The sequence below is a fragment of the Schistocerca serialis genome, chromosome 7 (genome assembly GCF_023864345.2).
Source record: "Schistocerca serialis cubense isolate TAMUIC-IGC-003099 chromosome 7, iqSchSeri2.2, whole genome shotgun sequence".
NCBI classification, from domain to species: Eukaryota; Metazoa; Arthropoda; class Insecta; order Orthoptera; family Acrididae; genus Schistocerca; species Schistocerca serialis.
The window spans coordinates 550,112,997-550,401,354 of NC_064644.1; the positions used below are offsets into that span (position 1 = coordinate 550,112,997).

Sequence of the window (288,358 nt, forward strand, 5' to 3'; positions counted from 1 at the left end):
GGACGTCAGATCCGGTGAATGTGCGGGCCATTGTATGGTGCTTCGACGACTACCGAGCGAGGTGGCGCAGTGGTTAGCACACTGGACTCGCATTCGGGAGGACGACGGTTCAATCCCGTCTCCGGCCATCCTGATTTAGGTTTTCCGTAATTTCCCTAAATCGCTTCAGGCAAATGCCGGGATGGTTCCTTTGAAAGGGCACGGCCGATTTCCTCCCCCATCCTTCCCTCACCAGAGCTTGCGCTCCGTCTCTAATGACCTCGTTGTCGACGGGACGTTAATCACTAATCTCCTCCTCCTCCTTCGACGACCAATCCACCTACCATGAAATATGCCATTCAATACCGCTTCAACCGCACGCGGGCTATGTGCCGGACATCCATTATATTGGAAGTACATCGCCATTCTGTCATGCAGTGAAACATCTTGTTGTACCATCGGTAGAACATTACGTAGGAAATGAGCATACACTGCACCATTTAGATTGCCATCGATAAAATGGGGACCAATTATCCTTCCTCCCATAATGCCGCACCATACAGTAACCCGCCAAGGTCGCTGATGTTCCACTTGTCGCAGCCATCGTGGATTTTTCGTTGCCCAATAGTGCATATTATGCCGGTTTACGTTACCGCTGTTGGTGAATGACGCTTCCTCGCTAAATAGAACGCGTACAAAAAATCTGTCATCGTCCCGTAATTTCTCTTGTGCCCAGTGGCAGAACTGTACACGACGTTCAAAGTCGTCGTCATGCAATTCCTGGTGTGGCTGAACACTTCCTGTTTCCTTCAATAACGTAACTATCCGGCGAACGGTCCGGATACTTGGATGATGTCGTCCAGGATACCGAGCAGCATACATAGCACCAGCCCGTTGGGCATTTTGATCACAATAGCCACACATCAACACGATATCGACCTTTTCCGCAATTGGTAAACGGTCTATTTTAACACGGGTAATGCATCACGAAGCAAATACCGTTCGTACTGGCGGAATGTTGCGTGATACCACCTACTTATACGTTTGTGATTATTACAGCGCCATCTATCACAAAGTGAAAACAGTTCAAATGTTCAAATGTGTGTGAAATCTTATGGGACTTAACTGCTAAGGTCATCAGTCCCTAAGGTTACACACTACTTAACCTAAATTACCCTAAGGACAAACACACACACACCCATGCCCGAGAGAGGACTCCAACCTCCGCCGGGACCAGCCGCACAGTCCATGACTGCAGCGCCCCCTAGACCGCTCGGCTAATCCCGCGCGGCGCGAAAACAGTGGTCCAACTAAAACATTCATATTTCTTTAGTACTACACGAATATGTAATAAAAATGGGGGTTCCTATTTTAAAAAACACAGTTGATATCCGTATGACCTATGGCAGCGCCATCTAGCGGGCCAACCATAGCGCCATCTGGTTTCCCCCTTCAAGCTAGACGAGTTTCGGTCTTTGTAGTTTTTTCGTTTGATGCTTCTTTCGTGAGGTATTTGGCCCGGTCACTATCAATGGACCACCCTGTATAAATGAAAATGGCAGAGGTGGGTGATGTAAGTTTAACCACAAAGGATACCTCATCCTTAAATAAAAGCATAAAAACGCCATCAAATACATCAAATTGGAAGCACAATATAAAAAAAGTAGGAGGAATAAAGGAAAATCTTATGTTTCTACAGCTGGGAAAGGGGTGCCTCAAAAATCTGTGTCAAAAATGGTACATATAAGTACATTGTGTATCACTATGATGTACAAAATTGTATAGTCTGACCGTTGGTTTGGGCAAAAACCAGATAACTACACAGTGATACTTTACACAACTATCTCGCTTTGACAGGATAGTTTAGAACAGCAGAGAATAAGTTTATTGTTTCATGGCATAACTTTCTACCTTGGGACCATTTTGGATTAGCCAGACAAAAAGAAGAGTAATGGTTGTCATGACTACCTGTGAATGGAAGTGTGTAATACCTGAAGCCTGTTTAAATACGCATTTCGTTACAAAGGAAATGAACCAAATGGTTTTGTTGCTATCACTGTTCTTCAAGTAATTATAAAGTCTGACCCTAACTTGAAAATTATTAGTTACGTGGTTGACTATAGATGCATATGATTCTTTTGCATTTTTTTCTTCGTCTTGGTCATAATATCCAACCTACAATATGTTATTCTGTGTTAAAAACAAAAGATAAAATCAACCTCAGGTTAACATGCCTGTATCTGGGCAACGCCTGTATAATCTCCTCAGCCTGTTGCAAGTGTCTGTCATAGTGAGAACAGCGTTTTTTGTAGGTGCGAGTGCATTCCGTAGGAGCTAAGTGAATTTGCTGGTGGGAACACTGTTGGTGCTCGTGTGGTGGTCTCTGTCATAAAAAACTTCTTCCTCCATTGGCCAGGATAATGAGGGTCTTGTTGGTTATGTGTAGATACCTTGATGTTCAATACCGACCATTTTGTGTGAACTTACCTTCTGACTGTTCAGTTTCTTTTTCTTTCCATTGTTGTTTCTTGTCCTGCATAGACCCAGTTTTTTTAGTTTGGAAGTTAATTAAATAAAGACATTGTATTATTTCAGTGTTTCTGATAATAAATTCTGTTAATACTTTCCGTTATTTTTGCCACTGTAACACAACATTAGTGTTTTTTCAAACAGAGAGTCATTCCACTATGTAATTTTACAGGATATGCAACGTTTTACACGGAAAGCTACGTAAAAATTAAGATAATTTCCTGAACATTGCAAAATATGGCAAATACACGTTGCTGTTCTGTAATGCACACTGTATCACTTGATCATACATAACAAAATGTATAAGTAAGCAGTACCAAAGGAAAACAGAAATTATTTTTACTTCCTGAAATATTGTGAAATTGTGATGTATAACCTTTTTTGAGGGAGGTGTTTAATTGAGTTATATTAGCGAGGAAATTAATGACAAGGAATGGTATAAATATATTAATATGTTCTGAACTGACACTGTTACGTAATTTTATGGTTATACGATGATTTCCATACTTCCCATCATCTTACAGATTAAACAATATGTAAATAACGGATTTTCATTAAATAATATGCTCTAGATGTACATACTCAGAAATTGCTTTCACACATTAAAGCCTGTGTTTGTTACTAGGAGACTTTTGCAAAGACCACTTTCTTTCCCTCTGTTAGAGCGCTTCTTATGTCCTCCTGAATAGTGTGTTACTTTACTTCTACGATGGCGGAATTCTTTCAAATTGCAGTAGAACACTGTTACGTCATAGTGCCCTTTGTGTGTTTTTAAAATATGATTTGATTGATTTATCAATATTTAATGACACACATATAGAGAAAGATGTAATCGACACCTTTTGAAACTATAAGATTATTTGATATTGAGTATTTGTGTATTGCTCTAGCCTTAAAGATGTAAATGAACATGAAATGTATAAGCTCTGAGATCATCCTAAGGACATTATAAATTATTGTTACGCATTTCATAGTATTTTCCAAAAAAATGAAATTAAATGAGCATATGGCATCATTGGCCGGGAGGCCCCATCCGGGGAAGTTCGGACGCCAAGTGCGAGTCTTATTTCACTCGACGCCATACTGGGCGACTTGCGCGCCCGTGATGAGGATAAAATGATGATGAGGACAACACAATACCCAGTCCCCGAGCGGAGAAAATCTTCAACCCGGCCAGGAATGTAGCCTGGGCCCATTTGCGTGGGAGGTGAGCACATTACCACTCAGCTAAGCAGAAAGACAGTATTTTGCAAAAGAATTGAGGCATCCATTATACCTGATAATGGCCACTGCATTTACTGTCAAGTAATATACTTTGAGGGACAACATAGTCGTGTGTGCCTGTAACTTTCCTCGATATTTTTTTCCTTAGCGTTATTTCGTATTCCTCCACGCTTATGGGGGAGGGGGGGGGGCTGTCAGATGATACAATTTGCCGCCCTTCTGCCACATGATAGTAAATATTCTAAAAAATATTATAAGACTGTACATGGCCATAGAAAAATAAATGGTTGGCACAACAAAAAGACAGTAGGACAGTTGCATAAATTAGAATATAAAAGGCTGAGTTACTGATCAATTAAAATATATCTACAGATGAGTGGAAAATGAATGTTTCACACAATATAAAAGACGGATGGCCAGGTAAGTTAAAGATAATAGCCTGACGTGTTGCTTGATCAAAATAGATACACAGAGGAGTTGAAGTTATAAGTGGATGTAGACGATCATGGAGAGGACTATTAGGGGATTATAGCATTTGGGGTAGTGTGTTGGCGGGAATTTGCGTGGCGGCTGTTCAGAGGAGTGATTTTGGAGAGTGAAGAGGGATGCAGTTCTGAATCAAGCTGTAGGATGTAAATGGAGGGGAGTAGTGAGGGAGGGAGCCTTGACACGTGGAGGACTAGTGTGTTCTCCTAGATCAGGTGGGAATAGTATGAACCAGAGTGAATTTCATGATTGGGTAAACGGAGGTGACTAAAGTTTATTTTAAAGAGGACTTAGAGCGTGCGGAGGTGTAGTGCGGGGGAATCTGGTGGCAGAGGCGCAGCGAATCAGAAAGCAGGGGGAGAACCAATGGGTGGTCAGGGTCGTGCTTGCAGGTTATATAGAATACTCGGAGATGGTCAAGATGGAATTGGTAGAGGATTCGGTTAGGCGGGGTAAGTGGATCTAAAAAGGCTAGGTGGACTGCATGGCGTTCGAGGATCTCAGCGCGTGATAAAAGAGGGAGGAGCAGAAATCTGTGCCACATTTGCATAGCAGAGGATGGGTCGGATCCGAGATTTATAGGTGTAGAGGGGACTGATGACCTCAGATGTTGAGTCTCATAGTGATTGGAGCCATTTGAACCATTTTGAATTTATAGGTGTAGAGGATTGTGGAAGGGTGCAATCCCCGTTTTCAGCTGGTTAGAAGTGGTACTCTATTGCGAGCTTTCTGTTGAGTGCTTAGTAGATGACGCTATCATCTTAGTCAATGATCAAGCGTTAGTCTGAGGCATTTTAGTGTGTCAGTTGAGTGGATACGTTGCTTGTAAATGATAAGATAAAAGTTGTGGGGTAGAAGCTGCAGGTGCATCAGCCTATAATTATTGACTGCGTTTTGGCAGGATTGATTTTGAGGAGCCATTGGTTGCACAAGGAGGTGAACTGATTGGGATGGAGAGGGAAGGATCGTTGGGATTTCTGATGGTAGATAAGAGGGCGAGGAAGATGGTGTCATTGACATACTGGAGGAGATGAATACGAGAGATGGTTTCGACATATGGGCAGTATAGAGGGGCTACAGGAGAGGAGAGAGAATAGGTCCTTGGCACACATCTGTTGTGGGGTGCTGTTGTTGATGGTGACTGTTGTAACCGCGACGGGAATGGTGGCGGGGTTGATGTGAAGGAAAGCTCTGCGGCACCCACGGAGCGGCCCGCGCACAACAACACAAACGGGAAAGGACGGACACGAACAACGAAGGACAACCGTGCGAGACCTTATGGACAACAACACGCAAGAAGCAACGGAGTCACAAGAAAACCCCACGAATCAACCACGTCCACTCGTAGACGGAACAAAGCCACGTAAACAAACTGTCTGTAGGCGAGATCTTGCTAGACGCACACAAAGGTCAGACTGACTGGCTGAGCAAGAGGCAGGTGCTTAAATGTATGATCGGGTACATCGCTATTGGCCTCTGGGACCACGTGTTCCACCGTCGCGCCCTCACATTATACGTGGGCCAGGCAGGAGGCGCGCGCCGCCACCTCTTACGGTTCGACGGTGCAGGGACCTATAGTGGTCTTCGACGTCCATGCCATCTGGCGCGGATTCAAACCGAGTGACATAACACGGCTAATGAAAGAGAAAGCATGCAATTAGGTGGACACAATTTATGGGAAGTGCACGGGTCGAGAGTATAAAGAGAAGGCCAGAATGCCATCATGGTCATAGACTTTTTTGAGATCAAGGAAGACAAAAATGGCGGATTTGCGCTTGTGATTTGGTGGTGTAGGGGATGAATAAAGGCCCATACACACTCTACCAATGGAGGCAAACGAATGGCAGCCAACCACTTCGTTTTCCAAGATTTGCTTTGTGTGTATGGGCGACAAATCGGAGCCAACAAAGCGACTGGCTTCGGTTGGGGTCCAGTCTGATATTGGTAACATAAAAGCAGTTGCTTGGTGTTGGGAGCCCCCCTCCTAGTGAGGACACCGAGTTGAATGTTCGTTGGACGAGAGGCGATTTGCTGTTCCTCCAGAACAGGTGTGTATCTGAGTTTTTCAGACAACCACAAGTCGCACTTAGTATGCTTTATTAACGGGTTTCACTCTTTAATTTAACGCAAGCATCATCAGAAACGTGGGAATTTACAGTTTAAAATGTTCAACTGTGTGTGAGTTTCTAAGGGACCAAACTGCTTAGGTCATCGGTCCCTAGATTTACACACTACTTAAACTAACTTATGCTAAGAACAACACACACACCCATGCCCGAGAGAGGACTCGAACCTCCGGCGGGAGGGGCAACGCAATCCGTGACATGGCGTCTCTAACCGCGTGGCCACTCCGCGCGGCACAGTTTAAAGTACAGTAGTTGGTTGTTCAATTAAAGAGCAAAGCCGGTCAATAAAACGTACTGAGTGCGACTTGTGTCTGTCCTGAAAAACTTAATTTAAACACTGTTTCCCCTGACCGTGATGCCTGGCCACTCGAAGTGTGCGCATATATTATTTTCAGAAATACTGGAGTATGGAGTGGAATATGGAGAGAGCATTAAAGTTGATAGCGTTTTATAGTGACAGAGAATGTTTATGGACAGCTATGAACTGCGATTATGAAAACAAACTGAAGAGATTGGATGCTTGGAGGGAAATAAATGAGCCATTACAAGGATATGTGCGCGATGTGAAAGAGGAAAGGCAGTCTTTATTGAACGACAAAGAGGAACAAACAATACTGGGAGTGACCATTAATCTTTCTGCCGCAAGTACAGCTCTAAGAAAAGTGGTGTCATCTTTTCTTGTAAATTTTAGGGCCTATACAATTCAATAACAACTCTAAATCTGTAGCTTTGATTCGGAAAAATATGAAACACCCCATGTTACAATTTAACTTTATGGTGGACGTTAATTTTGTCTCACCATACTGGTCCTACTTTCCAAAAGAGTGGTCTTCCAGTGGCGTCTTTTCTCCTTCCGCTTTTTCTGGTGGTCAGCTTCTTACAGTAAAATAAATGCTACACATGCGATGACTGCTAAATCCTTCTTCTTGTCTCATAGCATCTCTCATTGAAATTGTAATTAAAACGCTACTTTATAATAATAACCAGCCGGGAGCAACGTCTACAAGTTATCAGAGTCAATTACGATTTGACATGGACGAGTCCCTCGGCCACAATCACTCCATTTGGTGAGCATGAGAAGCTGAATGGTAATACACTGGTGACCAGCGTTCGGCGGAATCCAGTGTCTGTCGCTGGATATGTGAAAATCGCACCCGGTGAAAATCGCACCCAGTCAGAAATCTGTGATATTCCCACCCAATTTTGTTGGAAGCCTGCTCAAGGGCAGAGCCTACATGCGGCTCCGGGCGTTGTCATCCACCGGAAACGACCCCCGTGCGCCGCGGCGTACCTGCACTCGGGAAGTCCTCGTCCACTCAAGTGACTGACCGCTGGGCTGGCCACTGTCAGTGTGATCCAACTTTAGGAGCGTTCAGCTCGGTCGCCTTGTGTCTCTGTGTGCTTATACGTTCGACGTGGAACTTTCAACAACCTCCCACGGTAAACCATTTGCCCACTATGATGGTCACTCATTCATCTTAAAGAGAACCAAAGCAAATGGGACTGTGATACGGCATTGTTCGAAACATAGAACAACACAATGCCGAGGAATGCTTAAGACCAAACTCTGTATCGTGCTTAGTTCAAACGAGCATCAATGTGGGGCACCGGATGACGCTCCCTTAGAAGTAAAAAGGACGTCGAATCAGGCGAAGAAGAGATCACGAGAGGAAGAGACTTCGATTTCTGAAGTATCTACATCTACATCTACATCATATCCGCAAGCAACCTGACGGTGTGTGGCGGAGGGTACCTTGAGTACCTCTATCGGTTCTCCCTTGTATTCCAGTCTCGTATTGTTCGTGGAAAGAAGGATTGTCGGTATGCCTCTGTGTGGGCTCTAAGCTCTCTGATTTTATCCTCATGGACTCTTCGCGAGTTATACGTAGGAGGGAGCAATATACGGCTTGACTCCTCGGTGAAGGTATGTTCTCGAAACTTAAACAAAAGCCCGTACCGAGCTACTGAGCGTCTCTCCTGCAGAGTCTTCCACTGGAGTTTATCTATCATCTCCGTAACGCTTTCGCGATTACTAGATGATCCTGTAACGAAGCGCGCTTCTCTCCGTTGGATCTTCTGTATCTCTTCTATCAACCCTATCTGGTACGGATCCCACACTGGTGAGCAGTATTCAAGCAGTGGGCGAACAAGCGTACTGTAACCTACTTCCTTTGTTTTCGGATTGCATTTCCTTAGGACTCTTCCAATGAATCTCAGTCTGGCATCTGCTTTACCAACGATCAACTTTATATGATCATTCCATTTTAAATCACTCCTAATGTGTACTCCCAGATAATTTATGGAATTAACTGCTTCCGGTTGCTGACCTGCTATTTTGTAGCTAAATGATAAGGGATCTATCTTTCTATGTATTCGCAGCACATTACACTTGTCTACATTGAGATTCAATTGCCATTCCCTGCACCATGCGTCAATTCGCTGCAGATCCTCCTGCATTTCAGTACAATTTTCCATTGTTACAACCTCTCGATATACCACAGCGTCATCCGCAAAAAGCCTCAGTGAATTTCCGATGTCATCCACAAGGTCATTTATGTATATTGTGAATAGCAACGGTCCTGCGACACTCCCCTGCGGCACACCTGAAATCACTCTTACTTCGGAAGACTTCTCTCCATTGAGAGTAGAGAGAAGAGTCAGGCGACTTGCACAATCGAGGATACAGTTTTGTTACCGAAATGCCAGAACAGCAAACAACGAAGTGGACATTATACATGCATCAAGCCAAATCACACGGCAATCAGAAACAGCCAGAAACACGACAAGAAGTTGATCTTCAAACAGAGTTACTAACCATGAACGACGGCAGCAGTTTTTTCGTAAGTGATGACAGCTTTGGAGATAGAATCATAGTTTTTAGCGGAAAAGGAATAAGAGAGACTCTAAAGTCTAAACAAGACTTTTTTTTGTGGATGGCACCTTCACATGCTGTTGGAAGCAGTTTTCACAAATACACTCTGGAAATGGAAAAAAAGAACACATTGACACCGGTGTGTCAGACCCACCATACTTGCTCCGGACACTGCGAGAGGGCTGTACAAGCAATGATCACACGCACGGCACAGCGGACACACCAGGAACCGCGGTGTTGGCCGTCGAATGGCGCTACCTGCGCAGCATTTGTGCACCGCCGCCGTCAGTGTCAGCCAGTTTGCCGTGGCATACGGAGCTCCATCGCAGTCTTTAACACAGGTAGCATGCCGCGACAGCGTGGACGTGAACCGTATGTGCAGTTGACGGACTTTGAGCGAGGGTGTATAGTGGGCATGCGGGAGGCCGGGTGGACGTACCGCCGAATTGCTCAACACGTGGGGCGTGAGGTCTCCACAGTACATCGATGTTGTCGCCAGTGGTCGGCGGAAGGTGCACGTGCCCGTCGACCTAGGACCGGACCGCAGCGACGCACGGATGCACGCCAAGACCGTAGGATCCTACGCAGTGCCGTAGGGGACCGCACCGCCACTTCCCAGCAAATTAGGGACACTGTTGCTCCTGGGATATCGGCGAGGACCATTCGCAACCGTCTCCATGAAGCTGGGCTACGGTCCCGCACACCGTTAGGCCGTCTTCCGCTCACGCTCCAACATCGTGCAGCCCGCCTCCAGTGGTGTCGCGACAGGCGTGAATGGAGGGACGAATGGAGACGTGTCGTCTTCAGCGATGAGAGTCGCTTCTGCCTTGGTGCCAATGATGGTCGTATGCGTGTTTGGCGCCGTGCAGGTGAGCGCCACAATCAGGACTGCATACGACCGAGGCACACAGGGCCAACACCCGGCATCATGGTGTGAGGAGTGATCTCCTACACTGGCCGTACACCACTGGTGATCGTCGAGGGGACACTGAATAGTGCACGGTACATCCAAACCGTCATCGAACCCATCGTTCTACCATTCCTAGACCGGCAAGGGAACTTGCTGTTTCAACAGGACAATGCACGTCCGCATGTATCCTGTGCCACCCAACGTGCTCTAGAAGGTGTAAGTCAACTACCCTGGCCAGCAAGATCTCCGGATCTGTCCCACATTGAGCATGTTTGGGACTGGATGAAGCGTCGTCTCACGCGGTCTGCACGTCCAGCACGAACGCTGGTCCAACTGAGGCGCCAGGTGGAAATGGCATGGCAAGCCGTTCCACAGGACTACATCCAGCATCTCTACGATCGTCTCCATGGGAGAATAGCAGCCTGCATTGCTGCGAAAGGTGGATATACACTGTACTAGTGCCGACATTGTGCATGCTCTGTTGCCTGTGTCTATGTGCCTGTGGTTCTGTCAGTGTGATCATGTGATGTATCTGACCCCAGGAATGTGTCAATAAAGTTTCCCCTTCCTGGGACAATGAATTCACGGTGTTCTTATTTCAATTTCCAGGAGTGTACGTACTATTCATGCAGACTTCGGAAGTTCAGAGTACGAAACAAACATCTATGCGGTGGCTTTTGCATTCTTACCAAACAAAAGAAAAGAAACATATATCCGTCTTTTCCGCAGTGTTGTGGATAATGTATCAGAATGGATACCTCATAATGTCTTTGTTGATTTGGATCTGCTGCGATTTCTGCGCTAAAAGTTGTGATCAAGTCGGTTGAAGTGCATGGCTGCCATTTCCATATATAGAAATCTCTCGGCAGGAAAGTGCAAGACTTGGGACTTACTTGCGAATACAGAGATAACGAGGAAGTAAGGCTGCAAATTCGCATGTGTGCTGGTCTGGCGTTCCTTCGACCTGAAGATGGCTGCAGGCTCGTGATACATTCACAAGCGCCGGATATCGCCGAAGTTGCTCAATTTTTCGGTTATTTTGTAGATAGATGGTTGGAAAATGACGAAAACCCGATCAATGTTTGGAACTGGTACAGATGGCGACATCGTACGACCAAAGCTGTAGAAGGTTGGCACAACAACCTTCTCGGAAAACAGAACCCTAAAATGAAAGACGTGAGCGAGTGTATGGAGACAGAAGCAGGGAACTCGGCATGAGCATTAATGAGGTCCGAATTAAGTATGAAACGCAAACGAAAGAAAACAACTTATACGAAACTTGATGAAATGCTCGAAAAAATAGTAGAAAAGTATGAAGAGGATGGTGACATCAGGGCTTGCGCCCAAGAATTTGAATGAAGCCATATGTTAGTGTTGGACGATATGTATGAAAAGAATGTACAAATTGTAAATACTCATAGTAACTAACAAATTTAAATACAAAATATAAAATTTAAAAAATTAAACCCAAAAATAAAAAATATAAAAAATACAAAGTAACTGATTTTAAAAGGCCTAAATGACAGTTTGCTCTTGCCATTTACCCAGTCCAAAGCCTGGATAAAGTGTGATGGTAGTCTGTTTATTACGAAAACTCCATATTATCACTTCCAACAAGAAATTATGTTTGATGTACGGAGTACCATGATTGACCATTTGACATTTTTTTTAATTTTCTCTCTGACGCAATCGCAAAATTTTCACATATGGCCTTTATCGGCCATTGTTGTCCATCTCCAGAAACAATGTAAAACATGTATATAAAATTACAAACATATAATTTAAAAATCGTATCTCTTCTACTTCCCAACAGCATACTTTAAAATAAACATAAAATAATGTGTGGCCTACAACTACGAATGGTATATTATGTATATGTAACGTAAAATACATAACATGCATTGTCACATAATGTGCGAAGATCAAGACACCCTGTACAAGGGCTGCACGGATGTAGCGCTAGGTGTGAGGTGAGAAGCCATGTAGAGCTAATTTCACCTACATTCATCCCTAATCCTGGGCTTTCAGTTAGTATGACAACGTGTCTTAGATACATTACTTGTACCATATGCCGTGGACCATATTTTATTTTTTGTTTATTTTAAAGTATTATTTGTGAAGGAGAAGTGGTTAGATCTTTAAATCCTGTGTTTGTAAATTGGTTTTTCTGTTTTCGATTACAGTCTCGGAAGTTATAGTACTAAGTAAAAATCATCTAACAGAAATATGATCACTTTTATAATAAGTAATATGGCATTACGAATCTTATTCGATCATCAGTAGTCGTCTTCGCCTGTACACCACGGAAAAGTACGTTTACACGGTCTGTAAAATGGTTCAAATGGCTCTGAGCACTATGGGACTTAACATCTGAGGTCATCAGTCCCCTAGAACTTAGAACTACTTAAACCTAACTAACCTAAGGACATCACACACATCCATGCCCGAGACAGGATTGGAATCTGCGACCGTGGCGGTCGTGTGGTTCCAAACTGTAGCGCCTAGAACCGCTCGGCCACCACAGCAGGCCACGGACTGTAAAACTTGGCTACTGCTGACAATATAGGCCAGCAGTGCTCTCTGGCAATATCGCGGCCACACGAATTACAGCCACATGTACGACAACATTGTCGGCCACTGTTGCCTGGCAATGTTTGCCGGCCACTGTTGCCCGGGAATGTTTGCGCCCAAACTGTTCCGGTCTAAATGTGTTTCCATGAGCCACGCTATGGCCGCGTAATGAACAAAAGCAAGATAGAGGATTTGAGTGGGGCTCTCCTACATTTGCATTCTACAAGGAAAAAAATTAGCAAGAACAAAAGAAATAGGGCATCGTGGATGCGTTCTTTTTTAAAGCAGGTAAACTGCTTCTGGAAACTTTAGCTTGTTAACTGATACTGGGAACACACCTTCCCAGAATGCTGAAACCCGTTTTAGAATACATCGTTTAAAAGTAATTCGTCCAAGAATTGGTAAAACCAATACCACTATTATCTGATATATATGAGTTGCAACCGGTCAGCTTTCGTTTAGTGGGGATTGATACAGAGATTTGATATTCCTCTTTCAAGAGCAACAAAAAATACATTTTTAAAAGTTTACACCAGAGCTGCTAGTTATTTAGTGTTGGCTGACAAGTTTCGGGCTTTGTCTATTTTCATATGACACGTGATGCAGAGAATAAATTTTGTAATGAGTCGATGCCTCGAATGTGGATAAGAAATGAAGCCTATCAGTGATAGTATGGTTCACATGGTAACTATTTACGTATTTTGTATTTAGAATGTGTTTGCATTAAAATATGTCACAATTGTAGTTACACCTTACTGTACTATGTTAACATATCAGCATAATATATATTTTCCTTCATTACCCAGCATGATGTGATTCACTTGACAAAGATATTTTATATACAATGGAGACGTTCCTCAATGAACTACACTGTGCGTCACGCTGGCTTATTTATCGTAAATATTATCACAATTTTGACAGATGTTGACACAACGAATTTTATTATGTTTTATATATTTTTGATGTATTCAGTTTACTTCGCGATTGTGTTAAGCTTAATGACTATATCCAGTGTAATTCAGTGTTCCATCACATAACAGTTGTACAATGAATATTTCGTTTCCTTTCAGCACTATTTGAAAGCACACATGTTGTTTAATTTGTATTTCAACGAAATCTACATACAATAATATTCTGCTGTTATAATTCTCACTGTATAGATTACGATTCATATACTGATTAAGGTACTCTTGAACGTTTCTATGAATCGTTTGCAGTCGCGTATTTGATGATTAATGCATGGAGGAGTACCTTTCATGTGCTGATTAAGGCGCTATGGAAATTTTCTATTATTTTTCTGCTGCTCGATTCTGTTTGTTGATTTAACATTTGTTCTGGGAGCTTAGGTGTGTGAGTGTATATTAGTACAGGTATTTCTTCTAGCATGTCCATCAATTGGCCTTTGAAAACCTGTAAAGTAGTGAACTTTCTCATGCTATTTACAATGGAGTGTGTTATTCTCTGAGGTACTTGCTGAAAAGGTTATTTTCGCTTCTGATTATGTATCCTATATATCTAGTATTAAAGGGACCTGGAGTTCAACGAACTGCATATCTACGCCTCGCTTTCATCGCATGTTACTCTTGATGTACAATGCGAAGTAAGTTGCGGTTTTGTACCAACACTGAATGATATTAACTAAAACTGTACAAGGTAAGCTATTTCATTATTTTTTACAGTTTAAGAAATATGACATTCTGTGTAACAGACAGTTCACTATGGAGGGATTTGTGAACATAGTTCAAATCGTTGTTAAGATGTATGTACCTAATGTCCTGAAAATGTAGTTTCGAGAAAATGGGAAAAGATTGTTCTCAGTGTTTTTGACTCGCCGTATGCCTATTTCAGAACATTCCAGCAAGATTGTTGTTTCTTCATGCTCTGTAGACTTTTTCAGGAATCTTTTCGTTACTCTGGACCTTTAGGGCTGACTTTTGCAACCGTTTCAGCTACAACTACTTGCTGACAATTCTTGGCATTCAACACAGCTATCATATTATTTTCTGGCTGGATGCATAATTTGTCTTGCTAATTACACCATCACTGAAACAGATGACAGCATTCATTACAATCGAAGAAACACTATTTTTGGTTCTCTTTGCCACACGCAGCTGTTGAAACTCTCATTAGGGTTTGGTGTATGGCCATGTAGACATCTGCTAAGTAATTTTGTATCTGCAAGTTCCCTGTATATTGGCTTCGTTGTTTCCATGACTGTAGCAGACAAGAAATGTTTATGGTGATATTCCTTGATTGTCACATGAGAGTGGCTGGTTCACAGACATTTGTTGAAAGAGCGTTTAAGATCAAGTCAACAATTGAAAAGTAGCTAAAAATTAAGGGAGAATTTTATCTTTCAGATGGTGACAAAAATATGTTTTCGAAAATTTCAGTCATTTCACGTCCAGATCCCCTTAAACGTCCGTCTGCCCAACGTAGGCTTTATTACATCCGTTGCATTCCTTTTTTTATCTACCAGAATAGTTATATCGTCATGGTTTTGCTACTTTATAAATGATGTTGGTGTCGTGTGCGTTTCTGTTAAAATTGCGATAATGCCTGCAATAAATAAGCAGCGTAATCCAATGAGAACAAATTCTCCACCGTATATAAAATATCCTTGTCATGTGGGTCACATCATGCTGAGTAATGACGGTACTACAGTTAAATATATTGCACATAATTAACATAATACGGTACAGTAAGGTGTAAATACAATTGTGACATCTTCGAACACAGATCTGAGATACATTCATGTGTGGTGGTATAAATAGAACTGTCCAAACCAAACACATCATACATACAAAATACATAGACAGTTTCCGTATGAACCATATTATTTATGATACCTTTATTATCTATTATCAGCGCATCCAATCGTAACAGATTTTGTTCTGTGTAAGAAGTGGCTTGTAAAAATGGACGAAGTCCTAAACTAGTCAACCAACATTAAATAATGAATTATCAACTTTGCTGTAAATGTTTAAAAATGTCTTTCCTTCCACATTTTTCAGTTGCCAGGCGCGACGCACTGAAAAATTTTATATCTTTTAAGTTCATTTCTCATCCATATGGTTCTTGGTACAAGGCATATGCAATGCTTTGGTGGAAGGGCTCAAAGAATTTATTAATGTAGTAGACCAAAGTCAACCAGAGTTTTAGGGTGTGCAAATTAATGTATACAACCATCGCAATAAAATAATAACAGTTGGCAAATTGATGCCCATTTAAAACGTGTGATGTAGCTTCAAAAACGTTCAGGCGTCTTAATAACCGATGTAGAATAAAATTTCCCTTCAGTACTACAGATCTTATAAAACGATAGCAGTGAGAACGTCCTTTTCCAGAATTCGTTCTTTGTATACATTACTTTCTGTTTCTTTCGCTCTAGTTGTAGATGTATTTATCACGTTCATGGATTTCTCGTTGGTTGTCTCTCTTGCCCAACTTTACATACCTGTAGTTGCTTCTGTATTCTTGGAGCAGTGGTTCGTGTAATTCGTTAGACGAACCTAATCTCCAAGAACGAAATAATGCTGTTTGACGTGACTTTACACAGCAGTACCGTCAGCTGAGGAAGAAGAATCGAGGCTTAGAGTGAAAGGCAAATACATACAGACAAGAACTGAGACGAATATGGCCCGGGCATTGACGCCTTGCAGCAATGTTGCTGGCAACACTATTGCGGCCGCACATTGCCGTAAAATAAGGCCTTCGGCTCTCCCACCTGGCCGGCCGGAGTGGCCGAGAGGTTCTAGGCGCTACAGTCTGGCACCGCGCGACCGTTACGGTCGCAGGTTCGAATCCTGCCTCGGGCATGGATGTGTGTGATGTCCTTAGGTTATTTAGGTTTAACTAGTTCTAGAGGACTGATGACCTCAGCAGTTAAGTCCCATAGTGCTCAGAGCCATTTGAGCCATCTCCTACCTACCGAGCGGCGATTCTACCTGCCGGATGCAGATCGGATGGAGAGATTACAGGACCTTACAGCGATCTTTTCTGGGTTCGAATTTCACTGGGTGCGAATTTCAGGACACCCTGTCGCTCCTTGGCCTTGGTTGGCGTAAAGTGTACGCGCCTTAAGGCGCAGGAGTTGGTCATCGGAGGAGGAGTTGGGACGGAAGCCAGCCTGATGGACTGGAATGGATAATTGTTGATGTAGGTGTGTATGGTTACGTCAGGATAGGATGAACTCTAAAGCCTTGCTAAACATGAAGGTGAGGCTGATGGGAAGGTAGCAGGAGGTGTCAGGGGCAGGTTTATTAGATTTGAGGAAGAGAAGGCTTCAAGAGATTTTCCATAGTTCAGTATGGAAACCCGTGTGTGGGATTACGTTGCAAAGGGTGGCTAGGGTTTCCAGGAAGGAGGGGAGGGCATTCTTTCAGGTGTGTGTAGGTTATGCAGTCGCGACCGGGATCAGTGTTGCGTTTGTTATGGAGTATCTGTTGTATGCCTTGTGTTGTTGTTGGAGTACTGAATTCTGTCTGTGGAATGTTGCCAAGGTACTACATGTTAGGAGCGAGAGGTGAGATGGTAGTATTGGCTCATGGACTGTCGGGAATAAGGAGTAATCCAAGTGGGTGGGTATCGTCAGGGATGGTGAAGGTGACAGAGAGCTGGGATGCAAAGTGGCTGCCTTTGCTTAGGCTGTCGGTTAAGGTGTCATTATCGCCTATGAGTGGGTAGGAGTCTGCTTAAAAGTCAGCATACATTTTCGTACAACCATACCAACAAGTACTGCATGACATCTCTTATAGCAACTTTGTTCAAATACAAGAGATTGTGTGATAGTAGGATTTAACGCTATTTCTTTGTCTCTTTCTCTTCTTTCAGGCTGCAACTTGTTGTCGTGCGTCGTTCATAATTTCTCGTGTATCTCTTGAACTCGCGTCAAGGGAGTCAAACGTCAAGTGATTGATGGAGTAGGTTCGATATTATTTAGAGGACAGCGGTGTACCGGGAAATTTCGAGCTCCTTCGAACGCGACTACCGCTACCCCAGCTCTACCAAGAGGTACTTCATTTATCAGTCTCGCCGAGAAAAGTGAGATTCACAGCAGACAGCTTTGTGGTGTTGATACAGGCGCAGTAGACCTTAGATCTCTACTTCCGCTCCTGCCTACCATGATCTGGCAAAGTTGTTGTGAGAGCTGTCCACCCAGTTACTTTACTGTCATGGTCCTTATGTCGCTATTACTGTATCAATTAGCCATGCACGCGCGTGCCCCCCACCCCCTTCCCCCCCCCCCCCCCCCCACACACACACGTATCGTCGCGAGAGCAGCCGAAATACCGGAGATCCCACGTGTCTTGATAGTAGCTGAAAGTTTGTGAGCTTCCTTCTTAATTACTACTCACGTTTCAGTTATTGGTTTTACTTATGACTATTGATGATCGGATGAGTGCAGTCTGCTAAGGACACTATATTGAGATATCACTATTACTTTATTACAGAATTCGTTGAAACCCGTTATTGAATTATAGTGAAAAAAGTATGCCACGGTATCTGGATAAAACTTATAGTGTCATGAATACTTCAATCTTAAACGGCATTCACTACGTGCAAATTGCTTCTCACTCTCTACACTGCCTTATAAAAAGAATTAAGTACCCAGAGTCCATGGTCAGACATCAATGCAGCATCGTACATGTACACACCATCAACGCATACGTAAATGATTATTAGAGATATCTTATTATGGATTCTTCCATTACTTCCATACTTAAACTTCAATAACAAACACTTTGTTTTTGTTCTTCTGGTGTTGGTTTATTTCAAACTAGTTTTTGGCTTATTAGGCCATCTTTAGGAAACAACTGACTTGCGTCTGGAAGGAACACTGGTTCTTAGGTAACCAAACATTATAGACAAAGATAGAATCACCTGCATGGAGTGTTATGTATCAAACTTGTTATTTAACTTTGAAATTACACTTTAAACAATGTACAGCGTTAAGCACATATTTATATGCCGGGTGGTTATAACTAAACGTTTCCTATTTAACACGTTATAATACGGAAACCAATTATCGTGCGAGTACCAAACTTGGTAGCATTAATGTCAGGGACGTGGGGAAGAGAAATAATGCGGAACCAGTGCAACTGAAACACTTTTAATGTCCTACTACGTACCATCATACCATTACATACCGGTAGCATTACTGCTACAAAAGGTTCTTAATATGGCGCCCATCAGTGTCCAGAAGAATCTGAAAGCGCAGGATTGCATTCTGCACAGCAGAACGAAGCATGTTCGTAGGTATGCTGGCTACCTCTCTTGATACACTGCGCTTCACATCAGCTCATGTGTGAATGTTCCTCTGGTAAATTCTGTCCTTCAGGAATCTCCACAAGCAGAAATCACAGGGAGTGAGATCAGTTGATCGTGCTGGCCAAACATTTGGAAACGATTGGATGAAAATCGATCGTTTCCAAATGTGTTTCGGAGAAGCAGCTGAACTTCACGAGAGATGTGCGGTGGAGCCCCATGTTGCATGGAAAACTGTTGTTCAGTGCGTCTCTCTCCTGCGGGTTGGTATGACATGCTGGCGAAGGGTATCACAGTAACGCTGGCCAGTCACACTGCACGTCTTTGGTCCTTGAGCGCTAACCTGTTCAAAAAATGCACTGCTCCTTTTGTCGAAGCTCTTGTTGACATGTCAATAAGTGCACTGCGACTGGTCAGTTCTGTGAGACTATGAATCACAATGACTGATCACGGCACCTGGTGGCCATAGTTGGAACTGAATGGTGGCGCTGTGACGCATGATAATCAAGCACCCCATACTCTGCACATTAATGCTACCAAGTTTGGTACTCGTACAGTAATTAGTTTCCATGTTATAACGTGTTAAGTAGGGAAAGTTTAAATAATTATTGCATCAGCCCGGTTCCCAGAACTCCTGAAGATAGACGTTGACTGTGAATATTGTATCACAGACACAGTCCCTTTGACTGTTCAGACATATTACTAAGCCTGCCCAAAGATGCAAACAACCATGCATCAGCAGCGCCTATTAGACGGAGGGGGTCCGACAGCCGGTCAGTTCCAGACATTCCACCAGGAAGGAGGCACATGGCTCGTGTTGTCAGCAGTTCAACCATGTCTAAACGGTGAATACCGTCATTCGATCGCGTCCGCATTGTCACTTCGTGCCAGGAAGGGCTCTAAACAAGAGATGTGTCCAGGCGGCTGGGAGTGAACCAAAGCGATGTTGTTCGAACGTGGAGGAGGTACAGAGAGACAGGAACTATTGATGGAATGCCTCCCTCACCCCTCCCAAGGGCTTTTACTGCAGTGGATGACCGCTACCTAAGGATTATGGCTCGGAGAAACCCTCACAGCAACGCCACCATGCTTTTTGCGCAGCCACAGGACGGCGTGTTACTACTCAAACTGTGCGCAATAGGCTGCACGATGCACAATTTCACTCCCTACGTCCATGGCGAGGTCCATCTTTGCAACCACAGCACCGCGCAGCCCGGTACAGATGGGTCCAGCAACATGCCGAATGGACTGCTCAAGATTGGCATCACGTTCTCTTCACCGATGAGTGTCGCATACGCCTTCAACCAGTCGTCAACGTGTTTGTAGGCAATCCGGTCAGGCTGAACGCCTTAGACACACTGTCCAGTGAGTCCGGAAAGGTGGAGGTTCACTGCTGTTTTGGCGTGGCATTATGTGGGGTCGACGTATGCCGCTGGTGGTCGTGGAAGGCGCCATAACGGCTGTGCGATACGTGAATGCCATATCCGACCGATAGTGCAACCATATCGGCAGCATATTGGCGAGGCATTCGTCCTCATGGACGACAATTCGCGGCCCCATCGTGCACATCTAGTAAATGACTTCCTTCAGGATAACGACATCGCTCGACTAGAGTGGCCATCATGTTCTCCCAACATGAATCCTATCGAACATGCTTGGAATATGAAAAGGGCTGTTTATGGACGACGTGACCCACCAACCACTATGAGGGATCTCTGCCGAATCGCCGTTGAGGTGTGGGACAATCTGGAACAACAGTGTCTTGATGATCTTGTGGATAGTATGCCACGACGAATACAGGCATGCATCAATGGAAGAGGACGTGCTGCTGGGTATTAGAGGTACTGGTATGTACTGTAATGTGGAGCACCACCTATGAAGGTCTCGCTGTATGGTGGTACAACATGCAATGTGTGGTTTTCATGAGGAATAAAATGGACGGAAAAGATGTTTATGTTGATCTGTATTCCAATTTTCTGTACTGGTTCCGGAACTTTCGGAACCGAGGTGATGCAAAGCCTTTTTTATGTGTGTGTAATTATTTATTACGCTTAACATTGTCCATTGTGTTAAGTGTGTGGTGTCACCGCCAGACACCACACTTGCTAGGTGGTAGCCTTTAAATCGGCCGCGGTCCGCTAGTATACGTCGGACCCGCGTGTCGCCACTGTCAGTGATTGCAGACCGAGCGCCGCCACACGGCAGGTCTAGAGAGACGTCCTAGCACTCGCCCCGGTTGTGCAGACGACTTTGCTAGCGATGCTATACTGACAACTACGCTCTCATTTGCCGACACAATAGTTAGCATAGCCTTCAGCTACGTCATTTGCTACGAACTAGCAAGGTGCCATTACCAGTTTATATTGAGATTGTTATTGATGTATCAACAAGAGCGATGTTCTCCAATTATGGATTAAAGTTAAGTATTACATCAACTATGTACTTTATTTGCTACTATAAATTCCCTTAACTGTTCCAGACCTCACGCCAGTCTGCGTGAGCTTAAACGCGTGCATTTCGGCCTCCTCTAGCAACACGGTGTTGGCTCTTCTGCCAATACACCAAAGTGTATTTATTTTTATTTGGTATGGTATCAAGGATGCATTATTTAGATTGAACAGCATTGGTGTTAATGGTAATACAATATTCATAAAGACAGATAAAAGAAATTACGTTCATTCCTGATTAGGAAACTATTAGATTAAGTCGAGCCGGCCGCTGTGGTCGAGCGGTTCTAGGCGCTTCAGTGCGGAACCACATGGCTGCTACGGTCACAGGTTCGAATCCTGCCTTGGGCATGGATGTATGTGATGTCCTTAGGTTAGTTAGGTTTAAGTAGTTCTAAGTCTAGGAGACTGACGTTAAGTCCTATAGTGCTTAGAGCTATTTGAAGCATTTTTTAGATTAAGTCGATAAGACAATAATATCTATGTGAATAGAATAAATCTGGACAAAACTTGGATGAATTACACATAAACAGAGTTATGATTCTCTTTGTTGGAACGGGCACTAGTGTGTGCTAATGTTGTTCGTTTTAAGTGTTGTGACCAGACCGGGTACGATGTATAAGGGGACCGAACAATACCACATATTCAGTGGTCACTCTGAAGGACAATAAGATGTTGTGTACTCATATGAGACAACATCATCAGCACATGACAGTTGGCAATGGGCCTCGTTGTGGGTCTCCTCATGGGCAGCTGGCCAGATCGTGCAAAATCCAAATTTATGGGGCATTCAGATATGACGGTGATTCGATGTTGGACTACATGGGAATGTCAGGGCAAGCACACTCGTCATCTAGTTTCTGGTCGACCACATGTGACCATCAGAAGGGAGGATCGCCGTATTGTGCACCAAGAACATTGTAACTCTTCCACATCTGCACCTGCCATGAGAGAATAATTAATGGGCTCCCTGCAGCATGCTGTCATCCACACTCCATTGGCGACAGACAGGTAGCAACTGGGCTGGGGAATTACTGCCCCATGCATGGACTGGCTTTAACATCACAACACAGATGACTGCATTCAGTGTGGTGCCGTGACCGAGAAGCATGGGACACTGATGAATGGCATCGCAATGTGTTCAGCGACGAGTCGCGATTCTTCTGTACCGCAGACGACCACCGTCGGCGTCTACGGCGGTGGCCTGGGAAGAGGTCTCATTCTTCTAATGTCTGGACAGGTGCAGCAGTCTTACTGTGAGAAGCCAACGAGTATGGCTTCAGGTCGCAACTGGTATTGATAGTGGGAATTCTGACGACATAATGATACATCATCGACATGGTGCGCCCTTTCATGTTACCTCTCGTGTGACGATATCATCGTGGTATTTTCCAGTAACACAATATCTTGCACACATGGTATGTTTTGTCTGCATGATGTCGATGTACTCCGGTGGACGATAATATCCTGAGTTCTGTCCCGTATAGAACATGACCAGCTTGGACGCCAACTCAGTGCTAGTGCCCGTTTCCAGGATATCAAGGACCAGATACAGCAGCTGTGACCAACTGTGCCTCTGGAGAAGCTGCAATGGCTTTACGGTATCCTTACCGAACGAATCAGTGCATGCACCTTCATCAGAGAAGGTGCAATGTCACACTGGTAAGGAAGCTCATATTGCTAAGTTCTTCGTTAATTTGACTCAGTTTTGTAATCACTGAAGTAACATCACATACCCTCTCAACACGTGAAGTTTTACTCTTACCATTCTTTTTTATCCAGACAGTGCGTGTTACTAAACGGCTACCCAGGTTCATAGCTTATGGTCCACAGTCCAACTTGCAGGTACCTATCTGACGGCTCAAGAGGCAACAAAAATATTCAGGATGTCATATAATTATATTAAAAATAATTTCAAAATTTAAAATGCTGTCACAATCAACTTATTAAGAGATAAAAACTTACGTTATAAGTTTAATACATTAAGACAAGTATTGTCGACAGAAACTGTGTGTACGTCTTAAGGCAGCATAACTCGCGGCGCGCAAATTACCCAGACTATATTCATCCAGTATTTAAGAATGAGACCCGTTAGCAACTTACATCAAAATTTACACGTAATTTTAAAACTTTGCGAAACTTCTTCTCCCTGACACGCCTAAAGTCAAATATTCAACACACTGACTCGTTCTGGTTCAAATGGTTCTGAGCACTATGGGACTCAACTGCTGTGGTTATCAGTCCCCTCGAACTTAGAATTACTTAAACCTAACTGACCTAAGGACATCACACACATCCATGCCCGAGGCAGGATTCGAACCTGCGACCGTAGCAGTCACACGGTTCCGGACTGCGCGCCTAGAACCGCGAGACCACCGCGGCCGGCTGACTCGTTCTCTATCAGACGTTTGAAGCTGTTTTGCGCATGAAATTTCGAGTTTTTAAAGAATCGGTAGGTTTACTGGTTATTACTACATTTGACCTGACGTGCGACCTTAAAATTCTGGACCAACTCGGTTACCATAGTCGGCCGGAGTGGCCGAGCGGTTCTAGGCGCTACAGTCTGGAGCCGCGCGACCGCTATGGTCGCAGGTTCGAATCCTGTCTCGGGCATGGATGTGTGGTGATGTCCTTAGGTTAGTTAGGTTTAAGTGGTTCTAAGTTCTAGGCGACTGATGACCTCAGAAGTTAAGTCCCATAGTGCTAAAGCCATTTTTTTCGGTTACCATATGCCTGTATCTTCCGACCGACTTTTTGCGATCACACGCAAAATGGGCAGATGCACCGGGCGCAATATTTTTAGAAGCGCAAAAAACTATAATATACAGTTTTTATCGTAAAATAAAATATGAGATTTTACAGTCAGAAGGTAGTGGGCGTCATAATTCACGCCCTACATAAATGTTTTCCAAGAGTTACTATTTTATAGATTCGGTCGTGAGAGTGGAGATCGGCGTCACTCTCGAAAATGCGAGTCGTGAGGCCTCAGATTGTTTGTAGTGGCCTGCTCTCTCCTGCTTCACGACTCCCTTTTGTGTTTCTATTCGCAAATGGAAGTTCTCCCTCGTAGCCTACATCAGGACTGAAAACACATCAGGAGAAGTAGCCTTCAGGTGCAGCGCGCAGGTAAATAATACTTTTAGAGTGATGCATGGGAAAGTTAGTTTATTGACAAACTTGTCTTTGAATTGTGGGAACAGCACCTTTTTAACGCCAGCGCTAGGCAATGCCTCAAGTAATTCGATATTTACGTGTTAAAGGTTCGGAAGTCACAGTGGAGGTATCCTTTATGGACGTCACTGTTATATGGAAATATCAGCTAATGAGATTACAGAAGAAATTTGTGACAATTTAATTGGAAGTGGTCTAAAGCAAGACTACTGTTATGACAAGGGCATGATAATGCTGCCACCACGGCTACCCAAATTAGTGGTTTTCAGAGAAATATTTTCAATACACTGAAGCGCGAAAGAAACTGGTAGACGCATGCGTATTCAAATACAGAGATATGTAAACAGGTAGAATACGGCGCTGCGGTCGGCAGCGCGTATGTAAGACAACAAGTGTCAGGCGCAGTTGTTAGATCGGTTACTGCTGCTAGAATGGCAGGTTATAAAGATTTAAGTGAGTTTGAACGTGATGTTATAGTCGGCGCGCGAGCGATAGGACACAGCATCTCCGAGGTAGCGATGAAGTGGGGATTTTCCCGTACGACCATTGCACGGGAGTACCGTGAATATCAGGAATCTAATAAAACGTCAAATCCCCGACATAACGGCGACCGGAAAAAGATCCTGCAAGAACGGGACCAACGACGACTTAAGAGAATCTTTTAACGAGACGGAAGTGCAACCCTTCCGCAAATTTCTGCAGATTTCAATGCTAGGTCATCACAAAGTGTCAGCGTGCGAACCATTCAACGAAACATCATCGTATGGGCTTTCGGAGCTGAAGACCCACTGGTGTACCTTTGATAACTGCACGACACAAAGCTTTACGCGTCGTCTGGGCCCGTCATCATCGACATTGGACTGTTGATGAATGGAAATATGTTGCTTGGTCAGTCGAGTCTCGTTTCAAATTGTATCGAGCGGATGAACGTCTACGGGTATGGAGACAACCTCATGAATCTAGACTGTTCAAGCTGGTGGAGGCTCTGTAATTATGTAGTGCGTGTGCAGTTGGAGTGATATGGGACCCTGATACGTCTAGATGCGACTCTGACAGGTGACACGTGCGTAACCGTCCTGTCTGATCACCTGCATTCATTCAAGTCCATTGTGCCTTTCGACGGACTTGGGCAATTCCAGCAACACAACACGACATCTCACATATCAATAATTGCTACAGAGTGGCTCCAGGAACACTCTTGTGAGTTTAAACACTTCCACTGGCCACCAAACTCTCCAGACATGAACATTATTGAGCACATCTGGGATGCCTTGCAACGAGCTGTCCAGAAGAGACATACATCCCCTCGTACTCTTACGGATGCATGGACAGCCCTGCAGGATTCATGGTTTCAGTTCCCTCCAGTACTATTACAGACAGTACTATTACAGACAGTACTTTTCGTGACAGTATACTGACATAGCGTAGTGTGGTAGCACTGTTACACACTGCCAGATATACTAACCCACATACACAAATCGAAAACATCACGGACCAAACAATCGCGTTAAGTTCTGAGACTTCTTGAATTTTGCTCTCCCATTGGGTTTTTCTTCCACCATACCATGAGAATCATGAAATCCTCCACATCCTCTCCTGAGAATAAGTACGCTTATGACTGGTAAATAGCTGTTTCTTGCACATCCTTGATCAAAGCAACTGAAAATCCGCAAAAGTCCATGAAATATGATATGCAAGTGATAAATAGTTATAGATTAGATCGACTCAGATGGGTAAACATCGATCGACACATCACTTCAGTTTTGAATTGTATGCTGTTACGTGTATCCGACACACAACTTGTAATAACGCATACTCAAACTAGCTCGTCTTCACGGTCCTTGTGCTTTAACCCTATTACAATAAAATCATCTTACGTCTTAAGACAGCATGTATCAACCATACTCTCTTGGAAGGAATGCTCGTATTACTGCAGGAAAGTCTGAAAATCCGAACCGTGGAATGTAAATAATAAATAATTATGGATTGGATCCTTCATGATGGGTATTTTTCTGATTGCAGAACATTGCAGGTTCGAGTCGCCAATGTAATTAATTTTTATTGAACTGAATTGAGATGGATGGAAATATTTAAAAATCAGTGAATATATTTAAACTATGATAAGGCGGCATTGGACATATACTTTGAGAATTTCGTCGCCGTAAGAAGGAGGTTCGTGGTCCACGTTATTTCTGAGCTAAAATGAGATAAGTACTGAAAATACAGTTTACATATAATGTTGAAATTTTAGGATCATAGATTAAACAAATAATGAAATCACAATAGCGTTAATCATAACTATAATTACCGAAGTGCACTATGCTACTTACATTGGGAATACAATATTAATCACTAGTAATATGTTGATTATCCGCACGTCGGTATCTCGTCCATGCGCAGTGGAAATTTCCTTATATAATTACTAGTATGCGCGAGTATCCGCCCTGCAGTACGCAGTGACTTTTTATAAAATTAAAGAGTTTAAATTAGAGCGGCCAGTCTAATGCGCGAGGCTCTGCCTCGATTCCATTCCAGAACAGGTAACAGAAGAAGTCATTAACAAAAGACTAGACATCCTTCCTGTGTCTCACCAGCGATCACATGCGACCGCGCACACGATAACTTGCATTGCCTTTTATGCTTTATTAAACAGGGTTCTATGGCTAAAAATGTGCCTTTAAAAGCCCTATCTCCCAGCGGAAGGGGGGCGATACCGACACAGAAAGTACCTTAACTGAGTTTTGTGTCTGTTTAGAAAAGAATAATGTCAGCAGCACTCTACTTCCACAGCACTCCATGTGAGTTGACATGAGAGAAGTAAAGTTCTTAGATACCACGGCTGAGCATCACAGTTGGATCATGAAAATAGCAACAAAAAGTTGGTCATGTAAGCAATAAGAGTGTATACACACTTATTCATTTACATATAGAATATGAAAAAATATGGAAGAAATCGGAAAATATGGAATGAATGTTTAAAAAAAATGGAGAATATGAAAAAATGAAAAACGGTAAAAAAGTAAAAAAAATATGGATACGACATCAGCATAGAAGATATCTTTATTTGTACATAGAAGTAGTCGAAATTTTGAGACGTTAGCATTAGATCAGAGTTTCTGGAGATCTCCTGGATAATTTCTTAGAAAGCTACAAGTTTTTATCAAGGAATAGAACTGTTGGGATCAAAGTACCGTCTGCTCCTAAAATGACTGAGACCCCTGTGCTGTAGTTGAGAGAGCTCACATCCCCTTGAAAAAATATGTATGGAGCTTCTTATTTTACAGAGGGACGAAGAGACATGACGTCACACATACACTTGGATATAAAAACGAGTTATACAGATGGAGCAATCAAAATACGTGGCAGAGGGGCGGTGTAGGTGCTTAATGTAACAACCAGATGTAGGAGAGGACCTGACACCTCATATGCTTTGATTGTGGAAAGCTGGTGCATTCTAGAAATACATGGTGACGGATGGATTGTCATAGTCCTACTACTTCAGTGTCGATGAGGAAAGGGTAGCGTTATTTGTGTGGATTCCAAATGCTCTGTATTCTCTCCAAATACACGTGAGTTGCAAGTCATATGTACCTGGAATCGTAAAAACTTGGATGTAATATTAAGTAGCATGATTCCACAAATGGAAAGCGATAAACACGGATCACGTATTGATACTACCACAGATAAAATCACGAAGAGTTTGCTGATGTCAGGTAGCATAATTTTATTTATTTGGCGTAGACTTTCACTTAATACTATGGCACGGCGTTTGTCTAATTTTTTAAACAGCTTATCTTACTTTTAACCATTTGTTCGATTGTTCTCCCTCGCAGTATCAGTTGTGGGAAATACACAGTTAACTGTTTTAGAGAATAGTTAACGAGCACTGGAGAGAGAAGTCTGGATATACTGTCAGTTCTATTGATGTCCATATCTGATAGCTAAGTGTGCGTTAGATTATGCCCGTCACTGCTGAATTTACGACGTCTCTAGATAGCTCTATCTCAGGACCATACTGTATTTTTATCCGTCAGCCAACGAGCGCCTGTCATTGCCCTATGGCTTTAATGTTTAACATTATTACTATTATTATTATTACTATTATTATTATCATCATTATTATTCTTTTTGAAAAAAAAAACAAATACACTCTTGCTGTAATGTGAAACTGGGCGATGTAAAAAATATTGAACAGAAGCACGCGTGTTGGGGGATTGAACAACATTTTGCATACAAAAAACGAATCACATCCACCCTACCCATGGCTCTGGGTACCCTCATTACAGCACAGACATCAACTAGTGTAATTACTTCCACACATTGACTATATGACTGAAGGTACTGTCATCTTGGGTCTTTTCTCAGAAATTTTAACTACCGATACGAGTAATCTAAACTGTGTTTGGTAGGTTGGGGTCTAATGCAAAATATTGTCTAATTGTAATTTTAATTATTTAATCTGGAAATTGATTACGGAAACTCATACAAAATAAAGTATTCTAGGTCATTTCCTACTTCAGAGAGTATATAAAAGCAAGATTGAGGTCTAATTCTGGATTGTGCGTATTATTTTTTTTCAAAATTACTTGTCTTAGTCTTACTGAAAACGACATCAGAGTCATCATACATTATTACGACTTTCCATGTTAGGGTAAAATTATCACAGTCTTGTACACGGTTGTCACGTTGAGTTGTGCTGTTCACTTGGAAGTGGCATCTTGCATTTTTACTATAGACATCGGGAATGCTACTTTAATAAATATACATCGCTAAGTATGTGTTTCTGGCGTGGTGAGTAACGCTATGCATACAAACCGATCATATGCTAGTTGCTTGTCCTTGTTGGACCCACAATCTACCCCGTGGCCCCAGGGTATCCGTGTCGCAGCAAGCACAAAATAGCGTAACTGGATTGCAATCCCAGTCACATTTAGGTGGTATGACCAGAAGATCATATGACTGGAATTGTTGTCCATGACATTTTATCAAAGGTTTTGGCTACTAGTACGAATAACCTGTTATATCCTAGCCAGTAATGCCACCCGAGCCCGCTGCCAAAAGGTTGGCAGCATCAAAGTCCGGACGCCGTCCGCATAAGCAGCGCCAGCGAGACAGGAAATCGCCGCAAGTCTGCGCGCGCCACCGCTGGTTTCTGGTTTCTTAAGCGCTGGAGTCGCGAGCGCTAGGACAGTTCTGTATTCGCCGCTCAGTTGTATACTCGCCACCGAATTGTGTACTAGCTAGTCAGTTGTGTGTTCATCGCAGCAGAGTTGTTGTTTGTCGTCAGCCGACGCTGACCTAGCCGCTCCGACTCGAACTAGACAGGTTTCTGTAGACACGGAGTTCACTATTGTGTTTCTGTATCTTCGTTAATAAAGATAAGTACCGACTTTTATTTAATCAGAGTGTTTGGGTTTTCATCTTTCTTTTTCACTGTTCCAGCGGACCGGTCGGCCCGCTATTAAAAGTGTGGCGGTGACTTCGTAAGCCGTTTCTACCGCGAATTGTTTGTCGCTACAAACGCCGCCACAAAATAACCATCATCAGTAAAAGGCATCTGCTGTTGACAGGCGCTATGATATCATATTGCTATGGTCAACTGCATTCCAGTGTTTGTCCTTCACATTTACAAATAGTAATACCTACTGATGTGGGATATAAACCAGCAACTCAGAACTAAAGCGAGTACTGTTGACCTGTGTGGAAGTGTAGAGATTCCAGGTTATGAGAAGCGATAGAGGGTTACATGAAATACCAAATGGGGATACAAACATTAGTATTATGGAATACTATGTTGCTCTACTGGATGATTGTCTATTCGCCATCAGAAAATTACATTTCTGAATTAGTATGGGATGTATATGCATTACAAGAATGCAGAACATTTGCCAATGGCAGCAGGGAATGACTGAGTATTTGTCTAATCAGTTCGTCAACCGCCCTACTGGGGGATGGTACTTTATGTACAGTGAAGACCGAAAGAAACTGGTACAGCTGCCTAATCTCGTATAGGGCCACCGCGCGCACGCAAAAGTGCCGCAAAACAACGTGGCATGGACTCGACTGATGTCTGAAGTAGTGCTGGAGGAAACTGACACCATGAGTCCTGCAGGGCTGTCCATAAATACGTAAGAGTACGAGGAAGCGGAGATCTCTTCTGAACAGCACGTTGCAAGGCGCCACAGATACGCTCAATAATGTTCATATCTGGGGGGTTTAGTGGCTAGCGGAAGTGTTTAAACTCACAAGAGTTCCTGGAGACGCTCTGTAGCAATACTGGACGTGAGGGGTGCCGCATTGTCCGTCTGGAATTGACCAAGTACTTAGGAATGCACAATGGACACGAATGGATGCAGGTGATTACACAGGATGCTTACCTACGTGTCACCTGTCAGAGACCCTCCAACAGCTTTAACAGCCCTCTGCTGACATGCAGGGTTAAAGGATTCATGAGATTGTCTCTATACCCGTGTTCGTCCATCCGCTCGATACAATTTGAAACGAGACCTGTCCGACTAGGCAACATGTTTCCAGTCCTGAAGAGTCCAATGTCGGTGTTGACGGGACCAAGCGAGGTGTAAAGTTTTGTGTCTTGTAGTCAGCAACTGTAAACGAGTGGACCTTCGGCTCCGAAAGCCCATATCGGTGATGTTCCGTTGAATGGTTCGTACCCTGACACTTGTTGATGTCCCAGCAATGAAATATTCATCAATTTGCGGAAGGGTTGCACTTCTGTCACGTTGAATGATTCCCTTCAGTTGTCGTTGGTCCATTTCTTGCAGGACTTTTCCGGCTGCAGCTATGTAGGAAATATGATGTTTTACCGTATTCCGTATATTCACGGTAAACTCGTTGAGCTGGTGCGCTGCTGGCGCCAGTCTCCATCGATTGTAGTTCCGATCGTTGTGAGTCATTTTCGATGCCTGCTTGCCTTCTTCGCATCTTTGGCGGATGGCATTTTAACTGCGGTGCGCGCGCTCTGCAACGTTTTGCGTTCAAGTATAAGCTGTGTGAGCGACAGTGACGTGTTGCGCTGGCGAGTGGTCGAGTCGGCACGACGCAGGAGCGTGGTCAGCTACTGCGGTGTGTTGAGCCGTTTGAGTGCAGATCCGCTGCCGACGGTGATTGTGATTTCCTTGAGATCTGGAGGACAGAATTCCTTCGCGTCTGTTATATGTTACTCAAAGTGAATGAACTGGAGTCGTCGAATTGTTCCTTGGTTGGTTCTGTTCATGTTGATTGAATACCAGAATACACTGAAAACTCCAGAATGAGATTTTCACTCTGCAGCGGAGTGTGCGCTGATATGAAACTTCCTGGCAGATTAAAACTGTGTGCCGGACCAAGACTCGAACTCGGGAGCTTTGCCTTTCGCGAGCAAGTGCTCTACCAACTGAGCTACCCAAGCACGACTCACGCCCCGTCCTCACAGCTTTACTTCTACCAGTACCTCGTTTCCTACCTTCCAAACTTTACAGAAGCTCTCCTGCGAACCTTACACAACTAGCACTCCCGAAAGAAAGGATATTGCGGAGACATGGCTTAGCCACAGGCTGGGGGATGTTTCCAGAATGAGATTTTCACTCTGCAGCTGAGTGTGCGCTGATATGAAACTTCCTGACAGATTAAAACTGTGTGCCGGACCGAGACTCGAACCTTCCAAACGAGGTACTGGTAGAAGTAAAGCTGCGAGGACAGGGCGTGAGTCGTGCTTGGGTAGCTCAGTTGGTAGAGCACTTGCCGGCGAAAGGCAAAGGTCCCGAGTTCGAGTCTCGGTCCGGCACACAGTTTTAATCTGCCAGGAACACTGAAAACTATCTTGATTGTTTCAGTTACTTGTCACTGTATTTGATCTGGCCGCCTGACATGTTGACGGTATTTAAGGGAGCGCTAGCTACGCACAACAAATAGACATGAATCCGTTCTTAATGCGTAGCTAGAGGTCATGCCAACTGGTACGTAAGTCTGTGCCTGACGTTCAAGAGCAGGCCGAAATAATTTTCCCTATTTCCTTTTTCTGTGTTATTATTTTATCTGTTTGTTCTGGAGAATTGGCTAATCAAATTTTAAGAGCCGTTACTGGGCAAGTGGTCACGTAGGTTAGTTCTGCTTGAGTTCATTTGTGCTGTGTATAATTAAAGGCTTACTTATAAGCAGTTGGGCAGATATGTTTTGTGTATCAGATGCGCCAGAATGTCGTCCCCCGCTGCTGTGTTTGTATTTCAGATAATTGGCAGCGGTCGACGGGAGCAAACTCCGATCGGGGTATCACTATCGAAGAGGAGAATGTAAGGGCCTGGATCGGTGTCTATGGTTACGTTGTTAGTGTCCTGCAATTCCATCTTTCCGGTGGAGTGTTGTGGTTTTCTGGAAGCTTAATTGTAGCTCAAAGTTGAGTATAGTTCTACTTTACCTTCTGGTCCGTGAATCTCCTGTATCTGGTTGAACCTATCGGTCTGCTCGCGTCCATCACTAATTTTCAACGTAAAATTGAAACGGCTTCATTTTAAACCTGTTTAATATGTTATTATTATGTTCTGGGGATGAAGTGTATGTGAACATCGTACCTGTAAGTAATACTAAATAGAAGCTTAGTTGAGTGTATTAATCTGATAATACCTTTAATTTGTCACAATTGATTAAGATCAGTCCATGGAAAACGTCTTAGTTGTTGGAAGCAGTTTTAGAATTTGATATGAATTGTGTGAAAAACCAGTTTCTATGTAAGTCATGAAACATTCAGTTATGTCAGTTAAATTTGATTAATGGTGGTTTTATGAACATTGTTTAATTAGTGAAAATTGGTTGAGTAAATTTTGAAAGATCTGTGTCTATCGGACTTAAATGCATTAGTACTTTGATCTGAGTCCTGCTGCTGGTTCTGTAGGGCAGGTGCCTTTTATTATAATTGTTGTTGCTGTTGATTTCATTAACAGCATGTGTTTGAAATAAAGAAGTGTATGACAACTACAAACTGGTTACGTGTTTAATTTCGAAGTGTCGAAAGGAATAACACATCACTCGTGAAATGGTTGTACAGGAAAATCCCCACTTCACCGCTACTTCGGAGATGCTATGTCCCATCGCTTGTGCGGCGACTATAACACCATCTTCAGACTCAATCAAATCTTGATAACCTGCCATTGTTGCAGCACTAAACGATCGAACAACTGTGACTCATGGTCTTATATAGGCGTAGCCGACCACAGCGCAGTATTCTGCCTGTTTATACATCTCTGTATTTGAATATGCGTGCCTATACCAGTTTGTTTGGCGCTTCAGTGTAGGTATGGTTCGTGCACACACGGAAAAGGTCGGAGGATGGCGGCATCATAATTGGGCAAATGAACATTTATGCCTAACGTCGGAAGATATAAAGAACCGGAAGATTTCCATCAGGGAAGCTGCTAAAAAGTGAATCCAGACAACATTTTAATATCATTTTTTCATTGGAGACATTGTAATTATCTTTGAAACGTACGTCTGGTATCTAGATACCTATGCTAGGCGGTACCCACTTTCTAAGATGATAGGCAATATAAGGTAAGTTCCACTTCCATCAAGATTTGATAGCAGGTACCTATTGCCACTGACAGAAGTGAGTGTTACGTGTGTTGCAGGAATGGCACAGTACATCGCAACACCCTTAAACTCAAAGTATAAGTAGTTTTTACTAAAACTTCTGAGGGAAAAAATGTATTTTCTGCGAGTGAAGAGAGGGTAATTGTTTCTCATTTCATAAGCTTATCACAAATGGTTTTCCCCACATCGTTCTTTGAATTACACTTTTTGAAATAAAAAATAGTTGGTTATCTTGCATGGTTCGTAAATAATTTCTTCCGCTACTTGTGATTAACAATTAGACACCTTTGTTACCTACAGGATTTGAAAAGTTTGAAAATTTACAGATGTGGGTTTTTTGTATATTGTAACTGATGCAACGTAGTCGTTCAGTGGTGTGTGTTCTATTAATGGTTCAATTGTCTTCTGGTGATTCAGTAAGAGCTGAGTTTGTGCCACAGATTTTTTCCATTCATTTCAGGCTCAAATGAGTAGCGGCACAGCCTCACCCAACATGTGAGGTGAGCCTGTCCCACCAAAAAAGATCCCATCAACAGATAAAAGCCTCGTGGACCCACGTTTTACAAGAGGATATGGTGGAGCAACGTTGCAACAAAATGTGAAAGCCGTACAATCATCCGTTGGGAGTCTGTGTAGGGAAAACCATAAATTTAAGGCACATTCTCACCCCATTTGACGATATATTTGGGAATATGTTGCAGTTCCACCATACTACGCTAATGTAGATATAATGCCAGAAAAATACCGATGATTGCCCATCATGATCAATCTAATCTAAATTTGTCACTTACATCCCACGTTGTAGGAAATTATTGGAATTTTCAAGTGCATTTTTCGATGTGTGTTACGAAAAAATACGTCGCCTTACGTGCTTTGCTCGACAGTCTGAGTCTCTTATGGGGTTGCATTAACAGATGTGGTATACAGACAGCTCCTCTTGGCAGCGTCTGGCACTGAAGTTGACTTCTACACTCCTGGAAATTGAAATAAGAACACCGTGAATTCATTGTCCCAGGAAGGTGAAACTTTATTGACACATTCCTGGGGTCAGATGCATCACATGATCACATTGACAGAACCACAGGCACATAGACACAGGCAACAGAGCATGCACAATGTCGGCACTAGTACAGTGTATATCCACCTTTCGCAGCAATGCAGGCTGCTATTCTCCCATGGAGACGATCGTAGAGATGCTGGATGTAGTCCTGTGGAACGGCTTGCCATACCATTTCCACCTGGCGCCTCAGTTGGACCAGCGTTCGTGCTGGACGTGCAGACCGCGTGAGACGACGCTTCATCCAGTCCCAAACATGCTCAATGGGGGACAGATCCGGAGATCTTGCTGGCCAGGGTAGTTGACTTACACCTTCTAGAGCACGTTGGGTGGCACGGGATACATGCGGACGTGCATTGTCCTGTTGGAACAGCAAGTTCCCTTGCCGGTCTAGGAATGGTAGAACGATGGGTTCGATGACGGTTTGGATGTACCGTGCACTATTCAGTGTCCCCTCGACGATCACCAGTGGTGTACGGCCAGTGTAGGAGATCGCTCCCCACACCATGATGCCGGGTGTTGGCCCTGTGTGCCTCGGTCGTATGCAGTCCTGATAGTGGCACTCACCTGCACGGCGCCAAACACGCATACGAACATCATTGGCACCAAGGCAGAAGCGACTCTCATCGCTGAAGACGACACGTCTCCATTCGTCCCTCCATTCACGCCTGTCGCGACACCACTGGAGGCGGGCTGCACGATGTTGGGGCGTGAGCGGAAGACGGCCTAACGGTGTGCGGGACCGTAGCCCAGCTTCATGGAGACGGTTGCGAATGGTCCTCGCCGATACCCCAGGAGCAACAGTGTCCCTAATTTGCTGGGAAGTGGCGGTGCGGTCCCCTACGGCACTGCGTAGGATCCTACGGTCTTGGCGTGCATCCGTGCGTCGCTGCGGTCCGGTCCCAGGTCGACGGGCACGTGCACCTTCCGCCGACCACTGGCGACAACATCGATGTACTGTGGAGACCTCACGCCCCACGTGTTGAGCAATTCGGCGGTACGTCCACCCGGCCTCCCGCATGCCCACTATACGCCCTCACTCAAAGTCCGTCAACTGCACATACGTTTCACGTCCACGCTGTCGCGGCATGCTACCAGTGTTAAAGACCGCGATGGAGCTCCGTATGCCACGGCAAACTGGCTGACACTGACGGCGGCGGTGCACAAATGCTGCGCAGCTAGCGCCATTCGACGGCCAACACCGCGGTTCCTGGTGTGTCCGCTGTGCCGTGCGTGTGATCATTGCTTGTGCAGCCCTCTCGCAGTGTCCGGAGCAAGTATGGTGGGTCTGACACAGCGGTGTCAATGTGTTCTTTTTTCCATTTCCAGGAGTGTATATTAGCCGATTTGTGGTATTTAATTTTGGTTTGAAATCTTGGTCAATGTGTGCTTGTAAGTTGGTCACTTGATGATGTCTCTCCCTAAAATTTAAAGCACACATAATCAGTAAGCCCACGGCAGAGAGCACTGTGTATGTTGAAAAAAAAACAGACTGAGATTTTTTTGTAGAGGTGTGAAACTAGTGTAGTGTTTAAATATGCAGATGGCTGAACGAGTGTCAGACAGATGCTCGCGCGCACAAGTAGCAGGTTATTGGGTTATTTAAAGTTGGTCCAAACTTTAAGTCACTCTATGCTTATAAGTTGATCACATAATCATGATGTCTCACCATAAATTGTTTTAGAATGGATACATATTCTACAAATCCGAGGCAGACGTTACCTTGGCCATCCGCACAAAAATAGATGAAGGATAAAAACGATTATCTGTATGCTTCTGTACGAGCTGCTAAATTTTCTCTTTTGTTGCACAAAATGTGTGTTGTCTGGAAATGTTAGTTCCCAATAGTGTTTTCAGTAAAAGAGCACTGTCCAGTTTCAGCTCACGTAATACTAACATGTTAATCGAATCCACCGGCGAGAAGTCCAGCATTATCCCTTTGGTTGTGGAAATATCTTCTGCTAAGCTTGTAACGATTCTGCTTCAGCATTCCTGCAAGCCACAAAAGAATGACTGCCACGAAGTGTGGCCATCAGCCTCATAAACCACGCAGACGGACCAAAACCTTTTTATTTCAGTCTTTCTTTTTGTTCTTCACAGGAAACCATGTGTGGACCTGTCTTGTAATACATCATCATAGTTTACTACTGCATGTGTGAACAAAACGCATACTTAATAATTCCATCACAGTGATCATTCTGTGAACACGACAAATTTTGGAAATTGAGAAGAAATGGTGTGTCATGTATGTTCAGGCAGCGTTTTTACGGCAGGTATTATGCCTGTGTTGTTAGCAAGTTGAATCCCATTGGTGGTAGGTTAATTGTAATTGCGGGTGCGTATTTGGAGAATCATCTACACTACTGGCCATGAAAATTGCTATACCACGAAGATGACGTGCTACAGACGCGAAATTTAACCGACAGGAAGAAGATGCTGTGATATACAAAAGATTAGCTTTTCAGAGCATTCACACAAGGTTGGCGCCGGTGGCGACATCTACGACGTGCTGACACGAGGAAAGTTTCCAACCGATTTCTCACACACAAAAAGCAGTTGACCGGCGTTGCCTGGTGAAATGTTGTTGTGATGCCTCGTGTAAGGAGGAGAAATGCGTACCATCACGTTTCCGAAGGTCGGATTGTAGCCTATCGCGATTGCGGTTTATCGCTTCGCAACATTGCTGCTCGCGTTGGTCGAGATCCAATGACTCTTAGCAGAATATGGAATCGGTGGGTTCAGGAGGGTAATACGGAACGCCGTGCTGGATCCCAACGGCCTCGTATCACTAGCAGTCGAGATGACAGGCCTGTTATCCGCATGGTTGTAACGGATCGTGCAGCCACGTCTCGATCCCTGAGTCAACAGGTAGGGACGTCTGCAAGACAACAACCATCTGCACGAACAGTTCGACGACGTTTGCAGCAGCATGGACTATCAGCTCGGAGACCATGGCTACGGTTACCCTTGATGCTGCATCACAGACAGGAGCGCCTGCGATGGTGTACTCAACGACGAACCTCGGTGCACGAATGGCAAAACGTCGTTTTTTCGGATGAATCTAGGTTCTGTTTACAGCATCATGATGGTCGCATCCGTGTTTGGCGACATCGCGGTGAATGCACATTGGAAGCATGTATTCGTCATCGCCATACTGGCGTATCAGCCGGCGTGCTGGTATGGGGTGCCATTGGCTACACGTCTCGGTCACCTCTTGTTCGCGTTGACGGCACTTTGAACAGTGGACGTTAGATTTAAGATGTGTTACGACCGTGGCTCTACCCTTCATTCGATCCCTGCGAAACCCAAATTTCAGCAGGATAATGCACGACCGAAACTTACAAGTCCTGTACGGGTCTTTCTGGATACAGAAAATATTCGACTGCTGCCCTGGCCAGCACATTCTCCAGATCTCTCACTAATTGAAAACGTCTGGTCAATGGTGGCCGAGCAACTGGATCGTCACAATACGCCAGTCACTACTCTTGATGAACTGTGGTATCGTGTTGAAGCTGCATGGAGAGCTGTACCAGTAGACGCTATCCAAGCTCTGCTTGACTCAATGCCCAGGCGTATCAAGGCCGTTATTACGGACAGAGGTGTTTGTTCTGGGTACTGATTTCTCATGATCTATGCACCCAAACTGCGTAAAAATGTAATCACATGTCAGTTCTAGTATAATATATTTGTTCAATGAATACCCGTTTATCATGTGCATTTCTTCTTGGCGTAGCAGTTTTAATGGCCATTAGCGTAAATAGTTATTAATATTGGTCGGAAGAGACCTTCATCCTGTCCTTGCAGAAGGTACTTTACCACATGTATTTTCTTGTTAAATAATGCGTTGCAGGAAATTCTCGTATTTTGTTATAGTAGTAAGCCACTGTGATTGTGTATAGCGATTTGTTGTGGAAGGATATGTACGGATATTTTCCTAGTTATTTACGAGTGTGATAGTACCATCGCAAACTAATGATATAGCAGAATTTATTTTTATAGAAATATCGTGCTGTCGCAGGAAGTAATCGCCAGCTTCCCACCATGAAAGCATACACATGTATGTGAGATCACTCATTATTATTGTACAGATAAGTTTTTCGGAGCATCAATTTCGTTAAGTGCTGCAGCGTGCTATCTGTCTCACATGTGTGTTTAGAATTCTATGCATCGATCGAAATTACATTAATACCGAAGGACATACTTGGATTGTATTGTAGTTTCTGCAGTAAATATATGGGTATTATACGAGCGAGTAATGTCACATATAGTGACAATACTGCAGGGTTTGTTTTTTAGGCATCGTAATTCTAATTGTCTTTATTCTAACTGAGACATCTGTCTGGATGGTCCATGCATAGGCGTTAGTTTTGAAAGCAGGGCGATTGGGGAGCTTGATTATGATTGGTCTATGGGAAAACTGCGAAGAGTAGGGAGTGGTTGGCATTTATCCTCAATGCAGCCCACATGTTTTCTCTGTCGCGTCGGGGCCTGTTGGCAGGGTAGGATGCCTCAGTCGAGTCCGAGACAATGACGTGTAAAGTATTGTAAATTGCTGGGCTCCGCCAGAGCAGTGTTTGCAGACGTATCTATACTCCACATGTCAACATTGGAGGTGTGGTCTACTCTAACATGCACCAGGCTGTCCTTCCGTTGCTTACCTTGAATGACCCGCAGTGATGGAGATACTGGTCAGCTCTCTAAGTTCGTATTTTGTAGCGTTTTGCTAATTTTAATACACATATAACGTAGCTTTGGTCGAGTCTTGGAAATGCACATGCTATCGCACACATGTCATGTAGGGTGGAGGCGACTTAACAAGAATTTATCTCTCGTTCTGTGATATTTATTATACGTACTGTATCTTTGGTTGAAAATCAGTAGCTACTGAAGTGCACACACACACACACACACACACACACACACACACACACACACATACACACACGAGCACACACACACACACACACACACACACACACACACACACACACACACACACACGAAAAGTTGAGATGGCTTAGTAATGATAAATACTTCAGGTAATTTTAGGCACATGCTGCATTGTGATTGGCTGAGAGTATCATGACGTCGACATTACGTGAAGTGACATGCGACGTCGAGGTGACGTTGAGAGAGTTGGCGTAAACACGTGTAACTCAAAAATTGGGTAAAATTTTGGAAAATATGGATAAATACGTAAAACCGCAAAAAATATGGAAAAATATGGAAAATTGAGGAAAATATGGAAAAACGAGAGTACTTACTTATTTGCCAAAGTGTGGTCTCTGTCGGTGCTTCGAATGACGAAAATCGTGTAATATTAAACTTAGTTTGTTATTAATAAAGACCTATACGCAAGGTGTCATGTGATGTGACTTTACGTAATTACAGTAACATTAATTTTTTATTAACAAATAGAGACGCATTGACCTTCTTCATATGCTGCACAACTTCAGAATGAAGCTACTCACTGAAATGATCCAGTTATAAAAATGAGGATGGGTAGGGGCCTGAATATGATTGGTCGACATGTGAGTGGGTAGCGAGGGGCTGGAGGTACACGTTCCTGTGGATGACTAATGAACTGCCGGTATACCCTCTGGGGGAGAGCAGTGGAGGGTGATGTCAAATATAACCAGCACAAATGTAAAGCGGAAGTCCTTATCAGTGACATCGAGGTAAGATCGCTATCTGTCCATATATGCCCAATGATAACCGCGCGGATTGCCTGTCCCCCTTGTGGTCTTGAACCCGCCCTGCTATCTAGCTCCTGGACACACGCATGTAATGCGGAACTGATTACTGCTTGCCACGAGAGCCTGTCCCACCAGTATAAAAGGAGGTGTGACATTTCTGTTGTCAGCAGAGAAGCAGTAACTACAGAATGCATCAGCGAGGTCGGTGATTTCGAATGCGGACAAGTAACTGGATGTCACCTGAATAACAAATCCATCCACATTTCAACCCTCTCCTAGGTCGACCGTTGGTAATGTGATTGTGAAGTCGAAATGCACAGCTGAACCAAGACCAGAGAGACTTCATGTATTGACGATCTGGCACTGTCGAACATTGCGGAGGCTGGTTCTAAAAAAAATCGCATGAAGTCATCGGAAAGAACCACTCGTGAGTTCAGAGCGGCCGCCAGAAATGTTCCAGGCACAATGAGTCTGTTTAGGAGTTGAAAAGAATGTGGTACAGTGGTTGAGCAGCTTCTCATAAACCACACAGTTCTGTAGTAAATGCTAAGAGCGACTCCACTGGGCGGTAGATGACTTGAAATGAGCGATGAATCACACTGTTCCCTGTGGCCATCCGATGGAAGGGTTTAGGTTTAGCGAATGCCTGGAGAATGTTACCTACAATCACGTGCAGTTCAAAATGGCTCTGAGCACTATGGGACTTAACTGCTGTGGTCATCAGTCCCCTAGAACTTAGAACTACTTAAACCTAACTAACCTAAGGACATCACAAACACCCATGCCCGAGGCAGGATTCGAGCCTGCGACCGCAGCGGTCACGCGGTTCCAGGCTGTAGCGCCTAGAACCGCTCGGCCACTCCGGCCGGCAATCACGTGCAGTGCCAACAGTGAAGTACGAGGAGGTGATGTTTGCGGTATGAGGGTTCCGCTTAAGAAAATGCGGAATTGTATCAGCATGAAATGCACCGTGTCATAAAGCAGCATCTGTGAGGCAATGTTTCTGGGTAATAATTCCTGAAGTGGAATGGGCTGCCAACAGTCTCGCCCTGAGCCCATGGAACAAATTTGGGATGAGTTGCAACGTAGACTCCATCACAAAGATCACTACCTTCTCTGGTTTAGGTTCTTGAGGAAGAGTAGGCTACATTCCTGCACGCACATTCAGTCACCTCATCGAAAGTGTCCCCAGCAGAATTAAAGACGTCATAAAGGGGAACGGTGGACGGACCCCATATTGATGTCCACTAACAGGTGACCATATACTGGGTGATCAAAAAGTCAGTATAAATTTGAAAACTGAATAAATCACGGAATAATGTAGATAGAGAGGTACAAATTGACACACATGCTTGGAATGACATGGGGTTTTATTAGAAGCAAAAAAATACAAAAGTTCAAAAAATGTCCGACAGATGGCGCTTCATCTGATCAGAATAGCAATAATTAGCATAACAAAGTAGGACAAAGCAAAGATGATCTTCTTTACAGGAAATGCTCAATATGTCCACCATCATTCCTCAACAATAGCTGTAGTCGAGGAATAACGTTGTGAACAGCACTGTAAATCATGGCCGGAGTTATGGTGAGACATTGGCGTCGGATGTTGTCTTTCAGCATCCATAGAGATGTCGTTCGATTACGGTACACTTGCGACTTTAGGTAACCCCAAAGCCATAATCGCACGGACTGAGGTCTGGGGACCTGGGAGGCTAAGCATGACGAAAGTGGCGGCTGAGCACACGATCATCACCAAACGACGCGCGCAAGAGATCTTTCACGCGTCTAGCAATATGGGGTGGAGCGCCATTTTGCATAAACATCGTACGTACCAGCAGGTGTTTATCAGACAGGCTGGGGATGATGCGATTCTGTAACTTATCGGCGTACCTCTCACCCGTCACGGTAGCAGTTACAAAACCAGAATCACGCATTTCCACGAAAACAAAGGCCCCATAACGGTAGATGTGGTAAACCCAACCAATACCGTGACTTTCTCGTCGTGCAATGGAGTTTCCACGACAGTTATGGGACTTAACTTCTGAGGTCATCAGTCCCCGAGAACTTAGAAGTACTTAAACCTAACTAACCTAAGTACATCACACACATCCATGCCCGAGGCAGGATTCGAACCTGCGACCGTAGCGGTCTCGCGGTTCCAGAATGTAGCGCCTAGAACCGCTCGGCCACTCCAGCCGGCAAATTCTGCAGTTGTTGGCGTTGACAGACCCTCGGAGCGTGAAATGAACTTCGTCGGTCCACAACAAGTTACTCAACCAATCGTCATCTTCCGCCATCTTTTAAAACGCCCACACCGCAAATGACCTCCGCTTCACTAAATCACTTTTATACACGATTGTCATGCGCAGTCACTGACGTTTTACTTTCCAGCGCCATCTGTCGGACATTTTGTGAACTTTTTTTTTTGGTTCTAATAAAATACCATGTCATTCCAAACATGTGTGTCAATTTTTACCTCTCTATCTACATTATTCCGTGGTTTATTAAGTTTTCAAATTTATACTGACTTTTTGATCACCTGGTATTTTTTATCAGATAGAGCAATACTTGGTTTTGAAAAGTCAGTATAAACAGCAGCTCCTCTGCACTACTGCGATACGTTAGTGTTTGCAGTAACCGGAGCCTACCTCCCCGGTACTGTGCCCTGCCCAACGCTGGATGGAGCACATGAATTGTTCCTGAAAGACCCTGAATTTTGCTACAGAACTGCTTGAACTGCAGACGCAATACTGCAAAGAGCATCCTCGTGTGTTTGACACTGGTGAACCGTTAGCAGCAATAGAGAAACTTATGTACTTCGTAAGAGAATATGAGCTATGAGAAAAATATGAGCAGCGTTACTTGTACTCTCTGTTACGGCGTAAAGCCAAGCGGCGGCACGCCATTCGGGAACGACAGGGATGAGAAGGCCGTGAGAAGCAGTCAGCCAGTCGCATGCCGACCGGACATCCCTCCAGGACGACAACGCGACAGCAGTGGTCTCTATGTGAAGAGGACATAAGCGCCGCGACCAACTAGTGACGGCCCAGTTCAATAGCAGCTTCAAGTTTAGCGGCTTCAATAGCAGCTTCAACGCTAGACACTCTCTACGCAGCACAGACTTGGGGTCGTCTATACTGAAGAAGATTGATTATTTCGTTTGTCGCCCTTTGCTTGCGACACATCTGTGCAACAGCCACAGTATTGTATCTTTTCTTATTATAATGATACTCATTAATACGACTTGTTTGATTATTTGTCTAGCGAACCGAGTATGAAGGCTTGCTAGACACTACACTATACACAAAATCCGTGAGCTGTGGTGGATTTAAGCTCATGCACAGTGAAACTGTTTGAATTGTTAGTTTGTGGGAAGGGAATGTTACAAGCTGGAGCAATACACATCAAACATTTATTTCACACATTTTGAGTACAGCAAACATCAAATATCAAGAATTTCCGAAAGGAATTTCATTGAATCTATACACAGAGAGGAAACAGGACAATTTTCATTATGATTAAATAAGAAATCATTTTGAAAGTTAAAGTATGTAACACCGACGAGATTCTGATCTTAACAAGCAATTCTTTTCTTTGCCAATTATACAACACTATTTCTGCATTAAACTGACAGAAGATATTCTCACGTCGTCCAGTTTTATTGAGCAACAATCAACGTTCCCGAGAAGAAAGATAATACCTTTAACTTACGATAGAATATGGATGCAAATGTAACGAACTATGAAAATACTAAATAAACATTAGGACGAGTAGGGAAAATGTAACACATTGCGCTCTCTTATATAGTGAGTTACAGATGGTTACATTTGTAACATATATTTACTGAAACACCAACTTTGTGACACATTGATTTACATGCAGGTGAATAATATTTTGTTTTTCGATACATACTACAACACAGATTGGGTCTGCTACTGGATTTGTAACTATGAAAGTGAAACAACTCCTGCTTCTCGTCACATATTTATTCAATAAAAGACTCACGGAATAGGTTTCGGTAGGGAGCTGTACGAACAGTGATCTTTCTATTTGCACTGTTTGACGCACGGAATGACGGTAGGAGAGCAACTTCTCTTGAATTTCGCTTGTATTCCGATATAATGATATTGGGCAAAAGGAAGATGAATGTCTGTCCTCATCACAACTTCAAAAAATTACTTTTTTCTGTTTAAAACATGTGCGTTAAATGTGAGCAAAATACTAATGTCGAGTGGTCGAATAATTTATATATTTATCGTGATAAAAAGGAAGATAAAAGTTTCAAGTAATAACAAAGAGCCATAAGGCATCATATTATTTAAGAATGAAACGCAAAGTGACCATTTTGTATTAAATCCAAGAAGCGGACAGCTCAGAATTCTGAACAGCGTCATAACAACAAAAAAGATCCGTCTGCGTTTGATAAACTGATAACCTCCGTTACACACGAAACTGCTTGAACGTTCACAACAGTATGGGCCAAACAGAGCTTTGTCAGCGCCACTGCGGTTTAAAACTGAAGATAGGCAACGCGTAGGCAGAACAGGTAATGAGCGGATTTCGAATGATAGCAGGCGTTTATCAGAATAGAGTAGCTTTCACTAAATTATGCTGTAATCTTGAGGAAAAAAGTAGCTGACTTTTGGAAAGCGTAAGACAGGTTTACGTATTTAATACAATGCCCAAGCTAACTAAGTTTAACCCTTTTCATTTCTTTAGCGGAATATGTACTTGATTTGAAATTCCTCGTTCACATATGGGAAATTGAAATGATGGCAGAGTTTAGCTGCTAGTCACGATTAGAGCGTCAACGGCGAAGTAAGAGAGAACCTTTTTGTGGCGCTACTCCAGACAATTTGATGTCTTTAAGTAGTTCTGACGGAGAAATGCGTGGGTAATGTTGTTAATTGGGTACTACTTTTCTTGAAAAATGTATGGGAACTGAACACGAACTGTCTTTTCACAGGCAGTTTAATAATTGCTCGTAATCAACAGCAGTAAACGCAGCCTCACTGGAACGGAGGTAGTTTGAGGTCACAACGATACTTCTGGCGTATAACACTTTGCCGATTTAAATAAACATAAAAATCTTCTGAGCTATTAGACCGCGTAATTTTCCACGCTTACTTTTTCTGCGAGTCAATGAAACGATCCCACTGACGCGATATTCTTCAGGAATCTTCATCCTTATGAGGGGCTCCTGAAGAGGAACCCAACAATGTGACTGAAACGTTGAGTTGCTGACGATTGTTTCTTATCGAGATTTATAGAAATCATCGCAGATTTAAATGTTGTCGATTCAACTAAATGCGTAAACTGGAACCGTCACGTAGAAAAAGGCGAAAGCGAATTAAAAGCAATGTTTGCTTGGCAGAACCCTTGGAAGGTGCCATAAATCTGTTGATGAGACAACCCGCACTTCACTTGTCCGTCTTCTTCTGGAACACTGCCGCGTGGTATGGGTTTCTGTATGGTAAGACTGACGAAGGACGCTCAAAAAGTTCATCAAAGACTGGCATCTCGTTTTGCATTATCATGAAATTGGGGAGAGAGTGTCACGTATTCCATAAGCGAGTTCGGGTAGCAATAGCTAAAACAAAGGCGACATCTTTTCGCGGATTTCGACCACCAACTCCCTCCTGCGATGCAAAAATGACTATTGTATAAAATGATAGGTTGAGATGTTCATTTTTCTCAGGTGCTGTTCAAGAGTGGAATGTTATAATCATGTATATATTAACGTAGATCCTTCTTTAACTCGGATGTAGTGCACAACCAATGGCTGCAGATATTTGGTAGATTAGTTACACTCTAGGACAGAAAAAATGACGCGCCTCCAAAGAATTATCCGAATGGGATGAAAATCGATAGATGTGTGTACATGTACAGACAAATAAATGGTTACAATTTCAAAAATATTGGATGATTTATTCAAGAATTAGAGCTTCATAAATTGTGTAAGTAGGTAAGGCATTGGTCCACCTCTGGCACTTACACAAACAGTTATTCAGCAGACTTATCCAGCTTTGTCAATAAGACTTGTTGGATGTCCTCCGGAGGTATACTGTGCGACATTCTGTCCAACTGGCATGTTGGATCGTCAAAATCCCGAGTTGGTTGGAAGGTCCTGCCGTAATGCACCATACGTTCTCAACTGATGAAAGATCCAGCGATCGTGCTGGCCAGGGTAGGGTCTGTAAAGCACGAAGAAATGCAGTATAAACACTCGCCGTGCTTGACCAAGGATAATCTTGCTCAGAAGTAAGCCGGGCATGGCTTACCATGAAGGGCAACAAAACGGAACGTAGAATACCGTCGACGTACGGCTGTGCTGTGAGAATACCGCGGATGACAGCCCACGGGGTCCTGCTATGTAGAGGCATTGCACCCCTGATCATCACTTCTGGTTGTCAGGCATTATGGCGGGCAACAGTCAGGTTGGTGTTCCACTGCTCTTCGGCGTTAACTGGAGTAGACACGTCGTCGGCGTGAAACATCGTTAACTGGAGTAGAATTGTCTTCAGTTCTGCTTCGAAGTGAGGCTCGATGGTCAGCGAAGACGTTTCTGGAGACGCACTGGACAGGAGTGGGATACCAACATGACTGTTGGCCACCATACGGCTCGACTAGGAATTATGGTCTGGGGTGCGATTTCTTTTCGTAGCAGCTCCCCTTTGGTTGTCATCCGTTGCGCCCTAACAGCACAGTGGTACGTCGACGATATTCTACGCTACGTTCTCCTTCACGGCAAGCCATCCTGGACTTACATTTCAGCAAGATAATGCCCGCCCGAACGCGGCGATAGTTTCTTCGTGCTTGACCCTGCCTTGGCCAGCAAGGTCGCCGGAAGTGTCCCCAATTGAGAACTCCTGGAGCGTTATAGGCAGGACTCACCAACCAGCTCGGGATTTTGACGATCCAAAGCTCCGATTGGACAGAACTTGGCACGATATCGCTCAGGAGGACGTCCAACATCCCTGTCAATCAATGCCAAGCCCAATAACTGCTTGAGTAAGTGCCAGGACTGACTTTCTCAATTTGTGAAACCCTCTCTCTTCAATAAATCATCCAACTTTTTTCTGAAATTGTAATCTTTTGTTTGTCTGTTCAGCTACTTCGCATCTACCGATTTCCATCCCATTTGGATAATTCCTTCGTGGTGGGTCTTTTGTTTTTTTTTAGAGTGTCTAACAATGTCTAGTCGGCGCAATGAAGAATCTAATGTACACTTATTCAGTCCTCAAGCTGTTGCTTAGAGAGGAACAGTAATAATACAGAGCACAAGAGCTCTTACGGTAAGTACTTTTTTTACGTATCAATTTGTGGTGTGATAAATACATGATTCGAAGCAGTCGTTTGCTCCATCTCATACAGAATTTTGGGAGTGCAGTGTTCCTGGCTGCCGCTTGTCTCGACTTCCGCGGAAGACCAGCCGAGGCGTCTACAGGCGCCTGCTGTATTCCGCAGTAACTGCGAGCAGATAACAGGCGGCAGCCCGTCCCCGGAAAGGTGCAGACTGCTCGACGATTAGATGTCGTCCAGGTCCCACTCGTCCTGCTGCAGCTTGTCCATCAGCTGCTCAACCCTGTCGTAGACGAGGTACGGAACGTCCTTGGCCAGCAGAAAGTCCAGGTGGTTGAAAGACAGCAGCGGCACCAGCTCGCTGAATACCACGTTGGGCAGCTTCAGTGAGAATTCTTCAACGTCCTGCAACGGTAAACAGTATCGTGGTGAGACGGAATATTTTTTGCGTGTTTATTTATTTATCTATTTCTGTCATATTTGTGCCTTGTCTTAATTTTGTAAATGTTATGTACATAAATGTTGTACAAACACAACTGGCCATTAAAATTGCTACACCACGAAGATGACGTGCTACAGACGCGAAATTTAACCGAAAGGAAGAAGATGCTCTGATACGCAAATGATTAGCTTTTAAGAGCATTCACACAAGGTTGGCGCCGGTGGCGACACCTACAACGTGCTGACATGAGGAAAGTTTCCAACCGATTTCTCATACACAAACAGCAGTTGACCGGCGTTGCCTGATGAAACGTTGTTGTGATGCCTCGTGTGAGGTGGAGAAATGCGTACCATCACGTTTCCGACTTTGATAAAGGTCGGATTGTAGCCTATCGCGATTGCGGTTTATCATATCGCGACATTGCTGCTCGCGTTGGTCGAGATTCAATGACTGTTAGCAGAATATGGAATCGGTGGGTTCAGGAGGGTAATACGGAACGCCGTATTGGATCCAAACGGCCTCGTATCACTAGCAGTCGAGATGACAGGCATCTTATCAGCCTGGTTGTAACGGATCGTGCAGCCACGTCTCTATCCCTGAGTCAACAGATGGGGACGTTTGCAAGACAACAACCACTTGCATGAACAGTTCGACGACGTTTGCAGCAGCATGGACTATCAGCTCGGAGACCACGGCCGCGGTTACCCTTGACGCTGCATCACCGACAGGAGCGCCTGCGACGGTGTACTCAACACCGAACCTGGGTGCACGAATTGCAAAACGTCATTTTTTCGGGCGAATCCAGGTTCTGTTTACAGCATCAGGATGGTCGCATCCGTGCTTGGCGACATCCCGTTGATCGCACATTGGAAGCGTGTATTCGTCATCGCCATACTCACGTATCACCCGGCGTGATGGTACGGGGTGCCATTGGTTACACGTCTCGGTCACCTCTTGTTCTTATTGACGGCACTTTGAACAGTGGACGTTACATTTCAGATGTGTTACGACCCGTGGCTGTACTCTTCATTCGATCCTTGCGAAACCCTACATTTCAGCAGGATAATGCACGACCGCATGTTGCAGGTCCTGTTCGGGCGTTTCTGGATAAAGAAAATGTTCGACTGCTGCCCTGGCCAGCACATTCTCCAGATCTCTCACCAACTAAAAACTTCTGGTCACTGGTGGCCGAGCAACTGGCTCCTCACAATGCGCCACAGTCACTACTCTTGATGAACTGTGGTACAGTGTTGAAGCTGCATGGGCGTACGTGTACACGCCATCCAAGCTCTGTTTGACTCAATGCCCAGGCGTATCAAGGCCGTTATTACGGCCATAGGTGGTTGTCCTGGGTACTGATTTCTCAGGATTCATGCACCCAAAGTGCGTGAAAATGTAATCACAAGTCAGTTCTAGTATAATATATTTGTCCAATGAACACCCGTTTATCATCTGCATTTCTTCTTGGTGTAGCAATTATAATGGCCAGTAGTGTACATGTGTTCCGTAATTTAAGTACTGTGCCGAGAAAAATAAATATCAGTGTAAAATCAGAGGAACAGGAAGATGTAGAAAGTTCTGTGCTTGTGCACAACTTGAACACCTGGAACAGCTGAAATCACAGCTGGAGAAATATCCGGTTCCGCTCGATCTTTCGATCGCCCCGCGATCTAGCGACTTCTGTTAATATTCGGTTGGTGCACAACTTCGTAGAAGGTTTAATAAACACAACAGATACACATAACAGAGATTTTAGCTGCCAATAATACATTCTCCTTTACTGTTACAACAATCTGCCAACACCGGGGTAACTTTTCGATTCTGTGACTTCAGGAATTACGTGCTTTTTAGGCGAATAACTCTTCAAGTGATGGGCGAAGCGCATTTGATTCCGGAAAGGAAGGTCCTTGAAGATTGTTTGATAGAGAGGAAAATAGATGAAAATCTGAGGGCGCAAGATCGTGAATAATGTTGAAAGGGTAGAGTACTACCCGATATAGAAAAGATTTGCCTCACTGGGTTCACTAATGTCTGTTGTATAACAACATATTTCGTTGTTATTGTCAGAACAGCGGTTTTAAGGTAACACTATTTCATTCAATACACTGAAACCGGATACTAATGTAGGAAAGAAGGACAATTTTTATATTTAATTATTCATATGTGGACTTCCTTCAAAAATAGATCACTATATCGAGTTTTGTGATGTTTGAGAAATGAGTGAATGGTTTGTTGTGCGCTAACGACAGATAGTGGATGTAGAATCTGTAATTATCTTTGAGACAGTCCTCTGGTCGCCTTTGGCGGAATCAAAGAAAGAAAGTATTCCAGAGCACTGGAGTGCCTCGAGTGTGGCTGACGGTAACAGGACCCCTCCCCCCCCCCCTCCCCCCCACTTCTGAGGAAGCGTGGGATGGCCTGGTGAACGGCCATGATCCGACACTCTGTCGCTGGTTCCTGAAGTTGAAACACCTATTTTCTGTGTGCTCCATAAAACAAAGGGATATGGGAAATGTATGTATGTGGAATATTTAAGAGAAGCTAGAAATAATGATTTCCCTTTTCAGAATATCGACGAGAACAAAACTTTTTGGTGGGAGATTCATGTAAAGGTAGGCAAGTAAAACTCATGGGTAACTTAGGATTCTCTGGTAGTGACCAACGGTCACAATGAAACCACGTGTGGTAATTTTAAGCTGAAATACTTGCGAGTGGTAATTTTTAGCTGAGATACTTTGCGTGTGTAAATTTGAGCTGAGAATGTTTAATAATTGCGTGAGCAGAATTTGAATTAGGAACAAACACTTCCACATGGTGCGTACTGATTTCGTCTCAATCTGACCAAGAAACAATGGAAAACACAAGTGCTTGTGCAAACTTTCAGTTGAGGATCCGTGTGTGAGGTAATTAAAAATCATGATACCAAAGTTACCGTTAATAATTACATTCGTGTGAAGCAAGTTAGACATTTTGATACTCTGAGAGAGATAAAGGTGAGTTAGCCATCTGCCCAGCAACACAATGAGGGTTACATTGCAGTGGAAGATGAGCATAAATCCTCCAGAGTATGTGGTAGGTCCGTAGGAAAGGTTATTCGAGAAATTTAATCCGAAAGTCTGTGACTTGGTAATGTGGGTTGAAATTTTTTTGTGGGGAAGATTTCATATGTACTGGCTATGGTCGGCTGTTCTGTTTTATTTTACATCTTTTATCTGTATAATTTGAATGTGTCGTCTTAGTTACAAGTACTGAACCATAAAGCAAGAATTTTCTTTTAATATCCTGATCGCTAGTAAATTCTGAAGGTTACTAATAAATGAGGTTAGGAGAGTGAGACAGAGACAGAAGTAGTGGGTATCGGTACCAATCCAGAAAGTGCACTATAGTAATCAGGAAAAACATTAAGGACCATACGATATTCAAATATGTATGTAATATCATGCCCAAAGGGCAGAGAATTCCTTGTTTTTTTATGTTTAAATGTACTGGGGGAAATTTTGTATCATTGCGGTGGCAGAATCACAGAAAAAAAGAGGAGATATGAAACAAAATGGTGATCATGATCTTTCAGTAGAGGGTAGCCATTTTGTTCAGGCATTTTTGCCATAAGCTATTACTAGAATAGCCAAGCTCTGATTAAAATGAATGCAATAGAATGGCAATGTGGTCATGCCAAGGTGGAGTGAGTCCATTGGAAACGTTTACAGACAGAGCCACATTAAAATTTATTAGTCAGATGCGTTTAATTCCTCTGCGTTGAGATAATTACACTACTGCCCATTAAAATTGCTACACCACGAAGATGACGTGCTACAGACACGAAATTTAACCGACAGAAAGAAGATGCTGTGATATGCAATTGATTAGCTTCTCAGAGCATTCACACAAGGTTGGCGTCGGTGGCGACACCTACAACGTGCTGACATGAGGAAAGTTTCCGACCGATTTCTCATACAAAAACAGCATTTGACCGGCGTTGCCTGGTGAAACGTTGTTGTGATGCCTCGTGTAAGGCGGAGAAATGCGTGCCAACACGAATCCGACTTTGATAAAGGTCGGATTGTAGCCTATCGCGATTGCGGTTTATCATATCGCGACATTGCTGCTCACGTTGGTCGAGAACCAACGACTATTAGCAGAATATGGAATCGGTGGGTTCGGGAGGGTAATACGGAACGGAACGCCGTGTTCGATCCCAACGGCCTCGTATCACTAGCAGTCGAGATATCAGGCATCTTATCCGCATGGCTGTAACGGATCGTGCAGCCACGCTGCATCACAGACAGGAGCACCTGGGTGCACGAATGGCAAAACGTAATTTTTTCGGATGAATCCAGGTTCTGTTTACAGCATCATGATGGTCGCATTCGTGTTTGGCGACATCACGGTGTACGCACATTGGAAGCGTGTATTGCCGGCCGGAGTGGCCGAGCGGTTAAAGGCGCTACAGTTTGGAACCGCACGACCGCTACGGTCGCAGGTTTGAATCCTGCCTCGGGCATGGATGTGTGTGATGTCCTTAGGTTAGTTAGGTTTAAGTAGTTCTAAGTTCTAGGGGACTTATGACCACAGCAGTTGAGTCCCATAGTGCTCAGAGCCATTTGAATCATTTTTGAAGCGTGTATTCGTCATCGCCATACTGGCTTATCCCCCGGCATGGTGGTATGGGGTTGTAGTGGCGTGGCAAGACAGCCAAGCCACTCGGAGGTAGCCGAAAGGCACGCGTTAAGCTCACGCAGATTGGCGTGAGGTCTGGAACAAGGTAAAGTAATATCCTATGAAGAAAAGAACGTAGTTCTTGGAATACTTAACTTTAATCCACAATTGGAGAACATCGCTCTTGTTAGACATTATTACACTGAATATAAACTGGTAATGGCGCCTTGCTAGGTCGTAGCAAATGACGTAGCTGAAGGCTAAGCTAACTATCGTCTCGGCAAATGAGAGCGTATTGGTCAGTGTAGCTTCGTTAGCAAAGTCGGCTGTACAACTGGGGCGAGTGCTAGTAAGTCTCTCTAGACCTGCCGTGTGATGGCGCTCGGTCTGCAATCACTGACAGTGGCGACACGCGGGTCCGACGTATACTAACGGACCGCGGCCGATTTAAAAGCTACCACCAAGCAAGTGTGGTGTCTGGCGGTGACACTACAGGGGTGCCATTGGTTACACGTCTCGGTCAACTCTTGTACGCATTGACGGCACTTTGAACAGTGGACGTTACATTTCAGATGTGTTACGACCCGTGGCTGTACCCTTCATTCGATCCCTGCGAAACCCTACATTTCAGCAGAATAATGCACGATCGCATGTTGCAGGTCCTGTACGGGCGTTTCTGGATACAGAAAATGTTCGACTGCTGCCCTGGCCAACACATTCTCCAGATCTCTCACCAATTGAAAACGTCTGGTCAATGGTGGCCGAGCAACTGGCTCGTCTCAATACGCCAGTCACTACTCTTGATGAACTGTGGTATGGTGGTGAAGCTACGTGGGCAGGTGTACCTGTACACCCCATCCAAGCTCTGTTTGACTCAATGCCCAGGCGTATCAAGACCGTCATTACGGCCAGAGGTGGTCGTTCTAGGTACTGATTTCTCAGGATCTATGCACCCAAAGTGCGTGAAAATGTAAGCACAAGTAAGTTCTAGTATAATATATTTGCCCAATGAATACCCGTTTGTCATCTGGATTTCTTCTTGGTGTAGCAATTTTAATGGCCAGTAGTGTAAAAAGGAAAAATTATAGCAAAACAGTTGGGTGATAGGGCTTTGCTATCAATGTACAGTAGCATTGGCTGTGATAACTCATATCAGTTCCGATGGACAAATGCTACAAGCACTCGCTTGGTAGTTGCTGGCAAGAAATATCAGCCGTGATGGTTACACATCGGGGAAGCAATTCAAAATACGCCACTACGTCACTGTTCCACCAGAAGCATAATATTATCTTTTGTGGACGTGCACAGGTCTTTCCATGGGGAGTTGCTGCTTTGTTTGGGCTCAGCCATTCCTTTCTTTTCCTTATGTTAGCATAAAGACACCATTTTTCGTCACCAGCAACGATACAGGATAGGAATGGTCGGTGTTGTTCAAGAGTTCATTGATGACGTACAGGCAAAGATGCACCTATGGGCATTTGCTGATTTTTGTGATTTTGCATTTTATCCATTGCGTGCATACGCTGCACGCTGGTGGAATGATCACACTTCATCACATGTGCCAGTTATCGAGTACAATGACGTCGATCAATGTGGATTAATGTGTTTAAGTGATTTCTTCAAACCCCGAACGTCTTCCTGAACGTAGAGTGTCACTTATGTCAAAACGATCCTCCTTAAAACGTGAAAACCATTTTCTTGCTGTGATGTGTGGAATGGTATTATCCCCATAACGGCGTAAATGTTTCTGGTTGCCTCCGCTGCTGTCTTCCCTCTTTTGAATACAAACAGCAGAATATGTCGGAAATGTTCCGATTTCTCCATTTGGCACTCGATTTTCTAGCGTCCACACCTCCACTTACTATCTACAAACGACAAAACGCCAATATCTAAACTCAGGTAGCAACAGTGAGCTACACATAAAAATGACTATCGATAAACAAACCCGTAGCAGCAGGAATACCAACTTGACGAACAAAAGCGCTACGATCTTATGCACCAACCAATACAATCTCCACAATGTTATTAACATACTACAGATTTTGATAATAAAATAACTGCGAAATACGAACTGCAAAATCTTCTACGGTACAGGTCATATGTAAAAACAGCAAGTAATGAATAAATAAACCATCGTAATCAAGAACAGTCTAATTCAAGAGCTTTCCCTTGTGCTCCCATCTAGTGACATCTGTCGGTACTATCTCCATGACGTGCTTTCATGACTGTAATTCCGGTATAACGTTAGAGATCAGAGCAGGAGATTTTTTGAAATGGAACGTTTAACTGGGGCAATTGTCCCCAGTACCAACAGATCACCATCGTTGGTACAGCTCTCTACATATCGTATTTTTCTTTGTTGTGAGAAGCCCAGCAACATGAGGTATTAACTACTGGCTGAAATACAAGTAAAGTTTTTAAATAGCATATTAGTTGCCATCTTAATCTCTTCCACCACACCCACACATGCATTACGATGCAAAAGGTACTCATTAACCAACACCTGAGCTTATTGCTAAGATTTTACCTTTGACAAAAATTATAATGGCTGCACCAGCAGCTACTGCAAGCAAACCGTGTTACTTGAACAACGACATAACATTCGTGCTTTTCAAGGTGTGTGCTCATGTGTTGAGAAGAGACTTGCACCACCATTAATGCCTTTTCTTGCATGTGAGGTAGACGCAGGCACGTGGCCGCTAGACGCAAAACACACAACTGTAATGCAACTTACGGGCACTTTCCAAGTCAATAAACAGTGGTACACTAATATACCACGAAATTTTTTTAAAATTCGTTTCTATCGTCTCATATACTCTGAATCAGACTTTCAGTTCGTCTCAGGCCCTGTACCCTATGGTAATTAACACTAGTCCTGAAATAGGCTCCACATTCTCACGAGGATGAGGTCAGACTATTCTACAGTTAATAGCGAAAACTGACACAGATGAAGATATTTGAGAATAGAAGCAAAAACGTCCTCCTGAACGAGGACATATTACATATGTCACTATGATATATTATTCAATTTAGTATAGATGTACGCTGTAAGACAAGAAAAAAAAAAAAAAACCGACGCACCATGAAGGGCTCAACCGAATGGAACGGAAATCGGTACATGTGATGTACATGCACTGAAATGATTACAATTTCAGAAAAAATGTATGTTTTATTGAAGAGAAAGAACTTAACAAATTGAGCAAGTCAGTAATACGTTGGTCCACTTCCGGCCATTATGCAGGCAGTTATTCGGCCTGTTTTTGATTGATAGAGTTGTTGGATGTCCTCTTAAGATACATCATGCCAAATACTGTCCGATCGGATCATCAGGCCATCAAAATCCCGAGATGGTTGGAGCGATCTGCCCATAATGGTCCAAACTTTCTCAATTAGGGAGAGATGTGGTGACCATACCGGCCAAGGTAGGGTTTGGCAAGCGCGAAGACAAGCAGTGGAAACTTCTGCCGTGCGCAAGCAGGCATTATCTTGTTGAAATATAAGTTCAGGGTAGCTTTACCATGAAGGACAACAAAACGGGACTTAGAATATCGTCGACGTACCGTTGTAAGGGTACCGCGTATGACAACCAAAGGCGTTCTTCTGTGAAATCTTCTGTGAAATAAACTGCCACCTCAGACCCTCATTCCTGGTTGTCAAGCCGCACAGCGGGCGAGAGTCAAGTTGGTATCCCACTGCTGACGTGTCCAGACATGTCTTCGCTAGTCATCAGGTCTCAGTTAGGAGCGGGAGTCATCACTGAAGACAACTACTCCAGTCAATGAGGTCTCAAGCCAAATGTGCCTGACATCACTGCAACCGGCCTTGATGGTGTACAGAGGTCAATGGTAGTCGGGACAAGTGGCGCCCCTGTCTGTGAGCCGCCTATTAATGGTCCCTGTGGTCACTGAACACCAGAAGCACATCGGGTCGATGATAATGATGAACTCGGGCCTCTCTGAATTGCTCGCTCCTCATGCCCTGTCCCCTATGTAGGTCGTCCACTTCCTTTTAGACGATGTGTTTGGCCATGGTTCAAATGGTTCAAATGGCTCTGAGCACTATGGGACTTAACACCTGAGGTCATCAGTCCCCTAGAACTTAGAACTACTTAAACCTAACTAACCTAAGGACATCACACACATCCATGCCCGAGGCAGAATTCGAACCTGCGACCGTTGCAGTCGCGCGGTTCCGGACTGAAGCGCCTAGAACCGTTGGCCATGATTCACCCATTCATTCGTCGAATTGTGGCATCGTTCCTATTCAAATGTCGAGCAATTCTCCTATTAGTCGATCCGGCTTGTTTGAGCCCAACAACACGTCCTCTCACAAACGCTGACATCTGCTTATATTGTTGACGCACCTGTCTGCGAGGGATAGTTGGTGTCAACTGAGTACACGGAATGAAATTCACAAAGATATTATGCCCTGGTATCGACATGTCCCCTATTTACTATCTTTGTCAGCTGCGCGGTGAAATTGCGCTGCAGAGTCACACATTCATGCTTCGGCCGCCAAAGTTTACAATTTTGCATTCCCCGTCGATACCTGAATGTATATTAATTTGCATAACTCCTTCGTGGTGCGATGGTTTGTTTTTGTCTTAGAGTGACCTGAAATGTACACTTTTCGATCAAGTCCCCATCTCATTGGCCTCTAACAAGTTGTCGTTGCGCGTTACAGTTTGCCAATACACGGTCACGGTCTCAAATGAGGAGCTCCGTAAGCCTGCAGTCGTGCCAGCAGCTTAGGTAATTCTCGACGTTAGCTCTCACCTTATTCGAGCGTAATAAATGAATACCATTCTCAAAATCCTCCATGTGGTTTCTAGTTTGCCCTGTTAGAGCTGAACCACGAATTATTCGCTCTCTATCATGTATATTAGAGGAAACTTTCCTACCATTTTCTCGAGCAAGCTATAGCTTTTTCTCTGGATCCCTACTCTCTGTGGTTGGCATTAATGACACATTTTTTAAACCAACACCCCGTCATTTGGTTCTTTTAGTGTTTATTTAAGTATAACACAAGTTTCTGCATTAATGCGACCTTCAAGTATTTGATTTTATGTCTTTAACATACATTGCAGGACACTTAACATGCTGTCGAGCTTAGAGTTGGCCGTAAATTAAGAAAAATATTGGCTCCCCCACGAAATACCAGATGTAACATCACTATACTGCAACAGATTAGAAAAATAATAGTGGGAGCACGTCATATTTAGTAAAAAAGGCTTACTTTGGTAAATAAAAGATGATATGTCCTTAAAACGTAATAATAGTGCAAGCAAAGATTTTGATTTCACTCTCATTACAAGGGCATGTGCTCTTCTTTTATTTACCAACGTAAGTCTGTTTTTATTAAATGTGATGTGCTCCCACGATTATTTAGTGATCTGTTACAAGATGGCGAGTTTACATCTTTAATTTTGTGCGGAGCCAATATTTTTCATAATTTATGGCCAACTTTGAGCTTGATAACATGTTAAGGGGGTAGGACGTCAAATGGGCCGACATGGAGCAGGAGAGGCACGACAGGACGTTTTAGTTTCCACTGCTTGTAGTTTTGCAAATAAAGTCATAAAAATTTGTTAGCATGACCAGGAAGGATTCAGGGTTCACACTCACAGCAGCGAAAGTTCAAAAACATAAGTATTGTTTTTCCACTTACTAATGGCTGCATTTGCTGCTACAGCTACGCTTTTCTTCATAAGTACGAGAGATTCTTCGATGAATTTTGCGCAGCATACAAACCATGCTTACAGGTGTATAAAACTCTTGAATTTATTTAATTTATGAAAAAATAAATGAGCTCTTACATTTAAAACTTCATGTTTAGAAGAAACTCAAATTTTATAGTTAATTATCTCAATTTTTACCATAGTTTTTAATAAATGTGGAAAATTCTACAGTTTCATACACCTGTACGTATGGCTTGTATGCTGTGCAAAATTCATCGAATAATCTCCCTTACTTTTATGAAGAAGGGTGTATCTATAGCAACAAATGCAGCCAATAGTAAGTGAAAAAAATGATGAAATTTCACATTTAAAAACATTATTTTTTTATGAAATGAGATTTTCACTCTGCAGCGGAGTGTGCGCTGATATGAAACTTCCTGGCAGATTAAAACTGTGTGCCCGACCGAGACTCGAACTCGGGACCTTTGCCTTTCGCGGGCAAGTCCTCTACCATCTGGAAGGTAGGAGACGAGGTACTGGCAGAAGTAAAGCTGCGAGTACCGGGCGTGAGTCGTGCTTCGGTAGCTCAGATGGTAGAGCACTTGCCCGCGAAAGGCAAAGGTCCCGAGTTCGAGTCTCGGTCGGGCACACAGTTTTAATCTGCCAGGAAGTTTCATTATTTTTTTATGTTTTTGAACTTCAACCGCTATGAGTGTGAACCCTGAATCCATCCTGGTCATGTTGACAAAGTTTTATGAATTTATTTGTAAAAACATGTAGACAGTGGAGACTAAAATATCCTGTGGTGTCTCTGTTGTTCCAAGTCGACTCGCTGGACGTGCTACGCATGTTAAAGACATAAAATCGTATACTTGAAAAGGCATAAAAGGTCGAAACCTGGGTTGTACTTAGATAAGCAATAAAAGTCAAATGGCAGTGCGTTCCTTTAAAAATTATTGTACGTCTGTTTCTCAGCAACTAGCAGAGTTTGTTGTTACATGCGCATCCCTATTACTGAAGAAGCTGTTGAGCATGTTGTGATTTGCCGCGCGGGTTAGCGGCTCGGTCAGGGGCGCCTTGCTCCCCCGTCGGAGGTTCGAGTCCTCCCTCGGGCATGTATGTGTGTGTGTGTGTGTTGTCCTCAGCGTAAGATAGTTTATGTTAGATTAAGTAGTGTGTAAACTTAGGGACCGATGAACTCAGCAGGTGGGTCCCATAGGAATCTACCACCACCATGTTGCGATTTAGATTTCTGTTGCTTGCGCTGCCCAAAACTTGGAAAAACAAAGCACGAGTAGAAAAGATTTGTTCTAAATGGTCGTTTCTTTCTAGTATTTCCCGCTCTTTTACGTCCTTATCCGTACATTTCCTGTACAAATCAGTTTCTGTAAGATACTGCGTTTTCTTCAACGTATTTGCTTACTCTGGTAAAACAAGCAGCGGCCCACAGCCCACAAAACAAACTTGTATACAGCCGTGTGCTTTTCGATAGCTTCATTCTGATGATAAGGCGAGTTTTTTGTCACACTCCGAACTTTGCTGAACCGTACCTGATCGTCCCAGACAGCGTTATCTGGCAGAAACTGAAGCACATGGCAGTTGTCCACCCCATGGAGCTGCACAACTGTCAGGGAACGTAACTAGCGGACTGGCCATCCTTCTGCCGGACACTGAGCCCTGTGTGTTTCCTCAAATGCTGAACTACAGCTTCTAAACTTCTCTGTATTACCACAGAAAGAGAAAATAAGTCGTTTCATACGGCAGGTGACAATTGTTGAACTATATGAAATAAAATCGTCATAGTTTTGCGTTAGGACGTTCAAACTGCACGGTTGCCCGCGGGGCATGCTGGGAATTAGTATGGTTTGGTTTAGCGACGAAGCCCACTTTCATTTCGATTGGTTCGTCAATAAGCAAAATCGGCGCATTTGGGGGACTGAGAATCCGCATTTAGCTATCGCGAAGTCTCTTCACCCCCAGCGGGTGACTGTATGGTGTGCAATTTCCAGTCACGGAATAATCGGTGCGGTATTTCTTGATGGCACAGTGACTACCGAACGGTACGTGAGGCTTTTGAAACATGATTTCATCCCCATTATCCAAAGTACCCTGACTTCGACAAGATGTGGTTCATGCAGGATGGAGCTCCACCCCTTCGAAGCAGGAGGGTGTCTGATGTCCTGCAGGGGTACTTCGGGGACCGCATTCTGGCTCTGAGGTACCCCGAGACCATCGGCATGGGCCTCGATTGGCCGCCTATTCTCCGGGTTTGAACATATGCTACTCATTTTTGTGGAGCTATGTTAAAGACAAGGTCTATAGCAATAGCCCCAAAACCTTTACTGGGCTTGAAACAGCCATTCAGAAGATCATCGACAGCATCGACACTTGCGCGGGTCATGCAGAATTTCGCTATTCGTCTGCGCCACGTCATCGCCAAAGATGGTAGGCAAATCGAACATGTCATAAAGTAAATCTGAATATCTATAGTGACGTTTACATGTTGAATAAAGTGCGTACACGCCGTATTTTGTAACTAATTTACGTTTTTTTATGTAGTTCAATAATTGTCGCCCTGTACATGACTGAGAAGTCACTGTTAGCCAATGCTAGATTTGTATCGGTACATGGTGAAATAGCTGTAGTGTACCGTGGCCGTGCGGTTAAAGGCGATGCAGTCTGGCACCGCAAGACCGCTGCGGTCGCAGGTTCGAATCCTGCCTCGGGCATGGATGTTTGTGATGTCCTTAGGTTAGTTAGGTTTAACTATTTCTAAGTTCTAGGGGACTAATGACCTCAGCAGTTGAGTCCCATAGTGCTCAGAACCATTTGAACCATTTTGTAGTGTACCACATTCTTTAACACTATAAGCCGTGGAAGATCAAGATCGTAGTGCTTGGATTAAAAAACGATCTATACGTCGAAGAATCAATGACGGAAATGAAATGAAGGTTCAAGAATGGGATTAAAATTCATAGTGGAAGAATATCATTAATAAGATTCACTGATAACATTGCTTTCCTAAGTAATGGTGAGGTAGAATGACAGGAGCTGTTGAATCGAAAAACATTCTAATGAGTACAGAATATGAATCGAGAGTAAATGGTTCAAATGGCTCTAAGTACTATGGGACTTAACATCAGTCCCCTAGACTTAGAACTACTTAAACCTAATTAACCTAAGGACAGCACAGACATCCATGACTGAAGGAGGATTCGAACCTGCGACCGTAGCAGCGCGGTTCCGGACGGAAGCGCCTAGAACCACCCGGCCACAGCGGTCGGCAAATCGAGAGTAAACCGAAGTAAGACGAAAGTAAGACGGAGAAGCAGAGAACTAGGGAGGAGAAAAAGAGACCCAAGAAACGACAAAAGAAAAATGCTGCAAACAGTCCACCATGTTCATCAGATGCAGGAAGCTGCAACACTGAAGACTTTGTAGAAGATACTGAAAATAGCTTTGACGAATGGGATGAAGATGAATGTGTGGGGTGTGGTGAAATCTATTACGACTGGATTCAGTGTATTTCCTGTTCACGATGGTCACATGAATATTGTTCATCATTTGCTAATGAGTGTAATAGTTGTGGTAGGAGAAAAATATCCTAAAGTTTGCACAAAATCTACAAATCAATGACAATCCAGTGATCGCTTACTATTTACAAAAAACTGATAAAATTGTTTTGGTCTGAAGTGTCTCACTGTATTCATTACTACATACTCCAATAAAAATATGTGATTTCCATTCAATTATTTAAGTGGTCCATCTCTACCACTACACTGGTCCATCTCATCCATACACCTTCGGGTGAGATGGACCGCTGATGTATATTTTTATTTCGTTGTGTGACTTGCACTTTGAGTGGGAGGGCCTCAATAATGTACTGTATGTAAGTTTATATGACAATCTATAGGAAAATGCCAGAAGTAAAAAAAAAAAAAAAATTAAAAACCGATGAGTTTCACTCTAAAGAAAAAAAGTGGTCCAACTCTCCCTGAGTTACCCTATCTAGTGCACAACTGGAACCTCGTTCCAAGAGTGTAACAACGCCAGTGTCCGTGGGCTACGGCTGCTGGCCAGTCATCACGTTTTACAATGAAATGAATACCCTTAGCGCCGGCCGGTGTGGCCGTGCGGTTAAAGGCGCTTCAGTCTGGAACCTCGTGACCGCTACGGTGGCAGGTTCCAATCCTGCTTCGGGCATGGATGTGTGTGATGTCCTTAGGTTAGTTAGGTTTAAGTAGTTCTAAGTTCTAGGGGACTGATGACCACAGAAGTTAAGTCCCATAGTGCTCAGAGCGATTTGAACCAATACCCTTAGCTGCATACAGGCGTTGATGTAAGTCAACGGGGACAGTTGAAAATGTGTGCCCCGACCGGGACTCGAACCCGAGATCTCCTGCTTACATGGCAAACGTTCTATCCATCTTTTTTTAAAATATTTTTAATCTCATTTTGTTCGTTTTCGTTCGTTTCATCTGCTCGGTGCGGACGTCGCAAGACATCCGTTTCAGTTCTTTGTTGATCCATTAACTCAGTTTTTTTTTATTACAGAGGGCAGCTAACCCTCTGACCGAACATGCTGAGTTACCGTACCGGCGATCCATCTGAGCCACCGAGGACACAGAGGATAGTGCGACTGCAAGGATTTATCTCTGGCATGCCTCCCGTAAGACCCACATTCACAACTTATTGTCCCGCACTATGGGACTTAACATCTGAGGTCATCAGTCCCCTAGAACGTAGAACTACTTAAACCTAACTAACGTAAGTACATCACACACATCCATGCCCGAGGCAGGATTCGAACCTGCGACCGTAGCGGTCGCGCGGTTCCAGACTGAAGCGCCTAGAACCGCTCGCCCACACCGGCCGGCTATAAACAGTAGTGTTAACTCTTCTCAGTGCGTAACCGATAGCGCCGAAGGCCACTCAGCAGGAAGGGTGGACACAGAGGGCTCACAAGAATTTCAGCTACATTACCGATACTAAGAAATTCTGTGACTGCTGAAAATATACTGCACAAGTCAGCACAGCTGCAGTGAGACACAAACATACCTGCCAAATAGATCTCTCGATTGACTTGTGAATACACATTTTATTAACAGTGTAAACGAATATCTTACGATAATGGCAACAAGTACTGCCGCACAGGGTAGCCGCGGTCAGGCCGTCTTGTCACGGTCCGCGAGCCTCCCCCCCCCCCCCCCCCCCCCCTCATGTCGAGGTTTGAGTCCTCCCTCGGGCATGGTGTGTGTGTGTGTCGTCCTTAGCGTAAGCTAGTTTAAGTTAGATTAAGTAGTGTGTAAGCTTAGGGACCGATGACCTCAGCAGTTTGGTCCCATAGGACCTTACCACAAACTTCTGAAAATTTTTGCAACAAGTATTCTTCCTCAAGAAGTGAAAATGCAGAGGGAGAGCAGCACTGCTTTAACGTGGACTGAATGAACATCGAGCAAGTAATAGAAACGGAAGAATTATTCTTGACAGGGAAGTCCATTGTGTGGGTCTTTATCACTCTCTCGACATCGTGGTACTGAAGACAAATCTTCGTGAAACTGCGGAAGTTTCGATGTCATGAAAATGGCGAAGAAGGAAATTATTAGAGCCTCAATAAATTAACACAGAACAGATGCAACAGGTTACTTAGCCTATAGCGCCAGTGGTGTTGTCAACTTTTCATGGTACAAGGGCTATCGGGAGACTATTGATTCTAGCTGAAAATCAAAATACAGCAAATGCCCAACATATCGCAGATTCGGACATAAAGGATTTAAAATAGAAACTTTGTTCTAGCCTTAAAACGCAACAGTATTAATTCAGCCGCTGGATTAGGACGTCATTTGAAAATTCAAGGCTCTTTATTGCCGTGAATTGTTCATTTCTAGATCGGCTTGAAACATAAACTTCACTTAGAAAATTTCATTGAAATTATACTCTCAAACACGAGGTGAGTGGAAAAACAAAACCTAAAAACATATCAGAGATCATGGTACCGTGAAATTAAAAATAACCACTGGAAAGTTTACGTTTGAGAACATCGGGAACTTCTCATAAACCTCGTGCACTACAACACAATCTGGCATAACCAATTCCAACAGAGCAGTAGTGTTAAATTAAATATGAGCGTAGAACTACATAAACACGAATCATATAAGCAATAGAATATAACTGGTAAGAACAAAGTTACGACCTACAGAATACCATAGAAACAGACAGTTTGTAACGTGGAACATCGCTGATTCAACTGCCAATACAGCTGTCAAATGACGCCATTATGAAACAAACTTTCAGAATTACTGGGGATATAAGACGAACACGAACAAAAGCAAAATCAGGATAATGGAAGGCAGTCGAATCAAATCAGGTGATGCTGAGGGAATTAGATTAGCAAATGAGACACTTAAAGTAATAGATGAGTTTTGCTATTTGGATAGCAAAATAACTGAGGATGGTCGAAGTAGACAGGATATAAAATGTAGACTAGCGGTGGCAAGGAAAGCGCTTCTCATGAAGAGCAATTTGTTAACATCGAATATAGACTTAAGTATCAGGAAATACTTTATGAAAGTACTTGTATGGAGTGTAGCCATGTATGGATGTGAAACATGGACGATAAATAATTTAGACAAGAAGAGAACAGAAGCTTTTGAAATGTGGTGCTACAGAAGAATGCTGAAGATTAGCATATAACTAATGACGAGGTACTTAATAGAATTGGGGAGAAGAAGAATTTGTGGCACAGCTGACTAGAAGAAGGAATCGGTTGGTAGGGCACGTTCTGAGGCATCAAGGGATCACCAATTTAGCCCTGGAGGGAAGCATGTAAGGTAAAAATCGTGGAGCGAGACCAAGAGATGAATACACTAAGCAGACTCCGAAGGATGTAGGTTGCAGTAGTTACATGGAGATGAACAGACTTGCAGAGGATTGAGCAGCATCGAGAGCTGCATAAAACCAGCTTCAGAAATAACTGCTCCAGCTAAGGTTTAAGATCTACTACAGCTCCACTAACATCAAAAGAGCAAACTTACACAGTAGGGACAGCGATATCAAGACAAACTGATGTACATAGCGAAGCATAATACTGTTCCACAAAATTTTAAATTATCTAATTAAAAATCTGAAATGTTGTACCAAACTATGTATTTCCGCAGATGACCTAAAATGGCAATCACGCCAAAAAAAGTCTATTATAATAAAAATAACACATCAAAAAAAAGTTTGCATCACCCCAGTTCCCAGAACTCTTGAAGATAGACGTTGACTATGGATATTGTATCACAGACAGAGACCCTTTGACTGTTCAGAGACGTCACTAAACCCGCCCAGAGATGTAAACAACCATGCATGAGCAGCGCCTATTACATCTACATCTACATTTATACTCCGCAAGCCACCCAACTGTGTGTGGCGGAGGGCGCTTTACGTGCCACTGTCATTACCTCCCTTTTCTGTTCCAGTCGCGTATGGTTCGCGGGAAGAACGACCGTCTGAAAGCCTCCGTGCGCGCTCGAATCTCTCTAATTTTACATCCGTGATCTCTTCGGGAGGTATAAGTAGGGGGAAGCAATATATTCGATACCGCATCCAGAAACGCACCCTCTCGAAACCTGGCGAGCAAGCTACACCGCGATGCAGAGCGCCTCTCTTGCAGAGTCTGCCACTTGAGTTTGCTAAACATCTCCGTAACGCTATCACGGTTACCAAATAACCCTGTGACGAAACGCGCCGCTCTTCTTTGGATCTTATCTATCTCCTCCGTCAACCCGATCTGATACGGATCTGACACTGATGAGCAATACTCAAGTACAGATCAAACGAGTGTTTTGTAAGCCACCTCCTTTGTTGATGGACTACATTTTCTAAAGACTCTCCCAATGAATCTCAACCTGGTACCCGCCTTACCAACAATTAACTTTATATGATCGTTCCACTTCAAATCGTTCCGCACGCATACTCCCAGATATTTTACAGAAGTAACTGCTACCAGTGTTTGTTCCACTATCATATAATCATACAATAAAGGATCCATCTTTCTATGTATTCGCAATACATTACATTTGTCTATGTTAAGGGTCAGTTGCCACTCCCTGCACCAAGTGCCTATCCGCTGCAGATCTTCCTGCATTTCGCTTTAATTTTCTAATGCTGCTTCTCTGTATACTACAGCATCATCCGCGAAAAGCCGCATGGAACTTCCGACACTATCTACTAGGTCATTTATATATATTGTGAAAAGCAATGGTCCCATAACACTCCCCTGTGGCACGCCAGAGGTTACTTTAACGTCTGTAGACGCCTCTCCATTGATAACAACAACATGCTGTGTTCTGTTTGCTAAAAACTCTTCTGATATTCCGTGGGATCTTACTTTATTTATCAGGCGACAGTGCGGAACTGTATCGAACGCCTTCCGGAAGTCAAGGAAAATAGCATCTACCTGGGAGCCTGTATCTAATATTTTCTGGGTCTCATGAACAAATAAAGCGAGTTGGGTCTCACACGATCGCTGTTTCCGGAATCAATCTTGATTCCTACAGAGTAGATTCTGGGTTTCCAAAAACGACATGATACTCGAGCAAAAAACATGTTCTAAAATTCTACAACAGATCGACGTCAGAAATATAGGTCTATAGTTTTGCGCATCTGCTCGACGACCCTTCTTGAAGACTGGTACTACCTGTGCTCTTTTCCAATCATTTGGAACCTTCAGTTCCTCTAGAGACTTGCGGTACACGGCTGTTAGAAGGGTAGCAAGTTCTTTCGCGTACTCTGTGTAGAATCGAACTGGTATCCCGTCAGGTCCAGTGGACTTTCCTCTGTTGAGTGATTCCAGTTGCTTTTCTATTCCTTGGACACTTATTTCGATGTCAGCCATTTTTTCGTTTGTGCGAGGATTTAGAGAAGGAACTGCAGTGCGGTCTTCCTCTGTGAAACAGCTTTGGAAAAAGGTGTTTAGTATTTCAGCTTTACGCGTGTCATCCTCTGTTTCAATGCCATCATCATCCCGGAGTGTCTGGATATGCTGTTTCGAGCCACTTACTGATTTAACGTAAGACCAGAACTTCCTAGGATTTTCTGTCAAGTCGGTACATAGAATTTTACTTTCGAATTCACTGAACGCTTCACGCATAGCCCTCCTTACGCTAACTTTGACATCGTTTAGCTTCTGTTTGTATGAGAGGTTTTGGCTGCGTTTAAACTTGGAGTGAAGCTGTCTTTGCTTTCGCAGTAGTTTCCTAACTTTGTTGTTGAACCACGGTGGGTTTTTCCTGTCCCTCACAGTTTTACTCGGCACATACCTGTCTAAAGCGCCTTTTACGATTGCCTTGAACTTTTTCCATAAACACTCAACATTGTCAGTGTCGGAACAGAATTTTCGTTTTGATCTGTTTAGGTAGTATGAAATCTGCCTTCTAATACTCTAGCTAAACAGATAAACCTTCCTCCCTTTTTTATATTCCTATTAACTTCCATATTCAGGGATGCTGCAACGGCCTTATGATTACTGATTCCCTGTTCTGCACTTACAGAGTCGAAAAGTTCGGGTCTGTTTGTTATCAGTAGGTCCAAGATGTTATCTCCACGAGTCGGTTCTCTGTTTAATTGCTCGAGGTAATTTTCGGATAGTGCACTCAGTATAATGTCACTCGATGCTCTGTCTCTACCACCCGTCCTAAACATCTGAGTGTCCCAGTCTATATCTGGTAAATTGAAATCTCCACCTAAGACTATAATATGCTGAGAAAATTTATGTAAAATGTATTCCAAATTTTCGCTCAGTTGTTCTGCCACTAATGCTGCTGAGTCGGGAGGTCGGTAAAAGGAGCCAATTATTAACCTAGCTCGGTTGTTGAGTGTAACCTCCACCCATAATAATTCACAGGAACTATCCACTTCTACTTCACTACAGGATAAACTACTACTAACAGCGACAAACACGCCACCACCGGTTGCATGCAATCTATCCTTTCTAAACACCGTCTGTGCCTTTGTAAAAATTTCGGCAGAATTTATCTCTGGCTTCAGCCAGCTTTCTGTACCAGTAACGATTTCAACTTCGGTGCTTTCTATCAGCGCTCGAAGTTCCGGTACCTTACTAATGCAGCTTCGACAGTTTAAAATTACAATACCAATTGCTGCTTGGTCCCCGCATGTCCTGACTTTGCCCCGCACCCTTGGAGGCTGTTGCCCTTTCTGTACTTGCCCGAGGCCATCTAACCTAAAAAACCGCCCAGTCCACGCCACACAACCCCTGCTACCCGTATAGCCGCTTGCTGCGTGTAGTGGACTCCTTACCTATCCAGCGGAACCCGGAACCCCACCACCCTATGGCGCAAGTCGAGGAATCTGCAGCCCACACGGTCGCAGAACCGTCGCAGCCTCTGATTCAGACCCTCCACTCGGCTCTGTACCAAAGGTCCGCAGTCAGTCCTGTCGACGATGCTGCAGATGGTGAGCTCTGCTTTCATCCCGCTAGCGAGACTGGCAGTCTTCACCATATCAGATAGCCGCCGGAAGCCAGAGAGGATTTCCTCCGATCCATAGCGACACACATCATTGGTGCCGACATGAGCGACCACCTGCAGATGGGTGCACCCTGTACCCTTCATGGCATCCGGAAGGACCCTTTCCACATCTGGAATGACACCCCCCGGTATGCACACGGAGTGCACATTCGTTTTCTTCCCCTCTCTTGCTGCCATATCCCTAAGGGGCCCCATTACGCGCCTGACGTTGGAGCTCCCAACTACCAGTAAGCCCACCCTCTGCGACCTCCCGGATCTTGCAGACAGAGGGGCAACCTCTGGAACAGGACAAGCAACCATGTACGCCCGAAGATCAGTATCAGCCTGAGACAGAGCCTGAAACTGGAGAGGTCTTCCGTTCAGCCCTCCGGAATGTCTTTCGCCCCCTGCCACACCTCGAGACGACCTCCCACTCTACCACCAGGTAGACGGAGGGAATCAGTTCCAGTCATTCCATCAGGAAGGAGTACTCGGCTCGTCTTGTCTATAGTTCAATCATGCCTACACGGTCAATACCGCGGTTCGATCGCATCCGCATTGTTACTTTGTGCCAGGAAGGGTTCTCAACAAGGTCCAGGCGTCTCGGAGTGAACCAAAGTGATGTTGTTCGGACATGGAGGAGATACAGAGAGACAGGAACTGTCGATGACAGGCCTCGCTCAGGTTGCCCAACGGCTACTACTGCAGTGGATGACCGCTACCTACGGATTATGGCTTGGAGGAACCCTGCCAGCAACGCCACCATGTTGAATAATGCTTTTCGTACAGCCACAGGACATCGTACTACGACTCAAACTGTGCGCAGTAGGCTGCATGATGCGCAACTTCACTCCCGGCGTCCATCGTGAGGTCCATCTTTGCAACCACGTCATCATGCAGCGCAGTACAGATGAGCTCAACAATATGCGGAATGGACCGCTCAGGATTGGCATCACGTTTTATTCACCGATGCGTGTCGCATATGCCTTCAACCAGACAGTCATCGGAGACGTGTTTGGAAGCAACCCGGTCAGGTTGAACGCCGTAGGCACACTATCCGGCGAGTGTAGCAATGTGGAAGTTCCCTGCTGATTTGGGATGGCATTATGTGGGGCTCACGCAGGCCGCTGGTGGTCATGGAAGGCGCCGCAACGGCTGTACAATACGTGAATGCCATCCTTCGACCGATAGTGCAACGATATCGGCAGCGTATTGGCGAGGCATTCGTTTTCATGGACGACAATTCGCGCCCCCAACGTGCACATCTTGTGAATGATTTCCTTCAGGATAACGCCATCGCTTGACTAGAGTGGCAAGCATATTCTCCAGACATGAACCCTATCGAATATGCCTGGGATGAACTGAAAAGGGCTGTTTGCGGACAACGTCAGCCACCAACCACTCTGAGGGATGTACTCCTAATTGCTGTTGAGGAGTGGGACAATCTGGACCAACAGTGCCTTGATGAACTTGTGGATAGTATGCTTCGACGAATACAGGCATGCATCAGTGCAAGAGGGCGTGCTACTGTGTATTTAGAGGTACCAGTGTGTACAGCAATCTGGACCACCAGCTCTGAAGGTCTCACTGTATGGTGGTACGACATGTAATGTGTGGTTTTCACGAGCAATAAAAGGGTCGGAAATGATGTTTACGTTGAACACTATTCCAATTTTCTGTACAGGTTCCGGAACTCTCGGAACCGAGGCGATGCAAATTTTTTTTTTATGTGTGTGTAGTCGGACACAGCAGCAACTTGGTCTCATAACATAATATATAATTTTATTCTTTTGGTCCATAGTACTGAGCTACTACCCCCTCGCAAAACCTGGAAAGCAAAGAGCTTGCAGTAGAAGAGACCTGTTTCACCGAATCGAGGATAAAGCATTACTCGTAGCTCTTTAGGCATGCATTTTCGAGCCCAAGCTTACTGAGACCTTTTTGCTTCTAGTATAATGTATTTTCAACTGTATACGTTAACCCCGTTAATTATGATCCATGCTGTATACCGCAGTGCAGTACAGCATTATATTTGAAAGTACTGCAGTGTTATTATTTGCTCGCCGTTTGAATGTAGTCCATCTAACCGCTGCATTCGGTAAATTTTTTAACTGCTTTACTTTTTTCTTTACATTTAAGTACTGAGCTGTGTGTAATACAGTATAGCATTGCATTATGCGCTTATCCAAACTTTCTCTGCGTTATTTATCAGTCCACTGCACTCTCTCGATACAGTGTGGGTCGCTGCAATGCAAACGCATCCCCCGACACTCGCATTGTATAGCCTAGAACTTGTACTGTGTGAAAGAAAAAAAAAAAAGAAAAACGCGTTGTCTCGCTAGAAGTACAGTACTTGATGACTGGCATTAACGGACAGAATTTTCCTGGTACTTCACAGAAATTCTGTGCGCACACATCCTTGTTTATACTACAATGCAGGAAATACCGCGAAATGTAAGTGCTATACATGTACATCCTCTACATCTAAATGTGTACGCTGTAGCGTGCTGGAAGAGCGTTCCTCTGAGGAAAACCCGAACTGGAAGGCGAGCCTCATCGGATTCTCTGCAGACGCCAACTCTCGCCGAGAACGAGAAACTCTTTCGCCAGCCATTGTCTATAGGATGCGTGCGAACAGGAGCCTGGGTACGTATTACAGAGTCACTCGCTTTGTTTACTGTGGGAATACGTTCCCAACTGCGAGCCGGAGACAAGAGAACAGCAGACTCCCGCGTCGCGTGATGGCACATTTACATTCATTTAGTTCACGTTAAGTCAGAATAGGACGCATTCTTCAGGATCAGTTTTGTGCGATAATGTATAGCGCATCCTCTCGAGCTGTTTAAGCGTGAGGTGCCGTTAATGAAGGGAAAAACTATTCCAATTGGCATTAACGGGTGCTCTTCAATCTTTGGCCAAAAAATCAAAAACAACAGTGGCGCGTTTTTAGGAAAAAATTGTTTCTACTCCTTTAATTTTGAGAAACAACAAAGACTTATTGAAAACTTTTCTTTGTGTTCCTTCAGCGTCGAGATTTAGACTCATATTTGGAGTCGTACTGTGGTAGATAACACTAATCCATATAATAATAAAAAAACGAACACCTGGAAAATGAACTGAGATATTGGTTAAAGCACTGGACTCACATCCAGGAGAGGGTACAAATGTCTGCACGCCCTTCTGCGTCTTCCGGAAATCTAGGCAAAGTGAGTGGCATCGGTGGCTTTCGAGAGGACACAGCCACTTCCTTCTCCATCCTCGTCCAATCCGAGTTTTTGCTCTGTTGCCAATGACGCCTTAGTGAACAGGACGTTAAAACCTGATACATTCTTCATTCTTACCCGAAGTTTATTGCAAACGCAGCGAAAATCAAATCTGAGAAAAGACAGAGGTTGCGCAATAGGTATGACATTGTTTCGCCCTCAGGGAAAGGGGGCTTTCAACTCCCTGTTAACTATTATAATTTAAGTTCCCTGATGCTTTTCTAAATAATTTCATGCAAGAATGGGGATATTTCTTTTTACTAAGCTACGGTCAATTTTCTGCCAGAATCTCCATTACAATCTGCTCTATAAAGATAGAATTGGAAGAAAAATTCGGTCCTCAGTATCTTTATATCTTTCAGATGTCAGCAGTGCAACTGGCAACTTATTTTGAAGCGAAGTATAAATAATTTTTTTTAGTTTTTGTGTCGTAATTGGAAATCATTTTTGCAGAAACTGGAATAGTATGAAAGAATCATAACAAACTAACAAAAAGTACTCTGCATAATATAGGCCGCTAACTCAGCGAGGTGGTTGTGCCGAATGATCATGGTGGAAGGAAATTTCAGGAATGTATGTGAAGCGTTTCACAGTAGCGAAGATCAACAAGTGCTCGTGACTTACTTTAGAGATCATGTTTACTGGACACATTTCATTTTTTTGGTCCCTACTACTACCTCCATTGTTATCAACTCATTTTCGACCTTGTCTCTACAAGACATGTGAAAAGTCCTTATGTTCACCTTCAAAGTCCCTAAGCTCGCAACAAATTCTAGACTGAAAAAAAAGCTAATCACCTATTGGGTAGTAACATTCCCCCGTTATTAACAATTTTTACACTGAACGGCCACTGTTCTCAAACAAAATATCCACAGTCTTATTTGGAAAGGTTACCCGAGGGCCCCTGGTTTCGGTCGTCGCATGGAGGCCCAATCGGAGCACTTCGTGTTGATTGCCATCTATACACGATTGTTGATAGAGTAAGCGTTTCCTCAACTTAGGCCATGTTTCTTCTAGTATTGCAACAACTTTAGTTTAATTTACGTTCTTGTCTACAAATAAGTACCTCATTTGCAAATGATTGTCTCATAATGCACATTCCCGAATGTACTGACTTCCGTGCTAAATTTAGAGACAACAGCACATCGGTACGAGGAGCGTCAAGCAATAAACACACCAGTATTTCCCCCGTCACTTACCCTCTCCAGACAGCGACCCCCGTTACTTACCCTGTCCAGACAGCGACTAAAATACTTTCCTTCTGCGCCTAGTTTCGTCTCTGAGGCAGGCCCTTATTGGCCAACTTTCGGTATACAATAAAAATTATATGGTCTGGCAACTTTTTCTTTTTATATTTCTTTTTTTTTAATTTTCTTTCTTGGATAAAAAGTCACTACGTCTTACAGAGGGATTAGAAATCCATCCCCTCATTTTGGAAAAAAAGAGTCAAAAGCTCCTATGCACAGGGACACGTCCCAAAGTTTAGCAACTATGACCAACCTCTCAAAATATGGAAGTAGAAGAGATTTGTTTCACAATATCGAAAATGAAGAAGTGCCCATAGCTGTTAAGATACGCATTTTAGAGCTCATGTTTGCTAGATTTCCTTGATCAAAGTGATTGTTCCTGTCATATCCCTGAATAACTACCATTACTCCTGGGACATCCTGTATATGCTGATGAGGGAAAACAATACAACTGCCCACCTGGCGGCCTTGGAGGCTCGTGACACGATAAGGAAAGTATATAAGCGGAGAAGAGATGAATGGGGAAGCATTCTAATGACAATGCACACCTAATCACAGAACGTGCCAGTTTCAGGCTTATCCTGTCTGTACAGCACGATTGGCGGCGCTCTGTAGCAGATTGGATGACAGAGAGAGTACAGTACTGGTGCAGGTGCAAGTGTTTTGGAGCCCACCATTTTGTGCATATTGTGGAACATGGGGCTCCACAGTAGATGATACCTACTTGTTGTCATGTTCAGCAATGACATTGTCAATTTGGACTGCAGTGGGCACACACTATTGAAACTGCATGTTAGAATTTTATGTGTTATACTTATACTTACTTCTGTAATTGTATCTAGATGACAGACTAAAATAAATTAACAAGTAAATAAATAAATAACAATTAGAGGGCATGGGATCATAGACACTGGATCGTTGATCAATCGAAATGTGTCACAAGAGCAGAATCATGATACAGTGGTTTGAGGAGCATGATAGTGAACTCATCATGATGTCTCAGCCATTAAAGTCACCAGATTTGTATCCAATGGATCATATCTAGGACACTATTGGCGCCAGAGGTACACCCACAAACCACCAGCATATAATTTGTGGGATTTACATTACCCATGCACAGGCATCTGCTGCCACATGCCTTTGGAAAGATGCTAAGGTCTTGTGTTGACTCCATGCCACACACAATTTCTGCTGTGTTGCATTTCAAAGGTTGGTCAACTCTCTATTAAGCAACTTGTCATAATATTTTGCTTCATATAGGAATTCATTTGCTTAGTCTGCTATGTCTAATCTAGTGAGGGAATGTGACACTAGTTCAACATAATTTGTTGAATGAATAGAGGCATTAAGCTCAAAATCCTGTTGGAGGAAACTAGGTACAAGTCCCCTCCCTTCCCTTGATTTTTACACTCTTAATGACAAAATAAACACAATGCTCCAATGCTTCCACATGATACAAATATGTGCTTAAGAGAAGACCAGAGGAAGGCAACTCAAATTACCTCCATGCTGACTTAATTCAGGGAGCAAAATCGAGATTTCTGCATATTTCCCTGTGCTCATTATCAAGCTACGAGACACTGCATCACATACTTGCTTTCATAAAACATACCCATTCATAACCTTAATACAGTATGAAAATATAAGTGGTGTAAGACATAAATTGCTCTGAAGTAATGGTAGTACATTACAACTACATATAATTATTCTACTTACTAATAAAAATTTCTCATTCTGTCTCTCCTTGTTTTCCACAACATACTGCTTAGGAATGTCATTCCACTGGGTTGGATTCTACTGTCCTCTCTTCTTGTCACTGTCCAGGTCTCCATCAGTGCTAGTCCCAAGACCAGGATGTCATCTTGGCAGTGGTGAGAGTGACAACCACATTAAGAAACCTGCGTGTCTTTCACTCTCAATGGTAGCTCCTGTAAGAGCCCCTTGCCAGAGATGCTGGTCTTAGGTCAATGATTTTGAAATAAGAAGAGGATACAAAAGTCTCAGTTATTGAAAAAGGGGAACTATTTACATACCCTATTACCAGCAATATCTGTACTCCAGAGGGGTAGGTAGTAACCTACATACAGGATAGTACACCAAAACCAGCTTCAGGCATACCATGCAGGCAACACACAGTTCTTTGGATGCCACGAGAACTATGAGATGTGTGTAACTAGTCACCAACTCATTAAAGGTGGGCATTGTTAATATGATGACCTTGACAGGGAAGGCAGAAGAGCTGATAGACATCATGAAGAAGGAGACTGTAGAAATGTTGGGGCTTTGTTAAGTCAGGTGGAAGAGAAACGAGAAAAATGAGAAAGTTGGAGTGGTAGATAAAAGAGCAAAATGGAATGGAAAAAATAGTAAAACCAACCCTAGAAGAATATGTGGAAGCAGTAGAATACACAGGTGACTGGATGATGAAGATATGGCTGAGAACAACTGACAGTATGAAGGACTTCATCCAAGTATGTGCACCACAGACAGAAAATAAAGAGGAGAACATCAAAATCCTAGAAAAAACGGAGAATGAAATTATGGATATGGAAGTGATGGTGAAGGGTAACTTAAATGCACAGGTGCGAAATGAAAGACTGGGATCGCAAAAGGTACTGTATCCATACAGAGACGGGGAAAAAATGAGGAAGGGGAGAAACACCTGATTCGTATGAAAAGATATGGTTTGATTGTGGGTGACACGAGGTTCAGGAAGAAAATTAGCCAAAAGATAACAAGATATGATTGGCGAGAGACAAGAATAAAGGTAGTCATTGACTAATTTCTGGTGGAAAAGAAAGACTGTAGACAGTTAATAGATGTAACTATGCTCGCAGGAAAAACTTTTGGTGGAGACTATTGAGGAGTAGTAGTAGTAGTAGTAGTAGTAGTAGTAGTGAAGATGAATGTGGGTAAAATGAAAGGAATGAAGCCAGAAATGGAGAAGGAAATAAAAGTGTAGAAGCTAAAAGATAGGAAGGTACAAGAAAAGTTTAGTGTGTTACTTAAGCTTAAAATTCCAAGCTTGAATGTGGAAGTGTGCATGAGGAATGGGGTAATTCAAAGAAGTATTTATAAGCTCAGCAGAAAATGCCTGTGAAAGGGCAAATGACAAGAACACACTATGGTGGAATGAGCAAGTGAAGGAAGCAGTGAAAGAAAAGAAGAGAGCATGGAAAGAATGGAACAGAGACAAAAAGGAAGAAAGTAAAAGGCTATACCAGGACAGCAAAAAAAAAAAAAAAAAAAAAGTGAGAAAGTGGTATTGGATGGAAAGAGAAAAAGTTGGGAGGAATTCATCCAAGACTTGGAAAAGGATGTTAATGGATATAAGTGGATGCAGTAGGGAATTACAAGGAGTAAGAGGAAGCAGTAACATAAAGCTGGTGAAAGGGGAAATTGGAGAGCAGTTAGAAGAGATAAGGAAAATGTGGGAAAAGTATTGAATGAAACAACAATTTTACTGTTACCAGTAACTGTTTATATAATAAATAGTTTATGTATTATGTTTATATAATAAAGATGACTGGTAACAGTAAACTTGTTGTTTTTTTTTTGACATCAGTGACTGTCATGGTAAAGGTTTAATGGAAAGTGTAGTTTGACAAAGTACTAAATGTGAAAAACAGCAATGAAAAGGGAACAAAAGTACTGCAGGGGTAACCAGATGTGGAAGAAGTTAAAGATATTACTATGTCAGATGTGGAACTAGCAGTTAGAAGAATGAAAACAGGAAGGCAGCTGGGATAGATGGAACATGCGTGGAGATGATAATGGCAGCTGAACCTATTGTATAGTTTTCTAAGTTGCATATGGACTCAGAAATCTTTGCACAAAGAATGGCAAAAGGGAATAATAGCTCCAGTATTGAAGAAGGGAAAGAGAAAATGTATAGCTCTTGAGGTGTCAGTCATTTTCAAGTAGCAAAAATTATAAAGAAGAAACTGAAGAAAAGTTTGGTGGAAAAAGCACAAAGTCAGCTAGAAGAGTATGGATTTCAACATGGCACATCAACAGTGTACCCAATCTTTAATATGAGGCTGTTGAGAGAAGGGCACCGGGAGCGCGGGAAAGATCTGGAGATGACGTATATTGACTTAGTGAAGAAGTATATGGGGGAAAATTTGGAGAGAAAAGGATCTGGAAGATAAACAATTAAAATTCTTCAAAGAATGCATGACGAAAACTTCAGCTATGTTCAGAGCCAAGCAAGAAGGACAAATTAGCTTACGTGTGTTATGGGGCTGAGACAAGGAAGTGTAGTGTCACAACTGTTATCTGAACTGGTGATAAATGAAATGAAGAAAGACACATAAGAAGCACAGTAATGCATTTTGCCAGTGTGTGAGGGGCTTAGTGTGGGGAAGGGAGGTGCCAATCAAATGTGAAGCTGTTGAATTTGCTTCATAATTTGTTAGTTTTAAAATCAAAAGGCTTGAAGTGACTGCAGCGAATGCTTGCAATTTTTGATCACAGAAATTTCTGACACTCACAGTCAGTTTACATCTGATTAATGATGGAATTAGGTGTTGATTACATAAGGAAATATTTGCTGGGTTTGAGCAAAGAACTATAAATCTTTGAAAATTCAAACACTTCCTAATCATAAATCCAGGTTAATTTTCTAATTTTAGAAAACCATAGCTGCCTCATCTCAAAAAGCACAAATCAAAATGCCAGCAGTCATCAGTGTGGTTATTAAATCATTCAGTAGAAGATTGTGGGAAATATAGTTTGGTTCTCTTATAAAATGGGGTCAAAATGGAAATTTGAAACAGTTAGTATCTTACACATAAAAACCGCTAGTTCACCTCTGAAATATAATATAGAAAATATGGAAAGTCATCCAGGTCACAGAAGGAATATTCTATCAACCAGCTTTCTTTTAATATACTGAGCTATATTTTATATTTACTGAAAGAACTGGCAAATTTTTGTGTATAAACTATAAATTGTCTTACAGTACCTGATCAGATGTGGTTCTAGTGCCAGTAGCATGTGACACTTCAGTGTCGATAAGACTGCATATGAGCCTGAATTTCTCTAATTTGCTGTCATCGTCATTAAATTGTGAAATGTATGTGGGGGAACCAACATGTCGCCTCACTCTTTGTGGAATGCACACTCTCAAAATATTAACTAAATCTTTGTGATGTACAACACTTGTACAACATCTGCTGCTGGAATTTGATGAGGATTCCCCTGATGCTCTAACACTTACTAAATGAACTTATGACAAATTGTGTTACTCATTTTTGGAACTGCTCTCTCACCTACCTGACTTACACCTGATAAGATTCTGGAATTGACAACCTATACTCAGATCAACAACACTCCCTTGTGATACCATCAAAATTTATTTGTATCCAGTGATTTCGGCACCTCATAAATAAAATCTTGATTTTTTTGTATTAATAAGTCCTACTTCCAATCTCAAAGCTGGCCTGTAATTCTATAAATTTATTGTTCATTAGGTGACAGTTCAGAACTATATTGCATGCCCTCCAGAAGCAAAAAAATACAGCGTCAATTGAAATGGGGCTTGTAAGCTACTTCTTTTATGGGTGAATTATATTTCCCTTGAAGTCTACAAATGAATTTCAGCCTGGAAATTGTTTCTCCCACAACTAGTGTCCTTCCACTTTAGGTTGCTCCATTGGTCTTTATGGACACTTCTAGATATTATAGAATTGTCACTGTTTCCAGAGAATTATTACCAACAGTGTAGAAAAAAGATGGCTATTTCCATCTGTTTATGGAGAATGGTAGCTTTATTTAGGTTTAGTGTCGATTGGCAATTTGTGTACCAAGTGTTGATCCTCTACAAGTCATCCGGTATTCTGCTACAATTTTCTGGCACTGCTACTTTGCATGTGATGTACAGCACAAGTATCTGCAAACAACCTCACAGAACTGCTAAAGTTATCTACCAGACCATTTGTACATATTATATACAGTAATTGATCAACAACACTCCCTTGTGATACCATCAAAATTTATTTGTATCCAGTGATTTCGGCACCTCATAAATAAAATCTTGATTTTTTTGTACTAATAAGTCCTACTTCCAATCTCAAAGCTAGCCTGTAATTCTATAAACTTATTGTTCATTAGGTGACAGTTCAGAACTATATTGCATGCCCTCCAGAAGCAAAAGAATACAGCGTCAATCTGAGTCCTGTTATCTACTGGCCCCTATCAGAGCAACCCAAATTTAAAAACATGACTTTTTCTGGAAGCCATTTTTATTTCACAGATGACAATTTTGTTGTCAAAAAAGTCACTAATATCTTACAAAGTTGCTGGTTTTTAATTTTAACATCTGTAGTCATTGACACTACACAAGCCTTGTCATCACTAATTCTCTCACCTGTGATAGCTGATTTGAAAAATTCTCGTCTGTCAGCTAGAAATTTTCAATAGCTCTCTGAAGAGTTAATTCTCTAATTGCTTAAAATAATTTTTAGAAAACACATTTAGAACAGTTCCACACAAATCTGTGTCCCTAGTGACTATTTTAATCTTGCATTCTACAATTGTATTAAATTGCAGCAGGAGAATATTTATTCTGTTATGGGCTTGGGAGAATTTGTCAGTGTGAACTGCATGCAATTATTTAAAAACTATTATAATGGAGAAAAGTAGAAGAGCCAATTACAACTCTATACAATGCTAATCATGTAGACACCAGTTAAAATATTGAGACAAAAAGTTCACAAGTATAGCTCACATTAGGAAATAGACAATGGCAACTAAATAATGTTTGGCAAACACAATGCACCACACTCAAATACAGCCAACTCTCAATAATTTGACACTCAATAGTTTGAAATTCTTTCCAGTCCCTTGAAAAATACTCAATCAATTGAACGCACATCATCGCACTAAAAGATAAATAAATAAAAAGCACACTGTTATAGTAAAAAATCTATGGATAGCGTGCAAGCACGGACAATTCCCTTTGTATTGAATAGATTTATGAATTAAAACAACTTTTGAACCTGTCCAATGTGTTCAGCACAGACGAAACTGAGCTTTTCTATAAATATTTTCCTGAGCACACCCTAGCATTCAAAGATTAATAGCGTCATGGAGAAATACTGAGCAAGGGCATAATAACTGTCCTTCTAGCCAGCAATATGGGTGGCTCTGAGAAGTTGAAACCACTTGTAGTAGTGAAATATGTAAAATAATGGTATTTATAGGGAATTAAATTGCTTCCCACAACTTACTGCTCAAACATAACTGTTTAATGAAGAAGGGAAAATGAAGAATGTTACTGGTTTTGGGGAACTGACTGTACATAACAATGAGCTACCATTAGATCATGTAAAATTAATTTTTTGTCAACCATCATGATATCAAGATTGCAAAATTTGAGCAGGATATAATACACAGTTTTAAAACTATCTAGTACACAGGAACTGTTTCACTTGTGTTGGATGTGAAAAAGGAACATAGGAGTTTTTGACCACTATATCCATTATTGATAACATCTGGAAAACTGTCAGTTGTCACTCTTCATAATTGCTTCAGGAAGAGTGGGTTTGTAATACAAAGAGAAAACCTGGAAGAGTCATCAGAGTCCTGAGAATTAATGAATTCAGTCCTGTAAGACTTAAGGTGGAAACTTCTACACAGGTGTGCTGAATTAATCTGTGAGGATTTTGTTCATGTTGGTAATGACATTGGTGTCCATGGTGTTCGAACCAGATCTGAAGGGTTGACCTGTCAGCATAAGAATGAGGAGATAATGAAGAACAATTACCAACTCCAGTCACATTGAGTGAGGTAAGGCCATCTGTCCATACCCTCAGAACAGAAATGAGTGACGGGTTCTTTTCGGTTCTTATCATTATCAAAAATTCACTGGACCACACTAGCTGGAAGTCACTCTCTCAAAAGAAAATCCCCAACTATTTTTCAAAATGATATATAATATTTTCATTGGTATGTTTTTCATGTCCACAGCTCATGGTCTTGCGGTAGCGTTCTCGCTTCCTGCGTACGGGTTCCTGGGTTCGATTCCCGGCGGGGTCAGGGATTTTTCCTGCCTCGAGATGGCTGGGTGTCATTGTGTCACCTCCACTAGGACCTTGCCTAGTACAGCGGTGCTGGTCTCCCGCATTGTCCCCTATGCTACTCAGAGTATGGGACCTCATCATCATCATCATCATCATCATCATCATCATGTTTTTCATATACAGGGTGTTAGAAAAAGTTACAGCCAAACTTTCAGGAAACATTCCTCACACACAAATAAAGAAAAGATGTTATGTGGACATGTGTCCGGAAACACTTAATTTCCATGTTATAGCTCATTTTAGTTTCGTCCACCTCCGCTCAATGGAGCACGTTATCATGATTTCATACGGGATACTCTACCTGTGCTGCTAGAACATGTGCCTTTACAAGTACGACACAACATGTGGTTCATGCATGATGGAGCTCCTGCACATTTCAGTCGAAGTGTTCGTACACTTCTCAACAACAGATTCGGTGACCGATGGATTGGTAGAGGCAGACCAATTCCATGGCCTCCACACTCTCCTGACCTCAACCCTCTTGACTTTCATTTATGAGGGCATTTGAAAGCTATTGTCTATGCAATCCTGGTACCAAATATAGAGACTCTTCGTGCTCGTACTGTGGATGGCTGTGATACAATACGCCATTCTCCAGGGATGGATCCGCGCATCAGTGATTCCATGCGACAGAGGGTGGATGCATGTATCCTCGCTAACGGAGGGCATTTTGAACACTTCCTGTAACAAAGTGTTTGAAGTCATGCTGGTACGTTCTGTTGCTGTGTGTTTCCATTCCATGGTTAATGTGATTTGAAGAGAAGTAATAAAATGAGGTCTAACATGGAAAGTAAGCGTTTCCGGACACGTGTCCACATAACATATTTTCTTTCTTTGTGTGTGAGGAATGTTTCCTGAAAGTTTGGCGATACCTTTTTGTAACACCCTGTATACTGCATGTATGTACCACATGTATATTTCTCTGTATTATTTTGCACATTAGTAAATTGAAGATGAATGTACAAATGTATGTTTTTATGTATGTACTACAATTTACTTTCAATCAGTTTCTCATTTATTTGAATTTTTTCCTCTGTCCCCCTCAGTTATTTGAACTCTTATTACTTTGAACTATTGGTAATCTGAACTTTTTCCCTCTCCCCTTGAGTTTCATATTATCAAGAGCTGACTGTATAATCACTAGTGTTAAAAAAAAGAAATGCTAGGTAACATGAATGAAAGCCCCTGACACTTTCAAATAAAAGTTTAGTTCATGCAGAAATGTTGTGATATATTTGTTACTATTACTAATGGGATATACAGGGTGATCCAAAAGTCCGGAAACACCGTCATAAAATTCAAATGGAGTAGCAAAGAAGGAAACAGATTCCCTACACACGAGGAACGGGAAGGGGGAAACTTTATAGGTTATGCTACAAACATGGCGGCCATCTTGAAAGCCACCATCTTGGATTCAACTCCAAAATTTCAAATGGGAATGTGGTCATGTGACATATCAAACAGATAGAGAATTTCACCAGAAAAAGAATGCCATTGTTATTTTAAACATACCTTTATTCATTCTCGGGTTATAGCAAGTTACATATGGCAGCGGTGGGACGCTCAGCAGCATGTGTGTTATGTGCCGAAGAGACATTACGCCAATGTTACACAGTCCCGAGAGACCACCAACAGTCATAGGAATGGCTCGATATGTTGTCCATTATGTTGAACTGTTAATGCTATCCTCCGAATCCAGTCCTGATGAACTTTGACCAACACATCTGGCTGAATTTGACCACACGCATCAACAATACGCTGCTTTAGATGATGCAAATCCCATATTTTCACAGAATAAACCAGTGCTCTGTCATGACCCCAAAGATAAAAAACCAAAGGAGTCAAATCTGGTGAACGTGGTGGCCACTCCACAGCACCCCTAGGATCAATCCACTTTTGAGGGAACTGCACATCCAGGTATGCTCGCATCCATCATGCTGGAAGAATTCCGGAAATGTCCCATCCTCCATTAACAATGAGGGAAACACTTCGTCATCCAATAACCTCAGATAACCGATGGCAGTTAACGTACCATCAATAAAAAAAGGTCCAACGACTTTGGTACCCCACACACCACACCAGACCATCACTTTTTGTGAGTCAACCGTTTTGAAACCATCAATCCAGTGCGGATTTGTGTCGGACCAGTATCTGTTATTCTGCTTGTTCACTTCACCATTGATAAAGAAATCGGCTTCATCAGTGAACAGAACCTGATAGGGGAAACGTGGGTTTATCTGCAGCTGCTGTGTCACCCGTTCTGTGAACTGTCCCCGACGGTCTGGGTCATCCTCGTTCAGGTGTTGGAGCAGCTGAATTTTGTATGGGTACAATTTGTGCTGCGATAAAATTCGCAGTATGGGGAGGTACGGCTAACCCCACATTCTTGTGACAGGCGACGAGCACCCTGTTGTGGACTCTTGCTAAATGATGCCAACATGCTCACTGTTGTTTCTTCATCGGTGGCGGATTTTAGTCTTCCAGCCTTAGGTTTATCTGCGACAGAACCTGTTGCTTGGAATTTGGCCGAAAGCTTGGCAACTGCGCTGTGAGTGATGGGCTGTCTGGTTGGGTGATGACTGTTCAAATCCTTAGCAATAACCCGTGTGCTTCTTTCTCCTGATATCAAGATGATTTCAATATGTTCTTCATGTGTTAAGGACATTTTGTAACCTGTAAATCAGGGAACAGTTAAATACATGTAACATATCAGACATGGGATAGGCACTTTGCACCGTTTCAGACCCCATTTTATGACTTCTCAGTGCGTAATACTCACGCTGCCGAGTGTCCCACTGCTGCCGCAAGTAATTGGCTGTAACCCGAGAATGAATAAAGCTATGTTTAAAATAACAACGGCATTGTTTTTCTGGTGAAATTCTCTGTCTGTCTGATATGTCATATGACCACATTCCCATTTGAAATTTTGGAGTTGAATCCAAGATGGCGGCTTTCAAGATGGCCGTCATGTTGGTGGCATCACCTATAAAGTTTCCCCCTTCCCGTTCCTCATGTGTAGGGACTCTGTTTCCTTGTTTGCTACTCCATTTGGATTTTATCGGGGTGTTTCCGGACTTTTGGACCACCCTGTACAACTATACATTAGCATGGGAAAAATTACATAATTAATATTTAATGCTGGAATTACAGCTAGAATATCTATACCAATAAACAAAGACCTGAAGTATTCCAGTCAGGGAAATGATTAAATTCAGGGATGAAGTGTTCTGTTGAACTGAAAAAAATAGGTTTTAAAGCTAAATAGAGAGAAGAATGTTTGATAGTAGGCTGAAATATAAAGGCAGCATAATTTGAATACAAATTTTAGAAACTGTAAAAGAAAATGACTTGTTTGCTTGAATGAGTTCTGTGATGAAATGTCACTGAAATAAAGCAGCAATAGGCATATATGCAGTACAAACCTGTATGTTGGCAAGCCAATCATTGCTAGCAAAGTGAAGTGAAATGGGTGCACGGATGTTGGAAATGTTGTAAGCTGGTGGCTCAGGAGTTCCATAACGTTCCATATTACCTGTTTTTCCATAATCGTACTTCCGAAACTTGCCTGTAACAACATGGTGCAGTGAACAACTTTTCATTACTGTAAATGAGAGAAATGAAAATGATTTAAACCTACTGCATTTTTACATAAGAATATGACATATTGTAAACTCAGTCATACTTTTTTAGTGACAGAAATAATTATTATTTCTATTTCTTCGTGATCCCTGAGTTACCCTCACATCTTCTGCTGCAATAGCTGATTATTTATGTAAAAATATTATGATGTCTGTAGAATGACATAAGCAATGTTCACTTTGAATATCTGGATATGAAGAGTGGGAGGAGGGTGGTGGCTCTGAAAATGCATGAGAGATTAAAACTGTCTTGAGAACTGTCACCTGAAGTCATAGTTTGCCTTTCAAGGCTAATGCTCCCACCAAGTAAACCACTGCAAAATAATTCTGAACAGGACATAAGCTACTATTACCACTCACATACCTTCCAGACTCATTTGAACTGTTGGTTGTACTACAAGACATCATGTAAATTCTAATAACAGAAGAACTTTCAGGCCATGGAGATGCTATCTTCCGATATATTTTTTCTCCCACAGAAGCTTGTTGGGCATGGTGTGTGTGAGAATATTCAAGTAGATTCAGAAAGAGTAGATGTATCAATAGTTGAAATTTGAGGGGTGCCATTAGACACATTCTAATGGCTCATGTGGTAAGAGTGTTGTTAAGGAAAAGGTTCACACTAGCTGACAATTTTGTACTAATATTTTGATCTGATCACTGCCAAATATGATGAAACTGCATTTCCACCATTAGAATCATTCATTGTCATTCAGAAACATAGAAATTATTATTCATATATAGTAAAGGACCTGCTTTAAAGTTTTTTTGGATAATGATCATGGTCAGACAAATGTGTCATTAATCTATTTATGCCTTGTGACTTGAGCCTTCCATTCTGGGCATTGAAAATTTGATGCTTACCTTTTTGAGATTTTAAGAACTTCTTTGAAGCCACTGATGTTGACTGATTCATGTAAATTTACCGCAAGTAGTTTTTCAATATCTCATATACAATGATCAGCCAGAACATTATGACCACCTACATAATAGCCAGTATGTCCACCTTTGGCACAGATAACAGCCACAACACATCCTGCGATAGAAGCAGTGAGGCCATGGTAGGTCGCTTGAGGGTGTTGGTACCACATCTACACACACAAGTCACCTAATACCCATAAATTCCAGGGAGGGGGGATATGAGCTCTGACACCAAGTTCAATCACATTGCAGTTCTATTTGATCAGGTTCAGATCTAGCCATCTAGACGGCCAGGAAATCAATTGAACTTGCCTCTGTGTTTGTCAAAGTGCTCCATCACTTTCATGGTCTTGTGACATGGTGCATTATCCTGTTGAAAAACGCCAGTGCGGGAAACATGATTGTCATGAAAGAGTGTCTGTGGTCTGCAACCAGTGTGGGATACTCCTTGGCCATCATGGTGCCTTGGACGAGCTCCACTGGACCCATAGATGTCCATGTGACTGTTCTCCAGAGTATAATGGAGCCACTGCCAGCTCGTATCTGTCTGGTAGTACAGGTGTCAGGGAACTGATCCCCTGAAGATGACAGATTTGTGCCTCACATCAGCACGATGAAGAAGGCATTGACATTCATCAGACCATGCAATGCTCTGCCACTGTGCCAATGTCCAGTGCCAATGGTCATGTGCCAATTTATCTCACAGATGCCAATGTTGTGGTGTTAAAATTGATGCATGCATGGGTTGTTGGCTGTGGAGACCATCGTTGGGAGTGTTTGGTGCTCTGTGTATTCACACACACATGTACTCTGCCCAGCAGTAAAGCATGATGTTAGTTCCACCACAGTTCACTGACTGTCCTGTTTTACCAGTCTGACCAACCTACCCTGTCCAACATTTGTAATGAGGGGTGGCCACCCAATTCCGTGACATCTGAATGTGATTCACATTGGTTTCACCACATTCTGAAGACACACACCACAGCACTCCTTGAACATCCGACAAGTCGTGCAGTTTCCAAAATGCTTGTGTTGAGCTTCTGGGCCATCACAATTTGCCCTTGATGAAACTTGGATAGATCGTTCCCCTTCCCCATTCTATACACGGACAGCATGCTCACTGATACTACATGCACCATGTGTATGTGTCTGAATATTAATCATTCCTCACCAGGTGACACTGGATGGGTTTATAGTGACAGCAGGTTTGTGATCATAATGTTCTAGCTGATCAGTAGGTTTCAAGAACATTGAGAGTGTGTCTGATGGTACACCCCATTGTCTTTTTGTGGTATGCTAAACTGAAGTGTTATGTTTAACTTAAGAATGAAAAATACTTGGTGAAATATTTTAAGGAGTATAGGTAACAACTCACTGAATACTTGAAGCACTGAGTCATTGACAGGGACAGAAAGAATGCTGACAAGGTTAATAACTTTTTGATGAATTTTTATTCAGAACAATAAGGTACAGATACACACACATATACCTGTGCAGCTATATTTTACCTGCTTACTACCTTTTGCCAGCACTGAAGCTTGACTGGGGTGAGGGACTGTGTTGGATGGAGTGGGCGAGGGGAGAGAGGTGGTCGGGAGCAGAAGGGAGGTTTTGAGAAGGGTGACTGATGACAAGGATGGAGAGGCAGTATGTTCACAGGATAGGAAAATCATACCAATGAGCTCACTGCAGCAGTTGTTGACATCACACAATAACATGGAAGAGCAGATTGAGTGATGGAGATAGAACAGAGAAAAGAGGTGACTGCTGAGGAAAGTCTAAGGGTAGGATGAGTGGAGATAGCATCATGCGGCTGAGGTGCAGGGGGTGTGAAGCCGGGCCTAGTAGAGATTATTGAATCAAAGGTGTATTGTAAGTCTTATTTCAATGCCCATCAACAACTCAGCAGCTTAGCTGTATATCAACTTCTTTCTTTTATGCTGCACTTTGTTTATGGAGTCTTCTTTTACTTCTTGATAGAACAATTTCATATTTAAGGTTGAGTAACAAGAACACTGTTTTTGTTCTATGTATAATACTTCATTTGTGTTTTTCAACCATGTACTGTGTTTCATATCGCCCATTGCATAAATATGTGATTTACAATTTGCACAACATAAGTTACTAGTGCTCAGTTAAACAGTTGGCAACCATTCTCACAACCTGACTAACTGTGGCACCATAACTGTACAACCTGCAATTTTAATTATTGTGTATAATATTGTCCATTGGCTAAAGTTTAGTTTACAGTGTTAAAAAACATTTTTGTTGCATGACACAAATGAAAGTTGCTCAGATTAATGGTTTCTCAGCCAATGTCAAGACCCCACAAACTTTATTATGAAAAGGATAGGTTACTCCTCATCACATAGTGAAAATGCTGAGTCACAGACAAGAACAACAATAAGACTGTCAAACAAGTAAACTTTTGGTCAAATAGATCTTCATCAGAATTAGAGTGGTCTGGCCTTCATTTTCATTTGTTTCATTTATTTATTGGTCCATTTGATTCATTACATACTTAAACAGTACATTGAATATAGGACAAGTCAAAATTGCAAAAAGAGCAGAAACACACACACACACACACACACACACACACACACACACACACACACACACACACAGAGAGAGAGAGAGAGAGAGAGAGAGAGAGAGAGAGTGAGAGAGAGAGAGAGAGAGCATGACAAAATTATTTACAGATAACAATCATAAATTACAAGTGACAAATATAGCAATTTCAATTTAACCATTATTACATAATCATTGTTTACAAGGCTATTTTTGTAATTTAAAAATTCTTTTACAGAGTAAAAACATTTTTCCGCTAGAAATTACTTAAGATTATGTTAAAAAAATTTTTATGTTGCTGCGATTTTAAATCACTGGGTAGGCTGTTATATAGCTGAACTGTTATATGTGATACACTTTTTTGGTACAGTGCTGTTCTACACTGTGACGTGGATATTATTTGTGTTTCTTGTGTTGTGACTGTGTATATGCTTATTTTGTTGAAGATGTCCAGTTTGGTTTAGAAGATACTCATTTTCGAACAGGATACACTCATATATGGAAAGGCTCGGTAGGCTCCTTATTTTCATCTGGATGAAATGTGGTCTACATGTTTCCAGTTTTCTTAGGTTGCAGATAGCCCTGATTGCTCTTTTCTGCATCCTAAAGATCTTTATGCTGGTGGCTGTATTTCCCCAGGAGATTAGCCCTTATTGAAGTAGCGCATCGAAGTATGCATAATACGCCTGAATAACTGTTGACTTGCTTGCACTTTTATTTAACACACGCAGAGCATAACAAGCTTTTGAAAGTTTTTTCTCAGGTTCTTTTATATGACAGTCCCATTTTAAGTTATCTTGTACCCATAGACCTTAGTGTCAGTAACCGAGTTCAGTAACCTATTTTCAAGGTATGGTACTGTAACAAAGTTTTGCACATGTGGAGAAGAGTGGAGATTCATAAAGACAGTTTTTTCTTTATTTAGTATTATTTTATTTTTTTGAAACCAGCTAGTAATTTGGGACATTACAGTATCTATTGCTACTTCCAATGAGATTTTTTCAGCAGCTATTATTAATATGCTGGTGTCATCAGCAAATAAGATTAGTTTTCCCAATTTAATAAAGTAATTTATATCATCAATATAAAGGAGGAACAGTAGAGGTCCTAGGACAGAACCTTGTGGCACTCCGTACTTTGGCAGCCAGAGACTGCCGTCATGTGTGTATGCTTTTGGATGTTTGTGTGTGTGTGTGTGTGTGTGTGTGTGTGTGTGTGTGTGTGTGTGTGTGTGTAGGTGTATGTTGTCTCTTTCTGGTGAAAGCCTTTTTGGCTGAAAGCTTACTTATTTGACAGTCTTTTTGTTGTGCCTATCTGTGACTCAGCATCTCTGCTATTTGTGACTAGTAATCTATCCGTTTCATAATATTGTCATTACTCCATCCTGGACTTTCCATTATTTGATTTTGCCTCACAAACTTTAGTATTTTAACCATTTAACCTGTAATATTGTGTGGTTTAATTACTTATTATGATTAACATTGTCCATTGTATTTCAATGCCAAGAAACAAGATTGATGCACAACACTCTGTGACAGTGGGTTTTATCTATGCTTGTAATGTTTGTTTACCTAAGAACTAGTGTCTCTTTCAGATGCTAGTCACTGAAGATGGTCCAATAAGCCAAAAACTAATTTGAAGTAAACAAAAATCAGTAGAACAAAATCAATGTACTTGTTATTCAAGCTTAAATATTTACGATTAGGTTAGAACTGATATGTTCTTCACCTGAAACAAAAGTTCCTCCACCTCATTCTATTCAGTTTTCAGTCTCTGCAACATTTTTTTTTCTTTTAAATAGAGAGCTAATTGTTGATTTTGATCAGTTTTAAAGTAAAGATCATAACATCACAGAAATAATTAAATATAGACAAAAGTTAATTTTAGAATATTAAGTAAAGGACAGGGCAGGAAAAGATATTACTGTTCTTTACTGAGAGTGGTATGATTTCACTGGAAAGACCAGTAAAGTTGATTATACACTATTAATATTTAAAGGTAATATCAAAGAAAAAAACTGTGAAGTTGTGTGATTTGTCTAGTAGAAATACAATTAAGCTAACTGGAAATTATACAGAATACCGAAAAGAAATAAGCATTAATAAATAAAGGAAAAATACATTTCTGTTAATAACACAATGCAAAAGATGTGAGAGAGGATTGTACTGCTGACACTGATATAGGTATAGCTTTGCTTAGTGAGCCAACAGCCTTGCCAAAGTGGTAACACTGGTTCCCATCAGATCTCCAAAGTTAAGCACATTGGGCATCGCTAGCACTTGGGTGGCTCACTGTACGGGTCTGCCAAACGCTGTTGGCAAGTGTGGTGCACTCAGTCCTCGTGAGGCCAATTAAGGAGCTACTTGTCTGAGAAGTAGTGGTACTGGTCACTAAAACTGACAATGGCCAGGAGAGCAGTGTGCTAACCACATGCCCCTCTGTATTCGCATCTGGTGATGCCTAAGGGCTGACGACAGAACCATTGTGCCTTTATTGTCTGTTTGGAAGTTTTTTTTTTTTTTTTTTTTATTTTTTTTTTTTTTTTTTTTTTTTTAAAATGAACAGAAGCTTAAAATAAAAGAAAATAGTGGATCACTTTTAATTTTCAGCAACTGGATAAAGGTAAAAAAATCCTGATATCTTTAATGTTTATTAAGAACTGTTCAAGAGCAAATTTTGTGGCTTAATGTTTTAGATTCCCTTGTGTTTATGTGTAGTTTTATCTGAATACGAAATTGATATTTGTACTCAATAATATTCACAGATTGTTTATTACATAGCTAGATGCAATTACTTATTTTTCATCTGTAGGAGTGTAGTACAGAACATTAAGCACACGAGAAATGTTTGTAAATTGACAGTTCTGTTAACATCATACTGCTTGGTCAGGAGTAGCGATAAACATAAACAGATACTAACAAATTGTTGTTTGGAATACAGAGATGATTGAATCAGAATGGTCACGGGTGTACAGTAGATTATGTTATTTTCTGGCTAACTACCATTACCATGAAATTGATTATAACTACTGGAGTTTGTATATAAGCAGCAACATTGTTACTGGTACTTATAGTAAGCAATATGAAGAGGCATTATTGGTAGATTCCTGAATCTGAACTATTTTTAAGTGATGAAATTATGATTACATTAATCTTAGTATGAGTTATAAAAGCTTTACACAGAACTGTTGGTATACTATTTTATCATTAATCTAGCATACATGACTATCTTGATGAGTCAGTCTTCACATGTATCAGTAATCTTGAAATAAAACCAAAAGAATCTGGAATATTTGTTGTAAAATGTATGTAAGCCAGATATATTTTCACATGAGTTTACTGAATGAGCAATGAAGCTGAACAAAAAAGTAATTTTTGTGGTGGTAGGAAGTCAAATTATTTGGGAGTAAAGACTGGAACCTTCACATGCTATCACAATATCTACAAAACTTGTAACTGGATTGACAGTTATTTGGTAAGGAGGCTGCAGCATCTTATTTTGGATGCAGAGTCATCATCAGATATAAAAGTTACATCAAGTATTTCAAATAATGTACTGAGACTCTTATTGTTCATGTTGTACAAGGAATAGTAGGATAAAAACAAGACACTTGGAAAAAAAGTAAGTAAATTGTTTTCAGGTTTTGTATATATGTCTACTGCAGGGATGTGAGCAATGAGGCAAGAGTTTAGGAGCAGAGATGGGGTGGGGATGGACAAGGATATTTTGCAGGTGCTGTTTGTGGTGGAATACTACTGTGGGATGGGTGTAGATGATAGTGGGTAGGATATTCTTCTTCAGGCCATGATGAGAGGTAGTTGAAACTCTAGTAGAGAATGTGTTTCGGTTGCTCCAGTCCTGGGTGCTGCTGCTTCACAAGACGAATGCTCCTCTGTGGCCTGTTAGTTGGCATGTGGGAGGTAGTAAGTGACTGAAGAGACAAGGCATGGTAGAATCGTTTCTGGTCAAGGTTGGGAGGGTAATTTCGGTCTGTGAAGGTCACAGTGAGACCTGTGGCATATTTGAAGAGGACTGATTGTCATCACAGATGTGATGACCACGGGTGGTTGGGTTGTGTGGAAGGGACTCCTTGCAATGGAGTGGGTGCCAGCTGTCAAAGAGAAGATATTGTTGATGGTTGGTAGGTTTGATGCAGTTGGAGGTACTGATGTATTGATGTGGTCAACATCAAGGAAGGTGGCTTGTTGGGTCGAGGAGGATCAGGCGAAGAGAATGACGAAGAAGATGTTGAGTTTCTCGGGAAGTGAAGATAAGGTGTCCTCACCCTCAGTCCAGATCACAAAGATATCAATGAATATGAACCAGCGTGATTATGAATAATTATTCTAGATGGCCTATGAAAAGGCTTGCATAGGGTGCTGCCATGTTGGTCCCCTTTGCTGTACCATGGATTTGTTCGTAGGTGATGCCTTCATAGACAAAGTGATTTTAGGTGAGGATAGTTGGCCATGATGACCAGGAAGGAGATAGTAGGTTTTGAGTCAGTCAGGCTTTGGGGAACGTATTGTTCAATAGTGACAAGGCCATGGGCAAGCACTCCCTCTCCAAATGCACCAAAGGTCTCACTGATGCAATTGCAGATTGAAATTACCCTCCTAATTGTGCCGAGAAACAAATCTCCTGAGTTTACAATAACCATTATGAGAACTGACTTAAATCACACTTAAATCGTTATTTATTGGTAACCAGTTTTGGACTACTTGTCTATTATCAACTCAGCCATAAAAGTATGTCTTGTGTTATACCAATCATGGCTAATTTTCCACATGCATAACACAAGACATACATTTAAGACAGGTTTCATAATGGTTGTCATAATCACAAAAAAATTTGTGGATCTATTCCAGCCCCAGAATGCTGTAGATATGGAAGATCTCCTGTGCCTTGCTCTTCAGTCACCTCCCACCTCCCACCCCCACTCTGTCCACAAGGAGGACTCTCATTATTCTCCATATACTTCCCACAGTGTTATTCTGCTACCCAACAAATCTGCACAACATCCTTGTGCATCCCTACTCCTCCCCTTCTCCCAAGTGTTTGCCTTGTGGCTCATATGCCTGCAATAGACCTAGGTGCAAGACAAGATCTGTCTCACACAACCTAATACCACCTAGTCCAGCTCCGTTAAGGCATCCCCATACCCTTTAGAGGCAGGTGTATCTGTGAAAGCAGCCATGTGATCTACAAACTAAGCTGTAACCCCTGAGTTACTTTCTACATGGGCATGAGAACCAACAAGCTGCCTGTACATATATACACTACTGGCAATTAAAATTGCTACACCAAGAAGAAATGCAGATGATAAATGGGGTTCAAATGGACAAATATATTATACTAGAACTGACATGTGATTACATTTTCACGCAATTTGGGTGCATAGATCCTGAGAAATCAGTATCCAGAACAACCACCTCTGGCCGTAATAACACACTTGATACGCCTGGGCATTGAGTCAACAGAGCTTGGATGGTGTGCACAGGTACAGCTGCCCATGCAGATTCAACACGATACCACAGTTCATCAAGAGTAGCGACTGGCGTATTGTGATGTTCGGCCACCATTGACCAGACGTTTTCAATGTGCTGGCCAGGACAGCAGTCAATCATTTTCTGTATCCAGAAAGGCCCGTACATGACCTGCAACATGTGGTTGTGCATTATCCTGCTGAAATGAAGGGTTTTGTGGGGATCAAATGAAGGGTAGAGCCACAGGTCATAACAGAACTGAAATGTAATGTCCACTGTTCAAAGCGCCATCAATCCGAACAAAAGGTGACCGAGACACGTAACCAATGGCACCCCATACCATCACGCCGGGTGGTATGCCAGTATGGCGATGATGAATACACGCTTCCAATGTGTGTTCATCATGATGCCGCCAAACATGGATGCACCCATCATGATGCGGTAAACAGAACCTGCATTCATCCGGAAAAATGAGGTTTTGCCATTCGTGCACCCAGCTTTGTCGTTGAGTACACCTCTGCAGGCGCTCCTGTCTGTGATGCAGTGTCAAGGGTAACCGCAGACATGGTCTCCGAGCTGATAGTCCATGCTGCTCCAAACGTCATCGAACTGTTCGTGCAGACGGTTGTTGTCTTGCAAATGTCCCCATCTGTTGACTGAGGGATCAAGACGTGGCTGCACGATCCGTTACAGCCATGTGGTTAAGATGGCTGTCATCTCGACTGCTAGTGATACGAGGCCATTGAGATCCAGCACGACATTCCGTATTACCGGCTGTCATCTCGACTGCTAGTGATACAAGGCCATTGGGATCCAGCACGACATTCCGTATTACCCTCTTGAACTCACCAATTCCATATTCTACTAACAGTCATTGGATCTCGACAAATGCAAGCAGCAATGTCGCAATACGATAAACCGCAATCATGATAGGCTACACTCCGACCTTTATCAAAGTCGGAAATGTGACGGTACGCATTTCTCCTCCTTACACGAGGAATCACAACAACGTTTCATGAGGCGACACCGGTCAGCTGCTGTTTGTGTATGAGAAATCGGTTGGAAACTTTCCTCATGTCAGCACATTGTAGATGTTGCCACTGGCACCAACCTTGTGTGAATGCTCTGAAAAGCTAATCATTTGCATACCACAGCATCTTCTTCCTGTCAGTTAAATTTCACGTCTGTAGCACGTCATCTTTGTGGTGTAGCAATTTTAATGGCCAGTAGTGTACAACCACTGCTAAACCGTTGCCAGGAGACAGCTGGACCACCCAACTGCTGAACATACTGGCCAATATGATATGTTCCACTTCAATGACTACTCCACAGTCTGTTCCACCTGAGTCATTCCTATCAACATAAATGTTTCTGAACTGCACAGTCGGGAACTCTCCCTACAAGTTATCCTTCTTTCTCATAACCCCCCTGGCCTCAATCGTCACTAATCCCTATCTCCATCTCTGTCCCTGTTCCCACTCCAGCACTATGTGTGCCTTATATTCTACCAACACCCCTACTAGCCTTTTCCTTTCTCTATATCTCTCCTCTCCTCTTCCTCTCCCCCATCTCAGCCTCCTGACACTGCACCTAGCAGCCTTATCCTGTCCCCAAGGAGCACACTTGTGTGTGTGTGTTTTCTGCACATTTGTGTGTGTGTTTTCTGCTTCTGGAGGAGGACTGTTTTGTCTGAAAGCTAAAAATTTAGCAGTATTTGTATTGTGTCTGTCTGTGACTTATTGCCTCCTCATGCAGTGAGTCACAATTTATCCTTTACATATTGTAGTTATTCCAGCCTGGATTTTCTATTGTTTGATTAAGTAAACTGTTATTTTTATTTATTTCAAGAGTAATACTATAAAATTTAGTACACTTACTCCGCCATGAGACAAGATGGTCAATTTCTTCACAGAAACATGTTTGCAGTTGACTATGGAACTGTGATTGTACACAGATGTGAACCTCTTCATCCAAAGCAAATTGACAGCCATGAATGCTTTTCCTTAGGTACTCCAAAAGTATTAAAATTGCATTGGGAGAGGTTTGGACTGCATGAAGGATGTGCTTCATTGTAAAACTTCTGCAGCTTACTTAAAACTAGCTTGGCAATGTGTGGACAGGCCTACCTGTTTCAGATACACTGCAGAACTTTTGCTGGGAAGCCTTTGCACATCCTGGATACAGTCCTCATATCTCCCCATGTGATTCCTACATTTTGGAGCCCTAAAGAGATCCACATATGGGTACAATCATGGTTCTGTAGGCAAATGCAAACATTTTTCCATCTCACAATGGGAGAAATGTATTAACAGTTATGACAATAACTTTTGAAATAATAAACAGTTTATTTACTTTTTTTCCATGTGTATCGTATTCATTTGAGTGCTGCTTATATATTTATTAATGTACTGAGAATCAGTATTAATAATAATCTCAGATTTTTTGCAGAAATAGTTATTTCTAATCAAATATTGTCTGGGAAAAGCTGCATGGATCTTCAGTCAGATCTTAATAAGATTTCAAAGTGTACAAAGACTGGAAACTTACTTTAGATGTTCAGAAATGAAAAACTGTGTACAGTATCATTGAATTACAATAGTAATCTATCAACTCATACAAATACTATTTGTGTAACTATTTATAAGGATATGATATGTAATGATCACATAGGCTCAGAAGAAATAAGTGGATGGCAGACTTTGCTTCATTGATGGGATACTGAGAAAATGCAATCAGTCTGCAATGAAGACTGCATACAAAATATTTGTGCAACTCATCTGAGAAGTGTGGGGGAATCATACAAACGGTACTAACAGGTTATATTGAAGATATAAAATGAAGGACAGCACACATATGCGCAGGTTTGTTTGACCGATGGGATAGTGTTTTGGAGACACTGAAAACCTGAACTGACAGATACCTGAAGACAGACACCTTCTACCCTGTGGAAGCTTACTCAAAAGATTTCAAGAATGAGGAATGTAGGAATATACTATAATATCCTATGTTTTGCCAGCACATTACAGTGCACACAGGGGCTTTTGAGGAGTAATTTTTACCAAGCAGTCAAATGGAACAGTAATAAACCTTAACAGATTGTAGAGTAGTACTCTCTTCCAATCATTTCTCAGTGGTTTGCAGAATATAGATGTAGCTGTAGATGAGAAGAAATGTAAATCTTCCAATGGAAGAACATGGGTACATATTGCTGAAGACATGGAAATGCCTGGATGAGACCTTTATCCAGTAAGGGATCTCAGTCCCTGTTTCATCCTTGAAGAAGATGATGAATTGAGCGAAATTTTGTAGACAACCATAAGTTGGAAACGAACCATCGGATACCTGTGGTCATAAATTGGCAGCCATCCAGAGAAGATAGTATGGTAATTTGTCTGGTACATACGCATGTTTGGGTGTGTTCAGCAGTGTGGTTTTGACTAACTAAACTGCTGCTGCGCTTGTTAGAATAAAAGTTTAGTCATGCTCTTTGTACAGGGAAAGTGCATGCTAGTTCTAAAACAAAATTGCAGTTAGTTATTTCCAGCATTGTAAAACAAAATTTGATCTTGATAAATTTATGTGTTAAGTTAAGTGAGTTTAATTATTTTAAAAATAGGGTCTCTAAAATCTACTGCAAACCATATGTGTAAGATGTGCTGAAGGAGAAGCTAAATTACTATTCCACACAACATATACAAATGCTCTAACTTTTTTATGCCAGTAAAAATTGTAACAAAATTGAAAAATTAGAAGCAGGCTAACAGTTTAAGGAACAAAAAGAAGGCAGTGCAGAATCATTATTATAGAGACATGCTATTCATAATTCATAATTAGCATCTGAACAAATGCAGGCAGACTTCTCTCACTGACTATTAGAACCTCACCTGAATTGATCTCCTGTGCATAGTGAGCTAGAGTCTTTGTGGAGGAACCTGATGGGCTGTGGCTCAGCAGCACAGGTAGCATGGTCTAAAACAGAAAAAAGTATGCTTTGAATTTGAATGTGAAAAAGACTAGAGGAAGAAATCAAAGGCAGCACATAGCACGGAAATCAAAGGTAGCATATACTACTCTATGCAAATGCTGAAAGAGATATTCGTATGAATTATGTATTGTATGATTTTCACATAGATGCATGATCACGTGAAATAAAAATGTGAATGCAGTGAAAAGTTTGGTGTTGAGTGACCATTAGCTTGTTCACTGATTATGTATTATTCCTATTTCAATTTACACTGCCTTCATGATGAAATTACAGTCTATACTCTTGAAGTTCTTCTTCTTTTTCTTGTACTTTTGTCCAGCATTTGTACAAGTTTGGCATGATTATCAATGGTTTTCACAAGGTTAATTTAAGGGGTGGCTGCCCTACCCTGCTGCCACACTTTTACCCCCCACCCTCAGGACAGGATGTGTGTATAGTGACTCACGTAAGACTCCACATGGCTCACAGTTGTATGACATCCCACAAAAGCCACAAGATGCTAGCACTGCCAGAGGCCTCCACTTTCAGATGCGTGTGCAGCCTCCCCATAGTGCACCCTAGTGGTTGGCCGGCAGCTTAAACAGTCAGGCCTGACCACCCTTGCTCTCAGTATATGTTGACATTCTGCTTATGTGTCTTGGGCTAGTAGTGCAGCCACTCCGTGGCAACTGTTTTTGTGCACCAGTATTCTTGAAGTAATAAAGTGTTGTGTTTTTTTTTGTTGTATGCCTGTTCATGTAGTGAGAACACATTGACCATGAGTAGGGTCATTTTCGCATGTTTTGTTGTGTAGTTGTTTTTTGCATTGGTTGTGACATTTTTCTTGTCATGACATGGAGACTGCTTCAAACATTGGTGCAACAACAGAGGGAACTTCTTACAGTCATGCGACAGGCTGTGCAGGCATTTCTCTCTTCTCCTCTGTATCTGGCTATGTTCCTTCCTCCATTCTTGCTGTTTGATGAGGCACCAGAAAATTGGGAAGTGTACAGATTCTGGCTACAGCAACATTTCACTGCCTTTCACTTTACAGAAGTGGAGGTACGTCATGCACTGTTTTTGTCATGTATTCCTCCTGCCGTGTATCGGGTATCAAGTGTATCAGCAGTTGGCCCTGTTACAGGAAACTTCTTGTTTGCTTTTTGACAATTTTTGCTCGTCATTGTCTTCCTATTATCACCATCACCTGCACGTTGTGGCCACCAGAGTTGAATTCTACCAATGCAAGAATTAGCTCCATCAGTTTTATCGTGCTTTGGCTGTGGCTCTTCATAGCCTAAGTTACAAGTGCCAATCTGGCAGCTTCCATGCAGCATGTTAACAACATACCAGCTGCTGCTCCCTGTTGCCGTCATGTGCATCTTGTTTCTCCCAAAACGATAGATCAGAATGTCCCCAGCATTGGGCCATCTGTCATTAGTGTCAGAACAATGGCGACACTACAGCAGTCTGCCACTCAATGGCACAGAATGCAGTATCAGAGAACATGGGTATGGATATCCAGGAAGTGGCATTGTCAAGGCTAATTCCCAGTCAGAAATCCAACAAATTCTTTGTCAAGGTCTTGGTTGTCTCATGGCATCTGCACCTGCAGGTGGACAAGGGTGCGGCAGTTTCCCTGCCTAATGCCCAAATGCCCAAACATATTCAGATCTTACCTCCCCTGTGCTGTTGCTGGTAATAAGGTACCTATGGGGATCTGGTAAACACCAAATCCCCTTGCTTGGTCAACCCAGAAATGATATTACCTATAGATGAGTAATGCAGCCTAATACTTTTATTGTTGTTCAAGATGTTAGCTCAGTAAACCTTTCTGGGGTTGATGCCTTTCAGGTCTGCAGCTTTTCAGTCACTTCATACAGTTGGTCTTGCTGGTGTCTGCTATCAGTCTTTCGAATCTCCATGCTCTGAATTCCAGGATATTTTTGTGGAAGGCCGAGGGTGCACCACAGACTTTAAAGTCCACAAAACCTTTAAACGGTCCTAGATTTTTTCTTGCTTGCTAGATCCTGATAGCCCTTCACTCCCAGGCCAAGATGGGGCTGGATTGGTTCGGGTCTCTTAGGGTTGTGGTTTCCATTTCCTGTAAATGAAAGGGCCAAGCCTTTTGTTATGATGATGAAATCATCTGGTAGACTGAGAGTTTGCAAAGATTTTCAGGGCACCACGTATTCACAGTCCATGGTTGACACAAACTCATTGCTGTATCTCAAAGAGCTGTTCATACGCTTAACAGGGTGTCAGTTCTTCTCCAAACTTGATCTTCCCGAAGCATATAACCAGTTACCCATAGATGAGGAGTCAAAATGTATCATGTTCCTTAACCTTTAGGCCTGTATCAATAGTGATAGTTAATGATTGGTAAGGCAAGTAGCCCTGCAATTTTTCAAAGCTATCTGGAACTGGTCATGTCTATTATTCTGCACTGTTTCAACTAGCTACATGACATTGTCGTTACTGGTACGGGCAACCATCTGCGGACTATCTGGGCCCTTTTTGAAAAACTTTGGGTATGCATCGAAATCTACAAAAATCTAAGTTTTTCCAACACTCTCTTGACTATTTGGGCCACACCATATCATGGCAGGGTGTCAAACCCTTGGCAAGTCTGGTCAAGGGCATTATGGACCTATCCCATCCCTCATCATTGCATGAACTGTAGGCATTTTTCCTGGGGTATTCATCGTTGCACATCCTCTCTATCTTCTTCTCTGCAGTGGTGCTTCCTCTGTCTGGTCTCCCACGTGTGACCAGGCCTTTTCCAAGCTACTTTTGATCCTAACAAACCATTGGTTTTGGCTATGAGTGTCTCGCAGTATGGTGTTAAGATGGTCTTCACCCATCAGAACGCAGATAGCTCGGAGTAGCCACTGTCATTTGTATCCAAAACTCTCAGTCCAGGAAAGGCCCACTACCCTCAGGCCGATAAGGACGCTCTGGCCATTGGGTATATGGTCACCAAATTTGTGTGATGAGTTCTTACATGGCACCAAATTTCAACCCACTATGGACAACATGCCATTAGCTTCATTATTGAGTCCATCTGCTGGGCACACGATAAGGTGGTCCACAGGTTCCGGCAGTGGGCCTTGTTCCTCTTTAGATACTACTATGGCATCCATTTTCGCCCTATTGGGCACTATTTCGATTCAAATGACTTATGCAGGCTGCCCTTGTGTTCAGAACCTGAGTTTGATCGAGAGGAGCTCTTATGTTTTCGTTTGGATGTCGACTCCTGCCAAGTGGTAGACTGCTTTCCAATCACTAGAACCTGGGTTGTCAAGACCACCATGTCTGACTCCATTCTGAAGCAGGCTATCCACCTGGTCCAGCAATGTTGGTCATCTTGTCCTCTGTGCCACACTTCTGACATGCTTTGTACCTACTTTGTCTGGCGCCATTGTCTCTTGATATTAGACAGGGTTCTCCTCCTCTCCATGGATGATGCAGCTCCCAGGGTGGTCATTCCCAGGAGTCTGTGATGGGTGTCTTACAGCTGTTGCATAAGGGTTAGTGGAGTGTTTTCTGAACCACAGCATTGGCTCGCAGACTTGTACTGGCCCAGCATTGACCAAGAACTGGAGCATTTGGTTGCTGTGTCCTCACCCCCCTAATCAACAGGTTGCTCCCAAGGCATAGTTTCCCCAGGGCCTCCAGCAAACCACCCCTAACAACGCATCCATAAGGATTTTGTGGGTGTGTTTCTGAATGTGTTTTGGCTGATCGTCATTGACATGTTTTCACGTTTTCCACATGTGGGCTGATGCTCCTTGGCCACTAATGAAGTTACTATTCAGGCTCTTTCAAAAAATTTTTCTGTGGAAGGTCTCCCAGATACTCTTGTTTCTGACAGTGGACCTCAGTTCCTGTCTCAGGTATTTCATGATTTCTGTGTGTTGTTGGGCATTCGCCATGTTCAGTCCCCTCTCTTTCACGCCCAATCTAACAGAGAGGTCGAGCATATGGTTTGCACCTTTTAAGACCCAAAGGAAAAAGTATCTGCAGGACATTCCCCCTGAGGAGGTATTACTGTTTATTCTGACAGCCTACCAGACAACTGCTGTTGTTTTCCATAGCCCTGTCAAGAATCTCCAAGGGTTCCAGCTGTGGATGCTGCTCCACCTTTTCCATTTGGGTTCTCATCCACCATTGTGTTCCACTGTACAGCACTTTCTGCCATGTATGCCAGTCTGGGTGAGTGGTTTGGTTGGCATCTGTGCTGGTTACTGGCAATGACTGTGTGTCCAAATGGCTGCCATGTCTGCACTCTCTGGCTGAAGACCAGGAGGTCTGGTGCCATCAAAATCAGCTCCAAGTCTGGGTGGGCACCCTCGCACTCATCCTGGCTATACTACCACCTTTGTCGGTGCCCCGGTCACTGGATGCATCCCAACTGATAGTGCTACAGCCCCAATTCTCACATGCATCAGTGCCACAGAATAAGGCTACTACGCCACAGCCTGAAGCAGCACCTCGAGTGCCCCTCTAGCCAGTGGATAGGTCCCTCGCTGATTCAGTGTCTCCTATGTGGTCTCAGCCTGTGGTGGATTCACCTCTGCCTCCCCCACTGCTGCTGGACATCGCCATGGATCCCTGATTGGATTGCCCATTGCTGCTCCTGTTACCTCATGCTCCCATAGGGGGTGTCAGCGTGCTCCTCAAGCTGGCCACTTTAGCCCAAATTCTAATGTCTCTGCTGACTGGGAGCTGCCCTCCTCCCTTGCCTCCAAGGCCTCCTTTGACACAGGGGCAATTTCCACATTGCATTCATCCACTCTTGCCTGGGAACCATGACGCTCCACCCCCAAGGGAGGAGGGGTCTAGTGACCTACATAAGATTCTACATCCACAGTCCAGGCACCTCAGATGCCACAATATGTTAGAATCAGCAGAGCCCTCCACTCTTAGATGCAAGTGCAGCCTCTCTGTAGTCCACTCTACTGGCTGGCCAATGGCTGACAGAGTTGTGCCCAGCCCACCTCACTCTCAGTCCTGTGTTGACATTCAGACTAGTAGTGCAGCCGCTCCATTGCAAGTGTTTTCCTGTAACAGTATTTTTGAAGTAATGAAGTTTTGCATTTTTTATTATAGTCAGAACAATGGGTACCCCAATTCTCTAAGTGCAGTGCTAGTCATGTGAATATTTTGAAAGTATTCTAAATATTTGTGAATCATGTAACTGAAGTGGGAATTGAGAAGCAGCTGAGTGTTCACCTAGTCAGACATGGGAAACCCCCAAAAAAACCACATCAGGTCTGACCGACACCCCAACCATCATTAATCCACTGGGCACATTGGATCCAGGACCAGTGAACCTCCCTGTCCTGGACTGATGCTTAAAGGGGTGCCACACCCTGCCTATCTAACCCATGTTAATTTAGGCAAGTATTTGACCCATTTTTGAAAAAAAACCTATTTGATGCAGGACCTTAATATTTTTACTGTATGTAACATGATGCTAATAGAGTCAACTGTACTAAAATTTACTATATCAATTTTGTAGTTGTTAAGAAATACTTCTTTTGATTTACTAAGAAAAAATATTAAGTTTTTCTGCAGAAAATATTTGTTGTGAAATTCCTAATGGGGGAATATTAATGAATGTAGTACCAGAGGTGGCTTTTTATGTTATGCAGTGTCTCTGAAAATTTCATTCATTTATCTATGATAGTTTCTAATATAATGGGGCGATATACTGAAAATTTCGGTTTGCAGGAAATTGAATTTAAAGAAAAAACTTTTGATATTTGTTACTTACAGTTAATTAAAACTGTCCTGCTGCATATGATGGCCTTTCTTTGGCCTCTAGCAGGTCTTCCAGCTTCTTTTTCACCTTCCTGGATGTTTGTATTGCTTCCTTGACCATATTAGATGCAGACCTTCATCGGCTATCTTCATTTTCTCGCAATGTTGCAGCCCAGTGATCATATTTTCACCAGGATTGATTTCAAGCTTTTTCAGTACCCAACACTTTCCAATATTACCACAACTGAATGTAATAACAGCATCATGAACTCCTAGTTTCATTGAATGCATGCCTAAAAATACAGTTTTAGGAAGGCTGTTCCAAATTATGCTGTTGAAATATTCATTTGGGTTCTGTGTCTGCCCATGCAGACATTTCCTTAGAAGGTCAGGATGAGTCAAGTCTCTGAAAATAGGTTTAATTGTTGTAATAACAGTAGCTGGAAGAGAATGCTGTTGAGAATAAGATTCTCCAGTTGCCTGAGCCCTATTGTATTTGAACCACGAATTTTCTCCTCATGGACATAATCCATGACGTGGCTTATCATCAGTAGAGGAGTTATGGAAGAATATGGCCCAAACATCTCTCTTCATTGCCTCTAGACTGTCTTTATTTCTCCTAATTGCCTGCCCATAGTATACCTGCAAGTTTTCTATTACAATTTTAGTTAACCGACCCTGTCCGGTCAACAATTTTCCATCTTCTAATTTTGTTCCTCTCATATCAATATTTAGTTTTCTCAGCCTTGTTCCCAAACGTTTTTGAACATGGCCTACACATTATATTTTGCCAATAATGCCATCTCCATATGGTTTAGAGTTCACCACATGCCTTACTGTCACCATCACCCAAATATTTGGTGTACCATATGCCTCTTGTTTCTATGGAGCGATGAAATATTTGTTGTACTCCAAGAACTTCCATACCACCACTTGTTCCTCTAAAATTAGCCACACAGTTTTGTTCTTTATGTTCACTGATTTTACAACATTTGCAATATTTAGACATTATCTCCACACGTAACACATTACCGGTGTCTACACTCGTGGTAGTCACTACTCCATTCAGAGAAGTATGTCGTCTTCTCTGCCAACTTCCATCAAGTGCAACTGCAATATCCAAACATCCATTATTTTCTTCCATTGCTTCCCCAGCAGCCAGTTTCATGCTTTCCTCAATGATCTCACATACAGCTTTCTCTAATATTGCAGTCAGTTTTTCAAATTTATTTGGTGATTGATGTTAGTTCATCACTGAACAAAATGTGCTCCCCACAGCCATGCCATTGCCAATGGATCGTAAGGTATAAACTAATCTAGTATTGATTTCATAAGGGCCACTTGCATCTGGTTTTGAAGAACTCAGAAATGAAATCACAGCTGAGCATTTAGTGTAAATTAAATCCAAAGCAATTGCTAGGCCCTTTCTTCCACTGGTACTCTCACAAAGTTCCACACTCTGTGACTCATCACACTGTCTATATTGTACAAAGTTAGAAATTACATCTGATAATATTTTCAAATTTATAATAATGTTACTGCACCCTTCGTCACTTACAGTAAATTCGTTGTAACTCTCTTGAAATGGTGAGAGCTTCTTTGATTATGCACTTGTTGAAGAATGACAATTAGGAACATCGTCACCAGCCGACATAACCTCTTGTACAGAAAGCTTTCTAAACTTGTTTCCTCTACATTGCCGTTTCTTGAAAATACCTTTATAATTTGTCATCTTCAATAAACACAACAAAACACACGTAAACAAGCACTGCAAACATAAATATAACAACTACTCGCAATCACACTTGAACAAAACTAACCACGTGTTTATAAGCGTGTTGTTTACAAACAGCAGAAACAAAAGAATACCGACCACTGCATTCCAAGGGTAGCCATCACACTCTGGAGTAAAAAAAAAAAATCCCTAACGCGCTATATAGGGAATATAAAGATCTAGAATATATCCAGAAAAGTGGGTGACAGAAAAGTAAACATGGCACATAAAGACATGTGGTAGGCTCTTTTAAATGCTCGAAAAAAAATTTTTTTCGGCAAAATCCTTTTCAGATTACCGAAATAAAACCTTAGTCTATCGAAATATGATGAAAACCGAAAATCGATTTTTTTTCGACTTGAACGACGGTGTGGTCCCCTTAACATACATGACTACCCAGCTGGATATGATCTTGATGTTCTATGGTACAGATATTCGATATATTTGAAATGTTATTTAATTTTTTTTGTGGTGATGACAAATCAGTTATGCACTTTGACAGTAAAGTAAAAAGCTTATATAAGTTCTCATGCTGCGTAAATTGTTGTGGTAGGAATTACAGAAAACGATGTTAAGTGAGGCAGTGCACCATAGGAATGAAACAGCAACTCATAGTTCGACTATAATGCATATTAAATAATTATTTTCAAAAAATAGCTAGTACATGCTAAATTAATAAACCAACAAAATTGAAAAAAATTACAGAAAACTTTTATCTATATTTAGAATAAGGTGAAAATTTGATACTGCCCGCAGAAGAGTGTCGTTTACTGATGGCATTGCATGAGCAGTTAACAGGAAATGAAATTGCTTCTACAGAAAACAAATAACAGATAATGAAGTCAAGACAGTGGAATGGTTGATATTTATCACAGTGTTTAGTACCACAATGTTTTTATATTCTCCTGGAATTGCATGAAGTAAGTTGTTTGCAGTATGCACAAAGGTCAGACTGTTCTGTATAATGTACAGTGCCAAACAGAAAAAAAAGTGTGTATGAAACAGTGAGCATACAAGACAGCACATGCATTCAAGCAAGCAAATCAAATAATTATGAGATAAAGATATTATGTAAATGGTACTACAAAATAACAGTGTGATAAATATATGTTATTAACAAATAACAACAGCCACAGGCTATTCTAAGATAAACTTAGTGATTCTAAGTGTCTCACATAAATTTTCTTGCTAAGAATTTTACATTATTATAGAAAGCTGTAAAAAGTGACTGATGACAAATGAGTCTCATGCAACATGGACACTCTAAATGTTTTGCAAGCAATTCAAGTATCAAACTGAGATCTCAACAAGTACTTGGCACTCTTTCCATGTAAATAATGATGCAAAATTTGCGTTGTTTTAGCGTTTGTCATGTGAAGGTACAGTATTTACAGCATGACAAACATTAGGCCATGTTACTGTGCCTCTCCTTTGTGTAGCTATCAATTCCTGTTAAGAAAGAACGTTATCCTATGTATGAGACCCATGCTTAGCTTAATATCTCGCTGCTTTAAGAAAGCTACAGTCATTAAGCATGTAGCAAAATAATTACCCATTGGTGTATTGACAGATACCAGATTTCAATATCTAGAATCATTTACAAAATGTTAAGGGAGTACACAATTATTGAACACCCAATACAGGTGATTATGCACAGTAGGGAATAACTGTGGAATGATCCGTATGATGGTAAGTAAAAACATAAGCTTTACTAAGGATATGTCCATAAATCTATAGTTTCCATACTAGAAGCTACTTTATTCATAGTACACAGCACACTGCAAGTATATTTTGATGAACAATATTTCCATTCCTGAGCCAGAAAATGGTACTATTTCTCATGATGGCAATGGTACTCTCCATTAGGAAGAAGTCAGTTGAGACTTACTATCTAGATCTGAAGCAGATTATCTGATATGTCCTGTGCTGATTGAAGTGCACTGAGAACACAGCCCAGATAAACAATATACAGCAGCTTTATTAATAAATGCATCAACCGTAAAGTCCTCTTTGGAGAAAAGTTAATCACTTACAATAGTTTGTGAAGGTCCACAATCAGTACTGAAATGCAGAAGTCCGAAATTAGACTAAAGGCCTTAATGATGAAATAGAAAGGTCTCATATTCACATGGTTGCAGGACAAGATAGTGTTCAAGGTCCATTTGATGTACGAAGATAAGCTTGATGGCTGATACCCAAATCCTGGTCGTTTGCAATGCAGAGGCCAAGTCCTGGTCATGGTGGTGTGGTGGCTCTCCCAGTTGGTAGTGGCTAGCAAATGGCATGGCACAGTATGTAGCGAAAATTCCGAATGGGACATTGATTGAAGAACGGCGGGTGCAGTCAGCTTTTGACCCATAGCTCGGCGGAAGACTGGCTTGGAGTATTTTTTTTCTTTATTTTGATTTCATTCCCCTGCTCCGTATGGACAGGAGAAGGCTGGCAGCGGCACAATCCTCCGCTCTTCAGCCAAGTGGGACAGTCAATAAAAAGATGAAGACGGTACATATAGAGGGTAGAATAGAGGGGCAGGAAGACAGTGTCATCAGCATATACGAGGTGAACAAGGAGGGGGGGGGGGGAAGTTTGGGCATATCTGCAGTATACAGGAGATAGAGGAGAGGGGAAAGGACAGAGCATTGGGGCACACTGGCGGTGGGATAAAACATATGGGAGTTGGTATTGCCTGGATCGTAGTAGTGTTGCACCGCCCTAAATACCTAGGCTGCATAGAGGAGCCATTGCTGTCACTTGGCCCTGGGAAGCAAACAGGTCTGTTGGGTCAGTGACTTCTAGTAGCACTTGCACTGCTGCCTGGCGTGCGCCTGATTGAAGTTGTGTACTTTGCTTGTGTAAGCTCTTCACCCTTGGGCCGCACCCGCAATGTAGTTGCAGGTCGGCCAGGAGAATACTCGTACACCACTCTGTCCTAGAGAGATGCCGAAGTACTTGGCATGAGAGTATTAAGACGGCTGATGTACAGTAATTCACGTTTAACCTTCAAACAGGAATTCTGTCGAATATTTTCAGTTCACTTGTCTCTCCTATATAAAATGTTTCCTGTGAAGAGTACCACTGGAGTTGTTGGATATGATAAAATTGTGTTTCTACTTGCACATCTACAGTACTGAAAAACTACACAAAAGTTGCTATATTACTATTAGAGTTGGTCAAGCTCTACCAGCTATTACCTAGAAACTGTAAGCTGCCTTTTTTATTGTTTGTTATACGAATCAATGGCTTACATATACGGCATACGCACCTAATGCCACAAGATAGGGGCAGGTGGAAAACGACAGAGGACCTCCGTAATATATGACATGGTATGCACGAACTTACCATGTTGAATTGTTTTTCGTCGAATCCGACCAGAGTGAACATGGCATTTTCACACACATGTTCTTCGACGGTCGTCAGCTCACAGGCGACCTTCGCGAGGAATCGAAGGGCCTTGCTTTGCGGTAGAAACTCGTCATGCCCGAAGAGATGCATAAAGAACTGAAACAATCATACAAAAACGATAAGTATCCAAAGCAACTGTAACGGAGCTGTTTTAAAATTTCATGCATTTGAAAAAGAACCAAAACGATTTTGAGGTTATAGAAAAATACACTGTAAATAACAGCAACAAAACTTTTCGGTTAGTATTTAAAATCATAATAATACTAGTGATTATTTATTCGAATGTAATCAATAACTCAACTCAGCAAAGAACTTTAACAATTAATACCTGTTGTGTTGGCAATTGTGGAACTTCCCCTCCTCCCTCCATTCCCCCCCCCCCCCCCCCACCTGCCCACCACACCGCTCCTTTCCCAGGACAAATTTCTGCGTACACTCACACCCATCACCAAAAAGGAATGCAGTCAGTTCTTTTTACATAAAGCCACTTATTGAACGTTAAAGAAGGCAAACTGAGAACATGTTTTTAATTCGCAGACCAAGAGAAACAAAATTTATTAAACTGTCTTAATTTGCTGTGGCCCATTCAAAACAAAATAGACTGTAAGGCAGATTATCCAAGCCCTTTTATAAAAATACGACCCTGATGGGCCATAAACTTAGCCAAAAACAGGCACAGCTGGTGCGATATGTATTTACAGAAAAATTCATTGTTTAAATTTTGTAGGGAGGGTGTAGCTTACACGACTGTAGTGATTTACTTTTTACTGAGTGATTTACTTCTTTGACAGACCAGACCTGTGACTTTTGTCTGTCACCTGTCACTTCTTTCACCTCTGGAAATGTTTGTTAATGTGAAAAATGCGGAGTTACATCGCCGTTCAGAGTCGACGCTGAACTGCGTGTTTCCCGATAGCTCACTAACTAGTCAATTTAAAGGTCGGAGGAAGCCATCGGAAAACCACATTTAATTGGGCGATGCCTAGTAAAGTACTGTTCTGTTCAAAGGATGTGTTTTCAATTGGTGAAGACATATACACTGCGACATCATGCATCTGTGGACCTGAAACATTTTCATCTATACCTGCTGCTACACATGTACTATGTCAGCCACAGTTCGTTGTGCGGCGGAAAGTAAATAGTTGCGTTACCAGATCGTGTTAAGGGAATAAAGGACACGAAATTGCAAAATATTGACATAATGTAGAGTACAATGATAAGATAAGTGATCAAATATTGAGAGCTATAGTTTGACTGCACATTATTTTATTACTTTAGAAACTAAGTAACATACGTAGTACACATACTGATATTAATAAAGTGTTTGAAATTTTTACTTATATTCCACTGAGAAACTCACTTTATTCAATATCTCTGCTTACTTTACGATTTAGTAACCCATGTCACGGATTGCACTGCCCCTCCCGCCGAAAGTTCGAGTTCTCCCTCGGGCATGGGTGTGTTTGTTGTTCTTAGCATAAGTTAGTTTAAGCAGTGTGTAGGTCTAGGGACCAATGACCTCAGCAGTTTGGTCCCTTAGGAATTCACACATATTTATTCACAAATATCCAGACAAGTTGTTGTTGTTGTGGTGGTGGTCTTCAGTCCTGAGACTGGTTTGATGCAGCTCTCCAAGCTACTCTATCCTGTGCAAGCTTCTTCATGTCCCAGTACTTCCTGCAACCTACATCCTTCTGAATCTGCTTAGTGTATTCATCTCTTGGTCTCCCTCTACGATTTTTACCCTCTACGCTGCCCTCCCATACTAAATTGGTGATCCCTTGATGCCTCAGAACATGTCCTACCAACCGATCCCTTCTTCTTGTCAAGTTGTACCACAAACTCCTCTTCTCCCCAATTCTATTCAATACCTCCTCATTAGTTATGTGATCTACCCATCTAATCTTCAGCATTCTTCTGTAGCACCACATTTCGAAAGCTTCTGTTCTCTTCTTGTAAAAACTATTTAGCGTCCATGTTTCACTTCCATACATCGCTACACTCCATATAAATACTTTCAGAAACGACTTCCTGACATTTAAATGTATACTAGATGTTGACAAATTTCTCTTCTTCAGAAACGCTTTCCTTGCCATTGCCAGTCTACATTTTATATCCTTTCTACTTCGACCATCATCAGTTATTTTACTCCCCAAATAGCAAAACTCATTTACTACTTTAAGTGTCTCATTTCCTAATCTAATTCCCTCAGCATCACCCGACTTAATGCGACCACATTCCATTATCCTCGTTTTGCTTTTGTTGATGTTCATCTTATATCTTCCTTTCAAGACACTGTCCATTCCGTTCAACTGCTCTTCCAAGTCCTTTGCTGTCTCTGACAGAATTACAATGTCATCGGCGAACCTCAAAGTTTTGATTTCTTCTCCATGGATTTTAATACCTACTCCGAATTTTTCTTTTGTTTCCTTTACTGCTTGTTCAATATACAGATTGAATAACATCGGGGAGAGGCTACAACCCTGTTTCACTCCCTTACCAACCACTGCTTCCCTTTCATGCCCTCGACTCTTATAACAGGGATCTGGTTTCTGTACAAATTGTAAATAGCCTTTCGCTCCCTGTATTTTACCCCTGCCAACTTTAGAATTTGAAAGAGAGTATTCCAGTCAACATTGTCAAAAGCTTTCTCCAAGTCTACAAATGATAGAAACGTAGGTTTGCCTTTCCCTAATCTATTTTCTAAGATAAGTCGTTGGGTAAATATTGCCTCACGTGTTCCAACATTTCTACGGAATCCAAACTGATCTTCCCCGAGGTCGGGTTCTACCAGTTTTTCCATTCGTCTGTAAAGAATTAGTGTTAGTATTTTGTAGCTGTTGCTTATTAAACTGAGAGTTCGGAAATTTCACATCTGTCTACACCTGCCTTCTATGGGATTGGAATTATTATATTCTTCTTGAAGTCTGAGGGTATTTCGCCTGTCTCATACATCTTGCTCACCAGATGGTAGAGCTTTGTCAGCTCTGGCTCTCCCAAGGCCGTCAGTAGTTCCAATGGAATGTTGTCTACTCCTGGGGCCTTGTTTCGACTTAGGTCTTTTGTCAAACTCTTCACGCAGTATCATATCTCCCATTTCATCTTCATCTACATCCTCTTCCGTTTCCATAATATTGTCCTCAAGTACATCGCCCTTGTATAGACTCTCTATATATTCCTTCCACCTTTCTGCTTTCCCTTCTTTGCTTAGAACTGAGTTTCCATCTGAGCTCTTGATATTCATACAAGTGGCTCTCGTTTCTCCAAAGGTCTCTTTAATTTTCCTGTAGGCAGTACCTATCTTACCCCTAGTGAGATAAGCCTCTACATCCTTACATTTGTTCAAATGGTTCCAATGGCTCTGAGCACTATGGGACTCAACTGCTGAGGTCATTAGTCCCCTAGAACTTAGAACTAGTTAAACCTAACTAACCTAAGGACGTCACAAACAGCCATGCCCGAGGCAGGATTCGAACCTGCGTCCGTAGCGGTCTTGCGGTTCCAGACTGCAGCGCCTTTAACCGCACGGCCACTTCGGCCGGCGGGCCTTACATTTGTCCTCTAGCCATCTCTGCTTAGCCATTTTGCACTTCCTGTCGATCTCATTTTTGAGACGTTTGTATTCCCTTTTGCCTGCTTCAATTACTGCGTTTTTATATTTTCTCCTTTCATCAGTTAAATTAAATTTTTCCTTTGTTACCCAAGGATTTCTACGAGCGCTCGTCTTTACCTACTTGATCCTCTGCTGCCTTCACTACTTCATCCCTCAGGGCTACCCATTCTTCTTCTGCTGTATTTCTTTCAGCCATTCCTGTCAATTGTTCCATTATGCTCTCCCTGAAACTCTGTACAACCTTCGGTTTAGTCAATTTATTCAGGTCCCATCTCCTTAAATTCCCACCTTTTTGCAGTTTCTTCAGTTTTAATCGACAGTTCATAACCAATAGATTGTGGTCAGAGTCCACATCTGCCCCTGGAAATGTCTTACAACTTCAAACCTGGTTCCTAAATCTCTGTCTTACCATTATATAATCTATCTGATACCTTCTAGTATCGCCAGGGTTCTTCCAGGTATACAACCTTCTTTCATGATTCTTGAAGCAAGTGTTAGCTATGATTAAGTTACGCTCTGTGAAAAATTCTACCAGGTGGCTTCCTCTTTCATTTCTTAGCCCCAATCCATATTCACCTACTACGTTCTCTTCCTTTCCCTACTGTCGAATTCCGGTCACCCATGACTATTAAATTTTCGTCTCCCTTAACTACCTGAATAATTTCTTTTATCTCATTATACATTTCATCAATTTCTTCATCATCTGCAGAGCTAGTTGGCATATAAACTTGTGCTACTGTAGTAGGCGTGGGCTGCGTGTCTATCTTGGCCACAATAATGCGTTCACTATGCTGTTTGTAGTAGCTTACCCGCACTTCTATTTCTTTATTCATTATTAAACCTACTCCTGCATTACTCCTATTTGATTTTGTATTTATAACCCTGTATTCAACTGACCAAAAGTCTTGTTCCTCCTGCAACCGAACTTCACTAATTCCCACTATATCTAACTTTAACCTATCCATTTCCCTTTTTAAATTTTCTAACCTACCTGCCCGATTAAGGGATCTGACATTCCACGCTCTGATCCGTAGAACGCCAGTTTTCTTTCTCCTGATAACGACTTCCTCTTGAGTAGTCCCCGCCCGGAGATCCGAATGGGGGACTATTTTACCTCCGGAATATTTTACCCAAGAGGTCGCCATCATCATTTAACCATACAGTAAAGCTGCATGCCCTCGGGAAGAATTACGGCTGTAGTTTCCCCTTGCTTTCAGCCGTTCGCAGTACCAGCACTGCAAGGCCGTTTTAGTTAGTGTTACAAGGTCAGATCAGTCAATCATCCAGACTGTTGCCCCTGCAACTACTGAAGAGGCTGCTTACATTCCTATAATTGTACTTAAGTTTTCTGTTTCTTTCACTTGTCCACTGGCCAACAATTATATGAGAATCGCATTCAACAGATCAATGGGTAAAATTCCCTACTATTTTCATGAGGTCTGAATGACAAACTTTTCACTTTCTGGCACTTAAACATCTAACCTCGCTAGCAACACAAATTAAATTTTGAGAGGATGGTGTGTTTTGTTCCAAAAACAGATTACATAAGTGTGTACTATCATTGTTAGTAAAAACCGGAATGCAGCTACGAATATCATTTATACAAGCTTCAGAATTTAAATTAATCATTCAGAACACCCAAAATTTAAAAATAATAAACTCCAGGACTCCAAATATCACAAATTGACATAGCGTCTTGAATAAATTTAAGCGATTTTATGCGATCCTCAGAAATGTTATAATCGCGCAACGAGCACAAACGTCAAAGTCAGTGCAGCAAGACGAGGCGGCGGTTCCCCACTCAGCGAGATAAATTAGCTGACGGAACGTATACTGATAGCAATCGGAGAAACGTCTTGCTAACATACACAGTCTGGAGGCACAACGCTGTATTAAATCAGAATGGTAACTGGGAAAGTAAGTGCTAGTTAAAGATTGCTATTGCAGCTCGTATAACTCAGTCTCACGTGTCTTAGGCAGTCTTTAGAATTTAAGAGGAGCGGTCAATAAGTAATGCAACACATTTCTTTCTGAAAGCAGGATGGTTTTATTCAGGATTCCAATACTTCATACTATTGACCACTCTTTTCGCTACAAAATCATATTTTGCAGCGAAATATCGGTTCAGTGCAACGGCCTTGCGGCGCCTTACTGAGAGGCTCTGTATGCCCGCGTGGTAAACTCTACTGCTTGACGTCGGAGCCAATGGTTTGCTGCATCAATAAACGGCCTATCATACACGTACTGCTTCCCGCGGAGTACATCCTTCATTGACGAAACAAAGTTGGATGGTGCGAGATCCGAGCTGTTGGGCGGACGAGGAAGAACAGTCCAATGAAGTTTTGTGAACTCCTCTCTGGTGCGCAGTCCTGTATGGGGCCTTTCATTGTCATGGAGAAGGTGAGATTCGTTTGCATTTTTGTGAAAACGAACACACTGAAGTCGTTTCTTCAGATTCCTGAGCGTAGCACTGCAGGAATCTCAGCTGTGTGCACCCGGCCGGCACGGATGACAATGGACAGGTTTGCGAGACTTTGACAGCGCCTCGCCCAACGACTCACCGGGCTTTTGTTCACTGCTAGGTCTCCGTAGGCATTCTGCAAGGCCCTGCGGGTGTGTGCAATGCTCTGGTTTCCCGCCAAAAGAAACCAATGACAGCTCTGTGCTTGCAACGCACTTCCCTTATGGACGCCATTTTGGAGGCTTCGTATAGCGCTGCCACCTATCGGAACATCGTGAAACCATACAAGCTGAAGGGAGAATATTCCGTGACAACAAATTTCGCATTTTTCAAGCAAAACTGGCCGACAATAAAGGTGTTGGGTTACTCATTGAACGCCCCTTGTAGGTCAATCAAGATTTTTTTTTAAATTTTTGCTAGACGCCAAATATAAGGTTCAAATGAAGGGCATGTCCAGGATTTTCCGGACGTTGCGCGTCAGTATATTTCCCTTCCTCCCATTACACAACTCTCTTCTTAATAATTCCTATAGGCACCGGCTAAAAATGGCTCTGAGCCGTGGAAAAAATTGCTGTTTTGAAGAGCGCGCCGCAGCGCGTTGTGTGAAGCAGTCGCCCTCCGTTTCTGGCGGTGGCGCCGCTGTGGCAATCGCAGCTTTGATGTCTCCCTCTGGTGGAAAAGGGGAAAGGCTGCCTGTTCACGTGCGTTTGAGGGGCGCTAAAAGCTCGCCAGTCGGTCAGTTGGTCAGTCACTCGTCACCAGTTGCTGGTCTGTCTCTCGTTCGCATTTGTGCGGCAGTTAAGTATCTGTCTGTCGTTCGGAGTGCTAGTATGTCGGTCGTTTGGATCAAACTTTAAAGCCGGCAAAATTAGAGTCTTGCCACTCCGCCAGTAACAGAACTAAGCTAGTGGTCGCCCGGTCGGGGCTGAGTTCCTGCATCTGAGTCTGCGCGTTAGGCCGCCAGTCTGCTCGAGTTGCTCAGGCAACGGTCATTGGCGGTTGGATTGATCGGTTGGTCGGTCGCGCACTGAGACACGAGATGACTGGTCCGCCCTGATCGTCAGCGCATGTGAGGTCGCCACGTGAGTCCAGTGGGCCGCGGCGTATTGTGAGGAGTAGTGGCTTCGCGGCCGGCACGAGAGCAACAGGAGTCAACCCACGACATCCCTCTGGCCGGTGCGAGCTGCGAAGCCGTGAGACGGGAGATCGGCGCGCCTTCCTGCGTCCGTTGAAGCGGCTGGCAGGGGACGGTTCGGGATAGCGTTTTGAGGGTGCTGCGCCAGGTCTTCACCAGAAATCGCAGTTTATTAGAAGTTAAGTGATTGGAGATATGTTGTTTCATTTACTTGTTAAATTCTACTTGTTTTCTTGGTGAGGTCACCAGCCGTTTTGTTTTGGGGTCGTCCCACAATTCTTCTCCGTTCGCCCACCCGCGGGAAGGTGGTTATTTATGAATTGGGTGGTCTGTTTTCCCTTGTGGAGTAGGGGCGGGTTAGAGCAACCTGCGGTTCGGGTTGTTCGGTAATCTCCCTGTCAATCTGCCATACGTTAATAGCTGCCTCTGTCATGTTTGTAGGATTCGGTGTGTTAATGAATTTATTGCTTGAAGTGTAACGGCCGAATGCCTGAAATACGTTTTTATTTTGCCTATCATCTTGAGAGGCGGTATATGTGTAATGTAGAGCATGTTTGGGCGAACCTTGTATATTTTATGTAAGACTGCATTTCATGGGTTTTTATTTAAATGGCCATTTTAGTATATAAAGTTGCCACCCTTCCACCGTAAGACTTTTCTTAAGACTTTTCTTAGAAGTTAAAATCAAGTAGCACCTTCAGTGGCAAGTTAATCTTTTAATTTTAGTTCAAATGGTTCAAGTGGCTCTGAGCACTATGGGACGTTATTCTAAGGTCATCAGTTCCCTAGAACTTAGAACTACTTAAACCTAACTAACCTAAGGACATCACACACGTCCATGCCCGAGGCAGGATTCGAACCTGCGACCGTAGCGGTCGCGCGGTTCCAGACTGTAGCGCCTAGAACCGCTCGGCCACCCCGGCCGGCTTAATTTTAGTGTTTTGTACCATTTCTATCCCTCCTACGGGGTGCATAGTTTGTTTGCTTGTGTGAATTGTTGAAACTTTTACTTTAAGGTAATCTGATGTGCTGCAGATTTGCACCTGTGTAGTCTTTCAGAGGTTGTTGTGAGCGGTCGTGACTACGGCCGTGTCGAAAGGGAGCGGCAAGGTTCTCAGCCCGAAAGCTCATACACTCAAAAATTTGTTTCTTTCTGCCTCTGAATAAATTGTAACTTGATATTTAGAGGGTGCTTTCTGCTTATAATTTTAAATCTGTTTCTTAAAAAAAAGCTTTTAGGAATAAAATTCCCATTTGTTAAAAGCAATTTTATTTTGATTTTCTCAGTTACTCACTGGCAACTTCTTCCACGCTCACATAGTGTGATTAAATGTGTTAATGTTCTTGATGAATCCATAGTAAATATAGTAAATTCTTAAGAAAAAGTTTTGAAAGTAAATTCACGGTTCAATAAGGTTCAAATGAAGGGCATGTCCAGGATTTTCCGGACGTTGTGCGTCAGTATAATTCCGTTCCTCCCCTTACACACGTCTCTTCTTAATAATTCCTATAGGCACCGGCTAAAAATGGCTCCTCCACGTGTTTTAACTCCATCGATAGGCTAAAATTGTCACATACAGTCCTGACCCTGCACTGCAGTATAGTAAGAACCGAATTTAGTATCTGACAGCGATCCCAGATTTCCCGCCCGGCCGGAGTATTGATCTGGACGCGCTCCACGGGTACACGCCCGTCTGCCAGGCAGCACGCCCTCTGGCGGCGACGTGAAGGGCACAAGCAGTGTGCTCGGTGGGCGGGAACGCTGGCGCGACACCGCCAATAAATATCGCGGCCGACAGTGCTGTTTACTTTCAGTATTAATAAAAAACGAGGATAATGGAATGTAGTCAAATTAAATCGGGTGATGCTGAGGGAATTAGATTAGGAAATGAGACACTTAAAGTAGTAAAGGAGTTTTGCTATTTAGGGAGTAAAATAACTGATGATGGTCGAAGTAGAGAGGATATAAAATGTAGACTGGCAATGGCAAGGAAAGCCTTTCTAAAGAAGAGAAATTTGTAAACATCGAGTATAGATTTAAGTGTCAGGAAGTCGTTTCTGAAAGTATTTGTATGGAGTGTAGACATGTATGGAAGTGAAACATGGACGATAACTAGTTTGGACAAGAAGAGAATAGAAGCTTTCGAAATGTGGTGCTACAGAAGAATGCTGAAGATAAGGTGGGTAGATCACGTAACTAATGAGGAGGTATTGAATAGGATTGGGGAGAAGAGAAGTTTGTGGCACAACTTGACTAGAAGAAGAGATCGGTTGGTAGGACACGTTTTGAGGCATCAAGGGATCACAAATTTAGCATTGGAGGGCAGCGTGGAGGGTAAAAATCGTAGAGGGAGACCAAGAGATGAATACACTAAACAGATTCAGAAGGATGTAGGTTGCAGTAGGTACTGGGAGATGAAGAAGCTTGCACAGGATAGAGTAGCATGGAGAGCTGCATCAAACCAGTCTCAGGACTGAAGACCACAACAACAACAACAACAACATTAATAAAAATGGAAATTGTTACACCAGGAATCAGTAGTCATTTTTATCAAAGCTTGTGGAGATGTTCAACACATGGAACATGTTAAACGATTAAGCTTTCATTCCATTCGAAGGTGATGTTCCACCATCAACAACTCGAGATATGACTAGTGAGGTCAGATACAGTTTGCAGAAAATCGGGAGTAAAGAATTGTCACACGAAGTAGTCTTTTACGGCCGGTATTTACGATACTGCCGATGTTTGATTTATGGGTATGAGGCCTTTGTCCAAGCCATGACGTCACGAACAGCCCATTGCGTGGATACATTTGCCCCTGCCCATGTAGTTTTATGCAGCTGGCGATTCTATATCTGCCCTTCAAAAACCATGCACGAGATTTTTTTTTTATTATCTCGGTAGCTGCACGAAAACCGTTAATCCTATAGAAAATATGAGCAGATTTTTTTTTTTTTTTTGTAAGACATTTAATGTAGTTAAATTTTGTATTTGGATACGGTTTCGCTAGAGGCAGTAGTTCTCGAGTTATTAAAGACAAACCTAGAAAAGTAACATAGCTCCACTCCCACACTCAGTCCCTACCGGTAAGGATTTCTAGTATCTATTTCTGGATATTGTGGTCCAACGGCGCATTGCATTCGCCAAAGAATTCCCGTACAGAACATGAGTGGTGGCTAGTTACGTTTCTAACGGTATAATTCTGCGGACGCAATGTAAATAGTTTTTGTTTCTCTTTTATTCTACTTAATGATGTTTGATTGTTAGTACCATGGAGAATTATGAATCACCTAAAACTTGCACCGCAGATATTGCGGAAATGGAAAGTACTAATTATGTGCGGTTTTCACAGAATGGATTGGCAGTTAGGATTGGTATTGTTAGATAATAAATAGATTCTAATAATACTTAGAAAGTGTATTTATTGTGCCAACATACACCTTTTTAAACGGAACTTTAACAAGCTAAAAGTAGGGTACATTATAATGTCAGTGTTGTTTGTTGCAAGATTCTATGGGCTCTGAGCACTATGGGACTTAACTTCTGAGGTCATCAGTTCCCTAGAACTTAGCCGGCTGGAGTGGCCGTGCGGTTCTAGGCGCTACAGTCTGGAGCCGAGCGACCGCTCCGGTCGCAGGTTCGAATCCTGCCTCGGGCATGGATGTGTGTGATGTCCTTAGGTTAGTTAGGCTTAAGTAGTTCTAAGTTCTAGGTGACTGATGACCTCAGAAGTTAAGTCGCATAGTGCTCAGAGCCATTTCAACCCTAGAACTTAGAACTACTTAAACCTAACTAACCTAAGGACATCACACACATCCATGCCCGAGGCAGAATTCGAACCTGCGACCGTAGCGATCGCGCGGTTCCAGGCTGTAGCGCCTAGAACCGCTCGGCCACTCCGGCCGGCTGCAAGATTCAAGTGCTAGTCGTTTACGAGATACCGTATTTTGAAAAGTTCTCACACTGACACTTGTACAAAACGTGTGGTAGCACAAAAAAAGTGTATACACTACTTACGTGGATATCTGACCAGTATGGAGGCAATTGAGCATTGTAAGTTGTGTCCAAAACGACCACCGACAGCGGCAATACTCGCTTCCAGTCTGGCATGGAACTATTGCTAGCATTTCAGCATAGATGTCCGAGCAGACTGCAGTAACACGTCGTTGCATATCATCGAATGCAGTTGGCATGTCCTTGTAGGCAATGTCTTTCAGCTTTCCCAACAGAAAAAATTCTACAAGCGTTAAATTCGGGGAACGGTCGTTCAAGGAACAGGTCCCCTGCGTGCAATCCAACGATTTGGAAACAATTCGTCAAGACATGCTGTAGTAGTACTTCGTGCACTATGGACTGGACAGCCGTCATGTTGGTACCACAGGTTCCTCCTAGTCTGCAGAGGAACGTCTTCCAGCATCCGTGGAAGATGGTCTCTTAGGAGGGTGCGATACGTGTGCACGTTCAGAATCCGTCTATGAAACGCGGGCCTATGAGCTTCACCTGACAAAGCCAATAGTGATAGTCAACAAAGAGGGAGATGTGATAGCGGTGGAACCTCTGTCGGTGGAGAATGCATAGGGATTTACCTGACTCATGTCACTTCCTCGTGCGATTGCGTGGGAGCTAACGTGCGGATCATCTGCAAGAGCAGCAAGAACTTTAATTTCCCCCTCTTCTGTCACCACTTGTTTCCTTCTGTTACGTTGTCTTGGCGTTACACTATCACTTCCACGTAACTGGTTGAAGAAGTTGATAAACAATTACCGAGATGGTTGACGTCTATTGGGACATCTTGTCGCATATACAGTACGAGAACCAACTGCATTCTTCCTACACTCTCCGTACACCATCAGCATGTCGGCTTTTTCTGCATTGGCAAATCATATTGTCCACTCACAACGTACTGGTTGGACTGTCCCACACTGTGTGACTGGCAAGTCGCAATGCTCTCAACTAACACGCGAGCACGCTTTAAGGAAACATAACAGCTTCTTACATAGCAACTACAGGGGCTGAATGGCTCAAATAGGTGTCGGTGTGGAAACTTTCAAAATTACGATATGTCGTAAACTTCTCTCACTGGAATCCTGCAACAAACACCACTGAGGCATTGATCCATTTAAAAAAGTATACGCTCGCACAAAAATACACTCTCTAAGTATTATTGCAATCCGCTTATTGGCTAACAATATGAGCCCTTGACTACCAAACCCACACGTCGATATCACTTTTCATTTCCGCAGTATCTGAGGCGCAAGTCTTAGGTGAGTCACCCTGCATGTGGACTGAACATGGGGTATTGCACATTTAACAAACATCAAACAGAAATGTTCACGGGAAGACATGACTTATGTATGTCACTGTTGTTTACATTTTGCGCTGACATTAACTTTAATATTGCACGTATTTATACTGATTTCAAACATTTATTTGTTAGCGAAAGGAATGGTGTTGAATCGTTGCTGCCAAATATACAATTCGAAATTTGTTTATTAATATGCAGACACAATGTCGGGCTACTTTCTATGACTGTATATGCAAACATTTGTGATAAAAAAAGTTCAAATATGTGTGAATTCCTAAGGGACCAAATTGCTGAGGTCATCAGTCCCTAGACTTACACACTTCTTGAATTACCTCATCCTAAGAACAACACATACACCCATGCCCGAAGGAGGAGTCGAACCTGCAGCGGGAGGGACCGCACAATCCGTGACATGGGGTTTCAAACCGCGCTGCCACTCCACGCAGCATTTGTGGGACAAATGCTTAAAAGGTTCTGTAGTGTAGGAGTGTGTTAGAAATCAGTCTGTTGAATGTATATACATTTCGAGCAATTTTCATCTGCAGATTAAATTGGCTCATTATCTTCGGATTATGTATTGTGTTTATTTTATAGCAGTTTCCTATGGTATGAGAAATGAGTAGATGTGATTAATATTTTATATGTGTTCTTTCGGGCATATACGAAGGTCACTCCAAAAGAAATGCACACTATTTTTGTAAAAATACAGTTTTCATTCTGCATGTGTGAAAGTTTTACAGTGTGTAGATACATACATCCCGCTTGTTTTCAAACTTAGTTCAACCTGTTCCCCTAAGTGGCGCCGTAACATCATGTCTTCAAGATGGCTGCTAAACTTGACGTTCGTGAGAAGCAACGTGCTGTCATAGAATTTCTGTGCTATGAAAACGAGACAGTGGGAAACATCCACAAGAGGTTGAAAAAGGTGTACGGAGATGCTGCTGTCGATCGCAGTACAGTTAGTCGGTGGGCAAGCAGGTTACGTGATGAAAGCGGGCACGGCAATATTGAGAATTGTCCTCGCAGTGGCGGACCTCGTACTGCACACACTCCAGACAATGTGCAGAGAGTTAACGAATAAGTGACTGCTGACAGACGCATCACAATGAACGAATTGTCACGCTACGTTGGGTTAGAGGAAGGAAGTGTTTGCAGAACACTGAAAGCGTTGGCGTTAAAAAAGGTTTGTGCCAGGTGGGTTCCCAGGATGTTGACAGTGGCTCACAAAGAAACAAGAAAAACGGTATGCAGAGAACTTTTGGAACAGTACGCGAATGGTGGAGATGAATTTCTTGGAAGAATTGCGACAGGTGATGAAACATGGCTCCATCTTTTTTCACCAGAGGCGAAGAGGCAAACAGTGGAGTGGCATCATGCAAATTCACCCAAGAAAAAAAAAATTCATAACCACACCTTCTGCTGGAAACGTTATGGCTACGTGTTTTTCGATTCCGAAGGACTCTTGCTCGTGGACATCATGCCAAGTGGAACCACCATAAAATCTGATGCATATGTGACGACACTGAAGAAACTTCCAGCTCGACTGAGTCGTGTTCGACCACATCGGCCAAAGAAGGATGTTTTGCTGTTGCACGACAATGCACGGCCACATGTCAGTCAGAAAACCATGGAAGCGATCACGAAACTCGGATGGAGAACACATCTCTTTCGGAAACTGAAAGACTCCCTTCGTGGAAAAAGGTTTGAAGATGATGACTCCCTTGTGCACGCAGCCAAACAGTGGCTCCAACAGGTTGGTCCAGAATTTTACCATGTGGGTATACAGCCGCTGGTTCCAAGATGGCGTAAGGCAGTTGAGAGGGATGCAAATTATGTGGAGAAATGAAAATATTGTTCCTAAAGGATGTATCTACAAACTGTAAAACTTTCAAACATGTAGAATAAAAGATTGATTTAAAAAAAAATAGTGTGCATTTCTTTTGGAGTGACCCTTGTGTAATTAAGGCGAGGCTGGCCAGTGATGCCTTGAGTGTAGACGCACACCACTCTCGAACTCTTACGGGAATTGACGAAATGTCGTTAGCAATGAGGATAAAGAGCAGGGAGACTGCGCTAATAGTGTGTGGATAAGTTGAGACTTTGCGCAAAAAAATTAAAGAATCACTTTTTCGAAACTCCATAATTGTCACCTATTCCGAGGAATAAGTTTGAAATTTGTCTCAAGGGCGCCTACAACCTTCCTCTGCAATAGTGCAGGAGGTCGGCACCCTGCGACGTCACCCTAGGGCTCGGCTACGCATGAAGCAACAAAATGTCGACACATCCAAATTAAAAAGGGCCACAATTCGGAAGTTCATGTGAGATGTAGAGTTAATTAATGATATCACATTGGCACCTAATTTTATCAAAACTCGATCCAACTCCACCGTGGTCAGACGCCGTGTTACCCACATTTCAGCTCTTCTTCTGAGGCAATGCGATGGAGGTCAGAACCGCGACACCCAGCCTTGAGGTGACGCGGTGTTCATGCGGGTGGCCGCGGAAAACAGTTCATACGCACCGCTGCTCGGAAGCGACTCGAAAAGCCTCAGGGGTGGCACAAAAAGTGTCACTGAGACTACCCCTTCCCTCGGAGTGTTGATTCTCACACATTTCGTGGTCAAAAATGACATTACGCAAAACGGGGAGTAGCAGGACAACGTTTCCCACTGCTGCCACCCCCTGGGCGTTTCAACCCTGTGCTAAGGACCTGGTGGCGCTGCGAACCCACCGAACGTGATGTGACCTCTTTTGAGTGTAGTGCGCCCACAATTTTTTTCTCCGATATGCAGGGTGGAGCCACTAGAGGGTGTTCAAAACCATTTGACAAAATTTGAACGTGATCAGTAGTAGCAATGGGCGTTTATGCTTTTCAGCGTTGCTGTGTAGCATCCTCCTGTGGCGTGATCATGGCGGCTGCTGCAGTAAGATGTGCCTGACAAACGAAACTCCCCATCGCAACCCCGTCGAATCTAGTGGTCAGATGGCCCTGTGGATAGCTTGTCAAAACTGAACACAGATCAAGCATGAAAACAGGAAGAAGCTCTACTCAATAGGGAAAAAAATGAAATAGAAACAGTGAACGGCGCAAGCTTAACGAGTGCAGTATTGAGCGAGTGTCCGCAGCCGCGGCGTCATGGCAAAGTGGTCACGGTGTTGGACTGTGAAGCGGACGAGTCGTGTTCTAAACTCTCTCGCGCCATTTATTTATTTTTCACAACATTATGAACTGTCCGCCCGGTCATTGATATGTTTGTTCTCCTTCTGTAGTCTTGATAGTTGTCATATTATATGCTGCTTACAGAATATAGGTGATTACCGTCGTAAGTAAAAGTGATAGATAGTGAGAGCAGGCGAGATACCACATAGACGTCTCACAGAAATGAAAACATCAATGAAATGGGTGTGAACTATGTTAAAAAGAAGGAATTCAAGAGTCAAAACTTCCAAAACGGAACGCACCATCAAAAACGTTAAAAACACATGTTTTGACAGAGCACAGAGAAACTGTGCTATTGTGAAACTGTTGCGTTCATTTGTTACAGCTTATGTGAGAAACTGTTTCGTTTTCATCATTTCCTTGGGAGTGATCACATTCACATCCGGGCAATGAGGCATATGTCACTCACTTACGAGGCATACAAATTAGGTGGTCCGTAAGATTCCTTTCGTATGACACAAGCACTATCACTAATGCCGTGTATGACGCGCCAGACGTGTTTTTCGGTGGAGGGTTCGGTTGACTTGTCGCCTTGTCATCAAACGTTTCGCGATTGCCATTCGAAAGCCACTTCCATTCGGCTGCTAATAGAGTAGTTGTCTAGAATCAGTGTCATTATAGGTCCCTTCTTTACACCTCGCTGTTGCAAATGGACGTTACGCCACAACATAGACATAAATTTGAATGCAACGAACAGCGAGGGAAAAAAAGGCTTATTGATACGAGGGTGGTTTGAACACGGTTCGCCTGCTTGGTGGTTCAACAGAGTGACCTCTTAATCATGACGCCGTTGCTCATTGAGGATGCTGTGTATTGCACTTCTTGTCCTTGGACCATTCAGTGTTTCTATTCTGCTTTCTTTTTTTCACAGTTCAGTACGCTTTCTTCCTGTTTTCATGCCTGATCTGTGTTCGGGTTTTGACTGGCTGTCAATGTGGTGTGATGGGAAGTTTCCCTAGTGGGTAAAACGGCAAAGCGTCCGTCTAAAACTCCTCCAGTTCGGCCACGCGCCTTTGATGAGCACATTACAAATGTACCTGTAAGAAACTACGACAAAAATTCGGGGTATTGGCTGCTCTAGCACCTGAGGATTAGGCAACCCCTTCGACACTCATTACGTGGGGTTTCCATAACTTGAGGTGGAAGAGCAGCCTCGAGACTGAATTGGCGTCGAAGTTTCTGACATTTACATTTTCAAACAGCTAAACAAAAGTGCATGGGTGGCACTGAGGTTGTTGCCAAACTGGAGGAGCCTTAGATGAAACTTTTGCCATTTTGTTCACGCACACGTTAATGGAGCAGCCCGTCATGATCATGCCACAGGAAGATGCAAAACAGGAGCACTGAAAAAGCATAAACCCTCTTTGTTACTCAGGATCACGTCAAAATTTCGCTGAACGGTTTTGGACGGTGTGTAGTGGTTCCACACTGCATACTGGAACAAAAATTGCTGGCGCATTACGCTCCAAAAAGGTCAGATCACGTTCAATATGGTTGCATCCTGACGATGTTTCTAGCGTAGAGCTGAAATGCCCAGGAGGTGGCAGCACTGTCGAACGTTGTCGAGAACGTCGTATTGTTGGCCATCGCACTGCGAACTGTAGCTTTCGATCGCGAAATGTGTGGGAATCAACGTCCCAGGGAAAGCCTTTATGGCGTACCCTGAGGCCTTTTCGTGTCGATTGCGAGCAGCGGTGCATATGAAATGTTTCTCTCGGCCACCCATAAGAGAAACTTGATTTCAATGCCGGGTGTCGCGGTTCTGCTCTCCATCGAAAAGGCGTCAAAAAAAGGGGAGAACTGTGGGTAACAGGAGATATGACGAGCTTGCTATCGTGTGGCAAGTGCACAGTGGCTTTGGCAGAATTATAGTAAAAATTTGGTGCCAATGTCATGTCATTAACCCGCCTTATAGCTCATATGAACCTCTGGGCTGTGGCCTTTTCGTAGCAGCATCTTACTGTTTGAAGCGTCGCAGAGCCCATGAGCAATGTACCAGGGCGCCAGCCTTTTGCACCTTTACAGGGGAAGGTTGTAGACACCTTTGAGCCAAATTTCAAACTTACGTTTCGGACTGAAAGACAATTATAGGGTTTCGAAAAAGTGTTCCTTTAATTTGTTGCACAGATTAGGTAACGAATCCTAATTCGTAAGACAGCTATGAAAGGTGTGTGTACAAGGCACGTTACTTTTACTCGGATCTGTCTATACGGCTACGTAATGACGTTCGCAGTTTGCAAAGAGCTTGCGTCGCCCGAAAGCCGAGCGGCTTTGGATACGTTGTTGACGAAATTTATGCCCAGTGCATCTGATACTACACTACTGACCACTGAAACTGCTACACCATGAAGATGACGTGCCACAGACGGGAAATTTAACCGACAGGAAGAAGATGCTGTGATACGCAAATGATTAGCTTTTCAGAGCATTTACACAAGGTTGACGCCGGTGGCGGAACCTACAACGTGGTGACATGAGGAAAGTTTACAACCGATTGCTCATACTCAAACAACAGTTGACCGGCGTTGGCTAGTGAAACGTTGTTGTGATGCCTCGTGTAAGGAGGAGAAATGCGTACCGTCACGTTTCCGACTTTGATAAAGATCGGATTGTAGCCTATCGTGATTGCGGTTTATCGTATCCCGAAATTGCTACTCGCGTTGGACGAGATCCAATGACTGTTAGCAGAATACGGAATCGGTGGGTTCAGGAGGGTAATACGGAACGCCGTGCTGGATCTCAACGGCCTCGTATGACAGGCATCTTATCCGCATGGTTCAAATGGCTCTGAGCACTATGGGACTTAACATCTGAGGTCATTAGTCCCCTAGAACTTAGAACTACATAAACCTAACTAACCTAAGGACATCACACACATCCATGCCCGAGGCAGGATTCGAACCTGCGACCGTAGAAGTCGCGCGGTTCCGGACTGCAGCGCCTAGAACCGCGTGGCCACCGAGGTCGGCTATCCGCATGGCTGTAACGGATCGTGCAGCCACGTCTCGATCCCTGAGTCAACAGATGGGGACGTTTGCAAGACAACGACCATATGCACGAACAGTTCGACGACGTTTGCAGCACCATGGACCATCAGCTCGGAGACCACGGCTGAGGTTACCCTTGACGCTGCACCACAGACAGGAGCGCCTGCGATGGTGTACTCAACGACGAACCTGGGTGCACGAATGGCAAAACGTCATTTTTTTCGGATGAATCCAGGTTCTGTTTACAGCATCGTGATGGTCGCATCCGTGTTTGGCGACATCGCGGTGAACCTACATTGGAAGCGTGTATTCGTCATCGCCATACTAGCGTATCATCCGGCGTGATGGTATTGGGTGCCATTGGTTAGACGTCTCGATCACCTCTTGTTCGCATTGACGGCACTTTGAACAGTGGACACTACATTTCAGATGTGTTACGACCCGTGGCTCCACCCTTCATTCGATACCTGCGAAACCCTACATTTCAGCAGGATAATGCACGACTGGAGGTCCTGTACGGGCCTTTCTGGATACAGAAAATGTTCGTCCGCTACCCTGGCCAGCACATTCTCCAGATCTCTCACCAACTGAAATGTCTGGTCAATGGTGGCCGAGCTACTGGCTCGTCACAATGCGCCAGTCACTACTCTTGACGAACTGTGGTATCGTGTTGAAGCTTCATTGGTTACACGTCTCGGTCACGTCTTGTTGCCACTGTCGGCACTTTGAACAGTGGACGTTACATTTCACATGTGTTACGAACCGTGTCTCTACCCTTCATTCGATCCCTGCAATGGTGTAGTCAACCACGAACGTGGGTGCACGAATGCCAAAACGTCATTTTTTCGGATGAATCCAGGTTTATGTTTTACAGCATCATGATGGTCGCATCGTTGTTTGACGACATTGTGGTCAACGCAGCATCTATGCACCCAAATAGCGTGAAAATGTAATCACATGTCAGTTCTAGTATAATATATTTGTCCAATGAATACTCGTTTATCATCTGCATTTCTTCTTGGAGTAGCAGTTTTAATGGCCAGTAGTGTACTACGTTCCGAAGGCAGTGGCTGTGGCGCTGCTTGTGGCCGGGCACGTGTGGACTCACCGTGAGGTCGCTGGCGGCCGGCGCGAAGTAGCGGATGGGGCTCTTGACGCGGCTCATGTAGGCGACGGGCGCCAGACTGAACATGGCGCGCACCTTGTCGTTCATGTCGGGCCGCTCGGAGCCCATCACGTAGAACATGGTGGTGCCCATGGAGTGACCCACGTAGAACAGCTGCGGGCAGCCCGTCTCGCGCAGCACGTGCCCGATCACGGCCGGCACGTCGTACACGCCCATCTCGTGCCAGCTGCGACAACACAACGCCAGCTCACAGCGCCGCACTGTGCGCCGCCAAAAGTAGCCGCTCTGGCAGACTACCTCTTCCAGGGGTAGCGGTCTCCGACACATGTTGTCGACAGCCAAAGCTCCCGCCCAACTATACCATCTTATATGCTTCCGAAACGAAACAAAATGTGAAAAATGCAATTACTAGAGGATGCACCTGTCTGAAGGGGACCCGCCAGGTTAGCCGAGAGCGCAGAAAAGATGCATTGCTCAGGGAGGTAGCATGAAAAGAAAGTTCATAGTTTCTTATTGAACTGGTCAAAGGAGAGTGGAGAGCCATTGCCAAAACAGTTTAAAGATGGCCAACCACAGAAAAGCGTTCCAGATGTTCCATTCTGTGAAGTATGTAATGTTGCCCTTACGTCAACTGCACATTCGGAGCAGCACTACATGGCACGCAATCACTGAAGAGCCCTTGCAGGCCATGCTGCAGCGAAAACAAAGGTAGAACAGTGTGCAGTTCCTGCTAATGATCAGACGGGAACATTTGCGATTGCTACACAGTTTCAGCCATGGTCAAATGCAGATCCACTAGCGCTTAAAGCACCTGAACCAGATTCACCAATTCAGAAAACCAAGAAGTTTTTCTGTGAACTTTGTAAAGTGGCCGCCACTTCACAAGACCAGTTGGATATGCACTTACGGGGTGCGAAACACAGAAAAGCCGAACTTGCAAATAAACAGAGATCAACTGTGACAAGTACAACTCCACAGGCTACTCAGTCAGATTCAATTCTTGCAAGTGTGATACAGAATGAAGATGGCACACAGAGTTTGGTGGGAAAAAACTATTCTATTTATAGAACACCATCTGGTTATTATTATTGCCAGCCATGTAATTTAACATTAAACTCTGAAGCACAGTTCATTCAGCATTGTGAAAGTAAGAAACACAAGGTTAAAACAGCAACAGCGAAAAAGCCTGTTGGCAGCCTTTGAAAGCTGGCAATGTTGTTGCCTAATTTAGTGTTACATATGGTTATACATGTTATTTTTTGTTTATCTCCACCCGTTATTCAGAAGTAGGTTCAGATTTTGCACTTTTAAAAGTCTGAGTTTTTGACAAAGTACAAAACAAAATGAGTTAAACAGGTTTTTCTTCCAAACAAGATAGTAAGAAAAACATAAGGTAACAGGATTATTACTACAGTGTGTTATATCACTTGCATCCAGTTGAAACAGGAGTGGAAAACATTTCTGTATATAGTAGTACTCATTTTATATTTATTACAGGGTATGAAACGTAACAGTTTCTTGATACATGAAAATGCTGAGCTTTACCTTGAAGTGCGCAGACTGCGTCAGAAACTTGAGGGGGGGGGGGGGGGGGGGAAGAGCGCTAATGCGCTGCTTCCTGTACTCGGGTAGGTGCACCGGCCCCAGATCGAATCCGCCCGGCGGCTTAACGACGGAGGCCGGTGTGCCGGCCAGCTTGGATGAGGTTTTTAGGCGGTTTTCCACATCCCACTAGGTGAATACCGGGCTGGTCCTCACACGCTGCCTCAGTTACACGGCTCGCAGACATCTGAACACATTCACACTATTCCATGAATCACACTAGACACAGACAGTTGGGGTACACTAATTCCATCCCCTGGGAGGGGGGGTATGAAGTGGCGGCAGGAAGGGCATCCGGCCACCCCTTAAATTAACCTAGCCAAATCCGATTAACCATGACAACCCTGCGTCATTGCGGGAAACAGGCACAAGCAAAAGAAAGAAAGAAAGCAGCTGTCTGAAGGGCTCACACAATGGCAAGGTATATACAATCCATAAATGTAAACAAACATCATTTTCAACACGAAGTTACGTTTTTTTAAACGGTACATGTAAGTTTTTTACGGACCTGGAAACTAGAGGTACTATTAGCAACGGCACACTTGTTTTCACTTTTCCAAGCGTCATACCTTCTGAAATGCGTAGACTTTAAAGGATAGCAACGGCACCACACTTTCTGGCGTAATGCGCAGAGCAAATGTCGTCTACAGTAGTGGTTCCCAACAGGTGGTCCGTGGACCCCCAGGGGTCTACAAGCTATGCCATAGGAATCCGCAAGATGCTATTAGAATAAAAAATATATTAAATATATTTCGTATGATAACAGATTTTTTGTTTTGGCCATATCCTGCATGAGCAGTTTTAAGCTCAATGTATTTTCAATAATGAATACGTCAATGTTTTTTCTACGTACCAAAAATAGAAAACGTATAAAAAGACTCTTAATTTAGCTTTTTTAGGTGCTTGATACTGTAATATGACAAGGTACCAATCATGCTTGATGAGGGGGTCCTCGAGAAAATTTTGTTGGGAACCCCTGGTCTACAGCATGCTTCAGGACAGTACAGGCAACCCGCATTACGGCATCACACGATTATGGCGAAAACTGTGGCACCACTTACATTATTTAAAATCTACATATTCCAGACGGTATAAGTTTTTGAGCGGTGAAACCAATTCGGCTATCACTAACTGTACCTCTAGTTTTCACTTACTGGAAAAAAACATACAATGTGCTATTTAAAAATAAAACGTAACTTTGTGTTGAAAGTGGTTTGTTTACGTGTACTATTCATGCCCATTGTGTGAGTCCTGACGTAGGTGCATCACTGGCCACTTACAATTTTCACATTTTGTTTCATTTCGAAAATATATATGGTGGCGAAGCTATGTGGGACATACTGCGTATTCATTAATGCAAGACCGCTTCAGTTGCTGATAGCTACTATTTTCAAGTCCACGATTGACCTCAACCTTCACATTCAGCCTGTCTTCAAGGGGATCTGAAACTACCAGTCTTAAGATATAATGGATCTAAAAATACTGTAAGTAATAGCTTGTAACAAAGGACGCTTACATACGTACACCATAAGTTAGAATATATATATTACACTGTGCTATTGTGAATCAACGTCTCGCTTTTCTCAGACGACGTCTGGAAGCCACAGATCAAGGCAGTACAATAGAAGTGGTATTCCTTGACTCCAGAAAAGCATTTGAATAAAAAGTACCACGCTTGCACTTGTTATCGAATGTAAGCTCTAATGGGGCATCAAACGACATTTGTGACTGGACTGAGGATTTCTTGGTGGAGAGGACGCAGCATCCTACTCGTCTTTTGGATGAAAGGACATCGACAGATGTAGTAGTAACTTCAGGTGAGCCCTAGAAAAGTGTTTTCGTGCCTTTGCTAATCACGTTGCATACACTCTAAGAAAAAAGAAGAAAAAAAGCGAAGAAATTATCGTAACGGTATGGAAATCGGTAGATGTGATGTGCAGACAAACCAGTGATTGCAATTTCAGAAAAATTGGATGATATATTCTAGTGAAGAAGCTACACCAATTGAGCAAGTCAGTAACGCGTTACTCCACCTCCAGCCCTTATGCAAGCAGTTATCGTGCCGAATTCTGTCCAAGCGGCGTGTTAAATAATCAAAATCTCGAGATGACTGGTGCGCCCTGTCCATAATGCTTCAAACGTTCTCCGCTGGGGAGGTATCCGGCGTTCTGGTTGGCCAAGGCAGGGTTTGGGAAGCACAAGGACAACCAGCAGAAACTCTCGCGGTGTACGGGTGGGCATTATCTTGCTGAAATGTATGGCCAGGAGGGCTTGCCATGAAGGGTAACAAAACGCAACGTAGAATATCGTCGATGTACAGCTGCGCTGTAAGAATGCCGCGGTTGACAACCAAAGGCATCCTGCTATGAAAAGAAATGGACGCCCAGACCATCACTCCTGGTTGGTGGGCTGTTTTGCAGGCGACAGTCAGGCTGGTATCCCACGTCCCCAAACACGTCTTGGCAGGTCGTCGAGGCTCAGTTCGGAGCGGGACTCATCACTGGAGACTACTCCAGTCAATGAGATTCTAGGCCGAAGAGACATCTCAGCACTGGGGTACCAGCCCAACAGCAACGGGAGTCATGGTCGTGGCTGCCATTTCTTCCCATAGCACGAGCCCTTACGTTATCATCCAATGCAGCCTTTAGCACAGCGACACGTCAACGATGTTCTACGCCCCGTTCTTTTTGCCCTTCAAGACAAGCCAGCCTGGGCTTACATTTCACCAAGATAATGCCCACCCGCAGACGGCGAAAGTTTTTTTCTTTTGCTTTGTTTGTACTTGACAAACTCTAATTTGTACAGCCAGGTCGCCGGATCTCTCCCAATTTGGGAACGTTTTGAGCATTATGGACAGGGTCCTCCAACAATCTCGTCAATTTGAGGATATAACGTGCCAATTGGACAGAATTTGGCATGATACCCCACAGGAGAATGGCCAGCAACTATATCAATGAATGCTAAGCCGATTAACTGCTTCCTTAACGGCCAGAGGTGGATCAACGTGTTATTGACTTGCTTTATTTGTGAAACTCTTTCTCTTGAATAAATCGTACAATTTTTCTGTAATTGTAATCATTTGTTTGTCTGTACATGTACATGTACATGTACATCATATTTACAGATTTCCGTCTGGTTCGGATAATTCTGTCATGGTATGTTGATTTTTTTTGTCTTAGAGTGTAAATACGGGCTATTTTGTGTGTTTCGTTAACGTGTTTCTTCGATGTAGTTAGTCCGTTTTATTTTTCGCTCCTTACATAAACATGGGTCGGAAAAAACTTTGTTTCCATGTTACAGCTCATTTTCTACTACACTTCATGATGACGTCAATGATGGGAAACACTCGGAAACGGAACTTACCAGTATTACGTGAAACGTTTCCTTACATGATGTTTTCGAAATGTCTTCTTCGTTACAGTATGAAACACTTTCCTAAGTGATGTGTTTCGAACGCCTTCCGTTAGCAGTGGTACCTGCAGTGAATCCCTGATGTGCTGATGTATATCTGGAGAATGGGGTTATCAACAAAAATATTCTTTCAAAATTTTGGCCGGCACTGTTTGCGGCTGTTTGTTATAGTCTTACGTTCTTCCACCCAGGTTAAACAGAGAAACTTACCATACTTTCTTCGAGTAAACTGCACCTGTTCTGCCAGAACAAGTGCGTTTACGAGTGCGACAAAGGTCGAACTTCATGCGCCATGGAGCTCCTCCTCAGTTCATTGTTAATATTCGTAGGCTTCCAAATAACAGATTCTCTGATACGTAGAGCTGGAAGAATGCGATAGCCTCAACGCTCTTCGGACCTAAATCCACCAGACTTTTATTTGTGACGGTATTTGAAAGTTTTTGTGTACAGAACCACCTTACGAGAGGTACAGAATCTTCTTGTCCGCATTGTGAAAGGCTGTGAAACAATACACAATTCTCCAGTGATTCATCAGTGCATCAGGGATTCAATGCGACAGCGGGTTGAAGCAAGCATCCCTTCTAACGGAGGGCATTCAAAACATTTCACTTAGGAAGGTGTCACGGAGAGGGTTTGTTGAACATTTTACGTCAGAAAGCGTCTCATGTAAAGCTGGTACGTTCAATTTCTGTATGTTCCCCATCATTTATGTTATCATGAAGGGAAGTAGAAAACGATCTTTAACATAGAAATAAAGCGTGTCCGGATCCGTGTCCGCATAATATATTTTCTTCCGCTATGTGGGGAGAATGTTTCCTGAAAGTTCGGTCATTGCTTTTTGATACACCCTGTATGTTTTGTTGTGGCTAAGCAAGTCAGACTAATAATCTTCTGAAACTTCAGCCACACTTCTTTGTTATATCATGTACATTTTGTTGTGGCTAAGCTTGCAAAGTTGGTAATCTCCCTGCATTTCTACAATCGAATGCGCAAATCACACATGTTGTTGGCCGAAGGTCACAGGGCACAAAAAAGTGTAATGGGTTGATAGCCCTTGAGTCCTGTGTTTTTGATGGTAAAGCAAAGCTGCCGACATCAATATAGAATTTGTGGAATACAGAGAGAGCCAAACAGACTTATAGAGTGATATTCTTGCTTAGTGCGGCCTGTGTATGGTGTCTCAAGTGAAAATGGCATTGTTAAGAAGCTAATAAAGGCGGGACTATCAGGCACATTAAAGCCAGTTCGAATACTAGTGTGCAACTGTCCAGTTACGTACGTTTCCTTATTCCCCACTAAAATTTTTATTTCAGATGTCGTGAGAGGGTGATGGATTTTTAAACTATTGCTGAATAATGGGAGAAGGACGACATGTGGGAAAACCATTTCTTTAATCATTTTCGAAACAAATTCTTTCACGTAATCTACAAGAACATTCGAGCCATCACCCAGCTTCGCGTTCCGGGCGGGTGAATGCGGCGGAGTCGTTTAACAGTGATCTAAGAGGCAACGGCGTCCACAACTGGACTCTGTCACGGAAAACAGTCTTTGCATTGCACTCGTTCTAGACTGACGTGTTTATAGTTACGCCAGGATAGGGGTACTGCAGTTATCTCTAATATTTTTAAAGATTTATGCAGCTTAATACTTATAGGTGCATTGCCTGTCATGTGATTCAAAGAATATATTAGTACACTCCTGGAAATTGAAATAAGAACACCGTGAATTCATTGTCCCAGGAAGGGGCAACTTTATTGACACATTCCTGGGGTCAGATACATCACATGATCACACTGACAGAACCACAGGCACATAGACACAGGCAACAGAGCATGCACAATGTCGGCACTAGTACAGTGTATATCCACCTTTCGCAGCAATGCAGGCTGCTATTCTCCCATGGAGACGATCGTAGAGATGCTGGATGTAGTCCTGTGGAACGGCTTGCCATGCCATTTCCACCTGGCGCCTCAGTTGGACCAGCGTTCGTGCTGGACGTGCAGACCGCGTGAGACGACGCTTCATCCAGTCCCAAACATGCTCAATGGGGGACAGATCCGGAGATCTTGCTGGCCAGGGTAGTTGACTTACACCTTCTAGAGCACGTTGGGTGGCACGGGATACATGCGGACGTGCATTGTCCTGTTGGAACAGCAAGTTCCCTTGCCGGTCTCGGAATGGTAGAACGATGGGTTCGATGACGGTTTGGATGTACCGTGCACTATTCAGTGTCCCCTCGACGATCACCAGTGGTGTACGGCCAGTGTAGGAGATCGCTCCCCACACCATGATGCCGGGTGTTGGCCCTGTGTGCCTCGGTCGTATGCAGTCCTGATTGTGGCGCTCACCTGCACGGCGCCAAACACGCATACGACCATCATTGGCACCAAGGCAGAAGCGACTCTCATCGCTGAAGACGACACGTCTCCATTCGTCCCTCCATTCACGCCTGTCGCGACACCACTGGAGGCGGGCTGCACGATGTTGGGGCGTGAGCGGAAGACGGCCTAACGGTGTGCGGGACCGTAGCCCAGCTTCATGGAGACGGTTGCGAATGGTCCTCGCCGATACCCCAGGAGCAACAGTGTCCCTAATTCGCTGGGAAGTGGCGGTGCGGTCCCCTACGGCACTGCGTAGGATCCTACGGTCTTGGCGTGCATCCGTGCGTCGCTGCGGTCCGGTCCCTGGTCGACGGGCACGTGCACCTTCCGCCGACCACTGGCGACAACATCGATGTACTGTGGAGACCTCACGCCCCACGTGTTGAGCAATTCGGCGGTACGTCCACCCGGCCTCCCGCATGCCCACTGTACGCCCTCACTCAAAGTCCGTCAACTGCACATAAGGTTCACGTCCACGCTGTCGCGGCATGCTACCAGTGTTAAAGACTGCGATGGAGCTCCGTATGCCACGGCAAACTGGCTGACACTGACGGCGGCGGTGCACAAATGCTGCGCAGGTAGCGCCATTCGACGGCCAACACCGCGGTTCCTGGTGTGTCCGCTGTGCCGTGCGTGTGATCATTGCTTGTACAGCCCTCTCGCAGTGTCCGGAGCAAGTATGGTGGGTCTGACACACCGGTGTCAATGTGTTCTTTTTTCCATTTCCAGGAGTGTAATTATAAATAAAATAGCCTTTGCCTCCAGGATGGTTTCATAACTTTTTCTATTACGTGATAGATTTCGGAACTTCCATTCTCATTTTCAGATGCATCTGTGCATTTAATAAAAATTTTGCCAAAAGTACGTTACATCAGTGCTTTTACAAGATGACAGTATTTTTCACTACGTACTAGTTGTCAAGTCTCCCGGACACAAAATTAGGGTAAATTTCGTACGTGTAAGTTGTAAGTCAGAATACACGTGGAACAACAATTACTCGTAGTCCAGACGAAATAATAAGCGAATAATATTTTCGGCTATGGGACGTTGAGGCCATTACAAATTATTGGTAATCAGTTTACAGTTGGATTGCAACTTATTGTGGAAGTGTCTAACTAATCCCCACACATGTATATCGTCGACAAGGAACAATTATACTGATCATAACTGAACATTAATCTGAAACGATACTGAGGTAATTGTAATGAAAAACTATTTTATACTCCGTGGGATACATAGTCAAAGCATGAAATTAGGCGAATAATCGCCCGTATGATCGTCATACTATAAAACAGAAGTTGCTAAAATCGCTACAGTTATCTTCTTTGACCCATGGTATAGTAATGAAAATTTACAGAATGAAGTATTAATACGATCAGTAATTTCTACTTCACATGTTAACCATCGTAATGTAATGCTGGCAGCTAACATTTCGTTTACTAGGAAGGAATAGTCACAGCGGAAATATCATCTTTAAAAACTTGAAACTTTTATAGTTTGAAAATCAGTACGATAAAACTGAGTGAACGTTATTCTGGAAGAGTAACTAGACAAAAATGCTATTCTGTGCCCCCTGGGCCACGTAGTCATATGCCTAAAACTAGTTTTTCATTATATCTTAGTATATTTTTGGATTAATATTCATTCTTGCTCAGTACAGAGGTTTTCGTCTACGCCATAAATGCCTATTGCTTGTGGAGAGTTGTTAGACACTCCTGGTATAACTGCTTTTAATTCAAAATTATTCTTTTAATATTTGGTTTGGGTATGTTTACCGTAAGTTCATCACTAAGAAAAGGACAATGTATATAAATAAAACACGTAATAGTGCCCTAAGCTAAAATCAGTGACTTTCCGTGTTATTTTAAGATAAAATATGCAGTACCTTATCTCATTACTGTCTTTTTCACTTTTATGACACGGATATCTGGAGGATGAAGGAATCTCACTTAACAGCATTTTGTTTCCTGAGTATTTATAAAATCTTAGGCAGTTCAAGTATTTGGGACCAGGGTGCTTTTACAAAGGAAGATACGTTCTGTGTTAGCATTATGACTACTGGTAAATTTTCAACAGTTCAGAATACCAAAGAACTCTAGATGCCTTATTGAATATACACACCACAAATCAGTTGTTGACTGATTTTGTTTCCTTAGATAGTCCTTCAAAAATTTTATAAAATTACTAAACTGATCGAAGCACGATGCACCAGTAACAGTTACATTTGTCTGTTCATTGACATACGTGATACAGGTTTCAACATCCTCCCAAATAGGAATTCGTGAGATCGGCATCCACTTGAATGGCCTGAGCTCTTGAACTATACATAACTGTCATCCCTTTGCCAAAACTGTCACATTCCTGTAAGTGATCTTCTTCCCTTTTATTTGTAAGAATTGCCTTTATTTTTATAAAACAGAAGTAGATTCAGATAGAGAATTAGATTCTTTCTCCAAGTTCGGAATATTATTGTTGAAAACTGACATCACTGTGTGAACAAACAACAACCTAGCTTCCCTTAGTTTAAAAAGGGAGGGGCTTGAGTAAGAAAAGTAAGATTTAAATGCTGGAAACATATCAATCAACCTTTCATTGCAGGGAAATTGACAAAACCGTCTAGTTTCTGTATGGTATAACAAATGATAGTATCTAACGTCCGCAAAATCACTGTATGTACAGTATAAATAGAAAAGTAGATGAATAATTTCAAAACATTTTAATCAATATCAGTGTTCAACATGGAATCAAAAAACCATGTTGCCCACACGTACTTTCCTACCTATTCTGAATTCAATAACTTTTTATGTGGCTGAATACATTGTTCCCAGCAGCCCCTCCGATTCCACTGTAATTAGTGCTAGTATTATCATGAGCAAGATGGACAATTTTCTTTACTGTACCAAGTGTTTGTAATGTATCCTTTACATATGCGGCTGTTGTGTCTCATTATTCATTAAGCCTGAATTTCATTTCATTCAGTTTCATGTTGAACCCATGTACTTTGCTTTTAAAGTGTTGTATTAGAATGTGGAACACTTTCGTAGTGCCATGGTTGCTCCTATGTCTCTATTGAATGTGGTGGTAAAATAAATTTAACAGTATTTTCAGCTTTGGTGTGAGCACACGAAACTGCTTAGCAGTGATATAGTTTTTGTACAGAACTGTGTGTAATTTACTCGTGCAGCCCATTGACTTAAAGCTATAATAGTGACGAACTTGATGAAAAGCCAGATAATTTTCAGCTGGATATACTAAACCATTCTCTTTGCTTTAATATGGAAGTTTGAAAGTTGAGCTTGCACTCTGCAAATGTATCTTGTGTTTCGAATTGATTTCAAGTGCGTCTGTAGCCAATGAACTTCAAAATAACGCGAAGTTATTAAACTTTATAATTAAAAATACCTATTTGGATTAATATGGTACAATTTCATCCCTTATGATACTTACATGACTTACCTTTATTAGCAATTGATCTGCTTCTTCCAGCAGGATAAATCGAAGTCACCTCGTGTTTATTTCTTCCTCTTTTGAATGATTTGTGTTTCCCCATAAGCACATCATTAAACTCTGACTCTTTTTGGCATTCTGTATTTAAGTTTTTAATTTAATACAAAAGACACATCACTATATCAAATAAACAACAAAACCTCAACCTCTATCTTCAAGGTTAGCAGAAGCTATACCAAAGAACATAATGTGGAAAACAGAACATACCGGTTGAATACAGGATAAACAACTTCCTAATAATGTCGCCTATGACACAAAAATAAACTTCCAAAATCAAATATACATTATTTTCAAAATTAATACACTTGCATTCATTTACGATTAATTACAGCGATTAATTACAGAGTATGTATAGTAACCATAGGTTTGGGCTATGAGTAGTTGTAACTCTATGTACATTCTGTGTCAACATTACTGTAAAGTGACCTTGTGTCCCAGAGGCTTGACGATTTTTCTGTTATGTTGTATTTGGGTTCATGTAAGGTAGTCTTTGGAAAATTTTTTCTACGTGCACAGGTGGATTTGAAGATGGAAGTCCCTCCCCTCTCCCAACCTCCCCCCCCACCCCAAAAAAAATTGTGAAAATTTCCTGCAGCCAGAGACTACTTAATTTTTAATTATTTATCATATACGGCTGCGTCCACAATATGCACTCCGATGGAGAGTTAAAAAAAGTATATTATGTTCTAACTTAGTGAACAATGGTTTAAATTGCAGTAGTTTAAAAAAAAACGACTTTTGCACGCTGCACAGTAACTTTTATATGTAATATTTCAGGACACCTACCCTGTAAACGAGGCGAGGTGTGCCTGAGAGCACAGATAAAAAAAGAGTAAATTGCAGCGTCCAATAGGCATTTTTGTTTTAAATTACTGGAATTTATATACAGCTGTCGCGACAATGGCCGCGACAAGAAATAATTGTTTAACCTTACGCAGTAAACCGTAATGAGAGAATTACCATCTCATTTTGACTAATTTAGCACAGTGTGCAGTTTCTTAATTACTGAGTGGAGCTGAGACAAGTATTATTCTTTGACTTATCGTAGACGTAGTGGCGGAACATTTCACAGCAGTGAGATGATTATTACACTGGTAAATTAATTTTACCACGAGATTTGTCATTATCGCCTTATTGCAGTGGTTCACTCGAGTGAAGTTATATGAACTTCAGCGCTCGAGATCTCAGGTCATTAACTAATTTTAAAATAAATTCAAGCGTTATTTCGAAGAAAGAGGGCCGCAACAAGTGAAGAAACGAATTTTCTCCGTTTGCATTTGAGCGGCAAGGGAAGAAGAAGATCACCGACATCCTATGTTGAATTCGACACCTTTCTGCAGAGCCTCAGGAAGTACGGGCATATGACGTTAAAGGTGGACCGTATGTCAGAAGTTACGCTCGCCGGCTGCTTTGATCCTATTGATGAGGAACAGGCCATGTGCCAGCACTGGGGTTTTGTCCCCTGCATTCCGCCTCTCATCGTTACTAGCAACGCAAACATTTTAATAAACACTGCGCAGACTCATCATATTCGCCTACACAGGGCGCATATCCATAAGACACAACAAACACACACTTCACGAAGGGAAATAGTCACTCTGTGTGTTTGTGTTTGTTTGTTTGTGTGTGTGTGTGTGTGTGTGTGTGTGTGTGTGTGTGTGTGTGTGTGTGTGTGTGTGTGTGTGTGTGTGTGTTGAGGAGGGGTCGTGGGGTGGGGGGGTGGGAGGATGGGAGGAACATTGGGTTAGACATTAACTTGGTAAAATTTGGGAAAATCCTGCTCTTAAACTGGCAGTACTGCTATGTTAGTAATGCTTAGTTATTGCGAAATAATGCAGTGCTACCAGATTACCTGACTCTTAAAGACTCCTCACATCGGACTGAATACATCTGGTACGTACCTGAAGTCCCAGAAGCGAGAGTCGTGGATGGACATGTTAGAGTGGGCGCGAGAGTAAGTGTTGCCTCGGGAGTTCCCAATCCAGACGTCGTATCCCGCCTCATACAGCCGGTAAGCTGCGGAAGACACAACGCACGCATTAATCTACTCTTCCTTGTACTCTGGCATCACACACATCCATGCCCAAGACAGGATTCGAACCTGCGACCGTAGCGGTCACGCGGTTCCAAACTGAAGCGCTTAGAACCGCACGGCCACACCGGCCGGCGACCCCGTGTCACTTCTGTTCGTTCCTAGAAATAAAGAAAAGCTTGAAAGGTCGTCGTTGTACAAACGTAGATGAGATTAAAGTCACATCGCTGAGTGTTAAAAATTGTGAAAAGTGGCTACACTGAGCCACAGCGCCAGAGATTGCGCCAAAGAGTTTTATTTCGGCCGCCTCCACTGGCAGTTCTGGTCGAGTGCTTGCTGAGATGTCGTAGTGAAAAGTTCTTGTCGAGAAGTCGGAGTGGAGAGTGCTTGTTCCATATTTTATGCAGTTGTTTGATGGGCTAGACAGCAGATGTTGTTCGAATGGAGATGTTGTAATGATCAGAGTGCTTTTCGTCAATATATATGAAGGTAACAAAACTCGCTTTTTTTCATTATTTCAGTGTCTTAAATAATGCGTCATTACAGGTTCAGTCAACAAAGCATTTGGCTCGTGTTCTTGTATTAGAGTGTAATTCTGGTTTTCTTGCGCAATTATAGTATTTCTATTTTTTTTTATTACTTAAGTATAAATGGTATTTAAAATTTCTTGTCTTGTTGAAGAAGAACCGTGCCAGATGTGTACGTTGAATCACACTCCCACACACAGAACAATTACACTTGTGTTTTGGTTTCGTAGGTTTTATAGTTGCTGGGGACTTAATTAATTAATTGTGTTAACGGAAATTTCATTTCATTCTTTGTTGTTGTTCTATGCAGTCAGATTGCGTACAAAAACTAGTCAAGGCCAACCGTTTACAAAACAGCGTAATCGGACATACAGCTACTAAATCAAAAAATTAAAAAAACATTTGCATTAAAAATAATAATTAAGCCCCCATGCAATTGTCTGTAGAATCGAGTTATAGAAGTGTTTCGGAGATTGGTAAAAGTGGTGGTGGTGGTTGTTGGGATGTTTAAGGGGGACTAAACAGCAAAGGTCATCAGTCCCCCATTCCAAAAACAGGCGAGCAGAAAATCGGTGAAGCAGGTAAAAACCAAAGGGGGGGAGGAGACGCCCCCCAGGCGCTAAAAGAACACAAATGCAGCAACAAACACTACAGACAAGAAGAGTACAGAGGAACACCAGACAGAAAGGAACAGAAGAAAATAAGACGGCCCGAGACTGGTTGACTGACCACAAGAACAAAAAAAGGGAAAGAGTCAACCATCCGACGACACACCAAAAACGCAACAAATATGGAGAGACGTAAGGACAAAAGACACAGAAAGGGAAAGGTGCAGGACCGCCCTAAATTGAACCATAAAAAGGACTGCCACGGATAAAATTTAAAACGTTGTCAGACATGGAGGCATCGTCACATAAAACCAAAGGCAAAGTGCCCGGGAGATTAAAAGACTGCCGGAGGGTGCGCAGTCGGGGACACTCCAGCAAAATGTGGGCGACCGTCAGCCAGAACCCACACCGACACAGGGGCGGATCCTCCTGACGCAAAAGATGGCCGTGCGTCAGGTAGGTATGGCCGATGCGGAGCCGACACAGGATTACAGAGTCCCTGCGAGAAGCCCGCAGGGAGGAGCGCCACACATCGGTCGTCTCCTTGACAGCCCGCAGTTTATTCGGGGATGTCATGCCACGCCACTCAGCACTCCACATCCCAAGCACCTTACAGCGCAACACCAGCTGCTGATCGCGAGCCGTGAGGCCGAATTACAAAACTGGGGCGTCGATCGCCCCTTTGGCCAGCCTGTCGACACGTTCGTTCCCCGGGATGCCAATGTGACCTGGCGTCCAAATAAAGACCACCGAACGACCAGAGCGGGTAATGGCGGAAACAGACTCCTGAATAGAGGACACCAGAGGAGAAGAGGTATAGCAGCGGTTGATGGCCTGGAGGCTGCTCAAGGAGTAACTGCAGATGACGATGGACGTACCTGAGCAGGAACGCATATGCTCAAGAGCGCACAAGATGGCCACCAGCTCTGCAGTAAAAATACTGCAGCCAGCTGGCAAGGAGTGCTGTTCAACATGGGCAGCGTGAGCAAAAGCGTAGGCAGTGCGATCATCAACCAGGGAACCATCAGTGAAGACAGTCTCACAGCCCGAAAATGAGGCGAGGAGCGCAAGAAAACGACGACGGAGGGCCACAGGTGGAACCGAGTCCTTGGGTCCCTGTGCCAAGTCCAGACGGATGGATGGCTGGGGCAAACACCAGGGAGGCGTAGGTGCACGGACCCGGAAAGGAGGCAGAAGAGGGAATGACCCCAGTTCTGACAGCAGGGACTGGATGCGGACAGCTATGGAAAGCCCAGACCTAGGTCGCCGTTCGGGCAGATGGAGGACCATGGTAGGGAATAGCAGGCGACGATTAGGATGGCCTGGGGAGCAATGCACGTGGACAGCATAGTCAGTGAGCAGTCGATGGCGGCGAATCCGCAGTGGGGGAACCCCGGCCTCCACTAGTAGACTATCCACGGGGCTCGTACGAAAAGCGCCAGTGGCAAGCCGAACCCCACAGTGGTGTATGGCGTCTAACAACTTCAACACTGAGGGTGATGCAGACCCATAGGCCAGGCTCCCATAATCAAGCCTGGACTGCACAAGGGCTCTGTATAATCGCAACAGCGTGCAGCGATCCGCACCCCAAGAGGTGTGGCTCAGGCAGCGGAGGGCGTTGAGGTGCCACCAGGACTTTTGCTTCAGCTGAGTAATATGAGGAACCCATGTGAGCCGGGCATCAAAGACGAGTCCTAAGAAGCAGCAAGTGTCCACCACGTCAAGCAGGTGGCCGTCGAGGGAAAGTTCAGGATGAGGGTGGACCGTCCGATGCCTGAAGAAGTGCATAACTCGAGTCTTGGCTGCAGAGAACTGAAAACCATGAGTCAGAGCCCATGATGCTGCCTTGCGAATGGCGACTTGCAGCCTGCGTACGGCGACTCCTGTAGTCGTGGAGCTAAAAGAGATGCAGAAGTCGTCAGCATACAAAGAAGGAGACACCGACCCCACGGCTGCAGCCAGACCATTAATGGCCACTAGAAATAAGGAGACGCTCAACACCGAGCCCTGTGGGATCCCATTTTCCTGTATATAAGATGAACTAGAGGTGGCACCCACTTGCACCTGGAAAGAGCGGCGTAATAAAAAGGTTTGAAGAAAAGTCGGGAGCTGACCATGAAAACCCCACTCATGCAACGTAGCAAGGATGTGATGCCTCCATGTGGTGTCATACGCCTTCCGCAGATCAAAAAATACAGCAACGATATGCTGACATCGGGCAAAGGCCGTACGGATAGCAGATTCCAGCCGCACCAAATTGTCCGCTGCAGACCGCCCCCGACAGAAGCCACCCTGGGATGGAGCGAGGAGACCATGCGACTCAAGGACCCAACACAAACGCCGCCCCACCATACGTTTGAGCAATTTGCACAAAACGTTGGTGAGGGTAATGGGACGATAGCTGTCCACCGCCAGTGGGTCCGCACCGGGCTTCAAGATGGGGACAATAAGACCCTCTCGCCATTGCGACGGGAACACGCCCTCGCTCCAAATGCGGTTAAAGATGGTGAGGATGTGTCTCTGGCAGTCCCAGGAGAGATGCTTCAGCATCTGTGCGTGGATGAAGTCTGGTCCTGGTGCCGTATCAGGGCAGTCGGCGAGGGCAGCGAGGAATTCCCTCTCGCTTAAAGGACCATTGTATTCTTCAGAACGACGCGTGTGGAATGATAACGGCGTCTGCTCGGCTCGCTCCTTTAGAGAGCGAAAGGCGGGGGGGATAAGTCGCTGTCGCAGAGCTCTGAGCAAAGTACGCTGCAAGGTGTTCAGCAATGGCGGCAGCGTCCATGCAGACAGCGCCGTCCAAGGAGATCCCAGGGACACCCATAGGGGTCTGGTATCCATAAATCCGCCGGATCCGGGACAACACGAGCGAGGGGGAGACACGGGAGGCCAAGGATGAGATATACCTCTCCCAGCACTCCTCCTTACGCCGTGCGATAAGGCGACGGGCCAAGGCACGGAGCCTCTTAAAGGCGATGAGGGTCTCTAGAGACGGGTGCCGCCTATGATGCTGGAGAGCCCGCCTACGGTCGCGAATAGCCTCAGCAATCTCCGGCGACCACCAGGGGACAGCCTTCCTCCGAGGGAGTCCAGAAGAGCGGGGGATGGCAGCCTCGGCCGCCAAAATGATTGACGTGGTTAAGACACGGACCACCTCGTCAATGTCACCCTGTGGGGGAGACTCAATGGTTGCAGCGGAAGTAAAAGCCGGCCAGTCAGCCCTGTGGAGAGCCCAGCGGGGCAGGCGCCCAGAAGAATGACACTGGGGCAGTGACAAATAGATGGGACAATGGTCACTACCACACAGGTCAGGATGCACCCTCCAGTGGAGGGATGGGACAAGCCCAGGGCTGCAAAGAGAGAGATCGATGGCTGAGAACGAGCCATGGGCCACACTGAAATGCGTGGGAGCACCGGTGTTCAAGAGGCTAAGGTCGAGCAGAGCCAACACATGCTCCACGGCACGACCGCGGTCATCGGAGACAGTCCCACCCCATAGAGGGTTGTGGGCATTGAAATCGCCCAGAAGCAGCAATGGTGGCGGGAGCTGAGCCAGCAGCACAGCCAAGACATGTCGGGGGAGCTCCCCATCCGGAGGAATGTAAACAGAGGAAACAGTAATGGCTGGTGAGAGCTCAACCCTGACAGCGACGGCCTCTAAAGGCGTCAGAAGGGGTACTGGCGAGCTACAGACAGAGTGGTGAACAAAGAGGCAAACCCCACCTGATGCTCATTGACAGGCAGCACGGTTCTTATAGTATCCCTGATAACCACGAAGGGTGGGGGTCCGCATTGCTGGAAACCAAGTTTCCTGCAGAGCAATGCAGAGAACAGGGGAAACACTCAGAAGCATCCAGAGCTCAGGCAGGTGGCGGAAATAACTGCCGCAATTCCACTGGAGAATGGAAGCAGTAAGGGACTGGGAGGGCGTGAAGGCGACTAAGAGGCAGTCGGCGCCTCAGAGACAACTGCTGCCACTGGGGGAGAGTCAGCTGAGGCCACAGAAAGGCCCCCGAGGGTTCTGTGATGGCGAGATCCGCGGCAGAGGCGAGGATCTCCACCTCATCCCCGGAGCCAGGACTATGTACAGCAGGCGGCACTGAAACCGCCGGAACGCCCTTGTTTTTGGACACATTCCGTTCCTTCTTCTTGCGTCTGCCCTTAGGGTGAGAGGGCTGGGAGAGCTTCTCTGAAGGAGCGTCGGAGGCTGACGACGACGCAGAAGCCCTACGACCAGCAGGTGGTGGAACCTTCAGCCACTGGCTGACATCCGGCTGGGCAGGAGAAGAAACGGAGGAAGGGAGAGCCCCGAGGGACCCCTTCCGCGAGAGAGGAACCACAGAGGCAACGCCGGTGGAGAAGGAGGGGGAGGGATCGAGCCCCCCCGGTTTTTGAGCAGACGTCACTCCGAAGTAAGCGTGGGGGGAGCGACAGAAGAGGGTTTGCCCTCAACGGCTAAGGGGGCAACAGAGGAAGGCGTGCCCCCAGACATGAGGGGGGCAGACAGAGAGGCATGGCCCCGAGGGCCCACTGAAGGCGGCACAGAGGAGGCGACAACCGCCGCTCGCTAGGGCGACGATGACATGGCTGCAGCATAAGATGTTCGAAGGGAAGCAGGATACAACCTTTCAAATTTCAGTTTTGCCTCTCGATAAGTAAGATATTCCATTATCTTCCGCTCCTTATGAAGAACGGGGCAATCCGGCGAGCATGGAGAGTTGTGCTCCCCACAGTTGACACAGACAGGCGGAGGCGCACATGGAGAATTGGGATGAGAGGGGCGTCCGCAATCTCGACATGTGGCGCTGGATGGGCAACGGGAGGACATGTGCCCAAACTTCCAGCACTGGAAGCACCGCATCGGGGGAGGGACGTAGGGCTTGACGTCACAACGGTAAACCATTACCTTGACCTTCTCGGGCAAGACATCACCCACGAAGGCCAAGATAAAGGCACCGGTGGCCACCTTGTTAGTCTTGGGTCCTCGATGTACACGACGGACAAAATGCACTCCACGTCGTTCTAAGTCGGCTCTCAGCTCGTCATCGGATTGTAACAATAGGTCATGATGGTAAATAATCCCCTGGACCATATTTAAGTTACTGTGGGGAGTGACGGTAACATGGACGTCACCCAGCTTATCACACAAGAGCAACGCTCGTGACTGGGCTGGGGAAGACGTCTTGAGGCGGATGGACCCATTCTTTATTTTAGACAACCCCGCCACTTCCCCAAACTTATCCTCCAGGTGTTCCACAAAAAACAGAGGCTTCATCGTAAGAAAGGAGCCACCATCAGTCCTGCTGCAGACAAGGTATTGCGGTACATAAGGCTCCCGCTTGGCACTAGATCTACGTCCCTCCCATGGCGCAGCCAACGAGGGGAACGACTGAGGGTCGTATTGCGCAGCATCAAAGTCTACTCTGCCTCGCTTAGAGACGCTGGTGGCCGTGCGAACACCAGCTTGGTGTGATTTAATGCGCTTCATTGCGCCACATCCGCCCAGATGCCACCTACTCCGAACGAGGGCTCTCCCCAAGGGCGCCACCCAGCCAAGCAACGGGTACCTGGCTGATATCCCGTTGCCCGGAGTCCCCGTACCCCAGACAAGATGGGCACATACTCCTTGGCATGCATGGGGAGGAAACAGCTCTGGCATCTGCAGTGCGATCCCTGCGTGGTCAGGGGGCTACCACCAACAGGGTACATGACGACCCCACAGCAACGGACTGGCTACCGTGTTGGATTTTAGGTGTTGAAAGGGTCCACAGTTGTCGTGGGCGCTAAGAAGGGGATTGCGCACAAGACGAGAAGGAGGTAACCCAGAAGACGTTGGGTGTAAATCCCGCCATACGACAATAAGGAACATGCAAGATGGTGGTGCATGATGGACCAATAGAAAAACACCACGCAAGGCGTCCTTCCCCAAATGGCAGGCACTAACAACGGAAATTTGGGAAAAAAAGGTCAAACCCAAGAGGGGACCATCACAGAAGGCCGAAATGTTTGAGACTCCTTTTAGTCGCCTCTTACGACAGGCAGGAATACCGCGGGCCTATTCTTACCCCCGAACCCGCAGGGGGATTGGTAAAAGTGCTGACATGAATGTATAATATGTAGTGGGGATTATTTTGAAGGGGTTATTATTAATGTGGACGTACAAATGAAATTATTTCCAAAAAACTATAATTTACCATTATTTTTGAACGTATTTCCTACCTACCAAACGCACAGGCTGCGGGTGTAGACACGATCAAGAATTAAATGCGTGTCTCTCGGAGGGCAGTCTACTTATCATCTGACTAAGTGCAGCGAGCTATGAACAGTAAGGGTTATTACTGCATGCATTAAAATTGTTTACAAATAAACTCTACTACAGGAAAATTAACGGCTTGTGTCACGAAATAATCAAATGGCTCTGAGCACTATGGGACTCAACATCTTAGGTCGTAAGTCCCCTAGAACTTAGAACTACTTAAACCTAACTAACCTAGGGACATCACACACCCATGCCCGAGGCAGGATTCGAACCTGCGACCGTAGCAGTCGCGCGGTTCCGGACTGCGCGCCTAGAACCGCGAGACCACCGCGGCCGGCATCACGAAATAATCGAAGATACTACTACTCTTCGAGGTAATATTATCGAGTAAAGAAGCTGGAGTTCAATGGAGCACTGAATGATTGGTATCAAAGAAGTCACCAGGAAAGAAGAGGGACTGAAAATAGAACAATGTTTTTAAGGAGATTAGTTCTGAGAAGAACTCAATAGACGAGATGAACGAAATAAGATAATGTTGAATGGACGCTGCAGGAGAAGAATGATGTGACTATTGAAATATTTCGTCAGCAAAAGTGATCACCTAGTATGACATACTGATTTAGGATGGGAAAGACGTTTCTGAAAATGAAGATCGGTATTACAGCCTTGTGTTGCAGAGAAACGTCAACTGTAGCGAAACAGTGTAAATGGAAACTGCAACATTCGAATTGTGATACTGAAGAAGAACAAGGAGGAGTAGAATGGTTCAAATGGCTCTGAGCACTATGGCACTTAACATCTATGGTCATCAGTCCCCTAGAACTTAGAACTACTTAAACCTAACTACATTGCACAACACCCAGTCATCACGAGGCAGAAAAAATCCCTTACCCCGCCGGGAATCGAACTAGGGAACCCTGGCGCAGGAAGCGAGAACGCTACCGCACGACCACGAGCTGCGGACGGAGGAGTAAATATAGCAAATGAGAGGAAAGGAAGAAGTTATCTAAAAAAAAACGTACCCAGTAAAAAGGCTAAGTTATTGAGTGAAGTGCAAATACCTCCAGGGTCTTTGTCTTTAGGGACAGATAAAGATTGGAATGAGCAAAACAGTTTAATGAAGACTTTAAGTGCTGTCTGTGTGCAGGCATCAAAATATTATCAAAAAACAGAAATGAATGGAGGGTGGCTTCACGAAAATCGAAGAAACGACAGCTGCAGACGACAGTAGATAATATAGGGTGTGAAAAAGGACTTAACAACTTTGGAATCGTATAGAAATTTATTGAGATAACTTACGGAATCGGTAGATGTGTTATTTTGTAGCGAAGAACCTCAAGTTTCACATAAAAGAGTAAAGTGTCATTTCGGTTCGATGTGAGTGCAATTTATGATGCGGCAAACACCCCACCGGTAATCAATTTCTTTCCACACTCATTGCAGCAAATCGGGCATTACTTGTGCTACGGCAGTGTAGCTTCGATTTTTCATGTCAGCTAAATTGTTTGGTAGGCGAGGAACATACTCGTACATATGATCTGTAGTGAAACGCCAGAGAAAGAAATCCAGTCGTGTCAGGTCTGAGCGAGGTGGCCATGCGTCTTCACGGCCAATCCGTCGACCTGGGAAGCGGTTATCGAAGAAACCTCGAACTTCTTGTTCTGTTCATGACGTGTCTGTCTATGATAGGGTCAACTGCTTCGTATTTTGTTAAACGTATACCATAGGCAACATTTCACTTAACGTGATAGGCGTCCGATGTAACGGTCCTGAAGCAAGGCTAGTTTTCGTAACTAGAATAACCTTGTCCAGCAGCTTGCAGTTGATTTGCTTCACATTGCTCGACATAGGGCTAGTGCGGGTACAAAGGTTGCCCCACAACTGACAGCTTGTTTTTGTACGTTTACACAAGTTTTCGTAATTGGGAATCGATCAAGCCTCAAGCAGCCAGGGGCGAATCCAGAGAGTGGGTTACGAGGATCGAAACACCGCCTAGCCCCCCCCCCCCCCACCAAAAAAAACTTTTCAAAAGCGTTTACATTTTTTACATATGTCAGTTCATATATTTCGCAGGTAACGTTTGGAGAATAAAGTAGCGTGAAAACTAAGACTCTCGGCACTGGCAAGGAATCCAGCTATGTTTTACAGAAGATCTTACTTGTGCCAGAATGAGATTTTCACTCTGCAGCGGAGTGTGCGCTGATATGAAACTTCCTGGTAGATTAAAACTGTGTGCCCGACCGAGACTCGAACTCGGGACCTTTGCCTTTCGCGGGCAAGTGCTCTACCAACTGAGCTACCGAAGCACGACTCACGCCCGGTACTCACAGCTTTACTTCTGCCAGTACCTCGTCTCCTACCTTCCAAACTTTACAGAAGCTCTCCTGCGAACCTTGCAGAAATAGCATTCCTGAAAGAAAGGATATTTCGGAGACATGGCTTAGCCACAGCCTGGGGGATGTTTCCAGAATGAGATTTTCACTCTGCAGCGGAGAGCTTCTGTAAAGTTTGGAAGGTAGGAGACGAGGTACTGGCAGAAGCTGTGAGTACCGGGCGTGAGTCGTGCTTCGGTAGCGCAGTTGGATGGCCGGCACGGTAGCTCAGCGTGCTCGGTCAGAGGGTTAGCCGCCCTCTGTAATAAAAAACTGAGTTAATAGATCAACAACGAACTTAAAAGGGTGTCTTACGACGTCCGCCCCGATCATATACAACAAAAGAAAACGAACAAAAAGAAATTAAAAAAAAAAGTTGGTAGAGCACTTGCACGCGAAAGGCAAAGGTCCCGAGTTCGAGTCTCGGTCGGGCACACAGTTTTAATCTGCCAGGAAGTTTCATATCAGCGCACTCCGCTGCAGAGTGAAAATCTCATTCTGGAAACATCGCCCAGGCTGTGGCTAAGCCATGTCTCCGCAATATCCTTTCTTTCAGGAGTGCTAGTTCTGCAAGGTTCGCAGGAGAGCTTCAGTAAAGTTTGGAAGGTAGGAGACGAGGTACTGGCAGAAGTAAAGCTGTGAGTACCGGGCGTGAGTCGTGCTTCGGTAGCTCAGTTGGTAGAGCACTTGCCCGCGAAAGGCAAAGGTCCCGAGTTCGAGTCTCGGTCGGGCACACAGTTTTAATCTGCCAGGAAGTTTCATATCAGCGCACTCCGCTGCAGAGTGAAAATCTCATTCTGGAAACATCGCCCAGGCTGTGGCTAAGCCATGTCTCCGCAATATCCTTTCTTTCAGGAGTGCTAGTTCTGCAAGGTTCGCAGGAGAGCTTCAGTAAAGTTTGGAAGGTAGGAGACGAGGTACTGGCAGAAGTAAAGCTGTGAGTACCGGGCGTGAGTCGTGCTTCGGTAGCTCAGTTGGTAGAGCACTTGCCCGCGAAAGGCAAAGGTCCCGAGTTCGAGTCTCGGTCGGGCACACAGTTTTAATCTACCAGGAAGTTTCATCTTACTTGTGGCTTTTGTCAGTTCTGTTCAGGTGGATTGTCTTTGGTAAAGGCGCACATTCATAAGGTGACCGGACCTGCTGTCAACAGCAGATTCTGCACGTTTCCTGAGTCCACAGATGGAAGAGGCAAACCACAGAAACCTGAGTGTGGAAGGCAGAAGGGAAATACACTCACCAACTTAGACATGGTCGCGTATACAAACAGTGATCCAATACTGTCAAATGTTTTTTTTATTCCAGTCTTTGATCAGAATATGAATTCTTTAGACGATGACCGGTTTCAGTCCTCAATGACTGAGGATGGTCATTACGCATTGAAACCGGTCATCGTCTAAACAGTTCATATTTTGATCAAAGCCTGGAATAAAAAAAAAAAAATTGGAAATACATTCCACTAAGGAAAAAAATCCCAAAAGGCTGGCTTCCAAAATGTCGGTGCAAACGACTGAAGAACAGCATCCCTGCAGACCTGTCTTCACAGTCGTAGTCTTAAGTGAAATACTGATAATGGTAAGAGCGCACTTCCGTTAATGTATAAATTGTGATATTGTGACAGTTATTTGCTATTTCATTTCTTAAATAAACTTTTGAACGACGCATGTGCTTCTCAAATTTTCGGTTGAATATTTCTCCGAGGCTACATTTCTCTGAATTTCTTGAACATTGTGCTACAGCAGTGTATTAATCACTGATGTAAAGAAACGATTATTATAGCAACACATTTTTATAATTTATTGTAATGCAACTATTATAGTACACTATGAATGTTATCATGTGTCTCCAAAATAGTAAATAATATAGTTAAGAACAGGATGAAAGTAAAGGTGGAAAAGTATGTTGCAGAAGAGGAATTTGAATTTAGAGAAGATAGAGGAACAAGGGAAGAAATTTTAGCTTTGCGCATGCTTTGAGAGAGAAGGATGGGTATGAATAGATGGACTTACCTTACTTCAATTGGCCTAGAAAGGACTTTTGACAATCTGAACTGGGAGCTACTCTTTAGAACTACGAAGAAAATAGCACTGGATTGGAAGGATAGAAGAATGAGTAATGAGCTGCATTAGAACCAAACCACAAAAATAGATATCAGTGACGTAGAAGAAGCCAGGAGTAGAAAAGAAGTTCGATGAGGAACCAAAGCACAAAAGTAAAGATAACTGAGGTAGAGGAAGAGGCCAGGATTAGAAAAGAAGTTAGACGAGGACATATTGATTTAATGTGATCATTGAGGAAACTACTCAGATTATGAAGGAGAAGACAAAGGGAGTAAAAATCCGTGATAACGTGTCATATTTGCTGATAACAATGAAGTAGTTGCAGACTGCAGAAAAGAAATGAACAGAATGTTGCAAGTCCCGTCAGACTATTAAACTATGGAATTAAGACTGAACGAACGGAAAACAAAAGTAAATTGTAGCGAGGAAAAATACGGGAGGAATTAAAACCAATGTAAAAACTAATGATGACAGAATTGTTTAGTTGAAACAACTTGATAGTATCAGGGAGACCGAAAAGCTATGTCATTTCTGGACACGGCGGTAGTCATTTGTCGTTTATCTGTTAATTGTGTATTTCAAAGTCGTGCCAAAGACATTTTAATGTCGCAGTGACTTGTTCCCTCGTAAATAATTAAATTTTGATTTTTTTTGACATTTATGGCGAAATGGCTACTCTAATACCAGAAGAGGTACATATCCGGCGTTGTATGCTTCTTGAGTTTCACAAGGATAGTACAGCAACAGTTGCTACCGAAAACGTTGGGATGCTTATTTAAGTGCATTAGACGTTCGTGAATGCAAAAAAGTCATTTTCAAAGTTCAAATCCGGTAATTTTGGTCTTTCCGACTCGTATCGACGAGGAAAAGCAACGACTTTAGAGGACGCCATGTTAAGGTTGAAAGTGGAAGCAAATCCGTGTCGTAGAATACGTTTTGTTAAAAGTCACGACCGGTTCCTTGCCACTAGAAGACGTATCCTCAGGTGATAAAGAAAGACCCTTTTTAATACGTCACCTCCGAAAGGAGGCACTCCTGTGTGTTTGGTGGAGCATTCGCGGGGTCGTTTATTTTGAACTGCGTAATCCTCGACAAACTATAAATGCAGACCTTTTCTGTGAACAGCTGGATGGAGGAAATCCATCTTTAACTCAAAATCGCCCAGCGATTCTCAACAGGGGAGGCGTTATTTCGCAACACTATAATGGAAGACCGCACTGCGCAAGACGAACCCCGGGATAAATTAATGAATTGTAATGGAAGGTATTGCCGCACACACCATATTCGCTCTATATTGCGCCATCGGATTTCCCTTTATTCCGATCGCTACAACAGTTCCTAACTGGTAAAAAATCTGAAAATGTGGATGATGTCCAAAATGCCATCTCCAGATATTTTTCTGGGAAACCGATTGATTTTTATCGATCTGTTAACGAAAATTTGCTCCTAGATAGGAAAAAGAGTGTTGATAACGAGGGTGATTACATCTCTGATCAAAAATAAAATGTATCTGTGTGCAATGTAATGTAAAAAACAGCACTACTTTTCGATCCCCCAAGAGTAGCAAAGTAGGCATTTATGACTGCGAAAAACATTTTAACCAGCAAATATACGGATATAGATGTCAGAAAATCTTTTTCTAGAATCATTTGTATTCAATACACGGCTGTATGCAAGTAGCAGTTGGACTCTGGATAAATTGGATAGGAATCGAATGAAAGCTAATGAAGTGTTGGGTATGACGAAAAATAAACGAGCTCCACAAAAAGAAAAAAGGGAAACAAGCTGGATGTCAAGAAAATCAACGTAAAGAGAAACTTCTCAAAATAAATGGAAAAGAGAAGGATGTGGATACATTTTGCAGCACTGTGTACGTTCAGTAGAGGAACCATTCAGAGATGGTGACTGTCAGCATGAGAATGCGCCCGTTTATGAGACAGCATCTGTGAGCCAGTGGTTTGTTGAAATGGACTGGCCTGCTAGGGTCCCAACCTGAACCCAGCGGAGTGCCTTTGGGATGAGTCAGAAAGTAAATTTCGCTGCAGACCCCAGTGTGCAGCATCACTGCCTTCCAGAACGAACTTTTCACTCTGCAACGGAGTGTGCGCTGATATGAAACTTCCTGGCAGATTAAAACTGTGTGCCAGAACGAGAATCGAACTCAGGACCTATGTCGCAGGTAAGTGCTCTACCAACTTTTTATTTTAATTTTTTTTTATACTGAGTACGGAGGGAAGGAACAAACACAAAGAAACGCTTTTGGAACTCGCCACATGCGTCGTCGATACTCCACGAGCACCGCAGCCTACCAACTTTCTTTTTAGTGAAGCAGGACAGTCAGTGTCAGGCTTGAAGAGGCAATAAGGGAAAGGGTCGAACCCCGAGGACTGGCCACGGTGTCTCCCCCTTCCCACCATGAAGGTGCTCCGTCACGATGTTTTATTTTATTTTTTATATGAATTAAATGGAGCCATACCACAAAAATTGTGACACCATGTGCACTAAAAAAGATCCATCTTACCCGCTGGGAACAACTTATCGAAGCGGGCGGCCGGTAAGAGGCGGTCGTCATTTCGACGGTCCTCGCCAGTCGTCAGCCATCGCGTTGTCAGGGGTCGCTGCATACAGTCACAGACTATTTTTGTTACCGTGCGGGGATCGTCGAAACATCTTGCTTGCAGTTCAACGTTTTCTCACACCCGGGGCACCACAGCTGGGCGGTGGGTCCATGAACGACAACTCCAAGTACCGGGTGATCAAAAAGTCAGTATAAATTCGAAAACCGAATAAATCACGGAATAATGTAGATAGAGAGGTACAAATTGACACACATGCTTGGAAAGACATGGGGTTTTATTAGAACCAACAAAATACAAAAGTTCAAACAATGTCCGACAGATGGCGCTTCATCTGATCAGAATAGCAATAATTAGCATAACAAAGTAAGACAAAGCAAAGATGATGTTCTTTACAGGAAATGCTCAATATGTACACCATCATTCCTCAACAATAGCTGTAGTCGAGGAATAATGTTGTGAACAGCACTGTACAGCATGTCCAGAGTTATGGTGAGGCATTGGCGTCGGATGTTGTCTTTCAGCATCCCTAGAGACGTCGGTCGATCACGACACACTTGCGACTTCAGGTAACTCCAAAGCCAATAATCGCACGGACTGAGGTCTGGGGACCTGGGAGGCCAAGCATGACGAAAGTGGCGGCTGAACACACGATCATCACCAAACAACGCGCGCAAGAGGCCTTTCACGCGTCTAGCAATATCGGGTGGAGCGCCATCCTTCATAAACATCGTAAGTTCCAGCAGGTATTTATCAGCCAGGCTGGGGATGATGCGATTCTGTAACATATCGGCGTACCTCTCACCCGTCACGGTAGCAGTGACTGACGTTTAGCTGTCCAGCGCCATCTGTTGGACATTTTGTGAACTTTCTTTTTTTTGTTCTAATAAAACCCCATGTCATTCCAAGCATGTGTGTCAATTTTTACCTCTCTATCTACATTATTCCGTGGTTTATTAAGTTTTCAAATTTATACTGACTTTTTGATCACCCGGTAGTTAGCAAATAGGTTCTTGTGCTGCATTCTCTTTGTTAAGACCTCGAACCAACTGAACTACCCACGCACGACTCACGACGCACCCTTAGTATTGTGTATGAGGCGTAACTATGGATTCGGGAGGACGACGGTTCAATCCCGCGTCCGGCTATCCTGATTTAGGTTTTCCGTGATTTCCCTAAATCGCTCCAGGCAAATGCCGGGATGGTTCCTTTGAAAGTGCACGGCCGACATCCTTCCCCGTCCTTCCCAAATCCGATGAGACTGATGACCTCGCTGTCTGGTCTCCTCCCCCAAAACAACCCAACCCAACCCGGAACTATGGGCCTCATGGAAAAAGGGTGACCCGGCTGAGTCACGCTATTTGACTCTTAGTCTGATCACGAGGTGTGGCCAATTAATTTAACGCGCTGATCACGTACGCTGACGTGAGGATCAATGAACTATACTTGAAGGGACGTATCTGGAACATCTTAGGTGATTAGAAAGTTAACAGACAGCAATACAATTAAATACTTAGCTTTAATTCAGCATCAGCGGTGAACGTCGATCTTGACTTTGGACAACAATATTTACAAGTGCAGTGATAGACTGAACTGCGAATACTTCTTTACAATTCTGATTGCTTCACACATATAGATCAATTGTCAATGCATAAACTGTATGTGGCACCTGGCTAGGTCGTAGCTACTGACTTAGCTGAAGGCTATGATAATTAGCGTCTCTGCAAATGAGATCTCTGGAGCTATAACAAGTGAACCATTCCTATTAAAGTCGGCTGTCGAACTGGGCTAGCTTGTCTCGTAAGACCAGCCGAGTGGCGGCGCTCGGTCTGCTAGCGTCGACAGTGGCGACTCGCGATTACGATCTGTACTGGCGGACCGCGGCCGATTTGAAGCCTAAAACCTAGCAAGTGTGGTGCCTTGCGGTGACACCTCACTCACAGATCACTTCCGGCAGTCTGTCGTAATATTTCTGGCTTTTCAGCCATCATATTCGGCTATAAGAAGTTCTTTTTAAAGCATTGAGAAGGCAGTAGTGGCAAGATGACGTAGTGTGGCGCGAGGTACAGATGATCCATGGTGTGTTCGGTACGGGTATCGTGAGGAGGACCGCCTAAATTGTGGTTCTTCTCCCGGATTAGCTGCCGTGTTCGGAAGCTGCGCGTCACAATGGTAATATTCTATTATTAATATCTGAAAAATTAAACAGCGTGCCGGCCGGAGTGGCCGAGCGGTTCTAGGCGCTACAGTCTGCAACCGCGTGACCGCTACGGTCGCAGGTTCGAATCCTGTCTCGGGCATGGATGTGCGTGATGTCCTTAGGTTAGTTAGGGTTAAGTAGTTCTAAGTTCTAGGGGACTGATGACCACAGAAGTTGAGTCCGATAGTACTCAGAGCCATTTTTTTAAACAGCGTATTTACTTGAATTTCAAATTAAAGCATTCTCAATAGCGTGTAATAATTACGTGGCAAGTATTAATGAAGCACTCCGTCCACAGGCCACAAGTGGCCCATCGGGACCATCCGACCGCCGTGTCAACCTCACTTGAGGATGCGAATAGGAGGGGTGTGTGGTCACCACACCACTCTCCTGGTCGTTATGATGGTTTTCTGTGACCCGAGCCAATTACTATTCGGTCGAGTAGCACCTCAATTGGCATCACGAGTGCACCCCGAACAAAGGCAACAGCGCATGGCGACCCGGATGGTCACCCATCCAAGTGCCGGCCACGCCCGACAGCGCTTAACTTCGGTGATGTGAGGGGAACCGGTGTATCCACTGGCGCAAGGCCGTTGCCTCAAATGTTAATAACCAGCAGAAAATAAACAACTGCAAAACGAAAAGGTCGACGAAGCACTTCAGTGATCTTCGGATCGCTCCTAACTTGGATGGCGGGCGAAGTGGTTCGGCTGTAAGATCAGAGCCTGTTCGGCAATCTCGGAAGACAGAGATGTTGCCCGCTGCGGTATCAGTTAAGACTTAGTTAGCAATGTCTAGTGTGTAAGTCAGAGCTGGTACGGCAGTGTCGGAAGACAGAGATTATTAAGAATGGATGGTTATTTGGACATATAGTTGAGAACTGTGTGATACTAATTACGGAAATATGCAGTACAGTAATTTCCTGAAGAATAAAAATCACTCGTGAGTCTAAAAAGGAATGCAATTGCCAGTTTCTCGTGTTCTTCCAATAAAAAGCGAGTGGCATTCCGTTTAACAAACTGATTGGAAATTTAATTATTTCTAAGATAATACTTCTTCGCTAAGAGTTTCTTACAGCCCCAAGATTACGGATTCACGACCTACGTGCTGTTTTCTATGCAGGAGACAACAACTATAGAAGACTGCAGGTTGGTGGACGTCTCTTGTTGTTGTCGTTGTGGTCTTCAATCCTGAGACTGGTTTGATGCAGCTCTCTATGCTACTCTATCCTGTGCAAGCTTCTTCATCTCCCAGTACTTACTGCAAGCTACATCCTTCTGAATTTGCTTACTGTATTCATCTCTTGGTCTCCTTCTATGATTTTTACCCTCCACGCTGCCCTCCATTGCTGAATTTGTGATCCCCTGATGCCTCAGAACGTATCCTTCCAACCGGTCCCTTCTTTTTGTCACGTTGTGCCACAAACTCCTCTTCTCCCCAATTCTATTCAATACCTCCTCATTAGTTACGTGATTTACCCATCTAATCTTCAACATTCTTCTGTAGCACCACATTTCGAAAGCTTCTATTCTCTTCTTGTCCAAACTATTTATCGTCCATGTTTCACTTCCATACATGGCTACACTCCATACAAATACTTTCAGAAACGATTTCCTGACACTTAAATCAATGCTGGATGTTACCAAATTTCTCTTCTTCAGAAACGCTTTCCTTGCCATTGCCAGTCTACATTTTATATCCTCTCTACTTCGACCATCATCAGTTATTTTGCTCCCCAAATAGCAAAACTCCTTTACTACTTTAAGTGTCTCATTTCCTAATCTAATTCTCTCAACATCACCCGACTTAATTCGACTACATTCCATTATCCTCATTTTGCTGTTGTTCATGTTCATCTTATATCCTCCTTTCAAGACACTGTCCATTCCGTTCAACTGATCTTCCAAGTCCTTTGCTGTCTCTGACAGAATTACAATGTCATCGGCGAACCTCAAAATTTTTATTTCTTCTCCCTAGATTTTAATACCTACTCCAAATTTTTCTTTTGTTTCCTTTACTGCTTGCTCAATATACAGATTGAATAGCATCAGGGAGAGGCTACAACCCTGTCTCACCCCCTTCCCAACCACTGCTTCCCTTTCATGCCCCTCGACTCATAACTGCCATCTGGTTTCTGTACAAATTGTAAATAGCCTTTCACTTCCTATATTTTACCCCTGCCACCTTCAGAATTTGAAAGAGAGTATTCCAGTCAACATTGTCAAAAGCTTTCTCTAAGTCTACAAATGCTAGAAACGTAGGTTTGCCTTTCCTTAATGTTTCTTCTAAGATAAGTCGTAAGGTCAGTATTGCCTCACGTGTTCCAACATTTCTACGGAATCCAAACTGATCTTCCCCGAGGTCGGCTTCTACCAGTTTTTCCATTCGTCTGTAAAGAATTCGCGTTAGTATTTTGCAGCTGTGACTTATTATACTGATAATTCGGTGATTTTCACATCTGTCAACACCTCTTAGAACTTACTAATTCCACTGAGGGCGATGAAGCAAACAGGCGCCGCGCGTGTACTGCAATCTTAGTACAAATGAGATCAGTGACACGTCACCTGTGTTAACACATAGGAGGTATGAAGAAGACAAATATTTTTGAGGGAAGAGGTTTATCATACATCTACATCTACATGATTACTCTGCAATTCACATTTAAGTGCTTGGAAGAGGGTTCATCGAACCATTATCGTACTATCTCTCTATCATTCCAGTCCCGAACAGCGCGCGGGAAAAACGAACACCTAAACCTTTCTGTTCGAGCTCTGATTTTTGTTATTTTATTTTGATGATCATTCCTACCCTTGTAGGTTGGGCTCAACAAAATATTTTCGCATTCGGAAGAGAAAGTTGGTGACTGAAATTTCGTAAATAGATCTCGCCGCGACGAAAAACGTCTTTGCTTTAATGACTTCCATCCCAACTCGCGTATCATATCTGCCACACTCTCTCCCCTATTACGTGATAATACAAAGCGAGCTGCCCTTCTCTGCACCCTTTCGACGTCCTCCGTCAATTCCACCTGGTAAGGATACCACACCGCGCAGCAATAGAGGACGAACGAGTGTAGTGTAAGCTGTCTCTTTAGTGGACTTGTTGCAACTTCTAAGTATCCTGCCAATGAAACGCAACCTTTGGCTCGCCTTCCCCATAATATTATCTATGTGGTCTTTCCAACTGAAGTTGTTCGTAATTTTAACACCCAGGTACTTAGTTGAATTGACAGCCTTGAAAATTGCACTATTTATCGAGTAATCGAATTCCAACGGCTTTCTTTTGGATCTCATGTGGATCACCTCACACTTTTCGTTATTTAGCGTCAACTGCCACCTGCCACACTATACAGCAATCTTTTCTAAATCGCTTTGCAACTGATACTGATCTTCGGATGACCTTACTAGACGGTAAATTACAGCATCATCTGCGAACAACCTAAGAGAACTGCTCAGATTGTCACCCAGGTCATTTATATAGATCAGGGACAGCAGAGGTCCCAGGACGCTTCCCTGGGGAACACCTGATATCACTTCAGTTTTACTCGATGATTTGCCGTCTATTACTACGATCTGCGACGTTCCTGACAGGAAATCACGAATCCAGTCGCACAACTGAGACGATACCCCGTAGGCCCGCAGCTTGACTAGAAGTCGGTTGTGAGGAACGGTGTCAAAAGCTTTCCGGAAATTTAGAAATACGGAATCAACCTGTGATACCCTGTCGATAGCGGCCATTACTTCGTGCGAATAAAGAGCTAGCTGCGTTGCACAAGAACGATGTTTTCTGAAACCATGGTGATTACGTATCAATAGATCGTTCCCTTCGAGGTGATTCATAATGTTTGAATACAGTATATGCTCCAAAACCCTATTGCAAACCAACGTCAATGATATAGGTCTGTAGTTCGATGGATTACTCCTACTACCCTTCTTAAACACTGGTGCGATCTGCGCAATTTTCCAATCTGTAGGTACAGATCTATCGGTGAGCGAGCGGTTGTATATGATTGCTAAGTAGGGAGCTATTGTATCAGCGTAATCTGAAAGGAACCTAATCGGTATACAATCTGGACCTGAAGACTTGTCCGTATCAAGCGATTTGAGTTGCTTCGCAACCCCTAAGGTATCTACTTCTAAGAAACTCATGCTAGCACGTATAAATATCGCTTCTCTCTAATTCTTCTCGTTTTCAACTTGCCGTAATGTCCTACCTTCCAAACTTCACAGAGGAAAGCCAAGGGGCCCAATTTCGAGTCCCAGTATGGCACGCAGTTTTAATCTACCTTCGGCTCTCGAGGAAGAGTGGACTCCCGTTCCCCCACAGACGTTCAGATACACCACTGACGGTATCCCGGATGGAGTTCGGTGGCCACATCCCACGTTAACGTCCAGTGGCTGGTGAGCAGACAGTGCGCAGCGTACGCACCTAGACCGTTGCGGGGCCCGAGAAAGACCCAATCCGTGGAGCTGCCGAGCAGGCCGTGCTGCAGCACGACGGGCAGGATGCGGCAGGCGCCCTGCGGCTGCGGCCGCGGGATGCGGTGCATGGTCAGCAGGTAGCCGTCGCCCGTCAGCACGGTGTGCGCCTCGGCCGGGTAGCCGTGGCGGCGGATGATGCCCGGCTGCAACACACACAAGCGCGGCGTCAGCAGGCGCAGCGAAAGGCGGGCGGTTTGTACAGTGTGTTAACTGTAAGACGGCTGAGTTGAAAGGGGAGTGCGGGGAGAGGAGGAAGCAAGCATTGGCTGGCGAGGGGAGAGGAGCCGTTGAGGAGGGGGACAAGGCACGCCTATCAGTTGCAGTGCTGGCACTACAAATTGCGCGTCATGCTTACACGAAAGCAGACGAAAGGCTTGGAAGTAAAACTCGCTTTAAATGTTGTTCGTAAACGAAACTGAAATCGTCATGTACATTAAAATCTATATACCCTCCTGGAAATGGAAAAAAGAACACATTGACACCGGTGTGTCAGACCCACCATACTTGCTCCGGACACTGCGAGAGGGCTGTACAAGCAATGATCACACGCACGGCACAGCGGACACACCAGGAACCGCGGTGTTGGCCGTCGAATGGCGCTAGCTGCGCAGCATTTGTGCACCGCCGCCGTCAGTGTCAGCCAGTTTGCCGTGGCATACGGAGCTCCATCGCAGTCTTTAACACTGGTAGCATGCCGCGACAGCGTGGACGTGAACCGTATGTGCAGTTGACGGACTTTGAGCGAGGGCGTATAGTGGGCATGCGGGAGGCCGGGTGGACATACCGCCGAATTGCTCAACACGTGGGGCGTGAGGTCTCCACAGTACATCGATGTTGTCGCCAGTGGTCGGCGGAAGGTGCACGTGCCCGTCGACCTGGGACCGGACCGCAGCGACGCACGGATGCACGCCAAGACCGTAGGATCCTACGCAGTGCCGTAGGGGACCGCACCGCCACTTCCCAGCAAATTAGGGACACTGTTGCTCCTGGGGTATCGGCGAGGACCATTCGCAACCGTCTCCATGAAGCTGGGCTACGGTCCCGCACACCGTTAGGCCGTCTTCCGCTCACGCCCCAACATCGTGCAGCCCGCCTCCAGTGGTGTCGCGACAGGCGTGAATGGAGGGACGAATGGAGACGTGTCGTCTTCAGCGATGAGAGTCGCTTCTGCCTTGGTGCCAATGATGGTCGTATGCGTGTTTGGCGCCGTGCAGGTGAGCGCCACAATCAGGACTGCATACGACCGAGGCACACAGGGCCAACACCCGGCATCATGGTGTGGGGAGCGATCTCCTACACTGGCCGTACACCACTGGTGATCGTCGAGGGGACACTGAATAGTGCACGGTACATCCAAACCGTCATCGAACACATCGTTATACCATTCCTAGACCGGCAAGGGAACTTGCTGTTCCAACAGGAAAATGCACGTCCGCATGTATCCCGTGCCACCCAACGTGCTCTAGAAGGTGTAAGTCAACTACCCTGGCCAGCAAGATCTCCGGATCTGTCCCCCATTGAGCATGTTTGGGACTGGATGAAGCGTCGTCTCAAGCGGTCTGCACGTCCAGCACGAACGGTGGTCCAACTGAGGCGCCAGGTGGAAATGGCATGGCAAGCCGTTCCACAGGACTACATCCAGCATCTCTACGATCGTCTCCATGTGGGAATAGCAGCCTGCATTGCTGCGAAAGGTGGATATACACTGTACTAGTGCCGACATTGTGCATGCTCTGTTGCCTGTGTCTATGTGCCTGTGGTTCTGTCAGTGTGATCATGTGATGTATCTGACCCCAGGAATGTGTCAATAAAGTTTCCCCTTCCTGGGACAATGAATTCACGGTGTTCTTATTTCAATTTCCAGGAGTGTATATAAAGATGAATGTATGTATGTTTGTCTACTATGCGCTCACTGTGGTGTCACCGCCAGACACCACACTTGCTAGGTCGTAGCTTTAAATCGGCCGCGGTCCATTAGTACATGTCGGACCCGCGTGTCGCCACTGTGTGATCGCAGACCGAGCGCCACCACAAGGCAGGTCTCGAGATACGGCATAGCACTCGCCCCAGTTGTACGGACGACGTAGCTAGCGACTACACTGACGAAGCCTCGCTCCTTTGCCGAGCAGATAGTTAGAATAGCCTTCAGCTAAGTCAATGGCTACGACCTAGCAAGGCGCCATTAGTAACATTGCATGTATCTAAAGAGTCTCACTTGTATCGCCACAATCTCCAGATGTACCAACAGGATGGATTAAAGTTAAGTATTCCAGAAGCTACGTACTTTTCTTTATAACATTCATTACGTATCCTGTTTCAGACCTCAGGTCTGCTTTGGCTTAGCGCGTGCCTTTCGGCTTCCTCTCATTGTGTCTAGGCTGTCTTGTCTAGACACAACACTCACAAACCATTCATCCGATTCATCCGATTGCAATGGAACTTTGGTGAGTTGTTCTACGAACGCCCAAAAAGAGTAATAGACAATGATTCAAGACTTAGGTCACTGTAGCATGAGTAGCGCAGTTGGTTAGATAGAAACTTGTAATGCAGCGGACCTGCGTTCGATTCCCACTGCTCGCAATTTTTTTCATTTTATTTCATTGTCTGCAATGTTAAACTATTAATTATAACATTTAAATATACTTAAACACGTCATATAGTATAACGTAACTGTCAATCTCTATGTATAAAAATGAATGTATATATGTTTGTCTACTAAGCGCTCACAAACCATTCATTAGATTGCAATGAAATTTTGGTGATTTGTTTTCCGTACGCCCACGAAGGTTCCTAGCAGAAAAAAAGAAAAAAAAACAAAAAAAAAAAAAGAAATGACACATTCTAGAGGATATATGACGACATAAACAATGAGATGCCACCGTACGTCCTGTACATTAAAATCTAATATAATATATATATATATATATATATATATATATATATATATATATATATATATATATAAATGAATGTATGTATGTTTGTCTGTATTTTGCGAACATCGCTGCGTAATACTGGTTTCCCTCTAACCGTAGGCCTACCGGTAGGGGTTGTTGGCGACTCCCGAGATGGGCCAGCAACTGCTTCTTCACTCATTTTGATAATGTTTAGCACAACTGCACAATGAAAACACGCAGAACAGTACAGCACAAAACAATAACGAAGCAGACGACAATGGCTACCTAGTACAACGGAGTCAGCTGCGTAATGTTGCCAGCAGTCGAAACTGAGTGCCTACCGAAGCCTCCCGACGTTTACCGACTTCTACCGATTCAGGACTTATATACACACTGTACAGTAGCTGCGACCAGGAGCTACAGAATGGCTAGCTTTCGAACCATCCTGGTTCATCCTCCAATGGTGGGTATTTACAGGCACTTTGTAAAGGGCAAGCCAGGCCTCCACCGACAGCACATCGGGATTTGTTCAACAATGTTTTATCAGTAATCGACAAACAGCGTATGAACCGTCACTGTTTATAACGTACCACACAGGTGTAGGGGAAGTCGAGACGAAGTATTTCATATGTTATGCAACACTTGTGGTCTATCAAGCCGGAAAACAACCTCAACTAGGCCGCGTCGCGCTGGATTCTCACTATCCTATCGTATTTCCACGCTACTGGCTATTAAAATTGCTACACCAAGAAGAAATGCAGATGATAAACGGGTATTCATTGGATAAATTTATTATACTTAAACGCACATGTGATTACTATTTTCGCGGTGGCCAAGCGGTTCTAGGCGCTTCAGTCCGGAACCACGCGACTGCTACGGTCGCAGGTTCGAATCCTGCCTGGGCATGGGTGTGTGTGAGGTCCTAAGGTTAATTAGGTTTAAGTAGTTCTAACTTCTAGGGGGCTGATGACCTCAGATGTTAAGTCCCATAGTGCTCAGAGCCATTTGAACCATTTGATTACATTTTCACGCAATTTGGATACATAGATCTTGAGAAATCAGTACCCAGAACAACCACCTCGGGCCGTAATAACGGCCATGATACGACTGGGGATTGCGTCAAACAGAGCTTGGATGGCGTGTACAGGTACAGCTGCCCATGCAGCTTCAACACGATACCACAGTTCATCAAGAGTAGTGACTGGCGTATTGTGACGAGCCAGTTGCTCGGCCACCACTGACCAGACGTTTTCAATTGGTGAGAGATCTGGAGAATGTGCTGGCCAAGGCAGCAGTCGAACATTTTCTGTATCCAGAAAGGTCCGTACAGGACCAGCAACATGCTGTTGTGCATTATCCTGCCGAAATGTGGGGTTTCGCAGGGATCGAATGTAGAGCCAGGGGTCATCTGAAATGTAACTTCCACTGTTCAAAAAGTGCCGTCAATGCGAACAAGAGGTGACCGAGAGGTGTAACCAATGGCACCCCATACCATCACACCGGGTGATACGACAGTATGGCGATGTCGAATACACGCTTCCAATGTGCGTTCACCGCAATGTCACCAAACACGGATGCGACCACCATGATGCTGCAAACAGAACCTGGATTCATCCGAAAAAATGACGTTTTGCCATTCGTGCACCCAGGTTCGTCGTTGAGTACACCATCGCAGGCGCTCCTGTCTGTGGTGCAGCGTCAAGGGTAACCGCAGCTATGATCTCCGAGCTGATAGTCCATGCTGCTGCAAACGTCGTCGAACTGTTCGTGCAGATGGTTGTTGTCCTGCAAACGTCCCCATCTATTGACTCAGGGATCGAGACGTGGCTGCACGATCCGCTACAGCCATGCGGATAAGATGCCTGTCAGCTCGACTGCTAGTGATACGAGGCCGTTGGGATCCAACACGGCGTTTCGTATTACACTCCTGAACGCACTGAATCCATATTCTGCTAACAGTCATTGGATCTCGACCAACGCGAGCAGCAATGTCGGAAACGTGATGGTACGCATTTCTCCTCCTTACACGAGGCATCACAACAACGTTTCACCAGGCAACGCCGGTCAACCGCTGTTTGTGTGTGAGAAATCGGTTGGAAACTTTCTTCTTCTCAGTACGTTGTAGGTGTCGCCACCGGCGCCAACCTTGTGTGAATGCTTTGAAAAGATAATCATTTGCATATCACAGCATCTTCTTCCTGTCGGTTGAATTTCGTATCTGTAGCACGTCGTCTTCGTGGTGTAGCAGTTTTAATGACCAGTAGTGTACTTCACAGGCTTCGTCAATCTTAACGTTTCAACTTCATTGCTTTCCTCCGATAACATGGTACACGGATATTAATCGCGATCTTTTCTTGCACTTATAAATTGTAGAACTGATGTCTATGTAAGTTTTACATAAAAATACTGTGAATTTTAATGTTGCTGTGGTCTCCAGTTCAGAGTTTAGTTTGATGCAGCTAGCCATGCTACTCTGTCCTCTGCAAGCTACTTGATCTCAGAGTAACTACTGCAACCTGCAGTCTTCTGAAGCTGCTTAGTGTATTCATCTCTTGGTCTCCCTCTACTATTTTTACCCACCACGCTTCACTCCAATACTTAACTGGTGATCCCTTGATGCCTCGGTACGTGTCCTACCAACCGATCTCTTCTTCTAGACAACTTCTGCCACAAATCCCTCTTCTCCCCACATCTGTCCAGCATCTCCGCATTAGTTACGTGATCTACCCATCTAATCTTCAGCCTTCTTCTGTAGCACTACATTTCGAAAGCTTCTTTTCTCTTCTTGTCTAAACTGTTTATCGTCCATGTTTCACTTCCATACATGCCTACACTCCGTACAAATACTTTTAGGAAAGACTTCCTGACACTTAAATCAATACTCGATGTTATAAATTTCTCTTCTTGAGAAACGCACTCCTTCCCATAGCCAATCTACATTTACATCCTCTCTAGTTCGACCATCATCACTGATTTTGCTTCCCAGATATCAAAACTCATCTACTACTTTAAGTGCCTCATTTCCTAATCTAAATCCCTCAGTATCCCCTGATTTAATCGGCTACATTCCATTACCCTCGTTTTGATTTTTTTTTTATGTTCATGTTATACCCTCCTTTCAACACACTGTCCATTCTCTTCAACTGCTCTTCCAGGTCCTTTGCTGTCTCTGACAGAATTACAATGTCACCGGCAAACCTCAAAGAGAGGCGCTTTGCATCGCGGTGCAGCTTGCTATCCAGGTTTCGAGAGGGTGCCTTTCTGGATGAGGTATGGAATATTTTGCTTCCCCCTACTTATACCTCCCGAGGAGATCACGAGTGTAAAATTAGAGAGATTCGAGCGCGCACGGAGGCTTTCCGGCAGTCGTTCTTCCCGCGAACCATACGCGAGTGGAACAGGAAAGGGAGGTAATGACAGTGGCACGTAAAGTGCCCTCCGCCACACAGCGTCGGGTGGCTTGCAGAGTATAAATGTAGATATAGATGTACATCACATTTACCGTTTTTTGTGCGATTCGAACAGTTCATTAGTGGTGGGTATTTTCTTTCTTTTGTCTTAGTACATTAGAAATCCCGAGCGATGCTGCTCAGGTGGCTATTTGAGGCTGTTTACCGGCTTTAGAGACCAAAATGTCTTATACCGAATTGTTCGCCTGGAGTTCCTGTACGCCACTGCGCTACATTGTTCGCACCCTGTATATATACAGGCTGTTTCACAATTCCTATTACAAGTTTCTCCCGCTTCACGGTACGCACACAAACTGAGTTTAATGCGCCATACCATCTCTGTCCGACCACGACAACGGGAGTAAGAAACATGCGTTCGCCATTAGGAGGGTGGAATGAACTGCTCCACTGACGCTTCGCACTCTCGACTTTGAAAAGAAGAGAACTCGACGACGAGCAGGCCTACCCGGAACAGTGCCCTCGCCACGGTCTGCTGTAGAGCGTATTGGTCAGAAGTCATAGTCTCTCCTGTGTGCATACCACGAAGCGGGAGGTCTCAAAGTGATCCGACGATCAAAGTTTTTTCACAGCCAAACGGTACGTTTCCGTACGGGGGTTGCTCATAGAAACTTTATCTGCTAAGGCCACTACACGAACCCTAGATACACTGATGAGCCAAAACATTAAGACCCTCAGCATAATAGCTTATTTTTCCGTCTTTGGAACGAAGTACATCACTGATTCTGCATATCAGGGGCCGACTCTTATTAGGTTTGTGGAGATATGTGGTATTAGACGTCTGTGCACACGTCATTTAATTCACGTCAATAACGAGCCGCTGTCCGCCCTGGTAGCTGAGTGGTCGGCACGGTATCTCAGCGTGTTCGGTCAGAGGGTTAGCTGCCCTTTGTAATAAAAAAACTGAGGTTTTTGGATCAACGACGAATTGAAACGGGTGTCTTACGACGTCCGCCCCGAGCAGATGCAACGAACGAAAGTGAACAAAATGAGAGCCGGCATGGCAGCTCATCTTGTTCGGTCAGAGGGTTAGCTGCCCTCTGTAACAAAAAAACTGAGTTAACCGATCAACGACGAATTGAAACGAGTCTTACGACGTCCGACCCGAGCAGATGCAACAAACGAAAGCGAACAAAATGAGATTAAAAAAAGTGGTCAACGCGACAGAATGTCAATCCTAGGGGCCCGGGATCGATTCCCGGCTGGGTCGGAAATTTTCTCCGCGTAGAGACTGGGTATTGTGTTGTCCTAATCATCATCATCATTTCATCCCCATCAGCGCGCAAGTCGCCGAAGTGGCGTCAAATCGAAAGACTTGCACCTGGCGAAGTGTCTACCCGTAAGTAGGCCCTAGTCACACGACATTTATTTATTTATTTATGGCGAGCCTTTGATTTCTGTACGTAGTGATGGCACCCGACAGCGACCCAGATGACTTCCATAGGATTTACAGCAGACGAATTTGACTGGCAAGACATTAACGTGTGATGAATACTCAGTATTGTAGAACACTCAGTATAATGTCGTTACTGAAACTAAACTACACTTCTCGAACAATCACTATACACACACAAAAACAAATAACTTGTAGGCGACCATTCATCAAGAGCGTCGGTGAGGTCCGTCGGAGCTGGTCCTAGCTCGGCGAGGAACTGGCTGTACTGCTGCTGCACTAGCCTTATAAGACCGGCGGATTACTCCAACTTTCCCTGAGCCTGTGACGCGACCTCTGCAGAAAAAGGTTCGCATTATTCTCTAGCAAGTTCTGTTTGTTTTGAAGAATTGTTTTCCTCTTAGTTGCGCCTACAAGTGCTTGTGTATGTTATATGGTACACAGGGGTGTCTTGAGTGTAGTCTGCCTGACAGGGGCCGTCTGTGGCAGACGTAACAACGTGAGTTCACTATAATGCTCCTCAAACCACTGTAGGACGGTTCTGGGTACGGGATAAGGACAGTTAAACTGCTGAAAGATGACATTGTCGTCAAGGCAGGCATAACACATGAGGGGATGTAGATGGTTCGCAGCTGTCAGTGTGTCTTCGAGTACTACCGCAGGACCCATGCAAGCGCAGGAGAATGTCCCCACAGCGTAATACTGCTCCCAGGAGCCTGCGTCCGTGCCGTGCTGCACGTTTCGAGCCGCTGTTCACCTCGATGACGGTGTTTGTGGAGACGACTATGGGCCTAATGCAGCAAAACGGACACGTTTCCGTTGATCGACGATCGAATCCCGATGGTCCCGTACCCACTGCAATCGTAACTGACGATGTCGTTGGGTAGACAAGCGAAAACGAATGGGTGGTCTGCCGCGGAGCTCCATGTTCAACAATGTACGATGAACGGTGAGGTCCGAAACACTTGTGCGTACACCAGTGTTGTGCTCTTTCGACAGAGATGCCACAGATCCTATCCTACTTTGCGGAGCAGACAAGCATCCGAACCGCACAATATCTGAAGAATTGTGGACGTGCAACCATTTAGTGCATAGTGGTAGTTTCACTGTCCTGCCTGTTTCCGTAGATGCTGACGATAGTAAAACGCGAAGCTTCGCCCAGCTTCGCTGTTTTCGAGATACTCGCTCAAGGGCTCTGCGTAATAATAATCTGCCCTTTGTCAAAGTGGCTTATCTCAATGGCTTTCCTCATTTCCAGCCCATATCTTCGCTAGGGTGGTCCCCATCCCTGTCTGCTCCACTACGTCACGTGCCAGGCGGCATCCAGCATGGCGGTAGGCAGTCGTCATAATGTTTTGGCTCATCAGTCTACATGTAATACAAAATATGAACCACCCTGTATATAAAAGTTGAAGTTTTTGTGGGTGAAGTTGACGATACCTCCAGAGCCACCCCCGCCAATGACTAGTTTTTGCCGGCCGGGGTGGCCGAGCGGTTCTAGGCGCTACAGTTTGGAACCGCGCAGGTTCGAATCCTGCCTCGGGCATGGATGTGTGTGATGTCCTTAGGTTGGTTAGGTTTAAGTAGTTCTAAGTTCTAGGGGTCTAATACCTCAGAAGTTAAGTCCCATAGTGCTCAGAGCCATTTTTGATTAGTTTTTGTGTCTAACGCTAACCTTCGCTTCCTCGTTGTGCGCTATGTTGTGGACTGGCAAGACAGCCAATCCACAATGGCGGGTAGCCGAAAGGCACGCGTTTAAGCTCACGCAGGCTGGCGTGAGGTCTGGAACAGGTCAGGGATATGAGACTAGCAAAAATAGTACGTATCTGTAGGAATACTTAACTTTAATCCATAATTGGTGAACATCGGTCTGACGGTACATGCATCACAAGATAAATAGCAATTGATAATGGCGCCTTGCTAGGTCGTAGCAAATGACGTAGCTGAAGGCTATGCTAACTATCGTCTCGGCAAAATGAGAGCGTAATTTGCCAGTGAACCGTCGCTAGCAAAGTCGACTGTACAACTGGGGCGAGTGCTAGGAAGTCTCTCTAGACCTGCCGTGTGGCGGCGCTCGGTCTGCAATCACTGACAGTGGCGACACGCGGGTCCGACGTATGCTAACGGACCGCGGCCGATTTAAAGGCTACCACCTAGCAAGTGTGGTGTCTGGCGGTGTCACCACACGCTACAGTAGATCCGCAGTGGTAGCTGTTGGTGGCTGAGGAGATATGAGTGTTTGAAGCGGTCGGCATCACATGGTGGTTGTCACCAAGACATCTTCTGTCTCAATCTCATCAACGTACATTTTCCAGGGAAAAAATTCGAGATTGTTCTACAGTGTTCCCAAGGTTTTGTGAACATTCTCGGATGTTAAGCAGTGTTTTCGAGTCTTCTTCAGTATTCTAAGATATACTAGAATACAACTTAGGAACGGCACATATCGCAGTGATCTGTACACTGGCAAGATTATCTTAACCGATAATTCGTGCAACACAGAAAAAGTGTCTCCGTTTCAAAGATAAAATACGTAAGCAAGGAATGGTTGTGTGAGCAAAAAATTTTAACTACAAAAAAATCAGGTAGCTCAACAAACAAATCAGCGATTACAAGTATGTTACCAAGGGAAGCAAAAATATTTAAATCCTTTGATAGAATGACGAACTAAGACAAAAGGTGTAGACTTCCCTATAGAATTCTTAAATTCGTTCAATAATCTCGGTATGCTCTCCCAAAGAAAGTTTCTAATAAACACGATAGTGGGGGAAATATTTTCTGGAAAACAAAAAGGCAACTCCGAATTCATACAACGAATTTCACTCATTTCAACGAAATTAGGATTCATCTTTAAAAGTCTTCAGTTTCTTGTAAGAATGGCGTATAGTGTTACTATTAATAAAGCACAAGGGCAAACATTCCATCATTACACTGTAATTTGAAAAGAACCGTGTTTCTCACACAGACAATTATATGTAGCGTCTTTGTGTGTTGGACAACCACAGAACTTACTCGTCTTTGCACCAGAAAGTAAAACACCTAATCTGGTTTACAAAAGAATATGCTTTGAATAAGTTAGTTGCTACACAAATGAGATGATTAATTGCACATTTTATGCATTTCAGAAAACAAGCGGGCAATATCAGTTACTAAGATGTCCGTTGACCCCGGTGGCGCTTTACAGAGAAAACGCATTTCCTGTCTCACTCCCACTTATCTTTTTATCTTTATTGCACCGATAATATTTGCACTACAGTGGAAATGGTCCGGTACGTACTGTGTGTCCTGTCAGAAAACAAACTTGTTCTATTTACTCGTGCTACTTGCTGTTGAGAGCAATATTGTTCACTTTATTTTTTGCCCTAAAGCAGGTATTCAGCACTGCTCAATTATCTCTCAGATTTGTTATGGCAGCGTTTGTTATACGTTAACACTGACACAGGGCAGTACGGATAGGTTTACTGTTGAAGGAATGACTGATATGCACCTCATGTAGTAACAAGCAGACAGAATGAGTAGCTGACAGTTACAACTAGATAAAATTAGCTAAAGACGTGCAGTAGTTATGGCTATGTAGGTCTGATCGAGTCAACAGAGGAGATAAAAACATGCACGTTCGACACAAAAGTTTTCTGAGTATCGTACCGCGTCTTAATGTAAAAACCTTTTCTCGAGAAATTAACCTTTCGGCCACGGTCACAGTTGCCTTCTTTCGGCTCTACTAAATGGTTCAAAGGGCTCTGAGCACTATGGGACTTAACTTCTGAGGTCATTAGTCCTCTAGAACTTAGAAGTACTTAAACCTAACTAAACTAACGACATCACACACATCCATGCCCGAAGCAGGATTCGAACCTGCGACCGTAGCGGTCGCGCAGTTCCAGACTGTAGCACCTACAACCTCTCGGCCACTCCGGCCGGCTTCCGGCTCTAGTGATGTGCGTTGAGCTGTGTAGAGTCGCTTATGTTTTCTCACTGCTGGTCGCTGAGCATGACATTACGTCATAATTTTGAAAAGGTCGTTGTTATGATCGGTCACTTGAGGCGGAAGGGACGGAAACTTTTTATTATAATAGGTTGCTACGGAGGAAAGAGTGGGATGAGCTGTTGTCTATTGCTTCTTGCATTGTTCGCTATGACTGGTGCTCTTCGGCGAATGGGGCCGCCGTGCGCAGTCTGCGAGGCGGCAGTTCCCCCCCCCCCCGCCCCCCCCCCCCGCCCCATCCCTCACTTCCCCTCTTCCGGTAGCACTTGTGTCACTTGTTGGTGCGTCCTGTTGGACTTGGAGGGCTGGCTGCCAGCATGGGGCAAGCCTGTACCCATCCTCTCGTTTATGTTGTTAGGGTGTTTCATTCTGTCTATGGCTTCTGTGATCTTGTGTTTCACCAAAGCCGGCTGCTTAGTCAGTACGTGGGTTTTGTTAAATTTGATTTCCTTGTCGCACTCTTGCCCGTGTTCCGCCACTACAGACTCGCTGTGCTGCCCCAGACGAATGTAGTGCTCATATGCATCATTCGTATTTGCAGCTCCTTGTATTGGCCGTGTTTGCAGTTAAAATTGTTGGATGAGAGGTCCGCCAGTTACGCAAAACACCGTTTTTCTCAGTAACCAAACATGTTTCGGCACCACTGTGCCATCATCAGTGGGTTTTTATTTATTCTTTACATTTGGTGTGCATGAATTGTCTGGATCACTGAACGAACCACAATCACACTGTGTTCTGGTGAAGTGAAAAGTGTTTGACTACGTTATTTGTGAAAATACTTGTTATAGTTACGTGTGCATCACAAGACCACAGCATGATGCGGAGAATGGAAGTGCATGCCACACGAAAACATGACAAGCTACCTGCAGTAATTAACGCACAAGTGATCCAGAAAATTGATTCACACCAAATGTAAAGAATAAATAAAAACGGAAACCCACTGATGATGGCACAGTGGTGCCGAAACATGTTTGGGTACTGAGAAAAACGGTGTTTTGCATAACTGGCGGACCTCACATCCAACACTTTCTAGCGCTCATGTTCTCGTATGCGCGTTTCTAACGACCAGCCGGCCCACACTGACATTCCGCCTCGCACACACCAGCAGTGTGTGAAGCATCTATCTTGTCCTTCTTGGAGCCCAGCACACCTTGGATCTTGTGGTTGCTGTGGTAGACAGGCCGGACACAACCCGTCGGAGGAGTTTTACCAGTCCCGCCAGTGACACTTTACACGTAAGGTAAGCGCGCCGCTGGCTCCAGTATCTCGATTTCTTGCCTACCTAGCTTCCTTGTGTTTGTTGCCATAGCTGCTTGGATCGGTTTGCGGTTGTACCCATTGGTCACGAAGTACTCAGCCTTTCGAGCTCACGTGTTGTGTTCTGAGCACCACTTAGGCGCTGCCCACAGATTGACAAAGAACGGTTGACTGAGTTCTTACGCACTGGGTGGTGGTTGTGTTGAGCGTTCAAATAGCTGCCCGTACGTGTAGGCTAAAATGGTTCAAATGGCTCTAAGCACTATGGGACTTAACATCTGAGGTCATCAGTCCCCTAGACTTAGAACTACTTAAGCCTAACTAACCTAAGGCATCACACACATCCATGCCCGAGGCAGGATTCGAACCTGCGACCGTAGCAGCAGAGAAGTTCCAGACTGAAGCGCCTAGAACCGCTCGACCACAGCGGCCGTCTATGTGTAGGCCTCCGGTGTACTCAGTGTCCTAATCGGCCGTCCGTTGTCCTGTATACTTCACGCCCAGGAATGGAACTGCGCCATTCTTGTCTACCTATTCCCGCGGGGTTAGGGATTTTCACCTGCCTCGAGATGACTGGGTGTTTCTGCTGTCGTCATTATTTCATCATCATTCATGAAAGTGGCGAGACTGGACTGAGCAGTGGTTTGGCATTTGTATAGGCGCTGATAACCGCACAGTTGAGCGCTCCACAAACCAAACATCATCTTGTCTACCATGAGCCTGAACTGTATCCTTTCCGTGCATTTTATTCACGTACTCGTGAAACCTGTGTAGCTTCGTTTCACCATAAGGCAGTACAGCGAACGTGTCGTCCACGTATCTGAACCAGCATCTTTAGCGGAACATAGTGACCGTTGCTTCGAAGGCCTCCATGAATATATCTGCAGTTAACGGGCATAAGGACGATCCTGATTGCTACTACGTCGTATTTTCCTTGCCGTCTGAAGACAAACATAGCTCAACGATGTCGCATATATATGGCAGAACATGCTCTTGTAGGATGCGAACAGTTTCGTCTACTGCCACCCTTGTGAATAACGAGTTTGCGTCGAAACTGGCCACGATGTCCGCGGGTAAAATTGTTTCTCCCTTTATGCATTTTATGAAGTGCCAAAGATACATAAGGAAAATTACCCAGCAGTGTACGGAGTCAGCTCGCCTAATACAATTTGCGAAAAAAAAAAAGTGGTTCAAATGGCTCTGAGTACTATGGGACTCAACATCTGAGGTCATCAGTCCCCTAGAAGTTAGAACTACTTAAACCTAACTAACCTAAGGACATCACACACATCCATGCCCGAGGCAGGATTCGAACCTGCGACCGTAGCAGTCGCGCGGTCCCAGACTGTAGCGCCTAGAACCGCTGGGCCTCATTGGCCGGCAATTTGCGAAAGTACCTAGCCTGTGAAGTAAGACCTGTAGCTGCCAAAACTGGCTCTTAAGTGAAGAACTAGACGCTCTTAGTTTGAGTCCAGAATTACAGTGACGATCCTTGGAACAAGTGCCATGAAGTCCAATTTACCACCATCCTCCCTCTACGGCAGAGATGTGTTGCGCTTGACTGCATCGACAAAACGCAAAATATGCAACAATGAGGAAGTACCATTTCTCATCCCTGATAGATGCTCTAAAGAGTGAACTATTTTGGTCACCTGTATCCCTCCCACCCATAAACTTCTTGCAATAGTAAATTACCCTTGATTGTTGAAATGCGATCCGTTTTTTCTGCTAACGTGAAATATAGCGTTACTGGATGATTTGGAGCTATAGTATCAAAGTTTGTTATCACTGTTACTACGTTGTTGTCATTCTATGAAACCACTAATATCTAGCTGAACTGTTAGACCTGAAGTTAAATGTCACCCTAGGTTTCTTTTTCAGTTCATCTCCATCCTGTAGATTACAGTCTTTACCAGTTATGCTGGTTCGTATTGTATCTGTGGCCTGAATATTTCTCAGATGCAACTTACATGGTATCTGAGATGAAGTAAATGGATTATCAAAATACAATCCATGCGGCAGCGCTTCCAGCTGTTCGACATAATCATGACCACTCCGCAGCCAATATTATTGTCAGAATATTTTTCTAACAATGCACCGTCACCCTGGTATCGTTAGAGCCGTGTTAAATATTCATTACTTGGCGCTCCACACCAGAGCTGCAACCTGTATGTTATAGATTTGCCTCAAACTATCTACTTTGTCCCATGACGCCAAAATACGAGTAAGTAACAATGCTATCGTTGCCTTGCATGTGTGGGGTATATTCTCTGCATTTTTCATTTATGATGCTTATACTGGATGAGGACGAACCTTAGAAAATCTGCCATTACCATCACGTTCATCGTTGTTGCGAACATGGATGCTTGACATAGCGAACTTGAAGCGGTCCCTGGACATCTGCTGACCTCTCCAAATAGACGTCTTTTCTGCACAAGACTAAGAAGCCAAATGGCTAGGAAACACTTCACTTCCCTATCGAGAAGTCCGTGGATGTACTGTCAGTTCGTAGTGCCCAGCGGGAACAATGTCGGGGATCAGACATGTCGACATCGTCAGGTGGGCTGACGAACTGAGCTCCTAAGGATTTTCTTTTCCCTCCCTGCGCAGCGGGATGAGCGGGCTGTTTGAGGGCTTGCATTACCCTTTTCAGCCGTTTGCTGTGCAAGTACAATTAATTTCTTTATTTATTTACATTTCGTGCGTAAGTGCAAATTAATGAAGGACAAGTACTTTTAAACGTAATATTGAAAAACAATAATACATAGTACATTACAATACATATATGATACAATACATTATACATTCAGGATTAAAATGACTGATACTGGCCGGCCGCTGTAGCCGTGCGGTTCTAGGCGCTTCAGTCCGGAATCCTGCCTCGGGCATGGATGTGTGTGATGTCCTTAGGTTAGTTTGTCTTAAGTAGCTGTAAGTCTAGGGGACTCATGACCTCAGATGTTAAGTCTCATAGTGCTTAGAGCCATTTGAACCATTTTGACTGATACTGAAAAAACTTAGCAAAAGTGGTAGGCTGTCGATGTCGATGAAATAATAAAATTAATAAAATAGGGAGACTGCATGTATCAATCATTATGGACTTGAAGCTGAAAATGGTACTTAATTTGTGTTACACAGAATGTATGGCGTTGTTACACAAAATTTAGTGACGTCGAAAAGGTTACTTGATTTATGTTACACAAAATATATAGGATTGTTACAAACAATTTAATGACGTTGATGAATTAACAAAATAATAAAGTTGAGGTTACAGCTTTTGTTTCAAGGTGACTGATCTATGTCTTTTTTTGTAAATCTGTGGCTTGCCATTTTTAGAGTGTGTTTCTTTGTGGTGGTGCTCTCTTAAGCTATTAATTAAACAACTTCTTAATGATGTTATCCTATTTTTGCGAGCGTAATTCTTGTACAATATACAACTGAGTTTAGAAAACAACTGACAATTTGCTGCTTGTTTCAGATACCCTCATTTCTACACCAAGTCCTCCTATGACCATAAGGGGACAGCAGTATTGAAGAGCTACAAAGTTTCATTCTGTGGTAGGTTCTGTGGCTAACATAACTCTAATGCACTTCTGTGAATGCTTGTGTGTGTGTTTTTGTGTGGCTTGAGTCTATTGCATGTTTCCTCGTGATGTGTTCTCGGGCTAAGGTTCCATAGTGGGGCCAAGGTCCAGGAATTCTTTGCTGGTGTTGTGGGCTACTGCACGCGCTGGTTGAATATGTTTCAATCTGGGTTGTCTGTTTGCTTGTGTTCTTGATCTCAGGTTGTCTTCCATGTCTGGATGTTTCGTTAGTACGTGTCCTCCGTAGTTTGCTCTAAGTTTGCTCAATCTCGTCTCCAGCGGCAGCACACCAATGACGGCAGATACGTCGTCGCCACTGGGTGTTAGACTCGGCAGTCTGGACATGCTGCGTAAGAATCGTCTTGTGGTCGAGTAAAGTCGTTTACCTCACAACGATGACGACGGCGACGACTGCAGTCGGATGGAAGCTGGATCCCTGCAGATTCAAAGCCCGGGACAGTATACACCCTTTCATGGTGTCGGAACCTGGGGTTTATGGTTGAGGGGATGAGCTGTAGGACAGTGGTGCCTTGTTGTCTGAGGTAAGAAATTCCTTTGGAGGATCATTCTAGGAAATTTTGCTCTGGGATGTGGGGGAATAGTTTCTAGGCACTGGATGAGAGAATAAGGGGAGGATTGTGTTCATGTTGTAACTGTTGTTCCGCTTCATTTGTTGCTTCTCTCTTTAATTAAATTTGGTATCGCTAATTAAGGCATCAGTAATTTTTCTCATAGTTTTTATTGTCACACTTCGCCTGGCGACTAGGAAGGTTGGACTCTTTAGTGTTTTAATTACGTCACGCTCCTTTTTTCCATCTTACAATTTTCCATCCTGTTGTGTGTGAGTGCTGTGAAAACGTGAATGAAGTAAGTATATGTATATATCGAAATCTTGATTATCCAAGGATAGTAGGAGTAGTGTAGGGTAGCGCTAACTTAGCCCGGTTAGCAAATTTAAACAAAGGAAAACAGGAACCAAAGATAGCCTAACTTAACGGAATAGTGGCTGTCAGGTTGTTGATTGCAGAATGAACACCCCCTCCACTTGGTTTGAATAGGCGGGTGGTTGAACAGGAAATGCGGCCGTGTTAGCCCGACGGTGGCTGATATGAAGAGCGAACGGAGTCGAGGTGAGCTGATCGCGGATTGATAAGAAAGATGTAAGAATGGAACATTTTGTTGTAAGAAATGCACGCATCTGTGGCGTTAGAATCAATTTAGACGGGAAATCTTCAATAAAGTTCTAATTAATATTTTTTTGATGAATATAACTGCAAAAGTTGTGGACTTAAACATGAGGGCATGCGTAATGTGAAACATCAGTTCACGGTCATATTGATACTGCAAGGCTATTTCGGAATGTTTCAGTTTGAGGCGATATCATTCAAGTGATGCTCGATTTATACGGAAATTTAATTTAACTTGGAGCGTAATGTTTGTGAGTGGTACTTAGCCACGTGGCTACGCCAGTGGGTATCAGAGACAAAATCTGTGTAATTTACTATCCTCCTCGCAATATTTAAAGCACTGCGAGATATCAGAAAGTAATATGAGTCACTTTAGGAATCTTTTATGTGGGAATTTAATTCAATATCGTAGCGTTTCTTTGTGAGATTGAACACATGGGCACGCTTTCGGTAACGTAGACGTCCTCCCCCTTTTTTTTGGTATTATGTTACGATTTGGTTGACTTGTAAGTTCATTGAGAAAGATATTAGGCGAACGATATAAATTTTGTGGAGAAATTTTCGGATTTGTAGAGATTTTTCTTTGTGTTTTGTGTTCACACAAGCGTGAGTGATGCATGTAATACAGCAAGGTTAAGAGAGTACTAGTGGCGCAATTTAATACCCCAGTTGAGCTCATTAGGTCAATCCGGCGTTAATTATGCCTGGTGGGTTGTTTGATGTATGAAATTCTAAACATTTAGACTGAGCAAGCATACCGGACATAAGCGACTACATTGCGTTAAATAATGATGTGAACAAGACTGAGAGTGTGCATTTGTATTGCCAATTGATTTGAGATAATACGTAGTCATTGAGGAAAGATGAACAACATGAGATGAAAAGAACTTTGCTTAAATTGCTGACCGCCTTTTTCGCATGTGTTTGCGGTATACGGGATAGCTTGGATTAATTGTATTTGCACGTATGTGAAGTGTGACGTTTGATGATGATATGTTCAAATTCAGATACTGATAATGAGTGAATTCGTCTTTTTTGCTGTGAAATAATCAAAATAAATACAAATCTTGAACAAATCCCTTTTTTATTGGTATTCCAGTTCATCTAGTCTAAAGAAAAATAATTTTATCCAGTTATTGCCATACAATTGATACTATTTAAATGACATAGGAGAGAATGCTATTAAAGGCACGCTATGGCAAGTATATGGCGTCTATTTTGTGCCATGGTCCCTCGACCTTTTTCTTGCATTATCCATTGCTACGTCTTGCTATATGAGTCACTATCTAAATGTTTACTGAGGGTTCATATTGACCAAGGTTGTAAATAAATTATCGAGCTTGTTAACTGAACCACATCAAATGAATTCGCAATTGCGAATAAGGACTATCATCAGCTGTAGAACGGAATGACAACAGTGGAAATTTGTGCCGAAGCGGAACTCGAACCCAGACTCCCCGCTTGTCGCGAGCGGTCACCTTACCATATTTTTTTAAAATTTGATTGCAAGGATTGTCGACGCTCATGTGTATCTATACTTCATCTATACACATTTTACAGTAGAACTGGACCGATGCTGAGTCAATACACACACACACACACACACACACACACACACACACACACACACAAAAGAAAACGAACAGGGAAACCAGGAGAGGAAAAACCGAAGAATTCAGACCGGAACATACATAACGCAGAAAAACACTTATAAAAAAAATTAAATTAACCGACACCTTGCCGACGTAAAACAAGATTCAACATGTCGGCGAAGAGGTCTCGATATCGAGGCATTCGCAAGCATGTCCAATAGGCAGTGATCATGTACTAAATGAAGTTCAGGTGATCTTCCCCCTCTCCTTCTACAACATAATAAACGAAGTGTCCCAGCAACAACATAACGGTATGGGTTTTCGACTGTGGAAAGAAAGAAGAATCAGGTCGCAATATGATGCCCGTAGTGTATGCAGCCTCAGAAGATCGAGTAAGGAAGACTAGTTGTGTCCTGATCTAAGACCAGTTTGACTTATGACCTCCACAAGTAAAGCGATGTCGTAACGTATCTGGAGACCTACAACGACCACATAAATCCGTGTCACTAAGCCCAATACGGAAAAGTCGTTCGTTCGTTGGAATCAAATTATTCACTACCCTATACCACGAGGGCGCTACACGCATCGGCAAACTCGGAAGACTGAGATTGAACCAAACTGTCGTCCAGGTTGTATGCGGCGATTCTCTTTCAACGATGTTTGGGCAAGGGTCTGCTTCTTATCGAGTCTTTAGGAATTTCATGGTGAGATCACATCTCCATAAGACGTCAGCCCCTAAATAGCTCACCGGAAGATAGAAGTCACGAATGTGTTTTAACTTATAATTTATTGGACCAACATCAATAGGGGGTTGAAGACTAGCAGGACGGACACAGAGAAATAAATGAGACGTGAATGTGTGATTTTTTAGAGTCAGCGTCAAAACAGTACCTTGCACATTTACACTATGTGATCAAAAGTATCTGGACACCTGGCTGAAAACGACTTACAAGTTCGTGGCGCCTCCCATCGGTAATGCTGGAATTCAGTATGGTGATGGCCCGCCCCTAGACTTGATGACAGCTTCCACTCTCGCACGCATACGTTCAATCAAGTGCTCGTAGGTTTCTTGGGGAATGGTACCCCATTCTTCACGGATTGCTGCACTAAGGAGAGGTATCGATGTCAGTCGGTGAGGCCTGGCACGAAGTCGGCGTTCAAAAACATCCCAAACGTGTTCTATAGGATTCAGGTCAGGGCTCTGTGTAGGCTAGTATTACAGGGGCGTTATTGTCGTCTAACCACTCCGCTACAGGCCGTGCTCGATCGCGTTGAAAGATGCAATCGCCATCTCAGAATTGCTCTTCAACAGTGGGAAGCAAGAAGATGCTTGAAACATCAATGTAGGCCTGTGTTGTGACAGTGCCAAGCAAAACAACAAGGGGTGCAAGCCCCCTCCATGAGAAACACGACCACACCATAACACCGCCGCCTCCGAATTTTACTGTTGGCACTACACACGCTGGCAGATGATGTTCACTGGGCATTCGCCATACCCACACCCTGCCATCGGATCGCCACATTGCGTACCGTGATTCGTCACTACACACAACGTTTTTCCACTGCTCAATCGTCCAACGTTTACGCTCCTTACACCAAGCGAGACGTCGTTTGGCATTTACCGGCGTGATGTGTGGCTTATTAGCAGGCGCTTGGCCATGAAATACCAAGTTTTCTCACCTCCCGCCTAACTGTCATAGTACTTGCAGTGGCTCCTGATGCAGTTTGGAATTCCTATGTGATAGTCTGGATAGATGTCTGCCTATTACACATTACGAACCTGTTCAACTTTCGGCGGTCTGTGTCAGTCGACGGACGAGGTCGCACTCTACGCTTTTGTGCTGTACGTGTCCCGTCACGTTCCCATTTCACTACCACATCGGAAGCAGTAACCTAGGGATGTTTAGGAGTGTGGAAATACTCGCGTACAGACGTATGACTCAAGTGACACCCGATCACCTGACCACGTTCGAAGTGCGTGAGTTCTGCGGAGTGCCCCATTCTGCTCTCTCACGATGTCTAATGACTGCTGAGGTCGCTGATATGGAGTACTTGGCAGTACGTAGCGGCACAATGCATCTAATATGAAAAACGTATGTTTTTGGGGGTGTCCGGATACTTTTGATCACATACTGTAGCATCTGCGTCTTCCTCCGTATATCTGTCAGGTCCAACCCCCAAAAGGAACGAGGCCTCTTGATCACCTCATACTGTAAGCGAAATATATGTCCCTTCCATAAGAAACGACCAGACAATTGTTGTACTTTCTTCGCCATCATCGAGGGAAGTGGATGATCTTGGGCCACGTAATATGCTTTTCATAAGACATGTATCCAGTATTCGGACTTTCTGGAGCAGAGTAAGAGAACGTCTTTCATGCTCTAGTATCGCCCCCTGAATGTTTTCCGTAACGGGCTTTCCGTTGAGCGTCGCCATTTTGAGTGGACAACGATCAATGACGATACCGAGAGACGTATGCCGATGCACCGCAGTAGCCCAAGGAACAAAGCCTCGTAAAGGAAGAAGCTTGCTCTTACCTTCATTCAGTTTTGCAACTGAACTCCGACAAAAATCATCGATCGCAGCCTTCAGTCGAGGGATCTCAGTAGGACTGCGAAGTAGAACCATCACGTCATCCGTGTACGCACGAACAGCTGTAGTCCCGCCGGAAAGCGTCCAACCTGTCAACGGGGATTCTAGCACCCGAAGTAGGGGCTCCAGAGACAACACAAACAAAGTAATTGACAGCGGGCTTTTTCGAGGGACTCCCCTACGGATATTTATTGGGGGCGTCAGTTGGCCATTAATAACCACTGAAGCCGAAATACCCGTAAACAGATCTGAAAGAACTCGCCGTGTGTCAACAGTGAAACCATCTGCCTCCGGAATCCGAAGCAGAAAGTCGTGATTAACACGATCAAATGCCTTATCGAAGTCTAGAAAATCAAGGGAACAAGGAACGGACGTTACAGGAGCAACCGAAACCACGTCACGACACTCGACTGTAGAGGTAAGAATGGAATCATCAGGTACGCAGTTTTGATGTTTTACAACAACCGTCTCCATCAGAGCCGACATCCTGCTGTTAATTGCCCTCGTCACAGTCTTATAATCAGAGTAAGTGGGCGAAAGCTATCAGGGGCAGCCGGTCCAGTGCGTTTCGGGATTAAAACAATTTTTCCCACCTTGAACGAGGTCGGCACTACTCTACCCTGTAACACTTCATTCAAAAGGGTGGTAAAGGTGGCATCCAACAACGGCCAAAAGAGCACGTAAAATTCCTTGGGAAGTCCATCGTCCGGGGACTTTTGAGAAGGCGATCCCACAATAAGTTTGCTAACTTCCTCAGGCTGAAAGGCAGCTAAGAGCGTTGCATTATGTTCAGGTGTACTTGTCGTATCCAAGATGCTGAAAAGTGGTCGTAAAAGGTTTCATTGGACTGATCGATGTCGTAGATGTCTACATAGTACTTGTGTAAGATACGCACAATATCAGCTTGCGCCGTTACGGTACGTCCATCATTTGTCGTGAGAGAATGAATACAAGGGGTATGCCGAAGCAAATGATATAAGGCAGTCAGTTCTTCCGTCATCAATGAACGCGGCTTGGATCGGATTTTCAAACTTTCCATTTGTATTCTCTTCAAGGTCAACACACCTAACATCCGCAATTCGCAGAGGGGCGTGATCCGAACTAGCATGAAGTTCACGCAGGATGGAATAGTAATATTCGTAAGTTCTGCGAAAGTCTCGCACTTTGGCACCACAGAAAGTATCAAAGTTTGTCTGAGCCTCGGTTTTGCTAGCTTTGTCCACCAGTCAAGGGTGGAAGAGTATGTCTCAGTGGACCGTAGAGTACGCTCCCACACGACTCGCATCACGTCATAGAGAGAGAGGGATCAGCTAGGTGAGCGACGTTTAACTTCCACGGAGGGCGAAACAATTTGACTGGTCGCCGTTCAAGATTGAGAGTTGTGGCCACAGCACAGTGATCCGCAAAGGTAGCTGGGATGACTTCCACATTAAGAATACTATCGCTCAGGCAGTCTCATAAGTAAAATCTATGTAACCTGCTACTAGAAGTCGCAGTATAGTGGCTAAATTTAAGTAACGTCGTGTACTTACGTATTCAGACGTCTTTTAGGCGTAAGGGGCGGACCAGTTCATGTAATTCACGAGAGAAATTAAAATTAGGAGATTGATCTGCAGGACGCAATACACAGTTAAAATCGCCGCTCAACAGAATACCTGGAGGACTCTTACTCACCAGATAAACAATATCCTCTTTATAAAAACTCGAACGATCCACTGCACGACCAGTGCCAGAAGGGCATATAAAGGAACCAAGGTAAGATCATAAAGCTGACAACCTATGCCCCTGCCGGAATCCAACATTTCCGCCTCATCACTAGGAATGCCTTCGCGAAAGAATAAGGCGGTCCCCGTAGAATATTCGGGTGCTATATTAAAGAACATACGAAAACTAGATAAGGAGAAATCACTAAATAACACCTCCTGTAAGAAAACTAGTTCCGCACATGAATCATAAATGAACTGACGCAGCGAAGAGAAATCGCAATTGTGATTCCACACGATTAACGTTTAAGGAATGGAACGTGATGGCTTGGGTCATTGATCACAGCTGAACAGGGATGTACGGAACCTCCGAGTAGAATTAGATAGACAGCTGAGGGTCAATGTCCATTGCGGAATCCACAGTGGAATCAGACATCGGGGTCCAGAACACTGGTCATCACAACCTTTTTTCTTAGAATTCTTACGTGCCACCGCACCGTCAGGTTGTATACGCAATTTCTGTTGGCTACGTGGGATGACGGCCTCTGCAGACGGAGGTGTATGACGGAGGTCATAGGCACAGCTTCCTGCCCCTCCTCCCACCCCATAAGTAGTGTCGTGTAATGCAGTTCCAGTCACTAAGGCGTAATCATTCTGTGGAACTACCAATACAACAGGTGACACTTAGTCGCTAATTTTATTCTCCTCGGGAGTTGCTGTGGTCGGCAAATGCAGGAAACCGTCGGTGGCTGAAGACGAAGGAACAGGAGGACATTGCACTGTCTCGAGCAGGAGGGATGCTGGAGATAACTTCTTCGCCACTCACCGTACCACGGATGCATCGTAGCATCGAGAGGACCAGGGGACACAATCGATGCGGAGGAGGTTGGCGCAGAAGGCACAGCCAAATCCTCGCCATCACCATCCTGAGTGCGACGTCGCTTGTTTGTCCCGTTATAGGTTCTATCCTGGGGCCACTGGCTCAAATGGTTCAAATGGCTCTGAGCACTATGGGACTTAACATCTGTGGTCATCAGTCCCCTAAAACTTAGAACTACTTAAACCTAACTAACCTAAGGACGTCACACACATCCATGCCCGAGGCAGGATTCGAACCTGCGACCGTAGCGGTCACACGGTTCCAGACTGAAGCGCCTAGAACCGCACGGCCACACCGGCCGGCGGGGCCACTGGGATTCTGAACCTGTCGCGCAGGTAAAGGCGGAAATTCATTGACACGACTATCGGAACTGACTGTTTGTTCATTATAATCCGAAGCAGAAGTAGGGCTGACGGCAGGAGTGGAAGGAACAAGGTCAGGAACCTTCAACTTGGGACGCTACACCAATGACGGCTTTAATACAAAAACCCTCCGCGGACAGTTACACCGAACGTGTCGACTTTCATTACATAGGAAGCAGGTTCCCTTCTGACCTGTATACATGACACGGACGCGGTAACCACACACACTTGTAAATGTGACGGAATATTGCGTTTGACATGCATTTCCACAGAACAAATTCCACTATAACACTATAATCTGTATTGAGTAGACCAGCGATCATGACGGACGTTTTTCACGTTACCATAAGGAGTCAATTTGTCCTCTAGAAATTTGTCATGAACTTCCGGCGGAATGCACCTTCTGGTTATCCGTGCACAACTCAGAGGCAGCTGAAACTTTCCATATGTCGTCAACCATGCGTCTACGACCTGTACTCGCACATCCATTACGTATATTCCCGTACAGGTAAGATGTTATATTTGAAAATCGCTGGCCAGGTATCGGCAGACAAATACGGTATTGCAGTGTCTCTGCCGGCCGCTGTGGCCGAGCGGTTCTAGGCGCTTCAGTCCGGAACCGCGCTGCTGCTACGGTCACAGGTTCGAATCCTGCCTCGGGCATGGATGTGTGTGATGCCCTTAGGTTAGTTAGGTTTAAGTAGTTCTAAGTCTAGGGGACTGATGACCTCAGATGTTAAGTCCCATAGTGCTCAGAGTCATTTGAACCATCTTTTGCAGTGTCTGTGTTAGTCTGATGTGAATAACACAGGCACTGCAACATCGCATTAACTGAACTATTGAAAGACGAGTTGATAACCATGGGGCACAACGCGCCTAAATATTAAGAGCAAACCTGTCAATGTGTAAAGATCCGGTGATGTGTGAATAGATAAAGGAAAATTAAGACACAAGGGTAACCTTACAATGTGTCGAAGAAATTGGCGTTTTCAATTTTCTTAACATTGAGCTGGTTGTGTATGCGCGCGTTAGGTTACAAAATGGTTCAAATGGCTCTGAGCACTACGGGACTTAACATCTGAGGTCATCAGTCCCCTAGAACCTAGCACTACTTAACCCTAACTAACCGAAGGACAGCACACATCCATGCCCGAGGCAGGATTCGAACCTGCGACCGTCGCGGTCGCGCGGTTCCAGACTGAAGCGCCTAGAACCGCTTGGCCACACCGGCCGGCGTGTGTTAGGAAGAGAATCTGTTCTACAAAATCTGAGTCTTCTTGTAGCGTGTGTCAGCTGTCGTAGCCCAGATTTCACAAGCATATGTAATTACCGGAAAGATACTCGTATTGAAAAGTTTCTCTCTTGGTTTGGACTGATCGACCGTCGCCTTCGATAAGACGATACGTCTGCTGTATGAGGCCTTGGCTATTGTTGCAGATGTCCTCCATGTGTTTCTTAAAGATTAACTTACTGTCTGATATTACGCCTAAGTACTTAATGCTAGTTTTCCACGGTATAATAGTTCCGTTTCGGTCAACGGCTGCGTCAGGAAGTATGGCTTTATATGTGAACAGATTTGCCTATGTTTTTGGTGAATTAATTGTAATCTTTCACTGGAGGGATCACTGGTGGATTGCTCTTCAAGTTTCGGAGCTATGTAACCTAGGTTTCAGCTGCTACGGTATATAGCTATATCGTCAACGAAAAGTGCTAACTGGCCTGTTGCGGGATGTCATTTGCACCTCCCGAGGAAGCGCTGTCGAGTTATATCACCTCGCACCTCGGGAGTTCCCGATCCGCTAGCCTTTGGGCCTCCGTTAGCGTTGATATAGGGCGCTCTGTCCACCCTGGTCACCAGATCGGCTTGTTTGCTGCGGGTCGTCTCAGTTAAACTTTAAACTCAATGATGGTTCCCAAGCCTCGCTAAGATTATAGCCTCAATCTGGGTTGGTGAGGTCGTGGTGCGAATTGCCGTGGCCTCTCCAAAGACGATTCCCCCCCCCCCCCCCCTAGCCCCGTATTAGGAAATTTGAGGCAAGATTCTGGTACGTTCACACTCTGTCGCGTAATTTTCGGACAAACAGTCCTCTGCAACCGCTAACATGTTGGGATACATCAGCCGAGTATGTCTCTGGTATTCTCAGCAACGATCTTCGACGGTCTGTCCAATACAGGTCTTTCCACACTGACTCGGAATCTGGCATACTCCGGACTTCCGCAGACCGAGATCATCTTTGACGCTTCCCAACAGTGCTCGTGTTTTAGTGGGCGAGCAGAACACAATTTTTAGTCCTTGCTTCTTCGATTTGTGTCCGATTTTTCCCGACATTGCGGCAGGGTACGGTATAAAAGCAGTGGCTCCGTGACTTCTTCTGTTTCCACAGGCTGTACTGTTGTGGTGTGGAGAAGAGCACGCCTGATCTGCCACTCTGGGTTCCTGTTCTTTCTTTCGGAATACAGTTCTGAGGTGTTCCAGGTCCTTGGGGAGACTCTGTGCGCCTCAGACGGTGCGCGGCTGTCTACTAGTGATTCATTCCTCTGAGAAGGTGGTGACAGCTGTCCGCATGCAAATGTGGGTCAGCGTGCGTTTTCTTGCGATACACATCGTGGCTAGGGAGGCATCAGCTCTTCTCTTGACTGCGAGGTCCAGGAATAGTAATCTCCAATCTGCTTCAGTCTCCAAAGTGAATTTGATGTTGGGATGTAAGGACTTCAAATGTGGAAGGATGAAGTTTGCCCCTTCCGTGAGGCCAGATGACGAACGTGTCATATACATAATGAAAAAAAAAAAAAAAACTGGATTTCAATTTGGATGATGCCGGAGCTTCCTCATCGAAGTACTCCGTATACAAATTCGCGACCACAGACGAGAGTGTGCTGCACGTTGCGACTCCTTCCGTTGGGTCGTAGTGTTCTTCATTAAACAGAAAATACGTGGAGGTCAGGACATACATAAAAAGGTCGGAGGTCTTCTCGTCAAATTTCTGGCCAATAAACTCTAGTGACTCTCGCAGAGGTACCCTGATGAATAACGAAACAACTTCAAAACTCACCAGGATATCTGAAGTTTTCCACTCGTTTTCAGAAGCCACTGAATCGCGGATATTATGACGGCGTTTATCTACATGAGGGCTTACTATTTCCGCAAGATATTTTGCCAGCAAATATGTACGTGCCCTAATGGCGCTGTCAATGGGGCGCAATGGCATCCCGTCTATATGGACTTTAGGGAGTCCATAAAGTCTTGGTGGTACAGGTCCTTCAGTTAACAGTTCCTTGGCGACACTCCTCTGGTAAACCTGCCTCCTTGAGAAGAGTTCTAGTCTTTTTCTCCATCTTCTTGTAGGAGTCGTCATCTAGAAGGCTGTGCATCTTCTCAATGTAGTCCTTGTGGGAAAGAACAACAATACCGTTGCCCTTGTCAGCAGGTAAAAACAATCATCTCAGGGCGCTCTCTCGGGTCCCCAACAGCCGCAAACTCTCTGCTGGTAGTGTTCGACTACGCACGCTTAGTTCTCGTCAGAGCACGGCAGGTTTCACGACCTTCAGCTGCTTCAGGCGGTAGTCGCGCCGCAGCCTGTTCACTTACATTGACGGAGTCCGCGACATGAGTGAACTTAACGGGTGGGAGAAAAGTTAAGTCCCTTCTCCACAACTGAAACCACATCCTCACTCAGCTGCATGTCAGTCAAAGACCGTTACGCACGATGATTCCAATGATGGTTTGTCAGAGAGACATGATAATTTTGATATTTGATGTCCTGTGGCCTTCCTGTCGACGGAATCGGCTGCCACCCAGCTAACATCATCAATACAGTCCCAGGAAATAAAATGATTGGCCAGTTGTAAAACTAGCGTAAATAGTTCCTGAACGCTATACTCAAGGCTCCGGCGGGTCGAGTACTCCTTCTCACGTATCAAATGGAGGCTGACCCGCTCCTTAATTTTCCTGGCTACGGGCAGTGGGGACAGGGGATATAACTCGGCCGCGCGCCTTCGGGAGCTGAACGATTTTACTGGACCGAAAGACGAGTCTTACACAGCATCTTCAGACTGCCGAGGCAATACGCAATGACGACGTATATGACATCACTGGTGTGGAGCCGATGCAGCCCAGACTGACTGAACTTAAAGCAAAATATGGAGGAAACACACAAACAAAACGTGTGTATATGAAAGGCATTCTGACAACAAGAACGCGAACAAACAGACGAGCAAAATTCAAATATATTCAGCCATAGCGTACAGTAGCCCACAACACCAGCAAAGAAAATCGGGACCTTGCCCATACTGTGGAACCTCAACCCAAGACACACACACAACCTAGCATAGATTAAAAACCCACTAAAAATTGCCCACAATTGGTATCTACACTCCTGGAAATTGAAATAAGAACACCGTGAATTCATTGTCCCAGGAAGGGGAAACTTTATTGACACATTCCTGGGGTCAGATACATCATATGATCACACTGACAGAACCACAGGCACATAGACACAGGCAACAGAGCATGCACAATGTCGGCACTAGTACAGTGTATATCCACCTTTCGCAGCAATGCAGGCTGCTATTCTCCCATGGAGACGATCGTAGAGATGCTGGATGTAGTCCTGTGGAACGGCTTGCCATGCCATTTCCACCTGGCGCCTCAGTTGGACCAGCGTTCGTGCTGGACGTGCAGACCGCGTGAGACGACGCTTCATCCAGTCCCAAACATGCTCAATGGGGGACAGATCCGGAGATCTTGCTGGCCAGGGTAGTTGACTTACACCTTCTAGAGCACGTTGGGTGGCACGGGATACATGCGGACGTGCATTGTCCTGTTGGAACAGCAAGTTCCCTTGCCGGTCTAGGAATGGTAGAACGATGGGTTCGATGACGGTTTGGATGTACCGTGCACTATTCAGTGTCCCCTCGACGATCACCAGTGGTGTACGGCCAGTGTAGGAGATCGCTCCCCACACCATGATGCCGGGTGTTGGCCCTGTGTGCCTCGGTCGTATGCAGTCCTGATTGTGGCGCTCACCTGCACGGCGCCAAACACGCATACGACCATCATTGGCACCAAGGCAGAAGCGACTCTCATCGCTGAAGACGACACGTCTCCATTCGTCCCTCCATTCACGCCTGTCGCGACACCACTGGAGGCGGGCTGCACGATGTTGAGGCGTGAGCGGAAGACGGCCTAACGGTGTGCGGGACCGTAGCCCAGCCGGAGACGGTTGCGAATGGTCCTCGCCGATACCCCAGGAGCAACAGTGTCCCTAATTTGCTGGGAAGTGGCGGTGTGGTCCCCTACGGCACTGCGTAGGATCCTACGGTCTTGGCGTGCATCCGTGCGTCGCTGCGGTCCGGTCCCAGGTCGACGGGCACGTGCACCTTCCGCCGACCACTGGCGACAACATCGATGTACTGTGGAGACCTCACGCCCCACGTGTTGAGCAATTCGGCGGTACGTCCACCCGGCCTCCCGCATGCCCACTATACGCCCTCGCTCAAAGTCCGTCAATTGCACATACGGTTCACGTCCACGCTGTCGCGGCATGCTACCAGTGTTAAAGACTGAGATGGAGCTCCGTATGCCACGGCAAACTGACTGACACTGACGGCGGCGGTGCACAAATGCTGCGCAGCTAGCGCCATTCGACGGCCAACACCGCGGTTCCTGGTGTGTCCGCTGTGCCGTGCGTGTGATCATTGCTTGTACAGCCCTCTCGCAGTGTCCGGAGCAAGTATGGTGGGTCTGACACACCGGTGTCAATGTGTTCTTTTTTCCATTTCCAGGAGTGTACTTGCATTGACAGGGGTACTTGACATTGAAACGAGGATAGCTTAAACAAGCAACAAATTGTCAGTTGTACTCCAAACTCAATTCTATATTGTACTAAAATTACCCATACCTCCCACCAATAGCTGAACACTGTAAATTAGCATAACATTGTTAAGAAATAATTTAAGTAATAGCTTAAGAGAATACCATCAATACAAACACACTCAAAGGAATGCAACACCACAGATTTACAACAGAACATAAACATCAGTCATCTCAAAACAAAGCCTGTAACCTTAAATTTATTGATTTGTTAGTTCATTAACGTCACTAAATTGTTTCCAAAAGTGACATATATTTTGTGTAACATAAATTAAGTACCCCCTTCTACGTCAAGTCTTCAGGGTGTTACAAAAAGGTACGGCCAAACTTTCAGGAAACTTCCTCACACACAAATAAAGAAAAGATGTTATGTGGACATGTGTCCCGAAACGGTTAATTTCCATGTTAGAGCTCATTTTAGTTTCGTCAGTATGTACTGTTCTTCCTCGATTCACCGGCAGTTGGCCCAATTGAAGGAAGGTAATGTTGACTTCGGTGCTTGTGTTGACATGCGACTCATTGCTCTACAGTACTAGCATCAAGCACATCAGTACGTAGCATCAACAGGTTAGTGCTCATCACGAACGTGGTTTTGCAGTCAGTGCAATGTTTACAAATGCGGAGTTGGCAGATGCCCATTTGATGTATGGATTAGCATGGGGCAATAGCCGTGGCGCGGTACGTTTGTATCGAGACAGATTTCCAGAACGAAGGTGTCCCGACAGGAAGACGTTCGAAGCAATTGATCGGCGTGTTAGGGAGCACGGAACAGTCCAGCCTATGACTCGCGACTGGGGAAGACCTAGAACGACGAGGAACCTGCAATGGACGAGACAATTCTTCGTGCAGATGACGATAACCCTAATGTCAGAGTCAGAGACGTTGCTGCTGTACAAGATAACGTTGACCACGTCACTGTATGGAGAGTGCTACGGGAGAACCAGTTGTTTCCGTACCATGTACAGCGTGTCCAGCCACTATCAGCAGCTGATTGGCCTCGACGGGTACTCTTCTGCGAATGGTTCATCCAACAGTGTGTCAATCCTCATTTCAGTGCAAATGTTCTCTTTATGGATGAGGCTTCATTCCAACGTGATAAAATTGTAAATTTTCACGATCAACATGCGTGGGCTGACGAGAATCCGCACGCAATTGCGCAATCACGTCATCAACACATATTTTCTGTGAACGTTTGGGCAGGCATTGTTGGTGATGTCTTGATTGGGCCCCATGTTCTTCCACCTACGCTCAATGGAGCACGTTATCATGATTTCATACGGGATACTCTACCTGTGCTGCTAGAACATGTGCCTTTACAAGTACGACACAACATGTAGTTCATGCACGATGGAGCTCCTGCACATTTCAGTCGAAGTGTTCGTACGCTTCTCAACAACAGATTCGGTGACCGATAGATTGGTAGAGGCGGACCAATTCCATGGCCTCCACGCTCTCCTGACCTCAACCCTCTTGACTTCCATTTATGGGGGCATTTGAAAGCTCTTATCTACGCAACCTCGGTACCAAATGTAGAGACTCTTCGTGCTCGTATTGTGGACGGCTGTGATACAATACGCCATTCTCCAGGGCTGCATCAGCGCATCAGGGATTCCATGCGACGGAGGGTGGATGCATGTATCCTCGCTAACGGAGGACATTTTGAACATTTCCTGTAACAAAGTGTTTGAAGTCACGCTGGTACGTTCTGTTGCTGTGTGTTTCTATTCCACGATTAATGTGATTTGAAGAGAAGTAATAAAATGAGCTCTAACATGGAAAGTAAGCGTTTCCGGACACATGTCCACATAACATATTTTCTTTCTTTGTGTGTGAGGAATGTTTCCTGAAAGTTTGGCCGTACCTTTCTGTAACACCCTGTATAATACAACACATTACACATTTGGGATTAAAATTACTAATATTGAATAAATTTACTAAAAATGATAGGCTCTCGATGTTGATAAAGTAATAAAATTAATAAAATAGGGAGACTTCATGTTTCAGTCATTATACAGGGTGTTGCAAAACAGTATGGAATCATGATAACGTGTTTCATTGAGCGTAGGTGGAAGAAACTAAAATGAGCTCTAACATGGAAATTAAGCGTTTTCGGACACATGTCCACATAACTTCTTTTCATTATTTGTGTGTGAGGAATGTTTCTTGAAAGTTTGGCCGTACCTTTTTGTAACACCCTGTATATGTATTGTAATGTATTATATATTATTGTATTTCAATATGATGTTCAAAAGTACTTATCCTCAATTAATTGCAGTTAATACACGAAATGTGAATAATTAAATAAATGAATAGCAAAAGGCTGAAAAGGGTAATGCAAGCACTCAAACAGCCCCTCCACCCCCCTCAGGGGAGGAAATAAAAAGTTCCAAAACAAGAAAACCTTAAGAGTTCAGTTCGTCAGCTCACCTGACGATTGTGATATCTTTGATCGCTGAAATATTGGACGCTTTGAACCGGAAATACATCCGTGGACTTTTCGATCAACAAATACGCTGAGAGAAAGTGAAGAATCACACTTCATTTCCTCTTCATAACAATCTCCACCTCTGTTCCTCTTCGCACCATACTCATTAGCGTATTTCACCATCATGCTTGTAACACTGCTGTCAAAAAACAGCTCAAAATATTCTAATGCTTACCTCAATTACTTTTTTCCACTAATCATTTGTGGCCAAATTGTGGTTGTTGTAGGAAATGGCTGCTTTTCCCAGTTATACTTGTGAGATGGTTTACTTGATTTTCTTCGTTTTGTTGCGCAGACTTTCTTGGTGTTATTTAAGATACTGGAGCAGTGGATGTGGAAGCCAGGGAATCTGTGCTTATTGAACAATTAGTAACTGCGTCATTTGCAAGACTCATCGATCTGGAAATTTTATTGTTAGACAAATCTTTATTGCAGATTATGGCCGCATCTTTCAACTGATCTGCTGGAACATTATCAGTGTTTGGAAAGTCTTCATCAGCAGAGTCTTCATCTTTCAGATCGTCTGTAGCACTGATGGGTGGCAACAAAGCAACGTCCAAACCATTTTCAGGCAGGCCATAATCTCTAGTTTTTCAAGACGTTCATCTGATGTTGCCCATTCCCTGCGAATAATTGTGCAGGAAGTGTTTCCACAGCTTGTCATAATTTTTGATCCTATGGTGTTGTTTGCCTTGCTTGTCAGTATTAAAACACTTGCTCTGTATTTACACACTCCTTTTTTATGACCTGTCAGCCAAACACGTGATTTTTTACCGCCATTTCACCTGTTGGCAGAAACTGTTGGCAAATTATACAAAATGCTCGTTGAACGACAACAGCAAAAGAAATAAGTAAGGAAAACAACACCACAATATCAAAAACCGTGACAAGTTATAGAATTTATAGTACATTTAAAGCTACTAGCCAATACAACTAATAGCGTCATTGAGAAAGAAAAATAAGCAAATGATCCCATTCAGAGGACTGAAATATGCTTGGGTGAAAACAAAACTATAAAACAGGTCTTGCATAATGCGGAATTCAGCTCCAATTTTGTTAGCAGGCACGGAAATAAGAAGCGGTACAAAATTCACAAGAAATTACTATATTATTGATGAACATCTCGAACTCGTCACATAGTACAAAACACAGCATGGCCTATCTGCTTTTTATCTGCTATTTTTCAGAGATTCACCAACAACTTTCGCCTGGCGCTTAGAACTGCAATGATGGAGTGCACAAGAACTGCTTGGGTTTAAAAAAGAAGAAACAAGTGAGCTGTCTTCTGTGCCAGATTCGGTGATTTGAAGACGGGCAGTGATGGCCGAAAACAGTAATTTTCGTTTAAAGTTTCATGTGATTGTACCGAACAATAAGCGATTTAAAGTAATTTTATAATCACAGACGTCTGAATCGCGACTGAAATCTCATCCTTTCCGAAATTCTTTCACTTGTTCCTTTAACAATTTCTGAAAAAATCTTTCCTGGTATTTATATCTGACTTAGGGAAGTCACATGTTGCAAGTTACTCTTGGCGATGTGTAAAATTTAGGGTGGTACGTTGTCTAGTATAGGAAAGTCAGGGAAAAATTAGTTAAACGTTGGGCACAGACTCTAGCAATTCGAGAGGGCTTAGTAGTCACGTTGCATTTAAGCTCGTCCTGCCTTATTTCTCATCTGGATTTATCTCACTGAGGTCTGAAGAAAGGAACTATTGAGTATGACACTCATACTGTGGCAGTGGAAGTTTTGTATTCATAAGATGTTCGCCAACCTTCTTGTACCGTATTTTATCATCTTCGGGTTAACCTACGTAGTCTTGTCATTGTTCTGAATGAACCATTCTTTGTATACTTCTAATGTTGTTTTATACTCTCTGCTAGTGAATTTTTTTTACGTATTCTGAATGTTGCAGCAATTATATTTACAATTTTCGCTGGAAGGGTAAGGAAACATCACTTGCGGTGGCAGTTCGGTGACTGCAGATTTCTAGATACCAAAATATGTGAAGGTGTTATTCGATGAGATTATCGATACACGCACTTATATCAAGGCGACCCAAAAGCGCAAACAAAATAAGAGTAAGGAAATTATCTACTGATAGTTGTCTCTGATAACCTAGATACACAAGGTTTCCGGGTCATTCCATTGGGAATGAAACAGTTTATTTGTTCTTATGTCTATCAATTATTCTTTCAACAAAGAGAATAATTTTCCTTAATGTGCAAAGAAAATAGCTACAGAAAACTCATGGTACATCCATATTCAGTATGTACGTTGTGGCATTATAAGAAAATGACTGAGTGTAAGTTTGAGAAACTGTAGGTTTCTACATTTCAAGAAGCATTTACCAGGAGTTCCGCTGTGAAGACACGGTCTCAGGGCTCGTACAGTACTTGTTATAGTCTTACATGATGCCTGGTTGCATTAATTTTTGTTGAAGATTGGAAGGCTCCTAGTTATTAATTATAGTCTCCCAAATTTTAATTCTGAGCTAAATAGAACGCTAGACATTGTGCCACTAACGGGATTGTAAGTGATCTCTTTTCCTGAGAAGAGCAACTAGGCAAAAATCCACTTAGTGAGCGGTAGACTAATGATGCCTTTATCACTACGTGCGCCGAGGTATGGGAAGTACCTTGAATATCCACGGTGTTGATGTTGCAAAAATTAATGGCTCAGTAACATGCATACAACCCATTGCGTGTTTATGGCTCATTGGTCCCATTTAAAACGTGTTATCACTCACAAATGAGTGTCTTAACAATAACCACCATTCGTGCTACATCTGCATCATACATCACGTGCCATTTATAATGCCGTTTTTATTCATAGATCACGTTACAAAACTGGTTTTATTGTGTCTTTAGCCGGCCGCTGTGGCCGAGCGGTTCTAGGCGCTTCAGTCCGGAACCGTGCAGATGCTACGGTCACAGGTTCGAATCCTGCCTCGGGCATGGATGTGTGTGATGTCCGTAGGTTAGTTAGGTTTAAGCAGTTCTAAGTCTAGGGGACTGATGACCTCAGATGTTAAGTCCCATAGTGCTTAGAGCCATTTGAACCATTTTTTGTTTTGTTTTGTGCCTTTTGGAGTCGACGAGGCACAGTGAGTACTAGTGCAACATTCCTTACCTGCAGAGCGTAACATAATATTCCAACGATACTGAAACGCGCGTAACAATACGGTTCACACAACTCTGTCGAACCAATGTGCTACGGATCTGTAATTCTAATTGCTTGCAGCTTTGAAGGTCTTTCGTCTGATGTCACTAACTTACCTTGTACTTTTCACTGCAAGTTGCTCTGTGGGGAATCTATAAGGTGTCCCAAAATAATGAATACACTCTTTGAAACAGAACATCTCTTCATTTGATGCAGATATATATATGGGAAGTGCTTAATGTCGCTTATATTAAGGTGTAAATCAAGGTGTTATATGCACAGCAGTGCATTGGCGACAGTGATTTACTATTAAACAGTGACAAACGAATTATATTGTTTCATGTGGAATAGCATACAGGTTTGCTCAATTTTCTCTCTCACCATCCACTGCTTTTAGAGACACGTTTCCTTGTCTCATTCCCTCGCCACCGCTTGATATAATTCGATTGTTTACCTTTGGCTGGTATTCATCTTATTAGGCGTTTTCAAGACAATATCCATTTCTCTGAATTGATTTTCCAAGTTCTTCGCCCCCCTCTGACAGAAATACAGTGTCACTGGCAAACTTTAAAAATAATCAGTTGACTTCCCTGAACGTTAATTGCCTTTCCAAATTTCTTGACTTACTCTGAAACTTGTTATGTATCCAGACTGAATAACGTCGGGATTAGGTTACAGCACTATCACACATCCTTTCGTGTCTTTTGAGTCCTGCAATCTCTGTTCCACATTAGAAGACCTATTAGAATGTGATCAGAGTGGCATAAGATAATGTAAAAGTATGAGAAATCTGATTCTAACTTTTCACAAAATGCTTTGTCTTCGTCGACTTTGTGGGGCCGTGTAACGCAAGTCGTAATGTAAATGGCAACAAATTACTTGTGGTTTGGAGAGTGAATAATTCTGGTAGCACGAGTAAAATGTATGGTATCTACAAGAACTAAATGGCTGTAGTTACAACTGGAAAAACAAGACTGACCAGGTCTGATAGAGTGTGTGGCGTCACCGCCAGACACCACACTTGCTAGGTGGTAGCCTTTTAAATCAGCCGCGGTCCGCTAGTATACGACGGACCCGCGTGTCGCCTCTGTCAGTAATTGCAGACCGAGCGCCGCCACACGGCAGGTGTAGAGAGACTTACTAGCACTCGCCCCAGTTGTACAGCCGATGTTGCTAGGAAAGGTTCACTGAGAATTACGCTCTCATTTGCCGAGACGATAGTTAGCATAGCGTTCAGCTAAGTCAATTGCTACGACCTAGCAAGGCGCCATTTATCCTTTGCTATGTATCTAATGAAGCATGTACAGTAAAAAGACCAATGTTCACCAATTCTGGATTAAAGTTAAGTATTCCAGCAGCTACGTACTTTCTTTATAGCATTCATTACGTATCCTGTTTCAGACCTCACGCCATCCTGCGTGAGCTTATAGCGTGCATTTAGGCTTCCTCAAACAACTCGGTGTTGGCACTTCTGCTGACACTTCAGAGTGGAAGCTAGGGCTGCGGTTTGTTATCGCTATTATTCAGCTGTAGTGTCGCAAGGACGAAGAAACAATTGTAAGAGAAGTTCAGAAGTGAAGGTACCCAGCCAGCTAAGCCTCTCAGATAAGATTGTCCTACCGGCTGAAGATACCGAAGTCTTAGAGAAATCGATAGCCCACTTAGCGCAGATTTCAGTTTTAAGAAAGAGAAAACGAAGAACAACATATCACACAGGTACGCATCCTCCAATGAGAGATACTGGGCCTCTACTGTGTAGCTCACATGATGATGATTTTCTGACGAGGAAGAACAAGGCGGCTTTCATTTATGCTGAAGCTTTCAGGCAAACATACGCCTACGGACAACTATCAGGATAGTTGATCATTATGTGTAGAAGTAGGGTCAAGCACAATGCACGATTGGGAATAAAAGCTTGATGAGCTAAATATTATGGAAAGAGTGAAGGGGTTTTTACACTCTCTAAGAATTAAAATGACGTGAAATGGTCGAAGAAAATAAAACGGCGAGGGTAGGCTGGTACACGCATTCATCAATAAAACAGAACTGTTAGTTTCAATGTTCGTCTCTAAATCAGAATAGAGATTCTGAATTTGCATTTTGTATGTAGCAATCTGTGGAAATGAAACGTGGACAACAACCAACACCAACACCACGACCGCTACCATCATGCTGATCATCTGGTCTGCTGGCGGACATCACGCGGTCCCCATCCTGTTACCTTGCTCTCATAATCTTCGGCTTAATCTCATCTACATCTACATCTACGTGATTACTCTGCTATTCACAATAAAGTGCCTGTCTCTCTACCGTTCCACTCTCGAAAGGCAAGCGAGAAAAACGAACACTTAAATTCTTCAGTGCGAGCCCTGATTTCTCTTATTTTATCGTGATGATCATTTCTCCCTATGTGGGTAGGTGCCAACAAAATGTTTTCGCAATAGGAGGAGAAAACTAGTGATTGAAATTTCATGAGAATATCCCGTCGCAACGAAAAACGCCTTTGTTTTAATGATTGCCATTCCAATTCGCGCATGATGTCTGTGGCACTATCTCCACTATTTCGCGATAATACAAAACGGAATGCCATTCTTTTTACTTTCTCGTTGTCGTCCGTTGGTCCTATCTGATGCGGATCCCTAACCGCACAGTAATACTCCAGGATAGGGCGGACAAGCGTGGTGTAAGCAGTCTCTTTAGTAGACCTGGTGTACCTTCTGAGAGTTCTTCCAGTGAATCGCAGTCTTTGGTTTTCTCTTCCCACAACATTATCTATGTGATGGTTCCAATTTAGGATATTTGTAATTGTAATCCCTAAGTATTTATTTGAATTTAGAGCCTTCATATTTGTGTGACTTATCGCGTAATCGAAATTTAGCGGATTTATTTTAGTACTCATGTGAATAACTTCATACTTTTCTTTATTCAAGGTCAACTGCCACTTTTCGCACCATACAGATATCTTATCTAAATCATTTTGCAATTCGTTTTGGTCATCTGATGTCTTTACAAGACTGTAAACGACATCATAATCTTCAATCAATCTAAGACGGCTACTCAGATTGTCGTTAATATACATCAGGAAAACAGAGGGCCTATAACACTTCCTTGGGGAACGGGGGATATTATTTCTGTTATACTAGATGACTTTCCGTCTATTACTACGAACTATGACCTTCCTGACAGGAAATCACGAATCCAGTTGCACAACTGAGGTGATATTCCATACGCACGCAGTTTGGTTAAAAGGCGCTTGTGAGGAACGGTGTCGAAAGCTTTCTGGAAATCTAAAAATATGGAACCAATTTGACATCCCCTGCCGATAGCGCTCACTACCTCATGAGTACAAAGAGCTAGTTGTGTTTCGCAAGAACGATATTTTCTGAATCCGTGTTGACTATATGTCAATAAATCGTTTTCTTCGAGGTACTTCATAATGTTCGAATACAGTATATGTTGCAAAACCGTACTGCCAGTCGATGTTAGTGATATACGCCTTAATTAAACAGATTACTCCTACTTCCCTTTTTGGGTATTGGTGGACTTGAGTAATTTTCCAGTCTTTAGGTGCGGATCTTTCTGTGAGCGAACGGTTGTATATAATTGCTAAATATAGAGCTATTGTATCAGCATACTCTGAGAGAAACCTCATGGTATACAATCCGGCCCATAAGCCTTGCCTTTATTAAGTGATTTAAGCTGCTTGTTACATCGAGGATATCTACTTCTATGTTTCTCGTCTTGGCAGTTGTTCTTGATTGGAATTCAGGAATACTTACTTCGTCTTCTTTGGTGAAGAAGTTTCGGAAAACCGTGTTTAATAACTCTGCTTTAGTGGTTCAAATGGCTCTGAGCACTATGGGACTCAACTGCTGAGGTCATTAGTCCCCTAGAACTTAGAACTAGTTAAACCTAACTAACCTAAGGACATCACAAACATCCATGCCCGAGGCAGGATTCGAACCTGCGACCGTAGCGGACTCGCGGTTCCAGACTGCAGCGCCTTTAACCGCACGGCCACTTCGGCCGGCCTGCTTTAGTGGCACTGTCATCAGTGACTTCAGCGTTGTTGTCGAGCAGTGGAAGTATTGATTGCGTCTTGCCACTGGTGTGCTTTACGTACGATCAGAATCTCTTTGGGTTTTCTGCCAGATTTCGAGACAGAGCATCTCGCTTTGAAGTACGCACTATATATCGACTTCAGCAAAACTTGGCCAGTCTTGGGGAATTTGCCTTCTTTTAGATTTGGCAGGCCTTTTTTTCGCTTCTTCTGCAACAGCCATTTGACTCGTTTTGTGTACCATGGCGGACCAGTACCATCAATTATTAATTTATGTGGTATATATCTCAAAAACAATTGCTGTCGATACTATCTCTTTGAAATCATTCCACAACTTTTCTACACTCGCATGATCAGATCGGAAGTAGTGAAGATGTCTCTTAAAACGGCGTTAAAGCATTTTTATCAGCTTTTTAAAATAGGTACTTTGCGTTTCTTTTTGATGGTTGTAGGTGTTACGGTATTCAGCCTAGCAGCAACTGCCATGTGGTCGCTAATCCCTGTATACGTTACGATACCCACTATTTGTCCAGAATTATTTGTTGCTAAGAGGTCAAGTATGCTTTCGCAACCATTTACGCTTCGAGTGGGCTCATGAAGTAATTGTTTAAAATAATTTTCTGAGAAAGCATTCAGTACAATTTCGGATGACGTTTTATGCCTGCCGCCGGCTTTAAACGCATAATTTTTCCAGCATATCGAGGGTCGATTGCAGTCACCACCGACTATAATTGTATGAGTGGGTTACCTATTTGAAAGTTTTCTTTGAACTGTTCAGCAACTATATCTTCTGAGCCGGGGGGTCGGTAGAGCGACCCAATTAATAGTTTAGGCCGATTGTCAAGTATAACCTCAATCCATACTATTTCGCAGAAACTATCAACTTCAATTTCGCTACAAGGCAAACTACTTCTGACAGCAATAAATACTCCACCACTTGTATTTAATCTATTCTTTCTGAACACTGTTAGATCGTTTGAAAAACTTCGGCTGAAGTTATTTACGGCTTTAGTCAGCTTTCTGTACCTATAACTATTTGAGCTTCAGGGCTTTCTATTAGGGACTGGAACTCTGGTTCTTTCCCAACACAGCTACGACAATTTACAACTACAATACCGATCATCTCTACAGCTAATTTACTGTGTTTTCCCTGCCCCTTTCAGACGCACGCCCTTTCTGTGGTTCCTGATTCCCTAAATCTCATCAGATTTTACGTTTCTCATGTGTTCTTCGACCTTTCTGTTCATTTCAGACGCAGAAAACTTAATTGGTAGGAAAACATTAAAGAAAGAAGCGAGGTAAATGAACGGCAAAACTTACCAGGAAAAATGAAGTACTACTAGAGTAGGGTTGGAAAGAAGTCGGTGGGAATCCTCTGCCTGCTGAAAGAAGAAGTGGTTGGAAGACTCACTGAGTCGGCGAAGAGTGCTGTGCAGGTATTTGCAGGAAAAGACGTGCCGTAGCCTTCAGGTGTGTTTTTAGATGACATTAAAGGAAGAGTGTATGCGTAGATGAAGAAGTTGACATAAAATCAAACAAACATTGGAACAAATCTTCGAATATTGGCTCTGAGCACTATGGGACTCAACTGCTGAGGTCATTAGTCCCCTAGAACTTAGAACTAGTTAAACCTAACTAACCTAAGGACATCACAAACATCCATGCCCGAGGCAGGATTCGAACCTGCGCCCGTAGCGGTCTTGCGGTTCCAGACTGCAGCGCCTTTAACCGCACGGCCACTTCGGCCGGCTCTTCGAATATTCTGCTCCCTTTGGAAAGGTAGAGGAACGCTAAGTTATGATTCGTTTCCGGTGTGTCGGTGTGGAACTGAGCGTACAGGGACCTAAATATTGCGTCCATATGAGACGACTACTCATTTCGACACACTGACTCATATCCGTCTCTCGCATGCTAACGATCTACAGTGCTTCCTCTAAACTAATTAAGCTGCTATGAACGGAGGTGCCGTTGTAGTTGCTGAAAAAGCCTGTTTAAGAGCGTTGGTCTTGGAGGGGAACTGCGCAGTAACATTTCTTTTTCGATCTTAAGCAGAGGTCACGAGGGTAAAATGAGGAAGACAGGGCAGGTACGGAAGAAGACATCCGTTTCTCACCCGTCCAATTACGGACGTGCATCCACGTAAGCCCTATTTTGAAGGACGATCTCCTCCCCCAAAAGGTGCATGATGTGCATCTTTACGTTTTCGCCGCGCAATGGCTGATCTGTTCAATTTCGGGCGTGGAACCGCACAAACTGCACATCTAAAATTTAATGGATAAGTCACTGCGCCGCGAGGACATAAAGATGCGCAGCCATTTCTTCCTCGCACAATATACGAACGATACAGCGATTTTACACCAAATCTCCCATGCGGCGCACTGCAAAGTTCCATATGCAGTATATATGAACATATAGGGTCAATATCTCAGTGCTCTCGCAGTAGACATTGGAGTTACTAGCCTGTGCTTAAACATTAGTTCCCGAATCAAGTACGCCAAACAGAAGATGCAAGCTGAGGTAGTCTTCTACATCTTCGCATTACGGAACAATATCGGTTCCCATAAGGTACTGTAGGATGAAATCGTGTGTGTTTCTTTGTCATCCATCACATAAACTTGTTGAGAAAAATGAGGCGCTTACATGTAGCTACGCGAGTTTGTGCAAACACGCTGCGCTAGTCAAGGAAGTAGCGAGATGCGTCGATGCGTCATAAGCGTATCGCAGGACACAGGGGCCGTATCAGCGCTGACTCAGTGAGACACACTCCTTTTGGGGCAGCCGTTGTATCAGCGCCCTTAGTGCATTAACATTTCGCATTGATAACATTAACTAAATCCGGAAATAAAAATCTGAGTCACTCAATGACACAACCACGTAACCCAAACATGACCGTTTGACGGGTTAAGACCGACAGACACTAGACGTCAGGGAACGAAACGTGAAGTCGAAACATCCCGCAGTGCATTTCAAATGGCGGCATTCACTCAGCCTGTCAGCTGAACGGACCGGAACGGGACGACACGGAACATTTACGCCATGGATGATCGCAAAGAAAGTTTCGACGTCGACTTTGATTGGGGGGGGGGGGGGGGCGTCGTGTGCTAACATCTGAAGTTAACTTTGTGGAAAGTCGCCATCCTATTCGCATATCGTGCGAGGGAGAGGTGGCTGTCTGTATGCTCCTATACGCACTCTAACCTGACTTATCTTATTGTCACGATCACTACTTCAATAATACAGGGTGTTACAAAAAGGTGCAGCCAAACTTTCAGGAAACCTTCCTCACACACAACGAAGTAAAATATGTTATGTGGTCAAGTGTCCGGAAACGCTTACTTCCGTATTAGAGCTCATTTTATTACTTCTCTTCAAATCACATTAATCATGGAATGGAAACACACAGCAACAGAACGTACCAGCGTGACTTCAATCACTTTGTTACAGGAAATGTTCAAAATGTCCTCCGTTAGCGAGGATACATGCATCCACCCTCCGTCGCATGGAATCCCTGATGCGCTGATGCAGGCCTGGAGAATGAAGTATCGCATCACAGCCGTCCGCAATACGAGCACGAAGAGTCTCTACATTTGGTGCCGGGGTTGCGTAGACAAGAGCTTTCAAGTGCCCCCATAACAGAAAGTCAAGAGCGTTGAGGTCAGGAGAGCGTGGAGGCCATGGAATTGGTCCGCCTCTACCAATCCATCGGTAACCGAATCTGTCGTTGAGAAGCGTACGAACACTTCGACTGAAATGTGCAGGAGCTCCATGGTGCATGAACCACATGTTGTGTCGTACTTGTAAAGGCACATGTTCTAGCAGCACAGATAGAGTATCCCGTATGAAATCATGATAACGTGCTCCATTGAGCGTAGGTGGAAGAACACAGTCAAGACATCACCAACAATGCCTGCCCAAACGTTCACAGAAAATCTGTGTTGATGACGTGATTGCACAATTGCGTGCGGATTCTCGTCAGCCCACACATGTTGATTGTGAAAATTTACAATTTTATCACGTTGGAATGAAGCCTCATCCGTAAAGAGAACATTTGCACTGGAATGAGGATTGACACACTGTTGGATGAACTATTCGCAGAAGTGTACCCGTGGAGACCAATCAGCTGCTGATAGTGACTGCACACGCTGTACATGGTACGGAAACAACTGGTTCTCCCGTAGCACTCTCCAGACAGTGACGTGGTCAAAGTTACCTTGTACAGCAGCAGCTTCTCTGACGTTGACATTAGGGTTATCATCAACTGCACGAAGAATTGCCTCGTCCATTGCAGGTGTCCTCGTCGTTCTAGGTCTTCCCTAGTCGCGAGTCATAGGCTGGACTGTTCCGTGCTCCCTAAGACGCATCTTCCAGGGCATCTTCCAACTCCGCATTTGTAAACATTGAACTGACTGCAAAACCACGTTCGTGATGAACACTAACCTGTTGATGCTACGTACTGACGTGCTTGATGCTAGTACTGTAGAGCAATGAGTCGCATGACAACACAAGCACCGAAGTCAACATTATCTTCCTTCAATTGGGCCAACTGGCGGTGAATCGAGGAAGTACAGTACATACTGACGAAACTAAAATGATCTCTAACATGGAAATTAAGCGTTTCCGGACACATGTCCACATAACATCGTTTCTTTATTTGTGTGTGAGGAATGTTTCCTGAAAGTTTGGCCGTACCTTTTTGTAACACCCTGTACAGGTAATACACCGGCTTTTGCGACAGTAGTAATTCGGATTTCGCATTTCGCTTTATTTCAAGGCAACTTCAGTGATCACTGTAACAATGTTGTTTTTTCACTAATCCGTTCACCAAGAACGTAAACAGTTTTCATGTTTTAAATTAGTATAAGTAAACGGTATTAAATTACAATTACTATTAAGAATTTTTTATTCCCTATATCGTTCTTAATGCACTTCTGCACATAGGATTCAGTTGTTAGTACGCTGTACCTCTCTTAACACTGAATTTGTTTTCGTTTTCATGTTGTGCAGGAATTTGTTTTCGTTTTCATGTTGTGCAGGTTCACTTATCACCTCATGTTGGCCTACTTCGTTTTGACGTCGCGAGACGCGATCGTCTTTTCCTTTGTTTTTGTGAATAAATGGCTGGAGGGCGGAACTCGGTGGTCATTGTGAAATGCAATGTGGTTGTATTGCAAAACATAGAAAAAAAAATCACTTAATCTCCAAGAAGGCAAGTCATTTTTTCAAAGGAGAAAAAGCGTGCTTTACTAAAAGCGAAAGACGTTTTGGTAAAAATCCTGCTCAGCGTATAAACCCCAGGACAATATAATGCTTTAGATTTTCCCCAAGATAATAATTTTACCCTCGAGCTTCACGTCACATTTCATTTTCCTGAATTCACAGCACTGCGACTGAATATAGGAGCCACCATCTCTTTGCACAAAATTCTTTCTATATTCAACCAGCGTCGTATTTGAGAAGAAACTCGAGTTTTCACCCCATATCTCCTTGATAATTCTATCACATATTTTACTCGTTCAAGATTTGATTACGGATTTGATTCACCAGATATCACTCGTTTTATAGTCTTTCACCGTGGTTGATTTCATATACGATGCGTTTAATATTATAGATGATAACGAAAGGACTGATAGTATGGCCAGGTCGTCTGCGAAAGCTAGGTTTGATATTTCTATTTTGTCCCTGGCATCTTCCTAATCGTGCTGGTTCCCATTGTCCATGAGTTTTCAGTTCTTTTTCCCATTCCCTCATTACTGTGTTCAAATGGCTCTAAGCACTATGTGACTTAACATCTGAGGTCATCAGTCCCCCTAGAACTTAGAACTACTTAAACCTAACTAACCTAAGGACATCACACACATCTATGCCCGAGGCAGGATTCGAACCTGTGATCGTAGCAGTCGCGCGGTTCCGGACTGAGGCGCCTAGAACCGCTCGGTCATTGCGGACGGTCCTTCCCCATCCTCGACACAGTCCGAGCTTGTTTCGCCGATACAACGTATTTATGAGAACGCCTTATAACAGAGCCCACGTGGATCCAGGCTGCAGATATGCGCTTGAGAGCAAACACATTGTAACAATTGTTCCACAATACCACCATTCGTGTGAAGACAGGCTTAAGCACGTCGTTCGTCGATGTCCGTACGCGTTCAAAAATTTCAGGCGTATTCCGAATGCATTGACAACTATCCACATTGCGTTCCCAGACTTCATCGATTCTATCAACACGCATGCTGTTATATATTCGCAGATAGAAAAATCTAGTTAGTGTAGTTTGGAGGACGTCGGAGATTATACACTTGCTGTGGGAGATTCACGCTGCCTATTCTCGAAAAGCCACCTGAACGTATGACGTTGCACCGTCATGCAGGTATCACATACACATCCCTTCACCATAAGGAACATCATCCAAATAGTTAATCAATTGTGTTGTAGGAATTGATGGTACACACGATTGGTAACTGGGGCACGTAGAAAGTGTGGTCCTTTCATCCGATCACAAATGACACTTGCTCCGCTCTGCTGATGGGCCGTCTCAGTCGTAGTACGGTGTATGGGTTCTCATAAGCAGAAACGAGTGTATTGTACATGTTCATGTTCATGATATTGTTTCGGGTAAGGTGGGCTTCGGTTGTAAATATCCCATCATCTGCACGAAAAACTCTGGATCATTTCCACATTGTGTAAGGATTCATTGTCAACAGGCAACTCGAACTAGAGAGTCAGGTGCTTGCACTTTCTACATCTACATCCATACTCCGCAAACCAGCTGACGGTGTGTGGCGGAGGGTACCCTGAGTACCTCTATCGGCTGTATTCCAGTCTCGTATTGTTCGTGGAAAGAAGGATTGTCGGTATGCTTCTGTGTGGGCTCTAATCTCTCTGATTTTATCCTCATGGTCTCTTCGCGAGATATACGTAGGAGGGAGCAATATACTGCTTGACTCTTCGGTGGAGGTACGTTCCCGAAACTTTAACAAAAGCCCCTACCGAGCTACTGCGCGTCTCTCCTGCAGAGTCTTCCACTGGAGTTTATCTATCATCTCCATAACGCTTTCGCGATTACTAAATGATCCTGTAACGAAGCGCGCTGCTCTCCGTTGGATCTTGTCTATCTCTTCTATCAACCCTATCTGGTACGGATGAGTGCAATTGTTGGTCATTTAATATGCGCCAAATGGTGGAGAGCGAAACGTGTTCTTCAAGCACATGGGTCCCACAATGCACCCACTTGCTGCAATACACGCTCCTCCATTTGTGGTGTCGCCACTGTTCTTTGTCTACCTACTTGTAGCACGTCAGGTTTAAATGAAACGGTCTCGTCCAGGTACTGGCGGTGCTTAATCGACAATCTGCTGTTATGCTGCCTTCTCTGCCGACACGCTACTTGGTATAAAAGTGCTGCCCGCGAACATTGACATTATCACGCCCGCACTTGATGTGGATGGCCACCATTCACGTGAACGCAGGCTTCGGCACGACAAACGCTAACGTGCACATTGCATTTGCTGTACACTGTGGGAACAGGTAGATGGAACGTAAGCCCGTGTTTATAATTATACGCCGTTACTGCCAGAAACTAAACTGTGATAGGGTGCCTTCACGCCGCACCAATGAAAGGAACATACTCACTTCCCGACAGCGATGTGTCAGCAGTGGGGCTGCAGCATAAACGTGCGCTGTTGTTGTGGTCTCCAATCCAGAGACTGGTTTAATGCAGCCCTCCATGCTACTCTATCCTGTGCAAACTTCTTCAACCCGAAGTACCTACCGCTACCTACATCCTTCGAATCTGCTTAGTGTGTTCATCTCTTGTTCTCCCTCTACGATATTTGCCCTCCACTCTGCCTTCTAATACTAAATTGGTGATTCCTTGATGCCTCAGAACATGTCCTACCAACCGGTCCCTTCTTCTAGTCAAGTCGTACCATAAATTCCTCTTCTCCCTAATTCTATTCAGTACCTCTTCAATAGTTACGTGATCTATCCATCTAATCTTCAGCGTTCTTCTGTAGCACCACAGTTCGAAAGCCTCTACTCTCTTCTTGTCTAAACTATTTATCATCTATTTGTAAATAATAGATTTCAGCTATTAGTTGTCCTTTTTAAATTTTATTGGCAGATCTAGATTTCAGCTGGAAATTAGCCATTCTCAATGCACTATCGTTTTTGATCAATCATGTAATTACACGCATTGATCAAAAACGAAGCGTGTGCAGTCCGAGTGATATGGGACTCCTGATACGCTCCAACAGTGTCCTGCTGACATGCAGCGTCCATGGATTCATGAGGTTCTCTCCATACCCGTACGCGCCCATCCGCTCTATACAATTTGAAACGTGACGAGTCCGACCAGGCAACATTTTGCCAGTCATCAACAGTACACTATCGGTGTTGACGGGCCCAGGCGAAGTGTAAAGCTTTGTGTCGTGCAGTCATCAAGGATACACGAGTTGCCTTCGGCTCCCAAAGCCCATATCGATGATGTTTCGCTGAGTGGTTCGCTCGCTGACACTTGTTGATCGTCCAGCACTGAAATCTGCAGCAATCTGCGGAAGGATTGCACTTCTCTCACGTTGAACGGTTCTTTTCAGCCGTCGCTGGACTCGTTCTTGCAGGATCTTTTTCCGGCTGCAGTGATGTCGGAGATTTGATGCTTTACTGTACTCCTGATATTCACGGTACACTCGTGAAATGGTCATACGGGAAAATTCCCACTTCATCGCTACTTCGGAGATGCTGTGTCGCATCGCTCGTACGCCGACTATAACACCACGTTCAAACTCACTTAAATCTTGATAACCTGCAATTGCAGCAGCAGTAACCGATCCAACAACTACGCCAGACACTTTTTGTCTTACGTAGGCGTTGCCGACCGCAGCGCCGTATTCTGCCTGTTTACGTATCTCTGTATTTGAATACGTATGCCTATACCATTTTCTTTGGTTCTTCAGTGTGGTTACGAATTAACAGTTTTCGGATTTTTTCCTTCACTTGTACTGCGAAACCGTGATCCTTGTCAAATTTCATGATTCTATGTCAACAGGAAGTACCATGTAGATTTTGAATAGTGACTGAGTGTAAGAAGAGGTCGTTACTTTATATTGCACAGAGGTAGAAGCTTAAATTATTTACACCAGCAAGGAAACGTAGACTTTAGTATATGACATATGTTTCAATTTGATATTTCTACCGTTCCTGAGAAAAAAGGGTATTAACAGTGACACAGACAGAAAAACAGGCAAACAGACCGACAGACACACAGACCGACAGACAGATGGACAATGAAGTGATCGTACAATGGGTCCGTCTTTACAGAATGAGATGCAGAACACTAAAAACTAACGAGTGGGCTGTTATTCGTGTGGGCGTTAAGTTCAAGTTCCCGCCAAGCCATTCAGATATAGGTTTTCCGTCATTTCACTAAACAGCTTAAGATGAGTACAGCCGATTTCCTTCCCCAAATCGAACTCGTGCTTCGCCTCTAATGGCGTCGTCGTCGACGACACACTTAACGCCAGTTTTCATATCTTCATTTCTAGGAAATTCTGGTCCTTTGTGTTCGAGCTAGAACTGTAACTGAACTCCTCAGCCTTAAAAGAACGTCAGTTTGCAAGTCCTCTGTCAAACTGGGCAATGTTACGTTTGAAAAACTTTAACAATCTGAGATGCTAATGCACTGCCGTTTTCTTTGCTCAGTCCTGTTTAAAATATGCACCTCCTGTACCCATGTTTACTGGACAAAAAACTTGTACATGACCTTCGTCTTTATTTGGTTGTTCGATCTAGATGCGTAAGTCTGGCTGCCTTTTGTTGCTTGCCACAACTGCTCACACCCAAGCACAAGCGTAATTACTTACACTTTCCTTTCTTTCCGTGTGACATTTTTCCGCAGAGCCTAACCTTGGAGTTCGTCCTTGGCTGCCATTTCCTTTCCTGCCGCCAGTTGGTATGTGGCCTAAAAAAGACGAAGGCAGATTCCACAAACGCTGTCGTCCAATTCCTGAAGAAGAAAACGTGCAGTACTCGCCGGTCGCAGAATACGAACACCTGCTGCAGGGCTACGCGGACATTTTGCTTGTACGGCATTTTAACTATTCCACCTGTAGTGGTCTCTTTCCCACAATGCACGTTACATGGGGCCAAGGAGCTGGAGATTTCTAATTATAAACCGTGAAGATACATGACTATGCATTTCATTGTACCAAGACTGCTGACTCAGTGGAAATATAGTGGTAACTTTGGAGTAAGGCTCAAAACATACTAGTGCAAAAACGTCAATTAGCTAGAAAATATCATGAATGACGAACAAAAAAATTGTGTTGATTCCTACCTATCTACTTGGTAATTTTTCTGTATAAAGCCGTTCCTAATGATGTTATCATCGAATGGACATTTTCCTTAATTCCTTTTACGTAATCACCATGGTACTACGTATGGCAAATTATTTTAAGTTGTCCGTAACTAAGGGTGCCGCTTGCGATTTCAGTTGTTTCCAGAACTGTGGAATATAACACTGCACTATCTAGTATATGTTGAGGAAAAAGCATTTCATGAGGTGTAGAAAGAAGGCGTAGTCACTTTTGTTGATTTCTGATCACAAGCAAATGCCAATATTAGTTTCGTAGTAACCATTAGGCTATTTAAGGAAACAACCAAATAATTGACTAAATGGCTCTAAGCACTATGGGACTCAACTGCTGAGGTCATTAGTCCCCTAGAACTTAGAACTAGTTAAACCTAACTAACCTAAGGACATCACAAACATCCATGCCCGAGGCAGGATTCGAACCTGCGATCATTGCGGTCTTGCGGTTCCAGACTGCAGCGCCTTTAACCGCACGGCCACTTCGGCCGGCCAACCAAATAATTTTGCGCTCTTATTTGCTGTTGTACACGACACTTAGGTCTACCACCTCATGCAGGAAACAAAAGATCAGTTAAGGCGGTTGGTGGAAGCTGACATGTAAGGGGGTTCCATCCATCCGAAAATATTGTCTGGAACGCAAAGGACCCTTCTCGTTGTTTACCTTGCAGAGAGTAAAACAAGAACTGGAAAATATTACGCAGGTCTTCTGCACTAACGGAACGAACAAAAAGTTATAAGCTGCGTAGACCTGTTATTAGGACAATGTTCCTGCCCAGAATTATGCCTTGACAAAGAAAAATCCAAAGGATTTGAAGTAAGGATTGTGGGAACATCCACCCTATTTCCAAAAATTTAGTAGCCTGGTATGTGCTTCTATTGCCACATCTGAAGAAATCAGAGAACGTTTTGGATCGAATCGAACAATTGTGCAAGCCGTGGACGGAAATTTTAAAGATTCTTCAGAACTTCATTTCAGTGGTGCAATTTATGCACTGTATAAGGTCATTGTCCTGCACAAATATCGTTGACCTAGAAGGGAGATACAGACATGACCCTGCATTGTCAGAGATCCGTCCGTTCGGTCCGCTCAAAGAAGTTCATAGGGGGCATCAATTTGAAGATGGAGAGACGTTGAAAAATTCTGTGCGTCAGTGGATGAGGAATCAGGTCCATGATTTTTACTGTACAGCTTTTTCCTTTCAAGAGAATCGTCCTGGAATTTGCCTTAAGCTGTTTAAAGAAACCAAGGGAAATCTCAATCTATATGTCAGGTGAATTTGAACTTTGAAATTCAAGTTCCGCGCCCTTCTGCTCCCTGCCCCTCCCATTGTGTGGAACTATGCCAGTATTCGCCGTAAGTGTTTTAAGGACACCACGGTCATCCCGAATCCGCATAAGAACATGAAAACCTCTTCCGTGGAACACGAAGCTTCAAGATTTAATGTGATTATAGTTACCTGATTTAAGAGTAGGAAACACTTTTCGCATTGGAAAATGTGTAATACTGAGATCTCTTTACTTTCAGGGCTCGATGTTCTTATAAAACGAGTGCGGAGGACACCATTAAGTACACACGAAGTATCTGAAATGTCGAAAATCGCTATAATCTCTAGACCTATTTACTGGCTTAGTTTTTAAAAATATAATCGTTATTTATAAGGAAAGTAAGAAATAAATATTGTTTCTTGTTTTCCTTATAAATAACGATTATATTTTCTAGCTATATGAAGCACTCTACAGTACAAAAAAAAAAAAAAAAAATCACCTTTTGCCGAATATGTAAGTTGAATGTTGCCCGAACTGTTTTCAAGAAATTCGATGGTAGTAAATTGTTCTTTAACTGCTCTGACGTCACTCAAGGTCGCCATCTTCTCACTGGCTAAAGGAAACAAGTAACTTGCAACCGCAAGACAGGCAGACTGAAACAATGTAGCTGTTACTGGCTGACGGTTTATAATGGAACGTGTCTGATGCAGTTTCCGTTTAAGGCTGCTCATGCAGTAGCAGGTGTTAGTGTAGCTACTGAAATGGAAAGCCGAATTGTAGAACATGAGTCAAAATAGCTGTGTCTGTGTGGTTCCATACCTCTCTCTCTCTCTCTCTCTCTCTCTCTCTCTCTCTCTCTGCCTCTTTCTCTCTCTCTCTCTCTCTCTGTGTGTGTGTGTGTGTATTTCTGAAACTATGAACTATTAAAACTAACTGACAATTACCTCAAAAACACCTTGTTAGCGATTGTTAGCGAACTTATATTCACAAGAACGTTTTTGCTTCTATTACCGTACTTTTTCACCCGTGACAGCTTTCACTGTTAATCATAACACACCAAGTATTGTACACATAAGCTTATCCAACGAATATATTAGTGACCCCCGTAAAAGAACACACTGGCCGCTTCGTGCAGCTTTAGTTGTCGTTACACTGGAACCAGACGGTCACGCGGTTCTCCAGCGCTTATGTCAGATCATGGCAGTGAATTGGTTTGGATTGTTATGTGCTTATGCCTGTCAGGTTGGTGGGATTAGCCATAGTAAGACCGATTCACCTGGAAAGTTGGCAGAATGGCTGAAAGAAGCTATCGTGTTTGAATGTGCCCATGGCCATGTTGAGGAAGAATTTGCTGAATTTATTGGTGTATCAACGTGAACTGTCCAATCTTTTTACAAGGAATGGTACACCACTTGCAACCATATTACACAGAATAAAAACAGAGGTCGTAAAAACACCTAACCGACAGAGACCAGAGAACAGTGTCACGCCTTTTCAGTGACAATCGGACTGAATTCAGTCTGATTAAATGGGTCACGTTGTATTCTTTTTATCAATTTGAGGACGCTCTGAAGGCCAACAGCTTTGTCGGCGTTTTCATAAGAAGGCCTTAAAATGAAATTGTACTTTCTAATGCAAGTAAGAAGAAGGCTACTGTACTAGAGCAACCGAACACGACAGTAAAAATCCTCCAATAAAAATCCTCTGGAAAAAGGTGTAGATACTCCACTTTTGTATTAGTGCTAAATGTAAGGCTTTTTATGATCCATAATGGATTTACTCGGTGGCCTGCACATTGCACGGCTATATGAAGGTGATGTGTGGCTTCGATAAAACGTACAGTGGTAAAATTGCGACAGCAAAGAAGACACCCTAAAGAGCATGAACAAAGTAAGATATGAAATATGTGACAGGTAAGAAAATTATTCTTATTGAACTTATGTTTTCCATTTCATAAGGGAAATTATACTGTAATAGCCGACAAAACCGGCATACCCCAGGTATTTATTTTGCCAGTTTTCTACTAGAAACGAAAACAAAAAATGGACTGTGTTTGTTGTGTACAGTTTCTGTACTCTGACTGCATATGTTTTGTAGACGTCTCTATGGCAACGCCTCTTCATAGCTCTATAGTCGGCTATTGATTTCGCCTACAGTCGTTTGCACTTTGTAGCTCAAATCTGTCAAAACCACTGCCCCGTGTCAGAGATTTCCCTAAGTTTGTAAGTAGGCTGTTTAGGTATTTATGTTGGTAACGCCATGTAGCGCTCTGTATGAAAATCACTGACTGTGCTGCGTGCTGTGTTGGAATATTTGCTATTGTAGTGTTGGGCAGTTGGATGTGAACAGCGCATAGCGTTGCGCAGTTGGTGAGCCGCCAGCAATGGTGGATGTGGGGAGAGAGATGGCAGAATTTTGAGAGCGGACGTTCTGGACGTGTGTCCACCAGAAAAAGGAAATTTGTAATCTTTTATTTGGCTGGCAATATTAGCGCTCGCTGTATTGCATTGGTTCGAGTAACGAAGATTTTTGTGAGGTAAGTGATTCATGAAAGGTATAGGTCATTGTTAGTCAGGGCCATTCTTTTTTAGGGATTATTGAAAGCCAGATTGCGCTGCGCTAAAAATATTGTGTGTCAGTTTATTGATGATCAGAATAAGTAAAGAGAGAAATGTCTGAGCACGTTCAGTTTTGCTCAGCTGTTTGAAAATCAAATAACATAAGAGGTTTACCAGCACAGTAATTTATAATTTTCGAAAGGGGACGTTTCAAGTTGAATGGCCCGGAGGAGTGTCTTAGTACTAAAGGACAAATTTATTAAAACTTCATGCATGATGCGACATTTTTTCACGCATCCCAGTGTTTGTGACGTCGTATGTCTTGAACTATGAGTCGTACAATGACATATTTGTGTAGGTACATTCAGTAGCATGTGCGGATACTGTCTTCAAAATATATTGCGAATAAAGTTAGTAGCAAAGAAGTAACACATTGAAACGTCATACACAAGGCGGCAGAGTTTCATGTATGTCAGTGTTTATGACGTCATACCTCCTGAAGTACATGTAGTGGCATGATATAATTTTGTAGATGCGTTTAGTGTCATATGTAGATGCTGTCTGCGAAATTTATCGCGAATAGAGTTAATAGCACTGAAGAAATAAATTGAAACGTCATGCATGACGGGACGGTATTTTACGCATATCAGTGTTTGTGACGTCATATCTCCTGAGCTCTGATAGGTATGTGGTTCGTACCCATTTTTGGATTCGTGGTGGCCATTTCTGTGGGCTGGGGATGTTGTTGAATAACACCCAATCCAGTGGCCTCCAAATCGTTCGTTCATCAAAGAACTTACGCACCTGAATAACAAAGTGTACAGCAATTCCTTCCAGCAGTAACCAGACTTCATCCGCGATTCCCTTGTCTTCGAGCTAATGTTCGTGTTCAAATAAAATTTTCCATTCACGTAGTCTCAAAAATTATTATGGGGTTCGAGCTGGTATCGTGATGACATACCAGAGGTGGGTTCCTTTGCAACTCTTGCTCGTAACAGTTCTTCCTCCTCTGTGAACTGCAGTGTATCGAACATTCATCGGAAAATAACACTCTTGAGTGAGACACGGCATTTGGAAGTCGTGCCAGCAATGTACAACAGCCAGGAACTCGCGGCACCTTGTCGTTTTTCCATAATTCATTCACAAACACCAGTCTAAATCATTTCAAAATGGTTCAAATGGCTCTAAGCACTATGGGACTTATTTTCTAAGGTCATCAGTGCCCTATAACTTAGAACTACTTAAACCTAAATAACCTAAGGACATCACACACATCCATGCTCGAGGCAGGATTCGAACCTACGACCGTAGCGGTCGCGTGGTTCCAGACTGTAGCGCCTAGAACTGCTCGGCCACCCGGCCGGCAAAATCATTTCATTTTAATATCTCGTTAGCTGTGCTTTATTCATCGCCATACATATAACTGAGCTCTTTTGGGAATGGATACCAATAACACAAATATGTATTTCCCATATTGCAAAAAATGAAGAGGTATACATTCACTTCTGGAACACCCTGTAAATTGTGTGAGGCAATATGTCATTCGCACTTTTGCTGTCTTGGTAGTAACATTACAGAGCGACCATGCACTCGGTACTAATACAGTTCGATTGTTGTTTGTGGAATTGGATGAAGTCAGTTGCGGGCAGAAGGAAGGCAGACACCGCATGTCCTCAAACACTCAAACGAGAAGGATGAATCGGACAAGCAAGGTAACATATTTAAAGAGTGCAAAAGTGCATTGAAGTCAGTGTTGGATTTGTTACCCGTCTGAAACAAGTACGTAAACGTATTGTGCGTTTTCGAAAAGATATGGTCTTCTTCTTCTTCTCCTCCTCCTCCTCCTCCTACTCCTTTTGCCTTTTCCCGTTTGGTTTACAGGGTCGGCTTTGTTATACGCTTAGTGGTCTCTTTCTCTTTCTTTTTCTCATCCTCTTCTCTCCACTCCTCCAAAATTAAATGGTAGGGATGATTACGGCCAGCACTTCAGAACTGGAGTCGCTACCTCCAGTTCGAGCGCTACTGGACTAGCATGCCTAGGCGACCTCGGCTTGTGGAGACGCGCACCAAGTTACGTAAGAACATAAAAACGGAACTCCAGAGGACGGATGGTAAGTTAAAAGAAACTTTTACGTGAGATGCCGATGATGACGGAAATCTATTACCATATATTGGTGTGATCCCTCGGCTTTGTTCAATGCTGAGCATCAAAACGGGTCTCGATTCAGAAACCGAACGCCGCTTCACCGTAGTCTAGGCAGTCGATTCACACTCAGGAGAAATGATGTTCAAATTACCAAATTTAGTGTCTCCGTGCTTTCCCTAATTCGGTTGAACCCAGTTCCGGGATGATTTCTCAAAACGGACGTGGATGGTTTGTGTCCTCTTTCTTGTCCTCACAATAAACATTTAATTTGTATGCAATGTGGCAGTGAGGGATGACTCACTGTAGCAGCTGTTTGTCAAGGACAGAAAAACGGCATGATGCCTAATAAACTGGAACGTGGTTTAGCTGATGGCCATAACATGCACATAGACAACAAGTAAAACTGAGGTAACAGTGTGTGCAGCGGGTCGGCTTGATGAAAGGTTAAATGTTAAGCTTGTACAACACACAAGTAGAAGTAAGACAGAGTTCTTCTACCATTCACTTGTTTATGGTGGAGGAGAGTGTTGTACCTAGAGGATACGTTTTTTTTGGCCGTTACTTTACCGAGTCACTGATTTTAGAATCACGCCAAGAGATCCGCACCACAGACCGCGATAATCAATCATATTCTACAGTTTTTGTTGTTTTTAGGCATGAAATTATGTTTTATGCTGCATTTATTAATATTTCGCGTTGTACACAGTTAACTTCTGTGTAATATACTAAAGCTATTAAGAATATACTGTTGACTGTTGAGTTACAGAATTTTATGGTGTGTAAAATGCTACATATTTTTGGAACTGTTTATATAACATCTAGACAGTTAAGCCATATTTCGTCAGTTGTGCTCATCTTGTGCTTTGAAACATATGTTTTAGCATGGAACACGTACTACATGCAAATCAACTGAGTTTCTTTAGCGTCTCAACAGTCTTACGTGTCTATAAAATATAAATTTGTGTTGCTTTCCAATAGTTAACTTGTACGGCCCAGATTTTAATGATTAAAAAAAGAACGAAATGTGCAAGGATATGTGAACTAGAAACTATATAAATATGACATTAAAATGAAATATGACTTCATACAGATTTATTTAAGGACATTTCTGTTGAGTTTTAATATACCATGTAATACAATATTCACTTCTCAACTAACTGTGAGTATAGCACTTATTTTTTGTAGTGTTTCAAACTAACTAGCACTTATTCGTGAAATGTCAGTATTCGTCTGGAAAAAGAAAACACGAAATAGAGTAAAAATAATAGCCGCTGTCCAAACACTAACATGATGTTTTTGCTGTTGCACACCACTTGTTTAAAAGATTCCAAATTAGTTAACACATTCTGTCAATCCTCAGTTCTGGAGAGTTCAACTCGATCACAAGATGCATTTTGAGGTTTTCCATTTTCAAAGATCTGCGGTTGTCGCTGATGATAGTTTTTTACCCGGAAAAGTTCCTCTCCACATCAAAGGACGCCACGGGAGCGTGTTTGAAAGCAGGATGTCAATGCAGGCCAGCTTCGCTCCATTGTTGAGACATTCCCAGAAACACTATCATTACTTCTGCACATCATACAATATCCATAATGCCACTGGAGAACATTTTGCAGTCTGTTGCTCATTTTGTCAGCCACATGACCGCGAACTCGATCCAACTAACTCTGCACTTGTTGCACAATATCCAGGGCGTCACACAGTTAAGTAGCAGCAGCTTTCAGTCGCGTGATGGCTTTTGATACCACTGAAAAGTTGATGTATTCCAATTTTCCAGGCAAGGTATCGGCAGAAACTTCTTTCATAGTTGTGATAACACTGATTCATCACTATCAAGCTCACAAAAGATTGTCTTTAGTTTGGTGTAGCTATCGCAGTAACCCCCAGCGCAATTAACCCAAGAAACACATCGTGTAAGAACTTGCTGAGTGGGGAGAGGTACGAAATTTCTAGCGTGAAAATTCATTTACAAGTCGGACTGTCTGTGCGTTGAAACAAAGGCCGAAACTGGAATGGTGAAATAAATAATTTCTACAGTCAACGGCGAATACGACGTTCTTTAAAATGTTCTACATGACTGTCAACCCAGACCATGAGGAGTAATTATTTCTTTCTGTTTTTTGTCACATTTCAGACTGAAAATCGCTACATACAGCGCTATTAAATGTGTTACTTGCGTATTTTTTATGTTGTGGTTTCGATTCCCTAGTTTATGACCTGTTGAAGCACTAATTTCTTTTACTGTTGCCATTCCTTCCTGTTACAAACGCATGTAGTCCAGTTTATCAGCAGAGCACAAGGTTTATGCCGCTCTTTCACATGATGGCGGCATTTGGTTGATGGTGTGGAATGCAGCGGTTATGAGGATAGGTGCTGAGCTACAGCGCTGGAAAACTACGTCAAACCTACTATTAACTTGATCGCTCATCACCATAGCTCTCCAGCATTCCCATCCTACTCTTGCCAGTTTCACAGAGCCTCACCCACTAATCGGTACAGACTGACATATGCGAAAGTACATCTCCTCAGGTTTTATAGTGGTCAGCGTATTTGAGGCTACATCAATGGCCATCGTTCCCTATTTTCGAAATGTTGTGTTCTGTTTGTAGAAATGCCAGCCAGCTGGTGATTAGGGACTGCCAAGGCGCCATTAGCTGAAGACATCATTAAGTGTAAAGCATATTAGTAACTAAATTTAAACAGTGGGACAGTACTGAAATAGTAGTTATCAGCGTCTACGAACCAATGGAACATTCTTTCAGTAGTTCATAAAAAGTTTAAGGATGGAAATTTCTGCCCTGTGTGATCTATAAAGTAGTGTTTTTTAAACCTTTGTAACCTGCGAGCAGTCGGAGTACTAAATAACGAATCTATCGCATTCTTTGACCCAGAATTCAAATAATAAATAATTAATTCGTTTATAGCTTATTCTTACAATTTCAGAAAACCGCTTGTTCCGAGTACAAAATGAAATTTCGCTGCACTGTGCTGAAGTAAATACTCTGCCCAGTTTTCAGCAAGTTAGGGAAGTCAGTTGGTAATTGTAAATGTCTGTAATCTGTTTATGACGTTATTGATTTTATTAAACTACAAGGTTACAAATTTGATCAGTCAAAATTTGTTTAATGCGTATTTTCTGCCTTCACAGATGATATGAGGTCTCTAAATTGATGTGTCATGGAGCCGAGTCAGTTAGAGTAGTGAGTGCGCTGGCTGATGATTTTGTTTTGAGATATCTCATTCCAGCAACAGACAATTATTGCTATTTAGAACACTGCGAGACAGAGTTTGTTGAGACATATTTGGAATGCAGCATTTAGTGGGCGTACGGGGCAGTGTTTACAAAAAATCGTAACTATGACTACCGGGCGAGTGACAATCCGTATCTTTACGTTGGAAAGGCTCGGGGAGGATCCAAGGCAAGCTGCCTTATGTCATCTTCCACAGCTAAGTCTTTACTTGATAAGGGTTTTCCGAGATGGTTGTCATGTTGACATACTTAACGTGTTTCGAGGTAGAAAGATCATCTTCAAGCTGCAATGGCAATACAAAAACGCTTTAAAAACGTTACATGTAATTATAAAGGTTGCTCTTTACAATCCTAGCACGTGTTGCATCAATCTTTCAGAGTAAAAGAATGATAATGCAATATTCGCTTTTTGAAAAATATATCCACCATTTTACTTAACAACAAGTTTTATTCCACTCTCTAGATTTCGCCTTTACGGCATTCTATTATTATTTTTTTCCTTTATTGTATTTCAATTCCCCATCAGGGCGGGCTGGCAGCAGAATATGCGCTGCTCTTCAGCCAAAAGACATAGAACAAACAATAGAAGACATTTAAAAATAACAAAGGAGAAAATATGGTGAACATAGATATAAAAAAGGGGAACATCATGGAAGACAATAGACAAAAAAGGGACAACTGTAAATGGAGATAAAAACCGTAAAAAAGTAGCGCACACAAAAAACCACACACTGGGACAGTTAAAAGAACACAAGGCGCAGTGTGATTGGGGCATAAAAGTATCGACAGATGGCGTAGCACATAACAAACACTGACAGTAACACTAAGTACAAGGCCAGCACACAATTAAAATCACACCTCTCGACGCACAGGAGAAACAGCACCAAACACAACACTGATGTGGCACACTGACGATGATCAAAACGTAGGATCTGCCAGGCGCAAGGAGATGAGGGAGACCTGAAGAAGGGAAGGAGGGGAAGCGAGGGGGGAGGTGAGTGGGGGGCGCACGGAAGAGGGCCAGGTAGGGAGGGATGTGGGAAGTAAAGAGGTAAGTATGGGGTGCAGGGTCTCAGGGGAGGGGGGGGGGGGAAGGAGGAAAATCCGCTCTGGGAGAAGGCCGGGAGAGGAAAACAGGGGCCCTGGGGAGGGGGGGAACAAGGCCAGATTATAGTTGGAAGGAACGGTATATTTCACGGCGAAGTTCATCATCTGGGAAGGGGAGGCGTTGGAAATTGCCCTGATGAAAGAGATGGAGGGTGTGGAGGTGGAGAGAGGGAGGGATACAGCGATAGAGGTGCGGCAACTGGCGTGGGATGGAGAGGAAGGAGGAAAACAGGGGATGCGGACAATGTAAAGGAAGTGGAGATGTTGGAGGAACGGGAGGAGGTGGGGAAGGGGATGAGCTCATACAGGAGCCGTGTGGGGGAAGGAAGGCGGATATGGAAGGCAAGGCGGAGTGCATGGCGTTTGAGGATTTGGTGGACCTTGTAAAAGCGGGTGAGCGCATAGATCCAGGCAACATTGGCATAACAGAGGACAGGACGGATGAGGGATTTGTGGGTGTGCAGGATGGTGGAAGGATGCAATCCCCATGTCTGGCCAGACAGGAGGTGGAGGCAGGAATGGGCTTTCTGCTGGATGGTCTGGAGGTGAGGGATCCAGGTGAGGTGACAGTCAAGGGTGAAGCCAAGGTACCTCAGGATGGGGGTGAGCTGGATGGGATGACCATAAAGGGTGAGGTAGAAATCATGGAGACGGAAGGAAAAGGTGGTGCGGCCTATGATGATTGCCTGGGTCTTGGAGGGGTTGAGATGAACCATTGGTTACACCAAGTGGTGAACTGGTTAAGGTGGGTTTGGAGGGGACCATTGAAGGGTAGGATAGAGAGCCAGTAAAGCGGTGTCATCAGCCTACTGGAGAAGGTGGACAGCTGGGGGTGGCTTGCGCATATTAGCCGAATACAAGAGATAAAGCAGAGGGGAGAGGACACAGTCCTGGGGGACGCCAGCAATGGGATAAAAGATATGGGAGTTGGTGTTGTGGAGGGTGACATAGAAAGGACAGCACGAGAGGAAGGAAGCGACCAGTCGGACACACTTGATGGGCAGGGCGTAGGTTTGGAGCTTAAAGAGGAGACCGAGATGACATACATGGTCATAGGCATTTTGTAGGTCGAGGGAAGCAAAAATGGTGGAGCGATGGGAGTTGAGCTGGAGGGAGAGAAGGTGAACGAGGTTAAGGAATTGGTCTTCAGTGGAGAAGGAGCGGCATTTTATATATCTTTGGTTGTATAAACCAATTTTGTCAAAACAAAATGAGAGAACATTTGTGTAATAAGCTAATTTACTGACAATTAGCTTGACTTCTTATTTGATGTGGTTGTGGAAGGACCAAATCACAGAGCTTCAGTCTGGAACCGCGCGACCGCTACGGTCGCAGGTTCGAATCCTGCCTCGAGCATGGATGTGTGTGATGCCCTTAGGTTATTTAGGTTTAAGTAGTTCTAGGTGACTGATGATCTCAGATGTTAAGTCCCATAGTGCTCAGAGCCATTTGAACCATTTTGACCAAATCACAAGTTTTAAACTTAGTTACACTGTGTCTAAGCAGCGACCGACGTAAACGTGAGTGAAACGATCGTTAAAGACCATCATAAAGGCAGCCCAGTTCGCACCATGTTTCCGTGGTACCACAGATCACATCGTGCACACTGGGTTGACTTTATGATATAGCTTCCTAGAGACAGTGTAGCGAAGTTTACAACCTTGTGATTTGGTCCTCAGTTTCATTCTACAGCTATATCAACTGAAGAAGTCAAGCTAATTGCCAGTAAATTAGACTATTACACAAATGTTTTCGCATTTCCTTTTGACAAAATTGGTTGTTATAAGCGAAGATACAAATTTTTGTCAACTGATTTGTGTCTATTCAAGTCAAATAATTTGTGATGTTCGTAACAGTTAATAATGGCGTAAGGCCGAAATATAGATTGTGGAATAAGATCTGTTGTTCATGGAAATGGCGGTTATATCTTTCAAAAAGTTTTAAGTGGCTGTGACACAACGCCAAAGTAAAACCATTAATATTCGCTTTGTTTGCTGGTCTGCTGTTAACGTACTTTGTTTAAAAAATAATCACTTACTTTGTTCAAATGAAATGTCTGTTTTCTTATGGTGTGCTCATTGCTAAAGTTCCTTGGATCTTGTTAACTGGTATTCATAAACTTGAAAATGACACATAAAAAGTGTTGTCGCAAACACTTGTGCAGCGCAAACAAGACGGCTGTCAAAACGAAGCTTGCTTCGATTTAGCCGCTGATGTGACGATCCTGGCCGCGCGGAGTTAGTTAAACCAATCTAACGCCTGCTGCTCCTCTTAATGGCCGGACACTGGCTCTCTCCCCTGCTCGGCTGTCTTCTGATCAACTTGCTCTCAATAAGACTCCCAACTACATTGAAACACACCTGCAGAAGAAGAATTTAATATGGAAATTGTTAACCACTGACATTAACTTCAATAACACCTCTGATCCCAATTCTAGCTTGCGGTTAATTTAGGTTGGCTCGATTTACCAGTTTATTGGAGTTTCATTATGGTTCGTGGCAATTTTGACAAGAATGGTCGTCTAACACAGGATCGTCAAAATAAATTTTCAAATGTTAGTTAGTTTAAGTAGTGTGTAAGTTAGTTTAGTTAGTTTAAGTAGTTAAGTTAGTTTAAGTAGTGTGTAAGTCTCGGGGCCGATGACCTCAGCAGTTTGGTTCCATAGGAATTCACACACATTTGAACATTTGATTTTGACGCTCCTGTATTAGACGACCATTCTTGTCAAAATTGCCACGAACCATAATGAAACTCCAATAAACTGGTAAATCGAGCCAACCTAAATTAACCGCAAGCTAGAATTGGGATCAGAGATGTTATTGAAGTTAATGTCAGTGGTTAACAATTTACATATTAAATTCTTCTTCTGGAGGTGTGTTTAAATGTAGTTGGGAGTCTTATTCAGAGCAAGTTGAGCAGAAGACAGCTGAGCAGGGGAGATAGACAGTGTCCGACTATTAGGAGGGACAGCAGGCGTTTTGAAACGGCAAACACCGCCACTACGGAAGGGGATGAGAAGCCAGGTAGGAAGTTAGGAACAGCATGTCGTCTCGTGTCAGCCAGAGAGGCGCCGTCTGTTTTGTGCAAAATGACGGAAAGCCATTGTATCGTATCTTTAACGTGGGCAATCCGATAGCACCCTGGAGATTCTCTGTGAGCATACAGTGAGGGAGCGTAGTATTATGGTGCCCTGCCCTCCACAGGAAGCCAGTGTTCTTGGAAATGCTAGACCTGAAGCAGTGTCTAGATACGATCTTTGAAGTGGTGTGAGATGGAGGCCATACGGTGATTTTGGACTTAAAACTAGCCGACCAAAACGAAACTGATTCGGCCTGAATAGTTCAGACAATAGTCGGATGACGCTGCCGAAACACTTGTGTGAATAAATTTTATATATTTGTTCAATAAATGTAATTCCATCCTGTATCTGGAGTGCGGGAATTCGGCGGGTCGATTTCCAATACCAACAATACCAATAGCCGTTACTTTGGTTTTATTTATTAGGCAATCGTTTCGACATTACATTAGGTCATCTTCAGGCCTGCGTGTCTCTCGAGTAACCTTCGTGTTACAGACAAATGCAGCACTGTCAACTGGTCTCGTGAAGATTTTTTTCCCTCGGATATATGCGCTCCTTGGACAGCTGTCAGCAACTGTCAAACCAGATACCAATGTTTAGGTGTTTGGTTTGACAGTTAGTGACAGCTGTCCAAGGAGCGCACACGCCTGTGGCAAAAGAAGTCTTCTCGAGGCCAGTTGACAGTGCTGCATTTGTTTGTAACACGAAGAAGACACGCAGGCCTGAAGATAACCTAATGTAATGTCGGAATGGTTGCCTAATAGATAAAACAAAAATAACGGTTGTTGGTATTGGTATAGGTATTGTATTGTATACAGGGTGTTACAAAAAGGTACGGCCAGACTTTCAGGAGGCATTCCTCATACACAAAGAAAGAAATTATGTTATGTGGACATGTGTCCGGAAACGCTTACTTTCCATTTAGGAGCTCATTTTATTACTTCTCTTCAAATCACATTAATCGTGGAATGGAAACACACAGCAACAGAACGTACCAGCGTGACTTCAAACACTTTGTTACAGGAAATGTTCAAAATGTCCTCCGTTAGCGAGGATACATGCATCCACCCTCCGTCGCCTGGAATCCCTGATGCGCTGATGCAGCCCTGGAGAATGGCGTATTGTATCACAGCCGGCCACAATACGAGCACGAAGAGTCTCTACATTTGGTACGAGGGTTTCAAATGCCCCCATAAATGAAAGTCAAGAGGGTTGAGGTCAGGAGAGTATGGAGGCCATGGAATTGGTCCGCCTCTACCAATTCATCGATCACCGAATCTGTTGTTGAGAAGCGTACGGACACTTCGACTGAAATGTGCAGGAGCTCCATCATGCATGAACCACATGTTGTGTCGTACTTGTAAAGGCACATGTTCTAGCAGCACAGGTAGAGTATCCAGTATGAAATCATGATAACGTGCGCCATTGAGCGTAGGTGGAAGAACATGGGGCCCAATCAAGACATCACCAACAATGCCTGCCCAAACATTCACAGAAAATCTGTGTTGATGACGTGATTGCACAATTGCATGCGGATTCTCGTCAGCCCATATGTTGATTATGAAAATTTACAATTTGATCACGTTGAAATGAAGCCTCATCCGTAAAGAGAACATTTGCACTGAAATGAGGATTGACACATTGTTGGATGAACTATTCGCAGAAGTGTACCCGTGGAGGCCAATCAGCTGCTGATAGTGCCTGCACACGCTGTACATGGTATGTAAACAACTGATTCTCCCGTAGCACTCTCCATACAGTGACGTGGTCAAGGTTACCTTGTACAGCAGCAGCTTCTCTGAGGCTGACATTATAGTCCGTGAGACGAGTGATTGGTACTGACAGTTCCGGCGGGCAGACGGCACTGTTGCCGAACGTGGCTCACAGCACGCGGCGCCCTGTCTGCTACACGCATTCTCTAGCAGCAGAAATACAAGTCGTATTGGTACGCGTGAATTTATTTAAAGTTGATGCTTGAAATATATTAACTCGAAAACTGATAAGAGCTATTTAGTACAAGTATCTAAGATGCTGAAACATAATAAAGTTATTTGTTAAACTTCACAACTGAAATGAAAACTATTTTCGCAAGTTGTTGAACATTAGCAGTTTTGGTTTCCATTGTTAAGTATTAGCATTATTAATTTGTTCTACTACAAGCTACAGAATAATTGGTCAGTGTATTAAGAGTTATAATCTGAAGAAAGTACTCATAATATGATGATCTGGTTGTAGATCGATAGCAAACTCCCTCCTTACATTCCTGAATACGTTGTAGTTACTGTAATGGAAAAACACCACTCACATCACTGTCAGAATCTGATTTGACATTGTCTTCCTCAGCACTACTCGAACTATCACTGCTCTCTCCCAGATGTATAATTAAATTTTCGATGCATTCTTCCACAACCCCTTCGGTTTTGGCCGCCTCTCTGATGGCACTTGCAGTGCTGTTTACAATTTTAGCCCACGTCTCGCTTGTCACTTTATTGATAGCTGCTGGAAGGAGAGTTTCCACTTCAGAGATCGTGAATTTTTTATTGTTTGCAGCAACGTAATTTTTTATCTGCGCCCACACTTTTTCAATTGCATTGAAGTGACAGTGGTATGGAGGAAGCCGAACGAATTCATGCCCGTGCCATTTAGCAATCACGTCGATTACATATGTTGGAAATTGGGGTTTCTTTTGCGCCACAATTTCGAGCAGTTCCGCCTTCCTTAAATCTTCTCTGAAATCTACTTTTCGCCGTTTCAACCACTGAATGATATCGTCTTTTTTTGTTGCCAAGGTTGGTGCCTTATCGTGAACAACGGAATGATAAGGCGCATTGTCCATAATAATCACTGATGGACTTGTCAGATTCGTCATAAGCGATGTCTCGAACCACTCTTGAAATACTACACTGTTCATTTCTTCATGGTAATCTCCCGTCTTTTTTGACCGAAACATTTTCAAGCAGTTTGGCACAAAACCTTTCGAGGTTCCTGCATGTAAGACAATAATACGCCCTCCTTTGCCAACAGGCACTGCCATTGTCCCCTCGGGAGTTCCATCATTCCAGCCTCTACGTAAAGAATGGCTGGCATTGACCCAAGTTTCATCTAACCACTCTATACTTTCGAATTCCACACCCATGATCCTGCGCAGAAATCTGCACCGCCATGCAACTACATCTGTCCTTTCCATTAATATTTTGCGTCCGTTAAACAGTGAATAGCTGAAGCCTATGTCTTTCAACACTGTACGCAATGAAAATTTGCTCCCTTTAAAAAGATCGTCTTTCTGAAGCGACACCTGTAATTTAGATAGAGTGGGATGTTCCCTTCTCTTATAATAGCTGTATATATGACGACGAATAGCGTCTTTTTGAAAATCGTCCAAAGCTGTCACCTGCTTATTTCTCGGTCGCTTCTTTCCCGGTGTGTGCAGCTTTGTTGTGCCACTCTCGTCACAATCTACACTATACTGTTCTTTCCCTATCTGTACAACAGTGTTCTTACTTATTTTCAATGCTGCTGCAGTTCTCTTCACAACCTGAACAACAGGAATTAAGGGCCCACCTTTGTCCTTTTCTTTCTCAAAGTAATCCCTCATAGAGCACACGAATTCACGGGCCTGGGTGTGTAGCACACTTTTCTTCCTCCGTTTCACTTCTTGTGTTGGGCTGGTACTACCCGCCGCACTAGACATTGTTTACAACGAAACATAAACAAAGGAACACTAAAAACAACAAAAACGAAATAAACTGCGAATTCAACTTCAGACAAACGACGAACGACCGCACCGCCTGCACGCGAGACACTGGTAAGTTTCATAAACGCGCGCGACCGGGTTTCAGAGCGGCAACGTGGCCCTTGCTACCCGCTCAAAGTCAGGCCGTCATTGGCTGCCTGCCTGCGGTCGCTAGGCAACGGAAAGACGCTACCGAGCTGTCAATACCAAAGACTCGTCTCCCAGACTATAGGGTTATCGTCAACTGCACGAAGAATTGCATCGTCCATTGCAGGTGTCCTCGTCGTTCCAGGTCTTCCCCAGTTGCGAGTCATAGGCTGGAATGTTCCGTGCTCCCTAAGACACCGATCAATTGCTTCGAACGTCTTCCTGTCGGGACACCTTCGTTCTGGAAATCTGTCTCGAAACAAACATACCGCGCCACGGCTATTGCCCCGTGCTAATCCATACATCAAATGGGCATCTGCCAACTCCGCATTTGTAAACATTGCACTGACTGCAAAACCACGTTCGTGATGAACACTAACCTGTTGATGCTACATACTGATGTGCTTGATGCTAGTACTGTAGAGCAATGAGTCGCATGTCAACACAAGCACCGAAGTCCACATTACCTTCCTTCAGTTGGGACAACTGGCGGTGAATCGAGGAAGTACAGTACATACTGACGAAACTAAAATGAGCTATGACATGGAAATTAAGCGTTTCCGGACACAAGTCCACATAACATCTTTTCTTTATTTGTGTGTGAGGAATGTTTCCTGAAAGTTTGGCCGTACCTTTTTGTAACACCCTGTATATTTGTGGTGGTATGAGGGATCTGTGAACAGACGTGTAGAGCAGGGCTAAAGATTTGTGAAATGTCGGCTACTTGAGTGCCTACGGAGTAGTCAGACAACGCTTAGTGGGTCTGCATTGTTAAATTAGTTAAATTAGTCTGCATTGTTAAATTAGTACCTAGAGGGTATCCAGTGTCTTGCTAGTGTTAAAGGAAGGTGCAACTATCACCTACTCCCTCCTGTCAGCTCATAAAGTCGCTTGCCACCCATTCGCTTCTTTAAATCATAACTGCTGAATCTCGTATCTTCAGTGATTTGCCTTTTGTGTTCATGTCTAGGCCTGCCCCTGTGTTTGTTGGCGCCCATCACCCCAAAGTTCCCATAAATGATCATATCGTAATAAGTGTGGCCAATAATTTTATCTCTTCAAGTCATTATGTTCTCTACTACGCATTTTTTCTTGCCTGTTAGTTGCAGGACGTCTTCGTGTTTAGTCGTCCAACACACCTGGTTATGAACAGTCTTCCATAACACCAAGTTTCAATATCCTGTAATTCTTTCATTTCAGAGTTCCCCCATTTTCCACGTTTTGCCCATATATTGAGCTAAAAAGAGATTTACATGAATCTTTTTCCGATCTCACCGTTCACATTTTCGCATTAAGGAAGCTGTGTATATTATTACGTAAAGGTTCTTTCGCCTTTTTGAAATCTGTTTCCAAGGTATCAAAAACGCGTTCACCGCTTCAAGAGTCTCCTGTCCGAGTTTAGCCATCCAGAAAATCAACCTGGTGTGCACAGCGGCTCCTTAAATTTCTTTTTCTTTGACTGTCTGAAATTATGTTTCCAACGGAAGCAGTACAATAAGAAAGAGACAGGATTTCTTACTTTCATTCCAGTCAATGACCACAAACAAATTATCGTCAGACTATCAATTACGGCCCGTAATGACCATCCTCAGGTCGGTCAGGGAAAGGGGAATGAAATACAATAAGATATCTTATAAAGAATAAATTATAAAATATTGAAAACTAATAATTTCACACCCAGCCACATACACCTAACCACGCCCCCCCTCCCCGCCCCCCCCCCCCCCCACACACACACGCGACCTCAAACATATCGTGAATAAAATGCAAGTTTTATTTTATCCTAATATGATTAGGCCAGAGCTGCATCCTCATAATACACTAGAGAGCAGTACTCAAGAACGAAAGAAACTTTCGGATGATGTGTCACTGCCAAGAAACAAAGCTTGATGAAGCTCGGACCATTCATAGAAAGAACTGCTTCATCAATTGTAGCTGAAAGAAACAGGCAATGAGACGAAAAGAAATGACACTCTTATTCAAAGACAGTAGTCACATAGAAGTCACACCAATTTATGATGGTTCTCTGGACATTACAAAGGTTGGGCATTGTTCTTAATAGTATGTGTTATTACCATGGAGAACAGTGCGTGCTCTGCAATGTGCTCCAATGCTGTCTACATTGTAGATAAGGAGATTTCATGGTAGGGAGCTCCATTGCTCCAGCGGCGCAGTTCACAGCTGCTGGATATTCATTGGTGCGTGTGGGCGTACTGCAGTACTTTTCCCCAAGGCATCTTACATGTGCTCGATGGGACTTAAGTAGCGGGAATGGGGAGGCCAGTTCATTTGCTGAATGTCCTCTCATTCTAAGAACTTCTCCTGTGCTGTTCGATGCGGTCGTGCATTGTCATGCACAAAAATGGAGTCAGGGTCGAATGCATCCCTGACGCACTTAGAGGAGTGCAGTGTCACGTTTATGGGCGAGCGCACCGTTTTCATAGATTTAGAGGTCAGTACACCCATGAAACATTATGTCTCCCCATACCATAACACCTGATCCATTGGAGCGATCAACTTGGACTGTGTTCCTGTGTGCATTACGTGTCCCCATCTCTGGCCATATGAGGTACGCCCAGAACTACTACTCACACTGAAGCTGCTCTTATGTGAGAAAAGCATGCGACCCCACTCTTCGTTGGTCCACTCCCTGTGCTCTTTACACCGTCACAAACGGTGCGCCAATGTGCGGATGCCAACGGGACCCAACGAACTGGTCGCCGGACAACGAGTAAACCCCTTTGCAGTCTCTGTGCCGATGTGGTTCATGAGGTTGCGTGCCCTGTAGTCCTGTTACATGTGGTTGTAATTGTACCCGCTATCTGATATGGGTCCCTTCTCGCCTGCTGCGCAATGCAGCGGTCCTCTGCTGCTGTAGATGACCGTGGTCGACCAGCTTCTCTCCTCTGGGCAGGAGTGCCTGTGACTCGGATCGCTCCCCGCGCACGTGAAACAATGCTATGAGCAATACCAAAGTCTCTGGCTACGCACGTCACTCTTCGTCCTTCTTCCAGTTTCCCGCTTATTCTTTACCGTGTGAAGTCAAAATTTTGTCTCCAGCCCGTGTTGTAATGGGAACCAGCGCCACAGTGCACTGTTAACTGCGCAATGTCTTTTTCCATTCCTTCATCAGCCCCATTTGGCGATGTAGTAACACTGACCTATCAACATGTAACGGCCGGCCGCGGTGGTCTCGCGGTTAAGGCGCTCAGTCCGGAACCGCGCGACTGTTACGGTCGCAGGTTCGAATCCTGCCTCGGGCATGGATGTGTGTGATGTCCTTAGGTTAGTTAGGTTTAAGTAGTTCTAAGTTCTAGGGGACTGATGACCACAGAAGTTAAGTCCCATAGTGCTCAGAGCCATTTGAACCAACATGTAACGTCCAACTTTCTGTGCATTACTGGGAGATCTCTGCTCAGATGCTCCCTCTCTTTCAATCATTTCCACAATATGTTATGTTACTTTATGCATTCCGTCTTTAAGTTCTGCAGAGCACTATGTATAGAGAGTTACCTCTGCATAGTCGAACAGTTATAACAGTTCAGTGCTCTGTAAACTGTGTCCAAATTCTTACAGTAATACTATAAAACACATCGAAAACTGATAATTAATTGAAACCCTTAGCTGCCGACAGGTGCTGTTGATATACCTCGATGGGGACAGTTGAAAATGTGTGCCCCGACTCGGACTCGAACCCGGGATCTCCTGCTTAAATGGCAGACGGTCTATCCATTTTTTTTTTTTTTTTTTTTTGCATTGTGTTCGTTGTTGATCGTTGTGTTTGGTCGTTTGGTCGTTGCGGACGTCACGTGACACCCGTACAAGTTCGTATGTTGATCGTTCCACTCAGTTTTTTTTATTACAGAGGCCAACCAGCTCTCTGACCGAACATGCTGAGCTACCGTGCCGGCTACCATCTGAGCCACCGAAGACGCAGATGAAGAGATCGACAGCAGGTACTCATCCCTTGCACGCTTCCCGTTAGACCCGCATTCCCATCTGTCCACAATCTGCATACCTAATGTGCCTAATAGATATTTGACCGTCCACGCAGTGTGCGCGGGTAATGAGTGGATGGGTAAATATCTATTAGGCACATTAGGTATGTAGATTGTGGACAGATGGGAATGCGGGTCTAACGGGAAGCGTGCAAGGGATAAGTCCCTGCTGTCGCGCTATTCAGCTGTGTCCTCGGTGGTTCAAATGGTTCAAATGGCTCTTAGCACTATGGGACTTAACATCTATGGTCATCAGTCCCTAGAACTTAGAACTACTTAAACCTAACTAACCTAAGAACGACACACAACACCCAGTCATCAAGAGGCAGAGAAAATCCCTGACCCCACCGGGAATCGAACCCGGGAACCCGGGCGTGGGAAGCGAGAACGCTACAGCACAATCACGAGCTGCTGTCCTCGATGGCTCAGAGGGATATCAACAACACCTGTCGGCAGCTGCGGGTTTCAATTAATTATCATTTATTCTAGAAAAGCTGCACGGTAATCAATGGTATCTGTTCTTTCGAGAACAGTTACTATCTTCATACATCGAAAACTATTATTTTTTAATTTACTGAAAAAATAATACATTCAATAAAGAAAGAAAAAAACGACGCATCACGAAGGAATTTCTTGAATGGGATGGAAGTCGGTAGATGAGTTGTACATGTACACACAAACGTTCAGAAAAAGTGGATGATTTATGCAAGAGAAAAAACTTCACAAATTGAGCAAGTCAATAACTTGGTGGACCACATATGGCCCTTAATGCAAGCAGTTATTTGGCTTGACATTGATTGATATCCTCCTGAGGAGTATCGTGCCAAATTCTGTACAGGTGGCGCATCAGGTCTCCAAAATCCCAAGCTGGTTGGAGGACCATGCCCTTAATGCTCCAAACGCTCTCAATTGAGGAGACGTTCAGCGACCTTACTGGCCAAGTACGAAGACAACCAGCAGAAACTGTCACTCTGTGCGGGCAGGCATGATCTTGCCGAAATGAAAGCCCAAGATGGTTTGCCATGAAGGGCAAAGAAAAGGAGGGTAGAATATCATCTGTGCTGAAGGGTGCCACGGATGACAACCAAAGGGCTCCTGCTATGAAAATAAATGGCACCCAAGACCATCACTCCTGGTCAGTGGGCTATACGATCGGGCGACACTCAGGATGGTGTCCCATCGGTGTCTGGAGCATCCCCAGACACATCTTGGCTGGTCGTCGGGGCTCATTTCTAAGCGGGGCTCATCACTGAAGACAATTCTACCCTCTTCATTGAGATTCTAGGCCGAAGGGGCGCCTGCAGACACTTCAGACAGAACTGGGGAAACAGCCTGACAATCGCCTGACATACCGAATAACTGACTGCATAAGGACCAGAGGTGGACCAACGCGTTATTGACTTCCTCAGTTTGGGAAGCTCTTTGTCTTGAATAACCCGTATAATTTTTCTGAATGTGTACTTGTACAGCACATCTACTGATTTCCGTCCCATTCGGGTAACTGCTTCTTCGTGGTGCTTTGCTTTTTTTTTGTCTTAGAGTGTATGTGAATGACAATGTACTAGCGATCAAAATTAGGGAGAAGCTTACCAAACACTCTGCAGAACTGTGCTCCGCATTGGGCCTTTGCCTTTGGTGCCAGTTCGCACTAAATTTGGTAAATACACTACTGGTCATTAAAATTGCTACACCAAAAGGAAATGCAGATGATAAATGGGTATTCAAGGACAAATATATTATTAGAACTGACATGTGATTACATTTTCACGCAATTTGGGTGCATACATCCTAAGAAATCAGTGCGCAGAACAACCACCTCTGGCCGCAGTAGCGGCCTTGATACGCCTGGGCATTGAGTCAAGCTTGGATGGCGTGTCACAGGTACAGCTGTCCATGCAGCTTCAACACCATATCACAGTTCATCAAGAGGTAGCGACTAGCGTATTGTGATGAGCCAGTTGCTCGGCCACCAGTGACCAGACGTTTTCAATTGGTGAGAGATCTGGAGAATGTGCTGGCCATGGCAGCACTCGAACATTTTCTGTATCCAGAAAGACCCGTACAGGACCTGCAACATGCAGTCGTACATTATCGTGCTGAAATGTAGGGTTTCGCAGGGATCGAATGAAGGGTAGCGCCACGGGTCGTAACACATCTGAAATGTAACGTCCACTATTCAAAGTGCGAACAAGAGGTGACCGAGACGTGGAACCAATGGCAACCCATACCATCACGCCGGGTGATACGCCAGTATGGTGATGACGAATACACGCTCCCAATGTGCGTTCACCGCGATGTCGCCAAACACGGATGCGACCATCATGATGCTGTAAACAGAACCCGGAATCATCCGGAAAAATGACGTTTTGCCATTTGTGCATCCAGGTTCGTCGCTGAGTGCACCATCGCAGGCGCTCCTGTGTGTGATGCAGCGTCAAGGGTAACCGCAGCCACGGTCTCCGACCTGATAGTCCATGCTGCTGCAAACGTCGTTGAACTGTTCGTGCAGATGGTTGTTGTCTTGCAAACGTCCCCATCTGTTGAGTCAGGGATCGAGACGTGGCTGCACGATCCGTTACAGCTATGCGGATAAGATGCCTGTCATCTCGACTGCTAGTGATACAAGGCCGTTGGGATCCAGCACGGCGTTTCGTATTACCCTCCTGAGCCCACCGATTCCATGTTCTGCTAACAGTCATTGGACCGCCACCAACGCGAGCAGCAATGTCGCGATACGATAAACCGCAATCGCGATAGGCTACAATCCGACGTTTATCGAAGTCGGAAACGTGATGGTACGCATTTCTCCTCCTTACACGAGGCATCAGAACAACGTTTCACCGGGCAACGCCGTTCAACCGCTCTTTGTGTATGAGAAATAGGTTGGAAACTTTCCTCATGTCAGCACGTTGTAGGTGTCGCCACCGGCGCCAACCTTTTATGAATGCTCTGAAAAGCTAATCATTTGCATATCACAGCATCTTCTTTCTGTCGGTTAAATTTCGCGTCTGTAGCACGTCATCTTGGTGGTGTAGCAATTTTAATGGCCAGTAGTGTAGTTGCTCAGAAAAGGCAAAACTCCAGTTGGGAGCCTCGGACTTGCACGCTGTTTAAGGTTTCAGCGACAGAGTACTTCTGCAGTGTGCAACATTACTTCCTAATCTTCTTGCTGAGACATTTATTCTTTATCTCGCTTCCATCGCTCTTCACGGGTTTCCAAAGTTACTGTTTGGCTGACACCCGAAATGTGTGATGGTAACTGTGAAAGAGAGACTCGACAAGGGCGTGGGCGGGGTCGCGACCCGATCGATTTCGCCGGCTCGGACGCGATCGGACACCTTCGTGCTGCGAGGCGCACTAGGTGAGTATTGATCTCGCCCGGGAGACCGCCGCCCCCGCCCACACAAACAGTGGCCCGGTCCGGAACTAACACATCATATGCATATATAAAAATATTATCAGCATCGCTGTCCGCTGCACGAATTGCTGAAATGTTTCATTTCTCAGCTGGCGTTGCCTCTGGTGTATGCGCTATGACGGGTGGGGGGGGGGGGGGGGTTCGTGGAGGGTGGGGGGGCGGAAGGGGGTTAGGGCTAACAAAGAGATTTTGTTTTGGACAGCAGTAGGCACAAAGATACGCGCGAATGCGTGGTAATGTCGCCGGGCAAGTCAGAGGTAAAGTGTGAAGCGTTGGCGGCTCGGGGATGATGCAGCATCGCTGCCAGTATTATCAGCACACGTCGTAAATAACGTATTAGCGATGGGCGCGCCGGCGGAAAACATTCGTACTGCTTTTCGTTTTGTGTACTCACGGTGGACAAGTCGACGTCCGGGTTGTAGTCGTCGGTGGTAACGGCGGCGCAGAGGGCGAGGTGCGAGGCGGCCAGCAGCAGCAGGAAGAGGGCGGTGGCGGCCATTGCAGCGGCGGGACCGGCGGAACTGGAAGCGTGCTCACCGGGTCGCAGTCGCAGCCCGACTGAGCACCCGGGAGCGCAGCTTTATCGGCCGAGCGCGCACGTGGCTTGCTGGGCTGGAGGGGTGGGGGGAGGGGGAGGGAGAGCTCAGCTCAGCGCGGCCCGGCTACCGGCTCCTGAGTCACGCCTGGTGGACTTTGCTCAGCTGCAGCGTAGGGAAGACGCAGCGGCTGGCTTGCGCAAGTGCTCTGCGGACGTCCGCTGCCATATTAACGAGTACGGGGCGTCGAAAAAAAGCCACACGTCAAACATCGTCACGTGTCAGTGACACTGTCAGTACAGCGCTTAAGCGTTGCAGCATGCACATCTACACTGACGTGAGAAAAGTCATGCGTTACCTCTTAATACCGTGTCGTACCTCCTTTTCCTCAGAGTAGTGCAGAGTAGTGCATGAACCATGGACCTTGCCGTTGGTGGGGAGGCTTGCGTGCCTCAGCGATACAGGTGGCCGTACTGTAGGTGCAACCACAACGGAGGGGTATCCGTTGAGAGGCCAGACAAACGTGTGGTTCCTGAAGAGGGGCAGCAGCCTTTTCAGTAGTTGCAGGGGCAACAGTCTGGATGATTGACTGACCTGGCCTTGCAACATTAACCAAAACGGCCTGGCTGTTCTGGTACTGCGAACGGCTGAAAGCAAGGGGAAACTACGGCCGTAATTTTTCCCGAGGGCATGCAGCTTTACTGTATGGTTAAATGATGATGGCGTCCTCTTGGGTAAAATATTCCGGAGGTAAAATAGTCCCCCATTCGGATCTCCGGGCGGGGACTACTCAACAGGACGTCGTTATCAGGAAAAAGAAAACTGGCGTTCTACGGATCGGAGTGTGGAATGTCAGATCCCTTAATCGGGCAGGCAGGTTAGAAAATTTAAAAAGGGAAATGGATAGGTTAAAGTTAGATATAGTGGGAATTAGTGAAGTTCGGTGGCAGGAGGAACAAGACTTTTGGTCAGGTGAATAAAGGGTTATAAATACAAAATCAAATAGGGGTAATGCAGGAGTAGGTTTAATAATGAATAAAAAAATAGGAGTGCGGGTAAGCTACTACAAACAGCACAGTGAACGCATTATTGTGGCCAAGATAGACACGAAGCCCACGCCTACTACGGTGGTACAAGTTTATATGGCAACTAGCTCTGCAGATGATGAAGAAATTGATGAAATGTATGATGAGATAAAAGAAATTATTCAGGTAGTGAAGGGAGAAGAAAATTTAATAGTCACGGGTGACTGGAATTCGGTAGTAGCAAAAGGGAGAGAAGGAAACATAGTAGGTGAATATGGATTGGGGCTAAGAAATGAAAGAGGAAGCCGCCTGGTAGAGTTTTGCACAGAGCATAACTTAATCATAGCTAACACTTGGTTCAAGAATCATGACGAAAGGTTGTATACATGGAAGAATCCTGGAGATACTAGAAGGTATCAGATAGATTATATAATGGTAAGACAGATATTTAGGAACCAGGTTTTAAATTGTAAGACATTTCCAGGGGCAGATGTGGACTCTGACCACAATCTATTGGTTATTAACTGTACATTGAAACTGAAGAAACTGCAAAAAGGTGGGAATTTAAGATGGGACCTTGATAAACTGACTAAACCAGAGGTTGTAGAGAGTTTCAGGGAGAGCATAAGGGAACAATTCACAGAAATGGGGGAAAGAAATACAGTAGAAGAAGAATGGGTAGCTCTGATGGATGAAGTAGCGAAGGCAGAAGAGGATCCACTAGGTAAAAAGACGAGGGCTGGTAGAAATCCTTAGGTATCAGAAGAAATATTTAATTTAATTGATCAAAGGAGAAAATATAAATATGCAGTAAATGAAGCAGGCAAAAAGGAATACAGACGTCTCAAAAATGAGATGGACAGGAAGTGCAAAACTGCTAAGCAGGAGGACAAATGTAAGGATGTAGAGGCTTGTCTTAGTAGGGGTAAGATAGATAGTGCCTACAGGAAAATTAGAGACCTTTGGAGAGAAGAGAACCACTTGTATGAATATCAAGAGCTCAGATGGAAACCCAGTTCTAAGCAAAGAAGGGAAAGCAGAAAGGTGGAAGGAGTATATAGAGGGTCTATACAAGAGCGACGTACTTGAGGACAATATTATGGAAATGGAGGAAGATGTAGATGAAGATGAAATGGGAGATACGATACTGCGTGAAGAGTTTGACAGAGCACTGAAAGACCTGAGTCGAAATAAGGCCCCGGGAGTAGACAACATTCCTTTAGAAATACTAACGGCCTTGGTAGAGCCAGTCCTGACAAAACTCTACCATCTAGTGAACAAGATGTGTGAGACAGGCGAAATACCCTCAGACTTCAAGGAGAATATAATAATTCCATCCCAAAGAAAGCAGGTGTTGACAGATGGGAAAATTACCGAACTATCAGTTTAATAAGTCACAGCTGCAAAATACTAACGCGAATTTTTTACAGACGAATGGAAAAACTGGTAGAAGCCGACCTCGGGGAAGATCAGTTTGGATTTCGTAGAAATGTTGGAACACGTGAGGCAATACTGACCTTACGCCTTATCTTAGATTAAGGAAACGCAAACCTACGTTTCTCGCATTTGTGGACTTAGAGAAAGCTTTTGACAATGTTGACTGGAATACCCTCTTTCAAATTCTAAAGGTGACAGGGGTAAAATACAGGGAGCGAAAGGCTATTTACAATTTGTACAGAAACAAGATGGCAGTTATAAGAGTCGAGATGCTACTCACTCTGTATATTGATCAAGCAGTGAAGGAAACAAAAGAAAAGTTCGGAGTAGGTATTAAAATCCATGCAGAAGAAATCAAAACTTTGAGGTTCGCCGATGACATTGTAATTCTGTCAGAGACAGCAAAGGACTTGGAAGAGCAGTTAAACGGAATGGACAGTGTCTTGAAAGGAGGATATAAGATTAACATCAATAAAAGCAAAACGAGGATAATGGAATGTAGTCGACTAAAATCGGGTGATGCTGAGGGAATTAGACTAGGAAATGAGAGACTTAAAGTAGTAAAGGCGTTTTGCGGTTTGGGGAGCAAAATAACTGATGATGGTCGAAGTAGAGAGGATATAAAATGTAGATTGGCTATGGCAAGGAAAGCGTTTCTGGAGAAGAGAAGTTTGTTAACATCGAGTATTGATTTAAGTGTTAGGAAGTCGTTTCTGAAAGTATTTGTATGGAGTGTAGCCATGTATGGAAGTGAAACGTGGACGATATATAGTTTAGACAAGAAGAGAATAGAAGCTTTCAAATGTGGTGCTACAGAAGAATACTGAAGATCAGATGGGTAGATAACATAACTAATGAGGAGGTATTGAATAGAATGGGGGAGAAGAGGAGTTTGTGGCACAACTTGACTGGAAGAAGGGATAGGTTGGTAGGACATGTTCTGAGGCATCAAGTGATCACCAATTTAGTACTGGAGGGCAGCGCGGGGAGGGGGGGGGGGTAAAAATCGTAGAGGCAGACCAAGATAGGAGTACACTAAGCAGATTCAGAAGGATGTAGGCTGCAGTAGGTACTGGGAGATGAAGAAGCTTGCACAGGATACAGTAGCATCAAACCAGTCTTAGGACTGAAGACCACAACAACAACAACAACCTCCTTTTCCTCGGAGTAGTGCAGCAAATCTATCTGGCATGGACTCAACAAATCGTTGCAAACCCCCTGCACCAATATTGAGGCATGCTGCCTCTTTAGCCATCTATAATAATGGAACTGTTGCCGGTGAAACAGTTTGTCAAGGAACTGGCCTCTCGACCGTTTCCCATAAATGGGGACTTAACATCTGAGGTCATCAGTCTCCTAGAACTTAGAACTACGTAAACCTAACTAACCGAAGGACATCACACACATCCATGCCCGAGGCAGGATTCGAACCTGCGACCGTAGCGGTCGCGCGGTTCCAGACTGAAGCGCCTAGAACCGCTCGGCCACACCGGCCGGCCGATGGGATTCATGTCGGCCGTACTGGGTACCAAAGTCATTCACTCGAGTTGTCCAGAATGCCTTAAAACCAATGGTGAACGATTGTGGTTCAGTGATGTATCACATTCTCGTCCATAGAACATCGTTGTTTGGGAACATGAAGTCCATTAATGGCTGCAAATAGCGTCCAAGTAGCCGAACATAACCATTTCCAGGTCATTGGTTCAGTTGGTCTAGAGGACCCAATCCATCCCATGTAAATACAGCCCACACCACTATGGAGAAACCACTAGCTCGCACAGTACCTTGTTGACAACTTGCGTCCATGGCTTCTTGGGATCTGCGCCACACTGAAACCCTACTGATACCTAACAACAAGCACTCGGATAATTTTAAGGAAAAACACATGGAAGGTGCACCGACATATTTTGTCATTTCTTGTTTCATGGAGTACACTGTATTGCTTAACAAGAATTGTTACAACTACAAATTAGAAACCTTGTTCGTGCGGTAGCGTTCTCGCTTCCCACGCCCGGGTTCCCGGGTTCGATTCCCGGCGGGGTCAGGGATTTTCTCTGCCTCGTGATGGCTGGGTGTTGTGTGCTGTCCTTAGGTTAGCTAGGTTTAAGTAGTTCTAAGTTCTAGGGGACTGATGACCATAGATGTTAAGTCCCATAGTGCTCAGAGCCAGCCAGCCTAGAAACCTTGTTAAACAGAATAACAACGCTCACAATATTTAAGAAGTTGAACAGGATCAGTTCATTAATAACAGACTTCAACTATTTATACCATTAAGAAGAGGGTTTGATACCAGGAATATACAGTCCCCAAATTCAAGTAAGAAGTCACCTCAACTAGGTGTGGCTGGAAGCGGTTGCAAAAAACTGACTTTTACGAGTAAAATGAATAACAAATCACTGTCACTAAATGTACAAACAATTCCCAAGCATGGATAACATAAACAAATAAACAACGACCACCCAAAATGCAGAAGGATAACAAGTCATACCTCTGATTGTGGCTGTTGGAAAGCCCTTAACAATCTACAAGCTTTCATAAAACCCCTTAAGCAATAAAATACATAATCCTCCAAAATACAAACGAAGCTGGGGAGGTATAAAATTTAAATCTGACTCCCAGCTGGTACACTCCAGGAGAAATTTTGAGACTGACCCTTAAATAAATATACAGATATACAGTCCCCCAAAATATAAGCTCGGAAGACATGCAACTTAAATTTGCCTCCGAACTGGTACACACGGGCAGAAACAGTGACAATGACCTTTAAATAAATATACAATCCAGCGAAAAAAAAAAAAACTGGCAAATACAGCAGGCAGCTACCATAGACAACAGGCAACAAGCAAACAAGTTTTACAGTGGGAGGAGTAAGCTGATGATTGTGGATAAAAGAAAAATTCAACAGCTAATACTCGTAAGTAAAAGGCTTTAAAACTAATCACGCTCCAGAAGTAGCAAAAAGAGTGCAAGGTTTAAACAAGTAATTAAAGAGCAGGTATTTTGATACATCCCCTTAGAAAAATTTTATAAATAACAGTGCTGGAAAACCTCTACGTTATTTGATTTTCAAACAGCTGAGCAAAACTGAACGTACTCAGACATTTCTCTCTTTACTTATTCTGATCATCACTAAACTACCACACAATATTTTTTTTAGCGCAACGCAATCTGACTTTCAATAATCCCTACTAAAGAATGGCCCCGACTGACAATAACCTATACCTTTCATGAATCACTTACCCCACAAAAATCTTCGTTACTCAAACTGCTGCAATACAGCGTGCCCCAATACTGCCAGCTGAATAAAAGATTCTAACTACTGAAGGCACTAACTACTGATAGGCATAGTTAGCAAATGACAGATTCTGATAGAGAACAAACAACGTATTTACCTTAATAATGTTCAAAAGTCATCATATATATATCAGTTCATGATATCCAATATTACAAATTTACTCTTTCTGATGGACACACGTCCAGATCGCCCGCTCTCAAAATTCTGCCATCTCTCTCCCCACATCCACCACTGCTGGCGGCTCACCTCCAACTGCACAACGCTACGCGCTGTTCACATCCAACTGCTCAACACTACAATAGCAAATATTCCAACAATGCAAAATCAGCCACAGACTGCACACAGCACAGTCAGTGATTTTCATACAGAGCGCTACGTGGCGTTACCAACATAAAAACCTAAACAGCCTACTTACATTTTTTACGAGGAACTTCGGGCTTGCAGAACACGCTTCAAAGCTTACGTGCTTGCAGGCTTCACGATCTTAGATAGATCAAGAGTTCCGAATAAAATGGCGACACTCCGCCATGTCACGTATCAAACCATCAGATTTACCTGAGCCAATACGGTGCGGCTGGTAGAGGCGGCTGGCTGCAGGTCAACCTAGACGTCGTGCGACGACGGACTTGTCGCTACAGAAGAAACAAAACATGTCTCTGCTCCCGGCCCAGGAAACAGGAACGCATCGTCCGCTGCCAAAACTACTCTGCCAACACACTTCAGAAGGGAACAGTAATCTGCCCAAATAAGCCTACAGATGAGAATGCTCAGGACGTAGGCAATACTAACTTATCGCGGAAGCGACTAAACACACAAGTTGCAAGCTTAACAATTCTTAAAATTACTTGAAAATTAAAAGGTGAAAGATCAGCGCCTGCTAATCCAATAACTAGGGCATGCTCATCTACAAAGGGTGCCTTGCCTTCGACACAGACTATGTTACAATCTCAGTTTCATCAACTCATTCTCTATGAATGCTCGTACACTTGCATGGAGTATGGCCTGGAACAACAGATTACCATTCATTACACTGATAACTGGCCGTGCACACGATCACTCGTAGGCGCGTTAATATGACAGGTCTAATTCCACATTAACACAGAAGTGGCCTTACGATAACAAGTATCAATAAAAAAAAAAAACTCTTAACTGCACGCAGGTGTGAAGGAGCCGTGACTTCCAGGATTCCAAGCCGGGGTGTTATTGCCTTCAATCCTTACAGGCGGTCTCTTCGATGTTCCGTAAAATTTAAGGTTCCAGAGTTTGCCGTGAGCTGGCCGACCAGGTTGCACTCGGCGTCCACCGCTCTTCCCGCAACTCGCCGCTACCTGTCCTTAACCCAGCAGCCAGAGCTGGCCTCAGACCGATCTAACCACTCGGCGCTTCTCTAGGCCTGTACCGGACAGCAGGAGTCCCCCAACTTGCCAGCCACGTGCTCTCCGGATAACTGTCACTACCAGGAACCGGCATAAACCAACAACACACGCCTAGGCGAATGACTCTCGCTCCCGTCGTAGGATCAGGATCGATATCGGCAACCTAAGTACTTAGTGGCACCAGCGGAGTGCCATGCCCGCCAAAACTGAAACCGCCACGACTCACCGAACATCAGCTCTTACCAAGTGAAATCGGGACTGGTCCACAGTCTTCCAGTTGTCTAGTGTCCAAACGAAGTGGTCACGAGCCCAGAAGAGGCGTTGCAGGCGATGTCGTGCTGTTAACGAAGGCACTCGCGTCGGTCGTCTGCTACCATAGCCCATTAATGCCAAATTTCGCCACACTGTACTAACAGATACGTACGCCGTACGTCCCACATTGATTTCCTGCCGTTATTTCACTCAGTTTTGCTTGTCGGTACCACTGACAACACTACGTAAACACTGCTGCTCTAGGTCGTTAAGTGAAGACTGTCAGTAACTGCGTTGTCCGTAGTGAGAGGTAATGCCTTGAATTTGGGACACTCTTGACGCGGTGGATCTCGGATTAATGGATTCCCTAACAATTTCCGAAACCCAATGATCCATGCGTCTAGTTCCAACTACTATTCCGCGTTCAAAGGCTGTTAATTGCCATCGAGCGGCTAAAATCACGTCGGAAATCTTATTGCATGAATCACTTGAGTACAAATGTCAGCTCCGCCAATGCACTGTCCTTGTGTGCTCCATACTACCACCAATCTGTATATGTGATATCTCTATGTATCCCACGACTTTTGTCACCTCAGTGTACATATGCCGAGTGTCTTCACCCCTCTCTCCCCTGCTCGCCAACCTACATCTACATGACAACCCACTTAAAGTGTCTGGCAGAGGGTTCATCGAACCACCTTCATACTGTTTCCTTATTGGTCGAGACCCGAACAGCGCGCGGGAGACAAGAACACTTAAATATTTCCGCACAAGCTCTGATTTCCTGCATTTTATTACGATGGTCATTTCCCTCTATGTAGGTGGACTTCAACAAAACATTTTCGCACCCGCAGGAGAAAGTTGGTGATCCGAATTTCGTGAAAAGATCTTGCGGCAACGAAAATTACCCTTCTTTCATTGATTGCCACCTGAATTCGCTTATCATGTCCGTGACCCTCTCTCCGCTACTTTGCGACAATTCGAGGTGCCCCTCTTTGAACTTTTTCTGTTTCGTCCCTCAGTCGTGTCCGGTAAGGATGCCATAACGCGCAGCAATACTCTAGCAGAGGATGGACAAGCGTTATGCAGGCACTCTCTTCAAGTAGACCAGTTTCATCTTCTAAATGTTCTGCCTGTAAAACGTAGTCTTTGGGTCGCTTTTGGAACAACTTTATCTATGTAACCGTTCTAATTAAGTTGTTCGTAACTGTAATCCCTAGGTACGAGGGTTGGAACTTAAATAGTGGCAACTATTTATTCACAATCGATACAAAAGAGTTACATGTTTGCACCTGTGACTGTCCTTCAAAGTAGTCACCAGCGTTGTGTAGAACCCGTTGCCAGCGATGTGGGGAAGTCGTAGTCTACCGTTAGCAGAGCCTGTCCTGTCGATGGTGCGAATGGAGCGGTCTAAAGTTATTGTGATTCTCGTGTACGCCTGCGATGGTGTTATCCTAACCCATTACGTTCCTCCACGGCAGACCGTCAGTGCACAGTATTACTGTTCGTTTTTGGACCATCACCTGCGACCAGCTTTTCGAAAGAAGCGGCGACACTTTCTGCGCAACCCACCCATCATTTTACACGACAATGGGCAGGCGCATACAGCGCAAGCTGTGGCTGCTCTGTTCGGTCGATGGGACTGGAAGTACTGTACCATCCACCATACTCCCCGGACTTAAGTCCTTGTGACTCTGATTTGATTCTGAAGATGGAGGAACCACTTCGTGGCATTCGCTTCAGAACTGTTCCAGAGATTCGACAGGCAGTAGACCGCTCCATTCGCACCAACAAGAGAACAGGCCCTGCTAACGGTATTCTACGCCCTCCACATTCCTGGCAACGGGTTCTACACAACGCTGTTGGCTACTCTGGACAGTAACAGGTGCAAACATCTAACACTTTTGCATCGGTTGTGAATAAATAGTTGCCACTATTTAAGTTCCGACCCTCGTATTTAGTTTAATTGCCAGCTTTTTAGATTTGTGTGATTTCTGGTGTAACCGAAATCTGACGGATTCGTTTTAGTAGTCAAGTGGAAGAATTCACACTTTTAATTATTTAGAGTCAACTGCCACTCTTGGCACCATACAGATATCTTGTCTATATTATTGTGCCATTGTTTTCGAACTTCTCATGACAGTACTAGACGGTAAACGAAAGCTTCATCTGCAGACAATTGAAGAGCAGTGTTCAGATTGTCTGCCGAATCATTTAAGCAGATTAATAATAGCAGAGGACCAATAACACTTCCTTGGTGATCGCCAGATATCACTTTAACTTCCTATCAATTAGTACGAATTCTAACTTCTCTGACAGGAAGTAACGGATCTAGTCATACAATTGAGATCGTACTCCATAGGCACGCAATTTGGTTGGAAATCGCTTTTGAGGAATGGTGTCGAAAGCCTTCTGGAAATCTAGAAATATGGAATCAATTTTTGGTCACCTGTCGACGTCACACATTACTTCTTGTGAATAAAGAGCTAGTTGTGTTTTCACAAGAATGATATTTTCTTTATCCGTGCTGAGTATGTGTTAATAGATAGTTTTCTTCGAGGTAGTTCATAATGTTCGAACACAGTATATGCCCCAAAATCCTACGGCAAATCGATGTCAGCGATATGGGCCTGTAACTTAGAGGATTCATACTTCTTTCCCTCAGTATTGGTGTGAACTCCGCATCCTTTCGTCGAGCGAGCTGTTGTATTTGAGTGCCAATAGTGGAGCTACTGTGTCAGCATACTCTGAAAGGAGACTGATTGCTACGCAATATGCGCTAGAAGACTTGCCTTTATTAAATAATTTAAGTTGCTTCGCCGCTCCGAAAATATTGTCTTATAAGGTTCTTTTGTTTGCAGCTGCTCTGGATGCGAGAGCTGGAATTTTTATGGCTCTGACGTCGGTAACATTACCATCGTGATTGCGCAGTGAATGTATTGATTGTGTCTTGCTGCTGATGTACTTTACACACGACCAGAATCTCTTTGGATTTTCTGCCAGATTTCGAGACAAAGTTTCGGTGTGAGAACTATTAAAAGCTATCGGATTGAAGTCGGCGCTAAATTTCTGACTTCAGTAATCCACTGTCAATCTTGGAGATTTTTCTTTCTTTTGGAATTGGCATGCTTTTTTCGTTGTTTCTGAAACAGTGTTGTGACCTGTTTTGGGTACCGTGGGGGATCAGTTCCGTCTGTTCTTAATTTATCACCTGTCTCTAAACTGACATCGATTCTTCTGCCTTTAATGTAATCCACACCTTGTCTACACTTACCTAGTTAATTTGGAAAGAGTGGAGACTGTCTCTTAGGGAGACATCAAGTGAATTTTTATCTACTTTTATAAATAAATTTTGTGTTTATGTTTGGTGGATTTGCAGGTTACAGCCTTCAGTCTCGCCACAACGATCTTGTCGATACTAACGCTTGTATCCATTATGAAGCTCCCTATTTGCTCAGGTCTGTTCTTTCTTAAAAGGTCATAATATGTTTCCGGAACCATTTACGCTTTGAGTGGGGTCCTGAATTAATTGTTCAAAACAATTTTCAGGAAAACGTATTGTTTATGAAACAACTGTTTGACAGCTTCAATCCACACTCATTACACAGATGCAAAGGGATGGGACCCAATTTGACCTATTTAAAAATTAGTAGCAGACTGCTTGGGCACGTCGCATGGCGTAAATATTCAGGGGTAGTACTAAGAAGAAATCTTAAATAGGGCGAACACTTCAAATTAGTATTACGGACGTAGACTGCAGTACACATATTCCCTGGAAAATGCGGTTTATCTGTGAAGGATGCAAGACTTTGCTGCAATCATTTCTATAGTATTGCTCCAATGTTCGGTTTTCCTTGCAAGTAGATATGAGAGCAGACATCGATCGGATTCGGAGAGTAGATGCCAGGACCGTTACTGTTCGGTGTAGCTCATACAGAAGTGTAACAGAGTGTTCGGGATACTTAAATGGGAATCTTTGGGAGGATGTGGGATTGATCTCGTGAATTCCCAATGGGTACAGGTAGAGAACCATTATTCGGGTAAGACGGTATAACAGTTCTAATGCCACCGACGGGTATCTCATGCAGGCAACATGAAGATAAAATAAGAGAGATTAGTGTGCGTACAGAGAAATATGACAGAAATTTTCCCTCGTTATATGCGCGAGTGAAGTACGACTGAAAGCTAATATTAGTAGATAGTACCCTAGCACTTGTCTTTGTATTGCTGTAACGTCAGCGATTTATATCGTCGTTGGATGACGTTTCTAGACATCGGTTCCTATCCTCAGGTCACCATCTAGAACCTCTGTAAGTTCATCGGCGTCGTTTTGTTCCACCACCTACTCGCTGATGGAGAATATTCAACGTTACCGTCTCCTTGTTGTTCCTCGTGAGCACTCATAGGCTGTTTCCAGCCGGTGGCAAAAAGTACTCCTTGGTGGAGAGTGCGATATTTACTGAGGCAGTTTGTCGAGCATCGGACATGACCGTCGACGTATCGATCGAGCGCAGACCGAGATAAGACTACCTGCTGTTTGAATTCTAGGTACACTTCGGGACGAATCAAGGCCCTGCAACTATCTCCTGTTGACAAAAGCAGATTACTGTGCGACATTGTTTGTCGTCAAACAACGTGATCAAAGTGAACCCATCTTAGACGAGGAACAGCAAGTGATCACTTAGAAAGTACTGATGGTCGTCAGTGCGTTTCACAAATATAAAAATGGTCCTCAAATGAAAGCAAGACAGATGGAAAAAGTAAGTAAACTTTTTATTGTTTAAAAAGTAATCGACCTAACTGTTAATACGTTCATACCATTGTGACACAAGACGGTCAGTGCATTCATGTTGGCAGTTGCCTACGGAACCATGTGTTTGCACGCAGACGTGCACTTCTTCATCCGAGGTAAATGAGCGGTTCTAGGCGCTTCAGTCCGGAACCGCGCTGCTGCTACGGTCGCAGGTTCGAATCCTGTCTCGGGTATGGATGTGTGTCATGTCCTTAGGTTAGTTAGGTTTAATTAGTTCTAAGTGTAGGGGAATGATGACCTCAGATGTTTCAGTCCCATAGTGCTTAGAGCCATTTTGAACCGAAGTAAATCGACTGCCACGAATGTATTTCTTCAGGGCTCCAAAAATATGGAAACGTCTCCGGGAGAGATCGGGACTGTATGGAGGATTTGTAAGGGCTTTCCAGCGGAACTCCTGCAGCGTACTCGAAACAAACGTGCCGACATGTGGGCTGGCATTATCCTGAGTATGAACTGTAAATTATGCAATTTTTTTCGTATAGTTTTTATGTTTTTAACACATTCGTTTTTTGAAAAAATTCTGCACTGAAATTAATGGGCAATTTATGCACAAGCAGACATTGTGGCGTCGAGAAAAGCAATCTCAGTGTCAAGCAGGACTTATCAAATAAAATGTTTTTGTTACAGCCGAGTTTGCATAAAATAAAGATATGTTATGAATTCTCATACAAATTGATATACGGCTATCCATATGTGTGTGTTTTGTAAAGTCAAGTGAAGTGGATAAGTTTCAGGATTGTGGAAAGCTCAATGTGCTGAATTAGAGCGTAACGATTACGCCGTGTAATGAGGTGGCAACATAAAAAACCGGGAAAGAATAAAAAAGTTACAGCAGATAATTGTTAGTGGTACAACTAAAGTCGTAATGCATCAGTCCAAAACGTAAAAAGTATTGTATCGCTATTTACACTGTACAAGGAAGCATTCATTTTGCAAGCCTGCAACTTGTGGTCAGACGGCTAACTTCTTAAATTCTTCGAGATTTTAAAATTTCTGAAAATAGTGTTGCTTTTTAAAAAAACTCTTACAGGTACCAACTGTCGAGTGGCTGTCGAAGGAAAGATTTAATAATAGTCGAGTTTTTTACAACAATAGTTTATTTTATGATTCAAAGTCACATTCGTCAGATTTGAATTTTTATTTGTTTGAGGTACGACGGAATTTCACTCCGCAAGATTCACATACAGCGATGACCTTGTGACCGCATTGACATATGTCAAGTGTGAGTAACTAAGACTTGTCCAATGAGGCGCTGGTGAGTTTGCGGCAGTATTACTTTGTGTGACATCAGAACGCTTACTCATAACAAGATTAAGTCTTCGGCCATGAACAAATGCTTTCGTTGCTATATCGCAGTCTGCACTTCCTACTGGGGGCAGTGGATACAGGATGAGCAAGGACGCTCGGAGGGATAGAGGTTATCGTCTCGCCGAGGTCGCGTTTGTCGCAGAATAGTCTTCACATTACTCAGGCAATCGCTGGTGGCCCTGGCGTATTAATCATCACTAATCCCAGCATCAGGTCCCACTGACCCGGAATCTAACTTCACTCTGTTTGCCATACATCCTGCCTCGATTGATGACGTATACAAATGTGTTTTAAAGTTGTGCTCGGTTTGAGATGTGACATAGAACTGAACGTCAAACCGTCTGGTTTCTCTCCATAACAAGTATCTTGCAGAGTGATATGAAAGCAGATGTAATAAAATCAAACAATGGAAAATCCAGGATAGAATGTAACAATATGATGAGAAGGAAAGTTGCTACTCACCGTACAGCGGAGATGCTGAGTTGGAGATAGGCACAACAAAAGAGACTCTCACAATTAAAGCTTTCGGCCATCAGCCTTCGTCAACAATAGACACACATACGCACACAAGTCGTGTGTGTGAGAGTTGTGTTTGCGCGAGTGCGTGTGTGTGCGCATGTGTGTCTATTGTTGACGAAGGCCAATGGCCGAAAGCTTTAATTGTGAGAGTCTTTTTTGCTGTGCCTATCTGCGACTCAGCATGTAATAAAATTATCGTATTTTTAGTGGACCTGTCGAACAAATCATTGACTTTACTGTGCATACACATGAACAAATATACTTACACTACAGTTTAACAAAATTTGACTTGGGTATATCCTATCCCCCATTTCTGACCAAGGATTTCGGGACAGTTGACTCGGTTGTAAGGCCAGTGTTGTAACTGGAAATCCCCTCACAATTATTCCGATTTGGGGTTCCCTCTGACCTTTCCCTAGCCTACTGCAAAATTCGGCAGAAAAGTTTGAAGTTCTGCAGGCTGCGCGAAGTAAAGCTGGTCCAGATAATATTTCGTGCACTTTCAGACAGACAACTCAACTCCCATTATCCGCTCTGGATGCAGATATTCGAGGTACACGAAAAATTTTTCTGGTCGGTTTTATTTTGCTGACCTTATACAGCGACGTACCACTCTCTTATGAGAAGAAAATAACAAAAAAGGTAAGGAATGGAACATACATTGTTATGTTCACAATTGATAAGGACTATCTAGGTTGTGAGAATACAATATAAAAATAAATATTTGTACCTCGTGCTCCATAATGTATTCAACATTTATGTACTTATCGTAGAAACCCTTTCCTTCGAGTACGTCCGCTCAAGAGGCTGCGTGAATATTAACTCGTCGCATTGCCACATTTATACGAAGAAAATATTTTTGCACTTCAGGAAAAAAACATGTTATTTTAAAGCGTGTTCGAACAGAACTAATTTGCTTTTTAATTTTGCAGGCGGTGAAACAAAACGATTCTGAGAATTTTAACCAAGCTTTAAATCTGAAAATGTTGCTGTGATTTGAAGCGTAATTATTCAGCCGTGAATAAGTTAAACTCTGATGCAGATGCAATGAAAGTACACCGAAAGTTCTGAAAATCGATTTAACTCCATTACTTAATTGTTGTCACTACCAGACACATGGAGCCAGAAAACAATGCAGTCACACGTCGACGCCTTTAGAAAGCCAATCAGTAAAAGTGCACGAAGGTGAGTAGTTTTCCTGAACATCCAGTCATCTTTCCCGGATAATCTTTCGCTTCAGTGTTTTGTTGTTGTTAAATACCGCAAATATTCGGAATCCGTCTTTTCCAGTTATTGTAACTACTGTAGTCATTATTGCTTCCATTGACTTCTACTGTCATTCATAGCACAGTATACTCATCATTATTTGCCAATGAACTCTTATTTTTATAAATCTGACTGAATGCTTAAGTAACTGAAATAACACAAAACCGTCTGATCCTTCCGAACACCGTAACACCAACACTTTGTCATTCACAATTTTCATTCGTTTGTCGTTATATTTTATCTGTGGTTTACATACCTCTATATTGTCACTATGAATGTTTCTGGTTTTTTTACTAAATATGAATTTTATGTGTAATACAATCTGTGAAAATATAATATGGTAACTGGACTATGTCGGCAGAATCGTAATGATACGATACAGAAATTTGGAGGGAAGCAATCCGTGTTGAGGAGACAAAACCGCGCCGATGAGAAAGGTGGAAGGTGTGTGGAGAGCGCGACAACTAGGCACAAAGCATCGGTCTGTAGTCAGCGGTGACAGAACCTTTCGGATCGAATGTTGTTGTTGTGGTCTTCAGACCAGAGATTGGTTTCATGCAGCCCTCCATGCTACTCTATCCTGCGCAAGCTTCTTCATCTAAATCCTTCTGAATCTGCTTAGTGTATTCATCTCTTCGTCTCCCTCTACGATTTTTAACCTCCACGATGCTCTCCAATAATAAATTGGTGATCCCTTGGTGCCTCAGAACATGTCCTACCAACCGATCCCTTCTTTTAGTCAAGTTGTGCCACAAACTCCTCTTCTCCCCAGTTCTATTCAATACTTCCTCATTAATTATGTGATCTATCCATCTAATCTTCAGCATTCTTCTGTAGCACCACATTTCGAAAGCTTCTATTCTCTTCTTTTCCAAACTATTTATCGTCCATGTTTCACTTCCATACATGGCTACACTCCATACAAATACTTTCAGAAACGACTTCCTCACACTTAAATCTATACTCAATGTTAACAAATTTCTCTTCTTCAGAAACTCTTTCCTTGTCATTGCCAGTCTACATTTTATATCCTCTCTACTTCGACCATCATCAATTATTTTGCTTCCCAAATAGCAAAACTCATCTACTACTTTAAGTGTCTTATTACATAATCTAATTCCCTCAGCATCACCTGATTTAATTCGACTACATTCCATTATCATCGTTTGTTGATGTACATCTTATATCTTCCTTTCAAGACACTAACCATTCCGTTCAATTGCTCTTACAGGTCCTCCGCTGTCTCTGACCGAATTACAATGTCATCGGCATCTCCATGGATTTTAATTCCTACTCCAAATTTTTCTTTTGTTTCCTTTACTGCTTGCTCGATATACAGACCGAATAGCATCGGGGATAGGCTACAGCCCTGTCTCACTCCCTTCCCAACCACTGCTTCGTTTTATGGCCCTCGATTCTTATAACTGCCATATAGTTTCCGTACAAATTGTAAATGGCCTTCCGCTCCCTGTATTTGATCCCTGCCACTTCAGAATTTGAAAGAGAGTATTCTAATCAAGTCTACAAATGCTAGAAACGTAGGTTTGCCTTTCCTTAATCTATCTTCTAACATGAGTCGTAGGGTCAGTATTGCCTCGCGTGTTCCAACATTTCTACGGATTCCAAGCCGAGGTCGGCTTCTACTAGTATTTCCATTCGTCTGTAAAGAATTCGTGTTAGTATTTTGCAGCTGTGACTTATTAAACTGATAGTTCGGTAATCTTCACACATGTGAACACCTGCTTTCCTTGGGATTTGAATTATTATATTCTTCTTGAAGTCTGAGGGTATTTCGTGTGTCTCATACATCTTGCTCACCAGGTGGAGGAGTTTTGTCAGGGCTGGCTCTCCCAAGGCTATCATTAGCTCTAATGGAATTTTGTCAACTCCCGGGGCCTTGTTTCGACTTAGGTCTTTCAGTGCTCTGTCAAATTCTTCACGCAACATCATATCTCCTATTTCATCTTCCACTTCCATAATATCGCCCACAAGTACGTCGCTGTTGTGTAGACCCTCTATATACTCTTTCCACCTTTCTGCTATCCCTTCTTTGCTTAGAACTCGTTCTCCATCTGAGCTCTTGATATTCTTTTCTTTTCTTGAAAGGTCTCTTTAATTTTCCTGTAGGTAGTGATATATGCCTCTACATACTTATATTTGTCCTCTAGCCATCCCTGCATAGCCATTTTGCGCTTCCTGCCGATCTCATTTTTGAAACTTTTGTATTCCTTTTCGCGTGCTTCATTTTCGCCTTTCGTCAATTAAATTCGATATCTCTTCTGTTACCCACGGATTTCTACTAGCCCTCGTCTTTTTACCTACTTGATCCCCTGCTGCCATCACTAACTCATCGCTCAAAGCTACCCATTCTTCTTCTACTGTATTTCTTTCGGCCGTTCCTGTCAATCTTTCTCTAATGCTCTCTCTGAAACTCTCTACAACCTGTGGTTCTTGCAGTTTATCCAGATCTCATCTCCTTAAATTACTACCTTTTTTCAGTTTCTTCGGTTTTAATCTACAGTTCATAACCGATAGATTGTGGTCAGAGTCCTCATCTGCCCCTGGAAATGTCTTACAATTTAAAACCTCGTTCCTAAATCTATGTCTTACCATTATGTAATATATCTGAAACCTTCCAGGCCTCTTATACGTATACAACCAAGATTTTGAAACCAATTGTTAGCTATGATTAAGTTATACTCTGTGCAGAATTCCTCTTTCATTCCTTATCCCCATTCCATATTCACCTAAAACTTTTCCTTCTCTTCCTTCTCCTACTATCGAATTGCAGTCCCACATGACTATTAAATTTTCGTCTCCCTTCACTGTCTGAATAATTTCTTTTGTCTCATCATACATTTCTTCAATCTCTTCGTCGTCTACGAAGCTAGTTGTCATATAAATTTGTTCTACTATGGTAGGCGTGGGCTTCGTATCTATCCTGGCTACAATAATGTCTTCACTATGCTGCCCCTAGTAGCTTGCCCGGGATCCCATCTTTTTATTCATTACTGAACCTACTTCTGCATTACCCCTATTTTATTTTGTATTTATAACCCTGTATTCACCTGACCAGAAGTCTTGTTCCTCCTGCCACTGAACTTCACTAATTCTCACTATATCTAACTTTATCCATTTCCCTTTTTAAATTTTCTAAACTACCTACCCGATTAAGGGATCTGACATTCCACGCTCTTGTCCGTAGAACGCCAGTTTTGTTTTTCCTGATAACGACGTCCACCTGAGTAGTCTCCGCCCGGAGATCCAAACGGGGGACTATTTGACCTCCGGAATATTTTACCCAAGAGGACGCCATCATCAATTATCCATTCAGTAAAGCTGCATGCCCTTGGGAAAAATTACGGCTGTAATTTCCCCTTGCTTTCAGCCGTTCGCAGTACCAGCACAGCAGGGCCGTTTTGGTTAGTGTTACAAGGCCAGATCAGCCAATCATCCAGACTGTTGCTCCTCAACTACTGAAAAGGCTGCTGCCCCTCTTCAGGAACCACACGTTTGTCTGGCCTCTCAGCATAGACCCCTCCATCGTGATTGCACCAACGGTATGGCTATATCGCTGAGGCACGCAAGCCTTCCCACCAGTGGCAATGTCCATGGTTCATGGGAGAGGGGGGGGGAGGGGGGAGGACGGGCTCGAATCGAATACTAAGTTAAAAGCTATACTCCCACATGGACACATTGTCTCTGAAGCTGGTTGGCTCCAATCTCCAATAGCAAAGACGTGGAATGTGCAAACAGTGCTCTATGGTAACTGTCAATTGGAAGAAGTTCCATGAGTAAGGCATGTAGGCGTTGAGGCTGAAGCTGCACAACACTCGACGTAGTGCTTTGCATCCTCGCCTCGAGGGAATGTATTCTATTCTTCAGCAATGTGTATCACATGGGTCAGTCGTTACGTGTGTTCTTACATCAATATACGCTGCGAAACACAATTAAAAGATTGATTTTCCGCAAATGGGTAATTTTCTCTTATTGTGACTTACAAGTTTTAAATTTCACTCAAAGGTGCCTACAACCTTCCTCCGTAATGGTGTACAGAAGCTTGGCGCTCTGTTATGTCATGCCAAAGCCCGATGACGCTTCAAAGAGCAAGGTGTCCACGCACGCAAAAAGAAAAAAAAAAAAAGTCGAGGACTCAGAGGTTCATGTGACCTGTAAGGTAGGTTAATGATGTCACATTAGCAACACATTTGACCACAGTTCTGCCCAACGCCACCGTGGAAGTGTCATAAGATGGGAAGGCCGTCACACTATAACAGTACTTTGCGGGCAGGCGTGTCAATTAGCATCATATTAATTAAAATCGGGGAAGAATTAAAAAGGGGAAAGTAATACGAAACTTTAATAACTGCACAGTATTACTAAGAAGCAATATAGTGAAAAGTAATATAAAGCAAAGTACCAAAAACCAAGCGGGACAGAAGGATATAGGGGCGCGTTTGTTTCTCAATACATATAAAAGAACATGTAACACATTATTGAGCTCTCTACCTTCAGTTATCGCCATCGGGCTAGCCGATGAAAAAGTGGTTCGCGACTGCGGAATTCGTTAAGGAGATTATTTAAAGACTCTTCAAGCACGTTTAAAATACGTGTGACGAAGTGATCAGAGACGTTTATTGTCGGGTGAAGTTAAAATGATTCCGACAACATAATTCGAACTTTGTGGTTCAAATGGCTCTGAGCACTATGGGACTCAACATCGTAGGTCATCAGTCCCCTAGAACTTAGAACTAATTAAACCTAACTAACCTAAGGACATCACACACATCCATGCGCGAGGCAGGATTCGAACCTGCGACCGTAGCGGCCGCGCGGTTCCAGACTGACGAACTTTGTGTTAGCTGGTAAAAATACTCTTGGGAAACTATTATGGTCGTGGAACCCACGAAAATTGTGCGCAACGAAAAGCTATAGTTTACGTAATTCTGCATTTTTTAAAATTTTGAAACGTGTGGGCGCGGAACATTAAGAGAATCTTATCCTTGGACGGTTGCGGGGGTAACTGATACAAACAACGCGCCAGCATAAAAATAGTTCGCTTATTAACTACCAGATATTAATTAACGGGGACCTAAAATACTAAAAAGAGTGCATACACCGTTAAATTCAACCCTGCGTGTGAAAGACAATCACATCGAACATTTCGGGAGCGAAGAATAGACATTTAAGTGCCGAATTGAGAGCCTGGGTCGTGTCGATATTTGGACATTATATGACACGCGTTGTTCAGAACACTATATATACCATTCTAATACTGAAAAGAAGGATAGGATCATCACCTCCAATCCCGATTCATATTTCATGTTTAGTTAGTGAAAAGAAAAGTGTTAATAAACAAACTACAATTTTTATCCACGATTTTGCCTTCATTACGTAGTCTTGACTACATGATAAACAATATCTGTGGAAGTTGTATGCAACGTATCGTCATAATATTTAGCCAATCAATATTGTGGGACACCCAAAAATTTAAATACATGAAATTGTCCTCACAGAGGATGTATAAAGTGTGAGTGCGACTAACTATACTGAGAAACTGAACATCCATTACGAACTTGCATATTTATCTGCGAAAGTGGTCCTTGTCGGTATATCAGCATAGAGTTCGAATAGAATCGCTGGAACATTGCAAACCATTCAGATTCATCGAACATCTAAATACGCATAATGCTGGTACCACCAGGATGTGTTCTTTCTCCTCACCCCCGTGGCAGTAATTGAATTAAGAGTCAGCCGGGAATAACATTTAAATCAATTGACGACGAATTTTCAAACGTACACTGCCATGTATGAAGGCGAGTGACACCACGAGTGCTAACGTCGATCGAGGGTTGTCGTTGTGATCGTATTGAATGACATCGAGCGGTCACAACACCCACATTTCACCCATTCTCTTGACGCCTCTGCGATGGGGGTTAGAATGGAGTGGCCTTTTGAATTTTGGTTTTAGCTAATAATTTTGTGAATTTTTGTTGGTATTGGTATTAGCTGTGGTGTAGTAGTATCAATACAAGTAGTTGCTTTCTTAGTAGACGGAGAATTTCGAGACCGCTATTGTTAGTTCTATAAACAGTTATACACGTGTAACGTAGACGTATAGTTTTTTTTTCAGACGTATAGTTTTTCTCAGTAACTGTAAAATTTTATCATGAGTGAGAAGTGTGGGCTCTGTCGTAGGTTTGTCAGTAGTGGACTGCGGTGTGGTATTTTTTCAAAATATTTTCATTGGGGGAATGCTGTGGGGGAAGACAATGGGCATTCTAACGAGATCCTCTCCTGGGAATGCAGAATCTGTAGTAGAAATAAGTTGATACAGGAGCAGGAGTGTAAGATCTGTGCCCTTCAGGTGCAGTTATAACGCGCAAAGGAGGAACCAGATAGGTTGAAGAGGGTGAAGGGTGGTGGGGAATGGGAACTGGCAGTTGGCAAGAAGGCAGCTACGAGGAGGAGGTAATTCAGACAGTTATTCTTTGCGTATTTGTCTTAGATTTGACCAACTGTCAGAGTTGATTGGAGAGGAGACTCTTGTAGCTGTAGATGTAGGGAACATGCAGCAGTCCTCAGCAGTTAGGAGGATTAGGTGAGTTGCAAAGTCAAACAGAAAGAAGAAGGTTCTGCTGCTAGGTAGTTCTCACGGTAGAGGTGTGGACCAGCAGTTGCACGAAGTGTTGTGGAGTGAGTATCAGGTCACCAGCATTGTGAGGCCTAGTGGAGGGTTGGCTCACGTGACTGACAGCATAGGAGACTTAGGTAGGAATTTTAGAAAGGAGGATCGGGTGTTGATAGTGGGTGGAGCAGGAACAGTTTTGACAGGGACGGAGAATATGATGCAGGTGGTGACCTGGTAAAGACAGCTACTCAAACTGGTGGCACTAATGTGCATTTCGTACAACTGTTTCAGCGTCATGATCGGTCTCATCTTAATGCGGCTGTTAGGCGCCTTAACATGGGGCTGCAGAGGGCGCTGATGGCAGAAGGCATGGGTCACTTTTCAGTGGTACCAATTGGATCTATCAGCAGATTGGGTTTCACTAGTCATGGCCTGCACCTCAACAGATATGGGAAAGGGAGGCTGGCAGAGCTTATAGGTGACAGTGTTGTGATTGGTGCTGAGTTTTGTGGACTGGCAAGATAGCCAATCCACTATGACGGGAAGCCGATAGGCACGCGTTTAAGCTCACGCAGGCTGGCGTGAGGTCTGGAAAATGACAAGGAATTGAGACTAGCAAAAAAAGTACGTAGCTTCTGGAATACTTAACTTTAATCCATAATTGGTGAACATAGTGTAAGTAGGCTGTTTATGTTTTCTTTATGTAAGTAGGCTGTTTAGGTTTTTTTTGGTAACGCCACCTCTCTATGAAAATCACTGGCTGTGCTGTGTGCAGTCTGTGGCTGCTTTGCATTGTTGTAATACTGCCATTGTAGTGTTGGGCAGCGGCAGCTGGATGTGAACAGCGCGTAGCGTTGCGCAGTTGGAGGTGAGCCGCCAGCAGTGGTGGATGTGGGGAGAGAGATGGCGGAGGTTTGCAATTTGTCATGAACTGATATATATATTATGACTTGTGATGATATTAAGGTAAATACATTGTTTGTTCTCTATTAATATCTTTCATTTGCTAACTATCCCTATCAGTAGTTAGTGCCTTTAGTAGTTTGAATCTTTTATTTAGCTGGCAGTAGTGGCGCTCGCTGTATTGCAGTAGCTTGAGCAGCGAAGATTTTTGTGAGGTAAGTGATTTGTGAAAGGTAAAGTTTAATGTTAGTCAGGGCCATTCTTTTGTAGGGAATTTTGAAGTCAGATTGCGTTGCGCTAACAAAATATTGTGTGTCAGGTTAAGCACAGTCCTGTAGAATTGTTCAAAGGGGACGTTTCATATGTCGACCCTTAGCCTAGGATACCTCACTGGAATCTTCTGATTTTTTCTTGTAGTTTGTGTATTTAGTGTAGCTTTTGTTTATTGCTAGCGCGTAATTGTAGAGAGAATTTCCTTTGTAGTTGCAGTCTTTCATTGTTGTACTGTAAAACAGTTGTGGCATGCATGTAGATTTGCACCAAGTATTTCGCAGCTGCGCTTGCACTTAACTAGATATTATTTTCAGTGCTATGTTAATGTGTTCTCTTATTTTTGATCTTTAAATTGTGTTTTTCTGTGTTGTCGTGTGAAATATTGTGACAATTATGGCGTGTGAAAAACGTAACACTAGGCTCCAAACTAAACTGAGAAATAATAGTGATGACGAGCGTAGCTTATCAGCGCCGCCGAGTAATGAATTTACTAATGTTCAAAGTAGTAATTTGGTAACTGTGCACAGGGAAATGGAGCGGGCGTCAAACAATGGCGTGGACAGTGAAACAATTAGTGAAGAGGGAAGCATTATCGATCGACCGGTCGGCAATAGCTCGCCTCAGGAAGCCGAAATGACACGACACGATCTCGCAAATACTGTAGATTCAGGTTTTGGAACCTCACCGTTTTCTCGAATAAGTCAAGACACATTTTCTGCTTGTCAAAATGTGAATGTTTCCGGTGTAAATTCACTGCCGAAAAGCACTGAGGAACATGTTTCAGACACCAATGCATTGTTATTACAATTAATACAACAAATGGGACAGACACAGCAAAAGCTTCAAAAGTTAGACACAGTGGAACAAAATCTTAAAAAGTTAGACACAATGGAACAACACCAGAGACAAACACAGCAACAGTTAGACACAGTGGAACAAAATCTCAAAAAGTTAGACACAATGGAACAAAATCTTCAAAAGTTAGACACTACACTTGAACAAACACGTGAAGATTTAACCACTGAGTTACATAACATTGAATCGAAATGTCAAAAAGTCTGTAATGACGTAAAAACACAAATTTGTGAGCATTTTCAACCTATTTTTTCGCGGCATGAAAATGCATTACAGAATCACGAAGCAGCCATAAAAGAACTGCAAGCCATTGTTCATGAAAATCATGAGACCTTGTGGGCTAAAATTGACTCAGTTGCATCTACCGATTCGGTTACGCAACTTGCAAAAACTCAGGAAAACTTAAAGGACACAGTAGATACTCTGAAACTTGGTTCAGAAAAAACACACTGAGGAAATGTGTTCACTATCGGAGAAAGTAGCCGAACTTTCGGATCAGGTCATTAACTTATCTACAAAGGTAGATGATGATCTGAATGACACAAGACCTGTAGCCTTCACTGACACTGAAGAGTGCGAACAAATTAGGAAATTCAAACAAAATCAGAATCAGATTAATACGCAACACCAAAGAGAAATCCGGGAAGTACAAGATCAGCTGACACAGTTAATACAAGAATTACGTATTTCAGAGGATACTCGTGCCCCAACTTGGGAAGAGGGACTTAGAAACACGGAAAAGCCGCAAAATAATAACACAGGGCATTTCGGAAGTTATGAAAGAAATTGGCGATGTGCACCGAATTTTGAGATGGAACGGCCGACACGACCTAACAATGACCGATATGCGACTCGCCGACATGATGATTTTGACTATAAGCTGTTCATTACTACACGTAAATTCAAAACGTTTAAGAATTCTGCCAACGACATTCATCCACAAGCGTGGCTCCATCAATTCTCTCATTGTTTCCCTCCCAACTGGTCATTGGAGCACAGGTTAGAATTTATGTGTGGCTACTTAGAGAATGAACCAGCTGTAAGAATGCGATCGGTCATTCACGATTGCCACAGTGAAGGAGAATTTTACCATGCCTTCCTCTCTGCATATTGGTCTCAAGCCACACAAGACCGTGTAAAACATAGCATCATGATGATGAAACACTTTGAACAATCTGAATTTTCCAGTCTTGCCAAATATTTTGAAGACATGTTGCACAAGAATCAATACCTGTAAAACCCATACAGCCCCTCAGAACTCATCCGCATTTGCTTAATCAAACTGCCTAAACATTTACGACATATTATTTTAGCAGGACGTTGCAAAGACGACATTGAAGCATTTCAGGGACTTTTACAAGAATTAGAAATTGACACTGACAGTCGCCGGATGCGAAAACAGGAAAACAATCACTACAGGTCACATACCTCACAATTCCGTGACGACAGAAACAATAACTGGACACGACAAGGCTATTCTTACAACGCAAATCGTGACCAAAACAGACACCACCCGTATGACAACCACTGGCAGAGTAATAGTTACAGAGAAAGATCGCATTTCCGTAGTAATGAATATGACAGAGATTACCATAGAAACAGACAATATGGGAACAAAAACAATTATTATCAAGGGAGGCAGAATAACTTCAGAAGCAACAGTTCGGCGCAGAGTTACGATTCAGGGAGAAATTCTCCACCACATGACCGACAAACAAGAAACGATGTAAACTACCGACATAACGACAGACCTGAATTCCATCAGAACTGGCGAGCTTTAAACAGAGCTGGGCCCTCTCGGCAAGGCGAATTTGTGGAAGTTAGGTCTCCTAATCCCAATAACGACGCGCGCCAAGAAAGGGACAGACAATGACTCGCACCGCAGGCAGCCGCGTGCGGCCGCTGGCTCAGGGAAAAATAACATAGACGCTAACCTTGAGAAAAATTCCAGTATTCTTTACCGACGTATACCGCCTGACAATTGCATTCAAGTTCAAACTCTGAGTACTATGAAGAGTAAAGGTTTACACCACATTCCACATGTAAAACCGTTTATTGAGAGATAATCTGCTTTTTACCTTTGTCTTTGCCATATAACTTTTCACTTTACGTTGCTAGTATGCTTTGTCAGACTTAGAATCTGTTAACATTCAACAATGTTTGAAGTTAAATATCCAGTCAAGAACCAAGAGAACTTATTTAAACAGAAATGAGGAATGCATTGTTATAGTGAACAGACGTCACAGTGTTATTGTGTGTGTACATTCTTGCTTGTTTGTTGCACGATTACGTAACGACTATAAGGCTCACATACTTAGAACATTTACCAGTACTGCTAATGAGATTTTAATGCAACATTTTGGTTCATTTGAAAATACATTCTGAATTTAAAGTGCTTTCTGAGAGATACCAGATGACACAGAGGTTAGTTTATGTGACAGCTACACGATTTTTATCACGACGCTACTAATGAGTAACAATTTACAATGTTGCTTTTGCGGTGTATCTGTTTTATATCTGCACAGTTTTCTGAATTCTTCTGGAAAGAAAAACATGTTTTAGTGGTAACTTTTGTGGTATAGCAACAATGAGACAGCCTTTTTCGTGGCATAACAATACGTTACTGTACAGTACTTTCTTCATCACGGCAATAAGCGTAATAAGTATGATATCTATACGCAAAGCATTTCACTTTTGTTTATCATGAGGTAAGTACATTGGCTTCTGCAGAACTTAGCTTTCGGAGGACGATAACTACGACACTTCCACACAGATTATGTTGCAACAAGACGCACATTTAGCGCTACAGTACACGTATTTGAGTGATTAATTTTGTACTTGAAACATTTATTTTTAAAGATTTTTTAATTACAAAGAAAGTTTTCCGTGATACATTTAATTCCATTGCTGTAATTTGTAACACCTGAGGGCATAATTACATTTATCCTCAGGGGGGTACACGCTTACTTTGTGTACCATGTGTGTGGCAACCACAAGGAACCCTAGCTAATATGGTATTTGCTTATACAACTTTACACATCGGTACCATATTTCTCTAACACACAAATTACACAGCTATCTGATCATTTAACTGAGAGATAAAAATGTTTTTTACTACGTCAGTGACAGATGTTTACGTAATTACACAGCTGGATAACTTCACACTTATGAAACTGTATTTTGTCTGTGCATTGTAAACTGTTCATATTTTTTTGGAACCATTGTGATACTATGAGAGCTTTGAATGATGTATTTGGTAAAGGGATTATGATTTTTAAAGTACGTTTGAGGCAGATGACACTTTTGATATGAGCAGAGAATTTTGTTTAATTATTGGAGGAAGCTACGACGATTTTGAGATTTGACTGAGGTGTTATGAGGTTATTTTTACGACGACGATGTGTATTATGCTGCTGAGGTATGTTTACGATTAATGGGCTGAGGCTATATGAGTTATTTGATTATGCTTCATATTTATAATGACGAAATATTGACGAGTGTCGATGGATACGTATATGTGTAATAAGGTAAGGAGTAATGAATAGTGGGTAGGGACTCTTGACTTGTGAAAAAGGATGTTGGAAACCAAGAATCGTACTTTAAGAGTTATGACATGTGTGAATCATGTGTGAATGTATCACAATGCCACTGAAAATTTTTTTGGACACTGTTATATTCATAGGATTTTGTTTCTACAGATTTGCAACGCTAATTCTTGACCTGTGAAGTATTTTTATGTGAGACTGTCACTTTAGCGAAAATTGCTGTCGTAAATATTTCCGTACGAAAGTTAAGTGACCACCTGCACGTAATGCGTCGCGGGCACCCAGCTGTGTCAGACGCCTGGAGAAAAAGTCATTAGCGCGTGCCTTTCAGAGCACAGGAAGAAAAAAAAAGAAAGGGAAGGCCATTATCCTGGCCATTGTCATTCCTTTAGAGAAAGCATCGCAAAAACGACACGGTCGAACTTGAAAACATATGATTACACTAGCTCGTAATTTATGATATTTACTGAAATGCCTAATGAAACAATGAGAAACATTTCACAGCTATTGCCTTGCTAGTTAAGAAAAATGCCATATGGCTTGCTTTATGTATTTATTTACACATTTTGTTTAATATCAAGTTTCTAGCTGCACTGCAGCATTGGTTAAAATAAAATTTAATATATGTACTAATATAAATATTTTATGCCTACAGATCCAGTAAATAATTTTATGATCTATCCAAAACAAATGAGGGAGCACAAAAAAAACATTTCCCTTCACAGGAATTGCATAAATAATTTTTTTACGATTTGGTAACTTATCTACTAGCGTAAGTTTTTGTGATGCATCACTCTAATGTTAAGATGTGACATAGGTATTAGACATGGCCATTTTAGTGTAATATTTTTTCTGCTTGCGCTATGTCATGTTTAGGTATAAGTTGCTGCTGTTTGCCAAGCATAGTGTTATTGAATTTGACTTTTGCTAATTTATACTGTAGCTTGCTTTGCAATTTTCCATTTTTTTCATTGCTGTTTATAATAATTGTTTTACGTGCTGCTGCATTGCCTCGTCCCTTAGTTTAGCATCTGAGCTCAGTAGATTTAAGTTAGCTTAAGAGGGGGTAGACTATATGAGAAACTGACTATGGAGAATAGGTAAAGAATGCATTGCGAAGTTATATAAAAAGGATTTGGGCCCAAATGAGTATTGTACAATCAGAAATAATTATTTTGAAAGAAATATGAACAGAATACAGAAAGCATGCTTGGATAAGATTTTTTTGGTGGAAGCAAAGGTTGAAATAAGACGAAAGATCTATAGAATGAAGTTTTGGGTTGGACTGCAGTACCAAATGTTACACTGAAAACGAACCCTGTCCTTTCCTATTGGTGTTATCCCACTATGTGTTTGTGTACCCTTGTGTATTTGTTTTCTTCCTGTCTCTGTGTAGTTTCATAGAATTTTTTCTTCTTTTAATATTAAGCTACATTCACTATGATGAGGAATACTGTTATCCTCAAATATAATTGGCATTAATAATATGTTATTTACTTTGTAAAGATGTTAGACATTGTTCATTCTGTTTAATGCTCATGTGTGAAGTTGATGTTTCGCAAGTTATTCTGATCTTTTATCTATGTACTTATGTCATAATTCCTGTAACACTGATGTATATGTCTATTTCTATTCTTTTGTAAAGCCTGTACTACCAATGTTATCTGTATTATTATGTTTTTAATGATGTATTTTGTACCTTTGTAATTGTATTCTTATGTTATAAAATTGTAATTGTCACCAGTTCATGACATTATTAACTTGTTAGTTACATTTCACTGCACACGTTTCTGTTGGTCATAGTATGTGGACAATATGTGAGAAGTAGGGACTGTTAGTGTTTGCACGTGTGTTAATAACTCAGCATGGGACTGGATAACAGCATTGCTGGTTCTAAGGACAATTCCAAAAACTTTGTGAGTGCACAAGTGGTGGTTTATGGACTTGCTATATTATCCGCAAGACTCTTCAATGGTGATTGTGCACCTGCACAGTCACAACAGATGGCTGCTGGCCATCTCTTCAAGGACTACAATGGGTCTACATCTTTGATGATCCATCAATACCATTATTTCTACAAGGACTGCAGTGGGTCTGCACCTCTGGTGGCCCACCAATACCACAATCTCTACCAGGACTACAGTGGGTCTGCTCTGTGATGACCTACCTACCAATATTCTTCCAAACTTCGAATGACTCTGCTGTGGGTTTGCTCTGTTGTGGCCCATTACCTGTATGCATATCAAGAGTCAGCACTGTCTTTCCATTGGAAGGACAACACTACTTCTTCAAGACTGCATGGAAATCCACTACTTCTGTGTGCATTTTCTTTTACTGCTCAGACTTTGAGAAAAAACACTGCTATTCTACTGTTATGTACGATTAGGACTGTCTTTATGGACTGTGAGAAAATTTTAGCTTTTGACCAACATTGTACCAATAAGTGTGTGCATTTGACATGTTTGTTATTGTAATTATGAAAAATTTTGTCAAATCTGTATTGGCCAGTGCCCAACACCATTTGTAAAAATTTTCGTGGGGAGCATGGGGGCTATGTAAGTAGGCTGTTTATGTTTTCTTTATGTAAGTAGGCTGTTTAGGTTTTTTTTGGTAACGCCACCTCTCTATGAAAATCACTGGCTGTGCTGTGTGCAGTCTGTGGCTGCTTTGCATTGTTGTAATACTGCCATTGTAGTGTTGGGCAGCGGCAGCTGGATGTGAACAGCGCGTAGCGTTGCGCAGTTGGAGGTGAGCCGCCAGCAGTGGTGGATGTGGGGAGAGAGATGGCGGAGGTTTGCAATTTGTCATGAACTGATATATATATTATGACTTGTGATGATATTAAGGTAAATACATTGTTTGTTCTCTATTAATATCTTTCATTTGCTAACTATCCCTATCAGTAGTTAGTGCCTTTAGTAGTTTGAATCTTTTATTTAGCTGGCAGTAGTGGCGCTCGCTGTATTGCAGTAGTTTGAGCAGCGAAGATTTTTGTGAGGTAAGTGATTTGTGAAAGGTAAAGTTTAATGTTAGTCAGGGCCATTCTTTTGTAGGGAATTTTGAAGTCAGATTGCGTTGCGCTAACAAAATATTGTGTGTCAGGTTAAGCACAGTCCTGTAGAATTGTTCAAAGGGGACGTTTCAATAGGTCTGACGGTACATGCATCACAAGATAAATAGCAAATGATAATGGCGCCTTGCTAGGTCGTAGCAAATGACGTAGCTGAAGGCTATGCTAACTATCGTCTCGGCAAATGAGAGCGTAATTTGTCAGTGAACCATCGCTAGTAAAGTCGGATGTACAACTGGGGCGAGAGCTAGGAAGTCTCTCTAGACCTGCCGTGTGGCGGCGCTGGGTCTGCAATCACTGATAGTGGCGACACGCGGGTCCGACGTATACTAACTGACCGCGGCCGATTTAAAGGCTACCACCTAGCTAGTGTGGTGTCTGGCGGTGACACCACACTGAAGTCACTCATGGAAAAATTCCTGTAGTAGTTGGTGTTAGAGGCGCACCTTTTTTCGACTGAAGTCCAGCTGATAGGTATACTTGCTTAAAGGAAGTCCCTCTCACTAAGGGCTCACCTTCAGAGCATGTCATCTTTCCAAGTTGAGAAGGAATTAGCATATTTCACCAAAATATAAGAGGTATTAGAGATAAAGTTAGTGAACTGCTTACAGATGTTAACTCTGAAATTATTGTTACGTCGGAGCACCACTTAAATAATTTGATAGCTCAGAGGCTTCCTTTAACAGGATACAGATTAGCTGGCTGTTTTTCAAGGAGTTTCTTGTGGGGTGGGGGAGAAGCTATGTAAATAAGAAACAGTATTCCATTTGAGTCCAAAGATGTATCACGGCACTCCAGTGAACACATATTTGAATGTTGTGCAGGGGCAGTTGAATTTAATGAAGCTAAATTGCTAATTTTTGTTGTTTGTAGGTCCCCTAACTCAGACTTCAGAGCATTTCTGCTCAAGCTAGAGAGGGCTCTTGATTCACTTTGCAGGAAGTAACAGAAATTAGTTATACGTGGTGACTTCAATAGTCCGCAGCTCGTGGTCGTGCGGCAGCGTTCTCGCTTCCCGCGCCCTGTTTCCCGGGTTCGATTCCCGGCGGGGTCAGGGATTTTCTCTGCCTCGTGATGACTGGGTGTTGTGTGATGTCCTTAGGTTAGTTAGGTTTAAGTAGTTCTAAGTTCTACGGGACTGATGACCATAGTTGTTAAGTCCCATAGTGCTCAGAGCCATTTGAACCTTTTTTTTTTTTTTGACTTCAATATAAATTTTGTGTATAATCGTCCAAGAAAAAGGATGTTGGTAGATCCCCTAAATTGATAAGATCTGATGCAGGCTGTGTTTTTTCCAACTAGGGTGCGGGAGAACAGTAGTATAGCCATACGCAATATTTTTATTCGTTGTTCATTACTAGATGGGCATTCTGTTAGTAAAAGTGTGAATGGCCTTTCAGACCACGATGCACAAATTTTAACACTAAAAGGCTTTTGTAACCAAACAAATGTCACATGTAATTACAAACTATGTAGGAAAGTTATTCCAACAGCAGTAAAGAGTTTTTTAAACCTTGTCAAGGAACAAGAGTGGCAGGATGTTTATAGTGCCAATAACATAGATGACAAATATATAATGTTTTCCTTAACACATTTCACATGCTCTTTGAGAGTTGCTTTCCATTACAACTTTCTAAATGGGGTACTAGCAGTAATAGGGAGTCCGGTTGGCTGAGTAGTGGGATAAGGATATCATGTAGAACAAAGTGGGAATTACATCAAAATGTTAGAAGTAGTCACAATCAAGCTGCAGTAGCCCATTACAAACAGTACTGTAAGGTGCTTAAAATGTTATTAGGAAGGCAAATAGTATATGGTATGCAATACTAATTCACAAGATAAAATTAAAGCCATATGGTCAGTTGTGAAGGAAGTGTCTGGTCGGCAGCACAACGTCCATGGCATAAAAGCAGTTTGTAGTAAAAATATTTCTGTTGCTGATAAATCAGATATATGTACAGTATCTAACAATCATTTTCTGAGCAGTGCTGCACATGTCAGCCCTGTGTTAAGCCGTATTTGTAATTTTTCCTTTAGGAATCGTCAGTTTCCTGAGCGATTAAAGTACTCAGTAGGAAAGGCTCTTTATAAAAAGGGAGTAAGGGATAACATAGACAATTTTAGACCTGTTTCTATGCCATCAGTGTTTGCTAAAGTTATTGAAAAGGCTGTGTACGTAAGGATAATTGATTATTTTATATCACACGTTATCAAATGTAGAGTTCAGCTTTAGAAGTCCCTTAACAACTGAAAATGCTATATTCTCTTTTCTCTGTGAGGTACTGGATGTGTTAAACAAAAGGTTTCGAACGTTAGGCATATTTTTTGATTTAACTAAGGCGTTTGATTGTGTTGATCACAAAATATTGCTACAAAAGTTGCATCATTATGGAGTAGTGGGGTAGCTCACAGTTGGTTCACTTCTTACTTTAGCAACAGACAGCAAAAGGTCACTATTCATAGTGTTGAGAATAGCTGTAATATGGGGCCTGAGTAGAGTACAGTCAAGTGGGGGGTGCCCCAGGGATCAGTGTTGGGGCCACCCCTGTTCCTTATTTATATAAATGATATTCCCTCTAGCATTACAGATATCGCTAAAATATTTCTGTTTGCTGACGACACTATCTTCGTAGGAAAGAATGTTGCGTGCAACATTGGCTTGGTTTCAAATAGTGCAGTTCATGACCTAAGTTCATGACTTGTAGAAAATAAACAAACCCTAAATCACAATAAGACTCAGTTTCTGTAGTTTCTAACACACAATTCAACAAAACCTGACATTTTGATTTCACAGAATGGGCATATGGTTAGTAAAACTGAACAGTTCAAATTTCGAGGCGCTCAGATAGATAGTAAATTGTCATGGAAAGTCCACGTTCATGATCTTGTTCAAAGACTTAACGCTGCCATTTTTACTGTTCGAACGGTATCTGAAGTGAGTGATCGTTCTACACGAAAATTAGTCTACTTTGCATATTTTCATTCGCTTACGTCATATAGTGTTGTATTCTGGGGTAAATTTTCCCATTCTAAATCGATATTTTTGACTCAGAAACAAGCAGTTCGGGCAAGAAGTGGTGTAAGTCCACGAACCTCTTGTCGACCCCTGCTCACGGGTCTGAGTATTTTGACATTGGCCTCTCAGTATATACTGGGTGGTCCATTGAAAGTGACCGGGCCAAATATCTCACGAAATAAGCATCAAACGAAAAAGCTACAAAGAACGAAACTCGACTAGCTTGAAGGGGGAAACCAGATGGCGCTATGGTTGGTCCGCTAGATGGCGCTACCATAGGTCAGACGAATATCAACTGCGTTTTTTTAAAAATAGGAACCCCCATTTTTTATTACATATTCGTGTAGTACTTCAGGAAATATGAATATTTTAGTTGGACCACTTTTTTCGCTTTGTGATAGATGGTGCTGTAATAGTCACAAACGTGGTATCACGTAACATTCTGCCAGTGCGGACAGTATTTGCTTCGTGATACATTACCCGTGTTAAAATGGATCATTTACCAAACGCAGGAAAGGTCGGTATCTTGTTGATGTACGGCTATTGTGATCAAAATGCCCAACGGGCGTGTGCTATGTATGCTGTTCGGTACCCTGGACGACATCATCCAAGTGTCCGGACCGTTCGCCGGATAGTTACGTTATTTAAGGAAACAGGAAGTTGATCATACAATGTAAGCTTTAACGGCCGGTATTGTCTTCACTTAAAACTTCCGGGCTGATGGGCCGTGGTCGAAGTATAAAACTGTCTCCTGACGTTTCGTCTCCGGCTGCGCGAGACATCCTCGGAGGTAAAGCGGCGAACTGCGAAGAGAACTGGAGGAAGCGTTGATGATATAGGCAGTACAGAGAGCGCCACTGTCGATCACATGGCGTCGGCTATGAGATTGTATCTGGTAATGCCAACATTCTCGATTGAAAGTAATCGATCGTCACGCTTGCGGTGGAACGCTGGCATCCAAATTTTATCCAGTTTAACATCTTCGTCTTTCCTGTTAAATTTATTACTGTTTATGTATCTCGAGAGCTTCTCTATACAGGCGTGCATAATAATGCGAGGTTTTTGATATGACGTCTCGCTGAATTTTATTTCATGATCACCTTCCTGGTAAACAAGTTCCGCTACGGCCGATTTATCCGTCTGACCCAGGCGGCAATTCCTCTTATGTTCGACAAGACGGGTGTTCACACTTCTCTTTGTGGTACCGATGTAAACCTGTCCACAAGTACAACGAATTTTATATACCCCCGGTGTAGCCAAAGGGTGTCGTGCATCTTTTGCCGACCTTAAAAATTCTTTTATTTTCCGAGTAGGTCTGAAAATAGTTTCCACACCATACTTGCCTGAAACTTTCCCAATGCTATCTGTGACCTTACTAATGAACGGAAGAAAAACTTTGCCCTTGGGCGACTGTTAGTCGTCGTTACTCCTGATTCTCTGCCTAGAGCGAAGTGCTCGATCTATATCCCTGCTAGGATAGCCATTCTTCACGAAAGTTGACCGTAGATGTTCAATCTCATCTTTTAAATAAACAGGTTCACAAAGTTTATACGCCCTGTCTACCAAAGTTTTCATTACACCTCTTTTTTGTCTAGGGTGGTGGTTTGAATATTTGTGTAGATAACGATCAGTAAGTGTGGGCTTTCTATACACCTTATGGCCCAACGTTCCGTCCCGTCGTTTAATCGCAGACACATCCAGGACGTTCAATTGCCCATTCCTTTCCGTCTCCATAGTGAATTGGATTTTACGATTAATGCTGTTTAAATGTGTCAGGAAGGCATCCAACTCCTCTGCTCCGTGTGTCCATACTACGAACGTGTCATCGACATAGCGATACCATCTGTCTGGTCTCTTACTGGCAGTCTGCTACGCCCGTTGTTCAAAAGTCTCCATAAATAAGTTAGCCACAGCAGGACTAAGAGGACTGCCCATAGCCACCCCGCCAATCTGTTCATAAAAGTTATTATTGTATTGAAAGTAGGTTGTAACGAGGCAGTGTCGGAATAATGCCACAATATCGGTAGGAAAAATATCCGCTATGCATAAGATAGCTTCGTTTACCGGAATCATGGTAAATAACGACACAACGTCAAAACTGACGAGGGTATCATCCGGGCCCACCCTCGTTTCCTTTAACTTGTCAATGAAATGAGCTGAATTTTTAATATGACTGTCCGTCCTACCAACATAAGGCTGCAGCATTGAGGCAAGGTGTCTAGCTAAATCATGTGTTGGTCCGCCTATAGCACTGACAATTGGCCTCAACGGAATCCCAGGTTTATGAACTTTGGGTAAGCCATAAAGTCTAGGTGGGTACGCTTCTGTTTTACAAAGCAGCTTCTTATCGTCGGAGCCAAATGAAGACCCACTAGGAAAATAAAAGAATTTTTAGCGTCGGCAAAAGATGCACGACACCCTTTGGCTACACCGGGTGTAAGGTGTCAGGCACCTTCCATGAAAACCCTGACATGATAAGCAAATCCAGTAGTATGTCACATAGCTCCGAATAAATCGTGACATTAAATTAACCAAAGTAATACGAGTAACAAGTGAGCAAATGGAATACCACAGACTAACAAAAGAATGCCTAAATGCATGTCATACCTTCCCACCGTGGGACAGACGCAGTTCCGAGGGGAGAAGCGAGAACAGAAGCCGAGAGCAGAACCGTGTTAAGCTGGAAGGCCCTACGATAAGGGACGGACGGACACCCACATCGCCAGCTAATCGCTAGGACGACACCACCCGCAAATTTTTAGCGTGAGACTTTTTCGCGTCTCTGTCACGTTAGGACCACCCCCCAGCCCATGTTAAAAGCTAGAGCCCTCCAGAAGAACAGTATAGATCTTACGACAACACAAAAAGGGCTACACCACCCACAAGTTTTAGCGTGAGACTTTTCCGTGTCTCTATTACGTTAGGACCACCCCCCAGCCCATGTTAAAAGCTAGAGCCTTCCAGAAGAACAGTATAGATCTTACGATAACACAAAAAGGGCTACACCACCCGCAAGTTTTAGCGTGAGACTTTTTCGCGTCTCTGTTACATTAGGACCACCCTCCAGCCCATGTTAAAAGATAGAGCCCTCCAGAACAGTATAGATCTTACGATAACGCTAAAAGGACCACACCAGCTGCAAGTTTTAGCGTGAGACTTTTTCGTGTGTCTGTTACGTTGCAAACTTTAAAAAACATTGCCCCACCACGAAAAGTATAACGTTTCTCATTGGATAGACAGAATTTTTGTAGGCGGAGCTTAAGGTTAACATTGAGACCCTGACTGGTCAGATGAAAACACAGCCAGATAGTTCTTTTTAAACCAACTTCGGTAAATTGTAATAAGGAGAAGTTAGGGGTGAGTTGCTTCCGAGACGGAGAGGTGAGCAGAGCTGTGCAGCCCGCCGCCCCCTGACGAACACCGACAAGGTAATGAACGCACGCGATGCCGCATAACAGCGCTTAAAGCTTCACTCAGAACTGCAGAAGTCTCATCTGTTACACCCCTTTTTGCGTAATACTAGTGTCGATCGTCAATTAAAGCTCATGGTTTTCACATTTGCCACTTGAAGTAAAAATCTGAAACGCGATGATTTTTCTGTTATATAGCTATTGAGAAGCCACATCAGCCACTGTAATTTACGACAAGTTAGATAAGTAATTAAAGATAATTGAGGGTCACTGTAGACCATTTTGATAACTTGCTTTTTTGTGAAACTTAATTTAAACCTAGATTATAGATGTGATATGGCATAGGTCATCCTTTGATCCATTGTAGAACTTGGAAACCCATTCAGGGAATATTCGTTCACATTTTTGTTGAACGCAGTTGGTTTTTACAATCCTGTATTAAAACATTTCCTTTTATCAATAGTGAAATTTATAAACAATGTTTTGTGAGTAGAATAAAATTTCCAATGGTAAACTTAACTGCTTTTTCGACGTTATTTTACCATATAACTAAAAATAGGAAAGCCTTGAACCCCGTCCACTAAAATTAGTTAGTATTAAGATTCCTTTACAGGGAGTGCAGTGGAGCTGACGCTGAAATCATTAAGTATTTGGTTATATCATCGCTAGTCTCACTGAACTCTTCTGAATTCTACATGTCATGTGTTGTCTGACGTCTCCTTACCAGCAACAGGTCCCAGGGTCAAACTAGTCAATTCCCTAAAAAACACACTCTGAGCGTCGTTGCGCGAAAGTGGTAGGGAGACACGATATAGAACAAACAGACACCACGCAGAATATTTAGAAAATGGCGGCCCTGCCAGGATGGTAAAATACCATGATTGAAGGTCGACCACATGCCTAACTAGGTCAGAAAAATATACTGTTGAAAAATTTTCGTAGTAAAAAATTTTTTCCTAATGTGATAAATAGTCGAAAACAGTAGCTGCAGCGATAGATAGTAAGAAAGTATTCAATAATGAGAGATTCTAGCAGAGACAATAGCATAATTAAGTTGTGAATTTTAATATTGTTAGAATTTTCTCCTCAATGCATGCGCACAGGTGGTGGATACATCGTTGACAAGTTGGTTCTGACCCAACATGTAAGTGAATGGTTTGTCAAGTCGTGTGAACAAAAGTTTATGAAACGCTTGAGATCGTATGAGCGCATGTTGACGCGAAGTAGGGCGCGTGAATTGCTTTTAAAACAGAAAATAAGGGATTCGGAAAGATTAGCAATGGCAGATCGAGACCTTGACCGAATTGAGGTAGAGACCCAGCATGAAAATGGACAGAGAATAGAGGACAATACAACAGACGATGCAGTATCGCGAGAAATAGGACATATAACGCACCATAACGAGGATAATGTACGTCAAGGCACAGAAAACCTAGGTCAGCATACGACAGAGGAGGAGGAAAGTAGAGAGACAGTCGATGAGGATTCTAACTTGCGTCTTGAATACGTAGAACCCATAGTGCAAGTAATCAGAGCTCCCTCACCACAGAGTACAAGGAATGCGAGCAGAAACGTGTCACAGCACAGTTCAATGCAATCGGTTGCGAACCAACACTTGGGCGAGAACACAGAGCGTAGGACGTCGGAAGAAAACGCAATAGGACCCACCAATCTGGCAGAATTATTACAATTAATGACGGAAACCATGACAAGACAAAATAAAGAAATTGCAAAACAGACATTGACAAGGTACAAGCGGACGTACAAACATTGCGTAATGACATTCAGGACGAGAACAAAATATTACGTAACAACACCCAGGGAGAAGTCAAAAAACTAGAGAAACAGATAAACGAAATTACTAGACAAGCAGCAGGTACAGCGCGTGAAATTGTTGAAAACAGTGTGTTACACAAACGTATCACGAAAGCAGCGCTGAAAAGATATGATAACCGCATAGTCAAAATAGAAGCGCAAACGAAGCGACAATTTCAGAAATTGCGAACAGAGTTGTTGCAAACTATTGAAGAGCATAGTGAACAGGATCGAACAAGCACAGAGTCTGCAACCACATCTGTATCTATAACAGCACCGCAAAAACAAGCAATTAACGAAGATATTACACATTTGCGATTCCAATCACAGGCGGAATGTAACATACGTGAAATCAGACAGCCTGCACAGCAACAAACACGTTTCGAAATTCTTGATGAACAAACGTCATCACAAACACATGCGGAACCACAAATGTATGTTTCAAGACAGTTTGGATCGTGCAATAAAGCAGCAAGGTTAGCCAGACAAAATACCGAACCAATACCTGATAATGGAAAGCCAGGTCGCGAAGAGTACAGTGCAATGCATTCAGCTACACGTTCACAACCGATGGAAGAAAATTATTGAGTACCACTCCAACGATACTACGCAAGGGTAGGCGAAAGTTACAGTGGACAATATCCAATGGATCTACCACAACCGGAAAGAACGACGGGAGAAATGATCAGAAACAAAAGTGGCGAAGAATCGCGAATTTCATACGGAACTATGACGAAGTACGACAACGATCATTTCCTCATAGTCAGAAAATTTCAACACTTTCGAGACGGAAACTCATTACATCCACGAACTTTTATTGATCAATTCCGAGTAGGATTACCAGAACACTGGACGCTAGCACACAAATTAGACTTTATATGTGCACACATGTCAGGAACAGTCGCAGAAACCATGCAGAATGTTGCAGCGACATGCCGATCGTACGAAGATTTCAGAGAGAAGTTTCTCTCACGATATTGGTCCAGCGAAGCACAGAACAGAGTGAAGTACGAATTATTGCAGAACCCATATTTTGAAAATTCAGGAGAGAAGAGTCCCGTGAAATTTTTCGAATTAATGGCAAAGAAAAATCAATGCTTAGATGTGCCATACAGTGACGAAGAGTTAATTAAATTATGCGCGATGAAGCTACCATTGAAATACCAGCAATCATTAGTAAGTCGCGGAGGCAATGACGTCGAAGCATTTAAAGGTATTCTAAGAGAACTGGAGTTCATATTTTCGGAAGATGACGCAAGAAAAAGACGAAGCACACGTGAAAACGAAAGCAAAAAGCAGTGGAATCCACAGACACAGTACGAAGAAACTATAATTACGAACCATGTGATAACTTCGCACCAAGAAACGACAATAGATTTCAACAAAGAACCGGTTATGGATTTAGAAGAGAATATGGCAATAACTATGATTCACCCAGGAACGGCAACAACTATTACTGAGAGAATAACGACAACCGGAACGGGTACTGGAGAACCAATAGACCGACAAATTATCAACAAGAAACCACTATCATCAAGCTGAACAAGAAAAGAGAATACACATAGAAGAGGTGGAGGTAAGACCACCAAACCCCGATAAACGTTCGAATTAACAGCTAAGCACCCATGCCAAAGAGAATGACGCACCGACCCAGGGCAATTGCAGCACCTTGAACAGAGAAGTAAAAATCTTATCACGAGAAGAGAAGAAGGAAGAAACAAATCCGTAGGGACCAGATGAAAACGAAGACAGGAAAATAACAATATCGTGTTGGGACGAAATTAATTGGGAGAATACTGACGAGGAAGATGAATTACCAGAGGCATGCACAACGAATGTAGGAGGAAAGGACGAAGTAATGAGTATTGCAGAGCTATTTGAGATGGAAACCCGGGAAAGCGAATTCAATGAGGATAATGCGCAGTCGACAGAAGTTGAAAATAAGTTACGAGTGGGCGCACAACCCAACGTATATAATGAAGAAAGTTATGAAGCGATAATTAGAGCATTTAGATGCGATTATGTGGAAGTAGCGACGAAGAAGGAGAAGATAGACGAGGATGAGGAAAAAGTAGAGGATGTTGAAGAAAGCGTAAATGAAGGAAGAAATAGAGAAGAGGATACAAAAGAGAGAGAAGTAGCAGTCGAAGCTTATCCTACAGAAAGTTCGAATTCACAAGGGAAATTCCTGAAAAGACTCATGTATGATTCAGTGGAAGATTCGTTGATGCAAGAAGAAGAAGAACAGAAGCAACCCTTTCAAATGCAACCAATTGTGAAGGCCATGGTAAAGCATATCCCAGTCAATACTGTAATTGATAGCGGAAATGAACTGACTGCGATCTCAGAAAATTTATTCATGCAGTGTAATGCCAATGAGGAATTGCCAGTTCTGAAAACACGTAAGATTAAAGTAAGAGGTCCTATTAGAAACAATGCTGCGGAAGTTACGAGACAAACAAAGTTAACTCTTTCGTGTCAAGGTCAAAAGATCGAAGCCAACTTCGTGATTATACCTAAACTAACTGTAGATTTGATTATAGGTGCAGATTTTTTAAATTAGAGACGAGCGATAATAGATATGAGGAAAGGTAGCGTAACATTCGGGAATGTCACACTTCTCTTTGAGCAAAAGCTAAAATTAGAAGAAATACCAGTTATAAACAAACAATTAAGAATGATGCGAGATAAAGAGGATGAAGAATTAGAATGGTATGCACAAAAGGGGGAATCGCCTCAACTTATGTTAGAAGTCCATAAAGAAATCGACGAAAAATTGCAAGAAGTTCGAGGTATTTCGGAACACAGTAAAAGAGAATTAGAGGGTATTTTACGAGATAAAGCAGAGGTATTTTTACCTAAGATTGGCAGTATTAAGCACTTTCAGTACAAGTTTGAAGTAAAACAGCACAAACCATTTAGAGTGCCACCCTATACAATCTCATTAAGCTACAGGAATAAAGTATTCCAGGAGATATCTAAAATGTTAGATGACGATATTATTGAACCAGCTACCTCCACATATAACAGCCCGCTCCATATTGTACAAAAACGAGATGGGAACATCAGGTTAGTGCTTGATTCCAGACAGATCAGCACAATCATAATCACTGAGACAGATCGCCCAGAAAAATTAGAGGAATTGATACAAAACTTCCACGGTGCTAAGATATTTTCATCAATTGATTTATGGAGTAGTTCCTGGCAAATAGAATTGGCCCCAGAATGTAGAAAATTTACAGCATTTATCGTATTCGGTAGATGTTACCAGTTTAAACGATTGCCATTTGGTTTAAACATATCATCAGCAGCGTTTATTAGGGGATTTAATACCATACTCAGTCCTGAAATTTTACAAAAAATTACTTGTTATGTTGATGATGTGATTATAGCAGAACCCTCTTGGGAACATCACAACGACACATTAAACCAGTTTTTACAGATCATGAAAGAGCATGGGGTCACAGTAAATATAACAAAATCCAAATTTGGAAGGCGAGAGGTCAAATTTCTAGGACACATAATTTCCGCGAAAGGGGTAATGCCCGACCCAGTAAAACTAAAGGCAATCAAAGAATTCTGTACTCCATATAATAAGAAAACTCTCAGAGGATTTCTAGGTCTCACCGGATTCTATAAAAAATTTATTTGGATCGACTCTCTCGCAACACCACGCCTATGTGCACTGACTGGAAAAAACACGCCATGGGTTTGGGATCAACAAGCCAATGAAGAATTTTTAAAAGTGAAAAACGCACTAACAACAGCACCGATTTTAGCACATCCTGATCTAACACAAAATTTTTGTATGGCCACTGATAGCGCGAAAACAGTTTTAGGAGTTGTTTTATTCCAAGAATACGAACAGGCAGGGCTAAGATCATATAGAACAATTGCATTTGCCAGTCGGGTACTCACAAAAAGCGAGAAAAACTATCCAGTCACGGAGCTGGAAGCATTGGCCATTGTATGGGGCTTCCAACGTTTTCGATACTTCCTATTCGGAAGAAAAACAAAAGTATACACTGACCACAAAGCATTAGAATTTCTGTTATCCGCCAAACTAACTCATGAGAGATTAGCCAGATGGATGTTAATACTACAAGAATTTGACTTCACTAATACACACATACCAGGACCAGCGAATGTATTAGCAGATGCTTTATCACGATGTCCGCAAGGTGGATCCAATAACATAGGTTTGGAAGCAGCAGAAGACCAGTTTACAATGTACCATATGAAACAAGTACCTTTCCAAAACTACATTACGACAGCATTGAAAAACATAGGCAAAGAACAGGACAAGGACCCAGAAATACTAGGAATCAAACACAAGTGGAGAAGTAAGGATTTTCCAGACATTCGACAGCACTATCTCGTAAAAAACAATGTTTAATTTTTTAGACGAAATGTTGCAACGAATGAATGGTTAATTTATATCCCAGATGAACTAATTAATAAGTACATATGGTATACGCATTTAAGTAATGGCCACTTTGGACCAGTGAAATGCTTTTTAAAAATAATACAAACAAGCCATTTTCCTAATATGGAAAGACAAATTGGAACAGTATTAGTCAAATGCAAAAAATGTATGAGGGCTAAACACGTCACTTTCCAAAACAAACCACCTATGTTTCCAATAATCCCTAAAAGATTAAAACAAATAGCTGCAACAGATTTGATGGGGTCCCTCCCACGCACAAAAAATGGATATATTTTCATATTTGTCGTTTTGGAATTTACTTCTAAATATGTTACCTTGACACCATTAAAACGGGCAACAGGTCTTACTATAAGTAAAGCATTTAGACAAGATTTTCTCAGACAAGTAAGTCGAGTGGAACGAATAATTTCGGATAATGGCCCACAATACAAATCAGTGCAATGGCAGAACACATTAAAACAACACAAAATAAAACCCATCTACATATCTAAGTACAAACCTAGCGTAAATCCAGCAGAACGATCTATGAAGGACATAGGCACTTTATGTCGATTATATGCAGGCAAAAGACACAACACTTGGGATATATACCTTAAAGATTTTCAAGAAGTAATAAATGTAATGCCACATAGCACTACACTACTACCTCCAGTTACTGTACTTAAAAATATTGAACCCCCAAATATAACCAGAGAAAATGTTACACTTCCTATTGTACCACGTAGACAGCACAAACAAGTCATAGCAACAGCACTCTCCAACATCAGGAAGGCAGCCATTAAAAGAAAAGAAAGAGGAGATAGAACAGCAATTAAAAGAACATTCTCAGTAGGCTAGAAAGTATTTGTAAAAACACACCATCTCTCCAGCAAACAGAAACACAAAATACGTAAGTGTTATGCTGCATAGAAAGAACCTGTCATAATTAGCCGAATTGCTCATGATAATGCTGTGGAACTAATGAACCCAAAAACAGGCAAAACCTTAGGACTTCACCATGTGAGACATATCAAAAAGTTTGAAGATTAATTTTATTACTGGTAAATAATCAGCACAATATTTCAAGATTATGTTGCAGATAAGATCATCAGGAGAAAGAAGAATGAAGAGAGAGGAAGGTGGGAAAAAGAAAGTAGTTTCAATAATAACACCAATAGTACCATACATTAAGGTGGAGGGATAAAGCGTAGATAGTCTAACAGCATGAAATACTAAAATGCTATGCACCACGACACTACACAAAAAAAATAAAAATAAGACGAATTTGAGGATTTTTGTAGAAGTTAAGATTCAAAATATCTTAGAATTGTAACATGGAAAGGGCGCCAAAATTTGTAAAGCTTTTTAAGATGGCACGAAATAATGTAGGTACTAGATATACGTTAGATGATTATAAGTAAAACTTTTTGTAAGAACCATTGTAAAAACTCCAGCAAAGACCAGATGCAACGACCCACAAGTTGCAACGCGAGAAGTATCAAGAAAGAAAAGGACGTAATTAGCAAGACACGATTCCTACAAGGCAGAAGTGTCAAGAGAAGGGAAAGGACAGCGAGACCAACAGAAGGCCCTTGTTACTGAAATGGGCAATAAATTTAACAGGTAGGCAGAACCTTGCTGGGATGGAACACCCTGCAGAGACGGGACGCCGAACGCCGGAAAGGTCTCCGAGTGCCCCCACTCAGCGGAGCGAGCAAAAAACGGCCCGACGAGAAGACCGCTTGGGCAAGCCACCACTGGCAAAACAATATGTGTAAAAGTCACACTACCGCTATTAAACAGCACGCTGATGCACGAAACTGAAGAAAATGTCCACAAAGTAAAAATGACATGCCCAAACAATTTATCAAACTGTTACTAGGAGGAGAACTTCAAAGCGACTAGTTACCAATAAATATTTCCATATCCTGCCCAGAGAAGAACCAAGAATCAAGTAAAAAGCAGAGAAAAAGCAGGAAGAACAGAAGTTGAAGATTCGCAAGATTGAGATCAAGAAAAAAGATAGGTGAAGAATAGACGACATTCCTTCCCAAATCCCTATCCTATTGTAAACTAGTCGTCTGCGAAGTATTACGACGAAAAACGACCGCTTTCAGCGACACATAACGATGACTTTTACGGATACAAAGACAGTAAACCACGAGATTCTGCACTCACAGCTCCATTCCATTATGGGACCTCCACAACAGCAACACACTTGCAAAACCAACAAGGAACGACGAACGAAGCTGTACATCAAATACCTGCCCACATCTATCTTGCTCAAGTCCATCACTTTCATGCAAAAACATTCGCCAACCTCATGCTTAAACATTCATAGGATTGTGTGAATGTGTGAAACCAAATTATGTGATGTAGGAATTTTGCAAAAGAAACATGTGAAAAAATAAATAAGTTAAGCACACCAGACAGCTAATAAACTACAAAATAACAGTCATTGACTATCGACTTAAATAAAAAATAGACTATCGATAAAAATAAATCATTAGTTCTGAAATGGGCAGTATATAAAGAACAAAAGTAAGGCATAATAAACACTAAAACTATATGCCACTTATTTTCTTCTAATAAAAATAAAAGAATAAATATATTTTACTTATTTTCTCCTTATAAAAGCAAAGAAAAAAAATTATCTTGTTGGATGTTTTCCCTTTTTTTTAACATTTGCACCATTTGTTCGGATAATATCTCAATACTTGTGTATGTATATTTCTTTGCTCCGTGTGTCCATACTACGAACGTGTCATCGACATAGCGATTCCATTTGGCTGGTCTCTTACTGGCAGTCTGCAACGCCCGTTGTTCAAAAGTCTCCATAAATAAGTTAGCCACAGCAGGACTAAGAGGACTGCCAATAGCCACCCCGCCAATCTGTTCTTAAAAGTTATTAATGTATTGAAAGTAGGTTGTGGTGAGGCAGTGTCGGAATAATGCCACAATATCGGTAGGAAAAATATCCGCTATGCCTAAGATAGCTTCGTTTACCGGAATCATGGTAAATAACGACACAACGTCAAAACTGACGAGGATATCATCCGGGCCCACCCTTGTTTCCTTTAACTTGTCAATGAAATGAGCTGAATTTTTAATCTGACTGTCCGTCCTACCAACATAAGGCTGCAGCATTGAGGCAAGGTGTCTGGCTAACCAATGGCAAGTGTGCTGGTCCGCCTATAGCACTGACAATTGGCCTCAACGGAATCCCAGGTTTATGAACTTTGGGTAAGACATAAAGTCTAGGTGGGTACGCTTCTGTTTTACAAAGCAGCTTCTTATCGTCGGATCCAAATGAAGACCCACTAGGAAAATAAAAGAATTTTTTGCGTTGGCAAGAGATTTACGACACCCTTTGGCTACACCGGGTGTAAGGTGTCAGGCACCTTCCATGAAAACCCTGACATGATAAGCAAATCCAGTAGTATGTCACATAGCTCTGAATAAATCGTGACATTAAATTAACCAAAGTAATACGAGTAACAAGTGAGCAAATGGAATACCACAGACTAACACAAGAATGCCTAAATGCATGTCATACCTTCCCACTGTGGGACAGACACAGTTGCGAGGGGAGAAACGAGAACAGAAGCTGAGAGCAGAACCGTGTTAAGCTGGAAGGCCCTATGATAAGGGACGGACGGACACCCACATCGCCAGCTAATCGCTAGGACGACACCACCCGCAAGTTTTTAGCGTGAGACTTTTTCGCGTCTCTGTCACGTTAGGACCACCCCCCAGCCCATGTTAAAAGCTAGAGCCCTCCAGAAGAACAGTATAGATCTTACGACAACACAAAAAGGGCTACACCACCCACAAGTTTTAGCGTGACACTTTTCCGTGTCTGTTACGTTAGGACCACCCCCCAGCCCATGTTAAAAGCTAGAGCCTTCCAGAAGAACAGTATAGATCTTACAATAACACAAAAAGGGCTACACCACCCGCAAGTTTTAGCGTGAGACTTTTTCGCGTCTCTGTTACATTAGGACCACCCCCCAGCCCATGTTAAAAGATAGAGCCCTCCAGAACAGTATAGATCTTACGATAACGCTAAAAGGACCACACCAGCTGCAAGTTTTAGCGTGAGACTTTTTCGTGTGTCTGTTACGTTGCAAACTTTAAAAAACATTGCCCCACCACGAAAAGTATAACGTTTCTCATTGGATAGACAGAATTTTTGTAGGCGGAGCTTAAGGTTAACATTGAGACCCTGACTGGTCAGATGAAAACACAGCCAGATAGTTCTTTTTAAACCAACTTCGGTAAATTGTAATAAGGAGAAGTTAGGGGTGAGTTGCTTCCGAGACGGAGAGGTGAGCAGAGCTGTGCAGCCCGCCGCCCCCTGACGAACACCGACAAGGTAATGAACGAACGCGATGCCGCATAACAGCGCTTAAAGCTTCACTCAGAACTGCAGAAGTCTCATCTGTTACACCTCTTTTTGCGTAATACTAATGTCGATCGTCAATTAAAGCTCATGGGTTTCACATTTGCCACTTGAAGTAAAAATCTGAAACGTGATGATTTTTCTGTTATATAGCTATTGAGAAGCCACATCAGCCACTGTAATTTACGACAAGTTAGATAAGTAATTAAAGATAATTGAGGGTCACTGTAGACCATTTTGATAACTTGCTTTTTTGTGAAACTTAATTTAAACCTAGATTATAGATGTGATATGGCATAGGTCATCCTTTGATCCATTGTAGAACTTGGAAACCCATTCAGGGAATATTCGTTCACATTTTTTTTGAACGCAGTTGGTTTTTACAATCCTGTATTAAAACATTTCCTTTTATCAATAGTGAAATTTATAAACAATGTTTTGTGAGTAGAATAAAATTTCCAATGGTAAACTTAACTGCTTTTTCGACGTTATTTTACCATATAACTAAAAATAGGAAAGCCTTGAACCCCGTCCACTAAAATTAGTTAGTATTAAGATTCCTTTACAGGGAGTGCAGTGGAGCTGACGCTGAAATCATTAAGTATTTGGTTATATCATCGCTAGTCTCACTGAACTCTTCTGAATTCTACATGTCATGTGTTGTCTGACGTCTCCTTACCAGCAACAGGTCCCAGGGTCAAACTAGTCAATTCCCTAAAAAACACACTCTGAGCGTCGTTACGCGAAAGTGGTAGGGAGACACGATATAGAACAAACAGACACCACGCAGAATATTTAGAAAATGGCGGCCCTGCCAGGATGGTAAAATACCATGACTGAAGGTCGACCACATGCCTAACTAGGTCAGAAAAATATACTGTTGAAAAATTTTCGTAGTAAAAAATTTTTTCCTAATGTGATAAATAGTCGAAAACAGTAGCTGCAGCGATAGATAGTAAGAAAGTATTCAATAATGAGAGATTCTAGCAGAGACAATAGCATAATTAAGTTGTGAATTTTAATATTGTTAGAATTTTCTCCTCAATGCATGCGCACAGGTGGTGGATACATCGTTGACAAGTTGGTTCTGACCCAACATGTAAGTGAATGGTTTGTCAAGTCGTGTGAACAAAAGTTTATGAAACGCTTGAGATCGTATGAGC

General features: G+C 43.4%; 1 protein-coding gene across 1 annotated transcript; it reads right to left on the minus strand.

Annotated features, from left to right (window-relative positions):
• Positions 1-44,313: 44,313 nt before the first annotated feature.
• On the minus strand, positions 44,314-239,573 carry LOC126412169 (lipase 3-like). The gene is made up of 8 exons (XM_050081646.1): positions 239,417-239,573; positions 163,430-163,625; positions 142,272-142,386; positions 129,452-129,695; positions 109,559-109,717; positions 98,600-98,684; positions 85,522-85,664; positions 44,314-48,624 (listed from the first exon to the last, which is right to left on the minus strand). Exons 1-8 carry the CDS (start codon positions 239,519-239,521, stop codon positions 48,445-48,447), a joined length of 1,227 nt encoding a protein of 408 aa, XP_049937603.1. The 5' UTR covers positions 239,522-239,573; the 3' UTR covers positions 44,314-48,444.
• Positions 239,574-288,358: the final 48,785 nt, after the last annotated feature.

Bases quoted from the DNA above. Each gene is read 5' to 3' on its own strand.
- LOC126412169 (XM_050081646.1), bottom strand. From the start codon at position 239,521: ATGGCCGCCACCGCCCTCTTCCTGCTGCTGCTGGCCGCCTCGCACCTC. The intron at 142,387-163,429 runs GTGCGTACGCTG...TGTCTTCCGCAG, and splicing joins CGGGCCCCGCAACGGTCTAG to CTTACCGGCTGTATGAGGCG. The intron at 109,718-129,451 runs GTGAGTCCACAC...TGATTGTTTCAG, and splicing joins CGGCCGCCAGCGACCTCACG to TTCTTTATGCATCTCTTCGG.